Source organism: Suncus etruscus, chromosome 9 (assembly GCF_024139225.1).
Source record: "Suncus etruscus isolate mSunEtr1 chromosome 9, mSunEtr1.pri.cur, whole genome shotgun sequence".
Taxonomy (NCBI): domain Eukaryota; kingdom Metazoa; phylum Chordata; class Mammalia; order Eulipotyphla; family Soricidae; genus Suncus; species Suncus etruscus.
The window spans coordinates 60,137,087-60,425,444 of NC_064856.1; the positions used below are offsets into that span (position 1 = coordinate 60,137,087).

General features: G+C 39.4%; 3 protein-coding genes, 1 non-coding gene and 2 pseudogenes across 4 annotated transcripts; 2 read left to right on the plus strand and 4 right to left on the minus strand.

Moving 5' to 3' along the window:
• Positions 1-6,185: 6,185 nt before the first annotated feature.
• LOC126019302 (small nucleolar RNA SNORA51) lies at positions 6,186-6,318 on the plus strand. The gene has a single exon (XR_007499030.1). It is a non-coding gene; the product is annotated as a small nucleolar RNA SNORA51 (small nucleolar RNA).
• Positions 6,319-9,609: 3,291 nt separating this feature from the next.
• On the minus strand, positions 9,610-41,321 carry RNF141 (ring finger protein 141). The gene is made up of 6 exons (XM_049781083.1): positions 41,247-41,321; positions 25,060-25,251; positions 20,460-20,568; positions 18,285-18,466; positions 13,141-13,248; positions 9,610-9,935 (listed from the first exon to the last, which is right to left on the minus strand). Exons 2-6 carry the CDS (start codon positions 25,242-25,244, stop codon positions 9,785-9,787), a joined length of 735 nt encoding a protein of 244 aa, XP_049637040.1. The 5' UTR covers positions 25,245-25,251; positions 41,247-41,321; the 3' UTR covers positions 9,610-9,784.
• A 28,060-nt stretch (positions 41,322-69,381) lies between these two features.
• On the minus strand, positions 69,382-89,946 carry LYVE1 (lymphatic vessel endothelial hyaluronan receptor 1). Its single transcript, XM_049781124.1, has 6 exons — positions 89,775-89,946; positions 77,923-78,088; positions 77,679-77,818; positions 72,235-72,567; positions 71,031-71,109; positions 69,382-69,965 (listed from the first exon to the last, which is right to left on the minus strand). Exons 1-6 carry the CDS (start codon positions 89,857-89,859, stop codon positions 69,779-69,781), a joined length of 990 nt encoding a protein of 329 aa, XP_049637081.1. The 5' UTR covers positions 89,860-89,946; the 3' UTR covers positions 69,382-69,778.
• A 6,056-nt stretch (positions 89,947-96,002) lies between these two features.
• IRAG1 (inositol 1,4,5-triphosphate receptor associated 1) lies at positions 96,003-191,504 on the minus strand. Its single transcript, XM_049781001.1, has 20 exons — positions 191,310-191,504; positions 178,580-178,680; positions 177,234-177,304; positions 174,868-175,041; positions 173,347-173,424; positions 172,644-172,696; positions 172,396-172,440; positions 169,694-170,305; positions 166,619-166,697; positions 136,799-136,922; positions 133,101-133,131; positions 129,629-129,769; positions 129,060-129,191; positions 125,970-126,111; positions 119,094-119,143; positions 118,547-118,654; positions 114,559-114,623; positions 104,277-104,396; positions 102,934-103,071; positions 96,003-96,246 (listed from the first exon to the last, which is right to left on the minus strand). Exons 1-20 carry the CDS (start codon positions 191,502-191,504, stop codon positions 96,003-96,005), a joined length of 2,703 nt encoding a protein of 900 aa, XP_049636958.1.
• A 46,307-nt stretch (positions 191,505-237,811) lies between these two features.
• On the plus strand, positions 237,812-238,964 carry LOC126018935 (heterogeneous nuclear ribonucleoprotein A3-like; annotated as a pseudogene).
• Positions 238,965-247,829: 8,865 nt separating this feature from the next.
• Positions 247,830-249,118, minus strand: LOC126018546 (spermine synthase-like; annotated as a pseudogene).
• Between the last annotated feature and the right edge of the window lie 39,240 nt (positions 249,119-288,358).

Sequence of the window (288,358 nt, forward strand, 5' to 3'; positions counted from 1 at the left end):
CAGCTAAAAGAGACCCAAAGAAAAACACCCCAAGACACATCCTCGTTACAATGACAAATCCCACAGATAGAGATAAAATACTGAAAGCAGGAAGATCAAAAAGGGAAATTACATTCAAAGGAGCATCCCTAAGACTTATAGCAGACATGTCACAAGAAACTCTCAAGGCCAGAAGACAGTGGTGGGATATTGTGACAAGACTAAATGAAATGAATGCCTCACCGAGAATACTGCACCCAGCCCGACTCACGTTCAGGTTTGAAGAAAGGATACATAGCTTCATGGATAAACAACAGCTCAGAAACTTCACAGGTGATAAACCAACCTTAAAGGAAAAACTGACAGGTCTACTCTAAGACAAGAGATACCAACAAACACAGCAAACTTATCTACAAAGATGACATTAAATCCTATGACAATCATCTCCCTCAATGTCAATGGACTAAATTTACCAATTAAAAGACACAGAGTGGCAAAATGGGTCAAAAAGATAAATCCAACCTTCTGCTGCCTACAAGAAACACATCTGAATAGTCAGAACAAACATAGACTCAAAATCAAAGACTGGAGGAAAATCATCCAAGCAAACAACACCCTCAAAAAAGCTGGTGTGGCCATATTAATATCTGATGACACTAACTTTATACTCAGAAAAGTGGTAAGGGACAAAGATGGACACTATGTACTAATCAAGGGATATGTGCAACAGGAAGAAATCAAACTATTAAACATATATAACCCAATGAGAGACCAGAAAATTATCTAATACAATTACTGACAAATCTGAAAGAAGAAATCAATAATAACACAATAATTGTGGGAGACCTCAACACGGCCTATCAACACTTGATAGGTCAATCAGACTGAAACCCAAAAAAACATATTAGCCCTGAAAAGAGTAATGGAAGAAAGAGGACTAGTAGATATATATAGGACACTCCATCCCAAAAAATCTGGGTACACATTCTTCTCCAATGTACATGGGTCATTCGCCAGGATAGACTTCATGCTGACACATAAAACATACCTCCATAAAATCAAGAGGATAGAAGTCTTGCAGGCTACCTTTGCTGACCACAAGGCTCTGAAATTAGATGTGAACTACAAAGGCACACAGAATAAAAACTTTAACAATTGGAAATTAAACACCCTGCTACTGAACAACCAGTGGGTCCAAGATGAAATCAAAAAGGAAATCAAAACTTTCCTGGAAACAAATGATAATGAAGACACAAGCTGCCAGAATCTATGGGACACAGCAAAAGCGGTCCTGAGAGGAAAATTTATAGCTTTGCAAGCACACATCAAGAAGGAAGAAGGGGCATGCCTGAATAACTTAATGATGCAGCTCAAAAAATTAGAAAATGACCAACAAAAGGAACCAAAAATAGGGAGACAGAAGGAAATAACAAAGCTGAAAGCAGAACTCAATGAAGTGGAAAACCAAAAAACAATCCAAAAGATCAACGAAAGCAGAAGTTGGTTCTTTGAAAAAATAAACAAGATTGATAGACCATTGGCAAAACTCGCAAAAAAAGAGAGAGAAATCTGATAACCCATATTGAAAATGAAAAGGGGGAGATCACGACAGATATTGCAGAGATCCAAAGGGTAATCAGAGACTACTTTGAGAAACTTTATGCTACTAAGCATGAGAACCTAGAAGAAATGGAAAAATTCTTGGACACTTATAACCTTCCACATTTAAGTAAGGAGGATGCAGCATATCCAAACACCCCCATCACTACAGAGGAAATTGAAACTGTAATCAAACATCTGCCCAAAAAGAAAAGCCCAGGCCCAGATGGATTTACTTTTTTTTTTTTTTTTTTTTTTTTTGGTTTTTGGGCCACACCCGGTAACGCTCAGGGGTTACTCCTGGCTATGCACTCAGAAGTTGCTCCTGGCTTGGGGGACCATATGGGATGCCGGGGGATCGAACCACGGTCCATCCAAGGCTAGTGCAGGCAAGGCAGGCACCTTACCTCTAGCGCCACCACCCGCCCCCCCCAGATGGATTTACTAATGAATTTTTTCAAATCTTTCAAGAGGAGCTACTACCAATCCTAGCCAGGTTCTTCCATGAAAAGGGGAACACTCCCAAACAGCTTTTATGAAGCCAACATCACCTTGATACCAAAACCAGACAGAGACGCTGCCAAAAAAGAAAATTACAGACTAATATCCCTGATGAATGCTGATGCAAAGATCTTCAACAAAAACTTGGCAAATAGGATCCAATGCATCATCAAGAAGATCATACACTACGGCCAAGTAGATTTCATCCCAGGAATGCAAGGATTGTTTAACATCCGTAAATCTATCAACATCATACACAACATCAACAAGAAGAAAAATAAAAATCACATGATCATATCAATAGATGCAGAGAAAGCATTTGATAAGGTCCAACACCCATTCTTGATCAAAACTCTCAGCAAGATGGGAATGGAAGGAACCTTTCTCAATCTAGTTGAAGCCTTCTACCACAAGTCAATGGCAAATATTATCCTCAATGGAGAAAAACTGAAAGCCTTTCCTCTAAATTCTGGTACAAGACAAGGCTGTCCACTCTCACCACTCTCTTCAACATAGTACTGGAAGTTCTTGCTATAGTGATCAGGCAAGAAAAAGATATCAAGGGAATCCAGATAGGAAAGGAAGAAGTCAAGCTCTCATTGTTTGCAGACAACATGATACTCTACTTAGAAAACTCTAAAGACTCTACCAAAAAGCTTTTAGAAACAATAGACTCATATAACAAAGTGGCAGGCTACAAAATTAACACACAGAAATCAATGGCCTTTTTATACACCAATAATGATAGGGAAGAGAAGGAAGTCAAGAAGGCAATCCCATTCACATTAGTTGCACACAAACTCAAATATCTTGGAGTCAACTTGACCAAAGACATGAAGGACCTATACAAAGAAAACTATAAAGCCCTGCTCCAAGAAATAAGAGAGGACACACGGACATGAAAAACACATACCATGCTCATGAATTGGCAGGAGTAACATCATTAAAATGGCAATACTCCCCAAAGCATTATACAGATTTAATGTGATTCCCTTAAAAATACCCATGACATTCTTCAAAGAAGTGGATCAAACACTTATGAAGTTCATCTGGAACAAGAAACACCCTTGAATAGCTAAAGCACTCCTAGGGAAAAGGAAAATTGGAGGCATTACTTTCCCCAACCTTAAACTGTACTACAAAGCAATAGTTATCAAAACAGCATGGTTTTGGAATAAAGACAGACCCTCAGATCAGTGGAATAGGCTTGAGTTCTCAGAGAACGTTCCCCAGACATACAATTATCTAATTTTTGACAAAGGAACAAGAAATCCTAAGTGGAGCAGGGAAAACCTCTTCAACAAGTGGTGCTGGCAGAACTGGTTAGCCACTTGCAAAAAAGCGAACATAGACCTGCAGTTAACATCATGTACGAAGGTAAAATCCAAATCGATTAAAGACCTTGATATCAGACCTGATACCATAAGGTATATAGAACAACACATTGGTAAAACACTCCATGACATTGAGACTAAAGGCATCTTCAAGGAGGAAACTGCATTTTCCAAACAAGTGGACACAGAGATCAACAGATGGGAATACATTAAGCTGAGAAGCTCCTGCACCTCAAAAGAAGTAAAGACAAGGATACAAGAGTCACCCACGAAGTGGGAGTAACTATTCACCCAACACCCAACAGATAAGGGGCTAATATCCAAAATATATAGGACACTGACAGAACTTTACAAGAAAAAAAAAATCTAATCCCATCAAAAATGGGGAGAAGAAATGAACACTTTTTTTTTTTTTAGTATTCTTTAAATAATATTTTTTTTATTATTTTGGTGAATAAAATATCTTGTTTTTATAGGGTGATGTACTTAATGAATTGCATGGATTTGTTTTTTTTAACATTAATGAATAATTTTTTTCCATTATTGAATAACAATAATTTTTTTTCTTAACACCACCCATCACCAGTGCAACATTCCCATCACCAATGTCCCAAGTCTCCCTCCTCCCCACCCGACCCCCGCCTGTACTCTAAACAGGTTCTCAATTTCCCTCATACATTCTCATTATTAGGACAGTTCAAAATGTAGTTATTTATCCAACTAAACTCATCACTCTTTGTGATGAGCTTCCTGAGGTGAGCTGGAACTTCCAGCTCTTTTCTCTTTTGTGTCTGAAAGTTATTATTGCAAGAATGTCTTTCATTTTTCTTAAAACCCATAAATGTGTGAGACCATTCTGCGTTTTTCTCTCTCTCTGACTTATTTCACTCAGCATAATAGATTCCGTGTACATCCATGTATAGGAAAATTTCATGACTTCATCTCTCCTGACAGCTGCATAATATTCCATTGTATATATATACCACAGTTTCTTTAGCCATTCGTCTGTTGAAGGGCATCTTGGTTGTTTCCAGAGTCTTGCTATGGTAAATAGAGCTGCAATGAATATAGGTGTAAGGAATACTAATAAGGAAGAAATGGACATTAAGAAAACAACTCCATTCACTATAGTGTCACACAAACTCAAATATCTTGGAATCAACTTGACTAAAAATGTGAAGGACCTATACAAGGAAAACTATAAAACTCTGCTCCAAGAAATAAGAGAGGACACGCGGAAATGGAAGCACATACCCTGCTCATGGATTGGCAGGATTAACATCAAGAAATGAACACTCTGATAAAAAAAGAAATACAAATGGCCAAAAGGCACATGAAAAAATGCTCCTCGTTACTAATCAGGGAGATGCAAATCAAAACAACGATGAGATACCACCTCACACCACAGAGATTGGCGCACATCACAAAGAATGAGAACAATCAGTGCTGGCGGGGATGTGGAGAGAAAGGAACTCTTAACCACTGCTGGTGGGAATGACATCTAGTCCAACCTCTATGGAAAGTGATATGGAGATTCCTCCAAAATCTGGAAATTGAGCTCCCATTCGACCCAGCTATTCCACTCCTAGGGATATACCCTAAGAACACAAGAATACAACACAAAAACCCCTTCCTCACACCTATATTTATTGCAGCACTATTCACAATAACAGGCTCTGGAAACAACCAAGATGCCCTTCAACAGACGAATGGCTAAAGAAACTATGGTACATATACACAATGGAATATTATGCAGTCATCAGGAGAGATGAAATCATGAAATTTTCCTATACAAGGATGTACATGGAATCTATCATGCTGAGTGAAATAAGTCAGAGGGAGGAAGAGAGACGCAGAATAGTCTCACTCATCTATGGTTTTTAAGAAAAATAAAAGTCATTTTTGCAACAATCCTCAGAGACAATGAGAGGAGGGCTGGAACACCAGTTCACTTCATGAAGCTCACCACAAAGAGTGGTGAGTGCAGTTATAGAAATAACTACACAGAGAACTACCATAATCATGTGAATGAATGAGGGAACTGGAAAGCCTGTCTGGAGTACAGGTGAGGGTGGGGTGGAATGGAGGGAGATTTGGGACATTGGTGGAGGGAATGTTGCCTTGTGAAGGGGGTGTTCTTTACATGACTGAAACCTAATCACAATCATATATGTAATCAAGATGTTTAAATAAAAAAAAGAAAAAAGATCATAAGCATCCTTCATACTATCAATAAATTTAATTATAAACTGTGAATCATTATTATATATAAGGATTTATAGTATTTACAAATAAGGATTTTCTTCCTTTCAGTCCTAAGATCTGAGATTGTTCTTTAATTACATTGCCTTAGAAATTGTTTTTCAAGAGAAATATAACAATTACCTGTCATGAATTTAAGTAAAAAGACAAAGGAACAGATTAAAATCTATTGTGAATTGTTTTTGTTTTTTATTGTATTTATTTCATTATATTTTCATCATAAGTATGGGCGATTAGCTGATTTCCCTATACTTCAAATGTTTTCTTTTTCTTAAGTAGACAAAATTAGGCTTAAAAATAAGCCTTTTAAATGAGTATATTTTGGACTGACTTAATGAATCCAACTTTTCAATGCTAAAAGTCTGTTATTTTTAAGCAAATGTAATATTTTAGACATATATTTAGTATAAGGAAATCAAGTACAACTTGAATTTATTTTAAAACATAGCACACAAACATCACAATCTCAAGAACACAATATCAAAAAGTTCTCTAAAGAATATAACATTAGGCCTCCTAATGCTTACCACAGACTATGTTCTTTACACTGACTGTATAAAAAGAGGAGGTACAGTAAGTGCTCCCCATATACACCTCAGCCCAGCCCCTTTGCCTGGTCTGTATTGTGAATGGGGGGACATGGGGAAAAAAAGAATATAACTTTAGTTTTAAGAACATGATACACATGATAAGGAAAATATATCTTCAAGTGGCTAAATTTACTTGCTAAAGATTATTTATTGCACATTAATCAGTTTGTCTTATGAATAAAACAGTTGCTATTATTCTCAACTTTTAAGTACAGTACATAGTCAAATCCATTTTCTCAGACTCAAGTTCTACAATATAAGTAAACCTTTTATTATTGAGTTAGAATACAGAAAACTTTAATCTTATGAAGCAAATTTCTTAGAGTTCATGAAATTATTTCACAAATCCTAAAAGGGCACACATTAAATTTTTTTGAATCATAGTAAGTACACTTAAGTACTTCATATTTGAAAAAGTCAAAGCTGTACAGAATACAAAAAGTATACATTAAACAAATTTACAACTGGTACAGTTAGTGCATAGAACCTAACATTCATATCTCAAGAATTATCACCTGGTTTAATGGAATAAACAAAAACTTGTGCTCCTTTGATACTACTAATAAAAACATTATATATTTCACAGTAGATCAGTTAGTGTTTTAGAGTTCATATTGAAAGTAAAAAGATTTGGGAAATATTTAGAACCTGGGCTCACTGTTAAATAATTCCTTGAAAGGTGATAGATTTTGGAGGGGTGGGGTGTGGCAAGGGAAAGAAAAATCAGTGGCTTGCTTCACCTGGAAAGATCCAAAATCTGTAAAGCAACTTTGTTCATTTTCAGAAAATATGAAAACAGAAATCTGAACTAATCTCAGCAGTCCTAATCTAAAAGAACAATTTAAAGTATTAGATCTAGAAAAGAAATCTCAAAAGGGTAATTAAGTTTTCAAAATCCATCACATGGAAAATAACCCAGGGAAAAAAGTCATGGTTCCAAAAATTTGACTTGAATTTAGTAAAAAAAAAAAAAAAAAATCAGGAAGAGGAAGCTAGAAAGTACTTTAGAAACAACACCCATCATATAACCATGTTACTCGCTAAAATCTAATACTGGATATAACTGATGCATTAAAATTATTTTAATTGGTTGACTATAATACATATAAATCAAAATAATTTTTATTTAGGGATATAGAAAGGGAGGGAGAAAGAGGGGAGGAGAGGAAGGTAGAGAGAGTATAGGAATTCAAAGATTTTAGACAGGAAAAAATTCTAAAACTGAAATAAAATGTTAAAACGAAGTCTAATGAAATCTACAATCAGAGGAAGAAATTTTTCTCAAGGCCACACAATCATCAGTTAAATTGCTAGATCAGTATGGCAGAGTCCCAGTGTACTCTACTTGTATAAGTATTCAGAATGTTTAGCCATTTGGTACTGGGCATCATAAATGCCAACCAATTATTTGTACTTTTGGGGGGCCAAATCAGGTTACTTTAGATTGGATTTTATAAATATATGATCTTACTTGTATGTCTATTAGAATCCTAGTACCAAAATTTTCTCACTAATAATCAGCAATATGTATTTTGGTACAAAATATTAAAAAAAATCTCCAAATTAGCAATTAGTCAGAAATACTAGGTAGAATGTTAACATATCTTTTATTTTTATTTCTTTATTTATAGATTTTTTGGGCCATACCTGGTGACGCTCAGCAGTTACTCCTGACTCCATATGGGACATCAGGGATCGAACCCAGGTCTGTCCTGGATCAGCCGCGTACAAGGCAAATGCCCTACTGCTGTGCTATAGCTCTGGCCCCAATATATATTTTAAAAAGCATTTCAACTCTACTTTTACAAGTTTTTTTTAATGGGGAAGGCACATCTAGATGTGCAGAAGACTTAATCCTGGCTCTGCACTCAGAAATCATTCCCTGTAGGCTCAGGGGGCCATACAAGATGGTGTGAATCAAAATTAAGTTGGCTGCATGCAAAGCAAACACTCCATCTGCTATGGGCCCTGCTTTTACAATATATTGAAGTGTCAGTTTTTGTTTTTTTAAATAAATTATAAACTGATGGTGCTGGTGTCATGCAGTGCTCGGGATGGAAATCAGAACTAAGCATCTACCGATGAGTTGTGTCTTTTATTTCCAGGCCCAAATTGTTAACATTTAACATAAAACAATAAGTTTAAAAGCAGCATTTACAAAGTATAGTGAAACAACAAGAATGTAAAACTATCTCCTAGTTTTTAGATGTTTTGCATACACATGGTTAAAAACCTATTTTTTCTGTTTTCTATTTTTTTTAAAGGTGGAAGGAAGTTTGAGCCACACCCACTGATGCTCATAAGCTACTTCTGATATAATGCTCAGGGACTGCTCTTAGCTGTGTTCAGGAAACTCTGCAAGCCTGGGGATCAAACTCAGGCCTCTGGCTAATGTGCAAAGCATGCCCATTAGCCCTCTGAGCTATTTTGGAACCTTTCTTTTATCTTGGTCTACAAACACTTGAAGACTTGTGCCCTCCTCCAGATTCTTTCCAGTTAAGAAAACAAAAGTACCAATAAACCAATACTGAATGATTATCAAAATTTGGAAATAAAAATTTAGGATCTGTGATAAAGAAACTTTTCATCATAAACACCAAGTAACTAAAAAGCTATTGTAGAGGGCTCAGAAGAAATGTTAAAGGCTGAAGCATATGTATAGCAGAGACTTAGTTTAATTTCCTGCTCACCATTAGGGTGAACATGTCTGGCCTCCCTGCTGGGTCTGAGAATTACTGGGTATGAGTATTGTTGTAAGTGGTTCTGGGTCTCTCTGAACACCATATGGGAGACCAAAGAAAAGGATAAAAGCAGCTATTTAGGATAGTTTCCTAGCTGTGAGAAAGTTCTTCCAGAATAGCCAAAGCAATTTGGCAGTAGAAATCTACTTATATACTAAAATCATGCTCAATTTTATAGTGCGCCCAAATTAAACAGCATTTAGGTGGGGGCAGAGTAAAAAATACAGTTTCAAAATACACTGCGAAAATTATAAAACTGTAGATCATTTCAAGTAAAAATGATTAAAGGAGCAATAATTAACCACAAGGGGGCATAGATACTCCTTAGATTCCAGAAGAAAAGACTAGTAGTACATGCACTTTAATGTATTCTACTTTTTCTGTCATTAAAATTTTTCATGGCTAGCTAGAATTTTCACATTCAAGGCTTATTCTGAACCTATCTAAAAGATACAAAATGCTCATAGCCTGAAAAATTTCAGAAGCCTCTGGAAATACAGCTTTTACTTCAGCAAAGAATTTAAGAGCAATTAGTTCTATTAGAAGAGGTGACTAACAGGAAAAAAGTTGACTGAAATTGACAGTAGTAAATCCCCCCTCCCCGACAGTAGTAATTTTTAATTTGCCATAAATGGAAAACATGTAAAGTTTATCAAAAGAAATGGAACAAATTGCCAAAATTGCAAAAATAAAAGGTGGGGATAAATTGACTTCTCTGTGTCTGTGTTTCTACAAAAGCCCGTATTCTTCTATGAAAAAAAGTTTCTTGTCTTGAAGGTCATGGCCTATGGGGCTGGCCTGCCTCATCAGCCATGTTAAGAATATAGTTAGCCATATCGTCTTCTGTGGGTGCATCTGACACCACCCAGGATTCATTTGTTCCACTCATTTGTAGACGACAAATAGGGCAATTCCTGTGCTGATCACTCCTATTAGAGAAGTCAAATAAAGAACAGTAAAAATAAAATTTTTCTTAAAAAGTTATAAATGAACATGTCTTTAAAAAAGTAAATAGCACAGAAGTACATAGTGAAAAACAAAACTCTTTCTCATCCCAGTCTTTAATTCTCTTCCCCAAAGGAACCATATTACCAACTTCTTTGATAGTCTCGAGCAGAGGCTCTACATTTATTTGATTTACTCCCCCTGTTTTCAAGGAAAAAAAATTCACCCCTCCAAATGTAACTGAGATTACTATGGCCCTCTTGGATTTTCCAGCATTTCCCAAGATGGGGTGAAAATCATCTACTTTGGAAAAGATAATTTTAGAGATATAGGCCAAGAATGATCAAGTTTATGAGTACATACAAATATGTCACTGCTCTTTTAACTTGACATATCTATATTTATATCATCGGCCATCATGCACATTTTAGAGCTATTTAGTCCTTTAAAGTATAGATTACAATAAGCTATAACTCATTTGATTAGCCTCCCTTAGGAAAACATTTAGTTTTTTCTGGTATTTTGCTTTAATGGAATGGAAGATTTCAAATAAAAAATGAATTTCATATGCACAATGACTTTTCTGGGAGGGAAGGATATAATGTCTGATCACTTATCATTATGTGTTCCAAAAAGTAATTTTTCTCATCAAATATAATTTTGGAAATTTCAAAAACAGTACATCTGAACCAGAAACATGCCATGCTGAGAAAATGTTTTTCTCTTCATCTCTCAAGGAAGTTTGAGGCCAAAGTAATTTAATTGTATCAATTGCTCTTTGGCTTTTGTGCAAAAATTTAGAAATACGCTTCAAAAGCTAAATGTGAAAGTTAGAGCTGGCATATATTATTCAGGTTGATTTCTGTTCCCTGGAGACACTTTACAAGATAATTAAGAGAGTGCTCTTCTGTGCACAAGTTACAAAATTTCAAAACAGTCAACTTTTGCTTCCAGGCAACAAGAACAAGATTTATTTTCCCACTTAAAATAACTAAAACAAAGGACAACATACAAGAAGCAATGGCCTTCAGCAGCAGACATCAGAGAGCAAACAATACTCCTGAGTGATATAAAGCAGGGAAGGTAAATTCTATTGCTTCCCCAGCTTACTGCCTTGTTTCTAGGCCACAGAACAGACAGAACCTGAATCTGGATCGGCAGTACCTCCAATGAAGAGAGACCTGAGCATGTTGAGAACAAAGGGAGCCAGAGTATAGGAGAGGAGAAAGCTGCACTGAGGGGGAATTTTGGAAAGCAAGGGGATTAATGATCAGTGTGGATGTGAGGAAACAATAAGAGATTGATGAATCAACCGAATCATGCAGGAGTCCTCAAAAACTTTTTAAACAGGGGGCCAGTTCACTGTCCTTCAGACTGTTGGAGGGCCAGATTATAGTAAAAACAAAAATTATGAACAAATTTCTATGCACATTGCATATATCTTGTTTAGAAGTGAAGAAACAAAATCGGAATAAATACAATATGTGGCTCGTGGTCTGTAGTTTGAAGATCCTTGTAAGCTCACACAGGGTCTGGGAGATTGCTTGCTCTCATCAGCCTCAATATTACATGACCACTTTGAAAGATCTCTTTAGTGGGACGTAATTGCTTTAAATTAAATACTACTCCAATCCCATAAGACATAACAAACAATGCAAATGAAAACCAATGCGAAACTACTACATACATATTAGAATGACTAAAATATCATACCAAGTACTGCCAAAATGATAAAGCAATGGAAATTTTCATATATTGCTGGTAGGAGTGTAAAGTGATACTTTGGAAAACAGTTGTTTCCATAGAATATACATCATATAAACCATACACCTAATCTACAGAGTAAGCAATACACCAATACATATGACTTATCATTCTGCTACTAAGCTTTTATCCCTTGAAAACAAAATATGTTTACTAAAAGACTATTTCATGAAAGTCAGAGTGTTAGTATAGTGGGTAGGGTACTTTCCTTGGATGCAGCAGACCTGGGTTCAATCCCCAGCACCACACAGGGTGTCCTGAGCCTAACAAGAGTGATCTTTTAGTGCAGAGTCAGGAGAAAGCTCTGACTGGGCATAGCTGACTATGGCAAAATAAATCAATAAAATAGAAAAGACTAATGTAAATAAAGTTATGTTAATAGCATTATTTTTAACAGCCAAAAATCTAGAGACAAAATTAATATTCATTAATGTTATATAAGGTACATGAATTAAAAACTTATATATCCATAAATACTAATCAGTAATAAAAAGGAAAGAATTACTACTATATACTACATGATGCAGATGGTCTATGATGCAGGATACATGTTATGTGATGCACATTATATAACATGGTCATTTCTCAAAATATTATATAGCATGAAAAAAGGCAGGCAAAAAGAGTATACATTATGTGATTACATTCACAAAAATTCTAGAATTTATATTATTTTTTTGTTGTTGTTGTTTTGGGGTCAGCAGTGCTTAGGTTTACTTCTGGCTCTACATCCTGGCCTGCTGAAGAAACATATGGGAAGCAGGGGATCAAACCTGGGTTAGCTGCATGCAAAGCAAGCATCCTATCTGCTGTACTATCTCTCCAGCTCCTAGAATTCAAATTATTTTATAGTGACCAAAAAAAGCATATTAGTGACTGTGAATTGGAGGAAAAGATGGGAAGAAACTTTTATCATGGCTTTCAAGGTAATTTTTGTGGGTAATGGATATGTACATTACCTGAATTATTTGATTTTAATGGGTGTTTATATATCAAAACATATTAAATTATACTTTAAATATAGTTCATTGCATGTTGATTATGAATACTTCTAAATGATTCTTATTTTATATAGAATTAATTTGACAATTTGATCTCTTAAGTTCCTTCTGCAATCTAACATTCAATAATTCATGTCATTCCTTTAGTCATATATAGAGGGTGGATGCAGAAATGAGGAAATGTAATTCTAGACTCAAGTCAGGCATAAATTTCCTTTTACCATGTCATAACTAAAACACAGCCCTAAATTTTTTTAACTTTAGATATAAATTTACTTTTATCCAACTGAAAGCATGTAATGAAATTCAATGTACTAAAGATCAAAATTTTTATACTTAATTATAACTTTAATTTTGAAGTACATTAATGTATAAATTCTGATCGACATTTTTGCCTATCACATGAAGGCTATAAAAATCTTACCATTTATCAATACACTTCTGACAAAAGCTGTGAGCACAAGGCAGGATGAGGTCAGCTCGGCCATCCATACAAATACAGCACTCCTCTTCGTCAGTCAGCTGCTTTACCCTGCAATGTGAAAACTGAGCTGGAGAAATATTTTCTGCTGTCATTGTGCTTTATATTTTATACCATTACCATGCAAGGTCTAATATTCTCTAGAACCAGACCATGTCTCCTGTCCTGTATCATACTGAAAGTAGATATAAATGGAAAAAAAGAGAAAAGATTAATGTTAAATACAAAATGCTTTTAATTTGGGAAAGAACACATATATTAAATCTTCAACCTCAGACATGATTCAAAGTGTATCCTTAAATTGTGGTTACCTAAAATCCTGATTGTGGTATTTTCCTTTCCTAGAATACCCTTGTAAGTTTAATAAAATCAGACCTTAGCAACTCTGAGAAATATCTCTGCTCACAAAACCAATGTATGCATCGCTTAATTATAGGAATTAAGTACTGCATTTTAACTTTTCATGGTTACCTTATTCATAAACTATAAGATTTTTATAGAGGAAGTTTATTTTAGGATTTTCAATAAAATTTTTTGTAGATTGATTTTAATTTGCTTTTCTTTGTATTTCTTAAAGGTTTTCTTTTCTTTTCTTTTTTTTTTTGGTTTTTCGGGCCACACCCATTTGATGCTCAGGGGTTACTTCTGGCTAAGCGCTCAGAAATTGCCCCTGGCTTGGGGGGACCATATGGGATGCCGGGGGATCAAACCGCGGTCCTTCCTTGGCTAGCGCTTGCAAAGCAGACACCTTACCTCTAGCGCCACCTCACCGCCCCCTCTTAAGGGTTTTCTTATCAAAAGTATATTATTTTCCTAATAACAAAAATAAAGTTTAGCCACTGGACTGCCCTAATAGTACTGCATATGACATTGGTATAGCACTTACAATTTTGTAGATTTGAACATAAAACAGAACCTTAGTAAATGTCAAATGTGTATTACATAGTGCTAATCAAAGAGGAGGACATTAGTATATTTTACATTTGTTGGAATAAGCAGGTAGAAAAATAGAGGAATTCTAACAATATAAATTCTAAGTGAATACAAAAAATTGTGAAAAAATTGTGAAAAATTTCTACAAATATTGTAGAAAAAACTACATAATAAGATTCTGAGGAAAAAGCTGAGGAAAGGAGCTGGTTAAATATAGAAGTGAAAAATCTCATCCTTGAATTTCAAAAGAGCAACTTTGAAATTTCTGATAAGGAAACTAGAATCAGAGTTTAATTGAGGGGAAAGCAAATTACCTCTGAATAACTCCTTCAGGAAGATTAATTGGAAATAAAGAAAGGAAACAGTTTAGAGGTGTGATTTTTCAACCACTGGTCCACAAAAGACTGGTTTATAATTCTTATTTCAACAATTCATCTGGGAGACAATAAGAGCATATGGGGTATAACAAGAATAAATGATCAGAATGTGGCAACATAAAATGTTATGTTTGGGCAGAAGAGTAGAGCCACTGAACTAAAGTTGAAATGAAATAAAAACCTACATGGATGTGAATCAGAAGAATTTATATTACACAAACACACATCCAGTTCCAGTATGCCTTTTAGGCCCTAGGTATTATGTAGGCCCACAAGAATCAAAACCCCCTACATCTGAGGAGCTTACAATTTACATCTAAGAATATGAACTAAGTAGTCAGTACTAGAAAATTATAGATGGATCTAAAACATGTAAAATAATTCTGAGGGTTAGAGTTTAAAAGTGAGGGACAGAAGGAGAGAGATTTATGAAGAGCATCTGGAAAGAAAAACAAATATAAAAGCAAGAGATACAGAAGAGGTCAATAAAACTTGGGCAATGGTCACTTGAGCAGTGACCAATGAACAGAAGGCAGAAAAGTCTCCCTCTATTTATCTTTGTCAGATGACTTATAGGGTATTATTCAATTCTATCTATACACTATTCTCCAAAAGGTAACAACAGATAAAGGATTATGCAGGAATATCATCATGGAAAAGAGATCTACATAAACAAAGGCCAAATAAATTATGAATTATGCTTGAGGAGAGGCTCAAATAAAATTTAATTACTGTTTTCGAATATTAGAGAACAGATTTGTTTGATGAAATTTAAGCCAGTGAAAGGGCTAAGTAGAAAGCATAAAAAAGAAATATATATATATATATATTTGAAAAATACAAGTAATAATAGTAAAAAAAGAAAACATAAGTTAAGAAATAAAAGTAATAATAATGTAGTAAGAAGAGTTAACTCTTGATATGCTGATAGGTGCTGATCTAAGCACTTTATAAATATTAACTCACAATAAACCTAAGAAGTAGATGAATTGTTTTCTCTTAAGATAAGGGAACTGAGGAAATAAAGTTTCATTACTTGTCCAGAGACATAGTTGGGAGTAGAACCAGGATGTGAACATAGGTAATTTAATTCTAAACTGTTACATTGCTTTAAGAAAGCCAGAGTTTAATATTCTGACGACTTTAGCAAAGGAAAATTTTCATAGTAATTAAAGCCCTCTGCATATTTAAAGGTTTGCTTTCCTGGGGCAGTGAGTCTTGTATAAACTTCAAGTCTTCAAGTACAATTTGGATTACCACTTGGCTGCAAATGATAAATGAATCTTATTTTTCAAGGAGATATCTATGGGTAAGTAGCACTGGCATCATGGGGGCTTGATAGAAACATAGGTCCTCCAAGCCTCAAAGTATAGTAATGTGAGTATCAGTTTAGAAAGTACTGTTATACAGGATCTTTATGAATCAGAGTAATAATTATAGATCAGAGTAATAACTGTAAAGGTTAGAAGGACAGCAGTACTAAATATCTCAAGCTAGGACAATTGCTAGGTAAAGCACTTGCCTACCTAAATCTTAGCTTTTTCATCTAAAATGTGTCAATAATTGTACTTGTCTGAGGTTATTTTGGGCTAATGAGTTATAGATGTGAAGCAGTCATCAAAATACCCAATATCCTGTAACTACTCAATTAATGTAAATCCTTAAAATATTCTTCAGATCTAAGGTAAGTGTCATGAAAACCCAAAAGACATACAAAGGCAAGAAGAACTGATCAAGTAATGAGTAGTCCAGTTTTAAAGGAATGATAAAAAGTGGTAACAGTCATACTTCCTTCCTTATGATGACTGCTACAAGATAGAGGAATGAGTTTCTTTTCTTTTGCTATAACAGAACTTAAGTATACTGGTAAATCCTATTTACAACTTTCAAAATACTATACAAAAATGAGGGAGAGGAAAAAGATAGAAAATCAGAAAAAAAAAAGTAGAAAATGTGTGAAAAAATTTACAAAATACAAATTTATAAAATCTTTAGAAAATACAGAAAAATTACATTTAAACACTGTATATTATACACTAAGACTTAGTGGTATTTTACTAAGCCCTGAATAGCTCAAGTTGAAAAAACCATTAAATAAGGAATAATCCTATTAATCCTACTTAAAAAGTAATAAGCAGAAATTGTAATTTTATAACAACATAGTAATTAAATGAAGCAATAAAAGATATTCTGGTTAAGCATATATATATATATATATATATATATATATATATATATGTATCTATTTGTTTTATTGGTTTTAGTTTGGGGGCCATACTGGGTGGTGTACTGGGCTTACTCCTGGCTCTGTGCTGAAAAATGGGGTCCTCTACATGCAAGGTGAGCACCTTAACCACAGTAATATATTATCTCTCCAACTACAAATATATTATTAACTTTAAGGCAAAAGATACTGTCAGTGCAGAACCCCTGATATCTACCAAGTATTACAATAAGACATGATATCTGTATGTCTGGATCCACACTGAAAAAACAAAAAACTTTTCATCAAGGCAATTAAAAATTTAAATTACCGGTATGATTGTCAACTGGCAACAGGTAGGAATGTTCATATGACAAAAGCATTTTAGAGAAGGAACAGAACATTTCCAGAGAATAGTTCTCTATTAGGATTAAATAAACAAGCGCCATCAGAGAATACTCTGACTGACTTAATTTCCTTGTGGTAACTCAGCCAATATGTGCAACATGTGTACCAACTACCTGCTCATTCCTCAATGAACTACCAAGTCTTCGATCTAATATTTAAAAGTTTAATGCTCCACTAAGTCAAAAAATTTCAAAAAAAAACAAAAAACAAAAAAAAAACGGAATGGTTTTGTCATATTCTTTTTGTTTGTTTGTTTTTGGGCCACACCCGGGGACGCTCAGGGGTTACTCCTGGCTATGCGCTCAGAAGTCAATCGCTCTTGGCTTGGGGGACCATATGGGATGCAGAGGGATCTAACCGCGGTCCATCCTAGGCTAGCACTGGCAAGGCAGACACCTTACCTCTAGCGCCACCAAGCCGGCTCCAGGGTTTTGTCATATTCTTAGTCCTTATTTACTGAAGAATCTGTCTAAGACCCTAAATGTCAATTATAAGATGGACATTAAGCACTACCTTTGTTATTAAATGCAAACATGTAGACAGTAGATTCCTAGGAAGTAGATGAACAGAAATGGAAACACTGTGAGACCCTTAAGCTTTCTTTAGTTGGGTACTTCTTTTTTTGTTTTTGGGCCACATCCAGCAGCACTTGGTGACTTCTGGCTATGCACTCAAAAATCGCTCCTGGCTTGGGACACCATATGGGACGCTGGGGATCAAACCAAGGTCCGTCCTGGGTGAGCAGCTTGCAAGGCAAAGGCCATACCACTGTGCTTCAGCCCCTAGTTGGGTATTCTTAACAATGTTGTAAAGAAAATGTAATCTGGGGCTGGAGAGATGGCATGGAGGTAAGGTGTTTGCCTTTCATGCAGAAGGTCATCGGTTCGAATCCCGGCGTTTCATATTGTCCCCGAGCCTGGCAGGAGCGATTTCTGAGCATGGAGCCAGCAATAACCCCTGAACACTGCCGGGTGTGACCCAAAAACCACAAAAAAAAAAAGAAAAGAAAAGAAGAAAGTGTAATCTGAAATCAGAACTGGGATACAGTATCAACTGAGACAAAAAGAGGGGATCTAAAATGCCAATATAACACTGTTGAAACTATTAATGAAATTCCAGAAGCGTATATATTGGAAAATAAGGGAAACAAAGTAACTACAGTTTACCTTCCCATCCAAAGACTAGCCTGACAAGACTTCACAGAGGATGAATTTTCATCAAGGTTTTCGGAAGCAGATGTCTGTGCCAAGACTCCTGCAGCCTGACTTGTTATATCTCTATAAAGTTGAATAAATTGGTACAAATTCATGATCCTTGATGCTTCCACAATGCCACTACTTTTATTAATCTGAAAATACAAAATAGGGAAGGAAAAACAAAGATGTTTATACCAAAAGGGAAACTAAATAGTCAAACATTTGAGGAACAGACACTTTTAAGGCTTATAAATTATTTTACTAAAACAATGAATTGTGACATGATCTTTTTTCATTTGAGCAGTTCAAAGCACTTACATAAATTCAACTCTATTTTTTTAAATTAAGCTTTTTGGGGGGGTTTATTTTTGGGTCACACTTGGTATTGCACAGTGCTTACTCTTGGTTCTGTGATCAGAGATCTCTTCTGGCCAGGCTTGTGAGACCACATGTGGTACTGAAGATCAAACCTGTGTGGATTACATGAAAGGCAACCACTCTACTCACTATACTATCACTCCAACCCCAAAATTCAACTCATTTAATCCTTAAAATAACCCTGTGTGTCAATTAGGCATTATTTTATTTAGAGCGGATACTAGGCAACTTCCACATACTTAAGAAGTAAATTTTAAGATGGCTTAGTGAAAAAGCACCTACTTCGTGAGTCTATAAAAATTGGTATTTGGTTCCACTAGAAATGGAATGGAATGGAATATAATGGAATGGAATCACCAGATGCTGAGAACAGTCCCTGTAGACCTGATATCTGGGATCCATGAATTTATAAATTTATAACAAAGAGTGTGATCTCTAGTGCAAAGCAAGGTGATCTAAGTACCATAGCTAAAGTGTGTGACTCCCAGAGAGCTCCATCAATCATTACAAAGTATAGTTCTTCTAAAACAAAAGAGATCACCTATTTTAATGCACCCCTTGATGGAGGAGGTTTCCTAGTATTGATAGCCATCATTATATATTTAGTATAGATCATAAATTCAGTGATTAAAAATTTGAAGATAAGGGGCCAGGGAGATAGCACAGTGGTGTTTGCCTTGCAAGCAACCAATCCAGGACCTAAGGTGGTTGGTTCGAATCCCGGCATCCCATATGGTTCCCCGAGCCTGCCAGGAGGTATTTCTGAGCAGATAGCCAGGAGTAACCCCTGAGCACCGCCGGGTGTGCCCCCCCCTTAAAAAAAAACAAAAAAAAAATTGAAGATAAATTACTATATTATAAAAATTTACTTAAAACACAAATCAATCTTTAAAATATTTTTAAATTATTAAATGAACAACAACCTAATGTTATTAAAATAAGTAATATCCTAATATAACTTCAATTTTTAAGACATCTTAAGAATTAAATAACTTAGGATCAGCTAAAAACTAAAATCAAAGAAAGAACAACCATTTTCTTTGATATAAAAATATTTATCGGGTCCGGTGAGGTGGCGCTAGAGGTAAGGTGTCTGCTTTGCAAGCACTAGCCAAGGAAGGACCGAGGTTTGATCCCCTGGCGTCCCATATGGTCCCCCCAAGCCAGGGGCAATTTCTGAGTGCTTAGCCAGGAGTAACCCCTGAGCATCAAATGGGTGTGGCCCCAAAAACCAAAAAAAAAAAAAAATCATCATATGACCAGAAAAATTTAGTTATCTTGGAAAGTAAGTAAGTAAGTAAGTAAGTAGTTCCAAAACTATGCTAAAATATATTTGATTATTAATTGTAGGTCTTTCTTTGGGGGTTGGAACCAGAACACTGAGGATCCTGTACCAGGACTACTCTTGGTACAAAGTTTAGGGGATCTTTTTTTTTTTTTTTTTTTTTTTTTTTTTGGTTTTTGGGCCACACCCAGTGACGCTCAGGGGTTACTCCTGGCTATGCGCTCAGAAGTCGCTCCTGGCTTGGGGGACCATATGGGACACCGGGGGATCGAACCACGGTCCGTCCTAAGCTAGCGCAGGCAAGGCAGGCACCTTATCTCTAGTGCCACTGCCCGGCCCCAGTTTAGGGGATCTTGAGGTACAGAAAATTAAACCAGGGGCTCTTACAATAAAGCACACACAACATCAATTTAATCCATCTTCTGATCCATAACTGTAGTTTTAACCCCAAATTTAGGCTCAGAGCTGAAAATCACTCTCACCTTGGTACAAACCACCCGTACAGCCACTTTCCAAAAGGCAGAGGTATCAGAACCAGGTTGTACCTCAAAGAGAAGATGTTTTTCTTGGCCAGAAGCTACTTTAGCAATTCTAAAAAGAAAAACACATTTGTAAGTTTTATGGAGTCATGTAAAATAATGGAGCAATGAAATTAGATATAAGAAATACTTCAAAACAGAAGCAAAATTTAAGAGTCACAAGGATTCTAACATAAAAATGAATATTTTAAGAGGATAACTAAATAACAATTAGCTAAATCAATTGAAGTATCAAAAATTAAGCAATTAGCTTTAAGTAACCAAATATTGGAAGTGAAAACTAATCTGCTATGCTAATTATTTGGTTTTCTTTTTTTTTTTTTTTTTTTTTGTGGTTTTTGGGTCACACCCGGCAGTGCTCAGGGGTTATTCCTGGCTCCAGGCTCAGAAATTGCTCCTGGCAGGCACGGGGGACCATATGGGGCGCCGGGATTCGAACCGATGACCTCCTGCATGAAAGGCAAATGCCTTACCTCCATGCTATCTCTCCGGCCCCTGGTTTTCTTTTTTTTTAATGTTTGGTTTTCTACCTATCAAGTACTTCTGTTTTGGATTCATTTTATAGTTTTCAGAAAGCATTGCACTTGCATAACACCCTCTAGCTCAATTCCCTCTAGGGAACTGGTATTAAGAATTCAATCCAGTCTGAAGCCTCCAGTGGTGAATAAAATGAAGACACTATATATATATATATATATATATATATATATATATATATATATATATATATATATATATATATATTTGTGCCTGAATGTTGTGCTTTATTACTTCTATTTGTTATATCTTTATTTAAGCACCATAATTACAAACATATTTGTAGTTGGGTTTCAGTTATAAAAAAGAGCACCCCCCTTCACCAGTACAATAATCCAATGCACCCCATCTCCCTCTTCCCCCACCCCCTGCCTGTATTCGAGAGAGGATTTTCTCTCACTACCATTATCATGATTATTGCTAGTTGTAGTTGTCAGTGCAGTTATTTCTCTAACTGAACTCACCACTCTTTGTGGTAAGTGAAGACACTCTTAAAGATAACCTCTGTAAACTGAACCTGTAGATACTTTCATGGGATAAATTTTATCTGGTAGCTTTAGGCAAAATTTCATAGACTAGATTTGATTTATGTATATAAATTCCCTGAATTTAACAATAAACATGAAAGCATTTAAGTTTTGTGCTTTATCAATTAATTTATCAATCCAATTTTACTCCTTATAAGTCCTAGGGACCAGAGTGACAGTACAGTGGGCAGGGTTTGCCTTGCATGTGGCTGACCTGGGTTTGATTCCCAGAATCCTAGAAGATCCCCCAAACACCATTAGGAGTAATTCTTGAGTAGAGTCAGGAGTAATCCTGGAGCATCATCAGGTGTGCCCCCACACTAACCAAATATGATTAATAATATAATTATTAATATATAATACATATATGTATATATAATACACACATACATATACTATATATACACACAAACACAGTCCTGAAGTAATGCTTAAATACCACCATTTGGTATGATCTAGGGAAAAAAAAGTAAAATGCTAGATTTAAACCCCATGGCTACATTTTAAATATAAAACATCAAGACAATACACACATATATACATGTAAAATGTAAAAACTTCCAGCAGCGTCCCTTTCCCATTTACTCTCCAGAGTCTTAGCTATTTGTATAAAATAATTTTGTATTATTACTTAATAAAATATTTATGATTACAAAAAATTATATTTTAAATAAATTTTATCTATACAGACTCCAAATATATGCATGTGTATCTATAGCTCTCCAGGACTTTTTTTTTTAAAAAGGAAATAGTGGGCCAGAGAGATAGTACAACTGTAGGGCATTTGTCTTGCATGTGGCCAACCCGGGACAGATCGGATTCGATCCTCAGCATCCCATTTGGTACCCCGAGCCTGTCAGGAGCAATTTCTGACTGTAAAGCCAGGAGTGACCTCTGAGAACCACCAAGTGTGGCCCTAAAACAAAACAAAACAAGAAACCAAAAAGGAAATAGTGTTCTTAAAAGATATGAGCTAGGGGTCAGAGAGATAGCATGAAAGTAAGGCGTTTGCCTTTCATGCAGAAGGACGGTGCAGAAGGACGGTGGTTCGAATCCCTTGTGCCTGCCAGGGGGATTTCTGAGCATAGAGCCAGGAGTAACCCCTACTGGGTGTGACCCAAAAACCAAAAAAAAAAAAGAAAAAAAAGATTTAAAATAATCAGATTTGAAGAACAATCTTTATTTTTATAGAACAGCCAATAACTGTAGATACTACTCCCTGTTCAGAAAAGACAGCATTTTGATTCTCTAAGTTCCAGATGGCCAAGTCTGTATTTATCATCTGATATAGTTAAAGCTTAGGGAGCAGGTTCATGTATCCTACCCTAAACTGTTTTCAGCAACTATAAATTAGTGTATTACATGGTTTCTGATTGTCCAGTGATTTTGTTTGATTGGTTAGGAGTTAAAAGAGAAGTTAAATAGAATAGTGGAAAGAGCTTCAGACCTAGGATTGAATATGCATTAATATTTGAATGGGGTCGGTGAGGTGGTGCTAGAGGTAAGATGTCTGCCTTGTAAGCGCTAGCCAAGGAAGGACCTCGGTTCAATCCCCCGGCGTCCTATATGGTCCCCCCAAGCCTGGGGCAATTTCTGAGTGCTTAGCCAGGAGTAACCCCTGAGCATCAAATGGGTGTGGCCCAAAAAACCAAACAAAAAAAAATTGGGTAATCATTTTAACACTCTAAAGTGTCCAACCCTGAGCAAGGGCCTTGCAAATAGTATGTACTTAGTTGTACTAGCTGAAATAAATAAACTAAAAAAGAACCTTTAAGATCTGATTTAAACATCAATGATAGGGGGCCAGAGAGATAGCACAGATGCAGGGCATTTGTTTTGCGCATGACGGACCCAGGTTTGATCCCTAGCATACCGTATGGTCATTGGAGCCTGCCAGTTGTAATATCTCAGTTAAGAGCCAGAAATAATCCTTGAGTACTGCCAGGCATGAACCCAAAAAAGAATCTCAAGAAACAAACAAAAAAAAGACAATGATATGACTGGGATATGGTTCGAGTGGTGATGTATATACCCAGCATATGTGAGACTCTGAATTTGTTGATAACACCCAATCACTAGTAGGCTCAAGGATCAGAACCCAGGCCTTAGCTATGAGGCCTCACCTAAATGAAAAATGAGGCCTGCACCACATGATACAGCCCTCTGAGTACCACTGGGATGATCCCTATGAAATTTTGTTTAAAAAATAAATTCAGGGGGCTGGAGAGATAGCATGGAGGTAAGGCATTTTGCCTTTCATGCAGGAGGTCATCGGTTCGAATCCCAGCGCCCCATATGGTCCCCTGTGCCTGCCAGGAGCAATTTCTGAGCCTGGAGCCAGAAATAACCCCTGAGCACTGCCGGGTGTGACCCAAAAAACCACAAAAAAAAAAAAAAAAAAAAAAAAAAAAATAAATAAATAAATAAATAAATAAATAAATTCACAATGAAAAGGCTAAGTTCTGGGCTGGGGATGCCATTCTAAGACAGTTACCTTAAATGAATGAGTTCTGGGTTTGATTCCTGCACTTGGGTTAAAAATAATTTTTTTAAAGGCAATTTATTCTAAAAGGTATGCTCTTTAAGAAGACAAATGCATAATTTATACACATTCTTTTGAAATCTACTTAAGTATTTTGACTTATTAAAAATATTAGTGAGGGGGGCCTGAGCATAGTGTTTGACTTGCATGTGGTTGATCCCCCAAGCCCTGCCAAGAGTAATTACTCCCAAATGCAGAGCCAGGAGTAACCCATGAGCACCACCAGGTATGGGCCCCTAACAAATACATACATATCAACATATTTATGTATATACATATCAATGAAACCACATTTCTCAGTGATAACATATTTTCCATATTTCTTTGGCAAAATAGCAAAATGGCAACATTTTTCTGGCAAAATATATTCAGTGAAGAGTATATGTACTTATTAACTAGCTAAACTGGGTGATGTACACAAACTGAGTAACCCTTGACACTTAGAAGTCTATCTCTGGATAGTTAAGTGGCACTTCCATAATATACCTCTTAATTCTTTCCAAGAGTCAATCTGTGTGTTCATAATACAAATTAATTTTAATTTCTTACTGTTTCTTCTGTTGTTAAAATAAATAGATAATATATAACTATATATTGGGGGGGCCTCCAAGCAGTGCTCAGAGCTCAGTAATTCTCAATCACCAGGGCCAGAGTAAGTCCAAGAATGCAGTGCTGTTCAGGGGGCCACAGGTGGTGGTGGTTAGCATGCTAGGTGGCATTGAGGATCTTGCCAGCATTGTACATGCATATTCTATTTTCCTAGACCCTCATTAATGGTCATTTAAATCACCAATTAGAATATTATAACAGGTAATCAATATTTGTTAAATGCTTTTGAAAAGACTTAGCAATTAACATTTTAGGCTTCTTCATATACAGTCATGAAAATATATAGGGCATACATTAGTGAAAAGAAAGCAAATATAATAAACCTTACACATCATTAAGTTCAGCAACTCTCCCAAGAAATTCTTCATAAGTCAAGGTGCCACTCTCTCGAACCAATATAACATGTTTTGCTACTTTTTCAGGTAATTTGTTAAGAACCAACGGTGTCTGATCCGAAATTTGCTGTCCCATGATGAAACGGTGGCTTTTGAATTCCAGAAAGTTTTGTTTCATATAGTTTCTGTAAAACATATGTAAAAAGTTATTTTTATATATAATGTAAAAACAACAGATGCTAATCTCACCACAAAAAAAAAATAAAGGTATGAGCTCCTTTAAGTGAAAGTTCAGGAGACTTACATAAATCTAAAGTAGAATTTAAAAGGTCAAATTTTCAAATAAGTATGCCTATCTGTAGAGATCGCATAACTGAGAAAAAAAGAATTCATGTATTGTTACTCAGTGATAAATCATGAATTTCTATTATCACACCAAGATAAATATAAAACTGACTTATCTAAAATTAAACATTCAGTAAGCAATTGAAATTTGGATTAATATTTTACTGATTCAAGTGCTCACATTCTTTTTTTTTTATTGTGACTGAAGTTCATTTACATAGAATTATTTACGATACATAGTGACAATAAATGAAGGGCATTCCCACCACCAATGTTATCCTCCCTCCACTCGTTCCCAGCATGTCTCCCACATCTCACTCCTTTATCCCCCAGAATCCTACTGCAAATGCTCGCTGCCTTACATCTTGTTATAGGTTGGGTATCTATTCTGTTTGGTGTTCCACTCTGGTCATTTTTTTAATTTATACTACATGTTCATATGACTGGTCCTGGTATCATTTTTCTCCCCTCAATTTATGAGGCTGAATGATTCAAATTATGCTATTCTGTTGGAGGTTAAAAGGTTAAGGAAAAGAGGAGAAAGAATTTGGAATCAACTACTAAAAAAAAAATCACCTAATAATATCCACAAAAGTGGAAAAGAAAGAAAAAAGTAGAAGAAAAAGGAGAAGAAAGATAATATCAAAAAAACAAACAAAAAAATAAGATAAAACAACACCAGAAAAGGTGCTGCAGTGGCAGGGTTTGTGTTGCCCCGCCTTTTTTTTTTTTTTTTTGTATAGGCACAGCTAGTGTTGGGGAAGAAAGGAAATTCCCATGGCCTAAGAGATTCAGGGTTTCTCCATTCTTGAAACATATTGTCATGGGAACAACCACTGTCTCCATACCTTCTCATTGCCATATCCCAGGTTTTTTTGTTTGTTTGTTTTGTTGTTGTTTTTTGTTTTTGTGGTATCAGGAACCTTTCTTCTCTGTTGTAGAGAAAATAAGGCCACTATAGCAAGCAATCTTGGTATTTGCGCAGGTCCTAGGACAGGGCCTAGGATAGAGTCTTTAAGGTTCTAGAGGTATTGTTCCACCATTGTTGGTGTGTTCAGTTTTCTGTATCATGTGCTCCATGTTTTTGCTAGTTTCCTAAGCTGAAGTCTAGAAAATTATGGTTCCAATGGTTCTGCTCAGTCTTTGTTGTCAGAATTGGGCCTCTGTACTAAGAAGTCTTGATTTTTGTGAAAGACCTGGGCTATAGCCTAGGGTAGGGTTTTCCTTAATGGTCTCCAGGTAGGTTCTTTTCAGTCACAGCTGTCAAAGTCAGTTTTCTGTAGTTAGTGCTCATATTTTCCATAGTTCAAAGGACAATACTTCTTCTAATTTCCACTTAGTGTTAGGTGATGTGATAGGACCTCCTGGTCTTAGGTCAAGTTTTCATTTCCTCGCTGTCCTCGTTGTCATATTAACACTGGCACAAGTATATCGCCCAATGCAGCTTAGTTCCTGGTGTTGTTGCATGGGTTTGTTTCAGTTCTACGTCTGGGACTTGGGATTTGAGAATGAACTAACACTGTCCAATCTCGTGGAGACTGAGTTGTATCCACATGACATATGTATAAAAAGTGTGAGTTCTTATCCTAGAAGATAAAATCTTGTGTCTGAGTCCATGATTTCCCCTTATTTACTGTGCCTATACAAAATGTGTGGTGTCCTTTTGTATTGCTGGTGCTATTCCAGGTAAGGATGACAGACCACACGTACAGTATCTGTGGTGTGGTCTGAGCTTTTATCCCAGGCAAGATGTTTCCTTTGTTTTTGACCCAGCAGCACCAAAACTGGTGAGGGTAGAGATAAAATGTATATATAAAAAATAGATTATAAAAATTGATATATATTAAAAAAAAGGAAATTGAGAAAGAAAAAGGGAGAAAAGGTATTTGAAAGAAGAAAGTGATTGGGGAGGCTATCTGTATGTTTAGGAATACATATCTTAAGATACATTTTTACAAAGGTATTAAGTTAACGTAGGCAATATAGGCCTTCCAATTAGGTCTTCTGACATATTCTTGTGGGGAGCGAAAGCCAAGGTACTTTTTCATATCACAGATTTTGGTCTAGAATTTAATATATGATTTGCGGCATTTCAGAGTCCTATAGTGTCCTTGAGCTAGGGGTTTTGCTGCAGCTAAATCCGGTATCATGCAACGATCCACGATTAAGAGGGTGAGAGGGGTAACAAGCTTGAGACAGGAGGCTTATTGGTTGAGATTTCTTGCTGAGACAACAGATGAGGTAGCAAAAGGGTGTCTTTCATTGAGGAGCTGGATGGTGGTCTGTTGGGAAAGAGGTCAGTCTTGGTGCCTAACGAGTTAAAAACTGAGGGTAAACAGGGTTAAATAAGGGGGAGAAAATAAATCCAGGTTGGGATATAGGGGGGGTGTAGAGAGGTCTCTGGGTGTGGAAAGGCAATAGAGAAGGGCTCTATACATTGTATAGATAAAATGTTTAAGGCTAAGGCTCTGTAGTCAGATAGGACAACTGTATAGAAAGTAATGTTTACTTAGATACTGACTTCAGAAATCTATTTGAGTGCTATTCTCCATACATAGTATATTCCATTTCCTTACCTACAAATAGTCAAGAATAAGAATATTTTTGGACTATGTTAAAAAGGGTGTATGTCGCACGGGCGCAAATGCGCCCGCGCTTTTAAAAAAGGTTGAGATAAATCTGCTTTGGCTAGCTGTCTGGGGGTTCTTTGGCTAGCTCTCCAGCCCAATGCTCACCACATGCCAGTGCAAGGGACCAACTCTTGGCATGCAGCTTCTCCAGGCCCAGCTCTGCCTCTGTTGCTTGCGAATGAATGGATGGGGCAGAGTTTTGCTCCACCCATCCCATCCCCCAAGGCCCAGGTTACCAGATCAGGCCATAAAGCCCCTCTGGCGTGGGGGAGTCTGGGCCCCCAGACTGACTAGCAGTCCAGGGGTTCTTTGGCTAGCTCTCCAGCCCAGTGCTCACCACATGCCAGTACAAGGAACCAAACTCCTGGCGTGCAGTTTCTCCAGGCCCAGCTCTGCCTCTGTTGCTTGCGAATGAATCAAGTGCTCATATTCTAACCCCTACTACATATGTTGGATTAATATATGATTATATAAATTAAAAAAGAATGTTTTTACTGAGTATCTTTATACACACAGGCTACATTTAATTTAAATTTTAAATATACTTAAATTTAACACATTTCTAAATTTAAAAAAGACAACTAAAAATGTTAAGGTAATTTAATCACCTCACACTTTCTGCTTAAAAACTTTTGTTTTTTAATTAACTCCTATGGTTGCTTTTTGGCAAACTTTTGCTTTGTAACTAACTCCTGTTTTCAATTTATAATTCATGTAACTGGTTTCTGTATGTGAAGCTAATATTTTAGTTAAAATTCTAGACCACTACTTTAAGAAGTTATTTTAAAAGGAGATCAGTAGGTTAATTGATCAGTTAAGAGATCAGTAGTTAATCGACTAAAATTTTTAATTACAAGCACTTATTTAATAACTACTTATTCTAAGGTAGGGGAAGGGAACCTCACTCCTGTAAAGGGCCATTTGAATATTTTTAATATTGTTTTCCAGTCAGACAATACAAGTATTTGGGCCACAGACCTCCAGCGAGATACATACATGTCTGTTTAATCATGTTACAGGGCCAGATCACATGATGTGATGGGGCTTTGTAAATCCCCATTCTAAATTTTTGAAAGATAATTCTGTGTATGGTGGTGAGAAAACATCCAAATTTAAATTTGAATAATATTTTTTAAAATAATGACCTGCCAGAATATCAAATAAAACACAAAGATAAACTTTGAGTACTTACTTTGTGGTAATGTATGCCATAATTGAATGATAAAATCTTATTATTCACTACTACTGTTACTGCTACTGCCACTATTAATACAACTATTAGTATTCGTTGGTTAGTTCCACTGTGTCACAGCCTTCTAAGTATTTACTAAAATATTCATGAATATTCACCCATTTAAATATCATGTAAACATTTTATAAAGAAACAATAGCTGAGACAGAGGAGGTTGGAGTAACAGTCACAGATCTAATACCGAGTTTTTAAAAAATGAACTTGAAAAAGAAAAATGCATTACAATTATAATGTATCTGTAATCCATTTTAGGGGCTGGAGAGATAGTAAAGTGGGTAAATAAAGTGGGTACGGTGCTTGCCTTGCACGCAGCAGATCCCATGTAGTTCCTAAGCACCGCCAGGAGTAATTCCTGAGTACAGAACCATTAACATGCCCTGAGAATTGTCAGGCGTGTGGCCCCAAAACAACAAAAATTCCATTTTATTTACCCTTCAAAGACTGTATTATCTTAGCCAAACATATACTCAATCATATAAAGCAGGTGAAATGCCTATAATTTTATAGGAAAATTTTAAGCTATAACTTGTGGGTTGGAAAGGATAATGGGAAGTGTGCCTGCCTTGCATGCAGTTGACTCAGGTGAAATCCCTGGCACCCCATAGGGTCCCCTGCACCAGGAGTAAGCCTGAGCACATCTGGGTGTAGCCCAAAATAAAAAACAAATTAAAAAATTAAGCGATGGCTTCTTGATCCCTGTGAAAGACTGCTGAGGAAGACCCCAGTGAACTTAATCCCATCAAGGTTCTCTAGCCAGATAGGAGGTCCCAGCCCACAAGGTGAGTACCATCTCCTGCCTGGTGCCTTTAAAAGCCTCTGCATCCTTCCATTTTTGGCTTCCTGATCCCTGTTGGAAGACTGCTGAGAAAGACCCCATTGAACTTAATCCCATTAAGGTTCACCAGCCAGGAAACAGAGGAGCATGGCCATTCCTCTGCAGCCACGCACATCTCCTAGCCCATGAATTCCACCATGATGCACAGTAAAAGCTCAATTGGGAAACAAGACAGGACAAGAGCATGCATAGAGAATGAAGATGGCAGCTCTGATGACCCAGAAAGTACCAACTACGTAGTCAACCTCTCAGACAAGGAGTTTAGAGTAGTAATATGGAGGATATGGAGGATGCTCATAGAACTCAAAGAAAAATAGATCAAGCTGAAGAGAGCACAATCAGAAAACTCCAAACTTAAATAACGAGACTGAAAAACTCAGTAGATAAAAAACTCTCAAAAAGAGTAACAGCAGCTGAGAACAGAATCAACGAGTTGGAAGATGAGATGTAGAACAACTCCACACAGCAGAAGAGACTGGAAAGAATCTTAAAGGAAAACGTGAGACAATGGAAAAAATACTAAAAGAATGTGAACAGATGAAGATAGACGTCCTTGACAAATTCAACAGAAACAACGTAAAAATAATTGGAGTTCCAGAGACCCAGGAAGAAAATCCCCAGGAAGAATCAGTAATCAAGGACATCATTACAGAGAAACTCCCAGAATTTAAGATAGCATACAACCAAATCCTGCATGCCCAAAGAGTACCAGCTAAAAGAGACCTGAAGAAAAGCACTCCAAAACACATCCTAGTCACAGTTACAAATCCCACAGATAGAGATGGAATACTGAAAACAGCAAGATCAAAAGGGGAAATTCATAGGAGAATCATTAAAATTTACAGCAGACCTGCCACAAGAAACCCTCAAGGCTCGAAGACAGTGGTAAGATACAGTGACAAAACTCAACAAAAAGAATGCTTTGCCTAGATACTGCACCGAGCCAGACTCATTTTCAGGTTTGAAGGAAGTAAACATAGCTTCAAGGATAAACAGCAGTTCAGAAACTTTACAGATTCAAAACCAGCCTTAAAAGAAAAACTGAAAGATCTACTTTAAGACAAGACAGACCAAGAGATATCACAAACTTCTATACAAAGATGGCACTAAATCTCATGACAATTATCTCTCTCAACATCAATGGACTAAATGCACCAGTTAAGAGACACAGAGCAGCAAAAATGAATCAAAAGCTGAAGCCAACATTCAGTTGCCTACAAGAAAATAGACAGAACAAACATAGACTCAAAATAAAAGGCTAGAGGAAAATCATCCAAGCAAACAACTTCCTTATAAAATCTAGCGTGGCCATATTAATATCAGATGACACAAACTTTAGACTCAGAAAAGTTATAAGGGACAAAAATGGTCATTTTGTACTAATCAAAGCATATGTACAACAGGAAGAAATCAATCTACTAAACATAAATACACCTAATGAGGGACCAGCAAAATATTTAATACAATTGATGATAGATCTGAAAGAAGACATCAATAGCAACACAATAATATTGGGAGACCTCAACACTGCCCTGTCACCCCTTGATAGGTCAACCAGGCTGAAACCCAACAAGAATATACTAGCTCTGAAAAGAGAAATGGAAGAAAGGGACACGTGTGTGTGTGTGTGTGTGTGTGTGTGTGTGTGTGTGTGTGTGTGTGTGTGTAGGCACTCGATCCCCAGAAAACTGGATAGACATTCTTCTCCAATGCACATGGGTCATTTTCCAGGATAGACCACATGCTGGCCCATAAAACATATTTCCATAAAATCAAAAGGATAGAAATTGTACAAACTACCTTCTCAGATCACAAGACACTAAAATTAGAAGTGAACTACAAAGGGTCACAGAAGAAAAACTTTAACACCTGAAAATTAAACAGCATACTGTCAAACAACCAGTGGTTCAGAGATGAAATCAAAAAGGAAATCGAAACATTTCTAGAAACAAATTACAGTGAAGACACAAACTATCAGAATTTATGGGACACAACAAAAGCTGTGCTAAGAGGAAAATGTATAGTTTTGCAAGCACATATCAGAAAGGAAGAAGGGGCCTACATAAATAGTTTAATAACACAGCTTTTAAAATTAGAAAATTATCAACAAAAGTAACCCAAAATAGGTAGGCAGAAGGAAATAACAAAGCTTAGAGCAGAAATCAATAAAATGGAAATGATAAAAACAATTCAAAAGATCAACGAAAGCAAAAGTTGATTCTTTGAAAAAATAAATAAAACTGGTGGGAATGTCCCTCACTCATTGTCACTATGTGCCTTAAATATTACTGTGCAAGATTTATAATTCACTTTGATCACAATGAAAATTTATTAAAAAATAAGATTGATAAACCACTAGCACACTTACAAATAAACAGAGAGAGAAAATTAATAAAGTGGATTTGAAATTAAAAGGGTGAGATCACTACAGATACAGCAGAAATTCAAAAGGTAATCAGAGACTACTTTGAGAAGCTCTATGCCACAAAACCTGAAAGCCTGGAAGAAATGGATACATTCTTGGACTCCTACAATCTTCCATGGTTAAAGCAGGATGATCTAGCATATCCAAATAGGCCCATCACTACTGAGGAAATTAAAAAAATAATCAAAAATCTTCCCAAAAACAAAAGCCCAGACCCAGATGGATTCACTAATGAATTCTTTCAGACCTTTCTAGAATCCTTTTCCCAATCCTTTCCCAATCCTTTTCAGGCTCTTTCGTGAAACTGAAAAATCAGGAACACTCCCAAATAGTTTTTATGAAGCTAGCATCAACCTGATACCAAAACCAGACAGAGATGTTGCAAGAAAAGAAAACTACAGACCAATATCCCTGATGAACACAGATGCAAAGATCCTCCACAAGAATATGGGAAATATGATCCAATGCCTCATCAAGGAGGTCATACACCACGACCAAGTAGGATTCATTCCAGGAATGCAAGGATGGTTTAACATACATAATAACATACATAATCAATCAACATAATACATCAAGTCAACAAAAAGAAAAATAAAGACCATATGGTCATATCAATAGATGCAAAGAAAGCATTTGATAGATTTCAATATCCATTGTTGATGAAAAAAACTCTCATCAAGAAGGAAATGAAAGGAACTTTTCTCAATATAGTCAAAGTCATCAACCACAAACCAATGGCAAATGTTATTCTCATTGGTGAAAAATTAAAAGCCTTTCTTCTAAAATCTGGTACACGACAAGGATGCCCTCTCTCACCACTCCTAATCAATATAGTGCTGGAAGTTCTTGCCATAGCAATTAGGCAAGAAAAAGATATCAAGGGCATCCAGATAGAAAAGGAAGAAGTCGACCTCTCACTGTTTGCAAATTACATTCTATATTTAGAAAATCCTAAAGACTCTACCAAAAAATCTTCTAGAAACAATAGATTCATATAGCAAAGTGGCAGGCTACAAAATTAACACGCAAAAATCAATGGACTTATTATACACCAACAATGATAAAGAAATGGACATTAAAAAAACAACCTCATTTACATTAGCATCAGAGCAACTCAAATATTTTCGTGTCAACTTAAAAATGTGAAGGACCTATACAAAGAAAACTACAAAACCCTGCTTCAAGAAATAAAAGAGGACACACGGAAATGGAGACACATACCCTGATCATGGATTGGCAGGATTAACATCATTAAAATGGCAATACTTCCGAAAGCATTGTACAGATTTAATGCAATCCCTCTAAGAATACCCATGACATTCTTCAAAGAAGTAGATCGAACACTCCTGAAATTCATTTGGAACAATAAACACCCACGAATAGCTAGAGAAACCCTTGGGAAAAGGAGTATGGGAGACATCACTTCCCCAACTTTAAATTGTATTACAAAGCTATAGTCATTAAAACAGCCTGGTACTGGAATAAAGTTAGACCCTTAGATCAGTGGATAGACTTGAGTATTCAGAGAATGAGCCCCAGATATACAATCAATTAATCTTCAATAAAGGGGCAAGAAATGCAAAATGGAGCAAGAAAAGCTTCTTCAATAAGTGATGTTGGAGCAACTGGTCAACCGCTTGCAAAAAAGTGAACTCAGACTTCCAACTAACACCATGCATAAAGGTCAAAACCAAATGAATTGAAGACCTGGATATCAGACCTGAAACAATAAGGTATACTGAACAACACATAGGTAAAACAATCCATGATATTGAGACTAAAGGCATCTTCAAGGAGTTAACAGCACTCTCCATACAAGTGAAAACAGAGATAAACAGATGGGAATATATTAAGCTGAGAAGCTTCTGCACCTCCAAGGAAATAGTATCTAGGATACAAAAGCCACCCACAGAATGGGAGAAACTATTCACCCAATACCCATCAGAGAAGGGTCTAATATCTAAGATATACAAGTTACTGACAGAACTTAACCAGATAAAAACATCTAAACCCCATCAAAAAATGGGGAGAAGAAATGAACAATTTCTCAAAGAAGAAATACAAATGGCCAAAAGGCATATGAAAAAATGTTCCACATCACTAATTATCAGGGAAATGCAAATCAAAACAACAATGAGATACCATCTCACGTCACAGAGATTGGCACATATCACAAAGAACAAGAACAATAAGTAATGGCGGGGATGTGGGGAGAAAGGAACTTTCATTCACTGCTGGTGGGAATGCCGTCTAGTCCAACCTTTATGGAAATCAATATGGAGATTCCTCAAAAAACTGGAAATTGAGCTCCCATATGATCCAGCTATACCAATCCTAGGGATATACCATAGGAACACAAAAATGCAATACAAAAATTCCTTCCTCACACCTATATTCATTGCAGCATTATTTACAACAGTTTTAGACTCCGGAGACAACCATGGTACCCTTCAACAGATGAATGGCTAAAGAAACTGTGGTACATATATACATTGGAATATTATACAGCCATCAAGAAAGATGAAGTCATGAAATTTTCCTATACATGGACATGGGATCTATTATGCTGAGTGAAATAAGTCAGAGGGAGAGAGACATAGAATAGTCTCACTTATCTATGGGTTTTAAGAAAAATAAAAGATATTATTGTAATAATGCGCAGAAATGTGAGCCTGAAGTACCAGATCATGGTATGAAGCTCACTTCAAGGAGGGGTGAGTGTAGCTAGAACACTAACAACTACCAAGACAATGTTAATGAATAAAAGAAGTAGAATGCCTCTCTTGAATACAGGCAGGGGTTGTGGGTGGTGGGAAATGGGGTGCATTGGTGGTGGGAACGCTGCACTGGTGAAGGGTGATATTCTTTTTGTGACTGAAATCGAACTATAGTCATGTTTGTAATCACAGTGTTTAAATAAAAATATTTAAAAAATAAAAAATTAAGCAATAACTCTAAAACATAAAACAAATTTAAGGTATAAAATCAATTATAACATGATTTTTCAGTAATCATAAATGTATAAACTTTGGGGGGTATTAAAATATAATGTATTATATTTGAGTTTACTCTTCAATTCTGGCTAGTTAGGGAGATTCTGATGACCAGGCTTCCTGTTTGTCAGAATAAATCATAGAAATAAGAGAGACATTTTACCATTTCATTACTGGTAAATGAAGTAAAGATAGCAGAAAGTGGAAGTATATAAGGACATAAAAAAGGGAAGGACATAAGAGTTTATACATTCTTTGCTCACATCGCTTTCCCCAAATCCTTACATGCTCATGAAGCTCAATGAACCTCACCCAATGTTTTTTTTTTCCAGAACAATGGATCAAAGACCAAATCTTATTATAATAGTATCACCAATAGTGAAATACATGGTTCTTACTTGACATGCTGGGCATCTGATTTAGCAGTAGAAATGTAACTATGATGCATATATATATAATTACTAAATGAAGGGTGCCAAGTACAGGATGCTATGGAAGCTTCTTAAAAAGAAAATTAACCTAGTCTTAGCTTACTAGGGAGTACCAAGATATATAAACCAACTCTGACAGGGTTGAAAGTAAATATTGACAGTAAAATAGTAGTGGTAGATTTTAACAACTATTGACAGTGGGTAGAACAGAGAATCAATGAGTAAACAGAAGCATTAAAGGAAGAAATGGAAATACTGGGCTTAATAGATATTTATGGGGCTCTCCATTCTCAAAAAGCTGAGTATATGTTAATCTCCAGTGAAAGAGGGCCATTGTTTTAGACCTCATGTTCTGGGTCACAGGACTAGTCTACACAAAATCAAGAAAATAGAAATTATATCAAGTCTCTTCTTGGAACACAATACTACCAAGGGGAAAATAAATTACAAATAAAAAAAAAAAAACAAGAAAAACTCAGATACTTGGAAGTTCAACAACACAGGAGGGAAATAAAAGGAGAAATTAAGATTCCTAGATACAATGAGGATGAAGACAAGAGGCACCAAAACCCTATGAACACTAAAAGCTGTATTTAAAAGATGGAAGTTTGTAGCAATACAAGCATTCATTAGAATAAAAACACAGGTGGAAATAAACAACCTAACAGATCTCAGAAACTAGAAAAAGTAAACCACCACCCTCCCCTCCCTTCAGCACCATCAGGTGTAGTCCTGGAGGCCCTGAAAATCATCAAGCTGGGCAACCTACTGCCAGACCTGGCTTCTATGCCAGAACATCACTAAGAGTGTTCCCTACATGCTCCCTGTCCCCAAGTACTGCTGGGTGTGTCCCTATTAAAAAAATTTTTTTTAAACTACGTTGACTCTCAGTTTTGTTTTGTATTTTCTTTTTTGGTGCTGAGAACTAAACCCAGGGCTTCATACATTCAAGGCAAGTGCTCCATCACTAAGCTACCTCCCTAGACTTAATTTTAACTTTCACATTTTTCCCACCATCCATAATTATTCAGAAGTGGAAAAGGTTCTCTTGTAAGAAAACTTATTTTCATTAGGAGCATGGAAGTATCTAAATAAAGATTAGAAGCGCATCTAATAAGTGCTTTAGGGAAGATTTTTTGCTTGGGTTGGAAGTGGAATAAATAGGTGATCTCAAACACCATTCTACTCCCACGGGGAAATATAAATGAGTTATAAGACCAAAAAAAAAAAAAAAATCACTCTGAGAAAGTTACCATTAAGCTCCCCAGGTTTCCTTATCCAGTCTAATCAAATTGCAACAGAAATTTTAATAATTTAACTAAAACCTTCAAAGTACATTTATATTATTTAACAAAGAAAAACTTTCAAAAATATTAATATTGGCAATAAAAATGATAAATAAAAAATGTCAGTCTGTGTCCAACAAGTAGTATTTAAAACAAGCTCTTATTCACTTATTTGTTGAGTTAAAAAAAAGAGCTCCTTCATTTCTGCAGATTTGATATGCTATCCTTTCTTTGAGTGATAAGGTTTAAAACAGCATATCAACTGATTACCCTATAAATGCGCTTGGCATCTGGGAAACCTGACCACTAACATCTCTGATTAAAAGGTGATGCTAACTAGATTAAACTAGAAAAAGGGTCTGGATCAGTACTTCTCAAGATTATTGAAACTTAATCACTTCAATTAATGATTAATTTTAACATTAGTTCAAATTAATGCTATTTCTATATCTTACAATACATACTATTATATGTATATAATAAAGGACTCTGATTTTTAAAAATTAATATCTTTATTTAAACACCTTGATTACAAACATGATTCTCTGATTTTTAATGCAATATAACGATCACAAGAATTGGTGTATGTTCACAGAAAAGATCTGCTGAAACCACACCTTGATTACAAACATGATTCTCTGATTTTTAATGCAATATAACGATCACAAGAATTGGTGTATGTTCACAGAAAAGATCTGCTGAAACCACACCTTGATTACAAACATGATTCTCTGATTTTTAATGCAATATAACGATCACAAGAATTGGTGTATGTTCACAGAAAAGATCTGCTGAAACCACCCTCTGTCCAAAGTTTCCTCTGTGTCCCTTCTTGGTGGCTGCATCAATTTAAAGTTCAGTCTTCAAAGTTCTGTCATCATCATCATCATCATCATCATCATCATCATCATCATCATCTTTTATCTATTGTCATCACTTTCTATCATCAGTTAAGTGAACAACCCGAGAAAAGTAACTGAGTTCTCTTTTGGCAGATAAATAGGCACACAGTATATATTTTAGGACTAGTACAGAAAATATTATTATTAATATTTGGTTTCTGGGCCTTACTAGGCAGTGCTCAAGGCTTACTTCTGGCTCTGCACCAAGGAGTCACTCTTAGGGGAGCTGAGGGGCCATGTTGGGTTCAGGGAATCCAACCCAGGAAAATTGAGTCAAGGCAAGCATCCTACTCATTGTATCTCTCCAGCCCACACAGCAAATATTATTGTTTATTATTCACTTGGTGTTCTGTTAACTTACTAGTTTAGCCATCTACCTAGTAAAAAAAAGATAGGAAAATCCAGATAAATAACTCAAAGAGTCAGAGGGCTGGCGTGCACACAGGAGCCCCAGGTTTGATCTCCTGGCACCACATGATCCCCTGAAGATCTGGAAGAGGTCCCTAAGTACTGCCAGACATGCCCTTTAAAATAAATGAAAACATAGGAAAATTAAAAAATCACATTCATGATCTTTTTTCTATAGAATCATTAGCTCAAATATTAGGATCTATCATTAAGTTGGTATTTACCATAAAATATATATTATTACTATATAATTGGTAAATACTATTTGATAGTAGCAAAACACATTCCTCTATCTAAATAATAAAATAACAGTGATATTGCCTAGGAACAGAATCCACAAAACACTGGTGTAGATTTTGGGGCCGGTGAGATGGTGCTAGAAGTAAGGTATCTGCCTTGCAAGCGCTAGCCAAGGACGGACCTCGGTTTGATCCCCCAGCGTCCCATATGGTCCCAAGCCAGGGGCGATTTCTGAGCGCTTAGCCAGGAGTAACTCCTGAGTATCAAATGGGTGTGGCCCCCTCAAAAAAACAAAAAAACAAAAATCACTGGTGTAGATTTCAACAAAAGAAAAATTCCTGATCAAGATTTCTGAAGAAACCAGCATTTCTCATATTATAATTTAGTCCCTTCTGGCAGGATAATAATGCGTTTTCAAAAATACTCGAAATATTTTCTAAATAAAGAACAACTGTTGTTTTCACTCTTAAGAATATCAAGGATTCCAAAAATGCCACATTCTCTAGTGAGTGGTAACATAGTCATGATTTCTTTTTCTGTCAGAATTACTCTAGCTCAAATATTATTTATAAAAAATCATATTATGAGTAGTTCAATATATGAAAAAACACAAAAATTTCTTACAGAAAACCAGCCCACAAATAAAACTCCTATGAAAATTTAAACCATAGTCCATTCATAAATGGATTAATGCAAAGTTAAAGAGCTTCAAAGTAGAACTAGATAACTAGTTCACAAGTGCTGTGGTATTCTGAAACCTGCTCTCAATCTAATTTTGTATCAATTTACTTACCAAAAAATGTATTTATAATGGAAACAGCCATCAACTATTTTCATTATCAAACAGCTGGTGGCCCTGCCCCAATAAAATAAGAGATTTCAGGCTTGCTATGCCTCTGCCCCCATCCACAGCAGCAAACAGAAAAAAGATTTAAGAACCAGAGCAGTAGAAAGTACAGCAAGTAGGCTAACTTTGCCTTGCACACAGATAGCACAGCCAGTTTGATTTCCACCTATGGTCCCCGAGTCCTGTCAGAGTGATCTCTGAACCTAGAGCCAAGACTAAGTCCTGAGAACAGCCAAGTGTGGCCCCCAACCCAACCCAACCCAACCCAAATAAAACAGACTTAATTGTCGATAGGGGTGGGTATATTGAGTCTGATAGCGCCTTTACGAAAAACATTTCATATAAGAAAAAAAGTACAAAGTAGACTTGTAAGTTTTCTTTCCAGATGGACCTCTCCTACCTTATTGGGGAAGGGAGTTTAAAGTCCCCTTGGACCAAATGCATTTCGGCCACACACAATCATGTTCGAGAGGAAAACATTTCGAAAGAACAACTAGGCAGGATCAGAGGAGTTAGATGGTACTATTTTCCAATTCTCCATTCAGATAGCTCTGTCTTTTCCCAAGAGGGAGACAATATCAGCATAAAGATGAGTCATTGAAATCTTTGATCCGTGGCTTCCCAAGCCCCAGGCAGAAATTCTGAATGGAAGCTCCTTTTACAGCAAAAAAGACAGGTTGGAGGGGGTGAAGAAAAGCTCCCCGCAAAAAGAAAAGAGCTACAAACGACGCACTATCAAGTGTGGTGACAGCTTCCTAAATGCACAAAAGACCAGAGGCTAAGAACCGGGTCAGAAACAGGCGTTCCGAACAACTTCATAAAGGGGGCGGGGTCCACATGTCAAGATCCCATAAGGTCCCCGAGCCTGCCAGGAGCAATTTCTGAGCATAGAGCCAGGAGTGACCCCTGAGCGCTACCGGGTGTGACCCCCCCCCCAAAAAAAAAAAAAAAAAGAAAAAAGAAAAGAAAACATTCTAAGTAAATGCACACACAACTAATAAAAATCCTTCAGGCCTTTTGCTTTTTTCCAGGAAGTCACAATCGTTAGCAGCAAAGGAAACCGTGGAGAGCCGGACCAGTCGAGGCCTGCAGCTCAACTAGGTTGAGCTTTTGAATGCATAACAGGGAGGGACTCAAATTCTGGGGTTCCATGTTGGGAACGTGCTGGGGTTCCCCAGCAACTCCAGGGTTCATCCCCATCCTCCTCCGACCACTTACAAGTAAGTGTTCCTCCAGTGCCCCAACCCCTCTATACCAGCAGCTGCGTTTGCCCTCAATGAGAGGCTGAATTGGTCAAAAACCGGCCTGGGACCCCAAGGACATTAACGGTCTAGTCTCGCAGCACCCTGAAGCCAACCCCCAAACCGGCCCTGCCACCTCCACCCCAGGCTCCTGGCATCCAGCTGGTGCGAAACGTGGGGGCCTCCGGCACCAAGGGCTTCCCCTCAAGAGGGCCGCAGGTGGGGCCTGCCCCCTCAGCCCCCTCAAACAAGCCCAGCTGGCCGCAGGAGGCGGGGCTGAGCTGCTTCCTATTCCCGGCCCCGGGATTCCCATAACGGGCGCAAGGACCGCAGCGCAGAGCTCACCCGGGTTCAAGGCATGGCGCTTCCGGAAGCGAAAGCCCCGCCCCAGCCCTGTGGCTTAGACCCGCAAGCGGCAGCTCTGGGAACCGGAACGGTCGCACCTCAGTGACGTAACGACCACGCCCCCAGCGCGTTGCCCGGAGACGGAGCCCGCCCTCCCTTTGGCGCCAGGCGCGCCCCTGGGCAGCACGGCGAGCGCCTGTTTAGCTAAGGCGCCAACTTTGCATTCAAGTCCCCACGTGTCCCAGCTACATCCAGGCCATCTGGTTTCTTTTTCTTTTTCTTTTTTAAATGATTTTTATTTTGACCAAAGTGGATTACAAATTTTTCACAGTAATATTTTAGACACAGAGTGACATTGTATTAGGGGCATTTCCACCACCAATGTTGTCCTCCCTCCACCCCTGTTCCCAGTATGCATCCCATATACCTTTCTTTTGTCCACCGGGGCTGCTAGTAAAAGTGGTCCCCTCTGTGTCTAGCTTGTTGTAGATTGGGTTCTTTACCGGCCCATTATTTAGAGCATAAAAGAAAATAGATGGGAAATACCTAGTGCAGGGTCTGCAATGCTAAGTTTTAGACCAGGTTCTTCTGTCACTGGTTCACAAGCCACTGGGCCATGCATGGTCTGCAGGCGTGGATAGGTTGAATCACTCACTACTGTCTGGGTTTAAACTACCTGTTAGAAGACTGGTATGCCAGAATGGGTGCTGTCCTGCAAGTATAAAAAAGGTTGAAGAACACTGCCCTAGTCAATGACAGCTAATTTTAGAACGTGGGGAGATTATTGCTTTAGTCAATAATTGCTACGTATTAAGAAATTGTTATACGCCAAGTCAGTACTCCAGGCTCTTTGCAGACATTGCTCTTGGTTAGTTTGCTCAGCTCAGTGTTGAAAAGCACAAGAAGTTCAGGTAGGAAAAAATAAGATTGAAATGTTTTTTATTCTTTTTTTTTTTTTTTTTTTTGGTTTTTGGGTCACATCCAGTTCTCATCCGGTTCTCCTGGCTCTGCGCTTAGAAGTCGCTTCTGGCAGGTTCAGGGGACCATTTGGGATGCCGGGATTCGAACTGGGGTCTGTCCTGTGTTGGCCGCATTCAAGGCAAATATCTTAACACTGTGTTACCGCTCTAGCCCCTAGACTGAATTCTTATTTGTTAAATTAAACTCGTATTTAATATTTGATACCTGTCCTTCACTGGTCTTTTATAGAGTTGCATTTTAAAAGAAGTAATCTTGTTTTTCTACTTATCTCTGCAAAGACTCCTAGCCACCCAAAACTCCAGATACGCCATTTTTGTGGCTGATATTTCCAGGGACAGTTTGAGCCAGGGCAGCTACCTACCCGCTTTTCTCTATACTTCTAGAAGTCCTAACAGCCACACCTATGATCTACAACCTACCTACCACCATGACTGTACAAGCCACAATGCCAAAGACTCATCTAGCTCTTGGAAGAGAGGCACACCTAGCAGCAAAAACTCATGGGCATACTTGCCCTCACAACTGATCAATGTACTGGGTCCTTCAGGAGGGGAACATGGCAATGCCCTGGCAGTTGCACAGACAGGCCCACCCTACAACTTTCACTAAGCCAATGGCTCAGCTTCACTGCATTCCCACTAATCTCTGCAGACTCCTGAATGCCAAAACCTCCAGGTATTCAGGTTTTGTGGTCTGACCTCTCCAGGGATGATTTGGTGCCAAGATAGCCCCCCAACCCCATCTCTGGCCCCCTCTACCTACCACACCTTACCACACCTCTTTTCTTCCAGAAATCCTGGCATCCACAAACCATGTTGTCCCAATATGAACTCATCAGCCCTGCTCCACTGATCATCAAAGTTGTAGACTGTGCGGCCACATAAGTTGTCGTGTGACACTCCCATGATTTTAATATTGTCTTTTCAATAGGAATATATCAAATTAGTTCTGAAATTGTCTAGAAGCCTCATAACCTCAACAAAACCAAGAATAGAATGCTCAACTAGCAATACACAGCTTAGAAGATGATGAATAAGGAAAATTATGATGATTTTCAATTTTTTCTTTTAATGAAATTTTTAATTTCATTAAACTAAACTCCATTTAGTAAATTACCATTATTTTAAGTAGATTATTTATATATGTCAAGAGGTAGGCTTTGAGGAGATTGAGAAGCTCAGTCTCAAAAGGGGTGAAGGGAATGTTGCACAGGTGGTGGTATTGGCATTGAAATATTGAATGCTATAAGTAACTATATTGTGAACTATTCTGTGTCTAAAATAAAGACATGTAATTAAAGAAAAATAAGTAATTCTGATCATAATTAGAATGTAAAAGGGTAAAAATAAGGATCATCTTTAAATAATAATAGAAGAAATTAAAGATTCTAGTATAGGAGTTATTAAGTGATGTTGCAATAAGTGAAGGAAACTTGCTTTTCTTCACATAAAAATTGTGTAAAAGAATGTTTTTGTGAAACCACACTTTAAGTAGTAAAAGTTATGGAAAAATAAATTTCCAAGTGGGGCTAGAGCAATAGCACAGAGAAGAGGATGGTCACTTTGCATATGACTGACCTAGCTTCGATACCTGGCATCCTATATTGACCTAAGCCTGCTAGGAGTGATTATTGAGTGAAGAGCCAGTAATAAGTCCTGAGCATCACTGGGTGTGACACTCCCCCCAAAGAAACCTTCAAGTTAATTTTTTAAAAATAAGAACTCCATAGTAATGAAATTGGTAATTAGTAATGTATATTGACATTTATAATGTTTATACAGATGTCAGTTAGAACATGCTTCAATAAAAATGTAGTAAGTATAGTTTTATGGCAATTATTAGGAAAATATGAGACTTTAGAATAGTGTTTTTCTAGGAAAGTAGATACAATGGCTCCTACTTTCTATAAGGTCACTAACCATCTGTCATAGGACTGTGGGAATATTAGAGAAAGACTTTCAGAGGCTATGGATTGTAAATAGTTCTAGCTTCCTGTATGTAATTCATATCATAAATTTGAAAGAATGGTTCAACAAATTATCTGGCCAACATTGTTTTTCTATTGATGAAGAAACTAATCCACAGGTGGGAAATGATTCACATAAGAACTACACAACAAATTATTCAACTGGGTGAGAATCCAGATTTCCTGGTCACTGTTTAATGCTTTTCCTCACATCACATCACATTACTGCTTTGAAGATACAATATGGAGGAAAACCAACTATCAAAATGAAGGCTTTGTCATCTTCCAGGATGTAGCACTTTAAACCTTTTATATCTTAAAGATCTCTTCTTTCTGGCTGTTTCTTTTTCAGCCTTGCCTACCATCTTCTGTTATTATTTGTGATTATTCAAATAATTTCCATATTACCACTGTCGGTTGCTATCACTCATTAATGTTATAACCCTACAATTCCACATTCACATAAAATATCTTCTTTAGGAAATGGTCCCTGTATTCAACAATTCCCATGTCAATCTGACTTCTGATCTATGCTGATTCATACTAAAAGTCTTTATTTGTCCTAAAGTAGTCTGTCCTGTATTTTTTTAAAATGTCCTATCTTAGTAAGGTGTGTAAGGCATTGGCTTTGCACAATGCCAACCACAGTTGGATCTTTGGCACTCTGGATAATCCCCTGAGCATCATCAGATGTGATCCCTCAGCACAGAGTAAAACTTGTGCACAGAATAAAACCTGTTCACATAGTTTAAATGGTAGAGCAGTCATTCAAATTCACATTTAATTTCAGAACCACATAGTTTGATTGTTCTGTTATATTTACACTATAGGGTTTGCCCATTCCTAGATATTCCATAGTGTTACTTTAATCTATGCCCTCCATTCTTTTACAGACAGGTTAGTAAATAGCATCTAACTAACTTATTCAAAGTTGTGTTTCCTTCCCCAATCCATCTTGTTACACTAAGCAACTGAAAACAGTAGTCTAGCTCATAAAGATGCTGGTGTCAATATTAGGTCTGAGCAGAGCAATAAAATGGACCTCAGTATTTGGGAACTCATTGTTCATGAATAATTTTACTATCTCATTGTCCCCAGAAGACCTATCTGTCTCTTAGAGAGAGTTAGTTTTGTGTATTTCCTACCCCATTATTATCATACCTTTACTAGCCACCTCACAATCTCCTCCCTCAAAATCCTTTATTGCTATATCCTGTTTTATTGTTGTGATCACTGATCTTAGAGAATCTCAAACGCAACTTTTCTTTAGTATATCTCATCTTCACTCTTCTCAGGCTAGCTTCCAATTTGCCTCAGCCACCTCAGTGTGACCTCAAAAAAACCCCATTTTCCTGCCAGCAACTCCTATGGCTTTATCTTTGAACACTTTATACTTAACTGAAACTGGAGGAACCTATTTCCTGACAACCTTTTTGGCTTTGGAGACCAACATTTCATCCCTATCTGTTACATTCTTTCACATCAACCATGCCAGCGATCTTGTGCTTTAATTTTTTTTTCTTCTGAAGTATGATTATTTTTTCTTTCCTGATTCCACCTAGAAAGACTTAGGATTTACTCCTGGTTCTGTACATGGGATCAAATCTATGGACTCAGGTGAGCATATGTGTTTCTGGGAATCAAACTGGGTTAGCCACATGCAAGGCAAATTCCTTACCCATTGTACTATTGCTCCAGTCCTAAATTATGAGTTGTTTTTTTTTTTATTGAGCCAGCTAAACAAAAAAATACTGATCAAAACAGTGAACTTTCGGGGGCTGGAACAATAGCACAGCGCGTAAGGCATTTGCCTTGTACTTGGCTGACCCAGGTTCAATTCCTGACATCCCATATAGTCCCTTGAGCCTGCCAAGTAATAAGTTCTGAGTGCAGAGTCAGGAGTAACCCGAGAGTTGCCAGGTGTGACTCAAAAAACAAATAAAAAAAGTGAAGTTTCACCCACTGTTTTCTTGTTCTCAGGGGAGGTTAACTTCCCATTTTAAATCACCAGGGCCTTTTCGGAACCAAAAGGGATTTCTCTTTCCTTACATACTCTTGTGTACACTTTGAACTATGCAGCCACTTATGCAGCCTTAAGATAATTTTCCTCATCACACCTCATACTGCACACACAGAGAACTCCTATAGGGGCAAACCATAAAGATTCACCCCTCAGGACATAGGCACCTGGGGAAGCTGGATAGAAGCCACCAAACTCAATGAGTGTAGATAATAGCATGGAAGGCAATACTAGTACCAACAAGTTATATACATTTTCAGATAATGACTATAGAGATAAAAGTACTAGTCCCTTCAAGTTATTTTCTCAGTTTAAATAAATTTTAGGGATTTTTTAAATATAATTTTCCTTTTGAAATGCTACATTTTTTTAGACTTCTAAACTCAGAACTATAAATTTAAGTATATTTTAAGAAGCATCATGTTCATTCTGTTACCTTCTTTCACTTCTACTTAGGTATTTTGGACTTTCAAGTATTTTTGCAAATATAAGCAAGCATACACAATATATATTTTAATAGAAATATGTTTGCAACCCTATTTCTATGTTGAATGTAGTGTTTTATAACTTCCTAATTTATAAAAAGAATATATTAAAAATATCCTGAAAGTTGGTCCACATCACAGTAGAAAATAGAAATTTACCTCATTCTTTTGACAACTTCGTAAAATTCCAACATAGGAATTTAAGATAATTTATTCAGAACAGTGGGTTATTGTTGCTCACAGAATTCATTAATTGTTCATCTTCTGTATAAGTAATTCTACATTTCCCTCATAATTTATAAAATTATAAAATGTTACTATGGTAGACGTTATTATCAATAATATAAGTTCTCATTATTTTCCTGGATCAGAACACTATGTTGCCATATTTTTGGATTTGTTTTAATCTGATATAGTCTATCAAAGATTAGTTTTAATTCTAAGCAAAAACGTCAGAGGAGAAGGACATAGATGACTTAACTCATATAAGAGATATAAAGACACAACGCTAAGGGAAGAAACAATATCAGTGAAAACAAACTCATAAACTCTGACCACAGAATGAGTGGGCTGTGGACTGAAAGAGTGGAGTTCAATAGAGGGTGGTGGAGGGATATAGATGCTTTGGGTATGGTGTGGTAATTTTATGTCTCTAAAATACAAGCTTTTAAGCTGGAAAGATACAACAGGTTGGGCACTTGCTTTGCATGTGAACTACCCAAGTTTGAATTCTTAGGGGGCCAGAGCAATAGCACAACAGGTAGGGTGTTTGCCTTGCACACAGCTGACCTGGGTTTGATCCTCGGTATCCTATATGTTACCTTGAGCCTGCCAGAATTGATTTCTAAGCTTAGAGCCAGGAGTAACCTCTGAGAGCCTCCAGCTGTGGCCCAAAGACCAAAATTAAAATAAATAAATAAATCACAAATCTAGGCAAAAGCTCTGAGTTCCACCAGATGTGCCCCAAACTCACTTCACCCAAACACAAACATTTACACACTTTTGTAGTCCTATGTAAACTGAATAAAAACAAAAATAGGTTAAAATTTAATATTAATTTAATATTTGTATCAAATATTATTTCACACTAATATACAGTCCACACACTAAAAATTGCTGGGTTTATTTTTTTGGTTTTGTGGTTACTGAGGGCACTCAAATTTCTTTAACTTGACCACAATCCAAACACACTGCAGTTTCCTTGTTAAAATAAATATTATTATGAATTACTTACAGAACTATGCCAATAGCTAACTCATTGAGTAAAGTTCAAGTACAACAATCTATGCACTCTTATTTGTTCATATCTGAGTGTTATGTCAAAAGAAAATTATCACTCAGAGCAGTATTGGCATGGACAAGGAACCATTAGACCTTTATTGAATGATATTACACATATACAGAGAGCTTGGCAAAGGTATGACATACAGTTTATGAAATCTCAAAGAATATATGCATTAATTTATTAAATATTTGCATGTGCTACCTTTTCATGGGCTTCACAAGAGAAAAGTGCTAGTTCAGGGATTGAAGTGCTTGTGTTGCACACACTGACCCTGACTTAATCCTTAACACTGCATCTTATTCATCAGCACTTCCAAGAATAAGCCCTGAGCACTTTTGTATATGGCCCCCAAGCCAAATATAGAAAAGAAAAATATATATATATATACAATCATGAGATAATAGAAAAATATAGATTCGTCTCTGCCCTTGGGTGTTGGCAGAAAACTTCTAAAATCTTGCTATTTTCTTAAGTGATAAGAGCTCTGGGACCACCTTTGCCCTTAACATTTGTTTTTTTATCCCAAGTTCCTGACACAAAGTGAATTTCCTTTGTTCCTATGAGGTGACTGCAGTGGGTGCTGCTCAACAGAAAGACCAAATCAGGATTAGAATCTCAGAAATTTCAGTCCTCGTTGCCACCCTACTCACCAGGTATGAAAGAGGATCTAAAAATGGAGAGGATGGTTGCTCATGCCTATAGAATGAAGCTTTCATAAAAATTCACAATGTTTGGGGTTCATAAAGCTTCCATATTTGTGACCATGAAGATTTGTGATAAGTGTAGTGTGTCTGGAGGGAGTGTAGAAAGTTCTGTCTCCCCTTCTCACATACCTTGACCTATGAAAACAAATTTTATCTGAATGTTAATCTATATCCCCTTGTCATATTTGTTAATAATAATCTGATAAGTAGGAGGTGCACCATTGTTTTGAGACCGAGAAGTATTTCTAGAAAGTGAATTGACCCTGAGAAAAGAGTTCTGGGAATCTCTGATGCTTAGCAAGTGGGTCAGAAGCATAAGAAACAACCTAGAATTATTACAAAGTTGTCTAACATGAGGTAGGGAGCAAATTTATTGTACTAAATTCTTAACCTGAGGAAGCTAATGTTATTTCTAGGCAAATAATGCCAGAATTGAGTTAAGCTATAGAACAATCAACTGATATTCTAGAAAATTGTTTATTGGTTGACTCCCTCCTCCCCAAATCTGATGTCAGAGTGTTGTGTGACAGTGGTGTGAGAGAAAGAAGAACGCACAGACATAAGAATGAGTTTCTAACACAATAATAACATGATGTAGCATCCTCTAACATAGAATTAGAAACAAATTTCAAAGATAAGAAAGGAATAGAAATCATTAATGTGATGGGAATCAGTCTTTTGAAATAGCTAGCTGCATTCTGGTATTCATGCTTCATATAACGTTCTTGCCTTAAGGGTAAGATAGATACATTGGCTTGCTTACACTGAATAAAAAAATGACAAAAGTAAAGTGATTTTTTTTCTCCATGAATAGGTAGGTCTGACTTCTATCTTACCAACACTTTCTCTTTGGTTCTTCAACATTACTTTCTCTGATGGAGCAAAACATGATTTTCCCCTCCTTAGGATTCCTGGGGTTGAATATATGCCAGGACTTCATATATGCCAGGCATATCTGCTTCTTCTGAGTGGCATCACCAGTCAGTAAGTTGTCATTTTCTGAACTGCTCCTGGGGAGAGTTCCATTTGAAACTTTCCATTCGTGAAAGCACCCAGGGCAGTCTTTAGATAATAAAGGAACTAAATACTGCCAACCACCACGTGGGTGAACTTGGACATGATATCTCCTCTAACTGAAGCCTGAGAGGAAGACAGCTCTGGCCCAGTTTGACAGCAACTTTGTGAAAGCACTGAAGCAACTAGTCAGCCAGGCTTGGATTCCACACCCACAACAGCACATTTTAATAATGTATTCTAACTCCTTTAAGTTTGAGAGCAACTGGTTACACAACATAGATAACTAATAAAAATAAGAAGAAAAACAAAATAATAAAAAAATGGGAACAATTTACAAAAGATGAGAAGGTATAGTACATATTAAATCCTTCAAAGTTAAATAGCTGTTTTTGGTTATTGCTTTAAGTATCCTTATAGGAAAGACTAGATTTGAGTTGAGAGGGGCTGGAGAGATAGCACAGTGGTGTTTGCCTTGCAAACAGCCGATCCAGGACCTAAGGTGGTTGCTTCGAATCCCAGAATCCCATATGGTCCCCCGTGCCTGCCAGGAGCTATTTCTGAGCAGATAGCCAGGAGTAACCCCTGAGCACTGCCGGGTGTGGCCCAAAAACCAAACACCAAAGGAAAAAAAAGAAGATTTGAGTTGAGGATTCAAGGATAAATTGCCATCTTCCTTAGAGGAAACAGAAACTACTGCTACTTTTTAAGCAGGAAAAATGTATAAGGAAATTAGTAGGAAAAAATTAACTTTGGAAATTAGATACAATATATTTGAAAATCTTAGAGTCTAAGTCTAATTGCTTCTATTTTTTCCAGCACTTACATTTGTAACTACTATTATAGAAAAACCTCATTATCTCCATGACCATACTTGTTGACAACATTATACCCATACTATATTTTTAACTATAGTCATTCTTTATTTTTTAATATATTTGGATCCTTATGGTTCAGACTTAAGTAGCGCTAAAGTGAAAGAAACAAAGCACAGCAAACAAGATTAGCTTCAATATCATTATTTTATTGAATTTTTCAAAACTATATATTTAAAGGGATTTATGTACACATGCTATAGAAAAGTGGCATATTACTGTCCTGTCCACTCCCATCACAGTCCACAATGACTCTGGTGCATCTCCTTCTACATATCTCTCTCAGCACCTAGTTCCATATGAGTTTTTATATTTTCTCCATTCATCTCCCTGCCCCTCTCTCACTTTATTATATTGACTGATGTACATTTTTTGTAGTAAAGTAAACCTTTTCATTTTTTAGCAAAGGAGATAAGGGGGGATTAGAGAAGTAACAATCATGACTTAATATTTGTCCTGTTGCAATTTTTAGTCAACTATTAGGTATTTTAATCCACCAATATGTTTTTCTTTTTTTTTTAACCAATATATTTTTCTTTTCTTTTCTTTTCTTTTTTTTTTTTTACTTCCAAGCTAATCTTTCTCTATCTGCTCTAAAATCCTCCACTATCACATGCATACTGACTTAAAAATTTTTATCTTTGGGGGCCAGAGCTGTGGTGCAAGCAGTAAAACATCTACCTTGCCCACGCTAGCCTAGGATGGACCGTAGTTCCATCCCCCAGAGTCCTTTATGGTTCCCTAAGCCAGGAGCAATTTCTGAGCACATAGCTAGGAGTAACCCCTAGTATCACCAGGTGTGGCCCCACCCAAAATCTTTATCTTTAGTCCTGCCTTTCCTTTTCATCTGAAACTTTATCAATTTTCTAAATATTTTCCCTGAGTAATATATTTTGTACTATAAATAACACATAATGCACACTTATATTCATGATGTACTTTTATTTATTCCCTAATTTGGCTACAAAAGTACCATTCTTATAGTTGTTCAAGTTGAGAACTTCACTATCATCCTTGAGTTATTTTAACAGCTATCAATTTTCCAGTATTTACTATAGTAGTCTTAGAAATGTATTTGACATTCACTTGTTCTGTCATTAACTTGGTTCAAGTTCTTATTACCTCATACTTACACTCTTAGTTTCTGGAAACTCTCCCTCTAGGTTACAGATTTCTTTTCATTGATCCTGGGATAAGGTGGATCAGATTATCTGAAAAAATAAGTTTGCTTTTGCTTGTTTGCTTCAGTACAGTTTTCTGGGTAATAAATGTAAAATACATTCTGCTTCTTTTGGACTAATGTGAGGGCTGATAGTTTTGAACTTTTACAAATCTATCTATCTATCTCTCTTTTTCCCTCCACTCCCACACTAACCTCTGTCCATCTGTGTTCAGGGCTTACTTCTGACTGCATTCAAGGAGCACTCTTGTGGTACTCAGAGACCATATGCAGTGCTAGGAATCAAACCTGGGTCAGCTGTTTGCAAAGCTAGCAAGGCTTGCAAGTTCTTATATGTTATACCCTGTCTCTCTGGCTCTAATTTTTTTTTATATTGGCTGATCATCAGAGAGAAATGGGTTAATAGTCTTTAGTTCATATTCTACAGTACTGCCACCACCAGCATCATCTTTCAGACTCCTCCATATCTTATAATGCCCCTGTAGTGGTCATAATTCAGCAATAATTTTCTGTGCTAGAGAAAGTAACCTAAAGCAGGGCAGGTCACAGATCTGTCAGATATAAGTATTCCTCATTTAACATTTCTCATTTCTTTTTTATAGTCATGACGCCTTAGGCTGCAGCCACTCTACACCATGGCTATCTAAGGAGAGTCATGCCCTCTTTCACATCTATACATATGTAAGATCAAAACTCTGAGAGTGTTTGTTCTTTTGCATTGTTTTCTGTCAACATTATTATATATCTTAAAGATCTAGTTCAAATACCATATTATTTATAAAACTTTTCTAAATAAAACCAAACAGTCATTTCTCCGTTGAGTTCCTATTGTCTCTGCCTCAATGACAACACTTAGCACAGTGGGCTTACTATGAATTGTGTACAATATTTCTCTGCTAGTTTTCTTTCTGTTAATGTTAGAATCCGGGAGAGCTGGTGTGGAGGGAAATATAGAGACAATTGGGAAATTAGTATTTGGACTCCAATCATAAGACTTATTTACTTTAAGCATGTCTACATGTCTATATTATCCTTGTAGGTTATCTTCACTGCAGAAATAAAAATGATTTCTTCTAATTGCTTGTCAAAACCAATTTTTGCACTGGTACCTACAAAGATTAAACTATATATTAATCAGCAATCAACACAAACAAGCATATAAAGGAGTAACAATAACAATTGGAACAGAACCTGAGACCTACTCTACAGAATCCAGGTCTGGGGACAGAGGCTGGTCAGGATGCCCTCTTGAGACAATATTGGAGGGAAAGGGACATTCTAGTAGAGGGTGTGGTGTTGGAATCTTATATGCATGAAACCTTCTTTTTAATCCTGTAAATTATGATGCCTAAAAGTAAAAAAATCATTTACCTCCAGCATGTTCACAATAGTTGGAGCAGGGTTTGGTAACTGGCACTGAGAGAAATACTCTTGATGCATCCTGGCCCTGGGACTAAGCCAGTAGCAGCTGTCACTCAGTGAGACAAAGAGACTGTTCTTTGCTTTTTAATTCAACAGTGTGCCTTTCTCCTGCTAAGTAACTTTAGGACTTTCTCTTCTGAAAAAAAAAAAATCATTGATAATGAAATTGGAAAATACCAAGATTGCTAGTATCTGTGTTTCTGGGAGAGGGCCTAGAAGTAACCTTTCAAGTAGCAATGAACCAGGGAGGCCTCCTTTGATAAATAACTGATTCTTGAGTAGTAGGAAATATATGAGTCGGTATCATCTTGTGATAGTCAGAACCCAATAAATACCAGGGTATAAATACCCTGATGAAGGTAGGTTAAAGGGACACAGGAACAAACCGAGTTTCCAATTCTCATAACAAAAAAATAAAATCAAGTTGTATTTATAACTTAAGGAAAATTAAAATATTCATGAGATTATACTGACATTAAAAATAATTGAATAGATGTTAGGGTCGCTGGTCGGACAGCGGGCCACAGATCTCCTGGGCTGAACACTTGGTCCAGGAGACTGGGACCCCCCATGCCAGGCGGGTCTTCATGGCTGGCCCTGGCAACTCGGGCCCTGGGGGGTGGGTGGAGGAGGGAAACTCCTCCTTTTCAATTTTCAAACTGGAGAGGGAGCTCGCAATTGGACCCAGCAGAGCGCACATGCCAGGGAAGCCATCCCTCTGTTTTTCTGGTATGCTAGGGTAGCTGGTCCGACAGCAGGCCACAGATCTCCTGGGCTGAACACTTGGTCCAGGAGACTGGGGCCCCCCCACGCCAGGCGGATCTTCATGGCTGGTCCTGGCAACTCGGGCCCTGGGGGGCCGGCGGAGGAGGGAAACCCCTCCCCTATGTATATTGGACCCCCTGTTTTGCATGCGCCCGCGCGACAAATATACTTTTTAGTCATTACCCAAAAACGTTCCTGATCCTAGACTGCTCCTAGGAATAGAATCAGGATGCTCAAGATTCTGACAAAACACTCAAATTGACCTTTATTGTCTAGTCTTTGATGTATTTCCTCTCTCCTCACCCCTTTGTCTCTCCTACCTCCTCATATCCAAACCCTGAACCATTATCTTCCCCTTATTCAACCCTCCTTATCCTCAGTTCCTAATTTGGTAGACACCAAGACTGACCTTCTGCCCAACACCACCATCCAGCTCCTCATTGAATAACACCCTCTCGGTCCCCAGCTCATGCCTACACAAACAACTACGACCAACACGCCTGTTGACCCATGCTTGGTGGCCCTTTTTGTCCCCATCCAACTATGGACTGTTGCATGATACCGGAATCAGCTTCAGCATAACCCCTAGTTCAAGGACAATATAGGGTTCTGTAATGCCGCAAAACATGTCGCAAACTCAACTATCACCTGTTGTCTTCAAATACCCTTGTTTTCTTTTTTTTTTCTTTTTAAAACATAAAAGGGTCACATGTATCTCTTTTGTATATCTCAGATGTATTCCCTTAACATCTATAACTCTTTTCCAATATCCTCATTTGTGACAATTTTGCCCACTAGATTCGTTATTTGATTGCTTGATTTTCCCCCTATGAGATCTGTTTTAAAAGCAATACTGGTAGAAGAGTAACTCTGTGTAGATTTCATGTTTATACCAAGTTACGGGAAATGTTGGAATTTATTCGTTGGCACCCAGATGCACCAACAATATCTTGTGGTATTGCTTCTCCTTTGCATAGGCATATTAAAATGGGAAAATAATACATATACAAACAAGTTCTTATCTAATAGAGATGGGAACACAAATTTGGTAATGTAATTTGGCCTTTTATCCTGAACATTGGCATAATGATTTGGCTCAGGCCTCAGAAGAATGGGCATCGCCCACACACACCTGAACTATGGAAACAACCACAATTGTCTTTAACATTCCCAGGATTCAAGCCTCTACCAGAGAAGACCTACCACTGCTTTGGCATTGACTGACTCCAAAGAGTACTCCCAACACCCAGGTGACTCAGCAACGGTCTGCATGCAGAGCAGATCGCTCTGCATTTAATGATATGCTGAAACTAGAGGATGCTCCACATTAGCCTGACAGAATCCAGAGTCTTTAAATATAAAAGTCTGATACCAACTATAGCTAAAGTGTGAAAAAGTTTCACCGGGACCTTGAGAATGACTGGAGTTGGATAGACTGGTATGCCTGGAACCCAGAGTCTGTCTTATGCCAATAAACTTCTGGGATGAGGCCTTTTTGTAATCAGGTCAAGGATTTTTTTCCCCATTTTCTCCATTTTTCTGGACCTATGTAAACATTGGCGATTGCCACTATCACACCTTTACTATATTTTTTTTACTCTAAGGAAAATAATACAACTTACTGAACTTAAAAACAAATTACTGTAGTAGAATGCCTGTCTTGAAAACAGGCAGGGGATGGGAAGGGGGGAGGGGGTAATGTTACACTGGTGAAGGGGGGTGTACTGGTTATGACTGTAACCCAAATATGATCATGTTACTTAAATAAAAAATATATTAAATAAAAATAATTGAATAAATTAATAAGGAAGAATCAACTACTAGACTAGGGAAATTCTTTCTTAAAATTTTATTTGGGATGGGTCTTCCAAGCAACACTCAGTAGGTTTAGGGGACTCTACTGGTAATTCTTAGCCAATGGGCTGGAGGTTTAATGCAAGGACCAGAGGATGGGCTATCTAGGGCTTGATGGGCCAGGGATACCCAGGCCAGCTTGGTGATGCTGGGACCCTCTAGGGCTGCATCTGGTAATGTTCAGGGGACATGTAGCATAGTAAATGGGTATTTAATCTGGGTCAGAGGAAATTTTAAATAATGCACGTAGATATTCTACCCTCAATGAGAACTTAATGGTCTCTTAAGTATTAGCTGTGAATAACTTATTCCCATAGAGCTCTGCATGGAAAGAATAAAAACAGAAAATTTAACCTGGAGGAACTGACAGACATGACTTAAACCTGGGATCAAGGTAAATAGTGAGAACAATAGTCTAGTTGATGGTGAATTTCCTTGAATTGGTGATAAAGAAGGCACTTTATGGCCACCATAACAATAGCATAACTTCACTGCTTTTCCACTAATCTCTGCAGAGACTCCTAGCTACCAAGAAATTTCAGGTATACTGGTTTTGTGACTGACATCTCCTGACAGTTTGGTGCCAGGCTGGGCCATCCCCCATGCTTTTGTACTTTCAGAAATTTTGACATCCATGCCCACTATAGAAAGCTTTCCATCATGTCTGCCCAAGTAGCCAATGCCATTAACTCATCTAACTCTCAAGAGAAAGGCACATCTACCAGGATAAACTCATAGATATACCTACCTCTCAGTTGATTAAATTGATGCCTTTCAGAGGGTCCCACAAACCACTGCTGTTGCGATATAAGCTCATCAAACCAGCTCCACAGATCTCCAAAGTCATAGATTGTGTAGCTACATAAATGACCATGCAGCATCCCCATAATTTTAATACTGACTCCCAGTAGGAATATACCAAGTTAGATATGAAATTTTCATAGAAACCCCATAAACTAACAAGTAAGACAAACATTTGAACATCAGCTAACAACATACTAGCTTAGCAGACCTTGAATTACATAAGATCCCTTTGCAAGATATGATGTTTCTCACAAATTTTCTTTTAACAAAGCTTTCTCTCCCACCCCCAGTAATGCCATCTCACCAGTAATCTGCCAAGAGGCAGCTTTGGAGAGTTTGGAAAACTGTTGACAAGGGTGGAGAGAATGTCACATAGGTGGTGGGATTGGTGTTAGAATATTGAATGCTACGGACACACACACACACATACACACACACACACACACACACACACACACACACACACAAAGCACCTTTATTAACATAGTGCAAACCATAGTGCCAAAAAGAAAAGAGACAGAGAGAAAGACAGAGAGAGAGAAAAAAAGAGAGAAAGAGAGAGAGAGAAAGAGAGAAAGTGCAAAATGCCTGTCTCAGAGGCAAGCAGGGGCGGGGGGTTGTAGAGAAACCAGGGAACATTGGTGGTGGGAAAAGTGCACTAGTGGTGTATATATTATGACATAAACTCAATCATGAAGAATTTTGTAACCTTGGAGCTTAAATGAAGTAAAAAAAATAAAGAAATGCATAAGAGAATATTGACTGCTAGAAATCACTGTATTATGAATACTCTGTAAAGCACAGTGTCTAAAATAAAGAAGTTTGGGGGCCGGAGCGATAGTATAGTGGTAGGGCATTTGTCTTGCATGCGACTGACTCTGGATGAACCCGGGTTTGATTCCCAGAATCTCATATGGTCCCTTGAGCCTGCCAGGAGCAATTTCTGAGAGCAGAGTCAGCAATAACTCCCTGTGTGCCTCTATCTGTGCCCCCCGCCCAAAAAAAAGAAGTTTAATTAAAAAAAGAAAGGCACTTTACTTCTGTGGTCCTTGCTCATCTCTGTTAGGAAATCATGAAAGGACATTGAGGATTATGTCTATTCAACACTCAAAATGGACAAAATTTTCAAAGGCAAAAATGGTCTGAGAAATTCACAGCTGAGAGGTGCTTAAGGAAACAAGTTAATTAAATGTAGTGCAATATCTTGCATAAAAATCTGGAACAACAAAAAAGATACTAGAAGAAAACAAAATGTATCTTTTAATTAATAAAAACAATGCATGAATATCTATGAATTGTGACTAATGATAACATGTAAAGGATTATAGTTACATTTGAGTGTATGGTATATAGGAACTCTTCACGATCTTCATAGTTGTTAATATACATTTTTCTTAAATATTTATTAAAATATTTTTCTCTAGATATTTAAGGATACGTTTTGAATTTTTCAACTCCACTTGAAAATTTGCCAACTGTCTTTTGGTTTTCTCGGCCACACCCATTTGACACTCAGGGGTTACTCCTGGCTAAGTGCTCAGAAATTGCCCCTGGCTTGGGGAGACCATGGGACACCAGGGGATCGAACCATGGTCCTTCCTTGGCTAGCGCTTGCAAGGCAGACACCTTACCTCTAGTGCCACCTCACCGGCCCCTTGCCAGCTGTCTTTTAAAAAATGGTCTGAGATTAGATGAAATAAGATATTATATAAGACATGAAATCAATTATCATTTGTCAAGATAAAATGGCAAAATATGGCAACAGCTGTAGTGAATGCCACAGCAGCAGTAGAGGAGCCCAGAGGTACAAAGAGCAGCTCATCCCCTCCAGCCCCTGAGAGTGATGGTGATGGGATACCCAACTCCTGGGGAGGAAACTCCAGCTATCACTAAATTGAAAATCAAGTTTTTAGGGAGATTGCTGAAGAAAGAGGTGGTGATGAGTAAGTGGAGTCCTAATGTTGACTCAACTTTGTCCTGGCAGGATGGAGTTCTGAGAGCAGGCTGATAGCCTGGCCAAGCTCATGGGAGGAAGACACTAAAAAGTCCAACTGAGGAGCTGAGTCATAGCACAACTGGGAAGGCACTGTCCTTGCTCGTGGCTGACCTCAGTTGGATTCCCGGTATCCCATCAGGCTAATTTCTTGAGCCACCAAGATGCAATTCTGAGTTCAGAGCCAGGAGTAACCCCTGAGAGTCAGGTGTGGCATACAATAAATAAATAAATAATAAATAAATAAATAAATAAAATGAAGCATTCGTTGAAAAAAGAAAGTGCAGCTGAGAAAAAGAGAAATTACATCTGGAACTTTGGAGAGTACGAATCCAATCCCATGGCATAGTTTATAGGGCACAGAGAGTGCAGCTGAGCCATTGAGGGAGTGAAACTTAGGTAGGCAGGGCAATGTGATCAGGAGAGACAGTATGTCTATGAAACAGACATCCAGCTGGCCAGCCTCAGCAGTGAGGTCTGAGAACCTCTCCTCTTGTGCATATTCTTTCATCCAGTCCAGCCCCACTGCCCTGCCAATTGAGGTAGGGACTTGACCTAGCTTGCATTTTATTTTTACCAAAAACATTAAATTATTTTTGAGAATTTCCAAAGTGGTTCAAACTTTATTTATTTATTTATTCGTTTACTTTGTTTTGTTCACATCTAGTGGTGTCCAGGAACTAGTTAGCTTGCATTTTTAACATTGAACCTAGACAGGTAAGAGCAGACTCTAGCAACAGAAGCTGGAAAAGCACCTTAAAAAATGAACACAAGGGGGCCGGAGGGGTGGCACAAGCAGTAAGGCATCTGCCTTGCGTGCACTAGCCTAGGATGGACCTCATTTCAATCCCCTGGCATCCCATATGGTCCCCTAAACCAAAAGCGATTTCTGAGCGCATAGCCAGTGTAACTCCGGAGAGTCATGGGGTGTGTTACCAGGAGCAATTTCTGAGCATGGAGCCAGGAGTAACCCCTGAGCACTGCTGGGTGTGACCCAAAAATCACCAAAAAAAAAACAACAAAACAAAACAAAAAAAAAAACAAACCTATGAAGAAGTAACAATTAAGGAAATCTTGCTGAGAAAATCCCAGAGCTGAAGAATGCATGCACCCTGCTAAAATAGTCCCAAATAAAAGCACTCCAAAATACATTCTAGTCACAATAATAAAAACTATAGATGGAGATAGAATACTGAAAACAGCAAGATCAAAAAAGGGGAATTACATACAAAGAAGCACTCTTAAGATTTTCAGGCCCCAAAACAGCGATGGGATATTGTAAAAAAAAAAAAAAAAAAAAAAAAAATCAATGAAATGAATGCCTTGCCACAAATATTTCACCCATCCAGAATTTTACTCAGTTTTAAGAAATAATACACAGCTCAAACAGTTATTTAAATAATAGATCAGGAATTTTATAGTCTCAAAGCCAACCTTAGAAGGAAGTAAAGGGTCTACTTTAAATGAAGACAGACTATAACAAAAACACCAAACTTCTTCATAAATGACACAAAAATCCCAGGATAATCATCTCTCTCAATGCCAGTAATCTTAATGCATTAAGAGGCACAGAATGACAAAGTGAATCATAAAAAAGAATTTATCATTTTTCTACCTGCAAGAAACACATTTGAATAGTCAAAGTAAATGCAGACTGAAATTTAAAGGTTGGAGGGCACTTTTTCAAGCAAACAACTCCCGTACAAAGGCTGAGCTAGCCATTTCAGATGACTTGAACTTCAGGTTTAAAACAGTTACAAGAGCCAGAGAGGAAAGCTTGCCACAGCTAGTGGAGCAGTGTTGTTAGGGTAGAGAAGGGATCACTATGACAATGATAGTTGAAAGTTATCACTCTGGACAAAAACAGTGTGCTAGAGATAAAGTGATACACATAATACATACTCCTTTATTAACAATAGTGCAAACCAGAGTGTCAAAAAAGAAAAAAATCAGAGAAGAGGGAAGAGAGAGTGAGAGAGTTTGTGAAGGAGAGAGGGAGAGAAGTAAAATGTCTGCTAAGACGCAGGCATGGGGGAGGGTGAGAAAGAAACTGGGGATATTGGTGGCAGAAAGTGTGCACTGGTGAAGGTTGGTGGACATTGAATGACTGAAATGCAATCATAAACAATTTTGTAAAAAAAAAAAAGACAGAAAATCAAGATAGTGTTTTTCTCAGGATGATTCACTTTGGTTTGGTATAATAAATTTTGTGTTGCATGATTCTGAATAAATTAGAATCCCCAACACTATGTAAGATCACTCAGACAGAGGTCATACCTGAGCACAGAAGTAGTTCCAGAGTACCAGTTGGATGGAAAATAAATAAATAAATAAAACCCTAAACAAATAAAATATCCCTATATGGACTAAAGAGTAACAAAGATATTACTAATATGGTTTAGAGTTTAAATTCAGAGAGCTATCAATTTAATTTTTATTATTTTCCCTTACATGCTGTGGGATGACAAAGTGATACAATTTAAAATTGGGTGAAGTAATGCCTCCCATCTTCCTTTTCCCAAGGATTGCTTTAGCTATTTGTGGGTGTTTATTGTTACAAATGAATTTTAGGAGTGTTTGATCCACTTCTTTGCAGAATGTCATGGGTATCTTTCAAGTGATTGCATTAAATCTATACAATGCTTTAGGAAATATTGTCATTTTAATAATATTAATTCTGCCAATTCATGAACAGGGTATGTGTCTCTATTTCCTTGTGTCCTTTCTTATCTCTTGATGTAGGCTTTTGTAGTTTTCTTTGTATAGGTCCTTCACATCTTTAAGTTAATTCCAAATTATTTAAGTTTGTGTGGCACTAATGTGAAAAGAATTGATTTTTTGATGTCCATTTCTTCTCTATCATTATTAGTGTATAAAAAGGCTTTGAATATTAATTTTGTAACCTGCACTTTGCTATATGAATCTATTGTTTCTAGAAGCTTTTTGGTAGAGTCTTTTGGGTTTTCTAAGTTGAGTATCATGTCATCTGCAAACAGTGAGAGCTTGACTTCTTCTTTTCCTATCTGGATGCCCTTGATATCTTTTTCTTGCCTAATCGCTAGGGCAAGTACTTTCAGTACTATGTTGAATAGGATTGGTGAGAGAGGGCAGCCTTGTCTTATACCAGATTTTAGAGGAAAGGCTTTTAGTTTATCTCCATTGAGAATAATATTTGCCATTGGCTTGTGGTAGATGGCATTGACTATATTGAGAAAAGTTTCTTTCATTCCCAACTTGATGAGGGTTTTTATTGGGATTTAGTACCATCTTTGTGTAGAAGTTTGGTGTGTCTGTCAGTCTTGTCTTAAAGTAGAACTTTCAGTTTTTCTTTTAAGGCTGGTTTTAAGTCTGCAAAGTTTCTGAGCTGTTGTTATTTATCAATGAAGCTATGTATACTTTCTTCAAACCTGAAAGTGAGTCTGGTTGGGTGCAGTGTTTTAGGCAAAACATTCATTTCATTGAGTTTTGTCACTATATCCCACTACTGCCTTCTGTCCTTGAGGGTTTCTTGTGACAAGTCTGCTGTAAATCTTAAGGATGCTCCTTTGAATGTAATTTCCCTTTTTGATCTTGCTGCTTTCAGTACTCTATCCTTATCTGTGGGATTTATCATTGTGACTAGGATGTGTCTTGAGTGCTTTTCTTCGAGTCTTTTTTAGCTGGTACTCTTCTGGCATGCAGAATTTGGTTGCATGCAGAGGTAAAGATACCTCTGGGATTTTCTCTGCAATGATATCCTTGACTGCTGATTCTTCCTGGGGATTTTCTTCCTGGGTCTCTAGAACTCCAATTATTCTTATGTTGTTTCTGTTGATCTTATCAAAGACTTCTATTTTCATCTGTTCACATTTTTTGAGTAATTTTTCCATTGTCTGATCATTTGCTTTAAGGCTTTTTTCTAGTCTCTTTTGCTGTATGGAGTTGTAATGCATCTCATCTTCCAGCTCACTGATTCTATTCTCAGCTGCTGGTTCCCTGTTGGAGAAACTTTCCACTGAGGAAACATCTACTGACTTTTTCAGACCTGTTATTTCAGTTTGGAGTTTTCTGGTTTCTATCTTTATATTCTCTTGATTCTTATTTGTGTTTTGTTCAACTTGATCTATCCTTTCTTTGAGTTCTATAAACATCCTCCCTATTTCTTCTCTAAACTTCATATCTGAGAGACTAACTAGGTGGTTGGCAGTTTTCAGGTAATGGGAGTTGCCATCTTCATTCTCAATGTCTGGTGTTGGCCTGCATTGTTTCCCCATTGTCATTCTTGTATTGTGGATTTTTCTATGTGTTTCGGTGGTGTTCATTGGTAAAAGATGTGTGCACACTCCTCCAGCTCCACCCTTTGTGGGAGGGACGCTCACCTCTGAAGAAGAGGAGCCCTCAGGAAATAATGGTAGAGAGGAACTTTATCCCAGGCTGCAGAACAGCAGAGAGGAGGCCCAAGATGTCTGCCATGTTTCAGGTCACACAGCAGAAAGCAGCCTCATTGTTTGTGGGTGGGACACTCACCTCTGAAGAAGGGAATGACAAAGTGATCCCAAGTAAAAGTTCATATTTTACTTTCAAAAAATGGTCTAAGATTAAATCTGTCCTCACATATAGATAATTATGACACAAATAACAAAAGTTTGAGCTAACAAGTAATTTCTTTTTGTTTGAAGGTAAATGTTTTATCTTTTGGGTATAAGTAACCTTCCCTTTCCTTAGTAAGAGTTTGTTCACATATTATTGTTGCTATCACTCTCCTTGAAAATCTATGTTTTCCAAGTTTGCTTTGGGCCTTAATTAAAGGATCTAGAGAAAAACAGGAAAGCAAGCTTGTTTATTATGGGATTCAATGTGATGAAATCTGGTTCAAGGCAATAAAAATATTAAAAATTTCCATTATTCAAAAATATAGGCAAAGCCTCAAGTTATCTACTTCACCTTTCTTTTTTTTGTTTGTTTGTTTTGTTTGGGGGCCACACTTCAGTACTCAGGAATTAATGCTAGCTCTGCTCTCAGGATTTACTCTTGGGGTTTTGGGAAACCATATGGGATGCTGAGGAGAGAATCTGGGTTGGCTACATGCAAGGCAAACTCCTGACCTACTTTACTATCTCTCCAGCCCCTTCCCTTGATCTTTTTTCTTTAATTTTTTTTTATTTACTTTATTTTAGGGCCACACCTGATAGTGCTCAGAGGTTCCTCCTATCCATATCAGTGATATCTGCACTCAGATATCACTCCTGGCAGGCTTATAAGACATCAGGAATAGGATCTGGATCAACTGTTTGCAAGGCAAATGCCCTACCCATGGCACTACCACTTTAGATGCATTTCTAAACATTGCAATATGGACACATATTTATTATTTATTTTTAGCTTCTGAGTCACAGCTAAATGCTACTGGCTTCTTCCAAGGAGTTACTTTTGACAATGCTTGGGGAACAATATGAGATGCTGGAAAGTGAAAAATGTCAGTTGCATGCACAGTGCCTTAACCCCTGTACTATCTCTCTGGCCCTGGAGATAGACTTTGTAGGCTAGATTACAGTCCTGAATTGGGGTTACCCCTCCATTTATTTATTTATTTATTTTTTGGTTTTAGATTCACACCCAAATGTGCTCAAGGTCTATTCCTGGTTCAGTACTCACTGAGTCAGTGCTCACAGGGTAACTCTTAACAGTGCTTGGTCAGTGCTAGGTGGTGCCAGGGCTCATACTAGGGACATGAATGTAAAGTATGTGCTCTGATCCTTTGAAACATCTCTCTGGCTCCTGGTATTCTTTATTTTCTTCCAATGTTTACTATGTTGAATGGAATATAAAAATAATTTGAATAGGAAGAAGTTGACTTTTATATCAAACTTTACTTCTATAAATTTTTAATATCAGGATTTAGCTTCTTTCTTTACTTTGTGAAAAAGGAAATTTACAGGAACTTATCTTGGGTCCTTTTGCACCTATGTTTAGATCTCAGGAGCTGGACCAGGCAGGACTATGTTGATGTCTGTTCAAAGACATCATGTTATTTATATATATATAACATCATGTTATTAAAGACGTTCTTGTTCTCTTTTATTTTTATTGGTTCCTTGTTATTAAAGATGAATTTAAGAAAGAGTTCCTGAAGTTGGGGTAGACGGCTTGAGTCTTTTTTTTTTTGTCTTATTTACCTCTGTTATTTGTGTGTGTGTGTGTTGTGTTTGTTTGTTTGTTTGTTTGTTTTGGGGCCACACCCGGCGGCTCTCAGGGGTTACTCCTGGCTCTACGCTCAGAAATAGCTCCTGGCAGGCACGGGGTACCATATGAGATGCTGGGATTTGAACCATCATTGGTCCTGGGTCAGTCGCTTACAAGGCAAACGTCCTAGGGCTGTACTATTGCTCAGGTCCCCACTGTTGTTTTTGTTAACTTTTAAGCTTGTTTATTAGAAAAGTATTATTTACCAGAGAAATACAATGGTTAAAGGAAGGGATATGGGGTCAGAGCGGTGGCACAAGCGGTAAGTCGTCTGTCTTGCCAGCGCTAGCCTAGGCTGGACCGTATAACCAGGGTTAACCTCTCAGCCTCACCGGGTGTGGCCCAAAACAAAACAAAAAGGAAGGGATATGTATTCTGCATCCATTCTGACCTGTAATTGAAACTTATTTTTGTTTGCTTGTTTTTGAAAGATTCCAAGAGTGCTCAAGGGACCCCCCCTAGTGCTCAGGCCTTGCCATGACAGTGCTGGCGATCAGATGAAACTTCCAGCAGTAATCAGGTCTCTAGCGCCACAGCTTGCAGTGTTTGGGATGAGATAGAATCTTTTAGGACTTAGTCCAGACCTGGACCCCAGAAAAGTGATATAACTACTAATTACCCTTTTTTTTTGGGGAAGGGGTGACAAACAGTGACGCTCAGGTCTATGCGCTCAGAAATCGCTCCTGGCTTGGGGGACCATATGGGATGATGGGGAGCGAACCCAGGTCTGTCCCAAGCCAGTTGTATGTAAGGCAAGCATCCTCCTGCTGTGCTATCGCTCCGGTCCCTACATATCAAATTTTTAAATAAATAACAAAATTTTTTTTTCTCTGAGACAGATTATGAAAGTAACTGTCACATGGGGCCAGAGCGGTAACACAGTGGGTAGAACATTTGCCTTGCACTTGACCAAACCAAGTTTGATCCCCACAGCATCCCATATAGTCCCTCAAAACCGCCAGAAGTGATTCCTGAGTTCAGAGCTAAATTCCTGAGCACCACTGGGTGTGACCAAAAAACAAAAACAACAACAAAAAAGAAAACCTGAAAGTGACTATCATCCAATAAAATGCTCAATAAATGTTTAGTGTTCCTTCCTTCCTGTCATGAATATGTTGTTAGCTGCACATAAGAATAGATTAATATGTTTGCAACTGACATTTGGATTATTGAGTGGTTAAATGTGTTTTTCCCCCTTTCTTTACCTCCTCTTGAGTAGGGCATATAATTATCAAAATTGGCAGAAGATGATAGAATCTCAATATAGAATGGGAGATAAAGCCTTTATTTTATGAAGGGGGTGTTCCTGGCTCTGCTTAGGGATACTTTGGTTCTGTGAGTAGGGATCACTCCTTCAGGGTTGGAGGAGGACTATTTGTGGGCTGAGGATCAAGTCTGGATTGATCATTTGCTTGAAATCTTACTGTTTTTCAATTAATACACACAGAAGAAATGCACTATTTAGGTCTCTCCACCTTTCTCCCTTTTACTTTTACTTTCTAAGAATTTTATGAAGCTGATAAAACTAAACTAGACAAACTAGAAAATTGTAAATGAGCTGGGTGTTAATAAAGTGAACAAAGTCAGAAATTTTAACATCACAGGAAATGGTACCTTAGAGATGATAGTGAATAGAATGGTGAGGTTTGTGGTGAGGTAGAGAAAACATAACTCAGTGAGAGTAAAAGTCATCAGGTATTATCCAATAATTACTGTTGTAAGAAGTATGAGTTGTCATTCTTCAGATCTTTTCACTTTCAAGGGAATCCAGAAATGAGTAAGTGGAATTTCTTGACTTTTTTTTATTCTTGGAAAAAAAGCAAAATATTCACTTAATATTTGACAGATTGACAAAAATAATTAAACTATGCCAACAAGTGATGGCCTCAAAATTCATGTGACTATTATGTTAAGGATGAGAGGAAAGTCAGAGAGAGAAGACAATAAGGACAAGTAAACTATGCTGACTCTTCAGTTTCCTATGACCTTGATGTAGGATCTATTCCCAAGAAAAGGAGCATATTAAAATAAGATCATCCCACCCCTGACCCTGCAGTATAGGGAGGAGAAGGACAGAGAATGAAAGAAATCAAGGCAGGTTATGAAGAAGATCAGAAAAAGGAGAAAAGGGGTAACAGGTATTAGGGCTTTCAATTATACCAGTGATGCTCGAGAGTGAAAGAGCTATACATCTAAAGTACAGACTTAACAACCACAAACATGAGATCTAAGTTGCAATTACTGAACTTTGTAATGTGCCAAAGGGTCAGGTGGTAGGGAAGATAGAGCATGGAAACACAAGTGCAGGAAAGTTAACACTGGTGGTGGGATTGGTGTTGAAATGTTATATACATAAAACTCAACTATCAATAATAAGTTTGTAAATTATGGTTATTTAATTAATTATTTTAATTTATTATATTAAATTAAAAAATAAGATTACCATCTAAAGAAAGAACACAATTGGTTGGGTATACATTTCTTTCTTTCTTTTTTTTTTTTTTTTTTTTGGTTTTTGGGCCACACCCGGTGACGCTCAGGGGCTACTCCTGGCTATGCGCTCAGAAGTCACTCCTGGCTTGGGGGACCATATGGGACGCCGGGGAATCAAACCGCATCCGTCCAAGGCTAGCACAGGCAAGGCAGGCCCCTTACCTCTAGCGCCACCGCCTGGCCCTGGTTGGGTATACATTTCAACAACCAGTTTTTCTTTTCACTCATGCAAACACAAAACTACATTTGATTCTTGAACAATGTGGGACCTAAGGCAGCAACCCTAATGTAGCTGAGAAAAACAGATAAATCTCACTCCCTCAAACTGAACTATACTCTTCCTGTGGTGTACATAACAACTCCTTTCAAAACTTCCCCTTATCTCACCAACTCCAAAATGGGGGATGCTCAAGTCCCTTATAGTAGTAGGCTTTCAACCAAAATAACCTACATTGGCTGGATCAGTGAATGCTGAACACAAGAATAGAAAAAAAAATCATATATCACTGAACCCAAACAGTTCAAACCTGTTTATTCGAGTCAATGTAAATAGGAGTAAAGAGATCTATGTAAATAAGAGTAAAGAGATGTTCTATGGCATGTAAACCAAGCCATGAAAGATTATGGCTACATACTCCACACAGCAGAAATCTGGCCATCTTGGGAAGAGAAGGTGGGCCATGTCCCTGCCATACTAAAACCATACCTCCTCCCCTTCAGGGACACTGATCTGACCACACTTCAGGTAACCAGTTTAGGGGCTGATATCACCAGAGCTTTTTCGAGCAAGTGCTTTGAATTTTTTTTTTTTTTGGTTTTTGGGCCACACCCTGTGATGCTCAGGGGTTACTCCTGGCTATGCGCTCAGAAGTTGCTCCTGGCTTCTTGGGGGACCATATGGGACGCCGGGGGATCGAACCGCGGTCCGTCCTAGGCTAGCGCAGGCAAGGCAGGCACCTTACCTCCAGTGCCACCGCCCGGCCCCATGCTTTGAATTTTTGTACAATTTCATTTGATTGACGCTGTCATCTTTAAAGGAACATCCCAATTTAACAGAGTGAACAGCTAACAAGAACTTACTAAATTTTTGCCATTGTCTTAATGACTTCATTAGATACAATAAATTTCACAAATATACTTGTTACTATACTAGTTCTTTTACTTTCTTTTTTATCTTCCATTTTATTTATTTTTTATTTCTTTTTTTATAACAATTTTGCTTTTACTTATATGGAAACAAATGTATTATGAACAACCATGTCAACTTTGTGATCCATTTTCTTTAAATAAGTAACTAACTAAAAAGAATGTTCTATATACTTTTATTTTCTCAGCCCAAATATTCTGTACTTTTTAAGATCTTCTTGCTAGAAAAAAGAAGAGCTAATGAAACATTTGGTAATGAACATATAAAAAATTTACTTTGGTATAGAGAGGTAATAGTGTATATTTTAGGTGTGTTAATAATAAATTAAGGTTATAAGGGTGTTGGTCATATTAGAGAAATAATGAAAGGGTTAGTCACTGCAACAAAATTATTAATTTTCAAATTAGATATGTGAAGAATATAAAATTGAAAATATTATCTTTGTACAAAGTAATATGTGCATTTTAAATAAGATTCAATTATAGGATATAATTCTTAGCATAAAAACTGACATAGTAGATATTTGGCAAATATTTGTTAAACTTAATGGATTTTAAATAATAATTTTCCTCATTAATAATTCTGTAACAGAAAAAATAGCCATCTATAAGTCATTTTGGGGTCTCCTTTAAAAGCATATTTTTTAGAGAAAAAGAAGCAGGGGGGACAAAAAGGTATTAAGTTCTAAACACTAACTCCAACTAAAATTATTAATTAATAGTCTGAACTGCCTGTCTCTCCTAACATGCTAAATTCCTTTGATTTATTTTTTTCTTATTTATTTTGACTTTGCATAAAATAGGTCTCAAGTCACAGAATTTTAAAGCCTTTATTTGCAACCCCACCTCCCTTTTTCTGCTTGTCTTGCTTAGAAAAACATGCCAAGTAGTCTAAGAGTCTCCTTTTTAGAGTGAAGGAAGTCATTGAAGGCCTTGACTGGTGGTTTCTTGGCTTTTAACTCTTCCATTTCTCAGTGAGAAAGTCTCTTAAGATATGAATTTTAATAAGCTTCTTTAGATCTTTGCTCTTTGCAAGGGAGAGCCATGCTCTTTCTCCCTTGGGTATATCAGTTCATAGGGAGGCTAGAAGGACTAAAGGAAACTTGGAGGGAGGAGAGAAGACTTGATCAAGAATGAGTTGAAGAAAGGACTTCTTTTTAATAAACTCCCTGGTCTGAAGGTTACCATGAGTTGATTCAAGTTAGGAACCAAGACTAGACATTCTTGTTTGGCTCTTTGGCTTGTCTCATTTCCCCATCTAGGGCCAATAAGTGTTTCAGAAAAGCAGTCAGTCTCAGATGGGTCCTCTCACTTCTTTCTCACCTAAACTTCAGCTTCCAGGCACCGTACTGTTGTTTTGGGTAGACTCTTGGGATCATCGGGATTTTTATCAAATGTCTTTGATTCCTCATTGGAGTTGCAATCATCTATCTTCTCCTCCTTCACTACTTTGGTTTCAATCATTTCCTTCTGCTGATTTTTGTTTGTGAAAGGGAAGGCCTTTGCATACCTATAAGCAAGAACATAAAATGGTAGTGAGAGACTTCTTTGTATCCCCTAAAAGGGTCAGGTAATATGGTGGCCCATCATAACACAGTGTGCCATATGTATTCAGAGATGCTAAAACATTCATATTCAAATGCATGAGCACATCCTCACCTTAATTTAATGGATTAACTTAATGATTTTATGGAATAGAAAGTACATAGACCAAACCTTAGATGGACTAATACCTACACCAAAAATAAACAGAAAATCAGATAAGACACATAGATATTTTCCTGTAGAATGTATATGTTCTTTTTATTTCTGGATCTTTTAAGATATATCCATAGGGATCAGAATGACTGTACGTGAGAGGATGCTTGTCTTGCACAAGACTGATCAGGTTTAACCTCTAGCACTACAAATGGTTGGTCCCCTAAGCTCAAAGCCAGGAATAACTCCTGAGCATCACTGGGTGTGGCTAAGCAAAACACAACAAAAAATAAAGAAACATCCACTAATCTATATATCTAAAGGATAAATGACATTTATATGCTTAAATAGAAGGAAACATTGGGTATTAAGAAGAAAAGGTACAATAAGGGTGAAAGTTTACTGAATGAGAAGACTGTCTTCTCTCTATTGACCAAAAATGGGCCAATAACATGGGAGCTAGAGTGACAGTACAGTGAGTAGAGTGCTTGCCTTGTATGTGGCTGATTCAGTTTTGATCCCCAGCATTCCCATATGGTCCGTTTAGCCAGCCAGGATTGATTCATAAATACCCTATGAGCATTGCCACATATGACCTAAAACCAAAAAAGTGCTAATAATATCTTGGAAACAAACAATGTAGGGATGGAAAAATATTATAGAACTGATGATATGCATCTTATCTTTTTTGTTGTTGTTGTTTTTGGGCCACACTCAGTGAAGCTCAGGGGTTACTCCTAGCTATGCACTCAGAAGTCGCTCCTGGCTTGGGGGACCATATGGGACGCCAGGGGGTCAAACCGCAGACTGTCCTAGGCTAGCGCTGGCAAGGCAGGCACCTTACCTCTAGCGCCACCGCGCTGGCCCCTCATCTTACCTTTTAACATAGCAAACTGCAAGAACAGTTGCAGCAGCAAAGAAGAGGAGTGCAAGCACCAGCAGTGCAGTGGGGACACCTGCCGGGGAGAGAAAAAGGGCTGTGAGTCCTTGAGTCATTTCTTGACATGCTCTTCTAGATCCACCTGACCCATATATCTAAAGGCTAAATGACATGCATGATTACACCAAGTACACCAAGGTGGTATGCTCACAGCCACCACAGAGAGTGCAGGAGAAAAGTTCCTGTGAACTCTCAGGGGCCACTTAGGATGCTGAGTCTACTTCTGGGGTTTTGAATCTACTTTATAAAACCTTATCCAGTGGCCTTGACAAGATAAGCTGTAATAATTATGTGCAAAAGTCATATTTTTAAATAAGAAGTCAAGTTTTTTTTTTATTTAAGCCTTATATTTAAGAATTGATCTCTACATATAGCATAAACCCTCACCGTGTTATTTATGGGTCTTAGGAACTGTGATTAAGATATACTGTTTATGAAGAAATCAATTTTCTCATAAGCTAATTGATATACATAAATATTTTCTATGATGTATTTCTGGTCACATAAACACCACCAAGCTTCTAAATAAAGTTTGGAGACACATCTAACAGAAAACAATCATTGGTATTCATCCAGTGTTTCTTATACCAACCCACTTGTCCTAGTTTATGGTTGAAAGTGGTTGTTGGAAGGTCTCCTGTCAGCTCAAGAGTTAAGTTGGGTCCCAGACCCACACTGGACCCTCTCCACAGGGTGCCCTCACACACATAGTTACCTGCTGACTGGGACAGTTCAAATTTCTAAATTAGACAAATGTGCTTTTGGGAAGAAGAAGTATTAGAGCAGTAGAAGAAAAACTCCCCAGATGTGGGAGAATGTGAAATTTTCATGGACAGTGGCCTTGAGCAGGAATTCATTGTTGAAAATCTCATCATTGTGATAACATAAGGTTTTTGAACAAAAACACACTTCAGGATTGTTGCATTATAAAAAAAACTTTGAGTTTTAAAAGAAAAATTTCTTTATGTTCATGATTTCAAATATTTCAACTTCTTTAGGTTCCTCAAGTTCTATGTATTTTGGAAGTAGGGGTTTGCATTAATATTTCTTATTTAGCAGATTTGGAATGTCCTAATGAGATTAATTTCTATGTATTATCTGTTAAACACATACAACCAGTGCAGGCATAGAAAACTTTTACCTCCAAACCTATTCGTCTCATTCTTGAATGCAGTTTGATTTTCAATGAGTGATTCTGTTTTTGTGGATATCATGGAGGTGCTAGTTTCCATAAGAAATTCTGTTATGCAAATTACTCTTCTTTTCTTCGAGGTGGAGGTAGAAGTAATAATAGAAGTAGGAGGAATGGTAGGTATAAGAGTAAGTGGATTCGACTCTGGTTTATCAGTAGATAATGCTGAGTATATGTTGTTCCCGACAGTCATTTCAGTTGTGTAGGTTTCAGCTTGACTATCACTGACTGATGGTTCTTTGGTAGGGACAATTTTTGGAGCACATGAGTTAATCTGTGTATCTGTTGAAGAAGGGAAAATGGAAACAAGAAACAAATATTGAAACAGTCAACTTTCTAGTCTTACTCCCCTCTCCTTTTATTACAGCCCAAATGGTCTTACAAAATGTAAATCTAATCCAGTAACATTCTTCTTTAGATTCTTTAGGTGACTACTTGGATTTATAAATCACCTGACCCTTAGTGTTGACAAGGTCCAATCTCATCTAATCAGTCTTGGTTTAAATACTCCAGCTATTCCAAAATTATTTCTGTAATTTCAGATACATTTTCTTATGTCCATACCTTTGACCATGATGCTTTTTTTAACCTGAAGGACTCTTTATTCAATGAATTCTTACTTATCTTTCAGGCCTCAGATTGAGCATATCTCATAGGAATATTAAATGACTACATTTGGCTCCTAAGCAGATGTTCCTGTACTAGTTTGTATTTCCCGGACGACAGTTCTGATGAAACAGTTCCTCCCTAGACTATACCTGTCCTGGATGCAAGAACCCTGTCTGTTTTGGTCACCATGGTCTATGTGCACTGTATCTGGCATATAACGTGCTCAGTCAGTATCTGATGAATAAAGGAAACCTGAAAGGAAACAAGAGTAGATAGGGACAGTGAATTTGCAAGCATGACTCTACTTCAGGAAAAAACGTTAGATTTCCCTTTATTCATCAAAATTTTTCTAAAAGAGGGCTGCCCAGGAGGGGTGGAAGTTTGCTTTCTAACCAACATTTAGATAACTAAATGTAGTAGCAATAAAATGAATATTTGTTAAGCATCTTGCTCTGAGTCAACCACAGTACTTCATTTGATAATTTAATCAAATCCCTACTCATGCAGGAGAAAATTGAATTTAGGGAAATCAAATGACTTGGCTAAAGTCTTTGAAAATAAAATCAATTGCAGTTAAGGTGATGGATACTACTGATAAATCATTTTGACCACATGTGTTGTCAGAATATTACACTATTCATTCTACTTTGAAAAGATTTATAAAAAGAACAGTATTTGTAATCTTCTGAACATATAGCTTTACACACACACATAACACACACACACTTCTTTTTTGGTTTTGTTGTCACACCCATTGATGCACAGAGTTTACTCCTAGCCCATTTAGGGAACCATGTGGGGTGCGTGGGATTGAATCTGGGTTGCCACATGCAAGGCAAATATCCTATTCACTATATTCTCTCTCCAACCACATTTAAACTAATTTCCCTTTCTTGTGCACATGCAAAATTCTTTTTCACAATGCACTTTTTTAATATTAAGAAAAAGCATACTGAATACAATATGCTGTATATGGGGAACTAGAAGTAGAGAGACAAATAAGTTCTAGTTTCTGGTTACAGAAGAACTTGGATAAGCAAAAGTTGGGGGGGAGGAGATTACTGAGAATTCAGAGGAGATATAATTTATATAGAATACAAAAGATTAATGTAAAGATATTTACTGGGCTTTAACTGATAGATGTTAGGAAGACAGTGCAAGCAAGACAAAGATTCAGTTGTAGGAAGAAAGGATAGATATTTAAAACAGTATTCAAAATTTCAAAAGATAACAAATATTAAGAAGAAAATGAAATAGGTTAAAAGTTAAATTGAGAGGGGCCGGAGAGATAGCATGGAGGTTAGGCATTTGTCTTGCATGCAGAAGGGCGGTGGTTCAAATCTCTGCATCCCATATGGTCCTGAGCCTGCCAGGGGCAATTTCTGAGTATAGAGGTAGGAGTAACCCCTGAGAGCCTCCGGGTGTGACTCAAAAACCAAAAAAAAAAAAAAAAAAAAAAAAAAAAAGAAAAAAGTTAAATTGAGAGGGTAGAAAGTATGAGGCACAGTTATATGAAAAAGTCTTAAGTGACCCATAAACTGAGATCTGAATAATGAAATATGGACAATCACTAAAGATTTAAGAAACCAGTAAGCTCAATAGCTTCAGATGAATGAAGTCAGTATGCTTGATGCATGGAACAACTAATATGGTCAGAACAGAACAATAGCTCTTCTAGTATAGAGAAATAATGGAATACTCTCACAAAAAGAATAGCATGATCTAAGATCCAGAAGATTACAAGTGTGCATACCAAAAATTTAAAAAAAATGAGTGCAATGTGACTGACTTCCTATTTCTTATTCTTATATAGCCAATCACTCAAGTGTGTGATTTATCACTGGAGGTGTGGGAAGGATAAAATTCAGAGAAGAGTAGAAATCAGAATATAATTATTGTTATTGTTATTTTACAAAAAAGGTAAGTATAGAACTATCTGGAATCTCAAAACCTACATCTTTGAGATCTTCTAGAGGAAGGTGATTCTCAAACATGGTTGTTTGTTAGAGTCATCCCGGGATCTTTCTTTTTCTTTTTTTCTTTTTTTTTTTTTTTGGTTTTGGTTTTTGGGCCACATCCATTTGATGCTCAGGGGTTACTCCTGGCTATGCACTCAGAAATCGCCTGACTTGGGGGGACCATATGGGACGCCGGGGATCGAACCGCTGTCTGTCCTATGCTAACACTTGCAAGGCAGACATCCTACCTCTAGCGCCACCTTCCCAGCCCCTCAAAATCTCAGGATCTTTCAAACAATATTGATGCTTGGGCTCTACTCTATGCTTGTATTTAATGAATGCACGGTCATCACCACACATAGTAAATAAAACATTGAGTGACTTGCTTCATTTCTTCTTTTTGTTTGTTTGTTTTGGGGCCATGCCTAGTGATGTCAGGGATTACTCCAGTCTCTTCTCTGGAGTCACTCCTGGTGGTGCTGGGGAACCATATGGGTTGCTGGGGACCAGAATCACATGCTTACCTGTTGTACTATCACTTCATCCCTGCTTCATTTCTTCTTGACTCTAAGCACAACAAGGTACTCTAAGAATAAGTTATCTCACTTGAAAAGTATAAATAATATTATTCTATCATTTTACATAGATTGATGATATGGTAAACTTATAGGGAAAGCACAGAGGATGGGCACAGTAGCTAAGAGGTGGGAATAACATTGATTCTTCTTTCAGTCTGATCAATAGGGACAGTGTGGAGAAGTAATAGTAACTCATTTTCTACTGTGTACAGGCACAGTGGAGATCTACTCGAAGCATTAAGATATTGCTTTCTCTTCCAAATCTATAATTTCTCTAGAATATGCCTAGTGTTCTGATATACATTAAATATAGAGTGATTGGAGTCTAAGAGGATAGACAAGTTAAGAATATGAGAAAGCTTCTTGGAGAAGATGTCATTTGAGATATAAATACAGAGCAGGAGTTAGCCAGACAATGAGAAGGATGGGTCTTGTGACAGAGAGAATCAAAGGAAAAAATATTTAGAAACAGTTATTTTGTAGTATCGCCTACTTAGTATGTGGCCACATATCAAGTGTTTAAACTCACAAGTAAAACAATGTTGGAGTTTGTACTATTTGTATAGAGTCAGTAAATCATACTACAGGATATCTACTTATGAAGAAAATATTCTTTATGATTTTGGTAGAGAAGTCTAATGGTTGCCATATTACTAAAATTATCAAGATTTGTTTATTAACTAGTGGGGAATACTGACACTGAGTGCCTTTTGTTGTGATGTGATCCAAAGTAAATCTACAGATTATTTTTTATCAAAAAAAAAAAAGGAATACATTTCATCCAAGAAACAGGATGGAAATACAAGTGAAATGAAACTGTGAGGAAGCACACAAATCCACTTCTTCATCTCTGTTTTCTTTAGCCCAGAGGTCTGGATACCAGGTCATCTCTTGATAGGACAGCTACTCAGATAAAAGAACAGTCAGTTCTTTAACCAAAGAAGACATGCTAAAAAGGCAGGGCAGAGGAGGAGGATGAAAAAATGTTGGAGGAAGTTTTATGTTTCATACTTTACTCTGCCACTGACTACAAGATTTTGAATGAGTCAGACTTCCATGCTGAGCTATAAACATTCATACACAAAGTGTGGAAATTAGACACAGGACCTTAAGGGACCATCCCAATATCAAAGTCCCTGGTTCAGAGAACTGTATAGATTATATCACCATTAGGATACACATTTTTTTTCTTGAAACTTAGGTAATATCTTTAAAATTTATTTATTTTTATATGATCAATCATCAATCCCTTTGGCTTGTGCAAGTTTAGGTTTATGAGTATATATAAAGATTACTAAATTAGGGGCCGGAGAGATAGCATGGAGGTAAGGCATTTGCCTTTCATGCAGGAGGTCATTGGTTGAATCCCGGTGTCCCATATGATCCCCCGTGCCTGCCAGGAGCAATTTCTGAGCATGGAGCCAGGAGTAACCCCTGAGCACTGCCGGGTGTGACCCAAAAACAAAACAAAACAAGATTACTAAATTAGACAGTATTATGACAAAGAGAGAATAAATATGTAGTGAAATAAAAACTACTGAAAATTACTTAGATCAAGGGATTTGGACTTAGGGTTTCCAAGCAAGTTTAAATGGACAAGAACATAACCACGAACTAATTAATTCTCCTTTCAAGTTTCAACAACCTCCTTCATAAGGTGTAATTTTTTCTTAAATATGTCAAACATATCTACTAAATTTTCTTTCCTGTAAAGGAATAGGGGATAAGAAAGTGAAGATGGGAGGCCAGAGAGTAGGGCTATCACATAACATGTAGATTATTTGCTTTGCTTGTGGCCAACCAGACTCAATCTCTATCCCATTTGGTCCCCTGAATGTGGGACCACTGTATGTGGCCCTAAAACAAACTAAAAACAAACAAACAAAAAGTGCAAATGATAGAACTGACCTCATAGAGAGAATGCCACAGTGAGAGAGGACTCAGAACACTGCTTTGTTTACAACAATATGTGCCTGCCCTTCTTGTTTAGCTTTTAGGATGCAGGAGCAGGGGAAATGAATTCTCTTAGGATGAAACCCTCTATATTGTTCTATGTTCCCTCTTTTTTTTTTTTTTTTACCTCAGGGAACACTATTATTTCTAATCTGGACAGAAACCATCTTGGGAAGATTAAAGACCAACACCATGACTGCGTCTACTTCTGCTCAAGCTTATTCTCAAAGAGGTAACAGAACTAAAGAAACCCGGAGAAAACAAAACACGCCACATGCAGAGGCTTCAATCTCACCAGATGAATTGTAACAGTAGGCACCCGACTTCCGACTGGGTGCATTGCTCCAAGTTATGACGCCGACCCCATTCTTGCCACACTTGGGATTTGCATTAATTCGAGGGATGATCAAGACCACATTGTCAACCCATCCATAACTGTAATAGAATATACATTAGCTTAATCTTTTTTTATCTTTATTGCTAATTTCAAAAACAGAGTACCCAAAGATCCAACTCCAGTGGATCCAGCTGTTGCTCACCTACAAGTCTCAAAGCCATAATTCCTTGCTGCAGTAACATGGTCTTTGCTGGCCAGAGTTAGTCCCAGTAGGCTACAGGCTTCCTTAGCTTCTGTGAGATTCAGTTGATTTTTAGTTGTCACAAGGGTCACTCCCATGATTCTGCATGGTGTTGCAAAGGAAATATCTGCAAAGTAATTACGTAGTTATTCACTTTACTCTTGTCCATGTTTCCAGCTCATGGAACCTCCTTACTATCAAAACACAGTTGTTTTAAAGCTATACTAAGATCTCAGTGACTGGAATGAAAGTTTAGAAATGCACAGACCAAGGATTTACTGAATTAAGAGAGCACAGTTTGTCATTCAAGCAGAAACTCTTATTTTCTTATTTGCTTTGATAATATTTACCATGTTAAAGCTCATGTTTATCATATAGAGACTTTTGATACCATTTTTGGGATAGAGTCAAGGGTACAGTTACTATAAGCTTTATGGAGCCTATAAATGGAGAACCTGGATCCAGAAAGATAGCACAGGATAAGGCACTTGTCTTGTATACTATAGATCCCAGTTTAATTTTGAGCACCACATATGATCCTTCTGCCAGGAGTGATCCCTGAAGACAGAACCAAGATTAACCCTGAGTACATTTAGGTGTGCTGTCCCATTTCCCCATGATCAAAATGAAGAGTCAAAGGTTGTTTTTTTTTAACTAGAATTCAGGGCTTGAGTTAATAGAATAGTAATGAGCAATATTGAAATAGAATATTAAATTAAGTGCACCACTATCCAGAGGCACACCTGAAGATGCTCAGGGGTCACTCCTAGCTCTGTCCTCAGGAAACATCCCTGAAAGTTTTAGGGAGACCATATGAACTGCCCAATATGGCCAAAAGGTCACACTAAGGTTTGGTTTCTGCCTGATTTATTTTGTTCATAAGAATGTGATCCTAGGGCGGGAGAGATAGCATGGAGCTAGGGCATTTGCCTTGCATGAAGAAGGATGGTGGTGCGAATCCAGGCATCCCATATGGTCCCTCGAGCCTGCCAGGAGCGATTTCTGAGCTAAGAGCCAGGAGTAACCCCTGAGAGCTGCCGGGTGTGACCCCCAAAAGAATGTGATCTTAGGGGGGTGGAGCAAAAGCATAGTGGTAGGGTATTTTCTTGCATGCAGCCAACCTGGACAGACCCAGTTCAATTCCTGGTATCCCATATGGTTCCCTGAGCCTGCCAGGAGCAATTTCTGAGTACAGAGCCAGGAGTAACCCCTGAGTGCCACCAAGTATAGCCCCAACCCCCCCAAAAGAATGAAATTCTAGGGACCAGCCAAGGGACTCAATGATATAGGGCATACCTGTCATGCTTGAGACCTGGATTTATTTCTTTTCTTTTTCTTTTTTTTCTTTTTGGATTTATTCCTTAGATTTTAAAAACAAACCAAAAATTTGATCTCCTATAGCCAATGTAATTAATATGATTTTATTTATTCCAATGGACTTGGGTTTTTTCCCAGGTCATTCATTCATGCCCAACTTTTATTTCTGATGTGATACCTCAACTGCTCAATTTGCCTAGTTGGTGCAGGTTTAAATCTTATTACACATCCCATGCATTTTACTGGTAAAAATAAAACTAAATTTGGATCAGAGAGATAGTACTTAAGTTAAGGTGCTTATTTTTCCTGATCCTAATTAAACCCTACATAAGTTCCCCCAATGATACCAGGAGTGATCCCTGAGTACAGAACCAGAAGTAAGTTCCAAGCACCACCAGGTGTAATCAACACAAATTAAAAAAACACTGATGAAAAATTTTTTTCTTTTATAGTGACATTGAATCAGGGGCATTCCCACCACCAATGTTGTCCTCCTTCCTCCCCTGTTCCTGGTATGCATCCCATACTTCCTTTCTTTGCCCCCTGGGCTGCTAGAATAAGTAAGTGATCTAACTTGTTGTAGATTGGTGTGTCTAGCTTATTGTAGATTGGGTATCAAACCTGTTGTCATTGGCTTTGGATTTGGTGTTTAAGTCTGCTTATTTGTTATTTCTACTCGATGTCCATATGACTGTTTGGTCTTGGTACCCTCCATTATTTCTCCTCCAATTTGTGAGGTAGAACAAGATGGTTCAAGTTATGTGATTCTGTTAGAAGAAAAGAAAAAAAAAGGGGGGGGGGAAGCAAAAATCAATCAAGCAAAAAATGGGAGGAGTACTTCTAGAGGCTATAAACATCAATTTAAGAGAAAAAAGGGAAAAAGGAAGAAAAACATAACAAGAATACAAAAAGAATCAAACAAACAAAAACCCCAAAAAACACCACAGCAAAAAAGACAACAACCAAGCAATAACCATGGTCCCAAGATAAAAACAAAGCATAAAAAGAAAACAACAACAACAAAAAAAAGCAACAATAACAAAAAATTATTTTGTGCTTTTTATGTTTTTTTTCATAGGCACAGTAAAATTGGGAAGATTAGAAAGGGAATTCCCTTGGCCTAAAATCCACCAGCAATATAATATAGTACCATTTATTTTTGCACAGGCACACTAAAAAGAGGAAAATTGTATAAAGTATAGAAACAAGTTCTTATCTACTAGGGATAAGAACTCATACATTTCACAATACAGGGGCACCTCCCACCTTGAACATATATCATGAGGTCCCAACTTAGAGTCCATGTGATTAGACAGGACTGTTCAACTCTGAACCCTAGATCTCAGACATAGAACTGACACAGTTCTCCACAACAGCTCCAGAAACCAAACTCCCTCTAGGACATTCTTAACACTGCTCTGACACCAACAAGTGCCAGTTTTGATAAGATATCCTGACAATGAGAAAATGGCAACAACTTGGTCTAAGAGCAGATTGTTCTACCTCACCACCTAATGATAAGATGAGATCAGAAGACACGTCATCCTTTGATGTGTGCAAAAGCCAAGATCGCTAACTTCAGAAGACTGACTGTGACAACCATGACAGGGCAGAACCTATCCCCAGACCAATAAAAAAGGCCTTAGTCTAGGCTTTGGCCTATGACCTGTACAACAACCAGGATCTCTAATTCCAGAGGCCTGACTGAAAGAACTGCAATGAGCAGAACTTCTGGAAACATAATAAAAGACTATCCTAGGCTTCTCTTTAGGATGGGTACAAAAACCAAGACCACCAATTACAGAAGACTGATTAAAACAACAGTGATGGAACAAAACTTCTAGAACCATAAAGAAAGACTCCACCCTAGGGTCCATCCTATGACCTGTGCAAATACCAAGATCTCTAGTTATAGAGGCCTGATTTTATGATCAACAACTGAGCAGAAAGTTTCCAGACATCACAAAGGACCTAGAGGAGAGAATAAGAACATGTATGGAGCCTGTAGTTATTCCCATGACAATATATTTCAAGGGCAGAGAAACCCTGTATCTCTTGACTTAGGCCAAGTGAATTCCCCTTCTAATCTCCCCAATATTTTATTGTGCCTATGCAAAAAAAATAAAAAGCACAAATTAATTTTTTTGAAGGCATAGTATTTTTATTATATTTTCATGCACATTAGTTTAAGTTAACATCAAAAGTTTAAGGTGTTTTTTTTAAGGGTTAGAGTCAAAAGAACACAGTAAAAACAGTGTTAGAGTGGCAAATATTGTTTGCATAGGCCCACCAAAATATGGGGGACATGGAAAGGAAAAGCCTTGGTCTAAATACAAGGAGACCCTACCCCTGAAGTTTCCTGGCATAAGACCAATTTTAGGCTCTAGGCAAACTAGTTTATTCAATCCAAGTCATTGTCTGAAGTGCCAATACAATTTTATTTTTCACGCAGTCTCTATTGTTGGCATCAGGTTTCTGTATTAAAGATCCTGGAATCTAAAAAAAAAAAAAAGATCCTGGAATCTGCACATCCTACATTGAAGTCAGGCTGGTGTGGAGTATCCTCTAGTTTCACCTCACAATTAAGGGGCAATACAGAAAGCCCTGTCCCATAAGCAGGTCATTGTTGTTAAGTCTTCTCAGTGTTAAGGGAAATCTCTTTTGAGTAGGTTGATGTCAGAGCAGCGGTAGGGTCTTCTCTGGTAGAGGATTGCCTCCAAGTGATGTTATAGACAATCTTGGATGCTTCGTAGATGTCTTCCCTAGATCAGGGGTGGATGGAGAATGCACATTCTTCGGAGGCCTGTGCCAGGTCTTTATGTCAATGTTCAGGGTGTAAGGTTCCATTGCACTACAAGATCTGTGTGTTCTCCTCTCTATTAGATAAGAACTTATTTGTATGTATAGTATTTTCCCATTTTAATGTGCCTATGCAAACAAGAAATAAAGCCACGTGGCATATCAGAGTATATGGGGGCGTATGAACACGTCCAACAATACCCATGACTTGGTTCAAACATAAGCATTAAATTGAGGGACTCTTTCACCAAATTCCCTATTGAACAGTTCACAAAGAGAAGAAAAGATAAAAAAAAAAAGGGGGGGGAGGAAACCATCACTGTATAAGAAAATATTCAGCAAGAGTTATAGCCGTAAAAACACACACACACACACACACACATAAAATGCTGAAAAGACATATGTGTCCTTTTTATACCTTTTGGAATAGTTGGTGGGGGTGTTAAATCCAGGGCACCACTTGGTCTGTGACTTAGAACTCTACAGTACTTAAGTTAAAAAGGGTAAATGTGGAGTAATGATGATAGGGGTGAGAGAGTTAAAGAGAAAAATGATTTTTGTAGGTGTGTGTGAAAGGGCAGAGTACAAATGGACATTTTGCATACATAAAAACATAATTCAATGATAATGAGTACTATTAATGGATACTGTGCGCCCCCGCGTGGTTTTGAAAATGTAGACTGGTAAGAGATTATCAGTGACTGCTTCAAGAAACTGTGAGGCCAGAAATTCAGGGCCCCTACCCAGTCCCTCCCTAAGGAGCCGAGTGGGTAATGGGGGAAAGCCTAGGGTACCTTCAAGCTCCGCCAAAGGACCCACCTCGCTGGCTTACCCAGGCTTGTGGCCCGGGAGAGCCCTGGAGATCTGGAGCAAGGCGGTAGAGGAGTTCTGGGGTCACCCAAGTCCCGCACCACCCCCTTGGCCTGGTTAAGAAGGCCTCCGGCATGGCGGAGGCCTGCCGAACCCCATGCTGCTAGAGACTGCTGGCTCCCAGGAAGGAAAGAGATCCTTCAAGAAGCTGGGAGGCCGGAAGTTCAGGGCCCCCACCCAGCCCCTCCCTACAAATTAATTTTTTAATGAAATATTTTTGACTGGAAGATAGTACAGGGGTTAAGATGTTTATCTTTTTTTTTTTTTTTTGGTTTTGGGCCACACATGGTGACGCTCAGGAGTTACTACTGGCTATGTGCTCAGAAATCACTTCTGGCTTGGGGGACCATATGAGATGCCAGGGGATCGAACCAAGGTCCATCCTAGGCTTACTCCCTGTGCCACCACTCCAGCCCCAAGATGTTTATTTTGTATTAAATTTGAACTACCAACACTTGTTCAAATTGCTAAGCACCACTAGGGGTCACTCCGGAGCGCAGAGCTAGGAATAGCTGCTGAGTATGACCAGTGTAACCCCAAACCCCAAATAAATAATACTATTTAAAAAGCAAAAATCCCCAAGTTTTACTAGAAGGGTTAGTTCAACCAAGCTTCAAACCTTTTCCCAAAATCTGAACCACACAAAAGGAGGTTCATAAATCTCCCCAGTTTATCTTTCACTGGCCCTAATCTGGCTTTGTTAATTTATATAAATGGTTTGTTTTATTTTTGGTGTCTGTCTCATATCTGTCTGTATTTGGGGGGCTTTCCCATTTTAGGATTGGGGGTCAGATTATTCCTTATGGTACTAGTAACTGAACCCAGGGATTCACACACAAAATAAATGTTGTACCGCTGAAGCCATAATCTTGATTCTCACTAGTTTATTTATTTAGTTAGTTTTGGGAGCCACACTCAGCAGTGCTTAGGGTTTCTCTGACTCTGTGGTCAGGGATTCCTCCTGGTAGAGATAGGGAGAGGGTACCAGGGATTAAAACCAGATCAATCACATGCTAGGTGAGTACTTTATCCCTTGCACTATCTCTCTAGCACTCCAGCACTACACCCCTTACTAGTTTATTTTAATATAATATACCACAAAGAAAAAAAGTTCCCATATAGGAAAACCCCACTAACAGTTCCTCAAGAACTGTATCTTTGTGGCACTGGCTACCAACACGTGTTAACTAATGCCACGTTTTTTTGGGTTCAGCACCCAAACTTTAGTACTACCCCTACTCATTATAACTTTAGATACCAAGACATGCGCACATGGAAAAATGGACAGTAACTTATATAGTCAACACCATGCCTGGAGAGGGAGCTCTGAAGGGTAGCAGTCAGGGCAGCAGTTCTCTGAGAGGAACAGTGGAAAAACAGACTGGTAACATGGTCCACTGGGGTAAGGGATTACGAGAGTAGTCCACTTCTGGGCTTTTCCCTTGGGCTTTGATGGTTCAGTCCTGAACTCCCAGAGCCCACTTCTACCTTCTCTTCCTCTCCCTACCTTCATGTACATGAATATTATTAGTAGGAAGGATGACTCAATACTTAGATATATGTCCTATCCTTTACTAGGTTCCCTGTCAGGCATTTCTTGTGAAGTGTCAGTATGAGAAGTCTTGCAAGGGGCATTTCTGAGTCCTCCATCCAACCATGCTATGCTCAGTAGTAGGATCCTGGGATGTATGTTTACAGATAGTTTTGTTGCTTCCAGATTCTGCTTTCACCAAGAGACTAGGGAACCTACACACAATACAAATGTTTCTGATGGATCAGTTCCTTCAGAGTGTATGTACCAATAGTAAATACTTATACCACTATAGGTACTAATGTCAATACCAAGATTTATGCCACATTCATCACCTGGTTCTATTACTCTGCCAAATACTTCTCTTTGTAACATATTTTATCATGCTTTCATCAAGAAATAAATCTTATTTATAAGATAGAGATTTGATGGCAAAGCACTAGCTCTATCATGGTTTGATCCTTGGGAATACAAGGCTCTCAGCCCCTTGCTCCCCACCAGAATAATTGGGTGTGACCTTATTGTACCACCAGGTATGACTCAGTGGTTCTTGACACCATGGAGTTTGAGCTAAACAATGTCCTCAGGCTCTCCCATGAAACCAACTGTTCAAGTTGATTAGGAATAAAGGGCCTAGGGCCAGAGAGATAGCATGGAGATAGGGCATTCGCCTTGCATGCAGAAGGATGGTGGTTCAAATCCTGGCATCCCATATAGTCCCCTGAGCCTACTAGGAGCAATTTCTCAGCATAGAGCCAGGAGTGCTGCTGGGTGTGATCCCAAAACCAAAATAAAATAAAATAAAATAAAATAAAATAAAATAAAATAAAATAAAATAAAATAAAATAAAATAAAATAAAATAAAATAAAATAAAATAAAATAAAATAAAGGGCCAGAGAGATAGAAGAGTAGGTAAGGCACTTGCTCTGTACTCAGCCAACCCAAGTTCAAACTCCAGCACCACATAATTGTCCTCCAAGCCCCACCATCAATAATCCCTGAGGACAGAGCTAGGAATAAGCCCTGAGCACTGTTGAGTGTGTTCCAAAAACTATACAGAAAAAAAGAAATTGAGGTACAAGTACCTAGAATACTGATTGGAAGCTCCCCACTCCAAAAAAAAAAAAAAAAAGAAAAGAAAAGAGAAGAAAAAAAAGAAAAAGATCTCTACTTAGAAATGTTAAAGAATTTGCAACTATGTGGTAAATATATTAACTCATATTGTTTCATTTATATACAAATATAAAGCCAGCTCTTTTTGGGTTAATTCTTTTTGTTGTTGTTTATTTTAGGGCCAGGCTAAGGTACTCAGGACTTATTCCTGGTTCTGTGCTCAGGGATTACTCCTAGAAGGGCTCAAGGGTTAAACAGTGCTGAGGATTAGTTCTGAGTTTTTTGCATGGAAGATAAGCACTCTTCTTTCTTTTCTTTTTCCAACAGAACCACAGACCTTGAATCATCTTGTTTTCCTCATAACTTGAGGGAAAAAAAATGGGTAGTACCAGGAACAACAGGTCATATGAACATTGAGTGGAAATAAAAATTGATCAGACTTAAGCACCACACCCAAAGTCAACGACACCAGAATAGATACCCAATCTACAACAAGCTATACACAAAGGAGACCTCTTACACTAGCAGTCCAAGGAGCAAAGTGGGGAGGTATGGGATGCATGCTGGGAACAGGGGTAAAGAAGGACAACACTGGTGGTGGGTATGGCTTTAATTTTTTGTCACTATGTACTTTAAATATTACTGTGAAAGACTTATAATTCTCTTTGATCACAATAAAATTATTTAAAAACCGGGAACAAATGAATATTAAAATGAAGAACAAGTAAAGTTATTATCAACAAACTTACCAGTATTTCACTGGAACCTACGGGCCTGCTTTTTGCAGGCTGTAGTTTGAGGACCTCTGCCCGAGACTAAGAGGAGAGGTTGAGAGACAGACAGGAGGAGAGTCGAAGAATACGACACACATCCCACACATGCTCACTGTGGGCTCAGTACAAGTAGGCTGATAGGACAGGCAGCAGCGGCAAAAACACATGGATGGGCCAGATAAATATTCTCAGTGGGCCACAGGTGGCCCACAGGCCATAGTTTGGGGACCCCTGTATAAGATAAGCACCTATATACTATAGCTCCAGTATTAACTCTCTCTCTACATGACTTATTTTGGTATGTCTTTGTCCCAACACACATAGAAAATTGGTTAAGAAATATGGGAATGATTTTCTAAGTTGAGTCGCAAGGTTACATGTGTGACATCATAGTTTAAAAGTCTAGGTCTCTAAAAGTATTCCTATGAATGATGCCTAATTCACGTCATAGACACAAGTTTGTTTCCATTTCAAATATAAAGTTGAAATTTCAAATGATTATTTTTAAATTTTATTTATTTATTTATTTATTTATTTATTTATTTATTTATTTGGTTGGTTGGTTTTGGGGCCACATCCGGTCACTCTCAGGGGTTACTCCTGGCTATGCACTCAGAAATCGCTCCTGGCTTGGGAGACCAGACACCTTACCACTTGCCCCACTGCACTTGCTCCACAAATGATTATTTGTAAATTAATTCAATCAATTAATTGGGGAGAGCCTCCCAGGCAAGGATCAGAGGGTTTGGGTTCATTTCTGGAAATTTTGGCCAAAAGGACTGGCTATTCAATTCTCAGGCCCAGAAATGCAGTGCTTCTGGGTACTAGTGGTGCTAGAGAACCCAGCATCACACCACTTAAATGGAAGCTCACATAGTAAGTACTAAGAGGCAGCACATAACTGGGAAATTCTGTTACCCTGCTTCTAGTCTCCTGGAGATGAAAACTCTTGGCCCAGGCCTGAGAATAGTGCAAGTAGATACTAAATTAACCTAAAACTCCATTTTTCATTTTGTTTTATTTTGTGATCATACCTGGCAATATTCAAGGCTTATTCCTGGCTCTGGTTTTTTTTTTCTTTTCTTTTTTTTTTTTTTTTTTTTGGTTTTTGGGCCACACCCAGCGGTGCTCAGGGGTTACTCCTGGCTGTCTGCACAGAAATAGCTCCTGGCAGGCACAGGGGACCATATGGGACACCGGGATTCGAACCAACCACCTTTGGTCTTGGATCGCTGCTTGCAAGGTAAACACCACTGTGCTATCTCTCCGGGCCCCCTGGCTCTATTTTTAATAGTCACTCCTGATGAGGTACAGGAGACCATATATTGTGCTGGGGACTGAATCTGTGGGCAAGTGCTTTACCTCTTACATTAAATCTCTGGCCCAAACTACAATCTTTAGTACACTGTCTCCCACACACATACACTATGCTTTGGGAAAGAGATAAAAACACACCCAAAATTTTCTTGAAATTTGACTTTTAGCCCAAGAGATTGCTATTGCTCAAAGGTCTTTTTTGAGAATTCGCTGCCATCTTGAAATTACCTTCAGAGAAAGTTTGTTAAATACACTATAAAGTGTTACTCTCACTCTCATTGTTTTTCTTTTTATACCCTAAATATATCTAGAGTAATAAAATTTCTAATCTGGGTGAATAGATCTCACTTAAATATTTCTTTTATTTATTGAATTATTAATATTTATTCTAAATATTGTAATTGACTCTGGGATAGTAGCATTATCATCTACAATGAGGATGGCTATAGCTTTATTATAGAACTTTTTTAAAAAATTGTTCACAACTGAGTTTCAATCATACAATTTTATAACACACTTCGCTATTGCACATTTCCTGCCACCTACATCCTCAGTTTCTCTCCCCCACTTTCTCCTGCCCTCTTCCCTGCCTGTTTCTGTGGAACATATTTTTCTTTTTTTTCTCTTTCTCTTCCTTTTTTTTCCTTTTAGACATGGTGGTTTGCAATACTGTTACTGAAGGGGTATCACGTCTATCACTTTATCTCCTTTCAGCACCCAGTTCTTGTCCAGAGTGATCATTTCTAACTATCACTGTCATAATAGTTCCTTTTCTGCCCCAACAACCCTGCTATTTGTAGCAAGGATTAAATTAAATTAACTTACCTATTAGAAGTTGAACACATAGCAGGCAGTCAACAAATATTCATCAATATTTTTCAGTTAGAGATAAATAATCCAAAGGAGAACTTCAGCAATCTATTCCTTAAGATTTTTTGGAAAATAAGGGGCTTGGTATAATATGCTCAGGAGTTAAATGGAGATGATTTGAATCTAAACTTTGTGAGCAATAATCATCTGACTTCATAGAATTGATTTATCCATCAAATGTCTTCTCAAAAATTAATGAAATATTATATGTATATAAAATCTCTCTCAAAAGTCATTCCTCAAAAAGAATTGCCATTCATATATACTCATCTGCTTTGACCATCTTGTATCCCCATCACAATTCTAAATACTTTGGCTATTTCCCAAGGGTGAGGATGATTAAAGAGTTTGATAGAACCAATGTTAAATAACAATTTCCTAAATAATTTGAGTAATAGTGGCATTAGAAGGGAAATAAAGTCTCTACTGGATGAGTCTAAAGAGGACTCAATTTATTTGAAAGGAAAAGTAGTTTGGAGAAAAAATGATAGAACTCTGTTCACCTTGTGTAAGTACATTAAGTATATCAATTAACTCTATTATTAGCTTCCATCACATTTTATCTCTCCCATATCTTCAACATAGAACATAATAAATTTTCTTTTAAAAGTTTCCAATTTTTGTTTTCAAAGAGTTGTAATGAATATTGGTGGTTACAATTTTCTGCCTGCAGTACAGACTGAACTTACCATGTAGGCATCTTAAAAGGCAAGAAATCATTGCAAGTCATTTCTTTGGTATAAAGATGATGGCTAAGTTTCAAAGCTTTTTTACCATTTAGTTTGCCTTTTACTATACATTAAAAACATGCATTTCATAGTAGTGTAATGAAATGAAAATAATCATGCTGTACTTCTAAATATATTAGGTGAGCCAATATTTAGTTGAAGTTAGCTGCCTTCCTCAGGCTTAGCATTTGATAAAATATATTTTAGGATCATGGTTTATTTCTGTAGTTAGATTAAAAAATTCTCTTTATGGTTTTGTTTAATTGTTCTCATAAAATATCATAATCAAAATCAAAAGTCAGGGTAATGTTAAAGTAAAATTGACATTATGGTGAAATTACCAATATGGTGAAGACAGTTCTGGCAGAGCAGCTATATGAATAGATCTTTTGGTGCCTCTGAGGGCCATACCCTATAAGCAGTTCACAAAGTCAGTAGGTTTAGGATGGTTTGCAAGATCTGGTTTCAGCTCAAAAACCTGGTAAGAAACCTACCTTCTTTTCGGAGAAGACCTTGCACCAGGAATGCTGTGGTCCAGGCAGAGGCAAGAAGACACATTAGACTGAAGTACTGGTCCATTGTACCAAACCCTTTAAAGCCAAGAAGCTCTTCAGATGATCACTGGCAGTAAGAGAGGCAGATGATTGCCAGGGTGGATAGAGATTTCTGGAAATATGTAGGCCTCCCCTGCACTTTGTAACTGAGACATCCGGATTTCCCTGCTTTCAAGCTTCTGACTTGTCAAGGTCACTAGCAGGAAATAAATGACGTCCCTTAAATGCCTAGGCTGTGCTTTGTGGATGGCTTTCTGGAAAATTTAGTTAATGCTGACTCTGAAAACACACAGATGAGGAAAGCAGATAGTACTGGGTGAACTGCTGAGGGTGCCCAATTTCTGCATTCTCTGTGATGCCCCACCCTTCTCACCAGCACAGTTCTCACTCACATCTTGCTTTGCTATAACCATGCAGATCCCATTCATTTATATACTCTGTCTCAAAAGGAAATTGAGCTCAGATTATTCTTTTCCTCCCACTATCAGTGGTCCCTCCTCTCCCTGCTATATATATACTTATGATTTAGGAAGATTGTGCTCAAGAAGGCAAATGCCTGTTTAATAATTGAGGAAAGTCTTCCATGCCTGTCTTCAAACTTCCTTTACACATTAGAAATATCCACAAACCTTCAAAGAAACAAGATAAATTTTTAAATGAAAGAAAGTTTGCAAAACTCAATTAGAGAAGCAATTTACAAAATTAGTCACTTTTCATTTTTAGAAAGATTTTAATTTTAAAACTATAATCACATAAAACTTCATCTATAAATTTTACTAATTTCTCCTTCTGGTATACAAAACTTTAATTTTAACTTGACTTTGAAGAATGAGAGACATTTGTACTGTGTCCAAATCAACTGCATATTTTATTTTCCCAGCTGAATTTTCAGTAGCTTGTTCTTCATAGTAATTACAAAATATTGGTTTGAGAGCAATGGTTCATGTTTTTTTTTGTTTTTGTTTTTGTTTTTGTGTCACACCCGGCAGTGCTCAGGGGTTATGTCTGGCTCTATGCTCAGAAATCGCTCCTGGCAGGCTCAGGGGACCATATGGGATGCCGGGATTCGAACCACAGACCTTCTGTGTAAAAGAAAAATGCCTTACCTCCATGCTATCTCTTCAGTCCCAAGAGCAATGTTTTGAGCAAAAAGATTCTCAAGCTTTCTGCACAAAAAATATCATTTGTAGAATTGGTAGATATAAAATTTACTGGCTTTTATATGTCAATAATATTTACATAAAATTAGATATCTATACTGAATATTAGAAATAATGAAATGAAAATCTGATCTGCACAAATTTTGTTCACTGAAAAGTGACAGCTCTTAAATATCTCCATTTGTGACCTCATCATATGACTGAGCTTTCTACTCTAGGAATCTGAGAAGCACTCGAGACTTCATCATCATTGGACCAGGTAACTTGAAGGCAGAAATTATGACTTCTGCATCTATATCCTTCAAGCCTAGCCTTGCAAGTGAAAGAGTGCTATTTTTCAATCTTTCAAGCATTTGTCCGTGTTACATATATGAAAAAAGAATAAAGAGAGAAAGGGGGAAAATAATTATGGAAGACAAAGCTTTGGGTGGGAAAAACTGACTTGTGAGAAATAAGACAGATCTAAATTTTCAAAATAAATTCCTTGAAGGGAAATGATTAGATAAGGGAAGTCTGTATGACTGTGCTGGTGGGTAAGGATGAGTTTCTGGGAAAGGAAGCAATCTTTTTTTAATATATATATTCTTATTGAAAGAAATTAAGTTACTATTGGGATGTGATTGAAATTTCTTGTGGAACTGTTAAATATGAATATGTGTTGTCTAAGCTTTAGGCTTCTTATCCAAGTAAAGTTTTTGAAGAGTTTGTCAAGAGCTAAGAGATAAAGTGAAAATATGGGTAGATAATTCCTCCTCATTTTAATAAAGTGTTCAGAATATGGAAAAAAGTAGTGATACTATACACTTCTAAAGTAACATTGTGATAAGTAATTAAGGAAACCCAGCATTAAAGAAAATATAGAATTAGAAAGAAATTTGAAAAGTTAAATGTGAACTAAGAAACATACTTCAAAGGAGAGAGAAAATATGTAACATCCAGACTGAATATTTTTGTTTCCTGGGCATAGAACACAAACATGAGTGTCATACTTGATCTGATGCATACAAATGAATACTTAAATAGAATAGAAACTTTGTCTTCTATCCTCTATACTTTTTATTTTCGATGCTGTAAAATGAACCTAAGGCATCATACATAGAGTCATGTGTTCAACAGGGAGCAAATATCACCAATAACAAAGTGAAAAATAAGGCATGAAAGAAAAGAATATATGGTATAATCTATAATACTTAACTGAAGATAATATTTACATTTTAGTTTAAGTTCTAACATTATCTGTGTGAACTTGAACAAGTCACTTAAATTCTCTGGGCCTCAAGTTTATTATATGATAAATCAAGATCAATTATGGGGGAAATGAGAAAGAAGTAGTCAAGAATCAAGACTTTTAGAGAATTGATCCCTCATTTATGGACACATCCAATCGGCTGTGTTTTATAAAACTTTATCTTCATAAGAGCATATATAATATGACTGGCATCCCAAAATCATCCAAAAACATCTATTTGCATACTTTATATGATTGGTTACTTGATTATTAAGCCAGTGTCTTGAATTTATTTTTAAAACACCCCATTTCAAACATACAGTTCAAAAGTATTCAATAGCCAGGCTAGTTAGCCAATATTCCAAGTATCCCTAAATTTAAATGGTTTAATAACAGTTGGTTTTATTTCTTGCCTACATCATCCCTGAATTCTGTGAGTACATTTAAAGATCCAGTTTTCACCTAGTGAATCTGTCATTTTCTCAGGCCTCACATGCCTCACAATGGGCCCTCTGAATTTGATAAGAGAGAAAGAGAGAGAGAATGTAATAGATCAAAAAATTTGAAAAGGCATAATTTAATCTATAAAAATTAGGCTGGTGAAATGCCTGCCATCTCTGTCACAGCAAACTTTATGATTAAAACAACCACAGGCCATGATGGTATAGGAAACAAGAATCAGGAACAAGGAAAGGGAGTAGAAGAACTGATCTAGGCTCAGGGAGGAGCTACTGGGACAAGCAACCAAGGGCTGGGCCTACTGAGATACTTATATCTGAAGAAATCAAATCCAGAATTGTGACAAGGTTATGACACAGACCATACAATGAGGAGGAAATTTGACTGCAGGCAAAGGTTTGGAAATGTGCTTTTATTTTCAAATGCAAGTACGTGACACTATAGTTCATTGCTAGCACACCCAAATCTAATCTTCCCTCTCCATCCCTTACACACATGGCCTTTGTGACAGCTGCAAAGTGAAAGGCCTTTTAGGAAGTGACATTAACAATGACACAAATAACACATTACACTATAACTTAGGGTAGGCACCCTAAGTCCTAGGACTAAGTAGACTTACTAGTCATTTGGAAGAAACTTGTTTCAGAACATGCCACTGTTGGCCATAGAGGGCCATTTCCCAGCTATTTTCCAAGAACACCAACTGCTTCAGGTCATTATTTGCTTTTTAGGGAAGAAGTGCTGGCTTTTTAAAGACTATCCTCATAAATTCTATTTTTCTGTATCTTTTTTCCTTTACCTTTCTTACAATTTAGTTCGGAGAGAGTTTGTCTGGAAATACTCTTGCACACCTTTCTAGAGAGCAGTTGGAGGTTTAGGAGACACTGCACCCTATATCCTGGCCTTTGTATTAACTAGGAGCAAAGTTTGAGACTCCTCTGGTCAAGGGAACATAGCCTGATCCTTTAAGAAAATCTGCACGTTTGCCAGCAAGAGTTCTATCCCATAGTCATTTGTAGGGAGTTCCGTTTGCATCTTAGGAGTCTTTAATTCTGAGGACCTAAAACTCCTTCAGTGTCATGTATCTGCAACCCACATCAATGAGGTAGGGTAGACCATAAATCTATGCCCACCCCAATGTCCATTTGCTTTGATCTATACCTCTTTACCTTAGTGACACATCCTTTGTTAGTCCTGTATTGGGCTTCTTTCATAGAAGTTTTTAACCACTGTAAAGGACTTCCACCACCCTCTCTTTACATCAACATTCCTTTTAATATAAGACTTGATTCAGGGGCATCTTTCTGAAGGAGTGTTTGTGTCTAGCATAGTCCCTGAGCTATTCTCATACTATTTTCTGCCACTTTGACACTCATTTTCTCTTTTAACCAAGATTTAATGATATCCTTCCAAGCATCAGCCACCATGAAGCAGGCACTCACTTAGAGAATGTGCGGGACATGGTTTTAGTCTTTGAGGAAAAGTGCAAGGGAAGACAAACACTTAAACAAGTTATTGTGATGTACTGTCTTAAAGGTCAGAAGTAAAAATATTGCAAAATGCCAGAAAAGTGCCACACAGAGGAGGATGTGGCCTACTACATGGGAAATAATGGGGAATTGGTGGGAGGGTATCAATGTCTATAAGAAGAGAATGATTAATTCTTGGTTCTGGAGAGTGACCAGAAAAATAATCCCAGAAGGAAAACCAGTGAGTGGAGATATCAAATTGCAAGAATAAAGCAAACTAACAATAAATAAACAATCAAACAAAAAACCAATTAGATTGGAAACTAGGAATGGCTAGAGTGCCGGTAGGACCACTTTGGGAAATGGGACTGGAATGGAAGGTATCTAGCTCAGATCTTTGGAGGAAGCGGTTTAATACAGGGATTAGAGCACAGACCCTAGTTGGACTGGAGATCCAGCTCTTTGTTTTATAAACTGGGTATCCTCACTGAGCTTCTGTGTGTGTGTGTGTGTGTGTGTGTGTGTGTGTGTTAGTCAATTACCTTATCTGAAAATGGGTAAAATGGAAACCACATAAAACTAAAAATAACTAGAAAACAACTAGTTTGGCTCATGTATATTCTATATGAATATCAGTGACCAAAACCAAATAATATCAATAATAAAACAAAAATGAAAGCAAAAACAATAATAATAATTCCTACGCAGTAGCCCACACTTCCTACAAGCTGATGAGGGATGAATGAATAAAGGTGGTGGCAGTGATGGTGGAGTGAGAAGTCAAATTAGAGATGAGATGTGCTTTCTTGGTTTTATACTAAATAATTGTGAACACTCTCAAGTGTGTATTTGGAAAGAAATTCCATTTGAACTGAAGTACTAAGAGGCAACTACTCACTTACATATGAATTCAGGGAAGCTAAAAACATACAGTGTCTGTCTCTTCACCTTAGAGGCAGGTTAACTGCTTTAAAGTGAAGAGAACAAATAGAAATCAGACTGTGCTATACAATGACTTAGAATCCACATTTGAAATAGAGACCAGAAAGCTTGTTATGGAAGCCATAAGATTTTGGTGTTTATCAAACATTTTAAACGCATGTGAAGAGCTCAATGAACTGGTACTTGATGACAGCCCACAACTTGTGAAAATCTGTGGGTTGGTTTTTATATAAGTTTTTTTTTTCGAGAACACACAAAGTCTATGCTTGAAGGTTTGCCTGCTTCATGCAAAGGCATGCCTGTTTGGTGGTGATATGTCTGTACAAATGTATATTTATATATATTTACATATATCTCCCCATTTCAAAAACTGAGTTAAATCTGTCTAACTATTCAAGAAATCTGTCCTACTTCTGTAAAGAGAAACTCTGATTCCCAAGGAATGAAGGAAATGTTGAAAACTAGTCAATGAAAATGAGATAGGAAATGGAAAGATAATCATGCTGCAACTCCAAATTCCAGGTTTGATCCTCTGGGTTAGAGTTGTTCTTTTATCACACTTCTTTCTGATTTTTTGATTGCAGAAAGGGGAGAAGGAGGGCATGTACCTCCTAATGTTCCTTGCTGAGCAGGTGATGTACAGCAGAGGCAGGTGACCTTTCCTTTGGTTAGAGTTCCTTGGTGACAATGACTTCGTTGTTCACCACATTCTTTCGCAGGGCATATTTTATGATCTTCCATGAACACCAACAACTCTGTGTAAAATGGTTTTCACAAAAATACTCCAAAAGAACCCCTCTTTCTTCCTTGATGAGTTGGAAACAGTGTGCCCATATCCAGGCCTGAAACACCACACTGAGGGAAAGGCAAGAGGCTGTGTGCTGGAGGCCACCGGCTGGCATCAGCAGTACTATTGCTCTGTAGGCTGCTCATGCTGGAGTCCTGAACCCCACCAGGAGTCCCGTTGGGCTGTAGAGCAAGAGGACATCCCAGGGGACATGTCAGCTGGTTCCACACAAGAGTTATAGGAATTGTAGAGCCCCAGAATGACCATCAAGACCAACATTGCTGCAGCCATCATCCAGATGACTTGCCAGTGCTGACACAGTTTGGGATACACGACTTGTAACAAATGGACCAATTCTTTAAGTTTGCTGTGAAGTAAAAAAAAAAAAATGAGGCTTTAGTATATTAGGCACACATGGAATATCCAGACTCATACTTTTGTATTTGGAATACTTCATGTGCAACCTGGAGAGAAGTTTGAAAATTCAGCTATCTACGTAACCTCTTACAGCAACTATTTCAGCCACTCCAAGCCCAATGACTATTGCCTTTCTGTGGTTTTGAAATCTACAGCTTACATACACCTACTGATTTTAAGCTACTACTTCATAAGCTTGATGTTTATACTTGAACACTTACACATGCCCTGATTCACTCTGGAGAACTCTCATAAGTTCCAGGATACAAGATTTACCAATCAATAATTCATGCATTCAAGCAGAAGCAATACTTTCCCCCCTTGCAGTCAGTTCTAAGTTTTAGCCAATCCCCTGCCTCAGTGCACAAATGTATAATTTACTGCCCTCAGTTCATCTTCTGTCTAGAGTGGCAGGATTGTGCTAACGTCTTAGATGACCCTAAGACCCACTGAAAATTGGCAAAAAAAAATTCACACCAACCTAAAAGAGTTTCACATGATCTACATAATCTCAGTGGCACTAAAACGAGTAACAGTCTCTAGAAATCAACCTCAGGGTGACTTAATAAAGAGGCTTTTTGTTTTCTTCCTTTTATTTTTGATGACATTTTTAATTTAATCGCCATGAGATACACAGTTACAAAGTTGTTCATGATTGATTTTCAGTCAGACGCAGTCCAACACCCATCCCTTCACCTATATTTCTCACCACCAGTGTCCCCACTTTCCCTCCTGCTCTCCCTCACACACACAATATAGTCTGCCTCTATAGTTGACTTTCTTCTTCTCTTCTCCTCTTCCTTCTGCTCTTCCTGTTTTTCCTCTTCTATCTCCCTTCTCTTCCCTCCTCTTCCTTCTCCTTCTCCCTTTCCTTTTTTTCTTTCTCTCACTCATACACACACAAACACACAAAGCTTTTCAACCTCATTAATCTTCATTCTCTAATTTCCCCCTCTTCTGCTTCTCTATCTCATGCCCTCTTTTTTTCTCTCTCTGTTTCTTATTTGTTTTATTCTCCTTTATCTTCTTTCTTTTTAAAAAACTTTTCTACCCTTTTCTGAATCCTAGTGAAAAAAATAGTCACATTGTCCACCTTAAAGAGTCCATTTTTAGAGTTCTCTGAAGAAACACTGGACATATTTATTAAACTGAAATAGCTTTCTGTTTTTAGTCCAAGATCTATTTTTAAAAATGTTAAAAATTAAAAATGTTGAGGATCAACTGATGGAGGCGGTGAGAAAAGTGACAGCAGGATTTTCTAAATATATCTCAGAGTTCATATAGACACTGAAATATGTAGTCTGAGAAGTAGCAGTCTCCAATTCACAGTAAGGAAAGATGCCTAATGATGTAAATAAAGGTTCACTAAAACCTTCTTTAAGAAGATATCGGATGCTCAGAGGGTCTGCTTCAGATGCTAACCATTGGCTTTTTTCCATGTGGGAACTCTTTAAAGATTATTTTAGGATTACTTATGCCAAACAATGAAAACAGTAACTGTGGTGAAATACCTGTTGTTTTTATAGCTGTTGAGAATCCCAATTTAGATTTATTTAGTTATAACTGTAGATTAAAATACTATCTTCCTTTTGGGATTCATTTCACTATTACAAAGGAAGTTTCTTGAGTGGGGTTAATCCTATTCTACCTCTACTCTTTTTTTTTTCTTTTTTGGGCCACACCCGGTGATGCTCAGGGGTTCCTCCTGGCTATGTGCTCAGAAATTGCTCCTGGCTTGGGGGATCATATGGGATACTGGGGGATCAAACCACAGTTCATCCTAAGTTAGTGTATGCAAGGAAAATGCCTTACCGCTTGTGCCACCACTCTGGCCCCTTTACCTCTACTCTTAAGTGGGATGTAAAGTTGGAAATCAAGATCTGATTTATGACATTCAATTCCAGCTCATAAGAGATCTTTGCAGTTGAATTAAATCAAAATATAATTCCTTTAAAAATCAAGTTTTAGGGCCGGGCAGTGGCGCTAAAGGTAAGGTGCCTGCCTTGCCTGCGCTGGCCTTGGACGGACCGCGGTTCGATCCCCCGGTGTCCCATATGTCCCCCAAGCCAGGAGCAACTTCTGAGCACATAGCCAGGAGTAACCCCTGAGCATTACCGGGTGTGGCCCAAAAACCAAAAAAAAAAAAAAATCAAGTTTTGATTTTTTTTTAACTTTTTTTTGGTTTTTGGGTCACACCCGGCAGCACTTAGGGGTCACTCCTGGCTCTACACTCAGAAATTGCTCCTGGCAGGCTTGGGGGCCCATATGGGATGCCGGGATTGGAACCACTGTCCTACATGCAAGGCAAATGCCCTACCTCCATGCTATCTCTCTGGCCCCCAAATTTTGATTTTTTAAATTTTCCATAGAGGGAGGTAAGTTTGTCTCCCCATCACCTGGGCCTAGGGATAGAGGTTTCAGAGATGCTAGTTGAGAGCTTGGTCTATCACTACCTTTGATAAAGGTAATTCCTATTCTTGTAGAAGGGGCAGGTTAAAGATATACACCTCCCCTTAGTTGGATATAGTCAGGGTGAGGAGAGTTAGTTTTAAATATCATAGATTATTTAAGAAATATTATTTAGAAACTGAACAATGAAGTTTTTCAGTGACCAAACACTGAGCTATCAGCTATGCAAAAATGCACTGGGAACACGTGAGGAAACTGTCGTTTAAAGATAAACAGAGTGATATGAATGCTAGATGTTGGAGGGCTGCTCTTCTCTGCAGGTCCAATGAGGTACCACACAGCATAAACCACTGCCAAACCATGACACCTATTTACTATAATATTAGTCGAGTTATACCTTCCTATCCAGCTAATCTCGATTGCTCTGTTCACCTTCCATCTGGAGTCAGACAAAGCCAAGTTATAAGTGAGGTAAAGGGAAAAGGTGGTGGTGGGGGTGAAGTATATATGGGATGTAGAAAGAAATGAAGTCGATCACACTTAAGGGTGAGGGGAGAGGTCCAAATTTTCTAACTTGTGGATTTTGATTCTTGCAGGAAAGTAGTCATTTTAATGACCAAAATGAGATTATTCTTGGGACTTAAACTTGACCAGATAACTTCTGTTTTCTGGAAGTTCTTATAAAACTCAAATGAATCCTAGGTTCCATCCTAGGATCAGTGCAAAGAACAAGACCACCAACCACAGAAGATGGATTAAAATGACACTGAGGGAACAGAACTTCTAGAACCACAAAGAAAGACTTCATCATAAGTCCCACTCCTGAATCTGTGCAGATACTGAGATCTCTAGATACAGAGGTCTGATCTTATCACCCAGGAGAGAGCAGAAGTCTTCCAAACACCACGAAAGCACCACCAGGAGAGTAAATGAACCTGAGCGGAGTCTATAGTTAATCCCATGACAATATACTCCAAGGGTGGAGAAACCCCATATCTCTTAGGCCAAGTGAATTCCTTTAAAAATGACCCCAATATTTACTATGCCAAGTGCAGGAGGGGAAAAAAAAAGGCAAAAAGCACAAAACATTTTTTATTTTTTATTTTTATTTTTATTTTTTTATTTTTGGTTTTTTTGGGCCACACCCATTTGACGCTCAGGGGTTACTCCTGGCTATGCGCTCAGAAGTCGCTCCTGGCTTGGGGGACCATATGGGACGCCGGGGGATCGAACCGCGGTCCGTCCTAGGCTAGCGCAGGCAAGACAGGCACCTTACCTTTAGCGCCACCGCCCGGCCTCTTATTTTTTATATATTATTTTTTATCTTCATTTAGTATTATTATTTTTTATTTTTATTTACATATCTACTTTTTGTCGATTTCTTTGTTTTGGTGTGGTTATTGAAGTTGTTCCCATTTATATTTATTTTTCTTCTTTTCTTTTATTTCTTTATGTGCTCTGCCATGTATTTTATCTCAAGACCATGTTTTTTTTTTTTTTGTGGTGCTTATCGTTATTGTTGGAGTGCTCACTGGATATTTGACACTTCTTTTTGTATTGTTGTGGTATTTCACCTTCTTTTCCTCCTTCATCTCTCAAACTAATGATGAGAGCCTCTAGAAGGATTCCGCCCATTTTCGGCATATTAGACTTTTACCCCAGTTTATTACTTTTCTCTTCTTCAAACAAAACCACATAACTTGAACTATCTAGTCCTGCCTCCCAGTTAGAGGGGGAAATAAGGGAGGCACCAAGACCAATACTACTAAGTAGTAAGCTAGGTACAGAGGGGACCACATATTCTAGCAGCTCCGGGGGTGAGGGAGGAGGAGATGGGAAGTAGGACAAAAACGGAGGTGTAGGGAGGATAAATCAGTGATGGGAATCCCCCTGATTTTATGTAAATATGTACCTAAAATATTATTATCAACAATATGTAAGCCATTATGATCAAAATAAAAATTATATTTAAAAAAAACTCAAATGAATGTGACTCCTATCAACTTAATCACATAGAGTAGATTGGGGTCTATGTTCTCTGTTTTAACAGTCAAGATGTGTTGATTCACCTGCAGCTCACCTAAGCTGATCCTACAGAAAGCAATGTCTAAAACAGGTAACATTATTCAACAGAGCAAAAATTCAGAAAAAAAAGCTTTAGGGTTTGTTATTAAATTTTTTAAAGATCCACTGCTGAAGTTAGGCTAATGTTTTAAAAATGCATTCAGCAGGACATGTATTTCTTCATAGCTTCAACTTTGCTTGTTAGTGAGATGCCAACATTTTTAGGGGGAAATCATGTGTGAGTGCAGGTGCTTGTGGAGAACTGTACATCTAATGGACCCAAAAGTGAATAAAGATGAAAATAATAGATCTTGAGGACAGTCTGACTTGAGTGATAGGGGATGTAACTTTGAGTAGGCAAACCAAAACCAAAAGGTACATGGAGGGGGTGGGATTAAGGACCAAACTGGAGGAACAAGGTCACAATTAGCAGCAGCGCTCTGGGGACTGTGCAGTGCCAGGGATTGAATTTAGAACTTTGCAATTGCAAAAGTTCTACCAACCCCATCAACATCAGCTAGAGATAGAGAATATAGTGCCGCAATGTATTCTGAAATATATAACACTGTAAAAAGCGAAGTTGAAAAATATGCAGGAATGTAAGAACAAATCTTTACCCTTTTGAGACCAGGACTTGACACCACCTGTGCTGATAGCAGTGCCCTGTTTGAGGGACAAACATTTCTCAAATCCAGAAAGTGGATCTGGAGTGAGAAAAGCTGGGAGAATGGTCAGAAGGACCCAGTGATTATTCTCAGATGAATATTAAGGGGCAAGAGGGCATAGAAGGGGCCCAGGTCAAACTTTTCCTCCTCGAGAGTTTCTTGAAATGAGAAGGAGCTGCAAATCATCTTAGATCTTATGAGCTAGATAAGGACTTCAGCCTATGCTTTGTAAACCAGACTGTTTATATTCCATGTGCCCTGTTTAATTCTCCTTCGTTATTGCTTGGTATTTGGAAATGCTAGAAGTTCCCGTCTGTTTAGCTATGTTGACTGCATGAAGGGGGAGGGAGAGAATGTATAGGCCTATACAGACAGAGGGAAGGATTCCTGATTCTTGGTCCCCACACAGAGAGATAAATCTTTTATTAGGAGAAGTGGTATATCTTTGTGTTTTCAAGACTGAGATTCCAGCCAGCTCTTCTAGACTTTCCTCAAAAAATTGGTGTTCTCTCAAACTGGGATTTCTCCCTGATTTTCTCTTTGGGTTCTATTAGCTAATCATCTGGGCTTTGAAGCACCCCATTTCTAAACTTCTCTTGCTTTGCTACTTTATTTGTTACATGGAACAACCAGGTGTAGATTCTTGCATTGTCTTGAGTTTAGTAGCTAATTGGATTACTTATCAGTTTGGCTAGAAGGACTCTGCACTCTAGGATAGGCTGAAGATCTAGAAGCAAATATTTTGGTAACATGTTTCAAGTCTTACCAGACAATGTGTTTTAAAAATTCAGGACTTCTTACCTAAATATGTAAATAGAGGCAACAAAACAGAAGAGTTTTATAAAACCCAGGCCATTTATGTGATCACTTTAGCTATTAGGTACAGGTAGGACAAGATGTAGGATCTATAATACTTATCTACATTTATATATACTTGTGTGTATATGTATACTTATATACATGTATATATAGATATATATTCCTGATTTAAAGAAAGTATACTTGAAAACTAAGTATATTAACAGAGAAAATCTTAAGTATTTTCAGTTCAAGTGAAAACACTGTTTAGATTATAACACTTGTTTAAGCAGTATCAAAGCTGTGGGAGATGAATATATACGCCCAAAACAAGTATGCCACCATTTATTATGTTCTATCTGTCCCTGTTCCTCTCCAAGTGCCTGGCCAGGTTTCAGGCCAGCTCTCCTGGACTGTAGCTCTCTCTTGGGATGACTGAGAGACTCCACCAGAGTTCTTTGTTGTTTCTCAGTTTCCAAAATCCTCTGCTTAAAGGTGGCCCTGCCCTTTACCATCTCTAATTCCTTGGCTCTTGCTAACATCTGTTCATTAATGACATGAGCTTTTGGGGATTGCCCCTGTTGCCTCCCCACAACATGAGTGCCTCTGGTTTCTATTATTCATGTGGGGTCCAGACACTGCTATCCTGGATGTGCCCTAAATGAGTGGTAACTCATTACAGTAACATCAAAGGCTCCAACCTGCTTCTCTGTTCCTTTTCTTCCTCCTCAGTTTCTTCTACCTCCTCTTCAGGTTCCTCAGGATTCTCACTCTTTATTTCTTCTTCCTCCTCTTTCAGGTCTTGAAGCTCACTGGTCTTCTTTAGACCTTCCTGGTAACTTGGAGGGCAAAAAGGAACAATTAAGTCTGAAGATGAGGCACAGCATATTCTTTCCTGCATTTCTAGAGGAGGGGACCCATGTATCTCCAGTAATGACACACTTCCTGTGGCTCCACACAACAGGAAAAAGCTGGGAAGCTCCGCGGAGTCCCAAGGTGGCTAATGTCAGTACCATTTCCTCTTACCCCTCAGTTATCCTTCCTGTTTATGTGAAAGTGTGACACAGAAAACCCCTGACTGGACATGGAGCCTGTATACCTTCTGTAGGGATTCCATTGCCTTGGCTCTCCATAACTTCAGAATTTATCCCCTTCAGACATCAGGCTTAACTTAGGGATGGGGATATCATCATGAAGGTTTGCTGAGGAGATTTACAAAAGTGACAGATATATACATTCTGGAGAGGTTCCCTGTATATATTGACAAAGCTAATGGAGGGCCCCCACTTTCTGTGAGGGAAAAGACTTTTTCAAAAAGAAACCCTTTTAATTTTCTTCTTCCAGAATCACTCTTTCCTGGAAGGCACTGTTTCTTCTTGTCCTATAGTCCAGGGGTAAGGCCAATACACACACAGAGAACTTTTCATGGAAACCTGTGGCTCTAAGCCAGTCTCCCTCAAGAACTGTAGGGAAAGGATGTGAGGAGTGTCACAAGTAATTCTCTTCCTGGTTCAGAATTGGTCCTTACTTAGATTCAATTAAAAAAATAAAACTGACCCTTTGTCATTGACAATAGGTCAAAGGTGCTATTCAACATTCATCAGAATAGGATGGGAAATTGAGGTAACTCCAATTTCCAGAAAGAAGGGGTGGTCAGGGAAGTTCCAAGAAGTGTGATTACAGCTGCTCCTGGGCACTGCTGGCAGCAGCACAACTACTCTGAGTATCTGTCAGAAAACCTCATGCACCATTAAGAGGAACCCAAACAGTATTCCTGACTTTCAGACCATTCTGAGCCATGGTGTTTTGGTAACTGTCTGCCTACATAGAGTTTGGTTACTGTCTAACCACACCCTCTTGCCCTGCTTCCTCCCTTCCTTCCTGTGGAACAGCACTGTTCTTTCCTATGTAGTTCCTTACTGAGACAGGGTGGTCCCCAAGCCACTGGCTGTTTCCCTAAATCCACTAAGATGTTGGAAAGGTCGTGGGAAGATGTCTTCAGAGACCTGCTAGGTGATCTCAGGGCAGTTGACATACGACTCACCTCTTGTTATAGGCTTCTTCCTCCACCCTTGCCTTGGTCTCCTGGCTAATCTCCTCCGGGAAGCTTGAAGTGGGCACAGGAACAGGGGGTTCACAATCTGGGTCTCCATTTGTTTTACCACTAGTGAAAAGAGGGAAGTATAGGCAACATTTCAGAGAAAGATTAGGCATCAAGTCTTTTGTCTGACTCATTTTTTAAAGTTACTTTATTTAAACATAGTGGTTATAAGATTCCTCATAATATAGTATTTTCCCTTTTGTACAGTTACAAAGAAGTTTGTAACAATGATTGAGTTATAATCATATAATGTACAACACAATTCACCAGTGCTCATTTCTGCTACCAGTGTCCCCAATTTCCCTTGAATTCTCTCTCCCAGAATATTTTCTCTCTCCCCTTTCTCCTCTCTCTCCTCTCTCTCTTCTCTCTCCTCTCTTTCCTCTCTCTCTCTTTCTCTCTCTCTTCCTCTCCCTCCCTTGCATTCTCTCTCTTGCATTCTCTTCTCCCCTGCCTGCCTTTGAGGCAAACATTTCTCTTCCCCTTTCCTTTCTCTTTTTTTCCCTTTTTCTTTTCTTTTCTTCTTTTCTCCCTGTCTTTTTGTTTCTCCTTTTAGACATGGTTACAATATTGCCTGATTGTCTTTTTCCTTTTTCTTTTCTTTTGGATTTTGGACCACACCCACTGACGCTCAGGGATTACTCCTGGCTATGTGCTCAAAAATTGCTCCTGGCTTGGGGGACTATATAAGATGCTGTGGATAAAACCTAGGTCTGTCCAGGGTTAGCTACGTGCAAGTCAAATGCCCTACCACTGTGCTATTGCTCTGGCCCCCATTCACCTGATTCTTGATTAGAAGTAATGAAGCTCATTCTACATGGAATTCTTTCTATCCTATCTTAAGGAAAAATTAAAAAGAAAACCCTCATCCATAAATCTTCTTTAGGCCCTTATACACCAAATACTACACTAACTTCCCTGGTCTCACGAACAAATCCAACTTCATTCTTCTATCAGCTATGGTGAGTGGACAAATAAAGTCTCCACTAAGCTGAGGAAAGTGGAGATGGGCCAGAACCCTTGGGTAATCTCACTTCTACCTTCTGTAGCACAACCTTCACTCAATCTCTCCAACAACTAGTGTATACTAATTAAGAGACTGAAAACTTCTAGTATGCTATGGCTACATTAGAAAAGAACAGAAATTGCCTTGCCAGCATGGATATTAGCAGAAGAGAAAGTCCCTGCAAAGGAAAAGAAAATGTGCTAAATCACAAATTTATTTAAGAAGCAAAATATGTGCTTCTGTGAAAAACAAAAACAAAAAAACAAGGGAAGCACCAACGAAGATTGTGTGGTGATCTCAAGCTACATAGACTGGCACACATCACAAAGAAGAACAATCAGTGCTGGTGGGGATGTGAAGAGAAAGGAATTCTCATTCACTGCTGCTAGAAATACTGTCTAGTCTAGCCTTTAGTGGAAAACAATATGGAGATTCCTCAAAAAACTGAAAAATTGAGCTTCCATATGATACACCACTCCTAGGGATATAATCTAGGAACACAAAAACACAATACAAAAATGCCTTCCTCACACCTCTATTCATTGCAATGCTATTTACAAAAGCCAGAATCTGGAAACAACCAAGATGCCCTTCAACAGATGAATGGCTAAAGAAACTGTGGTACATATACACAATGGAATTTCATGCAGCTGTCAGGAGAGTCGAAGTCATGATATTTTTCTATACATGGATGGACATGGAATCTTTTATGCTGAGTGAAGTAAGTCAGAGAGAGATAGACACAGAATAGTCTCACTCATCTATGGGTTTTAAGAAAAATAAAAGACATTATTGTGATAATGCTCAGAGATAATAGAAATGAGGGCTAGAAGAACAGGCTCACGATATGAAGCTTACCACAAAGAGTGGTGAGTGCAATTAGAGAAATAACACATAAACAACTATCATGACAATGTTAATGAGTAAGAGAAGTAGAATGCCTGTCTCTACTACAGGCAAGGGTTGGGAAGGAGGGAGGGGGGCATTGTTGGTGGCAATGTTGCACCAGTGAAGGGGGTTGTTATTATTATGACTGAGACCCAACTACAATAATGTTTATAATTATGGTACTTAATAAAAATATCATTTAAAATAAAATAAAACCAGAAACTGAAACTGAAAAAAAAGGAGAAAAAATACAAAAAACCCACTAAGATTGTGTGGTGAGGAAATGTCTATGAGGTGGTTCATTGAGGCACAAACCTGAAGGCCAAGAAGTTAGTCAAATCTGCAGCATGGAAAAAATGCTCTTAGTGGGGAATTCAGGTTATATGAAGACTGAGATAGAAACCATGTGGAAAAGTTTGAGGACCTGAAAATGGGTAATGACAGAAATGAATTTTGAGCAAGATTTAAGTTCTGGAACTGTGAGGTATCCAAGTGGAGGTGTCAACTCCATAGCTGGGTCTAGCTAAATGGGTGAGAAAAGAATTTAGGCTATATAAATTCATTTAACAAGATAAAAATACAGATACTTAAAGCCAGAGAACATGGATAAGATTTCCTAGGGGGTATTATTACCTTGGAGGGGATAATAATAGAAAGGATGAAAAGAGGACTAAGATTAGAAAAGCAGATCTACCCTAAAACTGAATAGAGAAAATGGAGTCTATCAGAGACTGATAATTAACAGCCAGAGAGGGAAAAGGAAACACAGGAGAGTTTGGACTCCTAGGAACCAAGCAAGAACCAAGGTGATAATGTCCTCACATAATTGGAGTCTGAGTCAGATAAGAAAGTACCTGCTAGATATGATAATATGAATATCAAGGTGAGTATTGATGAAATGGTGAGAACAAAGTCATTTGGGATGAGAGGTGAAAATTGGAAATGCTAAGATACACTTATTTGACTAGAAAGAAGAATAACAGTGTGTTGGGGCAAGCATGGCAGAATTGGGTCAATGGGTGAAAATGCATTCTGTTTTGTATTCTGTTTTGTAAGCCCAGCAGTGCTCTGTGCTTACTCCTGGCTTTTTACTCAGGGACCATTCTTGGTGGTGATTAGGAGATTAGGATGAAACATATGCAGTGCAAGAGGGTTGAACTAAAGTTGGGCAGATGCAAGACAAGAGCCTGAATACCTGACCTATCTCTAAGATATGAGTAGAAAGGAATCTGAGAGAGGGATGAGTGATAGATTAACCAAAGGAACAAGTTTTTTTTTAAAGGGACGGGGGGGGGGGGGGTATGGAGCAATACTACAGTGGGAAGAGAGCTTGCCTTGCACACAGCTTTGCCATTTTGATCCCCGGGGGCATGTGGGGACATGTCTCCCAAAAGAGTTCAGAAGGAAATACTTCTTGATAATAACAAAGGGAATGAGATGGAGATAAAGGGTAGGGAATCTGGTGAAAGATGAGGAGGGGTGTTCCATCTAATAGCTGTTTTCTCTTCAAAGTGGAAGATGAAGTTACCTACTGAGAGATAGAATTAGAAAGGTTTAAGGGTAGAGACATGTGATATTGTGGAAACAATAAGAATAAAAATTAATGTAGGCATCTGTGAGGGTAAAAAGGACCATAGAAATAATAACAAGCCAAAACTAAAATGGTAATAGAGAGAAAGAAAAAAAGAAAGAAAGGAAAAAAGGAAGGGAGGAAGAGAAGAAGGTAGGGAAGGAAGGAAGGAAGGAAGGAGGGAGGGAGGGAGGAGGGAGGGAGTAAGGAGGGAGGGAGGGAGTGAAGAAGGAAGGAAGGAGGGAGTGAGGAGGGAGGGAGGGAGTAAGGAGGGAGGGAGGGAGTGAAGAAGGAAGGAAGGAGGGAGTGAGGAGGGAGGGAGGGAGTGAAGAAGGAAGGAAGGAGGGAGGAGGGAGGGAGGGAGAGGAAGGGAAGAAGGAAGGGAGGAAGGAAGGAAGGAAGGAAGGAAGGAAGGAAGGAAGGAAGGAAGGAAGGAAGGAAGGAAGGAAGGAAGGAAGGAAGGAGGAGGAAGGAAGGAAGGAATTAAGATACTTGAGTAGTCATTAAAAATAAAACCAAAAACCTAAAGTAGTATTGTTGGGCAGTGCCAGGAACCCATTAGATGTCTAGGTCCATGGGATAAAAGAAAGTATTCTGCTTTTCAGTCAGAGCTTTGTAATAAATCCTACCATACAACTACATGTATCTGGAGTTCAACTGAAGCGGCCTCTCAGAGGTGAGGTAAAATGATGAACACAAAAATTTTGGTCAAAACTTTGAAAGTTCACACTTGCCCCGCAATTGACTTTCTGAGCAAAAGAGTCTTCTATCTTTTCCTCATTCTTGGTATTGGCTTCTATATCTGGACTTTGTTAAATTTACATTTCATTAGGCTGAAAACCAAAACAGAAAAAAATTGCATAACATTGTCTTAATAAGTTTCTCAAGCGAGTATCTATAACTCTAACATATTCATGCTCCTGAAGGTTTTGCTGAACAGAAGCTGATGGCAAACAAAATTTTCATTCTCTATAAGTCATTGCTCTTTACTTTTATTTATTTTTTTGAAAGAGCTTTGAGCCAGGTGTTCCAATCTCACTCCCTCTGTGCTTAGGGTTCATTACTGATTTTGCTGCCAATTAGTCTTATAAAATAAATAGTTTAAATAAATGGTTTGGTAGACACCTATTTTCTGAAAACTAAATTTTAGGGCTGAGTGAATCTATTATCTTCTCAGAGCTGTAAACTTGGTACTGAGATCAACTTGTGCCCAATTTAGGGATGTCTGGTCCAGTCATGGCTCTTGGCATCTATTTTCCATTCAGAATCTTGTGAGAATTCTTTTGGGGATGATTCATTAAAATGAAGCACACATTGTTCTCTGATATCCAGTGGTTCAAAATGTTTTCTTAAGTTCAGCTCTCAGTGATTTAAAAGGATACTAAGTAAAAGTATGCTATTTGACAGGAAGGTCTGTTTTAGAATCCATTTTTTCCAAGTAGTAAACAGTATTTTTAAGTGAATATTTTTTTAAATTTATTTAAACACCTTAATTACATACATGATTGTGTTTGGGTTTCAGTCATGTAAAGAATACCACCCATCACCAGTGCAACATTCCCATCACCAATGTCCCAAGTCTCCCTTCGCCCCACCCGACCCCCGCCTGTACTCTAGACAGGCTCTCCATTTTCCTCATACATTCTCATTATTAGGACAGTTCAAAATGTAGTTATTTCCCTAACTAAACTCATCACTCTTTGTGGTGAGCTTCCTGAGGTGAGCTGGAACTTCCAGCTCTTTTCTCTTTTGTGTCTGAAAATTATTATTACAAGGGTGTCTTTCATTTTTCTTAAAACCCATAGATGAGTGAGACCATTCTGCGTTTTTCTCTCTCTCTCTGACTTATTTCACTCAGCATAATAGATTCCATGTACATCCATGTATAGGAAAATTTCATGACTTCATCTCTCCTGACAGCTGCATAATATTCCATTGTGTATATGTACCACAGTTTCTTTAGCCATTCGTCTGTTGAGACACATGAAAAAATGTTCCACATCACTAATCATCAGGGAGATGCAAATCAAAACAACGATGAGATACCACCTCACACCCCAGAGAATGGCACACATCACAAAGAATGAGAATAAACAGTGTTGGCGGGGATGTGGAGAGAAAGGAACTCTTATCCACTGCTGGTGGGAATGCTGTCTAGTTCAACCTTTATGGAAAGCGATATGGAGATTCCTCCAAAAACTGGAAATCGAGCTCCCATACGATCCAGCTATACCACTCCTAGGAATATACCCTAGGAACACAAAAATACAATACAAAAACCCCTTCCTTACACCTATATTCATTAAGTGAATATTTTTAAGTGGAAGGCCTTCTTTATTCCTTGCAACTCAGGCCCAGTTTTTTCGTTTGTTTTGCTTTTTGGGCCATGCCCTGTGATGCTCAGGGATTACTCTTGGCTATGCACTTAGAAATTGTTCTTGGCTCAGGAGGCCATATGGGACACCGGGGATCAAACCAAGGTCGATCCTGAATCAACCACATGCAAGGCAAAAGCCATACCACTGTGCTATCGCTCCAACCCCAAGGCCCAGATTTTTTGACTCGATTAAAAATGAATTTATTTCAGAATGTTGTCAATAAAGGGAAGTTGCTTTCTGTACATATTTGACATTAATATTTTAGCAATTTACCTTATCTTTTACAAAAGTACAGAAAATAATTTTAGATATAATAGTTAATATTATAATTATAATAATATATAATATAATTATTATGGAAATGATAGTTAATATTCTCTAAATTTTATCACATAAAACCTTCTATGAAACTAACACTAAGCATTATCTACACCCATGACTTTGTTGATCCACCAGTGATTGCTTCATGTATCATCTGCCCCATCCCATCTGCTTTCCACTCCAGCCTAGCAAATCACAACTTCTTTTAGGATAACTTACTATAAAGATCATTCAAAACTAGGATCCCAGGGGGCCGGAGAGATAGCATGAAGGTAAGGCATTTGCCTTGCATGCAGAAGGACTGTGGTTCGAATCCCAGCATCCCATATGGTCCCCCGAGCCTGCCAGGAGTGATTTCTGAGCGTAGAGCCAGGAGTAACCCTTGAGTGCCGCCGGGTGTGACCCAAAACCAAAAACAAAAAAAAATCCCCTCTTCTCATCAGTTATACTAAATTCTCTATTATTTCATTTGGAGTATTTGTTAAAAGGTTAAGATCAAGGTTTTGCTATGTAGTAACTGAAATTGCAAGCAAGTGATTGATTTCTTTGAGCTTCAGTGTCTTCCTTAATAAGATAGGGATATAATATAGACCTATCTCATTGAGTTAAAGAATGAAATGAAATAATTAATGTAAAGTAACTAATCAGAAAAGCTTAGCATATAATAAGTAAGAAATAAATAACAATAGTATTATCATAATTATTATGCCTTGAATAATCCATACTTTCTGATCTCAAAGTTCTGAATGTTTCCATCTTTGAATGTTACTCTCTTTCTACAGCTATCTCCCTCAATGCCTTATTTTTATTAAGGTATAATGATTTTTTAACTCAACTAATGATAGAGTTCCAGGCATACATCTTCCACCAAAGTTCCAGCCTTCCTCCACCAATATTTTAAGATCCCCTCCTTCTCACTTCCTAAGTAATATCCCTCTGCTCCAGCTCAGTTTTGTACCAGTTGTATCTGTTCCTCTCTTTTTGGCTGAATTTACTCTACATGATAATTTCTAGATCCATCTGAGTTTCTGCAGATATCTTTGAATATTTCCAATAGGGATCACACATTAGTTGCATAATGTGTTATTGAGACCTTTCTGGAAGCCCATAAAAGTGAGCTGTTGATACCTTCCTAGAGCTTCTGTCTTGTCTTGCCTCAGTTTTCACTCTCACCTTAAAGTCTCTATCTATTCTATTGAAGCTTCTTAATTCCTTGGGATTTTGTTATCTCCATTTATCTTCTTTCATTGCTGCCATCAATACAGGGTTACTGTTTACTCTTCCACACTTTGTGCCTCACTTTCTCCTACAAAGTATAAATCAGGTTCTTGATAACTCCCATTGCTTCAGAGAGACACTTTCAAGTGGACTGAGCACAAATGTTACAAAGTTCAGGTTCTGCTCAATTGGGAGTGTTTTGGTAGAAAGGAGACCTAGATCTCCTGCAATGACTTGTCATATTAAATAACAGTGCGGGATGAGTCTTATAAATGGCCCCAAAGGTGAAGAGAGTGTGTTCTCAAAGGCAGAGTCCAAAGGGATAAGTTTAATGCACTTTTCTTTTCTTTTTCTTTATGCACTTTTCACTCAGAGTATCAAGCATGATATCTGGAAGCAAGAATATCTGGAATGGTACAGGTACTATTGGCTAGACACTGTGACCTGAGAGATTTGAGATTCTATAATCAAAACTACTTCCACAGAATTGTTAGTTTGTCAGTCCTTGACAATTTTCTTACAGTTATCAGGAAAATAAAGAAACAAAGGCATAAAAATAGGTCTACAAACAGGAAGGATTTGGAAGCCTCGGTGATGTGAGTTTTCACAGCAAGATTGTTGGGTAAATGTCAAGACAAATGGCATAGAACAGTGAAAAAAATAGGCTGAGTAAGATAGCTTTGGAAGTTATCTATTTTAAATCCGTAATACAGACATTTTCTGGCCAGGTCAAGGAAAATGATTCTAATAGCAATGAAAAATGGAAGAATAAGGCTATATCAAGGCAAGAAAGAATGAAGAATGAGGTGTATGCTTTACCGAGTGAGGAAAGACACAAGAGAAGTTTTGAGAGGTGGCAGCTGTGATCCAGATGCCTTAGAGCAAACAAATGAAAGAATTTTAAAACTAAGGTATAAACTCCTTCAAGTGTGTAGAAACAGCTTGACTTGCTCTGAATTAGGATGAAAAGAATTTCAAATTGTCTACATGCTTAAGAAATCTAGGTTATGAGTGGGGCCAGGAAGATTGCCCAAGAGCATGGAGCACATGCTGTGCATGTGGCAGGCTTGTATTTGATCCCTGGTACCACATTACTTCCTGAGCACTGACTTAGGAGGAGCCCTCAAGCATTGCCAAAATATGGCACTCAAAGCAAAAGCAAAAAGCAAAACTAAGAAACAACATTATTATTTGTTCAGAATTAATTATTTTGTTTCAAGGGAAACTGACCTCTCTACCCATCCCATGTTTAAGCCCATGAGGACAATCCTATTTACAAGTCTGTAAGAAATTTGCCAGTAAAATATGAAGTAAGTAGGAGAAAACTTTTCTGAGTTTACTCCTATGAAAGAAGTACATGAGAAATAGTCATTTTCTTGAGACCTGACTAAGGCAATTGCAACTGAATGGGTCTTCTGGAAACATAACGAAAGACGATATCTCAGGCTCCATCCGAATTTCAGCACAAGGGCCAAGACCACTAACCACAGAAGACAGATTAAAATGACATCGAGGAAACAGAACTTCTAAAATCACAAAGAAAGTCTTCATTATAAGTTCCACTCCTTGACCTGTGCACAGACTGAGACATCTAGATTTATAGGTCTGGTTTTATCATCTAGATCGGAGCAGAAGTCCTTCATATGCCACAAAAACACCAAGGGGAGAATAAATGAACGTAAAAGGAGTCTATAGATAATCCCATGATAATATATTCCAAGGGTAGAGAAACCCTGTATCTCTTAGACCAAGGGGATTCCCGTACACTAAATAATTCTTTTTCTTTTTTTATCTAGCTTTTGCTGATTTCTTTGTTTTGGGGTGGATATTGAAGTAGTTGTCCATTTTTTATTTATATATTTACTTTTTCTTTCTTCTTTTCTTCCTTTATGTGCCTTGTCATATTTCCTATCTCACGACCATGGCAACTATGTGGTGCATATTTTTATTGCTGCAGTGCTCACTGGATATCTTATTTGATTCCTCTTTTTGAACTGTTGTGGTGTTTCACTTTTTTTTTTCCCCTTCGTCCCTCAAACCAAGGATGAGAGCCTCTAGAATGACTCTGCTCATAGTCGGCATAGTGGATTTTTAGCCCATTATATTACTTTTCTCTTCCTCAAACAAAACCCCATAACTTGAACTTTCTAGTCCCACCTCCCAATTAGAGAGGGCAGTAATGGAGGCACCAAGACCAAACAGCTATAAGACCACTAAGTAATAAACTAGACATAGAAGGGACCATGCATTCTAGCAGCCCCTGGGGGGAAGAGTGGAGGATATGGGAGGCAGGATGGGAGCGGATGTGGGAGGACAATTCGGTGGTGGGAATTCCCCTGACTCAATGTAAATATGTACCTGGAATATTACTGTGAACGATATGTAAGCCACTATAATTAAAATAAAAATTATATTAAAAAAAGAAATAGTCATTTTCTTGACCTGACTATTATTATGTCTGGATGGAATACCTGGAACTCAACAAAATGTTTTCTTATAAGTCTTTTGGGGAAGTCAGCACAAAAATTGGACAGAAATAAGAGTGAGAATGGAAATAGGGGGTCTTATTATACCATATCTGGAGAAGCCTTACCTCTAACTATTGGAGTGCTTTTGAGTTGGGGAGTTCTTGTCCAAAGTATCAACTGAGAAGGGACTCTTAGATGGAGACACACTCAGACACAGCATCTTTCTGATTATAAATTTTGCAAGCTAGATCCAAAATTTCTGTAAGTCTCAGAGTAATAGTTGATATTCTTATCATCAAATATATAGTATGAGTATGGGAGGAATGTTGGTGGGGAAAGTCCACAGAGATACCCAAAGAAAAAAATTGAAACTTACTTTTCCAAAAGTGCGGGCAGTGCTGAGGTAACAGGTAGGTTGCTTTTCCCATTTGGTGATTCTGACTAAATGGAAAATAGAAAAGAGAGAATTGAGGATCCACTATGAAAGGAAGAAGCCAGAATTGCTAGAGCTCTGATGGTGTTGGGGAGAAACTGCCTGTGCTCCTCTTCTTTCCCTCTCTTGCCCATGTATTCTCAGCCAATTTCTCCAGCCTTTCCCATTCTTCTTTCTTTTTGGGTCACACCCAACTTGTACCTTTTCCTTCTCTTCTTCCAAGTTTCTTTGAACAAAAAGACTTTGTATTGTGAGATTCCATCCTAGAAGGTTGCCAACACCTTTTCTCTGTTCCCTTTTTATTTCAACCAACAATAGTCCTGCCATAAATCCTTGAAATGAATTAATGCAAACCTACCATTTTACTAGATATATAAATCCAAACATAGATGGCTGTTATTACTAGAAATTAAAGCCAGCAATATTTTCTTTATAATAAATTCACAAGGTTTATCTTGTGGTTTTGCTGTGAAGTATTTGGATTAAGCAATGGTTCTCAACTCTGGCTGAGTGTTAAAATTAAACAAGAGAGATTTCTTTTGTAGAAGCGAGGAATAATACTAGAGATTGAACCCAGGGACTCACCTCTACAAGGCAAATGTTCTACCACTGAGCTATATCCCCAACCACTGGGGGAGATTTCTTTTCAAAGCACTGATACAAGGTTTGGGGGAAGTAATTCAGTGGTCAAGTAAATTCATTTAATGTTTAAAACCCTGGGGCCATCTGTGGCATACAAATAAACAAAGGAATAAATAATAGATATACTCTATAATCTTGGTGGTAAAGTCTGGTTGTAGAATGTTTTACAAGTGCTCTGTGTGATTTTAATATATATATATATATATATATATATATATAAATTAATATATACCCAGTTTCCAAGCTCTACTCAAAAGAAGTATGTTTTTGTATCCATATGTATGTATTTAATATTATATTGGATGGTTAAAACACACTAGCTTTACTAAATCCTTTAAAAGTCTTTTTTTCAGGCTATTTTGTTTAACTGAGTAATTTGAGAGTTTACATAGATTTTGTTAAATTGAAATGTTCAGTTAAAGTAGAATAAAAGTAGATCTTAAGTGTACAAGTGGGGAACAGTCCCACTAGCATTGGGGGGGGGGGTAAAGAGGGGAGATGAGGGATGCATGCTGGGAACAGAGGGGGAGGGAGGACAATACTGGTGGTGGAAATGCCCATCATTCATTGTCACTATCTGCCTTAAATATTACTATGAAAGATTTGTAATTCATTTTTACCACAATGAAAATTTAAAAAGGGGGGGAATGGCAGAGCCATGGCACTAGAGGTAAGGTGTCTGCCTTGCAAACACTAGCCTAGGACGATCCCCTGGCGTCCCATATAGTCCCTCCAAGCCAGGGGCGATTTCTGAGCGCCTAGCCAGGAGTAACCCCTGAGTGTCAATGGGTGTGGCCCAAAAACAAACAAACAAAAGTAGAGATTAAGGGTCAGAGCAATCATACAATAGGTAGGGCACTTGCTTTTTATGTGGCCAGTTGAGTTTGACACTTGGTATCCCATATGGTCCTCCTACCTTGCCAGGAGTGATTCCTGAATGCAGAGTCAGGAATAATTTTTGTGTACATTCAGGTGTGGCTCAAACACTGGTGGTATGTGTGTGAGTGGGGGAGATGCAGGCAAGCAAGAGTAGAGCTTAAAGTTACTTTTCCTTTTGCTTACACAATTAGATTGCTTTCTTACTGAGCAATGCTACTTAGGGATTAAGAATAAAAAGAAACAATTTAGTAGAAGAGTTTTAGATAGGATTAATGAGATTCACTAAGGCCTTGCATATGAAATGTATTTTCTAATAACGGAACTATATTTGCTAAAGATGTTTTGAAAAGCATCTTCTGAATTAGTAACACAGGGTTAGCATACAACATACGCTATTCATAATATATTTTTGGTGAGGGGTTTGGGCCACACCTCATTGGTGCTCAGGGGTTACTGCTGGGTATGTTCTGTGGACTATATGGGGTGCCAGGAAATGAACCAAGATCAGCCATATGCAAGAAAATCACACTACTCATTGTATCATCACTCCAGCCCTTAGAAATATATTCCTATCATAGTATTATAGTCGGAAATCAAGAAGAAATTTAAACTATCTGTGTGGCTTTACCATACCCAGAGATATTTGTCATTAATAGTTTTACATGCATTCTTTTAGAATTTTTCTACATATAGAAAAATATAAATGTTGTACACAGAATTATATAGACTATATAATTAATATACTGTTTTAAATTTATTTTATTATAACAAATTATAGTCTTTATGTTAATTAATATAGATTCATGTTCTAATTTTGTTTTTTTTGTTTGGGAACATACCAACTGGTATTCAGGGTCACACCAGTCAGAGCTCAGGAGACATGCAATTTTAGGTTTCAAACCAGGGTTAGTGCCACAGCTACCTGCTAGGAAAGCACCTTAACCTTCACACTATCTCCCTGGTTTCTCTAATTATTTTTATTAACTACATATAAACCTCATAAAGCAAATCCCTTATTTATTAAATCTATCTCTTAAGTTGAAGTTCTAAAATTTTCTAATTTTCCATTGTTATTGTTATTGTTATAATATAGTGAATTGAGGTAGAAGAACATTGGATTTAAGAATTTAATCTTGGCTTTCTGCATTGCCCTTTAATTGTGAGTTGAAATTAGATGCTGCCCCGCATCATCCTGACTTCAATGTAGGATATACAGATTCCAGGATCTTCAGTATAGAAACATGATACCAACAACAGAGACTGTGAAAAATATAACTATATGGGCACTACAGACAATGACCGGGATTGGACAAACTAGTTTGCCTGGAGCCTAGAAATGGTCTTATGTCAGGAAACTTCATGGGTAGGGTCTCTGTGTACTTAGGCCAAAGTTTTTCCTTTCCATGACCCCCATACTTTGGTGGGCCCATGCAAATAATAATTGCCACTCTAACATTGTTTTTACAGTGCTCCTTTGACTCTAAGCCTTTAAGAAACCACTAGTAAAAATATCTGGAACTGCATATATGCTTTTAGTTACACTAGCATTCTGGGGGATAAAGGAGGGAGATAAGGGATAAATGCTTGGGAACAGGGATGAAGGGAGGACAACACTGGTGGTGGAAAGGCCCTCATTTATTGTCACTGTGTACCTTAAATATCACTGTGTAAGATTTGTGAGAAAAAAATAAATTAAAAATGCCTCTAATAATGTAAACCATTACGATCAAAAAATTGTGTTTTAATCAGAAATGTTCTTTGACTTACATATATTATTATATTATATTAATTATATTATATGTTATGTTGTTACTATATTATGTTATGTTAGTTCACCTCAATATGTCAATCGATTTTGTCTCTTGAATAAATTCTTACAATAAAAAATTAAAAAAAAAAGAATTTAATCTCTATGGATCAGTAGATAACTTCAAGAACAGGAGTGTGTGCTTTACAGTTTGGAGCCCTGGGTTAGATCCTTAATACCATATGGTCCCCCAAGGGCTACTATGTATACCCCCCAAACAGTTTAAACTCTAAAATCAGACTTCCTAGGGTTCAAAAAATCAACATTTTCACTTTTAATATGCTACCATCAGCTATTTAAATTGCAGAGTTGAAAAAAACATATCTATCTTCTAGTATAGTGGTTTAAGAAAAAAATATATTTATTTGCAAGGAAGAGTGAATCCTCAGAATCTTGTTCAAGATACTCACTTTCCTTATAGCAATGGAACTTTCTATATTGAGAACTTTTGAGTGCATGGTCCAGAAGCTAAGACAGAAATTTATTTAAAAAAATTGTTTTTCTTTTTGTTGTTAACCTTTTTCCCATCTTGTCTGCCCATATAGTAGAGAGCCTGAGTGAGAGGGTATGAATAGTGCTGAGATGGAAACTTAATCTACTTACCAGGGATGGTAAGGAAGGGATGGGGGATGCACTAGGAGATTGGCCTGGAAGGTTCAGAGCATTGAACTTGGGAACCACAGCAACACTGACTCTTCGGCGAGGCATATTCTGTAAGAAAAGAAGTAGACCCATCATTACAAGGAATCAGTATTTGCAGTTTAGAAAGACATGGAAAAGGCCTGCTAGTTCCTAATGTTATACCGTCCCTTGGATGTTAGGTTTTGGAGTGGTGATGATTTGACCTCCTTAGATCTTGAAGATATGGTACAGAAATGTCTCCAGGCTCTAGGCAACACCCGAAAAGTATATGAAAGTTAGGGCAATACTAAGGATTTTGCATCATTTCAAATTCATTTAAAGATGATATAGTCAGGGAAACCATGAGCAAGTAGAGTTACAGGATGAACTAACAAGGTTCTACTGCACTAGAGATTGTCCACTGGTTCTTTGATAGCTACAGATTAAAGAATAAATTATTTCCTGGGTGACCAAGGAGACTTCTGACACACTCCTCTGAAAAAATCAGATATTACTTGACCATACATACCTTTCCCAGAGTGAGGGACATGGATCGTGCTGTGCGTGGGACCCCATCTTCTGCAGTAGAGAAAACAGAAAAGAGAACTCTGGTAAAATTTCAGATTAGACTCCAGCAGGAAACAGACAATGCAAAGGTATCTATAGTATTCAGTGGTCCTCAAACTTTTTAAACAGTTCACTGTCCCTTAGACCGTTAGACTATAGTAAAAACAAAAACTATGAACACATTCCTATGCGCACTCCATATATCTTATCTTAAAATGAGGGAACAAATACAATATGTGGCCCGTGGGCCATAGTTTGAAGACTATTTGCCCTCAAGAGGTATAAACCCAGATGTTCCAAGTGACTCCTTTGACACTTCACCCTCTGGTACAATCATTTGCAGAGATGGACCTTTATCTTTTCCCCAACTTCCTTGCAAACTCTGATCTCTACCAGAGACTGCTCACATTTCTGGGTAACACATCCTAGATAGAATATAAAAATTACTCATAGCAATACTAAGGCTTATTGCACCATTTCTTGCTGAATTGAGGGATGTAGAGTCCAAAAAATGATGAGCCAGAAAGGTGCAATGCCAGCAAAAATGAAAACTTGCTGACAATAATTTAGTATGTCACCTACAAACTTGGAACAAAGAAAATAAGAATTTTCTTCTCTTTAGTACACAGCTTAAATGATATAATTCTTATAAAAATACTTGGTACCATATCTGGATAATACTGCCACCAGGGAGAATTGCTAACTTCATATTTGGAAACTCAATTTAGTTTGATTCAGTTTGGTAATATCCTCTAGCCTGCCTGTCTGCCTCTCATATGCATTTATATATCTAATTGCATATGTCACTAATATCTCATTTGATGACAATGATATAACAAAGTTATCTATTAAGAAGTTTAAGTTTTTTATATTTCATATTTATTGTTACCATCTTATTTTGCACTTTGAATTTTATCTGGTTTTATTAATTTTCTCTAAACAGTTTAGAAATTACAATTTTAGTTGTAATCTTTCATGTACATTTTAACATACCTTTACATTTAAAATCAATGATTTATTTCCATTCTTTTTTGAATAGGCCTTAAATAAAAAGTCCCTCAAAACTTATACATAAGTATGTATGTGTGTATATATATATATATATATATATATATATATATATATAATTATTTTGGTTTTTGGGCCACACCCGGCGGTGTTCAGGGGTTACTCTTGGCTCTCTGCTCAAAAATCACTCCTGGCAGGCACGGGGGACCATATGGGACACCGGGATTCGAACCAACCACCTTTGGTCCTGGATCAGCTGCTTGCAAGGCAAATGACATACTGCTGTGCTATCTCTCTAGCCCCAAAACTTATATTTTTAGTATTTTTATCTTATTTTATTTTTGTAATTCCAAAGTAGTCATAATTATTGTGTTATAGTAAATACTTATTTAGACTTATTTGCATTTATATATAATTCTCATTTAATTTAAGATCCATGATTTACAAAGTTATTGATAGTTGAGTCTTTTAGTTGTTGTTGTTGTTGTTGTTCTTGGATCACACCTGGCATCGCTCAGGGGTTACTCCTGGCTCTACACTCAGAAATCGCTCCTGGCAGATTCGGGGGACTATATGCGATGCTGGGATCTGAACCACCGACCTTCTGCATGCAAGGCAAATGCCTTACCTCCATACTATCTCTCCAGCCCAGATAGTTGAGTCTTAAGCATACACTATTCCAACTCCAGTCTCACCAGTGTCAACTTCCCTCCAACCTATTCTCATGCTCCCTTCAGCCCCTCCCCTATCTCCCACCTATACCTGCCACTTTGACAAGCACATTTCAAAGTTTGATTGGTTGTAGTTTAGATTTCACATTTACAGTGTTATTGAATCTGTGCTTTGGATATATAATTATACCATTCTCCCACACCACAAGTATAACCTTGCCCCTGCTCCTCCATTACTTCCCCTTCTCATGTTCTTCCTTTCCCACTCAATTTTTAAATTCTTTGTCATTTATTTGTCCTTTATTTCATTGTCCTTTATTCTTTGTCCTCTTTATTTTGGGGAGTCAAGGGTGATCTAGGCATCCCCGCTTCACTATATTACATTTCTTTGTCCATTTATTCTATGTTACAGGTTAGTGAGATTATCTTGTGTTTGTGTTTGTCCTTCTGATATATGTCTTATATTTATTTTTAATCATCACTTCTTACATTCTAGTCTTTTCTTTAATTTCAGTTTTCCCCCTAAGTACATATTTTAGGTGTTATTTTGGTGAAGGTCTGTGTCTGTTATCTTAAAATGTCTATATTCTCCTCACTTATATGATAGTTTAATTGTTAATATCTCTAGGACAATGGTTATTATTTTCTCAGCACTATGTAAAGGTTGTTCCACTGTCTTCTGGTTCTATTATTGTTACTGAGAACTGAAATTTCTTTAACTTACAATACATGATTTTCTCTGGTTATTTTTAAGATTTTTCACTTTGTAGCCTGCAGTTTTTCTTTGATGTGTTTTTATTTTTCCTGCTTGAAATTTATTGTACTTTATGAACTCAATGATTCATGTCTTAAGTTCTAAGAAATTTTCAGATTCTGAAAAAGTCCTTTGAATATTTCTACCATTCTTCAATATAAATCTCTAATTCATTTTTGGAGCTTTTGCATATTTACTTCAGATCCCTTACATAATAGCATTTTTTAATGCTATTATCAATCAATTTTTATTCACACTGAATTTCTGGATAATTTCTTCAAATCTTTCTTCTGGATGACTAAATATTTCCTCAGTTGTCTCTAGTATGATTTAAAAGTTGTGAATATCAGAATAAGCTGTGTTTTTCACTAATAATAAATATTCTTAAACTTTTAGTGAATTAAGCCAAAAAATTTATTTCTTCTTATTCTACAAATTTATTTGCTTCTGCATTGGTGGCGAACTACATTTTGCATTTCCTCACACAGGATGTTGGCTAATGGGGCTTTTCCTATTCTGGAGCAACATCAGGATAAAGAAATATTGGGTACATTTTACACACATTTTGTAAGGGCTCCAGCTCAGAGAACACCTGTTGTTCTCATGGTTTATTTTCCAAGTTGCATGTCCTCATATAACTTCAAGAAGATGGAAGTTAGCACAAGTACATGGACAGATGCCCATAGAGGTATAGTGAAGAAGAATTCAGGGACCTCAAACTCAATTAACTTGGGGGCCGCAGGAGGCAAAGTCAGGGTGATCCTTGAGTGCAAAGTCAGTAGTAAGCCTTGAACATTGGGGTGTGTGGCCCAAACAACTAAAACAAAACAAAACAAAGATTCCTCTAGGGCAGGGCCACAAAATGTTGTATGGAGAGCTGCAAACAGCCCACGGGCCACGAGTTTGAGACCCCTGCTAGTAACTGCTATACATAAGTGACTGAGCTTTCAATTTCTTATTTTAGTTCTATTTTATTCCTTTGTGATAATTGCATCATTCTATTATTACTCTTTCATGCCTCAAGACAATTCTAAGCATATTTTCTAAAAGAAGTATTAGCCTTATTATCTGTAATTCTTAAAAATAATTCTAGTGTCTGGTCATGATATAATACTTGCCCAAAGGGAATTTTTTTCTTTTACAGGCTTTATAATTCTATATTATGAGCTTTTTGTCAGGGAGGCCTTGTTGAAAAGAATCTTGTCCCTCCTGGGTAGATGGTGTGTCTGTCTAAAATGCTTTTTTTTTTTTTCTGGTAATGTCCCTACATGTACCATCATCATGGGGTGTTGTGTGTGTGTGTGTGTGTGTGTGTGTGTGTGTGTGTGTGTGTGTATGTTTTAGAGTCTTGGTGTATTACATCATTGTTTTTGCCAGGGCATGTGCTTTTGGGGCATGTACTTTTCCTATGAGGAAGGGGAAAGTAGCTTTTCCTACTAAAGTCTAAGGCAAAATAGACAAGTTTCCTTGATGTGCTCCATTCTGGGTTGGTGATTGCTTTTGTTGGGTCTAGATCAGTTTAAAGATGGGGTCTTAGTAAAGTCAGTTTTCTATTGGAATCTCAGAGTTAACTCCCAGCCAAGGCCTCAGTACAGATTGCAAGTGAATATAAATGTCATGTTCAGAAAATTAAGGCTGATTCTTGTCCCTAAGGAAGCTGCAGGGTCAGCTTAGTTTCAGTTCTCTTTTCTTTTCTTATATCTTAGTATTTCAATTCCTTTTCTTGTGGATTCAGCTATTCTTTGCGACAAATATTTGCTGTGTGTTATCCAGCAGAAATTTCTAAGTATTTGTGGTCAAAGGATTTTCAAGTTTTGCAGTCAGCTAAAATATTGGAACCAAAAATTATTCCATATGTAATTACATATGAGAATTTAATATAAGTCAACAAAATATTTTTCTTAAATGCCAATGAATAAAATACCAGTATTACAAGCAGGCAAAAATAAAGCATAGACAATTTGCAAAGCTCAAAGTACAAATGTCTCTCAAAGCATGTGAAAAAGTCAAAGAATGTAAATTAGGTCTGAAGATAAATTAGGTAAGCAAATTAGTTCTGAGGTTTGGCTCATCAAACTCATACAGACTTTCAAAGACAGGACAAGAATTGTCTCAATAACACAATGAATTATTATTGATTATTAAATGGAAATATTAAATACTTATTGAAAATAAATTGCTTTAATAAATTATACCTTCCTTTCTGTTGAGCTAGATTTAAGCACCTAGAAATCTATATTTTTTGTTTAGTAATTAGTCTTTAAAAATAATCCAAAGTGCAATAAAAGTATTTTATAATAAAAAATAATCTTTTTTTTCTCTCTTTATTTCCTTTCTTTTCTATTTTTTTCTTCTTCTAGTGGTTGAACCCACTAGGCGCTCACTCTATTGTCCCATTGACTTTTTTGTAAATGTGTTCCACATATCTTGGAATAATAACTACCTTTTACTGTAGTCCTCAGGGTCAGGACTTCAGAAAAAGATTGTCAGAAGTCATGTGCAGGATTGAGTGCTCATAATGGCTGCCCGCACCACCAACTTGTGGAGGGAGAGCTTAGATATAAATTCCAGCTCTCGCTTCTTTTCTGTCTGCATTTTCTTTGACCCTACTGACTGTGGACTCCCCGTAGAGAGTCTGCTCACTTTTGCCACAGCACTGATGAAACTGCCACCCCTCACATCAGATGAAGTTTAGGACTGTATGCCCTTTAGCACTGTCATCATCTTCTATTCTGTGGGTACTCAAAAATGTCAGCAGAATGAATATATTAAAGGTCACTCATTCCCTAAATCCTGAGTCAAGTGTTCACAGGCAGTCTGCCCTCAGCACCAAGGGGCAATAATGCAAAAACCCCTGCATTAGGTTTTCTTTGGTGGTAACTTGAGCTTTCAGTACTGACAGACAGCCATTAGGGGCCCAGACTCACTTGGCTCAGAGCTTGTTGCGGAGATCCAAAGCAGATAGTTGTAGTGTGCATGCTGCTAGACTCTGGGAAGCATCATTGATATTCCCCAGGAAAGTTTTAAAACTTCCTGTTTATAAAGGCTTTCCATCTATTATACTTTCTGTACTTTCCCTCCTCTGCTCTCAGTAACACGGATGTTTGCATTTCATGGGGACTCCTGTTGCTAAAAGGTCTGTTTCTCTTGCACTACCCTCATGAGCCAAATCCTAGAAACTTCAAAAGAGATCCCTGCACCAAGGCTGCTCTCTTTACCTGGTCTCGAGGGAGCTTCTGAGCTCTTCCCTGTACCTGCACATTCCCTCTTTATAAAAAACTACTCTGAAGTCCAGCACCATTCTAAAATTAAAATCTGTCTGTGTGGAGTAGGATGACTGCTTCTTCATAGCCTGAAGGACAGTCTAGCCTAAGTGGCAGTCTGGCTTAGTATGAGGTCCTGGCCTTGCCAGTCTCCCCTCCATCACACTCCAACGCTGTGACCACAATAAACTGCTGGATTCTTTTACTTGCTCTAATCACTATAGCTCTGTCCATATAGTTTCCTCCACCAGGGAGGCCTTTCTGGGGAGAGCCCCTGCTTTACTTTTCAGCACTGTATAGAAGCTATTTCTTTGTAAAGTTTCCTTCCATTCCTCAAGAGAAACAAGTAGTTCTCTGCATCTGGAGGATTTTTTGGTAAAGTTTTATTTTTTAAAAGTATTCATCAGAAACCTTTTTCTCAGACTGGACAGATTGTACATGGGGTAAGGTTACTTGTTGCTGACCCTGATTAATACCTGGTACTTCATAGCATCCTCTGAGACCTGTCAGGGGTGATCCCTGAGCACAGAGCTGGGAGAAAACCCTGAGCATTGTTGGGTAGGATTTCCCAAACTCAAAACAAAAAGAAACAAGCAATACAAACTTATTTATTTTCCCTATGAGTCTGCTGTATGAGTAATACCTCCCTCAGCTGGGCTTTCCCTACATCCAACTGCCCAGATTGTCTCTCAAAATGGACTACTATTTTCTCTCTCTGACTTTGTGCCAATAATGTAATTTCTCCATCACTGTCACAGGGGGACCCATTTAACTTCATATCACATATGATATTTAATATATCATTCTATGTTGCTTCCCCTGTGCTTTCCATAAGACCCAGTTCTTTACTATGGACTTCCTAAAAGAGATCTCCAAAGCATAGACTGGAGTCTAGGTTCTGTTACTCTGGTTAATTGTTTCAGGAATCACTTTGGGGAAATTCAACATGTTTCCTGGTTCCAGGTGTCCAGGTTCATTGGAGCAGCTGATGTGAAGCCACTATGGGCAGCATTTGGCAGGACAGCAAGCTTGGCCCAATGTAAAACAGGTTGTGGGATGGTCCTGAAAATGATAATCTTAATCTCAAGTCACTAAGGGCCCAAGAGTGGGACCAAAAGTGAGACAAGTGTCTGACTTCTTACCAGAGGGGCCACAGCTGCGACTTGAGTTCTGATTTGCAAGCTTCTTAAACTCCATGAGCTCTGCATGATCCTTCTCATACGTCCTCTTCAAATTCTCTACATACTGCATCATCACTTCTGTGGCCTTTGACATGCGCTTTTCCTGTAGGAAAGGAGGGGAAGGGCCCAAGGAACTTGGAGAAAAGACTAATTGCTCTGAGCAAGGCCCCAGATGGGTGAATGGGAAGGGCACAGAGAATAGGCCACGTGGGGTCTACGCTGGTCTCTGAAGAGCTGAAAGGGATTGGGGGGGTTCTATACACAAAGAGAATATGACCATGCCCTCAAGAGTGAAAGTTCCTTTTGCTAGTGGAGAAACCTGTGGGGAGGCTTGATAGGGACAGAGGGGTGGGTATAGGGTACAAGCAGCACCTGGGCAGATAAATCTAGACAAAAGAAACAATGAACACTCAGCCAGGGGACTTCAAGGACAAAGAGCCAGAGGTAGGAAATTACCAAACTTGTACTAAGCTAGAGATCATTTCCACACCACACTCTGACAGAAATCTTTTGTAGAACAAAAGCATGAATCTATTAATTATTAGGCTTGGGGGTGGATCAAGAGGGTATTAAGGATGGTTCAGTGGCAAAAAAATACTGTCTCACAAGGATAAGGACAGGGGTTAGTATCTGGGTACTGCCTACATGTGCTAAGTGTGGTCTCTTTAGTGTCACTGACTGGGACCTTGTGCTCACAACAATGTGAGATCTCAGAGCAGGGCAGTCAGGTTTAAGAGAGTTTCACAGACAAGTATGGGATCCCCACAATCAGATGTGCAGCCCGAGCAATCACTGCACCCCTTGGACAACTTCAACTAGAAAAAAGCAAAAAAGGAAACATTCTTTTGGGGTCTGGGGTATGGAATGCTTTGCATGTGTGAAGTCCTAGGCTTAATACATGACCTGGCAAGAATAATATTGGGAACATGGGCACATACCAGGCCTAACTGGAGAACCAGGACAGTCAGGTTCAGCCTACAGAAGTCCATCCTACTTATCAGACATTGCTTGCAAGCAGAAAAGGAGAACTGGTGCTGGGCAGTGAAAGATTTGAATGATAAATGAAGAAATTGATCTCATTCTTAAAGGGAACACAATACAGAAAGTGGGGAAGAGGGACAAATTCCCCTTTCTGAGTAAATTATAGCAGACAGTGACCACACCCGACATTCTTGAACAGAAATGGTTCAGCTCTACAATTTAACCATCTCAAACTTTCAAATTACAAGATGTGTTTCAAATCCATAAATCCTGGACCATAACATCTCAAAATTTTATAGTCCATTAGTATCTCAGGAAGTTTGATGGGAAAGTTACATAGCAATCTATCAAGCTCAGTGAGCCAGAAACACGCACAAAGCTCAACTAACACCAATCACAGCCTATTAAATTTTAAGACATTGACTGTAGTAACACTATGGAGAGACTTAAGTTATTTCAAATTGACCCTTATTGATCTAAGTTTTGATAACTTCATTTGCCTTTATGTTTTTGTTTTCGGTTTTGTTTGGTTTGGGAACCACACCCGGTGGCACTCAGGGGTTACTCCTGGCTCTGCACTCAGAAATCGCTCATGGCAGGCTTGGGAGACCATATGAGATACCAGGAATTGAACCTGGGCCTGTCCTGGGTCAGTGGCATGCAAGACAAACCCCATACCACTGTGCTATCACTCTGACCCCCCTCATTTGCCTTTATGTTGATACAAACAATAAGAAGTAAATTTGTTTATGCCCACATGAAAACAGGCTATGGTGGTGGTGTGGTGAATTGGGGATTCTGTTGAACATTTAATGCCTAGAATGATGGTGCTATGAATAGCTTGATAAATCATGATGTTATAATAAAAATTAGGAGAAAAAATAAAGGAACCAAAATAACCAGGACACTGGTAGAGGCTGACCCAGTAGAAATGAGGCTAGTGGCAGGATCATCATCAGGAAAAGAAGGGTAAGTGTCTGACTAGAGGCACAAAAGAGGAAGGCAATGTTAAGGGCAGAGCCGCAAAACCTAGAAGTGGGGAAACCATTTGAAAGAGACTGAATTGGGCAATGCATAGGTCAAGGATCGGGTCTGGGAGGGCTGGATGAAATGAAGACAACTTTCTTCTGATTTTACCTCTTGAATCTTTCACAGAGTCAACCTCAGAGAGAGCCAGGCCACAGGAATATACTCAGGGCCTATTTTCTGAATAAGGTCCTAGAGTCTGGACCTAAGAGCAGCCACTTCCTTTGAGCTCTCCCTCTTGCTACTCCCTGCTGGAGTGGTTTCCCAGGTATTATTGCTGATTCAGAAAAGCCCCAGTGTGGGACAGGTCAGGGGTTTGTCCTTTCTTCATTCTGTGAGAAAAGTTTAGTGCTGGGCCCAATACCATACTCCTTCAACTATATAAGTGTCCATGGTAACAACCATAGGGTTAACTACATCCAAGTTTCTAAAGGTTGCAGCTTCTGCTAAGGTTACTGGGATGCTCTGCATCTTCTGGTTGGAAAAGCCCATGCTTTCCCTAAGGTTCTCAACCCTGTGACGGGGCTTTGGGACTCAGGCTACATGAGTGTGGTCCCTTTGGTGTGGTCCCTCCACACCAAACAGACTATTGGTGTTGGATACCCTTCACTCAGGAATTCATAGTGCTACAAAGGAGATTACACAGACTCTGATCAAAAGTCCTATAACCTTCTAAGACTATCCTCATGGGAGAGGGGTGGTATAATATTTACAGAGTTGCTGGGAGAATCAAACAAAACAAAGCAGCTTTACTAGTTCCATGACAATGGACTATTTTGAATGAAAAAGGAACATGAGGGGTGGAGCTGGGGACATTCAAGTCTCAGCTGGAAAGTTTTCAAGACCTCAGTGATGCAGATGTGCACATCTGCATCAGAACCCTCCAAGAAAGGAAACAATATTACACATCTATAGACACTGGGCTCCAAGGAACATCTGAAAGGGGGGGGTGTTAAATTTTCCACCAATCACAATAATAATAATATGAAAGGACACCTGGTGAGCAGAAAACTGTGGCATGTTCCTAGGAGCTGAGGGGCTCACCTGGCGGACAGCGCCCACCATCTCGGCCCTGCTGGAGAGGCGGGCAGCCAGGCGGTGCAGCACAGCGATGTCCTCCAGAAGCTTCTGGTAGGTCTCTCGATGCTCATAGTTGTTCCATAGGGAAGCTGAAGACTGGGGTGAGGGGACGCAAAGGAGTGTCACTGGATGTCTCTTATGCTATACCTCAGCTTCGGCTCTCACATGACAAACCTAGTTCCCATCTTGTCCATCAGGAGAGGTCGTCTAGGGTCTGGAAAGGTCCAGGCAGATACTCCCTACCTGGCTGCCCTCCCAGTCCCCGAGGAACCTCCTTTGCCATCTCAGATCACCCAGCTTCTTCAGAGGCTACAAATACACCGAGGCATTGCCTATAGTGTTGAGACAGTGGGCCTTCAGCATCTCTACCTCACTCCCCATACCTCTGAGGAAGACTGTCTGGCTCAAGTCTTGGATCTCACTTTTCATTTAAGGAGACTCTGCTTGATGGTAGAGAAAAGGTGGACACTAGGCAGAGCCTCTGGAGACAGAAACCCCTTTAAGGATTGCCCCTGGGGTGGCACCACAATTACCGTAAGGGAAGCTTTGAAGTTTTCCAGTTCCTTCTCTGTGTTCTCCTCTGTCAAATTCCGTTCCCTTTCAGCCTGGTTAATTCTAGATTCCAGGGTGTAGCTGTCATTTCTAAAGGCCAAGGACAGTTGTACAAACACGTTCTGTTGGGGACAAGAGTATGAAAGAAGAGCTAGGAGGAGTTATTGGCAGGAACAAAAATGGTTTCTTCTGTGAGAGTTTGATAACAGCTCCGAGAGCAAGTCCCCCAAACAGCCCTGCCCCAGAGCCACCCACCCCTGGTCAGGAAGCTTTGGGATGAAAGAGGGTGAATAAGGAACTGAACTCGGGCGGGCTCCTTCCCAGAAGTCAAAAAACAAGTGCATTTTTTTCTGAAAAATAAGAGACTAACACTTTGCTTTTTCCTGAACTATATGAAAATAACATCCTGTATTTGTGTTTAGATAAATGCAGACCAGTGCAATTGATAGTGTAAGCAGTTTGGACTTACCGTTTGATTTATTATTGCATGGGTGTTTTTGAAGATTTCACTTGAAACCATGTTTTTAACGAAATCCCATTTAAGCCTTGTTGACTTAAAGTAAACTTCAATCAGCAATTTATCTACATATATTCCTGAGTATTCTTACTCTGAGAGAAGCATTTAAAGATTGATAGATATACATAGTTCTATTAGGAGAAGCAGTTTGACATAAGAATTGAATGCTAAAAATGGAGGCTGCATTAATAAACTGAATTCCTGGAATGGCTGGAAATTGCTAAGGAGAAAAAGGCAGACAAACTTGACACCGGAAAAAACAATGAGCCACATTTTCACATTTTCATCTGCTCTACCTAAGACAAATGGTGATAGATTTATATGCACTGGGATAAGCTCAGCCTGCCAGAGTTTCTGGAGTTCATGGGACACAGCCAGTGGTAGGCAGATACCTGTAAATCAAACCAAAGGTGCTGAACTCACACGCAATGATGGCAGTATAAAAAGTGACCTTTTGTTGAGCATTGACTGTAATCCAGCACTGCTGTGAGTTTATGCACTTTGTTCACTGACTCCCACACAATTCCCTGGGATAGAATTTTTCTTTCCATTTTTTGTTGTGATTGAAGAGATTGAGAACTGATTGGCCATTCACATTAGCAGAGCCAGGATTCATGAAGAATGGTCTGACTCCAGACTTCAACAACTTTCCCATGCTGAGTACTGGTTGTGCCTGAGGATAGGGGCTAGCCTTACAAACCACCCATGTCCCAGTTCCAGTCCTATCAGGGAGTGAGTGGTTCCCTGATATACTTTCACTGCACCAAAAGCTTAGATGTCTTGAGTCCTACTCAGTGTTTCCTCTCTTCCTGCTTTGGCCCCTACAGGGCAATGTGATGAGACATGTCCTGATTCAGTTAAACTACCAGGATCTAAATCTTTAAGTAATTATCCCATTTCCAACTTTATTAAAATTTCTGCTTTATCTGCATATTAGATGGAATGGAAAGATTATCTCAAAAGATATGTGTGTATGTTGTGACTACAAATGTAATTCTGGGCCAGGAACGTTACAATTCATCTTCCTGTATTTAGATAATTAGTCATCTTGCTATCTACAGTAAATATTCTCTAAAGATGAAAACTTTCTATCCTAGGCTAGTGAAATTGTGCAGGGAATAAGGCACTTGCCTGGCACATGACCAGTCCTGGTTTGATCCCTATCACTGCATAGGGTCTCCTGAGTACTGCCAGATATTTCTTCCCTGATCTCCCAAACAAACATTTTTAAGATTAAGATTAAGATTACAATCTATGTTTGTCTATGTTTTTGTTCCTTTCCTGCAAGCAAGACCCTCTTTTCAGCATCCTTGTGTAGAAACATTCTGTTTGACCTTTGGCCATCACTATTGGAACAGTATCTCTCCAAGGACAAGAAAGCCACAAGGGGAGTGATAGGGACTCAGAGAAGCTTGGGGAGCTGAGAGATTGCCCCCACCACAGTTTATGTTACTTTCTTATGTCTGAAGTTCTACATGGTAGTCCCTACCTTCTCAAAACCAACATTGGAAACTTGAAGTGTGACCATATTTTACCATTTTGAAATAAATATCAATTTCAGCCACCCAGATGACTACATTCTTTTTAATTTAAGGGGGACAACACCAAGCTGTGCTAGGGATTGGGGGCATACAGTGTTGGAGAATGAGCCAAAAAAAAAAAAAAAAAACCCAAACTATCAAGTTCTATTTCTTGGCTCCTATCCCTGCCATTTTTATTTTAACTTTTAAAAATATAATATTTTTATTTAAGCACCATGATTACATACATGTCTGTAGTTGGATTTCAGTCACAAAAAGAACATCTCCCTTCACCAGTGCAACTTTCCCACCACCAATGCCCACACTCCTTCCTTCCCCACCCCCTGCCTGTATTTGAGATAGGCATTCCACTTCTATTTAATTTTATTCTATTCTATTCGTTCTATTCTATTTTAACTTTTTTTTAAAAAGCATAATTCTTGAAGAAATGTGGAATTTCCAACTACCATCTTATCTCTGACCAAATTTGTCTAAATCTTCCATAATTGGATAATGGTGGTGATTTTGGCAATCAATGAGTCTAGACAAGGATGTTTATGATACCTAACAGATACTTGTTACCATTTTTTTTGTTTGGGGGCCATACTCAGCAGTACTCAGAGATTACTTCCAGCTCTGCTTTCAGAAATCACCCCTGCTAGTCTTAGGAGACAAAAAGGTGCCAGGAATTAAACTTATGTAGGCCACATGCAAGTCAAGCTTCCTATCCACTGTATCTCTCTTGGTCCCTAATTTTTATTTAAGAAAAAAGTGGATAGTACCAAGGGGCCAAGAAATCTCAGGAGCATTGATTGGAAATAAAAAATACTCAGCTCTAAATACCCAACCCAAAGTCAACAAAAATAGAATCAAGAGACACAAACTACAACAAGCTGTACACAAATAAGACCTGTTACACTAGCAGTCCAGGGGACTAAGGGTGGAGGTACGGGATGCATGCTGGCAACTCTGGTGGAGGGAGGTCAACACTGGTAGTGGGAATGGCCCTAATTTACTGTCACTATGTCATGTACCTTAAATACAACTGTGAAAGACTTATAATTCACATTGGTCTCAATAAAATTATATATGCATACATACATATATGTATATATGTGTGTATATATTATATATGTATATATATACATATATATAATGTCAGGACAGAGGTTGGAGAGGGAAACTTTTTGGTAGGGGGGATTTTGGGCCACATTCAGTAGCTCTCAAGGGTTACTTCTGGTTCTGTGTTCAGAAATTACTCTTCACAGGATCAAGAAATGTTAGGGATCAAACCTGGGTTAGCCATGTGCAAGGGAAATGCACTTCTGTGTCATTGCTTTGGCCCCAGAGGGAAATATTTTGAAAAATCTAGTCAAGATCAAACATTAAATTTTATAAAGTACTGGAGTCACTTACCTCAACTTCCTTTTCTGTGAGTGGAGGGGCACTGTGAAAAAGAAAAAAAAAAAAAAAGAATGACAATCATACTGTTAAATAAGCCAAAAGGTTAGTCTGAATGGCTAGGATTCCTCATGTTTTCAAAAATGGAATAAGCAAAGTTAGTGTGATAGAAAGATGCAGAACACCCTTTGTGTGAGCTCCATGATCCCTGTGATACTTGTCTAGATACTCATTCTAATCAAGGAAGAATAAGACGAAGATTAGATCCTGAGGTCAGTATTCCACTGATGCCTCCCTTTTCTATCTGTGACACTGGACAGGCCTCAGATTACTAATCTAAAAACTGGGAAGTAAAATCCACTTTTTAAGAGTCTAATGAGTAATGGAGATATGTTTATACATGTTAATATAGTCATACATATGTGACATCCACATGCATTTCTGTAAATAGAGATACTGTGAAATTACCAAAGATTATATACACAAGATAGTAACACTTAAAAGATAATGCACTTGGAAGATAATGGTTACTAATATAATTGACTCATTGTTGTAAGAACTTAATAAGAAAGTGCATGTTTTACATTTTTATCTATTACATATAAAAGTAATCACTATATATTTTTTAGAATGACCCAGATCCTTCTATCTCCAAAATTACGGGCTAAAAAAGAGTAGCCAGAGCACCTCTTGAGCTCTAAGTGAGCACCTCCACTGTGACTGGAATTGGAAAGCAAGTCCCACTAAGCACACTTCTTTGCTGTGATGGGTCTTTTCCTTCCTTGTTCACTCTGTGACTCTCTCTGGTAATGAATCCCACACATTCTGAAAACCCAAAAATGTCAATAATGCAGGGGCCCTTTCCTGCACTGGGGTGAGGAGACTGGGAGGGGTCCTACCAGCGTCACAGGACTTGGCAATGGAATGCATTATCCATAAGTTCCTCAGGAAACACAACTTCCTCCATTTGATGGGTGGGAAGAGACCCCAGAGCAAAGGTAGAGGGTCAGCCCTCTACACAAGGTGCTAGTTCTCACTTCTGACAGAGGACTATGAGAGTTTTCCTGTCAGGATAAGGCAACAAGACCCCATGGCCGTCAAGTCAGCGGAGTGCAGAGAATGAGAAAAACAACCGCAAAGAAGTTCGATGCTTGCCATGGTTATAGCCACACCCCGCCCACAGGCTCTCCTCTGTGCACTTGCCAACATGGTCTTCACTGTCATCTAGAGTATGTACACAGCATTTCAATGATCTATTAATCTCGCATAGCCATCCTCTGAGTCCTGGTTTGGATGTTTGTGTAAGTTACATATTTCTATTCATTTTCAGCCTAATTTAATTACCTATTTTTGTGACTCACTCACTGCCTGCTATTTTGCTATTTAACATTCATGTATATTTGTAATGGAGAGAAGAGAAAGAGAAAGAGAGAGAGAGGATATATATATATATATATGTGTGTGTGTGTGTGTATATATATATATATATATATAGTGAGAGAGAGAGAGAGAGAGAGAGAGAGAGAGAGAGAGAGAGAGAGAGAGAGAGAGAGAGAGAATGTGCAATGCTCCTCTTATTCACATTTACTGTTTTATCCTCTCTCCATCACCTCACTCTCTGGTTTCTTTTGGGGGGGTGGGGTTTTTTGTTTTTGTTTTATTTTTTTGGTTTTGGGGTCACACCTGGTGGCGGCACTCAGGGGTTACTCTTGGCTCTGTGCTCAGAAATCGTTCCTGGCAGGCTCAGGGGACCATATGGGATGGGATGCTGGGAATTAAACCTGGGTCTGTCCCTTGTCAACCGCTTGCAAGGCAAAGGACCTACCACTGTGTTATCTCTCCAGCCCCACTCTACTCTCTGAATGGAAATAGCATTCACATATTAAAAATTTTGCTCTTTGACAATCATGCAGTTCTTAGTATATTAAGCATTATACAATCATCACCAAGTATAGAACTTTTTGATCGGTCTCATAAGAAATACTGTACTCATTAGCTGTTACTCTTTATCTCTTTCAAACCCAGATCAGTGACCACACCCCTCTGGACCCCCAGCTGATGCAAGCACTAGCTTATTTTCATCTCTGGGTATTTATTTATACTGACTACTTCATATAAACTTAATAAAAGATATGGTCTGGCTGGTTAGGTGACTGGCTTTATTTAACATATCCTATTTTTAAGATGTGGTAGCATTTTATTCATATTATGGCTGAATAAAACTCCACTGTATATGGGGTTGGAGTGGTGGCGCAATGGTAGCATAGGACTAACTGAGGTTCGACCTCCCAGTGTCCCATATGGTCCCCAAGCCAGGAGCAATTTCTGAGTGCATAGCCAGGAGTAACCCCTGAGTGTCACAGGGTGTGGCCCAAAAACAAAAACAAAAAAACTCCACTGTATAAATATACCATGTGTCATTTATGCACTCAGCACTACTCATGAAAGTGGCTATTAATAATACTTTTTGCTTTATGAATATGCTGTAATTGAAAGTTCATGTTCAAATGTTTGTGTGGGAAAATATTTTATTCTCTTTGTGCTATGTCTGAAGGTGAAATAACTGGGCTATATGATGATAGTTTAATTTTTTTTAAGAACTGCCAAACTATCAATCAAAAGTAGCTGTAACATTTTTCTAATGATTCAATATCTCTCCATCTTTACTAACATTCATTATTAATCATCTTCCATTCTAGGGGGTGTAAAATAATACCTTGTGATGTCTTAATTAGGGTTTCCCTAATGACTAATGATGTGAATGTCTCACTGGCTGCTAATATACATTACACATATATAATATATATTGAAGAATATTTACTTAATCCTTTAGTCATTATAATTTAGTAGTCTCCACAATGGGTCAGAATAGAATATCCAGTAACAAATCCCAAGTATATGGGAAATTAATTTTTGACAAAGGAGACAAGAACATGAAATGGAAGGAAGACAGCCTCCTCAACAAATGGTGTTGGGACAATTGGGTAACCAGTGTAAGAAATTAAGGCTGGTAATCCATATCTCATATCTAACAAAAGTCCATTCGAATTGGATCAAAGACCTTGTGATAGACCTGAATCCATAAAGTTCACTGAAAAAAACATAGGCAGAACACTCCAAGACCTAGACCTCAAAAGGGTCTTCAATAACATGATGCCAATGGCAAGGGCTATATAGAATCAAATCTGAATAAATGGAATCAAACTTTATAGAGTCTAATCTCAATTCACATATTCCACATAGAATATGTAACTAATTCTCTTAACACTAAAACACAAATACAACATTTCATTATTTCTAAGGGAGGACAAAATATTGAAGCTCTGGCTTTATTCTGCAGGATGACATCTAATGCGACAGTTTTTCTATCTCAAGACCCAGTCAGAGCTAGAGAGCTCTCAACCAAATTAAAAGTCAAAGTTAGAAGCAACTCAAGGTCAGGAGGATAATTTGGAGGTGAGAGGAAGGAAGTTGGAGACTAGCAATGTGGCTATTAACGCAAAGCTTGTGAGTCACTAGCCAGAGCTCCTCCTGCTCTTTGAGTTAAAATCATTCAGAAGAGCCCTTCTCTATATTTTTGTATTTTACCTGGATAAGTTCTATATGGATCACCAAAATGTGCCCTTCTGGGGGCAGTATTTGTGTCTGTCCCTTAGAACCTAACATGGGGGCTCATAACACAGTGTCCTCCACAGCCCACATCCTGGTTTTACCTTCCAGGGAGAGATTTGTGGACCCGCAATTTTCGCAGCAGCACGTCTGAAATATTGGGCATGACATTCAAGCCACTCTTTGATTCTTCTTCCTCAAGAGGTGGGCTGAGCTCAGAAGGGATCCCTGGGGAAAAAAAATCACCTGGTAAATATCTAAATGAAATCACAATTGAAATGTTGACAAACTGCTTCAAGGGTAACGAAGATTGTGACTTTTTATACAAACTTCAATTATATGCCAGGGGCCTTTTTAACTGCTGTTTTATCCTCCTGAAGAGCTAGAACTTCTTCATCCTGTTTTCTTGGTGCATAAACTGAAACTCAGCAAGGTCAATAATTTATTTAAGGGCATGAAGAGCTAGTATAATGGGTAGAGTGCTATCAACCTGGGTTTGATCCCTAGGTTGACCCCTGGCATCCTGTATAGTTATCTGAAACTGCTAGGAGTGATCCCTAATTGCAGAGCCAGGTGTGAACCTTGAGCACAGCTGGGTGTGCCCCAATAACAAAAACAAAACAAAACAAAACAAAGATTTACTTAAGGTCACAGAACCAGTAAATGGCCTGGTCAGACTTCAAATCAATTTTATTAGCACCAAATCCTGTATCTTCCCACAGCTATATCCCACAACAGATCCTATATGTTCCCACAGCTTTAAAAAGGGCTTATCTAAATTCATTTGTTTTATTCTGTCAATTGTAAGCTAGTTGGCTGTTTGGAAAGGACCTCTCATTTTGGTAGACTTCTTAAGAAGTCTGTTGGCTCATTTTTTCTCTATGTTTCTAAATTATTTTTATTTAGATATGTTAGAGTGAAACTTTATTTTTAATAGTTACTTTATTTAAGAGGCAGGCAAGGTGGGTTGTTGGAAAGGAAAATGGAAATTCTTCTAAACTTAAGAAGTTCTTCATAAAGTCATACCCAATTGTTTTTAATTCAAATAAATAAAAGAAATTTATTTTGTTATTGGGGTGGGGGAAACTCATCCAATGGTGTCCAGACTTCATCACTGTCTGTGCTCATGACTCACTCCTGGTGGTGCTAGGGGGACCATATACAGATCATCTGCATGGCAAATCTGGGTAGGCTGCCTGTAAACAAATTCAAAAGCCTTATTCCCTGGTCAGACCTAGAAAGCACCATCTGGTTCCAAACTCTCATAGCTAGAAATAGAAATATAAACATATTTACGGAGATGAATTCATGAAATTATCACCTTTCATAGTTTATATGGATTCTCAAAGCCAGAGTGCTGGTAGGGCTTTTGTCTTACAAATGGCTGACAAGGGTTCAATCCTCAATAACCCCACATGGTCCCATGAGCCCCATTAGTAGTGATCCTTGAGCACAGAGCCATGAGTAAGCCCTGAACAAGTAATCCTAGAGTACCACCAGATTTGGCTATATAAATCCATACTCTTTATGGATTATATATATATATTTACATGTATATATACATAAATATACATCTTTATGGATCTATCTAAATAATTATACTCTTTCAAGTCAACTAAAGCAACAGTATTTTATTTTTCTGGATCTATGTTCATGTTCTGAAAGCAAAAAGAATAAATCAAGTATCTTTTCTGGGGCCTAAGAGATAGCATAGCAGTAGAGCATTCATCTTGTATGCAGCCAATCCAGGAAGAACGGTGGTTCAAATCTCAACATCCCATATGATCCCCTGTGCCTTCCAGGAGCTATTTTTGAGCACAGAGCCAGGAGTAACCCCTGAGCGCCACTGGGTATAGCCCCCCCCCAATAAAGTATTCTTTTCCTTCAATCTTTTTCTAATTAGAAGATACCTCCCCAGTTCACTTCTTAAGTTCTAGTCCTGATTATTTTATTAGCTCATTATAACCCATCAGGATTTTTGATACAAGATCTCATCCTCTACCTGCACATATTCTTGTTGCTATCACAGTGATGTGCTCTAACCAGTACTTTGCATGGACAGCAATTGGCAAATGATGTTGGCATTGTTTTTTATTCATGTAGAAAGACTTGCTATACCATAGGCTGAATGCACTTAGGGTTGATGTCTCATCTATTTGAGCAAAATCATATTTCCTTACCCCATACAATTAAAGCTTTTTATTTACATAGTAAGCTTTATAGTTATTTGTGCTTCATTAATTTCTTATAGGCTAAAATAGTTTTTACTTAAGTCAAATCAGGTATCCTCACCCTAACAATGATAGCTTTCCAATTGCATTCTAGACTTTATTGCTATTCATTCTTTACATTCCAAGCTGCTTAATAATTTCCCAGAAGTAAGACCAGGCCAAAGTCTAGAACTACAGATATAGTTGTGGGAGACATCTAAATGGAGCTAAAATTGTATCACCAAAAATAACCATACAGAAAGAAAAGGAGGTCTAGTTTGGTACAAGAAAAAATGTTTAAATACTCTGAGATTTCCATAACAGAATAGTGTACATGAGTTTTCTGGTATTCAAGGTATCCCTATAAAAGTTCAAATGCCATCACCTAGAGGTTGGACAGTCAGAGATCCTATTTTGTGTATGTCTATTTATTTATTCCTGTCACCTCTCGAGTCACTTTACTATTTGTTTTGACTTTTCTAAGTAGCAGATAGTGAGCTCATGGTTCTTTTGATTTTCCTCTGCCTTTATGTTATCCCATAGCACGAAGCAGAGAGATAGTGGGACTTCTGAGAAATCTCTATAACTGATTGAACCATAGAGGTATAATTTTTTTTAGCCTTGCTAAAATGGTTGCCTCATAAGTGATCTAAGAACTGGTGGATTCCAGAACCAAACACACTCTCTCTTAATGTCAACCAAATTAACATAATAATAATAACAACACAAGTTTAAAACCAAATATAAAAATGCCCACTGAGGGAGGGACTTCAGAGCATAAAAACCGGCTATCCTTTGCAAAAGCTGGCTCCCTGTGTGTGACACCAGGCGGGGAAAATCCGCGAAAGTACACCGGCCCAGTGGGGCTCAGCTGTGAAAGACTGTGAGTGTGACCTGTCTATGTCTGTCTACTGTCCTCTTGCGTGAAACTCTTGCGAGTGGGGCAAAAAGAGCCTCCAGAAACCTCGCTCGCCCAGACGCCATTTTCAGGGAGGGACTTCAGAGCATAAAAACCGGCTATCCTTTGCAAAAGCTGGCTCCCTGTGTGTGACACCAGGCGGGGAAAATCCGCGAAAGTACACCGGCCCAGTGGGGCTCAGCTGTGAAAGACTGTGAGTGTGACCTGTCTATGTCTGTCTACTGTCCTCTTGCGTGAAACTCTTGCGAGTGGGGCAAAAAGAGGCTCAGAGGAGCACGGCCGCTCCGCTTCGCTACGCGGCCGTGCACTCTTTCTAAGGAAAGAACTCCATTGCAACAAGAAGGAAAAATCACACTAAGAACGGCGCTATATCACAGAAGCAAACATTTCTCTCTGGACTGTCTTCTCTGTTACATGCTCGGGCCTAAGATTTGACCCAGTGTGAGGCTTCATCCACGGAGGACTCCCCTCCCTTAGAGGCAAGTCAGCCCATCCAGAAAGGGAGGAGCCAGAGGAGTGTGCTGCCTACATCATATAGACAATGAATACCACTACAACACGTAGAAAAACCCACAATACAAATGTGACAATGGGGAAACAGCGCAGGCCAGCATCAGACATAGAGAATGAAGATGACAATTCTGAGGACCAGATAATGACTGAACAACTAATCAACCTCTCAGATAAGGACTTTAGACTAGCAATATGGAAGGTGCTCAACAGACTCCAAGAAACCATGGATCGAGTTGAACAGAACACTAATAAGAACCAAGAAAATATGAAGGCAGAAATGACAAAACTCCAAACTGAAATAACATGTCAACTAACAGGCCTGAAAAACTCAGTAAACGAAGTGAATGACAAAATGGATAAGCTCTGGGACAGGGTATCAGAAGCTGAGAATAGACTTGGTGCTGTGGAAGATGAGATACATAACAATTCCATACAGCAGGAGAGATTGGACAAAAAACTTAAAGCAAATGAGCAGACAATGGAAAAATTAGTCAAAGAATGGGAACAGACGAAAATAGAAGTCTATGATAAGATCAACAGAAACAACTTAAGAATCATTGGAGTCCCAGAGACCCAGGAAGAAAATTTCCAGGAAGAATCAATGGTCAAGAACATCATTAAAGAGAAACTTCCAGAGCTAAAGAATATATGTGATCAAATCCTGCATGCCCGAAGAGTACCAACCAAAAGAGACCCCAGAAAAACCACCCCAAGACACATCCTAGTCACAATGACAAATCCCACAGATAGAGACAGAATTCTGAAAACAGCAAGATCAAAAGGGGAAATCATGTTCAAGCAAGCTTCCCTGAGATTTACAGCAGACCTGTCACCAGAAACGCTCAATGCCAGAAAGCAGTGGTGGGATATTGTGACAAGACTGAATGAAATGAATGCTTCACCCAGAATACTATACCCAGCAAAACTCACTTTCCGGTTTGATGGAAGAATACATGGTTTCACAGACAAAAAACAGCTCAGAAACTTCACAGACACAAAACCAGTCTTAAGAGAAAAACTGAAAGACCTAATCTAAGACAAGACTACCCAAAAGACACACCAAATTTTGAAATAAAGATGGCGTTAAATCCCAGGACAATTCTTTCTCTCAACGTCAATGGACTAAATGCACCAGTTAAGAGACACAGAGTGGCTAAATGGATCAAAAAACTCAATCCAACCTTCTGCTGCCTACAAGAAACGCACCTGAATAGTCAGAACAAACATAGACTCAAAATAAAAGGCTGGAGAAAAGTTATCCAAGCAAACAACACTCATAAAAAAGCTGGAGTGGCCATACTAATATCAGATAATGCAAACTTTATACTCAGGAAGGTTGTAAGGGACAAAGACGGACATTTTATATTAATCAAGGGGTACGTAGAGCAGGAAGAATTCACTCTCCTAAACATATATGCACCGAATGAGGGGCCAGCAAAATATTTAATACAACTGCTGACAAATCTGAAAAATAATATCAACAACAACACAATAATTGTGGGGGACCTAAACACGGCTTTGTCAACACTGGACAGGTCAACCAGACTGAAACCCAACAAGAATATACTAGACCTGAGGAGAGAAATGGAAGAAAGAGGCCTAGTGGATATATATAGGACATATATATATGTCTGGATATATATCCAGAAACCTGGATACACATTCTTCTCCAATGTACATGGGACATTCTCCAGGATAGACTACATGCTGGCACATAAAACATACCTCCATAAGATCAAGAGGATAGAAATTTTGCAGACTACCTTCGCTGACCACAAGGCTCTGAAATTATTTGTGAACTCCAAAGGGACTCAGAAGAAACACTTTAACACCTGGAAGTTAAACAGCCTCATGCTCAATAACCAGTGGGTCCGAGATGAAATCAAGGAGGAAATAAAAAGGTTCCTGGAAACAAATGACAATAAAGACACAAACTCTCAGAACTTATGGGACACAGCAAAAGCAGTACTGAGAGGAAAATTTATAGCTTTGCAAGCACACATCAGGAAGGAAGAAGGAGCTTACCTGAGTAGCTTAATGACACAGCTAATAGAACTAGAAAATGCTCAACAAAAGGACCCAAGAACAGGAAGACAGAAGGAAATAACAAAGCTGAGAGCAGAAATCAACGAAGTGGAAACTCAAAAAACAATCCGAAAGATCAACGAAAGCAGAAGTTGGTTCTTTGAAAAAATAAACAAGATTGATAGACCACTGGCAAACCTAACAAAGAAAGAGAGAGAGAGAAACTTGATAACTCGTATCAGGAATGAAAAAGGAGAGATCACTACTGATATGACAGAGATTCAAAGGGTAATCAGAAACTACTTTGAAAAACTCTACGCCACTAAAAATGAGAACCTGGAAGAAATGGATAAATTCTTGGACTCTTATAATCTTCCACGGTTGAAGGAAGAGGATGTAGCATATCTAAACACCCCCATCACCATTGATGAAATTAAAACAGTAATCAAATGTCTGCCGAAAAACAAAAGCCCAGGTCCAGATGGATTCACTAATGAATTCTATCAAACTTTCCAAGAGGAACTACTGCCAATCTTGGCAAGACTCTTTCATGAAATTGAACAAACAGAAACACTTCCAAATAGCTTTTATGAAGCCAACATCACCTTGATACCTAAACCAGACAGAGACGCTACCAAAAAAGAAAATTACAGACCAATATCACTGATGAATGCAGATGCAAAGATCCTCAACAAAATCCTGGCAAATAGGATTCAATGCCTCATTAAGAAGATCATCCACTACGATCAAGTAGGTTTCATCCCAGGAATGCAAGGCTGGTTTAACATCCGTAAATCTATCAACATAATACACAACATCAATAACAAGAAAAATAAAAACCACATGATCATATCAATAGATGCAGAGAAAGCATTTGATAAGGTCCAACACCCATTCTTGATCAAAACTCTCAGCAAGATGGGAATGGAGGGAACCTTTCTCAATATAGTGAAGGCCATCTACCACAAGCCAGTGGCAAATATTATCCTCAATGGAGAAAAACTGAAAGCCTTCCCTCTAAATTCTGGCACAAGACAAGGCTGTCCTCTCTCACCACTCCTATTCAACATAGCACTGGAAGTACTTGCTATAGCGATTAGGCAAGAAAAGGATATCAAGGGAATCCAGATAGGAAAGGAAGAAGTCAAGCTCTCACTGTTTGCAGATGACATGATACTCTACTTAGAAAACCCTAAAGACTCTATCAAAAAGCTTCTAGAAACAATAGACTCATATAGCAAGGTGGCAGGCTACAAAATTAACACACAAAAATCAATGGCCTTTCTATACACCAACAGTAATAAAGAAGAAATGGACATTAAGAAAACAACCCCATTCACAATAGTACCACACAAACTCAAATATCTTGGAATCAACTTGACTAAATATGTGAAGGACCTATACAAAGAAAACTATAAAACTCTGCTCCAAGAAATAAGAGAGGACACAAGGAAATGGAAACACATACCCTGCTCATGGATTGGCAGGATTAACATCATCAAAATGTCAATACTCCCCAAGGCATTATACAGATTTAATGCCATCCCTCTAAAGATACCCATGACATTCTTCAAAGAAGTGGATCAGACACTTTTGAAATTCATTTGGAACAATAAACACCCTCGAATAGCTAAAGCAATCATTGGGAAAAAGAATATGGGAGGAATTACTTTTCCCAACTTTAAACTGTACTACAAAGCAACAGTTATCAAAACAGCATGGTATTGGAATAAGGATAGGTCCTCAGATCAGTGGAATAGGCTTGAATACTCAGAAAATGTTCCCCAGACGTACAACCATCTAATTTTTGATAAAGGAGCAGGAAATCCTAAATGGAGCAGGGAAAGCCTCTTCAACAAGTGGTGTTGGCACAATTGGATAGCCACTTGCAAAAAATTAAACTTAGACCCCCAGCTAACATCATGTACAAAGGTAAAATCCAAATGGATTAAAGACCTCGATATCAGCCCCAAAACCATAAGATATATAGAACAGCACATAGGCAAAACACTACAGGACATTACAGGCATCTTCAAGGAGAAAACTGCACTCTCCAAGCAAGTGAAAGCAGAGATTAACAGATGGGAATATATTAAGCTGAGAAGCTTCTGCACCTCAAAGGAAATAGTGCCCAGGATACAAGAGCCACCCACTGAGTGGGAGAAACTATTCACCCAATACCCATCAGATAAGGGGCTAATCTCCAAAATATACAAGGCACTGACAGAACTTTACAAGAAAAAAACATCTAACCCCATCAAAAAATGGGGAGAAGAAATGAACAGACACTTTGACAAAGAAGAAATACGCATGGCCAAAAGACACATGAAAAAATGTTCCACATCACTAATCATCAGGGAGATGCAAATCAAAACAACGATGAGATACCACCTCACACCCCAGAGAATGGCACACATCACAAAGAATGAGAATAAACAGTGTTGGCGGGGATGTGGAGAGAAAGGAACTCTTATCCACTGCTGGTGGGAATGCTGTCTAGTTCAACCTTTATGGAAAGCGATATGGAGATTCCTCCAAAAACTGGAAATCGAGCTCCCATACGATCCAGCTATACCACTCCTAGGAATATACCCTAGGAACACAAAAATACAATACAAAAACCCCTTCCTTACACCTATATTCATTGCAGCTCTATTTACCATAGCAAGACTCTGGAAACAACCAAGATGCCCTTCAACAGATGAATGGCTAAAGAAACTGTGGTACATATACACAATGGAATATTATGCAGCTGTCAGGAGAGATGAAGTCATGAAATTTTCCTATACATGGATGTACATGGAATCTATTATGCTGAGTGAAATAAGTCAGAGAGAGAGAGAAAAACGCAGAATGGTCTCAGTCATCTATGGGTTTTAAGAAAAATGAAAGACACCCTTGTAATAATAATTTTCAGACACAAAAGAGAAAAGAGCTGGAAGTTCCAGCTCACCTCAGGAAGCTCACCACAAAGAGTGATGAGTTTAGTTAGAGAAATAACTACATTTTGAACTGTCCTAATATTGAGAATGTATGAGGGAAATGTAGAGCCTGTTTAGGGTACAGGCTGGGGTTGGGTGCGGAGGAGGGTGATTTGGGACTTGGGTGATGGGAATGTTGCACTGGTGATGGGTGGTGTTCCTTTTATGACTGAAACCCAAACACAATCATGTATGTAATCAAGGTGTTTAAATAAAAAAAAATTAAAAAAAAAAAAGAACATTATACATTAAAAAAAATGCCCACTAATTCTCAGACACATTAAATATTAAATGGAGAGATAGCACAGTGGTAGGGCTTTTGCCTGGCATGCAGCCAACCCAAATGGACAGTGGTTCGAATCCCAGCATCCCATATGGTGCCCTGAGCCTGCCAGGAGTGTTTCTGAGCACTGCCATATGTGATCCAAAAACAAACAAACAAAAAAAATTAAATGTAATGACTAGGGCCAGAGAGATAGTAGTATGTATAGGATATAAGGCATTTGCCTTACGTGTGGCCAACTGGATTTGATTCCAGGCATCACATATGGCACCCACATACCAGCAGGAATTATCTCTGAGTGCAAAGACAGGAGTAAGTAACTAGTTGTGGCCCCACAACACACACACACACACACACACACACAAGAAAAAAAAGTTTCCAAAAATAAATATAGAGCTTCTACCCTTGATAATCCTTTCTTCTCTCAGAGTCAGCATGAGAAGATGATGAAAATGGAAAAATTCTGAAAATGGCACAATACCACAGAATAGGAAGGGAAGTAAACTGGGAGGAGTACAGGAAGACTGCAGTAGAGTTCAGAAAGTTTCTCTTGAGTAGAAAAATCTCTTCTACCACAAGAACATAACAAAAGAAAAAACTGCATGTGCTGCTATTTGCCTTTCTTAATGAAGAGAACAAGAGAGGAAATGAAGAATGTTGTGTAATATTCTACCAGAAGAGATTAAAGAGCAACATGAAAAAAGTTAGCAGAAAGACAAATGAGAAAATTAATACCAAAAGCTTCTCATATAGAATTAGTGGAAGCTGACACATGAAAAGGTCTCCATTGAAACTGTCCTCACCCCTACAATCACACTTTTGAATAGTAGCCTAGTGACCAAACTCCAAGAACTTTATTTCCTTCCTATACCATATAGGGGATCAGAATGGCTGGGAAGAGATGAGTCAAATGTGGAAAGAACACCTGTTGGCTGATTGTCTCTACAATTTCATTCTTTTTTAAATATATTTTTTATTTAAGTAACATGATCATATTTGGGTTACAGTCATAACCAGAACACCCCCCTTCACCAGTGTAACATTACCCCCTCCCCCCTTCTCATCCCCTGGCTGTACTCGAGACAGGCATTCTACTACAGTAATTTGTTTTTAAGTTCAGTAAGTTGTATTTTTTTCCTTAAAGGATAAGAGTAAACAAATATAGTAAAGGTGTGATAGTGGCAATCGCCATTGTTTGCATAGGTCCAAAACAATTTCATTCTTAAGTAGTGGTATAATCTATAATTCACTGCTGCCCAAAATAATGAATATGCCCATACTTTAGTGTATTAACTCAATTGTTGGACTTTGAATAAGAAAAAGAGCTAAAACCAATTCTACAAATATTCTATCTCTAATTTCATCTGAATTTTCCCTTATTCACTCAAAGAATAGCAGATACAAAATACCAGGCATCAACCTTGTATTTACAAAAACAGACATACTAGATAAAATTACAAAGAATAAATGAAAATGAACCTACAAAATATATTTAAGTAAAAAGAAAATTTGGGTAGAAATGAATACATCAAAAAGGTAATAAATGATAGTCTTTACAAACACTGTAGTATTAGTAGGAAAGAAAAGAAGGAAGGAAGGTATGAAAGAAAGAAGGGGAAGATTTAAGAGAGATATCAGAGTGGAAGAAAATATGTTAGAAACACATACAATTTTCTTTAAATATATAAATACAAGAGAAATTAAAACCTTTAAAAATGTCAAAAACAGGAGCTGGAGCCATGGCATGGAGTGGTAAGGCATCTATCTTGCCAGTGCTAGCCTAGGATGGACCACAGTTCAATCCCCCTGGCATCCCATATGGTCCCCTAAGTCAAAAGTGATTTCTGAGTGCATAGCCAGAAGTAACCCCTGAGCATCATGGGATGTGCCCCCCAAAAAACAAAAACAACAACAACAAAAAAAAAAACAAAACAGGGAGATGAGATGAGATGGACAGATACTTCCTTAAAAAAGACATTGATTAAAAAAATAAGCATATACTTTGTCCTATGACCTATGCAAATACCAAAATCTGTAGCTACAGAGGTCATCCTGGTACCATAAAAAGAATTTGAGATGTGAAAATGAACATGTATGAAGCCTGTAGTAGTTCTCATGACAGTATGCTTCAAGGGCAGAGAAACCCTGTATCTCTTAGACCAGGGGTCTTCAACATGTGGCCCGCAGAGGAGTCTGATCCGGCCCGCCAGCAGTGAGCACTGTTTGGTTGCCAAGATACCTGCCAGCATATACACTCAGTGTCACGGTTTCTCAGGGATGACATCAAACGCCTCCACCCACAGCATGTTGTGTGCTGGGAGGGTGGGTGTGAGGGCGGTGTCGAATGCATTGCTGATGACATCACTGGAGGGTGCTGGACGCCGTGTGGCGAGGAGTACCACATGTGGGTGACTATATGATGTAAAAAGGCGCCTGCTCCATCCCCAGGCAACGTGGTGTCTGTGTGCTGTGCCTGCCTGTCAGTGAGGTTTTCCTCCACTCCCTCCACTGCCAAAGGTCAGTCAAAAGTGCCATAGAAATAAATTTTTGCCAGATGGGGGGTTCTGCCTGATTGGGCTGTGGGTGACTCATATGAAAATTCCCCTTTGGGGGTGGTGAGGTGTTCAGTGCTGAAATCAAAGTTGGGGGGTGGGCGGTGGTTGGGAGGTTAGGGGTTTGGTGCTGAATTGCCCATGTGGAAAATTAGGGGTTCGATGCTGAAGCATTTTAAAGGGGTTACATTAAAAATTTTAGGGGGCTGGAGAGATAGCATGGAGGTAAGGTGTTTGCCTTTCATGCAGAAGCACAGTGGTTCGAATCCCGCATCCCATATGGTCCCCTGAGCCTGCCAGGAGCGATTTCTGAGCGTAGATCCAGGAGTAACCCCTGAGCGCTGCTGGGTGTGACCCCCACAAAAATTTTTGGAGGAGTTGGGAGCATTAGTGGTGGGAACATTGCATTGGTGAAGGGGGGTGTTCTTTTATTGACTGAAACCCACGGTGTTGAAATAAAGATATTATTAAAAAATAAAAAAAATTTTATATGCATTTTGCAATTCCTTTTTAGGAATTCACATGCTGATTCCGAACATATCAATTTGGGCATTATATAGGGAGATATAACTGAACTATCAGGGACTGAGCTGGTCTGCTTAGAAAAGCCTGCAAGGGGTAAGTGTTCACATCAGGGACTAATGGGGGTTCATACACTATGTGTATATATACACGCATATTTGTATTTCACTAATATCAGTTTGGAATCTCTAGGAAACAATGATGTCAAGAAAAAGAAAAATTGACGGCGAGTGTAGGATATTCAAAGAATAGTGGACTTTCGATTACTTTTTTATGCGGTATGAAGAAAAAGCTGTGTGTCTGATATGCCAGAATATAGTTGCTGTGTTCAAAGAATACAATTGTGATGCCACTATCAAACTCAACATAAAGATAAATGATTGTTTGGTTGGAGAAATGAGAAAAGATAAAATATTACAACTGAAACATATACTGATGACTCAGCAAAATACTTTTGTGAAGCAGAAGCAGTTAAATACTTCCTCACTGCGGGCAAGTTTTCAAGTTGCCAAGCTAATAGCGCGCAATGGCAAACCATTTGTGGAGGGAGAATTTGTTAAAGAATGCCTTATTTCTGTTGCCAAAGAGATGTGTCCAGAGCAGGCTGATTTATTTAGTACAGTGAGCCTTTCAGGAGTTACAATGACATGAAGGATTGAAGAAATGGGAGAAAATTTGCTGCACCATTTGCAAAACTCTGCAAAGAAACTTTGCTATTTTTCCTTGGCACTCAACGAAAGCAATGATGTTTGTGATTCTGCCCAACTTCTCATTTATATGCGTGGGACAAATGAGTATTTTGAAGTCACAGAAGAGCTTGCTGCACTGCAAAGTATCAAAGGTATAACTACAGAAGTGGATATATTTGAAAAGGTTTACCAAACTGTGAATGGTTTGGAGCTGGACTGGGTTAAACTAGTCAGTGTAACAACTGATGGTGCTCCTAGCATGGTGGGGGTCTAACAGAGGAGTAATTGCTCACATTACACAAGAGATGGACAAACATAACCATCCTCATCCAATTGCCATACACTGCCTCATCCACCAACAAGTGCTGTGTTGTAAATCACTGAAGTGGGACTCTGTTATGAAAATTGTGGTATCTTGTGTTAATTACAATAGACCTCATGCACTAAACCACAGACAATTTCAGGAATTTCTATCTGAGGTTAATGTTGCCCATGAAGATGTTCTGTACCACACAGAAGTCCATTGGCTGAGTAGAGGGAGAGTTTTGAAACGTTTCTATGACTTACTTCTGCAGGTTACAGCTTTTCTACTTTCAAAAAACCAAGAAGTACCAGAGCTCAATGATGCAGAATGGAAATGGCACCTTGCCTTTCTGACAGATATAACAGAGCTACTCAACAGTTTCAATCTGCAACTTCAAGGCAAGGGGAAGCTCATCTGTGATATGGCATCGCATGTGAAAGCATTTGAAGTAAAATTAGGCCTTCTCATCAAACAAGTACAGGAGGAAAACTTTAGTCATCTCCCAACAACTCAAAACCTGTCAGTGGACAAACCACTGGTTGCATTTCCAAAGGAAACATGTCTGGCTTCACTAGAATTGTTGCAAAAGGAGTTTCAATTTAGATTCAAAGAGCTTCATCTCCATAAACAGGACATATAGCTTTTTTGTAACCCATTTCCTGTTGAGATTGAAAATGTCCTTACAATTTACCAAATGGAACTGGCTGAACTGCAGAATTGTGAATCTCTGAAAGACGCATTTAAGTCAAGTAACCTTTTGAATTTCTATGCATCTCTCCCCTCTGAGACATATTCAAATATCAGGAACCATGCACTCAAAATGGTAACCATCTTTGTTAGCACTTATGCCTGTGAACAGACTTTTTCAAGAATGAAACATTTGAAATCTCCAACCAGATCAAGATTAACTGATGCCCACTTGCATCACTTGTTACGGCTGGCAGTGACAAATATGGAACTGGACATTGACCATCTCATTAGCCAAAAGCAGGCTCACAGTTCCCATTGAAATTCTGGTGCATAATCTGTTTATTTATAAATGGTTTTCATTTTATTTATATAAGATATGTGCAGTGTGAGTAGGAATTAGTAGCTCATATAGTCCAGCCCTCCAGCTCTCTAAGGGACCGTAATCTGGCCCCCACTTTAAAAAGTTTGAAGACCCCTGTCTTAGACCAAGGGAATTTCTTCTCCATTTTCCCCAATACTTACTGTGCCTATGCAAAAATAAAAATAAAAAGAGAGAGAGAAGATGAAGAAGAAGAAAAGAGAAGAAAGAAGAAGAAGGAGGAGGAGAAGGAGGAAGAAGGAGGAGGAAGAAGAAGAAAGAAGAAGAAGAAGAAGGAGGAGGAGGAGGAGGATGAGGAAGAGGAGGAGGAGGAGAAGGAGGAGGAGGAGGAAGAGGAGGAGGAGGAGAAGGAGTTGTGTATGTATGGGTGTTTGTATTTTTTCTTGTTCTTTTGTCTTTTTGGTTTTTTGCTTGTTTTGGTTTAGTTTGTTTTTTCTTTGCAATTTTTTTGTATTTTTGTTGTTACAGCTTTGTTGGTTTTATTTTTTTCTCTTTTTTTCTTTTGATACCTTCCCCCCTTTTGCCCTTTTCTTCTTCTAAATTAATATTTATAACACCTAGACGATTCCTTCTAAGTTTTTTCTTCTTTCCTTTTCACTTCTTATACTTCCAACAGAACCACATTACTAAAATCAGCATGCTCAGCCTCATAATTTGAAGGGGGAAAATGAATGGTACCAGGACTAGACAGTCAATGAACATTTAGTGGAAATAAAAAATGATCAGACTTGGACACCAAACCCAAAGTCAATGACAACAGAATTGATACCCAATCTACAACAAGCTGTACATGTGGGGACCAGTTACCCTAGCATCCTGGGGGTTAAGGAGGGAGAAGTGGGACGCATGCTGGGAATAAGGATGGAGGGAGGACAACACTGGTGGTGGGAATTTTCCTTATTCATTATCACTATGTAGCTTAAATATTACTCTGAAAGATTTGTAACTCACTTTGGCCACAATAAAAATTAAAAAATAATTTAACAAAGGCTGAAAAAATTAGGTATAAGAAAGGTGTTCATTATTGCCTATCATCAGGAAATGCAAATCATTACATTGACACTAGTGAGATGTCTCACACTGGAGAGAGAGCAAAGTGATAGGGCATTTGCCTTTTACACAGCCAACCTGGGTTTGATTACTGGCATCCCCTAAACCTGCCAGGACTGACTTCTATGCAGGAGTACCTTAAGCACCACAGGTTGTAACCCAAAGATAAAAAAAAAATCCCACAAAAATACACAGGACCAGAGCAGCAGGCAAGTCTTTGCCCCGTATGTGGTCAACTGAGGTTCAATACCTGGCATCCTAAATGGTCAAGCCCACCAGGAATAAATCCTAAGCACAGAGTCAGAAGACTTGAGCATCAAGTGACCCAAAAATCAAAACAAAACAAAAAACAAAACAAAAAAATAAAAACAGGAGGCTGAAGAGATAGCATGGAGGTAGGGCGTTTGCCTTGCATGCAGAAGGATGGTGCTGCTGGTGTGTGTGTGTGTGTGTGTGTGTGTGTGTGTGTGTGTGTGAGAGAGAGAGAGAGAGAGAGAGAGAGAGAGAGAGAAGGATCTTGGGGTTCCACAATGAGCATGTCTGGAGCCTGTAGTCCCAAGGAAAAATGCTTCAAGGGTGGAGAAACCCAGTATCTCTTAGGCCAAGGGAATTCTCTTTCTAATTTCCCTAATACTTACTGTGCTTATACAAACAACAACCACCAAACCAAACCAAAAAAAAACACAAAACCTTGCCACACCAACCCTCCTTCCTCCACTCCCCCACCCAACTTTTTTCCTTTTTTCCCCCCTTTTTTTCTTTATTTAAACATCTAGATTACATAAATGATTGTGATTAGGTTTCTGTCATGTAAAGAACCACCCCCCCCCCTTCACCAGTGCAACATTCCCACCACCAATGTCCCAAATCTCCCTCCATCCCACCCCACCCTCACCTGTACTCCAGACAGGCTTTCCAGTTCCCTCATTCATTCACATGATTATGGTAGTTCTCTGTGTAGTTATTTCTATAGCAGTACTCACCACTCTTTGTGGTGAGCTTCATGAAGTGAGCTGGTATTCCAGCCCTCATCTCATTGTCTCTGAGGATTGTTACAAAAATGACTTTTATTTTTCTTAAAACCCATAGATGAGTGAGACTATTCTGCGTCTCTCTCTCTCTCCCTCTGACTTATTTCACTCAGCATGATAGATTCCATGTACATCCATGTATAGGAAAATTTCATGACTTCATTTCTTCTGACAGCTGTATAATATTCCATTGTGTATAGTTTTTTTAGCCATTCGTCTGTTGAAAGGCATCTTGGTTGTTTCCAGAGCCTGGCTATTGTGAATAGTGCTGCAATAAATATAGGTGTGAGATGTCTTGTTTCTTGTCATTGCCTGGTTGTTTTCTTTTCTTTTTTTTTTCTTTTACCCCTTTCCACAACAGAACCACAGGGTTTGAATCATCTTGTTTTGCTTCATAAATTGAGGGGGGAGAAAAATAAATGGATGGTACCAAGAACAAACCGTCGCATGAACATTGAATGGAAATAAAAAATGATCAGACCCAGACACCAAACCCAAAGTCATCAACAACAGAATCAAGATACCCAATCTACAACAAGTTATATACAAAAGGGACTGACTACACTAGCAATACAGGGTGCAAAGAGGGGAGGTATGGGATGCATGCTGAGAACACAGGTGGAGGGGAGGACAACACTGGTGGTGGGAATGGCCCTAATTCACTGTCTCTGTGTACCTTAAATATAACTGTGAAAGACTTGTAATTCACATTGATCACAATAAAAAATAAAATAAAATGATAAAATTAAATTAAATTATATTTAAAAAAGGGACATGGTGAAAAGAAGCTGGATGAGAAGAAAAGATTCAGGGAACCTTGGGTCATGAAGAGATGAAGATATGTTGATGAAGAGATGTTGATACCACAAATAATGATAATTATTAAATTAATCATCTATAAGAAACATGAAAAAATTAAGCAAATATGGTACATTCTCAGATTGGATGTATCTCAGAGGCAGCCAGAGAACACTAATGAATATAGGATTATAAAGAAGAAGAAAAGCTCGATATTTAGAGATGGAATCATTGATTTGTATTGAGACACTCATGACCATAATTGAATTATGAAGCTTCTGAAATAGCAAATAAAACCAAAGGATCATGAATATATTCAGATATAACAAAAGAAAATAATTTGCTATTGAAAGGAAAAGTCAAACTATTTAGATTAAATTAGCACACCACATTAAGTAAAGTGGGTAAAACAGTGTTTTTCCAGCTACACAGTTAGAGTAAATTTTCTATGGTGAGAGATGTAGGTTGAGGGTGCCAGACATTATAGAATGGCAGATATACTATCATTGTAAACACAGCATACCATTTAAAGTTCTGAAGAAAAGATTGACTCCAATTTAATAACTATCTAAACTGTTCTTCAAGAATAAAGGAAAAAAATTCAAACATGTCCAAACTTGGGGAACACAACACTTCTGAGTCTTCTTATGAAACTAATGAAATCCAACCTATCAAGAGCTAAATAAAATATAAACTTAGAGCTAGTAGTGAACATGAACTCTTTTAAGATATGAATTTAGAGCTAGACAATTTTTACTTTTTTTTACTTTTATCCTTTAAGGAAAAAAATACAACTTACTGAACTTAAAAACAAATAACTGTAGTAGAATGCCTGTCTCGAATACAGGCAGGGGATGGGAAAGGGGAAGGGGGTAATGTTACACTGGTGAAGGGGGGTGTTCTGGTTATAACTGTAACCCAAATATGATCATGTTACTTAAATAAAAAATATATTTAAAAAAGCTAGACAATCGGGTAAATTATGGTTGCAAAATAAAATATAAACCTCATAACCCTGACAATAGAACAATTTATTGCTTGTGTATGTGGAAATAGAAAGATAGAAAAAAGGAACACAGGAAGAAATATTACTTTTCCTGGACAAAGTCAGTAGGCATCATCGAGTCTCAAACATGTTATGTTCAAAGCAAACAAACAAACAAAAAACAAGTATCCCTGTGACTCCAAACCCTTAGTGCATTTCATAATATATATTTTAAACTTTTAGAAGCTAAACTCTTTGTTCAGAGGAAGCAAGTTCTATAGTTTCACTTCCTCTTAATTCAATTTCAATACCATGTTAATCCTTTTCAATATTTTTATCATTTTGGACCATAATGTGATAATGAATTTAAAAGGAACAGCTATGAAAGTGAAGAGTTAGCATCAGAAATGTCAGACAGGGAGTAGGGGTGGGGAAGGGAACAAAAAGATCCTAAAGGAAAATTAGTCTAAAATATTTGAGGAAGGCCAATGTGATTGGTGAGCTATATGCAAAAGGGGATTGGAGCAGATGTGATAAAGGATACATATGGTAATTATATTATATAGTCCCCATATAATATAATGAGGAATTTGTTTTCAATCAAGTGTTTCTTCTATAAAGAAAAAAGTTAATATTGCATTAGTATTCTTGTATAGTGACTATACATTATAAATAAAGTGCTTTATGCCTAATTACAATAACCTTGGAGCTAGGGGTACAATGTTGAGCAAAAGTGGGACCAAAGTGATATAGTACTGCAAACAGGATGTTTACCTTGCATGAACTCTACCCAGATTTGATGCCTCTAATAGTGCCCTGAGTTCCACTAGTAATGATCACTGAACACAGATCGAAGAGTAATCGTGGAGCACTTTGGATATAGCCCCAAGACAAAAACAAAAAACAAACAAAGGCAATAATACTGAGCAAAGCAGATGTGCAACTGTTCGTTCTCTGGAAGCATGCCATCTTGGGGACAGAGATGAATCAGAGAAATTGAATCAGAGAAAAATGGATAAATTCAACTCCATCTTGTGCTAGATTTTACAAAGGAGAGGGATACAGAGGTGCTGGGAAAGTATTCCCTATAAAGGGAATGTTCTTTGTGTAGATACCTAAAGACTGGATTGGAGTTCAATTGGTAAAGAAGAAGAAAGGTAATGATATCACCAGGGCTTTTGGAAGCAAGTGAGGGCACCCTCCTACCACATCTTCCTTCTCCAGGAAGTAATATCAGTATTAATAGCTTTGAATATGTGGATAATTTATTTTTCTAATATTGGTATCTCTAAAGGGATACCCCAATTTAACATAATAAACAGCTAAAAACAAGAGTTTACTAAGCCTTCTGACATTGTATTATTAACTTCATTGGAGAGACAATAAATTTTACAAATGTGCTGATTACTTTGCTTTATCTTTCTTTTTTCTTTTTTCCATATCTTTCTTTTTATTCTCTTCCATTTTATTTTTAATTCTATTTTTTCAATTACTTTGCTTTAACTTACCTGAAAAGAAATGTATTATGATCAACTATGTCAAATATTTAATGCCTTTCTTTAACTAGATAAGAAAATGAATAAATGAATGAATAAGTGAAGAATAAATAAAGAGAAAGGAGTAACATTCCTGTTAGTAGAGGGAACAGATTATGCCAAGCCTAAAATAGGGAGAACTGAATCACTGATGGAAGTCACAGAGGTTCAGTGTAAGAGCAAGAATGACCACAGCAGGGGGCTGGAGAGATGGCACAGCTATAGGGCTTTTGCCTTGCATGCAGAAGGACAGAGGTTTGAATCCCGGCATCCCATGTGGTCCCCCGAGCCTGCCAGGGGCAATTTTTTTTTCAGGAGCAATTTCTGAGTTTAGAACCAGGAGTAGCCCCTGAGCGCTGCCAGGTGTGACCCAAAAACAAAACAAAACAAAACAAAAAGAATGACCACAGCAGATGTTGGAGAAGTGACCAAGATTAACCATCTGGACCTTATAGGTACCACAAAAGATTCCAAATTTTATACTAAAAAGAAAAAGAAGCCTCTGAAGGTTCGGACCCATATTTACATTCCAGGATTCTCTGACTATGTGTAGAAAGCCTATTGAGTAAGGTGAGATGCTCAGGAGCATAGGCAGAAGCCAGAGCAATAGCATAGTGGGTAGGATATTTGCTGTGCATATTGTCAACCTGTGATTGAACCCTGTCATTCTATAAGATCCCTAAACACTGCCAGGAATAATTCTTAAGTGAAGATCCAGGAGTAAACTTGCACTTGGCTGGGTATGGCATAAAGGAAAATAAAGTAGTATAGGCAGAGGGATGGATAAGGGACTATTGAAATAGCCAGGGGCACTGATAATTTCAATCTTTGCAAAAGAATTTTCCTTGATGACAAGCTGAGCATCTTTCACTTGAAATGACCTTGATAATTAAGACCCAAATATTCTACAAATGGTAACTGTGAAGAGAACTGGTTGACTGTTGGAGAGAACAGATGCAACCAGAAAAAGTGCCTTTTCATGCTCAGAAATTGGAGAAAAGCCAAAGTTCTTAAGATCCCAGAATTTTCTAATAATAATTTTTCCCTTCTCTCAAAGGAGCTGCCAAGAATCTAAGAGCCACAAGCTTTCCCTCACAAGCTCATTCACAGCTATGCATTTCTATAGCTCCTGATATGACTCCAGATATGAGACTTTTCAATGGGGAGTTGGCCAGTGACCCAGCTGGTGGTAGTATTCCCCAACATAGTTGTGTCACCACCAATGCTAGGGGAGTTAAACCGACTTACTTGTTAAAGTAAAAAAAAAAAATCTGTTCTAGATGTTCACTCTTCTTTTTCCCTTCAAACTGGAATACATATTTGCCTATCATCTGGCTACAATAAAGGCAAGTATAAAGCCTTAGTTGTGCTTAGGATTAGGGGCAAAATGACAACAAAAGAACCCCAAATCTCCAAATGATCATGTGGAGCAGAAGTAGCTGCTAACCTGACAGTTCACCATAGAATGGCTACTGGAGTATGAAAACAAAAATATTGGCTTGCCCTTCAAGTCCATGTTCTCATTTAAATACATACCTAGGGAGATTTAAGGGAGATTTAAAATAATACTTGCTTATCTCTATGTTTCTTTGCTTGCTTTGAAAAATTCTAAAGATTCTACATAAAGGCTTCTACAAATAATAGATTTATAAAGTGGCAGGTTACAAAATTAACAAGCAAAAATCTATGGCTTTTATATATCCAAGTAGTGAAAGAGAAGAGAGAAATGTTTAAAAATAAAGCTATTCACAATTGTGCCTCAGAAAACCATATACTTTGGAGTCATCTTAACTAAAAGTACAAAAGATCCATACAGAGAAAATACAAAATACTGCTTGAAGAAACAAAAGAGGACTCAAGGAAACAGAAACACATACTACTCTACTCATTGAAAGGATTAACATCATTAAAATGGCAATACTTCCCATAACATTGTACAGATTTAATGCAATCCCTACAAGGATACCCATGACATTTTTTTTGAAGTAATAGATCAAACACTCCTAAAATTTATATAGAATGATAAGCCTTCATTAATAGTTAAAACAATCCTTGGGAAAAAAAAAAGAAGATGGGAGGCACCACTTTGCCCAATTAAACTGTAGTATAATGTAGTAGTCATTAAACTAGTATGGTATTGGAATAAAAATCAGACCCTCAGACAATGGAATAGACTTGAATATAGACTTGAGACAGACCCTTGGGTATATGATCAATTAATCTTTTATAAAGGAGCAAGAAATACAAAGTGGAGTAAGGAAAACATCTTCAACAAAAGGTGTTGGTAAACCTGATCAGCTACATGCAAAAACATGGACTCAGACATCTTTTTAATGCTGTGCACAAAATTCAAATCAAAAAGAATGAAATGGCAGCATTAATGTGACCCCAAAACAAAACCAAAAAATTAACAAAATTCCCTTCTCCAGGCCATTATAATCTGGGGCTCTCTGTTACAGAAACTTAAATTTTACTTTAATTAGTGCAGGAGATTTACTCAGTACTTTAAAAGAGGTTTTGGGTGGGCCAGAGCAATTGTACGCTGAAGACATGAGAAGAACATGGGTTTGAAGGAATATACCAAGAACCTGAAATATTTTAGAGAAAATAAAAGGAATGCCTTAATAAAGTAACAATCATATGCTTGGAAAAGAAATCAATGCTTACAATCTAAATAATGTAAAAGTAACACAAAGTTAGGGCAGTTCTTCTGGATCTGACAGTAATCACAATAAAAATATTATATAAAATGGTACAAATATTGTTTAGAATAATTTGTTGAGTCTTAGGCTAGAATTTAGAAACTCCCAATTTCTTTTTTTTCATGAGAGAATGAAAATCCACAGAATGAGAGTTTGTTAATAGTTGTGTGTTCTATGTTCTACGGACATGAACTCAAGTCTCCTGACTTCTAGTTTCTCTTTCCAGTATTTCACACTTAATTTTCCTATCTATACTGTAATAAAATTCTAAAAAAAAATTCTAAAAAAAAATAATCAGGGAGGAAAAAAAAAACCTGAACAATAGGCAAAAGTCATGAACTTACTACAGTTATGATCAGAATAAAACAAAATCATGAACACAAAAGTAGTCTTTTTTTTTTTTAGATTATACCTGACTGTGCCAAGGCTTATTCCTAGCTCTGTCCTCAGAGTCACTCTGGAGGTGCAAAAGGGACTATATATATGTTCCCAGAGTGCTTGCTTCGGCAGCACACATACTATATATATGTTGCCAGTGACTGAATCAGGATCAGCCACAATCAAGGCAAATGCTTTAAATCCATACTATTTCTCTGAACCTATAACATTAATCTTTGATAGATAAAAAAGTAAGGTGGTATATGAGTTTAAGGCACAAAATAACAAGAAATATGAATCCTACAAGTATTACTAAAAGCATTCAATAGCTATGTCTTAAAAAGAACAATTCAGAATGAACTCTCATACATGGACTATAAAGAAACAAGGTAGGAGAATAGCAGACACACAAAGGAAACAGAAGCTGAAGATTAGTTTCCAGTAGAAATTTTATCACAGATGATAATTGGGGACCCTGGGGTGTGGGGGAGTGGTGGGTTGATACTCTGGTGTAATGCTGCAAGTTTTCTGTATGAAACCATATCAATAACCACAGTGTTTAAAAAATTAAAAAGAACATTTCAGAGGTAATAGCAAATACTATAAGTAGCACAAAATTACTAACAAACTAGGAGAAAACAGATTTGGGCTGCTGGAGAGATAATATGGCAGGTAAGACTCTTGCATTGCATAGAACTGACCTGGGTCTGATCCTAATACCCCATCTGATCCCTTAAACACTGCCAGGAGTAAGCAGTGATCACAACTTAGGGAAAAAAGTAGATTGAAATCCCAATTAAGAATTCCATTTGGGAATATATTAAGCTGAGAAGCTTCTGCACCTCAAAGGAAATAGTGCCCAGGATACAAGAGCCACCCACTGAGTGGGAGAAACTATTCACCCAATACCCATCAGATAAGGGGCTAATCTCCAAAATATACAAGGCACTGACAGAACTTTACAAGAAAAAAACATCTAACCCCATCAAAAAATGGGGAGAAGAAATGAACAGACACTTTGACAAAGAAGAAATACGCATGGCCAAAAGACACATGAAAAAATGTTCCACATCACTAATCATCAGGGAGATGCAAATCAAAAAAACGATGAGATACCACCTCACACCCCAGAGAATGGCACACATCACAAAGAATGAGAATAAACAGTGTTGGCGGGGATGTGGAGAGAAAGGAACTCTTATCCACTGCTGGTGGGAATGCTGTCTAGTTCAACCTTTATGGAAAGCGATATGGAGATTCCTCCAAAAACTGGAAATCGAGCTCCCATACGATCCAGCTATACCACTCCTAGGAATATACCCTAGGAACACAAAAATACAATACAAAAACCCCTTCCTTACACCTATATTCATTGCAGCTCTATTTACCATAGCAAGACTCTGGAAACAACCAAGATGCCCTTCAACAGACGAATGGCTAAAGAAACTGTGGTACATATACACAATGGAATATTATGCAGCTGTCAGGAGAGATGAAGTCATGAAATTTTCCTATACATGGATGTACATGGAATCTATTATGCTGAGTGAAATAAGTCAGAGAGAGAGAGAAAAACGCAGAATGGTCTCACTCATCTATGGGTTTTAAGAAAAATGAAAGACACCCTTGTAATAATAATTTTCAGACACAAAAGAGAAAAGAGCTGGAAGTTCCAGCTCACCTCAGGAAGCTCACCACAAAGAGTGATGAGTTTAGTTAGAGAAATAACTACATTTTGAACTGTCCTAATAATGAGAATGTATGAGGGAAATGTAGAGCCTGTTTAGGGTACAGGCGGGGGTTGGGGGGGGAGGAGGGAGATTTGGGACTTGGGTGATGGGAATGTTGCACTGGTGATGGGTGGTGTTCCTTTTATGACTGAAACCCAAACACAATCATGTATGTAATCAAGGTGTTTAAATAAAAAAAAAATTAAAAAAAATAATTTAAATAAAAATGATTTAAATAAAAAAAAAAAAGAAAAAAAAAAAGAATTCCATTTGGGGCCGGAGAGATAGCACAGCGGCGTTTGCCTTACAAGCAGCCTACCTAGGACCTAAGGTGGTTGGTTTGAATCTCGGCATCCCATATGGTCCCCTGTGCCTGCCAGGAGCTATTTCTGAGCAGATAAGCCAGGAGTAACCTCTGAGCACCGCCAGGTGTGGCCCAAAAACAAACAAAAAAAAATCCATTTTATAATATCTAAATTTCAACTATAATTATTTAACAATGATTTCAAAGGAAAGATGAATAAGAATGATTATGTTAAAACTGGTTTCTCTAAAATAAAAAATGATATAATAAAAAAGAATTTATGAACCTATAAAAAGGTTAAGATCTAAAGAGTTATATAAACTACCTACAAAACCTGATCTCTTTTCCATATACTCATTTACTATGAATTGAAATTCAGTACAGATTAAAAAAGTTTCAAAACTGTTTCTATGATTTCTAAAAACATGAGATTTGAGGTAAGGAGAACTTTAGGCCTCTGATCCTCACCCAAATATAATAAAGAGCAAGAATCTTTGCCTCAGAAATGAAGAGATAGTAAAGTACTTGTCTTGTAAGTAACAGACTAGAGTTTAATTCCCAGTATCTCATATAGTTCCATGAGCACAGACCAAGAGTAAGCCCTGAGCAACACTGCATATGACCCCAAAACAAAACAAAAAATCCTTGGGGGGCCAGAGCGGTGGCGCAAGCAGTAATGCATCTGCCTCGTCTGTGCTAGCCTAGGACAGACCACGGTTTAATACCCCGCCAAGTGTGTGTGTGTGTGTGTGTGTGTGTGTGTGTGTGTGTGTACACACAAGCCAGGAGCAATTTCTGAGCATAGCCAGGAGTAACCCCTGAGCATCACTAGGTGTGGTCCAAAAACCAAAACCCCCCCAAAAAAAATCCTTGACTCCTGTGTATTGAAAATTAGAAGAAATTGGATGTACAAAATGATTTCTAGTGTGGACATGCTGAAGGAAGGTAACACAGTGTGTGACACTTAGTATGAAATCATGCTAAGTGAATTAAGTCAGATTCAAAATATTGTGTGATCCACCTTCTTTTCTAAGTGCAGATGACTGATTTGGGGTTGTCAAATGTGCAAGGCATATGCTTCCCCTCTGAGCCACTTTCCCAGCCTGATTCCTCTGCTATGAAGGAGATAGAAAAGTTTATGGGCCTGGAATGATAATACAGAGAGTAGGGTAGATTATACCTTGGGCTCAGCTGGCCCAGCTATAATCTTTAACACCTCTGTGGTCCCCCAATTCCTGCCAGGAGTGATTCTCTGAGCACAGAGCCAGAAGTAAGCGCTCAGCAGTGCCAGATGTTGCCCAAAAATATTTTAAAAGGAAGAAGAAAAGCCAAGTTTATAGAGACCAAAAATGTAGAATAATGGTTGTTGGGGGAGTTGATGGCAGGGATGTTGTTCATATACACAGAGCTTCAGTTTAGAGTAAGGAGCAACTTCTAGAGATAAACATTATACTATATTATGAGTGTGCTCACTGTCTGTAAACTGTGGTTGTTTTTATGTTTTGTTTTGTTTTGTATTTGGGCCACACCTGATAGCCCTCAGGGGTTACTCCTGGCTTTTGTGCTCACACATTAATCTTCGCAGGCTCAAGGGATCATATAAGATGCTCGGGATTGAACTCGGGTCAGTCAAGTGCAAGGCAAACACCCTATTCACTGTGCTGCTGCTTGACCTGTGAACCCTATGCTAAGATAGTTAACACATGCAGCCTGAGGAGATGACTCAAAGGGTCAGAGTTCACACTAAGTGCAGGAGTTTGATCCCTGGCACTACATTGTTTCCAAAGCACTACTTGGAGTGACTCCTGAGCAGTGTTTGTTGTGGCATTAAATAAATAAGTAAAAAAAAACAAGAACAGTTATTAACATGGTAATACTAAATTATATATGACAATCGCAATCAAACATACTCCACTCAAAGAGCAGGAAATAATGAAATAGAAAGAATGTAAGAAAAGGAGAAAGACTCAGGAAAAGACTTATCCAGCGCCTAAAGGGAGAGCATGGTCCAGAGAGAGGAGGGGTGTGAGCAGGCAGGGGAAGATAGCATGTAAACCAGTGTAAGACAAGAGAATGAGTGGCTTCACTCAGGAGGGTCTGGAAGTGGGTGGGGCAAGCCTGGCTTATTGTATATACTCAACCCTATGAACTCATGCTCTTTCCTCTTTGCTCACCTCTGAAATTCATGGCTAGTTTTTTATATATCTCTTACAGTGGGGGACCTCACAGCAAACTGTTCAGGGACACCAGAAACCATTGCTGGTAATACTTGGCTAAATGTTCCAGCAGTTTAGTGAGAGAGCCTGAGGATTCAGAGCTTTATAGTGTTGGGGACCACCAGAACAACTCCAATAGTACTCATTGATCTCTAAGGTCATGCCCAGCAGTGGTGCAGGGGTTCAAACTCAGGTCCTTGGGATTCAAGGCAAGTGCTTCTGATAACTGAACTAGCTTCTTGGTCATTATAAAGGCCTCCACAACATGCTTGAGAAGGTGCTGGGGAAATTTAATCCCTTCTTCTTTTTCCTCTATTCATTTAGTTTATATATATATAGTATATATAGTACTAAAGATGGAGCCCAAGTTAGGCAAGCACTTACTGTACTATCTCTCCAGTCCACTCTAACTATATTTTTAAGTTCCTGTCTCAGCGTCCCTGCCACATCTTAGGTGATTTCATTCATTTACTCAACAAATACTTTTGAGGCCAAGTAGAGCCAGGCCCTGTGGTAGTCACTTACAGAGATGCTGACTTCTCCCCTCCCATACTCACATATAAAACCCCCTGTTATTGGTGGGGAGCTTCTCTAGGCATAATAAAAGTAAACCCTGAACAATACATACTGTGCACAGCACTGTTCCAGGTGCTTTCAAGCACTTATTTATTGAATCTTTTTAATCTCCATGACACCCTCTGAGGGAAGTATTATTATGAGCCATATTTTACATAGAAGGCTAAGGACAGTCAGGAACAGTCCAAGATAGCGAGACTCAATTTTTGTTTATTTTTCATTTTGATGGTACCAGTGATTGAATCCAGGGCCTTACAAAATGGAAGATATCCCAAGATCGCGAGCTACAGATGACTGGCTGATAGAATCATGATCTGGCAGTAAGTATCCTGGGACCCATAAAAAAGCCCTAGTCTAACAGAGGGGACCACACATTTTAGCAGCCCCTCAGGGGAAGAGTAGAGGATATGGGAGGCAGGATGGGAGCGGTTGTGGGAAGACAATTCGGTGGTGGGAATTCCCCTGAATCAATGTAAATATGTGCCTGGAATATTACTGTGAATGATATGTAAGCCACTACAATTAAAATAAAAATTATGTTAAAAAAAAAAAAAGAAATACTGGAATCGGCCATTTTTCTAGTTTGTCCCAGTGCGCTTTTTGGAACAAAAATAAACATTTGTGTAAAAAAAAAAAAAAAAAAAAAAAAAAAGCCCTAGTCTAGGGTTTGATCTACGACCTGCACAACAACCATGATCTCTAATTCCAGAGGTCTGGCTGAGACAGTAGCAATTGAATGGGCCTCCTGGTAATATAACGAAAGACGCTATCCCAGGCTCCATCCTAGGATCAGCGCAAGGACCAAGAACACCAACCACAGAAGACGGATTAAAATGACACTAGGGGAACAGAACTTCTAGAACCACAAAGAAAGACTTCACCATAAGTTTCATCCTTGACCTGTGCAGAGACTGGGATCTCTAGATACAGAGACCTGACTTTACCACCCAGGATGGAGCAGAAGTCTCCCATACACCACAAAAGCACCAACGGAAGAGAAAATGAACTAGAAAGGACTCTATAGTTAATACCATGACAATATACTCCAAGGATGGAGAAACCCTGTATCTCTTAGGCCAAGGGAATTCTTTTTCGAATGACCCCAATGTTTACTGTGCCTATGCAGGAGGGGAAAACAATAAAAAAAGAGACAAGTACAAAATAATCTTTTTTTTTTAATTTTATCTAGTTTTTGTCGATTTCTTTGATTTGGTGTGGATATTGAACTGGTTGTACCTATTTTTCTTTCTTTTTTTCTTTCTTTTCTCTTCTTCCATTTTGTGCTCTGTCATGTTTTTTATCTCAAGACCATGGCAAGTATGTGGTGCCTACATTTATTGCTGTAGGGCCCATTGGATATTTTATTCGATACTTCTTTTTATACTGTTGTGGTGTTTCACCTTCTTTTTCCCCTTCATCTCTCGAACCGAGGATGAGAGCCTCTAGAAGGACTCCGCCCATTTTCAGCATATTTGATTTTTACCCCATCTTATTACTTTTCTCTTCTTTAAACAAAATCACATAACTTGAACTATCTAGTCCCACCTCCCAATTAGAGGGGGATACAATGGAGGTACCATGACCAAAAAGTTGTAAGATCACTAACTAGTTAGCTAGGCACAGAGAGGACCACTCATTCTAGCAGCCCCCCTGGGGGGGGGGGGTAGAGGCTATGGGAGGCAGGATGGGAAGGATGGGAACGGGGGTGGAGAGAGGACAATTCGGTGGTGGGAATTCCCCTGACTCAATGTTAATATGTACCTAAAATATTACTGAGAACGATATGTAAGCCACTATGATTAAAATTAAAAAAAGAAAAAATGCAAGATATAAACTACATTATTAAATCATATCCTCAGCCCCTGAATCAGGCCTTACCAACTTCAGTTCATGTTGGGGGCTCCATACATTATGAAGTGTGGATCCCACTAAGGGATTTAGGGAATGCTGACACATGGCTGTATTCCTGTCCCCAGAGTGAGAACCTACTTATGTAGCAGCTCAAGAGAGAAGTGCCAGGGGAGGAAGATGGGAAAAGTAGAGTCTTATTTTCAGAGAACATGTGTGGCCGGGTGTGTGTATAGGACAGGCAGTCACTGGGAGGAAAAGGACTTTGTCACACTTTGTGGCAACAGCAAATTGGAAAGCAAAAGATGACTGTGAGGGCTTGAAAAGGGGAACTGTCCTATTTAGGTGGCTTCCTGGGTGTAAAGGGGAAATGGAAGTGTCAGAAGTTCAGGCCTGGGTCACCCTTCCAGACCCACTAGGTCTGGGCAGCCTCAGCGAGGGCAGGCAGAACTCAGAAAAGGAGACTGACTGGAAGGACACCATTGAAAGATTCTCTGTGTGGGCAAGAAAGAAATGATTTCTATATTCACCTACAGGCACTTACTGAGGATCTGGTCTGTCCAGTCACCTTGGGCAACCAGAGTCAGGAAGCCCATTGTTGATATATTTGCTTCTTTGTCTTGGCCCAGATGAACCTCACACCTGAGAATTCTTCAGCACCCACCACCACCACCACCACCACCACCACCACCACCACCACCTACCTTTTTCCTGCTCAGCTGCTTCACTAAGTTCTGGAAGCTTAAGTCCCACTAAGTTCTGATTTCTCATCAGGATGTGTTCCTTGTTTGGAAAAGAAAAACATATTTCAGATTAGGAGAGCCAGTAGGTCAGGTCTCAGTTCTCCATGAGAGAACCAAGCCTAGATGGGAGACACTAGGGTTTATCTCAAAGGCTTATTGAAATCTGAAGGATCCCAAGGAGAAGTTAAATGGGCTTAAAGCCTCACCATGTGAGACACACTCCAGGAGTTAAGAATGTTTCTTGGCAGGTGAAAAGTAGTATGGGTGGCTTCATTCACATTTCACATGTAGAATAGATATAATGAAAGCAAATCATCTACCAAGACTAAGTCCTAGACTTTGAAGTGGAAGTGGCAACCCCTTATGGCATTTCTTTTCTATCCTACAAGAAAATCCTTATAGTCCCTGTGTCCCAGAGTGAATGAAGAAAAATGTGTTATGAATAGGCCTTGGCCTTGACTAATCTTGAGGTATCTATATAAATAGAGTTCCTCTCTACATGCCTTGTATCCCATCATTACCAGGAAGGAAGAGGCCAGATATTAAATACTTTGAGAACTCCACCTTTTCTGATTTTTCTCCACCATTCCTGAGAGTGGGAGAGGAGATGAGGGTGGGAACTACATCCAAAGACCCATTCATTAACCAAATACTCTGCTGTAGATCCAGCACTATAAAGACAATAACTGGAGGTGTAACAGGGCATGACCAAGACTTTATGTCCAATTGATGAGACATAGTCCCCTTGAAGCCTTGGTGATCCACATGATTTTCTAGAATAAAAATGACTATGTACCAGGTACCAAAGATCTTTTTTATTCTGCCTCATTTACTGAGGTAAATTGATACACTAAAATTATATATACATATATATATTTGTGGGGTTAAAAATAAAAAAGGAGGATGGGGCCGGGTAGGTGGCGCTGGAGGTAAGGTGTCTGCCTTGCAAGCGCTAGCCAAGGAAGGACCGCAGTTCGATCCCCCGGCGTCCCATATGGTCCCCCCAAGCCAGGGGCGATTTCTGAGCACATAGCCAGGAGTAACCCCTGAGCGTCAAACGGGTGTGGCCCAAAAACCAAAAAATAAAAAAAAAATAAAAAAAAATAAAAAAGGAGGAGCCAGAGCAATGGCGCAGCCAGAGCGATGGTAGGGAGCTTGCCTTGCACACGGCTGACCCAAGACAGATGGCAATTTAATCCCCAGCATCCCATTTGGTCCTCCAAGCCAGGAGCAATTTCTGAGTGCATAGTGACCCCTGAGTATCATTCAGTGTGGCCCAAAATAAATTAATAGATAAAAATTTAAAAGGTCCTCAGTGAGTGCTTTTAAATAAGACTGTGAGCCTTAGGATGATGCTGCCAGTAACTCTGTGTCTGGCCCTATGTGGGTTGTAGGGTTAACTCAGCCCTGAGTTCTGGGAACTGAAAGTTGCAATGGTGGATGAGATTACAGACTGCCTTTGATGGTCATGATACCATGCTGGTAGCTGGCTAGAGCTTCCTGTCAGACTGTTCTGATCTGTCTGTGCTCAGTTCAACCCACTGTGCCTTCCTGCTCCCTCAGCTAGCCTCTTGGCCCATCTTATAATTAACCTCTGCAGATAAAGGAGGCCTGAGAACTACTGTCCCCAGCAAGAAGCAGCCACCTCGCTACTATCCTACTAGCCCAGCCAAGTCCAGGAACATGGAGTGTCAGCTGCAGGCATATAGCACAGTCCCTCCACCTGCTCTGAGGTCATCAGCTCCAGAGCAGTACTCCATCTAGAAGTGCCTACCCTCATTGTTGGTGACTTGAGCTGTGCCAAAAGTAAAAGAAAAGAGCCAGCAGAGGGTGCTCTGACCCAAATGTATGTAAAGGTCAGAGGCCCTCTACCTGATTCCTTAGCAGGCCTGCAGCCCACAGCCAATCTGCTCTAAATAACCCGAGGAAGTGAGGGGCTCAGCTGTGAATGAAGTCTCCAGCCTCTCTATGACTGTCTTCTCTGCAGAGAGAAATCTTCAGGAGTGTAGACTTGGGGATAGCCAATGACCCATGAAACTAAATGCTTAGCTGTGAGTCCACCTTTCCAAGAGACTGGTACTGAGATCTGCAGGGACAATACAGCCAGGCCTGTGTGATTCACTGGACCAAGGGGGCCTCCCTGCTGGGAATGGTACCTGTGTTCAATGGAACATCATCAGTCAAGCCCTGACTTCTCTGGAGCCTCTTGAATGGCCTTGGAGAGTATGTCTGTAGGCACAGAACCCAACTCACCAGGTGTCATTCTTCCTTTCCTGTTCCAAGTTCCCAGCTGTGAGGGTGCCAATCTCCACCTGGTAGTCCTTACCTCCCACAGCCTGTGCCCCGTGTATACCATTGGGAAGGAGGGAACTAGGTAGATACTCCTTTGTCCTGTGAACATCTTCTCTCCCTCTCCATAAGACCCCTTTTGCCTTACCTCTGGAAAGCCCTAAAAATCCCCTGAAAATGGTAGGGACTCTTGTACAAGATTTGATAAACAATGACAGTTAGGAGAGGGTGGGCTCACAAAGAATTCTATCATAAAGGTGCACAGCCCCTACTATCACCTTTGTTTTCCAGGATGGATCTGAAGCCCTTGTTAACAGACATCAGGAAAGTTGGAAGGTGTAAGAAAGGGAAAGCGATTCCATCTTCACTGACCCTGCCCTAGTCTTGACAGCCACTCACTGTATCGAGGGTTTCAAGTTTATGAATCACTAACTGGGAGGAGAGGGAAAATACATCCTAGGATTGAGGGCCTCCATGTCCCTCCATTGCCCCTACGTGCCCTTGAAATATGTCTTTGAGTGACAGCTAATACTTCATATTGATCTCTCAAAATGAGTACAAAATGACTGACACTGGCTGGGGCTTATGAAGATACAGCCTGATGAACCTGGTTTCTCAAGGTAGGAAGCTTTGGGCTTAATTCACATCAGACCTTCCCTGCTCAGCCCAGAAAGCTGCAGCCAGGGTGGTAGTAAAGAGGAGGGACCTCAGGGCACACACCTTACCTGGCCAACCCCAGATACCCACCTCGCGGAGCTTGGTTAGCTTCTGCATCCTCACGGGCTGCACTTGTATCTGTAAGTCTTTGAGTCCAGGTGTCTTAGCCAATTTGCTGCTGACTTTACTTGCAAAATGCTTCTCTTCCTCTCCCAGAGGCAGCTTGGCAAGCACCTTCTGTATCCGAGGGCCAGACTCTTCGGGGCTGCTGTCCCAAGATACTCCCCGCTGCAAGGGGGGCCTGGATCCAGGGGACCGAAGCTCAGATTTGGAGCTAACCTTGGATCCTGCTGGCTCTCCAGCTGTCCCTTTTCCCTGAGGGGGGTGGGGAACAGCCCCTCCAGAGCCTTGGTTAGGGCCCCTGGGCAGAGGGTTGCCATCCCTGGCTGTCTTCAGGAGCAGTTTGCCTGACTCACTCTCCACAGGGCCTGATGGGGGGCTGTTCAGGGCCATTTTCCCAAAACTGGTGCCTGAAGGGCTTTTGGCAGTGGCTTCAGGGTGCTGGAGGGGGTCAAAATTTTCCTTTTGTTCTATTGCAATGTCTTTGGACTTCTCAACTGTGGGAGAGCGAGGAGACAGCCTGCCCGGAGACACTTTCCTCTGGTCATTCTGTTGACGGTCAGCTAGCCCTTTGGGAACATGCTGAAAGAGACCAAGTTGAGCTGAGAGTTCAGAGGCAGGCTTCAAAGGAGATGGGGTAACAGTTCTACTGTGGATTCTCTGCCCCCACCAACCCGGACCAAGGAAAACGTTCATGCATCTGACACATATGTGCACCTACTGTAAAGGAATGAAGTGAATGTGGAAGCCTTCTCCCAAGATGGGCCCATAGACAAGCCTCAGCTTTCTAAAACAGATGAGACAATGGATCCTGCCACTCAAAACTTGCTAAGAACTTTCCAAGATCTCAGATCTATGGAGGATAATTGAATAGAAGGCAACTTGAGATTAGTCACAAATTTTGGTTCCCATTCAACTGCATCAGACTCTATCCCTGGTTCTAGGGATTTAGATTTTGTTTGGGGGCCACATCTATTGGTATTCAGGGTTATCCCTGGCTTTATGCTCAGGAATCACTCCTAGCAGGCTCAGAGGAACCTATGGGAATCGAACCCAGGTCAGCTGCATGCACACAAGGCAAATGCCCTACCCACTGTGCTATCGCTCTGGCCCTTAGGGATTCAGATTTATCAATATGTATAAACCCTCTTAAATATTATTTAAATCAGAGCTTGTGTGTGAATGTGTGTAGGTATGTATGGAGGTGTATGTGTGTGAGAGAATTTTTCTGAAAAGCAAATCAACAGCTTTCAACTATATCTGAGAGAATTCCATGATGTAAGAAATTTAAAATCAAGGGGGTGGTGTAATAGGACAGTAGGTATGGCACTTGCCTTGTATTTATGACCACCATACCCCATATGGTCCTCTGAGCATCATCAGGAGTGATCCCTGAGGGCAGAGCTAGGAGTAAACTCTGAGTACTACCAGGTATAACTCAAAACCAAAAATAAACAAAAACTTAAGAATCTATGGATAAGGGGTCTGGGGACAGTTTAATGCAGAGAACCTTACTTAAGGCAAAAGACTATGAGTTTTATCCCCAACACCATGCATATGCTGAATGCAATTCTGGCACAACTATCATTTGATTCCTGGTGTGAAAATAAAGTATATGATCCTTGTACTGCAGCCAAAGTGCATAAATCCCACAAACATGAGTATGGTATCTGGTACATGTATGTTACCAGCCCATGCATATGCTGTCCACACATGTGTTACCTCTATTTCTCCTCTTAAGATGTGTACTTCCATATTTTCTTATTTTAATACTGTATTCTCTCCACCTTTGAAGAAGTCCACACTCTCTCTTGAGTGTTTTACTCTTTCTTTCTCTTCCTCTCCCTCCCCTCCTCAGAATTTCTAAATAAAACCTACTTTAAAAAAAATAAATAAAAGAATCTGGGACCTCTGATAACCAAACAATAGTAAGAGAAAGAAGATAAGGGAAATCATCTCTGACCCAATAAAGCTACTCTTTTATGTACATTTCTAAGAGTTTTATATATAATATATATAATATATATTTAAAAATCAATAGAAGTGATTCGTGTGACAAGGAGAATTTACAGAGAGATCTTTCATCTACAAAGTTCTTCAAGTCTAAAATGTTTATTTCAGTCCCTAAGGAATGCTTTGGGGGGAGCAGGTGAGTTTGTTTTGGGTAGTTGTTTAGTTGCCTGTATATACCAACACTCTTCTCAGGACTCTAATCCAGCCCAGTTCTAATGGAAATTGTGCTCTATACCACCATGAACATCTACATGACCTTTGATTGCTCATCAGCAGAGACAAGGTTTTCCTGGCTGACCTCATAAAGAATCCCAGTACTGTGCTTTAGTCATAAGCAGCTCTAAAAAGAGAGTTCTTTGTTGATCTGTGGTCAGTAGCCAAATTAGTAAGGGAAGGCCAGGGGCAAAACCACCCCTGAATCCTTCTCCTTTCTCCCTCTACCTCAGATGTGTAGTCACAAGAGGGCCAAAGAACCCCTGACTTCTCCAGACTCACCCCTCAAGCCATACACACACACACACACACACACACACACACACACACACACACACACACACACACAAGCGACCTGTGCAGGGCTTAGCCTTAGCTAAGCCTTGGCTTCTAGGAGACTATCTCAGATATTCCAGTCCTCTGAATAGAGAAGAATTCAAACTCACAGACTCGCCCGGGTGAGGCAACAAGACTTCTGCTTCATTCCCCTTCTGTTGAGGAAAAGAAACCCAGGTCAGTCAGCAATGGGAAGTGACTATCTCTACTCTTTAGTATCCTCAAGAAGATACCGATTCACAATGGGTTCTTCCCCACCAAACATCCCCCATTCCCATCAGATTATCAGGGTATCTTGGATTCTAGGAAGTAAGAGGGGAGACCTTTGACATAGAAGTCCCAAACAGGATTGTGTTACCTGTGGCTGTGCTCCAGGAAGTGGGGACTGTGAGCTGATACATGTGTCGAGACCTGAAATGGTCCAGACACTTGAGTGAGACCCAGCACCAAAGCCCCTTGACTATCCTTTAGTCAAAATCCACCCACTTCCCAGAACATCCTCTTTTAGCTCCTTTAGGCTCAGGTGCCAGCCATGCCACTCTCTATAAAATATATTTCATGCCAGGGTCTACTGGGAGCTATTATTTATCCTCATAGAAACCAGAGGAGAAAACAGAAGCAGAGGGAAATTAAGAGCACATGACCAGAAAAGGGAAGTCAGTACTGACACCATTGTGGAGGCTTTCTGACCTGAGCTCAATCTTTTCGCCAATTCTAACCAGGCTGATCTACCAGAAACCTTACCCCTATCACCTTGAGAGTATGGCCATGCACACAGCAAAATAAAGGATCACTCACACCCCCAAAAAAAGCAAAGAGTGGTTGAAGCAAAGGTCTTTTCAAAAACAGTGCTGAAGTGACTTCTATCCAAACATGCAGGCCCTAACTTTGCTTCTATCTTCACCCAGACTTCCTCTCAAGCCCAAGAGCTCATAATCCAAATACACAGTCTTAAAACTGGAAAACATGAATGCCTGGGGGGAAATATCTGGGTGAGCTTATCCTCAGACCACCCAAATAAAGAAACCAGGACAGGAAGTTTTTATGGGTATGGGCCTCACCAGGCAGTGTAGGGATGGTAAGTGAGTTGCTTCTAGAAGACTCAGGAGAAGCTCCAGGACTGAGGTTTGGGGAAACAGCTGTAAAGACAGACATAGACTAACCAGCTTACAAAAAGTCCTTTTTCAGGTATTCCTGATCCTGAAGATAAGATCAGGGACTGAGTGTGAGTAGTCATATGAAGCATCTCCCACAGCCCAATGCCTGTCTAGAACCAGACCAGAGGAGCAGTGGAGAGTCTTAGATCTCAGGAGGGTGAGAATAAAGAACATATTCTTTAGCTTGCCTGGTGTTATTTTTGTTTGTTTGTTCTTTGGGCCACACTTGGTGATGCTCAGGTGTTACACTTGGCTATGTGCTCAGAAATCGCTCCTGGTTTGGGGGACCATATGGGACGCTGGGGGATTGCATCGTGGTTCTGTCCTAGATTAGCACATGTAAAGCAAACTCCCTATTGCCTGTGCCACTGCTCCAGCCCCTAGCCTGCCAGTTTTGACTTCAAAGCACCTTTTAGAAAGAACACCTGGCATAGCTGGGTAGGTAACTTGCCAACACAGTTTTGACTCATCTTCTCTATTTCTCTCTTCTCTCTCTCTCTCTCTCTCTCTCTCTCTCTCTCTCTGTCTCTCTGTCTCTCTCTCCTCTCTCTCTCTCATATACATATAAACACACATCATCTCCTAAATACATCCATATGTATCTAATATTAACTCAAACTCTTTGCTCAGGAAAAAGAATGAATAAATTATAGGAGTCTACCCAGAGGCTTTTGAGGAGTAGAAAAAAAAACTTCTTTCAAAGACTCTTTTAAGGGCTGGAGAAAGAGTACAGACAAATAAAGTGTACTTGCCTTGCATATGGCCAGCCCACTTTAATCCCCAGCATGACATGTGATTTTTCTGAGCACTTCCAGGAATAATCTCATGTTGGATTGTATGGGATGATTTTACAATCCCAGGTATGCCCCCACCCAATTTTTTAGATTAAAAAATTGCATGAAGATGCCAAAGACCACATTCCCTTCTTCCCAGTACTTCAGACCCTTTCCATATCATAGTGAGAGCTCAGGGTGGGGCATTCAATGTTTGCCATTTGACTTTATGAAGAAAAGGTACAGAGAAGGTACAACTGATGCACCTTCTTTTCAAGCAGGATAACTGTGGAATCTCACAGACTTCTTTTCATTTAGAACTCGGGAGAAAGAAGATCAAGTTTAATTCATGACTGTCATATAAGCTGACATTCCTTGGACAAATGATCCTCACTGTTTCCACATGGAGAGTTTTCTGGGATGGCATTGGTTCTATAATGTAGAATCCTATCTGAAAGACTCAATCTTTCGAGATCTAGATCCTTAGGGGTAGGTGACTCAAAGGTCCTCCCTCATATACAGGGCTGCCACTTCCACAGAAGCCTCTTCCTCCCACCAACACTGAACCCCAGAGGGGCTCAATGTGTGCATGTACACACATACACACAAGCACACAATCACACACACAAACACAGACACATACAGACACTACCTGAAGGGGAGTCTCCAGGACTGCTTCGAGACTTCCTCCCACGCCGGGTCAAGAAGCGCTCACTGACTGACTTGGCTTCTTCCAGCAGTGCCAGGTTTTTCTTCTTGTCTTCCTCTGAGATGCTAATATCTGGCAGCTGGTCATTCACTAGGTCAATGATGTGGCCTGCAGGGTCTGCATAGGGAGATGAGCCCAGGGTGAGAGGGCCTGCTACTTCACCCCTCAGGCCTCAGATGCTGCCCAGAGCTGATTTGGCCAAAAGTGAACCCCAGACATGGAGACAGATATGGCTCCTTCAGTGAGCCTGGCTTGTCTGGATGATGGCCTATGTGTGGCATGCCAGCTGTCATAAAGGGTAACAAAACCACCTTGAAGTCCCACAAAGTAGGAAACTCTCTGTTTAGAGAAAGCCACCCAGAACCTCGCCAGTACAGTCTTTCTTCAGCCATTTGCTTCTCTTTCAGGCTAGCAAACTTAAAGGGTATGGTAGAAAGAGCAATTCAAATGTCATGGGCAAGAAATGTAATCCTCTGAATCCCTCCCTCTTCTTTTCTCCATTCACATAGTTTATACCCCTCCTTCTCCTTCTCCAAAATTATTCCTTCTCTGGAAGATTTTTTTTTTCTGCATGAAAGACACTATCTCCCACCCAGAGGTTCACAAACATGGGTCTTATTCCACTCTACTCCTAACTCAGTTGCTCCACATTCAACTAATTAACCAAAATTCTACCATTTTCTTCATAGATGTCTTTGAACCTGTGTCTCATTTCCCTTCTTGTACATTAGTGCTTACCAGCCCAATTACACTGGCTACTTTAAGAACCTCACTTAACATCTTCCCCCCTATACCATCCTTTATTGCTTACCAGAATGACCTTTCTTTTTTTTTTTTTTTTTAACTTTTGGGTCATACCAGGCCATCCTCAAGGGTTATTTTTGGCTTTGCAGTCAGGGATCATTCCTGGTGGTGCTCGGGGACCACATGAGATGTCAAAGATTGAATTCAGGTTTGCCTCATGCAAGGTAAATGCCCTACCTGCTGTACTATTACCCAGGCCCCCCAAATGACTTTCTAAGAACCCTATTCTTAGAGAGAGGATTCTCAAAGTTTTAAGTGTATGTCAGTCAACGCCAGAGCTTTTTCTGTTTGTTGTTTTGTTTTTGTTTTTTGGGTTTTTAGGGCCACATCCAGTGACACTCAGGGGTTACTCCTGGGTAAGCACTCAGAAATCGCTCCAGGCTTGGGGGACCATAAGGGATGCCGGGGGATCGAACCTCGGTCCGTCCTAGGCTAGCGCCGGCAAGGCAGAAGCTTTAGCACTTGCACTGCCATTCTGGCCCCAATGCCAGAGCTTTTATTTCTGCTGGCCTCACCTTTTCTCCTGAGACCTCTCTATCCAGTCATTTAGTGGTAAAAGACTCCTATATCCATAACTTCCATTCCCTCTTCTAGTTGTTGCCTTCCAGATTGCATCAGGGTAAACCCTCTAAGTCTAAGTTACATTAGTTAGGAAGGAGTTATCCTAACCTGAAGTGCCAGGTGTATGATAAATATGCTAATCAATAAGTTTAATTCTTCCTGGCCATAGTTTTTGTGTCTGGTGGCCATGGAAGACAAATGAGAGACAATAATGAAATCTCTCCACTAATAGGACATAAACCTAATTTCAGGAAACTGTTGCTCCCTCAGGCACAGATCAAATAGTCTCTCCTGGAATACCTCTTCAATTTCTCCCTTTCCTAAGAAGTGATACTCTTCTCCCCTCAATTTCTCTTACAATTCTGTGAAGGCCCATGTTGTGTCCTCATTAGATCTGCCACTCCCCAGTCCCTTCAAAGACTATGAGCTACTACATGAAGGCAGTATATGTGTTATACCTGTTCTGTTTAAAACTGGTCCTGAGAGACCATTTGGGGGATTCTGGGTTAATGGGTACAGTAGGCCATGTAGTATGCCTGAATGTGGACCTTTCTAAAGGGAGCAGATGAGTTCAGTATCCAAATCTTAGAACTGAGTCTCTCTTCCTCTCTTTCTCTCTCTCCCATTCTCTCTACCCCCTCTGTCTCTTTCTCTCTTTCTCTTTGCCTCTGTCTCTCTCTGTCTTTGTATCTCTCTCTCTGACTTCCTCTTCTTCTTGTTCATAGCTTGGTCTTATCTTTTTATCAAAAGAAAAAGATATTAGATATTCTCCTTCTGGGCTCAGACAGAGAGAGGCCGACTGATTTGATTCGTTGGGCTTATGGGTTGCTTAAGGAGCAAGAGCAGAGATGAAGCTGAGTCTACCCAGACCTCAGACTTCTTTCTCAAACACTCCTCAACTGAACCCCATTTCTAGTCACAGAAATAAGACAGATTGACCTTACCCACAGAAGTGAGGGAAGCAGTGGAAACTTTCAAGTGTCGGTGAGAAAGCCTCCTGTGGGGACTGGGTGTTCTGAAAGAACAGATCCTCTTGTTAAGAAGTTTCAACCAACATAAAACATTGGAGAGTAGTAATAATGGCCAAAGACAATAGATCTGAAGAACAATAGAGTTGAGTTTACCAATTCTGTGGTAAGGGTAGAGTGAGGTAGATATAGGATTGAGGTAGGGGGACATTCTGGTAGATGGGTAATTAATGTTGGAATGTGTATTCCACTATAATATGAAACTCTATTATTAACAGTATTATAAATCAAAGTGTCTGAAATAAAAAAATTTTAATTGAAAACCATTTTGTTTACAGCTTAGAATTAGGCAAACATGTATCTCTACATTCTTTCAAAGGCATCTGAGAGAACTGTCTTTACAAGCTATCTGAACTTGAAAACTTGCTAGGAATACACATTCTTTGGTTACATCCCAGACAACTGGGTCAGAAACTAGGGGTGTATCCCAGCCATTTGTATTCCCCAGATTTTTCTGGTGAACAATAATGAGATGTAACTGAACCACTATTTATAACACATCAAGTCAACCTCTAATTTGTAGAAAACTAAAAATGCAAACAATTATTGTCTGATGAAGAAAGATGCAGATGATTTGTATCCTGGGAGTAAAGAAAATAATATGTAAAATATTACTATATTTTCATATCTAATTTAGAAACTTAATCATAGCATTTTTTTCTCAACCAATTCAATATGTATGTATTTTTTTATTGCTCCTTTGAACCAGTTTTGTGACCCAGATGTGCCCCTCTTCAATAAGTTAATGGTATCCTAGATGTATGCTTATATTTGTAATTCTCTTTTTAGCATTTTGGAAGTTGTAGACAATTTGAGAATTATAAATAATGAGAATCTAGTCAATTTTATTCCAATTAGATCATTGCAAAGTCTAGAACTCATTGTAAAACTCAGTGTGGCAGCATTTGACCCTATGTCTCCCAAGAAATCATCCTCTACTCAGGACCCTTTGTGACTAGGTGAAGAATCCAATCATTAAAGACCCAAATATTTATATATTTGACAATATATAAATTGATACTATAGGAAGCTTTCCTGCTATGCTGTGTACATTTATCAAAGAGTGCAAAGAGCCCAATTCAGGAAAGAAAAAGAAATTTGGGATGGGATTCTAAGTTCTTTCTCCTATTATGGGAAATTACATGATAGAATTTCTTCTATTTGGGATCAATAAAAATAAATAAGATTTATTTAAAATACAGTTGTCCACGTCCCTTGTTCTAGAAAAGGTTACAGGACAAAGATTATCATGTGGGATGTACCTATTAACCAGGTTTCTGTCAGTTTCTCCTTCTCGTGAACTGGCATCCCCAGAGAGGATGATGGTGGGTGGGCTGCAAGATATTCCTAGAGGGGGAGAATCCTGGTGGTTGAGAACAAAAAGACAAAATGAGTTAGGTTTGGAGTAGTAAAAGTCTCCTAAAGCTAGAGTTGAAACAACTGACCTAGAATCACCACACCTAGAGCCAATGTGAAGGGAACACAAGAAATTTGTTCCAGCAATTTCTTTTTCATTCTCTTAGGTTAGCCCAGTCCTCTTTTCATACACTAAGATTAGTTCTTAATTAGCAATCAATGTAGGTGAGATTTCATTAACAATCTAAGAAAATAAGACTGTGAAGTCCCCAAACTGTGATAGGGTTAGGGGTTGTGAAGAATGGAGATTGCGAGAAAAGGCAGAAACACTCATAAATTCATGCTCAAGGACAATCTAACACTGGCATTTCAGTAAAATAGAACTCAAGTTAATTTTTGTTACTTTTTCAAGTAGTACATCTAAATTCATACACATTTATGGCATTAGAACTAGAACAAATTTCCTTAGAAACCCAGCCCTGACAGTTTTGAGTATTTGGATCACACGAATCAAACGAATTAAAACAAATCAACTACTACAGTCAAAGTAAAAGAGCTACTATATCTAGATTGGGAAGTTGAAATTGCTAATACTCATACACAGCTGATTTCTTCAGAAATTCTCTCCTGTGTAGCATCATGTAGCATCTATGAGATTCTGGATTTTTTACCCTTCCTAAAAAACCAAGAGCTGGAGCAGTCTTGGTATCCATCTCGCGAGATTGGCTCTTGGCTGGAATCTCTTATGGGGCCCTGCTCCATCACATGCTCTACATCTACCAGCTGCCAGTTATCATGACTCTGTCCTAGATTTCTGGAGCATAGAAGGCTGGTGCTAAAAACTTCTTCACCCTTGTCTCCTTTTTATAAACTACATTATTATAGGATAGTTGACATATTAAAACTATATATATGTAAAGCATACAACTTGATACATCAGTGAAACACCAAAAACCATCACTTTTTATGCTGTAATTTCATTATTTTTAAAATTGTTATTTTATTTTACCACCTTATTCTACTTTATCTTCTTATCAAATTTTGTTATCTTCTTGTCATCATTGTTATTACTGTGATAAGAGCAATGAAAAGATCTAGCTTCTAAGCAAATTGTTAAGTAAATAATAGATTAGTCCTTAGCTGTAGGCTCTATGTTACACAATAGGAATTATTCTTCTTGTTGAACTCCCACACCATTTACTGGATGCCTGTTAGTAAGGGAATGCCAACCAAAACACAGGTTGTATCTACAAAAGTGGAAGAAGCCTTCCCTGCTACTTGTATTGACACATGGAAAGTATGAACTCTGAGCTCTAAAAGTTACCATACTTCCATCATGTTCAGAAAATTTTAAGGATTTTTTGTTTGTTTGAGGGCCATTCACAGAAGTGCTCAGGGTTTCCTCCTGACTGTCACATTTGGTATGCATAGGGGACAATTTGGAGTGCCAGGCATTAAACCTGGATAAGCAGATTTAGGGCAAATACACTGCCCGTTATACTATTGCTCCAGGCCATGTTTAGAGATTTTTTTCCTTGCATAGATCTTCTGGTAAAGAGGGAGAAATGCACTTTGATTAAAATATTATGTGTCATGTGGTTCTGGCCATCCCTTGGGGTGCGGGTTTTACAAAGGCACAGCTAGCATCAGTACAGATGAGGAAGGGAAAAAATTAATTTCTGCATCTCATGTTATGGGAAAACATGGTACATGGTAATAATGGGGAACTAGACATTCTTTTTCTAGAGGTTATATGTCCAGTCTTCCAAGTAAAATAGTGTTCACTCAATTTATTAACACATTCTTCATTTTCCAAAGAAATTTGAAACAGCCAATAATAAATCAAAAAATTAAAATATGAGACTATAAATGTGGTCAAACAATTTGACAAACATAAATATATCTAGCAGATGAAGAACACTGCATCCTGCTTCCAGTCATCCATTATGGATGATTCTGAGGTTATCTGACCCCAAAACCTAATGAAGCTGTTGTCCATGTGCTCAGGGAAACAAGAAGAATTACTTTAAATAATGCATTGTTCAGGAGCCAAAAGTATGGTTCAACAGTAGAGCACATGCCTTGCATGTGTGGGGTTATGGGTTTGGTCCCCAGCATGACATACACAAAAAAGCAGAAGTGAACCTCCAATGATGAACAGAATTTGACCCAGGCTGATTTTTCAATGATACCCCAAAATTATATAAAGCTACTGAGATGTCATTTCATAAAAATTTTCATTATACAGTAATAAATCAAGTAGACCTCCAAAATATAAAGATTTTTATCCTTTTACTCTTACCTCTCAAGGAATGAAAGAGAAACAAACCTTAAAGCTCTATGCTGATCTTTCTCACCAACCTAACTGCTTCTCTTCCCTCTTCAAATCACTCTTCCAATTATTTACTATGCAATGTTCTTGCCTTCCATGCAGCTGACCTGGGTTTGATCCATAGTATCTCAGATGGTCAACTGTACACTTCCAGGAGTGATCCCTGAGCTCAGAACCAGGTCCTGAACACCATCAAGTATGACCCCACAACCAAAATTAAACAAAACAAACAAACAAATAACAAAAGCAGTTATTTACTATGCAGATTATCTTAGCCCTTCTTTTTATGACTTTACCACCAGAATTTTTCAAGTTTTCCATTTCTTGGAGTTTGAGAGGGTCAGTCTACAAACATTTAAGACATCAATCTTGCTTTGTTCTGTTCATTCATCCAGCAAACATTTATTTGACCATCAAGAGAAAGGATCTGAGAAAACAAATATGGACCAGGCAGGACTCTCATTTCCCTGCTAGCACAGTGGGCTGAGAAACAGGGCAGAAGAACCTCCCTCCACAGCTCAGGCAGTGCTCAGAAACTACTTGGTGCCCTCAGAGTTAACACTATGAGGTAAATGGCCAGGTAAATGACAACCAGTTATTCAACGTTTTTTCCTTATTCTTCCAAGATGCACCTTTCTTCACAAGACCTTTCCTTTAGGGAGCTCTCAAGACAGCAGAGGCCAAACATCCAGAGGAAAGATAACAAAAGCACCCCCTCTCCCTTCCAAGGGCCAGCCTCCCCAGAAAGGGCAGCCAAACACTGAGGGGGCTGGGCCATCTCCCAGTGAACCCACCCTATAATAAGCCTGCAGGTCACATTTTGTTCTCCTTAAATAAACCTTATAGAAACATTTAAATGTTTATTTCACTCATAAATTCCCAGGAATGCACCAGTTTCCTAACTGACCAAGTGCAGGGATAAATATAGGCCAGTGTCATGGACGGGAATATGATCTTCCTTTCCCCAACATCATATGACCAGGCTTGGACTAGTAAGCTCCCAATCAGGATAGGAGTGGGACATCAGCTGCTGTTCTTCGATGCTGGCACGCAGTCTGGGAAAGAAGGACCTGAAGTGGCCTGAACCTGAATGTCACCTGGGGAACCTGGGAAAGTTATTAAACTTATCTGAGTTCCATGTTCTCAAACATACAACAAACCCCCTTTCCAGGCTTGTTTTCAAGATTAGACTAGGTAAAGCAACAAAAAAGATTAGGATGGATAGGGGGTGAGCACATGCCGGCTGTCTTTGTGGAGCAAGGGCCCTGGCCACTAAGAGAATAAAATGCTATTCTAATAGAATAAAGGAGATCTAAGGATTTTCAAGGCATGGTTAATCAAGCCATAAGTCCTAAGAGAACTGGAAAAAGTAGGAGCACCTCTGAGGTCAACTGGACATGGGGTTCTCTCTGCCAAGCACTGGCAACCACTTTCTCACTCCCAGAGGGCTCTGTCGTGTCCACCTTGTGGCTTCCCAGAGCCTATCATCCTGTGGTAGATCTTTTGTCCTGCCTGAACCACTCTATTATTAGAGGTTAGGGGTTAAATAAGCACAGAAGTCTCCTGCTGTGTTTATTACAGATTTTACTATCAAATTCACAAATGTTGAGTATGGAGGTGTACACATGTCTATTCTTATTTTTGCATAGTGTGCCATCCACTGATCCATCACTCTACTCCCCTATTTATCCATCCATCATTTATTTAGCTATATATTGGTTGACTTATTCAATTTCTTATATATTTATCCATTCATCTAACCATTCATCCAGCCAGTCACCCACCTATCTATCTAGCATCTCCCCTATCCATTTATCCAACCACCCTATATTCCCACCATAAATGAGGGTTGAAGATACACACATGAAAGAAATAGTATTGACTTTAGAGGCCAGAGTGATAGCATAGTGGGTAAGATGTTTGCCTTGCATGTGGTCAACCCTGTTTCAATCCCCAGCATCCTATATTGTCCCCTGTGCCTATCAAGAGTAATTTCTGAGTGCTGCCAGGCAAAGAAGGAAGGAAGGAAGGAAGGAAGGAAGGAAGGAAGGAAGGAAGGAAGGAAGGAAGGAAGGAAGGAAGGAAGGAAGGAAGGAAGGAAGGAAGACAAAAGAAAAAAGAAAGAAGAAAAAATGAAGTAAATTAGTAGTCCTGACTTTAAATGCCATTTGAAAGGGAGTTTATAGATGCAAAAACTAAAATTTCAGTGTTTGCGATAAGAACTCTGAATAGATTATGCAGGTATTCCTGATTATCTATAATCATCTCTGCTTTGTCTTGGGTTCTGCTATAGCTACAATTTCATGGCTTGTCTTTCACAATTGAAGACACTATCTGAGATAGTGCTTGACCTTTTCCAAATTTCTTTTACACAAAGAAAAAGGCATTAAGCACCTAACCTCCATATCTAGGGACTTTCTAGGATTGACTTTACTGCTAGTGGGGTCAAGAAAAGAGGCAAATCTATGAGAAATATGGAGGTGGGGCCAGAAAGATAGTACGACAGGTAAAGCATTTGCCTTGCACCCAGTCAACCTGGGTTCAAGTTCTAGCCGCCTATATGGTCCCCTGAAAAGAGAATGATTCCTTAGTGTATAGCCAGAAGTTACCCATGAGCACCACTGTGTGTGGCCAAAACAAAACAAAGCAAAATAACAAATAAATAAACACAACATGAGTAACAACTAATATAGAAACTTGATTCAATCATGAAATAACAGCATGACCTTTACAATTGCACAACCTCACAGAGACTAAGTTTTATCTTCTATAAAACAAAGATAATGAAAACAACCCAAATTTTCAATGACAGACAATAGAAAAAGAATTAACAATGGCATACTATGCAGCATAGTAAATCTTACTGTCAAACTCAGTATTCCCAGGGTTAGCACATAACAAAGATTTCCAATTCTAGATCAGAGATAGGGAAAAACACCAAGAACAGAATAAAGGAAATTGTTATTTGATTTTAGATCCACCAAATAGAGACTTCTCTGAAAGTGGGGCCTTTGTAAATAAGTTCCAGTAAACATCTTTTAGTGAATTCAATAAACATTAAATGAATAAATATAAATGAATCTCACATGTATTATATGTCTACTACATTTAAGTGGATAGTTATACCTTTCTTGTGTAGTCAAACACTGTAGTAAAATGAAGTATAAAGAAAATTATTTTCTTAACCATTTTCATAACTTTTGGACATCAAGCATGAGAATCCAGAACTTTCTCCTTTCTTGATACATGACTTTGGACAATTATTTTAATATCTCTAAGTCTTAGTTTTCTAAACTAAAATGGTTATGGTCATTGCTAACTTGAACATCATGAGGATTAGCTGAGATATTAAGTTTAAAGAGAGTTTAGCCTAGAATTCATTAGAAGACTGTATTAGTTTAATTTGTTATGATATTTTTATATCTTAACTGAAAAATATTCAGTTCAGTTAGGTTATTTTTATATCCTAACTGAAAATTTTTATAACTAAAAACATTCAGTTCTAATTCTTGTTTTGAGGTCACACCCAGCAGTGCTCAAGGCTTTCTCCTGATTCTGTTCTCAGGGATCATGTCCGTGTTCAAGGGACAATATGGGGTGCCAGGGATCAAACCCAGATTGGCCACATGCAAAGCAAATGCCTTACCTGCTGTGCACTAGTCCCAATACCTAACAGCTCTGAACATCTATTTTTCTAGGGATCATGAACTCCATGGTCACCTAATGCCGGAGGTGCAATTGCAGTGATTATTGGAAAAGCTTTGTGTAAACTATTTTGTGATGTAATATTAGGTTTTGAGCACTGTGAATTAATTAATACTTTGCTTAGCACTTTATATTTTTTCTGGTCGTACAGGCATCCTTGGTTCAAAATCTAGGATCTACCACTTTGATGTGTCATCTAGTACACCTGATTTATCTTTTCTATACTACTATCTTTATTTGTAAATGGAATAACTACAGTATCTACTCTTCAGGGCTATCATTAAAATGAACTGCAATAATACATAATAACAATGCTAGCACAGTACTGGGAGGATACCTTAAAGGTTAGCAACTGTTAAAAGTTATGACTTTAATGAGGAAATCAAAGGGAAAGAGTAACTAATGTAGCCTGAACCAACTTAGCCTGGGAATTTCAGATCTTTCTACACAGTCGCATGGCTCACACCTTGTATTCCTCTAAAATGAAAGCATTTCTGATATCCAATGGACACCTCACTTGCTTAAGGATCCCTTCTTTGTGATTGCTCTTTTCTTCAATTAAAACTGTGAAGCTAGCTTACCTCTAGGCCCTTATCAGTCAGTGGTAAGACAAAATTAGAATTGACCAGTCAGTGGTAAGCCAAGACAAGTCTCATGTTTCACTAGCACCAACACAAAGAAAATTCCAGATTTATTAGAGCAGAGTTACCTTGCCTCTGCTTTTTGGCCCAAAGAGAAGGAAACTAAGTGGCTTCAAGCAAAGAGGCCCTGTGTGCTCTATGCAGATTCCACTCTCTAACCTTACCCTCAGTTCAGTGACAGTGTGAGTGCAAGCAGGATCCCTTTGGTTGTTTGAGTGCTACCCTGGTCCAGTGCTTCTCAAATAGTGTGGTGTGCCCCCCAGGGGGGGTGCGAGGCTCTGTAAAGGGGGGGGGGCACATTTGACCTCAGCAAACACTGTCATAACAAGCTAAGCCCCATGTTTATGTCTCTGTATGTCTCTGGATCTGAGAGTTGCTGTGTCCTGTTTCAAACCCCACTTTGAAAAGCTATGCATTGCAAAATGTGCTCATTGTAGCCATTAATCCAGACATCACCTCTGATTTAAAAAATCAGCTCAAATTATTTTATATATATGTTTGTTTTACAGGTTAAAGTTTTTTTTAATAAAAATACTATTTACAGTCGCGTGGGGGGGCATGAAAAATGTTTTCTTCCTGGGGGGCATAACAAAAAATAATTGAGAAGCACTGCCCTGGTCTTAGATCAATAAGCTGCTGCATATTCACATGAGGCAAGGATTTCTAAGAGGATCCATGAGTGCAAGACAGTAGAAATTTTTAGGAAATGCAGAGTCAGGCTATGTGGAGCTTGAACCAGGAACAGCAGAGTAGTCTGTGTTTCTAGGTAAGGTTTTAACATGTAATGTGCATTATGTTGGGTGGGGAAAAAATAAAACAAGAAGAGGAGGCCCAGAAGGTGACCAGGGCAGCATATTTAGCATGTTGTGAAATTTGATGCTTTAATACTTGCCCCTCTGCTTTCTGCATAAGAGAGGACAGAAGGCAGAATGTGGTTGGGCCCACAAGTTATGGTGCTGGAGCGTTTTCATGGATGTGAATCTGCAGGTCCCCCCTCTCAGAAAGGTTGCTTTGGGGGCATAAAGCTGCTTCCCTTGACTGATCACCGCTGCTCTGACTCATAGAAGGCCCCATGCAAATCTTCACTGCTTAACATTGGAGAGAAACTAAGACCAGATTGCTTAGGTTCCAACTGTGGGATTGCTACTTATGATCTGTGGAGAAAGAAACTAAACATTTCTATATCTCATTTTCCTCAGCTCTGAAATAGAATGATGCCATTTACTAGATTATTAGAGTGGAATGATTAAAAGTCAATGCAGAAATAATTAAAAGATAACACAGTAGACCAGTACCTAGTAGTGGTTCTCTGGATTTGTGGCTTTGAAAAGTAGAAATGGGTCTGGGGGTGTGAGGGAAGAGGAGGATGCTAGAGTAGAAGCTGGGAAGTATATGAGGTTTATTGGCTCACATGGACTTGTCCTTGGAGACTTACAAAAGATTTGAGCGATGTTAGAGTTGTCTGTGTAGAAAATAGAGTCAATAAACTTAGGTCTATTTCACTAAAATAAAAATATGCTTGACACCCTTAGAGTAGCCAAAGGTACTTCTGAGGAGGCTGTGTCCTGGTGATCAACTTCCCAATATGGAGGCAGGTCACCAGGAAACTCTTGCTCTACTGGTGACAGTATCTCTGTGGTTAGTGCAGTGCCCCATGGAAGAGACAGACTATCCAGAGATGGAATTGTAGATGATGGATCTCTGACAACATTCACTAAAGCCAAGATTGGAGAGAAAGAGATTCTGGAATGAACTAACTGTATTGTGAGGATCAGATGTGAGGGAACAAGTGAGAGAGAATCAGGGAGGAGTCATCTTCCAGACTGATAAAAAGACAGATGAGACTAATCATGGCATGGGATTTTCTGTAAAGTGGGGGAGGGGGGGCCTGAGTAGAGCCATTTCTACAGAGGCCAAGACCTACCACTCTGACTCAGTGGTTTCACTTTGGTAGAGGAGTCTGAATTTCAACAAGTTCCCATGGGACTGAAGGCTCATGCTCTGCAGAAATTTGCCTGCATGGTAAGAGGGTTTTCAATGTGATCTGGGATCCTTTTTATACTCTGATAGTCTGCCATCCTGTTTAGAATCCAAAGGTTCCAGACTTATGTCTTGACAACTTTCATTTCTTCAGAACCCTTTTTTCTACAAGCTTATATTCTGAGTCCCTTTCTGTTTAAGGATCAACTCAGAAAATAAACTTAGAGGCCAGAGAAATATCACAGGGGGTAAATCACTTTCTTGCATTAAAGCAACCTTTGTTTACTCTCTGGGATCACATATGATCCCCTGAGCACTAGCACTGTCAGCAATAGCTTCTCTGTACCCCCAAGAACCAACCCTCCCTCCAAATAAAACACGCTTCATTCACAGCCTTCCAAAGTGTATTGTCTGAAAGGTTCATTTCTTTGTGTGTTCTGATTATAACTTCTGATCTTAGTGTGTGCAGTGAACATAAGGCTGTGTATGAATGTGCATAAAAGAAACCCAGACTGGGAGCCTTAAATTCTTGTGTTCCTGTGCAAACTGGTCTCCACTGGTACTTGTGTTTAAGATGGGAAATGGGACCCAAAGAACTGGACCCAGGGGAGCTGTAAACTCAGAAGGATATTGTGTTCTCTGCCTAATTCACAGAGCAGGGATTCACACGGTACTCAGAATCCTTGCTAAATCCTCCTGGACCAGGTCTCTCCCTTGGTTTTCTGGCTTCCGTTGCTTGCAGAGACCAAGGCTTGACTCTGGAGGCCCCAATCCAGCTCAAAATGTTTTACTGTCCCCTGAGAGAAAGACTGCTTGGGAAGCCCAACATGGGCTGTCTAGTGGGTGTGACAGAAAGAAAGGCTCTTTATTATGATGCCCCTAGGGGATTCCAGAGAACTCTGGAGGCCCAAAGCCTAGCAGGAAGGGCAAAGAAGAACAGAATACTGAGTATTATAGTATTTTACTGAACAAAAGAATACCAAATTTAGGGCCAGAGAGGAGTATAGGGTTAAGGTGTTTGTGTTGCATTAAGCTGACACTGATTCTATCCCAAAATCCCTGCCAGGAGTGGTTTCTGAGCATAGATCTGGGAATAGGTCCTGAACACAACTGGGTGTGGCTCAAAATTCAAACATATGCCCCCCCTACACACACACACACACACACACACAACCTGAATTTGATTTGGCTTTCAGTGCTCCACTCCACGACCCCTTAGGCCATAAATAATGAGCCAAGTCTAGGAGGCAGCCATAGAATTACCCCCCAAAAAACAGAGACACAAAAAAGATAACAGCTTCACACAAGACCTCTTGACCAGGGAGTCAAGATGTAATTTGAAGTCAGTTAAGTCTGACTTCTGAGAGCTTATTCTTAAATCTTACACAAGAGAGCGCTTAAGTGGCAAAGCACATGCCTAGAATACCAAACACCTGAGTTCAATACCGATATCTGTGTCTCTAGGACTCCAACTCAGCTACATTTATTTTTAATGGGCCTTTATATCTGCACTTTTATAATTTCAGCAGTCATTTGTGCCCTAACAGTCTCTTTACTGCCTTGACTTTCCACCAGCACAGATGAAGAAAGAATCATGACATTAGAGAAAATCAGAGATTTTAAGGCCCAGATAGATGGCTCAAAGGACTTCAGAGTATGCCTGTCACATACGGAGCTTCAGATCTGATCTCCAATCCCCCTCAGCCTCCTGAACACCATGGAGTAGGGTGGGGAGGTTAGTCCTGGTGGCCCCAGAACTGCTAGAAAAGGACTACTCAAAAAAATAATTGACTTGAAGGCACTCTAGCTGAATGTGAAGTGTAAAAGGACAAGGATACTATGCAAGGTGCCCTGGCTTGGCTGTGGGATGCTAAAGGTACAGAACTCAGGACTATGACCTGGTGGAGACTGAGCAGCCACATCTGAATCCAATGGTATAATCATCTCCTCCTTTATCCCATCATTCAGTAGAGTTGTTGGCTAAATGTTTTAGTCCACTATTGGTTGTACTTTGAAAGTTGTGTCCCAAACTAGATGAGGAGAAGCAGCCAAAGAGCACTGTTTGGAAGGGGTCACTTTCCCTCACAGATGTCATTCACAGAGTTGCATAGAAGCAAGAGGAGCCTCTGCAACTAACTTAAAGCAGCTCTGGACATGACTCTGGATGTTCCTGAGAGAGGTGCTCCATGGCCTTGAGCTGACTGCCTGCGTGTGGCCAGACACAGGGGACCTTAGCCTCCTATCATTGTGAAATCCCCAAGGCTGTCCCCAAGTCCCTAAGGCTGCCAAGTTCTGCGATATCTTAATCCCGTGAACTTGGAATATTGAGCTCCAAGAGGGCATTCTTTCCTAAGTATTATCTAAGTTCCCAGAGATATGATGTGTAAGAAAACAAATGTAATCCTAACATGAAAACATTCACTAGGAATCTACCCACTTACCAAGGGAGTGCTCACTTGAACATTCTTTCCTCACTTAACAAGTGTCTGTCCATTCAGACTAAGGTCAGTTTGGGTGACTGTCAGCTACAACAAGATGTGGCAAGTTCACAGCAAGTTCACTGACAGTTCACAAAGCCAAGGAACACAGTATTGAAAATTTTCATGCATGAAGTCTTGGACCATTGAAAAGCAAAGAACTGATGAACACACAAATGAAGAAAAAAATGAGGGTGAAGTAATAACTTGAATGCAGACAGTTGAAAGAGGTCTTAAGAAAAATAAATTAAACCCTTAAATACTAAACACAAAGCATCTCTTTTGTTGTTGTCAGGGTTGGGGGCTCAAGTGTCATCAGGACAATTCCCCAAGTGTGCTGGAAGTGAATCAAACTCAGGATCTCACAATGCACAGCATGTTGTTGTTCTACCACTGAAGTCAAATATCTGGCTCCAAATAGAATCTTTAGTAAATAGAAATATAACTAGATTTTATGTAGTAGAAATATTTTGATAGAGGTGCTATGCATAGAAAAGTGTGAGGAGCATGAGAACAGATCATTGAATTTAGTTCCTCAACTATGTATGTATATTCCAAGGGAGCCACAAATAGCAATCACATGATTGTGGGGTTACTACATGAGCCTTGGGAGTTAACTGACTGGATGTGATTGGGAAGAAGGGAGGCACAGATGAAAATTGCATAATTGTGGGGCTACTACATGAATTTGGGGGTATCAATTGGTTTGGATGGAAATTGGAAAGGAAGGAAAGAAAGTTGGAAGGAAGCCTAGTCAGGAAAAGGTTGAGAAATACAGCTTTTGTTGGTACAAAAGACAGATATAACCACCCAAATAAACATGCTTGATATTTTTCTCCAAATTTAGCATTAAAATCTATATTTCATAATATTTGTTATCAAAATAACTTTTTATAATTTCATTTGTACCATAAAATCCAAGTGAGACCCTTTCAGATAATTATCATTTCCATCTTCAGAATATGATCCCACTGAAAACCTTCCCCCCTCATCACTATGAGATCTTTTTTTTTTTTTTTTTTTGGTTTTTGGGCCACACCCGTTTGATGCTCAGGGGTTACTCCTGGCTATGTGCTCAGAAATCGCCCCTGGCTTGGGGGGACCATATGGGACGCCGGGGGTCGAACCGCGGTCCTTCCTTGGCTAGCGCTTGCAAGGCAGACACCTTACCTCCAGCGCCACCTACCCGGCCCCTCACTATGAGATCTTGATCTTCATTTTAAGTGGGTTCTCTTTAAGTGACCTTTGGTGCTCATGACCCTGTCAGTATGCAACTTCTGGAGACTTCCTTGAGGAAGGTTCTGGCAATGAGTGGAGTTGAACCTTTCAGGACCACTCTGTCAAGCAGCTCTAGAGAGTCCACTCTTAGTGTATGTGGAACTTTAGGCACTTCAAACATCCCTTAGGTACTATGCTTCTGTGTGGAAACCATACACTGCCCCAATCTCAGCTGGGCTCTTGTCTTGGTTCTGCCAGTCTAGACACAGGCAGGGAGGTGGGCACTTACTTGGCTCTGGGCTGTCTGGGACTCTCCGGGGGGCTCTTCTTCCTCAGGAATGTGGGGCATGGCAGCCTCCTGGCTGGAGTGGCCACGTGTGCCCGGAACCTCCTCTGTGTCAGCCTCAAAGATGTTCCAAGAGGCCTGGGCTCCGCAGGCTGAGGAAATGCCAAAAGGACAAGTCAAACCCACTCCCATCCCTGACCCAAACTGGGTTCCATTGCCAGGAATTCCATTGCCTGGAATGGTTCCATTCCAGGAGCCACAAAAAGAGGCTGCTTGAGTTTGCATCAACTCCAGAGGTTGGAAAAGGTTAGGAGAGGGCATTTGGGATTGCATTTCCTCCTGCTCTCTGGCTATGTTTACAAAGTCAGAGGCGGCCTTAGACATTTTGCATCTAATTTGGTCCTTACAGTAAACACAACTCTCCCAGAAAGGGGAAAAAGACTTTAAATGCCTTCAAGTACTGACTAACAGAGAACATGCCATTGGGAACCATGTGCATTTGTTGATCATTTATTGAGTTCTTACTAGGAGCACCACCACCATCACTTAATTTCTCAGATGACTGCAGCAGCTGTAGGGCATTAATAGTTACACTTTATAGGTAAAATAGCTGTTTTTAAGAATGACAGCCATTTGCCCTAATCACACAAAAGTAGCAGTCAAAATCCAGATTGCCCTGATTTTAAGAGCAGGCCCCTTTCAACTCTAGCATACAGCCCTCATTGGCCATGTAGGATGGGGGAAGAATGGTTCTTCACCGCTGGCTCTCTTCACAGCTGGCATTTATTCCTAGCTATTCTTACATTCTTCTTACCTAAGTAGGAGCCCTTCTACTTGATAATAGTCTCCTCATGCCTGCCAACACAATAATCATGTGACATCTCATGTGTCTTGTGCAATGCCCACTCTAGCAACTTAGGCTGCTGCCCCAGAAGCCACCCTTCATCATGGTGTAACCACCTTAGGATCTGGGTGGGATTGACCCCCATCCACTTAACCTATCCATTTTGTCACACTGATCAATTCAAGGATCATCAATCCACCTGATCTATGCAATGGTCATCTTTTAGGATGCAGTACTTTTTCTCACTTCACTCTAAGTGGTAGTAGATGCAGGTGCAATACCTAGCACTTCAGACACCATTTTTCTTTCACAAGTAAGGCCAGACTAAGACACAGAGTCAGATATAAAATTGACACACACCCTGAGGATGAAGATTCAAGAGAAAGGCGAAAACATGGAGCTTTGAACCAAGTTCATCTTCAGCATGAACTGTTTCTAAAGTAACCTGTGACATTAACACTGATGTCTTTCAGAGTTTATGTCATCTCAGGTATGGTTTTATGTTCCATAAAAGTTTAAGCCAGTTCAGATACGGTTTTATGTTTTCTTGCCAGCCACAAGTCCTTGTGATATAGGACTATGAGCTCTCCCAATAGATCTGAGCAAATGGATCTAGCTTTTCCACTTACCTCTTAGAAAAGGAGACTCACAATGTCTCCTGTCATGATGCTAGATTGTTTACCCACTAACTGGTCCCACAACAAATACACACACAGTTCAAAGCATTCTTACTTGGGAACAAGGTCAGATCTGACATCCGCTACAGTTTCAACAGACATCCCTCTCCAACATACACCTCTGACTGACTCTCTGGGGCAAGCAAAGGATCTCATAGATAGTGGATACCTAGAAGTTCTCTTTTAAAAAATTAATTTAAAGAGCTAGAGAACCTTAGGGTCAGGGATGGAGTTGGAGGTTGAGGTAGAGAGAGAGAAATGGAAATAAAAGAGAAAAATAAAATAGAAGGAAGGAAGGAAGGGGAGGGAAGGGATGGAAAAAGGTGGGGAGAGAGAGAAGGAGGGAGAAAGAATTAGAGAACTTTATCCCCAGAATTGGCTATTATAGCCACCATCTCGACTTTTTCATTTTCTTCAGTGGAAAATTAACCCCGTTCAACACTGAAATAGCTGAGGTTTATACCTGCTGGTAAATTCAAGAAATCTCATCTTAAGTAAGTTATTAATAAATTATGTTGTTCAATCATTCAATGCACTAACTTTCTACCTGCTCCCACATGACCTGTGCTCAGTGCCATTCACATGAGGATGAAGATGAGGGCTTCAACAGCAATGAGTCCAGAATGAGAAGCTTTTAGAAGATGATAATACCAGGGGCAAATACTTTGAAAGTAAGAAATTACAGAATCTCAAAAATGGTCTAAAAAACATGGAAATTAGAACATGTGAATCAACTTTGAGTGAAACTTGACATTAAAAGTGGTGTTTAAACTGATCCATGTACATTGATAACCTATTCATTCTCTCAAATGAATTGCAAGAGATTAGGGAGATAAGATGAAAAGGAAGGGGACAAGATCAACAGCACAGGATATTTTCTTTGCACATGGTTGACCCGGGTTTGATCCTCAGCATCTCATATGGTCCCCTGAGCCTGCCAGGAGTAATTTCTGAATTACTGAGTTCAGAACCAGGAGTAACCTCTGAGCACCACTGAGTGCAGCCCAAGAAAGAAAAATGATGGATTTTATTTAAATAAAAGGGATGAAAAGGAAGAAGCCCTACTGGACAAACAGATGAAACAAGAGCTATGAGGCCATGGATTGTTATGCCAGTGCTTTTTATTTTTTATTTTGATTATAGTGGCTTACATATCTTTCACATTAGTATTTTAGGTACATATTAACATTGAATCAGGGGAATACCCACCACCAAATTTGTCCTCCCTCCTTCCCCGTTCCCTTTCTGCAACCCATATCCCCCACCATCACCCCCCAGGCTGCTAGAGTAGGTGGTCCCCTCTTTGTCTAGCTTACTATCAGTGATCATACATCTGTTTGGTCCTGGTGCCCTCCCTTGTTTCTCCCTCTATTTGAGAGGCTAACCTAGATAAATAGAGTTATGTGGTTTTGTTTGAGGGAAAGAAAGGCAATAAAATGGGGTAAATATTAAGCAAAAAAATTTTTTTAAATGAATAAATAAATAATTTAAAAAAAATATGCTGAAAATGGGCGGAGTCCTTCTAATGGCTATCAGCCTCAGTTTGAGAGAGGACATGAAAAAGGTAATTGAAACACCATAACAATACAAAAATAAGTATCCAGTGATCCCTACAGCAATAAAGAGAAGCACCACACAATAGTCTCAGTTCTGAATTCAAATCATGCCGGAGTGCAAAAAGAAGAAAAAGATAAGATAAAATAATATAAAATAAAAAAGGAGACATCCACTTCAATATCTATACCAAAATAAAGATGTCAAAAAACAATCAATAAATAAATATATATGTGGAATAATGATTATTTTGTGCTTTCCCCGCCCCCCTTTTTTTTCTTTTCCCCCCTGCATAGGCACAATAATTATTGGGGATATTATAGAGAGAATTGCCTTGGCCTAAGAGATACAGGGTTTCTCCATCCCTGAAGTATACTGTCATGGGATTAACTATAGACTCCTTGCATGATCATTCACTCCCCCTCAGTGCTTTTGTGGTGTATGGAAGACTTCTGCTTCGTCATGGATGGGAGATCTTGGTGACTGTGCAGCTCAAGGAATGGAGCTTATGATGAAGTATGCCAGTGCTTCTTATGTGAATAAATTGAGTTTAGGTGTGCTCAAAAGAAAGCTCTGTGATTAATTTCTATCACCCTCATTTGAACTTCAGCCACAGGAATATCAATGGTGTTGGGCAAAATTTATTTTTAACATGGGTTAAGCAAAGTCAGCACACACAAACCCAAAATATATCAAAACATTGATAGTATCAAGAAATATGTGATGGGGCCAGAGAGATAGCATGGAGGTAAGGTGTTTGCCTTGCATGCAGAAGGTTGGTGGTTCAAATCCCAGCATTTCATATGGTCCTAAAGCCTGCCAGGAGTGATTTCTGAGCACAGAGCCAGGGGTAACCCCTAAGCACTGCCGGGTGTGACCCAAAAACCAAAACCAAAAAAAGAAAAGAGAGAGAGAGAGAGAGAGAGAAAGAAAGAGAAAGAGAGAGAGAGAAGAAATATGTGGTATTTGTGCAGGTCTAGGCCATCTTATTGTATAATTTCTAAAACATGGGAAATGAGAGTAACACTTGTCCTTTATGTCTAGTCTTACATGAATATATTGTGCTCTGAACTCTAAGAAAGAAACTATCAGAAATACCAGTGTTAAAATGCTTGGCTTGCCCACAATAGACAAAAGTTTTGATCCCTGGTACTACATATGGTTCCCTGAGTCCAACCAGGAATGGTCACTGAGCACAAAGCCAAAATCCAGCAGGATGTGGTCTAAAAACCAAAACAATCTTAAAAGAACGGAAAGATTCAAACCAAGGAAAGCTTTTTCAGAAAAAAAAAAGAGAATTGAAGATTTTTAATTTAGAGAAGACAAAGTAAAGGGGAGCAAAAAATTTCTTATCATATATTTGAAATGTATTCATGTGATGCAGCTATACCCAATGGGGATATGATCAGTGCTTGAAAGATTAGATCAGGACAAGGAAAAGCTCTCTAGTAGTTGGACATAGAAGAAGAAGCAAGCTTCTCTTTAAAGTCTATCCATTCCTGGGAGAATTCCAGTATGAATAGGGAGAGGGCTCACTGGGTCTCTAGCCCCCTTCAAGGATCTTTCCTAACCTTAAATATCCTTGAAGTCCTAGACTCCTGTTCACATAAAATCACAGACCTAGTGATTCCATCTCCTAGGATGAGGTAATCATGTTACTCTGAAATGGTATCCAAAACATCTCATTTTCTGTTCTCTCATTTCCTTTCCTCTACCACTTTCTTCGCTAAAAGGATCTTAAGTCTGAAAGCAAAGTCATATAGAAACAAATAAAAATCAGCCTTGCACTCAGAGACCACTGCTATTGGAAGTAGCGGAATGGAGGCTGGCAGAGGTGCCACCCTGGATGAGCTGGAACCCCGAGCTTGCAGAGAGAGCCCCAACAACCTAGCCTGCCCAGACTGTTTCCATCCTTCCCACGCTGCTCCTGCCCAGTTGCTTTTCTCCCAACCATTATTATAAACTTTCAGCTTAAAATAGCAAGGTAGAAACAGAGGCCCTCCCCAGGGGTGACATCTGGGTTCCGCTGGAGCTAATGGGCATGCAGACTTGCATCCATCACAGCAAAGTTTAGAATACAATCTCCAGGAAGTGAAGATCTAGAGCACCGATCCAAAAAAGGAAAAACTATTTAGTAATGTTTGGTCTCAAAGCCGCTCCTTCTTTAACCCATTTTCAGCGCCCTTCCTGCTGCTTCTCTGGCCTGATTATGAAAAGTCAACTGTCTTGTTGGCAAGAACCATCAGCCCTTTGAACTACACATTCTGAGCCCTCTCTCTGTGCTTCAGTATTGTCTGACCATTTTATAAACAGGAAAACTGAGGTGCATAGAAGAAGGTGCTTAGAATTTGACTGTGTGCAATAACGTGTGCTGGCACAAATGAATTAAGACTGTTGGGATGATCTGTGTTACTGAAAAAGGTCACTGGTCTCTAAACTATGGTCGTGCTCATGATGGACTGCAAACTAATATACTTTTCTTTATTCTTTTTTTTTTTTTTTGGTTTTTAGGTCACACCTGGCAGCGCTCAGGGGTTCCTCCTGGCTCTATGCACAGAAATTGCTCCTGGCAGGCTTGGGGGACCATATGGGATGTCGAGATTCAAACCACCATCCTTCTGCGTGCAAGGCAAATGCCCTGCCTCCATGCTATCTCTCTGGCCCATGGGACACCCCAGTGATGCTTGAGTATTATGGTGACCACAGGACTCACATTTAGTGATTTTCATCCCTGTAGTACAGGCCTAACAGGGCCAGTGCTTGGGTCACACACAGTAGATTTTGGGACCTAGTGGCATTGTAAGTGACCAGAGCTATGCTAGGCGGTACTCCAGTGATAGGAATTGAACTCAGGGCCTTACACATACTAGGGATGTGCTCTGATATTTTCAGCCATATTATCAGTCCCATTTTCTTTATTCATCAAATATTTCTAAGTTTTCCTACTGATTACTGAACACTATAATGTGGTAATCGCAAATACAATTTACTTAACCTCTGTAAATACACTTATTATTTACATTTTGTTATTAAGAAACTAAGAATTGGCTACCCCATAAAAAAAAAAAAGGGTAGTAGGGCCGGAGAGAGAGCACAGCAGTAAGGTGTTTGCCTTGCATGTGGCAGACCCTAGACAGACCCAGGTCCTATTCATCAGAGAGATGCAAATTAAAATAAGAATGAGATATCATCTCACACCAGAGACTCACACATCAAAAAGAGCAAGAACAACCAAGGATGCAGAGAGAAAGAGGACTCTTATTCACTGCTAGTAGAAATGTACACTGGTTCAGTCTTTTTGGAAAACAAAGTAGACAATCCTCAAAAACTAGAAATTGAGCTTTCATTCAACCCAGTAATATTGCTCCTGGGGATATATACCCTAACACAGAAAAGTAATCTGCATACCTATGATCGCTGTAGCACTATTTACTTTATTCAAAATCTGGAAACAGCCCAAATGTCTGAGAATATATGAATGGATAAAGAAACTATGATACATCTACATAATGGAATACTATGAAGCTGTTAGGAAAAATAAAGTCGTGAAACTTGCTTATGCATGGATGTATGGTGAGAATTATGCTGAGTAAAATAGTCAGAGATATGATTGCACTCATATGTGGGCTATAAAAAAATAAAATGATAATAACACCCAAAAACAATAAAAACAAGAGCCAGGAAGATTGGTCCATAGTAGAAAACTTGCCACAAAGAGTGAATTTAGGGCAGAGAAGTGACTGTTATAATAACAATAGTTGGAAATGATCACACTGGAAAAGAGTGGGTGCAAAAAGGAGGTAAAGTGTTATGCAATGATATCCTTTCAATAACAATATTGTAAACCATAGTGCCTAAAAAAGGGGATATAACAGAGAGATAAAAGAAAAGTATCTACCATAGAGGCAGGCTGGAGCTAGTGAAACTGGGTACATTGGTGATGGGAAGTGTACACTGGTGAAAAGATGGGTATTGGAACATTTTATGTCTGAAACTCATCCAACCCAAGTAACAACTTTGTAAATACAACTCATAGTGATTCAATAAAAAATTAATAAAAAAAAAGAAACTAGGGATTGGGACTATAAAGATTTGAAAGCTGAGTGATACTAGGGTTTGATCTCTAGCACAAGGTTCTCCCAACACAGAACTGGAGTGTACAGAACCTAAACACAGAATTAGGAATATTTCCTGACTTTGAGCATCACAATGGAGAGATTAAAATAGAGGAGTGAAGAGGAGAGGAGAGGGGAGATGAGGAGAGCAGAGCAGAACAAAGCAGAAAAGAGGAGAGGAGAGGGAAGGGAAGGGGATGAGAGGAGATGAGGAAAGGAGATGAGAGGTGATGAGAGGAGAGGGGAGGGAAAGTGAGAGAATAGAGAAGAAGAAAGGAGGGAAGAGGGGAGGAGAGGAGGAGAGAGATAAGGGGAGGAGAGGGGAAGGAGAGAAAAGGAGAGAAAAGGAAAGGAAGGAAGAGGGCAGGGGAGGAGAGAAGAGGGGAAGAGAGAAGAGAGGAGAGAACTAAGGATTGAGAGGTTCAGCTACTCATTTGAGAGCCCATAACCAGTAGTGGCAGGCCAAAGATTTTAACATGGGCTCTTCTGACCCAGAAGGCCATTTTCCCCTCTTCTAGACCACTTGTACTCTCAGGACTGCAGTTAGAACATTGGGGATCATCCAACAGAGAGGAATGGAGCATACATTCCCAGTGGAGTGTAAATGTTGGCAGGACATGAAGCAGCAGCAGCAGACTGTCATGCTGGAATAATTTGAGAGAGAAGGAGTGGACCTACAATTTAAGGTCTCCTGATCCCACAGAAACAAAGCCATCATTTGTCTGTCCACGTTATCCTTTGAACCATCCAGTCATAGATTTGTCTTCTGGCTCTGTCATTCAATTTTATTCATTCAACCTTTCACCATGGATGCATCATCCTATTAGGTCAACAGCACAAACTCTGCATCTTGTGAAGAATGGGAGAGGTGAGAGGGCAGAGCAGAGCTGATACTATTGGGACCTGAATTCTGAACAAGGAGGGATACCACTTTGTAAAGGCCACATGGCAGGCTTCTTCTCAGGTTCTGAGCATAAAGAGACACCATTTTGTAAGAACCACATGTTGTAAACCACATGCTAACTTTGCAAGCCAATTTCCATAGACCCTGCTCCAAGCTACCTGACCATACCAGGTAGCTCATCAGGGAAGGACAAGGGAGCAGTAGGAAGATACCCCTAGACAATAACCAATCATTTTAAGGATTATCAAAAAGCTGGAACCTCCCTCTATCCTTTCCCTATATAATCTTCCTCATGACCTTGGAGGGGCAGGGCTCATCTCCTTCGGGGATGGCCCTGGCTGGCCAGTGTGGGGTCTTGTTGGCAGATGGCTTAAAGTATTAAACTTTATTCCAGTTTTTTTTTGGTCTTGTCCTTCTACTATGGGCCTAAACAATACAAGGCATCCCATCCATGATAGGTACAACTCTTCAATCTGTATCCCTCTGCTAGTGGAAGAGAGGTGGCTTCCAGAAAGCCTGGGAACTTTCATCAAAAGGTCTGAGTTAACAATGACCTTTACAAAGGCTATCCTCTTTATTGCTCTCAACAGCCGTATAAGGACAGTAAAGCTAGTGTTAATATCAACATTGATTAGTCCCATTGTGTGCAGTGTGTGTGTGTGTGTGTGTGTGTGTGTGTGTGTGTGTGTGTGTGTGTGTGTAAAATAGAGGCCTCAAGACTTATCCAAGGTCCAAACTCCATGAATGGCAGTACCCAATGTCTACCACAGAATTGACTCCCTGGCTTCTGGCAAGGTCAAACTTCTGGGACTTAATTTTAGCTAGCAATGGCTTCTCCCAAAGACCCCAAAGATTTCTCTCCCAAGAAAGAATATGCTCAGAGGGAGCAAAGTCTTCTCTAAAATCTCTGTTCCCAGAGCACAGACTATAAGCAGAGTGACTCTCATTCTCTCTGTTCATCTGTGGGCATCCAAGAAAGAGTCCAAAGTCTCTCTGGGAAACTGGGGGTTAATCCAGATTCTACTGACCTTTCTGGAATGACTCAGAATTCTCAGAAGGGAGGGTTTTTTGTTCTTCCAGCTTTGAATTTTTGCTTTCATTTTAGCAGCACAAAGAATTTAAAAGAGATTATGTTGCTATTAATACCACAGCTCTATCTCTAGATGAAGAATTCGATGCAAGGAATTGTTATGGGGTGACTGCACACACATCTCTCTGTCCCTCTGAAGTTGGGAGTTTAATGGGGAGGTTACTGGCTGGTTAGTCCTGCCCCATCTCTCATCTGACAGGCCAAAATGGGAAGAGAATTTAACAAAACCATACCTGGGCCTAGGCACAGTCAGAAATGTTCACTGTATGCCCCTAGGTCCTGCAACCCATAAATATCCTCATATTTGGAAAGACTTGCTCTTAGTAAAGGAGTAAATGTGTCCTTTGGGAAAATGAGTGTCCTCTATCAATGTTCCCATCTTTTTCTCATGCCCATTTTCATGGAAGAGAGAACATGTTCCCTGCTCTTCACTTCAGTCAGTCCTGGTGCTTGGAAAATTTCTTCCAACTTCATATAACTTTATTGTTCTGAGACATGACTCTAGGAGTCCCTGGACCTAGACCAAGTAGGAGTCTATCTCATTTGATCCTATCCTTCTTTCTAGCTTTGAAAGACAGCAAAAGATCTGGGAACCTGGAAGACTACATTGTGATTCTTCTTCAGTCTCTTTCTAGCCATTTCTGCTGCCCAGACCTCAGTTTCCTCATATGTAAGATGGAAACAACAGTCCCTTACTTTTAGGAGGAAATTCACACAAGGTGCCAACTCAGTGGTTACATGTTCTTCACCCTACCCTAAGAAGGATAGCAAGGTTCTTGGAGCTGCAGCACAGTCAGAGCCCATCTAAGTCCAGAAAGTAGGGGAAGAGAAGGTCAGGGGGCCTCCTAAGAGTAGAGCTCTGGGCTTTGTGTCTTGTATTTAAAGAATAGACAGAACCCGCGGGGCTGACAGAATAATAAAGGTGCTTTACTTGCCCTCGGGAGGCAGGTAAAGAAGGGTGTCTCGTCAGCTGGCTTTCCTGGTTTGTTGCAAAGGGCTAGTCCTTAGATATATGTACTGGGTTACGGAACACACACACACACACACACACACACACACAAGCAAAACATCATTGAAGGATGGAAAGCTGGAGAACATGGACTGAGGTATATGAGAGTTTGAGTCTGAAGAAAGACTATACCCAGCTTCCCTGGGAAGGTGAGAAAAGATCCCCAACTTTGAGAACAGAATTGAGTCTACTTCCAAGACTAGGGAAAGACCCCAAAAGGAGAAAAATACTATTTAGTATGACCTGACCTGGTAAAGCCTTATAAAGCATTCATTCTTGGGATGAGTGAAGGGCAGTTAAAATGATATCTGTACCAGACCAATGAGTCAAGCTTGCCCTCTCTTAGAAGGATAGTTCAGAGGTTACCTAGCAACTAAAACCAGACAGATGGCCTGCTAGGTGATTGTCAAGTGACAGAGAACATAGAGCTTCAGGTATCCACCTCTCCTCAGGCCCCAGGGCCCAGGGGAAAAATCCGTGGACCTTAAATGTCATTCTAGGGGGAAAGAAGTCCCCAAATACCTGAAATCCAGGGTCTACTTCTCCTGACAAACAGTCCACCCCACCCCTATGCAACCCACCCAAGCCACAGTGACAGGGAAAAGCCAAAACATCTTCCCATGTTTCCTTTCTAGACCCTCCATTCCTTTTAGAAAATAAATCCACTTGAGGGCTGGAGAGATAGTATAGTAGTTACAGAGTTTGCCTTACATGCAGTCAACCTGAGTTCAATCCCCAGCACCCCATATGGTCCCTGAGCACCACTAGGAGTAACTCCTGAGTTTAAATCCCAGAGTAAGCTCTGAGCATTGCTAGATGTAGCTCACAAATAAAAGGAAAAAAATGTCCACTTGAAAAAAAATTTTTTCCTCTTGGAAATATGTACAATTGCTCAATCACAGGCAGTTCAAAGGTGCCGGGAACAGCGGAAAAGTATCCAAGCCTCCCTTGTAGCTCCTAACAGAAATAAATTTTACCCATTTCTCTTTGGTCTAGGCTATGCAGCTGACTTTTCCAGAGTCACTCCCTCCAAGCTAACATGAGCCACATAGTGTCAAAGACAACCTGAAGTTCCTAGGCTTGTCACACTAACTAGGTTACCTAGGGATCAGATCATCAGGAAGAATGGTTCCTGGGTTCCCCTAGGGAACCATGTAGGGCCTGAGGATAGCTCTGACTTCTCCCTGGGGAGTCACTGAGCTCATATAAGGACATAAAGTTCCAGGCCCTTAGAGTTTGACCTTTGTCAGAGGCACTCGTGAATGGGAGGCTGCTGTTCAGGCTAGTGAAGCTTGGTGTGAAGTTATCAGGAATGTTGTGAACTGCTTGCTAGACAGACATAATTAAATAGGCATCATTAGAAACAAAAGAAAATGCCCCCAAATAAACCTCTTCCTAATTATTTTGCTGCATGTTACGACTATGGGTACTCTTGAGATCATCTCTTCTCATGATATGTCATGGAAAACATTATATAATTATGTACATCTCCTCCCAGGTTCCCATTTAAGGAGACAGTATCTTGAAATGGTCATGAGGGAAGTTTTCTTCCACAGGCAGCAGCAAATATATGTACTTTCTCCCAATGTCTTCCCAAGAGTTTGTTAGACCTCTCAATTCCAGCCCCCTGCCCTTCATCCCAGCATGAGCCCATTCAGTCAGATTATTTGGAAGACAACAGTGGTACAATCGAGAGACTGGATGACCGATTGCCTTTCGACAACTCACACCTCACCATGTCCTTACAGCCAAGAGAGTCCCCTGCCCAGTCCTCCCCAGACACACTACTCTTGGAAATGACACTCAGATCAACAATAGCCTGATAGTTGGCCTGACTTCTCTTTTTCCATCACCACATTCAGGTACTACATCTTGCTGTCACAGTACAAATATATCGTTGAGGGGCTAGAAATATAGTACAGTGGGCAGGGAGCTTGCCTTGCACAGAACCAACTCAGGTCCAATCACCTACATCCTATATGGTCCTTATTTTCCATTAAATCTTCGAACATGTCATTCATAAATCTCTACTTTTATCTCCTATAGGTCTTTTTGGATGTTTATTTGATTATGTGTCGAGCTGGTGAAAAAACTAGCAGAGCCCAGAGCTTTCTTTTTTCTCTTTTTTCTTTTCTTTTCTTTTTTCCTGCTCAGAAATAAATCCTGGCTTGGAGACCTTATGGGATGCTGGAGGATCAAACCCAGATCCATCCTGGGTCAGCTGTGTGCTAGGCTAACTCCCTACTGCTGTGCTATCGCTCTGGACCCAGAATCATTTTTATACCCTAATGCCCCCCATCCCAGTTGTTTAAATCTGAGATCCTCCAATTTGCAAATGTTAAACCAAATTTCAAAAGTTAAAGTAAGACACCACACTCTGGTGTATACGTGGAGAAACAATTCCTCTGGAATTTTTCTGTAGATGAAAATTTTTCCTATGGATGAAAATTGTTCTGTAGTTCACATCAAGTCTATGATGCAATAAGATTCTAAGCACAGCTAAGAAGAGACTGACTATCCATAAAGACAACCATTTCCCATCCATCTGTTTTCTAGTTGGTTTGTAGTTCTACAGTATTTCTTGGCTACCTGAGGAGACAGCGCTTTGCCTGAAGGTGATTTTATTCTTTCCTTGGAAGGAAGGAAAGTGAGCCCCTACTAGTAACAGAAGCATCTCCCTAGGCATAGATTGATGTCTATATCAAAGCATCAACTCAAACATAGCCCAAGAACTGGCTAAAAGTATGAGAACTGGTGGAGAGAGAGCAGCAGAGTCTTGTGGGTGAAAAAGATAGTCTCACCCTGCTCAGTGAACCTAGATCAAATTGTAAACCTCTCTGATCTGGCTGCCACTTGTAAGAAAGGACTGAGAAACATTTCTCACAGTTATTTTAAATAAAATAAGGCATGGAATTCAGGTCATACATTGTAGACCGGGTGGTTTTGTTTTGTTTTGTTTTATTTCTTAGCTCTAAGAAAGAATGGCGAGAGAGAATGCAAGGGCCTGGCCTCATACAGCTGCAAACTTCCCTTAAACCAGATGTGTTCTATTCCATGTATTCCAAGAGCTTGGTGCTCTGCATTCCAGCCCACAGCAGATTAAAAGCAGCAATAAAAGACAAGTGACCACGCAGAAGGAAGCAGCCATATCCTATAAAGCAGATGTAAGCACCCAACTTGGTACAGACTCAGGTTCTTCCACCAGGGGAGCATCTTTAGTTCACTAAGCTCAGCCCTACATGATGCTGGATGGCATACAAAAAAAGCTCAGACAATGGCTCCTCAGAAAAGAGTGAATTCCTCAGGGGATATGGAGACTATCCTAGCCAGAGGGAGAGGGTTAGACATAGAATAGTCTGACTCATCTGTGGGATATAAGAAAAATAAAAGAAAGTATGACCATAATATCCAGACACAATAGAGCTGAAGGGAGGATCAGCTTATGAAAAGAAGCTTGGCACAAAGAACTGTGACTGCACTGGATCACTAACCACAATGACAACTACCATGACAATGATGGTGAGGGAGAAACAGAACACCTGTCTGAGAAACAAGCAGGGGACTGGGGTAGGGGAGGGAAATGGGGGGACATTGGTAGTGGGAAGATCACACTGGCGAAGGGTGGTATACATTCTATGACAGAAACCCCAGTATGAAAATGTTTGTAAAAATAGTGAATAAAAAATAAAAATAAAAAAAGAAAAGAATGAATTTTACTTAGACTAGTTCCATCTCACACCAGTAAATAACTCTATCCTAGTTGCTTTATAATTACATGGGCATTGCTATTCACCATATATTGATTGAGGTTAAAAAATGATTCTACTTTCCCTTAAAAATCATAAATATTTTAAATATTTTTGTTAAATATACAGATTTATATATATTTTATTTCTTAATAGAGCAGAGGGTATTCAGAAGGTTGGAAGATGTTACCTTTCTTTTTTTTTTGTTTTGCAGGTTAAAGGTTTTTTTTTTTTTTTATTTAAACAACTTTATTATATACATGATTGTGTTTGGGTTTCAGTCATGTAAAGAACACCCCCCATCACCAGTGCAACATTCCCATCACCAATGTCCCAAGTCTCCCTCCTACCCACCCAACCCCCGCCTGTACTTTAGACAGGCTTTCTATTTCCCTCGTACATTCTCATTATTAGGATAGTTCAAAACGTAGTTATTTCTCTAATTAAACTCATCCCTGTTTGTGGTGAGCTTCATGAGGTGAGCTGTAACTTCCAGCTCTTTTCTCCTTTGTGTCTGAAAGTTATTATTGCAAGAATGTCTCTTATCTAAATGGAATTTGGGTAGACTCAAATATCTTAAATGTTTTATATATATCTATATCTATATCTATATATATGTATGTATGTATTGTTTTATTTTCTTCAATAAGCATGATTTATTTGCATAATAAATAGTGGGAAAATGAATAATCTCTTTGGTGTCTTAATAAATTGCTTAAAGAGAACAGTTTAAGAACTGGAGAGATTGTATAGAGTATAGGTTGCTTGCCTTATAAGCAGCCAACCTGGGTTTGATCTCAGGCATCACATATGATCCTCCAACACCTCCAGGAATAATTCCTGAGTGTAGGACCAGAAAGTAACCCTTGAGCTTTGCTTCAAAAACTTTTTGAACCCCTTCAAAAAAAAGAGAGAACAGTTTATACCTGGTAAGCATGGCTGAGTTAGGCACGAATGATATTTACTTCAGTCTTTGCTCATTGGGGCCTGCCTGAGTCTTCCTGTGGAATTTCTTATCTAGAATTTCCTGCTGACTCATGCTCATCCTTTTACACTAGTTCAAATGCTGCTTCCTCTGGGAAGCCTCCCCTGGGTCTCAGTTTCTGGCCTACAACAATCCTGAGGCCTCCCTTCCTCAGGCCTCTGCTGCTTTGTCTGGCAATCATATGTTTACTGAATAGTTCTTAACCATTTTTGTTATCTAGTTCCCTGTTGGGTATCTGACAAGTTTCTATCTACTAACAGGAAAAATCTCTAGGAAAGTTGAAGTATGGATGGTCCTTTAGTAAATTCTTCAAAGATTCCCCTTAAAATGCTTCTCTTCCCTTTATACTCTATTCCCTTCTCAGACACACTGAGAGGGCGTGGCTGGCAGAGGTGCATCCTCTCCTGTGTCTACTGCTTTGGTGCTTTGAGGATCACTTTCTTCCAAACAGAGCAGAGCCCAGAGAACTTGCAAGCCAACACAGACAAACATCCACTAGGAGTGCAGAGCCAGGAGTAACCCCTGACTACTGCTGGGTGTGGCCCAAAAAGCAAAAACAAACAACAACAACAACAACAACAAGCAAGATTGATTCATTAAATTGAGCACAGAAGAGAAGAATTAGCAGAAGTTTTTGAGCAGTCCCTAAAAGAAAGAAGAAAAATCTCTTTTCAGCTGTCAGGGGAGGGAGGAAGCCAGTCCCTTTGAGGTCCCAATCCAGCTACAGCCCAGTCCTCTGTTGCAAATCCTGCAGAAAGATTAAGCTGAGCATAGCAGCTACAAAGACAAACCTAAATGCCCATCTAACCTCAAATCAGATATTAGTATGTGTTTTCAAACTCTTAGTTTGCATTCCTCACACCTACAATTTTTCCTACCTCAGAGATAATATATCAGGGGCCAGAGCGATAGCATGGAAGTAAGGTGTTTGCCTTGCATGTAGAAGGATGGTGGTTCGAATCCTGGCATCCCATATGGTCCCCCAAGCCTGCCAGGAGTGATTTCTGAGCCTAGAGCCAGGAGTAACTCCTGAGCACTGCCGGGTGTGACCCAAAAACCAAAAACTAAAAAAAAAAAAAAAAAAGAGAGAGAGAGATAATAATATCAAATTTAAATCATGTATTTTCTGGGGCCAGAGCAATACAGAGCAGGTAGGATATTTGCCTTGCATGCAGCCAACCTGGGTTCGATCTCTGGCATCCCCAGGGATCCCAGAGCCTGCCAGAAGTAACTTCTGAGCAGAGTCAGGAGTAACCTCTGAGTGCTGCTGGGTGTGATCCAATCCCCCCCCAAATATGCAGGTACTTATTCTGCATTAGGAGTTGCCACATGCTCAGCAAAGATAAATGATCTGTTACTTTATTGATTATTTTAAAATAATTTTTTTCTATTGATAATAGTTCTGACTGCGTTCTAAATTAGAGCCTGCTGTGGGGACATGCAGACATGCATTGAAGTGAAAAATAGTTGTCAAACCTTTATGTGTTGACTTCTTCCTCAGCTTAAACTCTGAACATTTTTTTCCTTTCTTCCATACAGCAGTGATATTTTGTCTTCTATAATATTATTTTATTAAAAAAGATTGCCAATCCTTTGACATCATGGCAATTTTCCTTTCAGGTTGATCTTCCCCATTTAACTGACAGTCTTCATGAAAGACTACTATTCATCTTTATAAACCCAGTCTCATCTTTGAATCCCCAGCACGTTGATAGGGTTTGAAAAAAGCTTAATGAAATGGAATGATTAACACAGTTTAAATGTATACACTTTTAAAAGCTGGGCCAAAGAGATAGTATAGTGGTAGGGCATTTGCCTTGCATGCGGCCAAACTAGGATAGACCTGGGTTCAATCACCGGCATCCCATATGGTCCCCCGAGCCAGGAGTGATTTCTGAGTGCAGAACGAGGAGTAACCCCTGAGCATCACTGGGTGTGGTCCAAAACCCAAAAATAAATAAATAAATAAATAAATAAATAAATAAATAAATAAATAAATAAATAAATAAATAAATAAATGAAAGTCGCTAAGATGGTGGGAGCAAGTTGTCCTAGAGAGGAGAGGGAGGGAAGAAAGGAAGGAAGGGAAAGAAAAGAGAAAGAAGAAAGAAAGAAAGAAAGAAAGAAAGAAAGAAAGAAAGAAGGAAGGAAGGAAGGAACGAAGGAAGGAAGGAAGGAAGGAAGGAAGGAAGGAAGGAAGGAAGGAAGGAAGGAAGGAAGGAAGGAAGGAGGAAGGAGGAAGGAAGGAAGGAAGGAAGGAAGGAAGGAAGGAAGGAAGGAAAGAAGGAAAGAAGGAAAGAAAAAGAACCATCTATGAACTTGGACCTGTCACCTCCTTCTGTACACCTGACTTCTAGCTTCTGTACAGTCTTTCCGACATCTTACTCCCTGGGAGTTCTGGCCAGGGCCTTCTTCAACTCCTGGTGACAGCAGGACAGCTTGCAGGAGAGTTTCTGTCAAACCTCTGTGCTCCAGGCACCTCTACCACCAGCCAGCTGGCCTAGCAAGTACAGCAATATTTTTCTCTGTCCTTGTTTGAGGCCTGAGGAGACAACTTAGATCCTCTGAAGATAAGAAAATACACTGATGTGGTTGGAAAAATCTGAACTGGATGAAATGAAAACACTGAGCTTTCCCCCCAGGCCAGATGAAGAGTGCATGGATGGAGGCCAAAGTGCATCCCTTCCCTGAGAACCGATACCCACCACCTCCCACACAACACAGTGTTCCCCACTCCCTCCTCTCCTTGCAGATACACCTCGGGCTACTGGCTAAAACTGCAGAATCCTGGTTATCCTGGTTATCTGGGGTCAAATCTGTCTTACTGTGGTTTCAACTAGTTTTTATGGATTTCCTTATGGGTGATTTATTACTGCCTGCTTCCTAAAAGGATTTGTGGCCAAATGTTAATAAAAACAGTGAGAGGGCAAGAGAGTTAAAAATAAAATACTGGCTGAAAAAGCAAACAGGCTGAAAGGCAAGAGGTGAGAACTCAACCAGCCAAATGGGACAGGGCCTCCATGCAGGTGACTAGGAGAGAAGTCTTAAGTTTTGATGCTTACTGACATAACTGATTGAGATAGACTACATCTTGCATCTGGTTATTCTCAGGATTTTAGAGCAAAAAAAAAAAGCTACATCTTTATATTATAAGACTGATCCTATGGCTCCAAAACACAAAAATTCACAAAAAGAGTGAATTTTTGCAAGTTAGGGTGAACCTTCAACTTCATTGTGGGTTGGAGAGGGGCATATCACCTTTGTCTGACACATAACCAACACCAATTTGGTGTTGAGGCCCCCAATCCCCAAGAGTAATCCCTGAGCACTGCTGAGTGTAGCCAACATCTAATACGCACACCCTACGAAAAAAATTTTAATATTCATTTCACAGATTCTTCATCCAAGTTCCAAGCCCTCATGCCCTCATGTTTACATAGCAGGATCTGGAATGGGTCTGCTTTGTTTCCTCCAATGGGTAGTATAAAGAGAGGCTGTAGGTATGATGGTCATTAACCCTCCTGGATGTGGTCATAAAGCAGATTTTGACCCAAATGAGTTCCAGGAACATTCAGAACTTAGATCCTCCTTTAATCACATACCAGGAAGTGCCTTCCAGTCTAGCTGCCGACACTATCATTCAGAGGCCAACCTCCAGCCTAATAAGAGATGAGACTTCTCAAAGGAAAACCATCAAAGTTGTAGTTATATGCTGAGTACTGCCCTCTCATAATTTATATACTGAAGTCTTAGCCTTCAGCATCTCAGAATGTGATTACATCTGAGCTCAGGACCTCCAAGAGGCAACTGCATTAAGATGAGGCTATTAAAAAGAACGCTAGCCCAACCTGACTGGTGGCTCAAGAAGAATAAATGTGAATGTACAGAAAAACCACTGCAAGACAGAACCAGAGGAAGAGCACATGTAGATACAAGCAGATGACCTATATGCCAAGGATAGAGATTTCAGGGTATCAAAGCTGCTGACAACTTGATCTCACTAGTGACTGACTTCAAGAGTCATTAAATCTATGTGCTATATTATTGTAGCAAATAAACTGTCACACATTGATATAGCCATTGATAGAATTTCTTAGATAGGAACTTAAAGGGTTTTTTTAAACCTATGTCAGGTTTAAGTCTGTTGGAAATACCTATTGTGGCTCTGTAGGAGAGCTCATGCTTCAGATCTTGGGTACTATTCCTGGCATCAGAACCACCTTGTCTTTTGGGACCGACATGATGTATCAGAGTAAATAACTACTTTGATATCTTTTTCTCTGCCAATTACAAAACACATTCAGGGCCCTTATAATTAAATTAATAGACTCTGGAGTAGGCTCCAAGTATTCAAGTTTTAAGAAGCACACAAATCAGTCCCAAAGTAAAAAAAAAAAATTGTAAAAATGTATTTCTGAGGTACATGCCTTTGTCATTAAAAGCCTTTAGAATTTTTCTATGAAAAGAATTAAAAAACAAATGGTAGAATATGAAGAGTACCAGCTAAAAGAAATCTGAAAAAAGCACCCAAGACACAGCTTGGTCACAATGATGAATCCCACAGATAGGGATAGAATACTGAAAACAGTAAGATCAAAATGGGAAATTACATTCAAAGGAGCATCCTTAAGATTTACAGCAGACCTGATACAAGAAACCCTCAACACAGAAGGCAGTGATGGGATATAGTGACAAAACCCAATTAAATGAATGCTTTGCCTAGAATACTGCACCCAGCCAGACTCACTTTCAGTTTGAAGGAAGTATACATGGCTTCACAGATAAACAACAGCTCAGAAACTTTACAGACTCAAAACCAGCCTTAAAAGAAAAACTGAAATGTCTACTTGAAGACAAGACAGACCAAAAGACACACCAAACTCTTACAAAAAGATGACACTAAATCCCATGACAATTATTTCTCTTTACGTCAATGGACTAAATGCACCAGTTAAAAGACACATAGTGGCAAAATGGATCAAAAAGCTGAATCCAACATTCTGCTGCCTACAAGAAACACATCTGAATAGTCAGAACAAATATAGACTCAAAATCAACGGTTGGAGGACAATAATCCAAGTAAACAACTCCCTTAAAAAAACAAATGATAGAATGGTTTAATATAAAAGACAATAGAGATGATTGTCAGGAGGACCAGTTCTTGATAGGAAGCTTGCCACAAATAGTTGGGATGTAGTTAGGGCAGAGATGGGACTACTATGAGAACGATCATTGGAAATAATCACTCTGGACAAGAACTAGATTCTGAAAGGAGGTAAAGTGATATGAATAATACTCCTTCAGTAACAATAAAGCAAGCAACAGTATCTAAGGAGGAGGGAGTGAGAGCAAGAGAGAAGAAAAATGTCTGTCACTGAGTCAGGCTGAGGGGAGAATGAAGTGGGGGAGGAAAACCGGGGACATTGGTGTTAGGAAATGTACACTGCTAACGGGTGTTGTATATTGTATGACTGAAACTTAGTCATGAACAACTTTTTAACTGTGTGTGTCTCACAGTAATTTACTTAAAGAATTTATTTATAAAAATTAAATATCAAATAACAAAATAACAACAACAAAAAAAAACACTTTCTTGTTTCTTTAATCATTAGAAACAACTTTTCTTCCATTCAATTTGATCAGAAGATTATAGCGATTCAGTAGCATCTTCAGATTTTCATTTTTTTTTAATTGTTTTTGTTTTGGGAGAAAAAAAGGAAGGATAAAGTGAGAGAGAATTGTTTGCCATAGAGGCAGGTGGGGGGACGGGGACGGAAGGGAAACTGGACACATTGGTGTTGGGAACTATACACTGGTAAAGGGAAGCTATTGGGACATTGTATGATGGAAATTCAATAAAAACTCAAAAGGGATAAATGGGTTTTTACAAGTCTGGACCCCAGTGGTAACTCCAAAGTATTCATGAAAGGAGGTTCTGCCCAGGGTTCATTTCACAGTCTATATTTCCCCACTTCCACAAACAGGTGCAGTGAAGAATACAGCTAACTTCTTCAGTCAGTTCCTCTGCATTTTCAGATATAAAACTGCAAGAATATATTCCCTCCTTCTCTCCTTTTCTCCATCAGACCTGACCCCTGAAGAGCATCTGGGTTACCCATACTCCATGCACAGCACCTTCTTGATACTACAGGCACAGGAGAGTGACTCTCAGCATAAAAGTGATTCTGGTCCCTACCTGGTTCTGACAAAGCAAAATTAGGGATGTTTCTGCTCTCATCTTAACCTTCCTGACATTAGCCAGAGTCTATATTGCATAAATAATCACATCTAAGATCCCTTCCCTGAAGAATATAAGTTTTCCCTTGGATAAGGGGTACTTGGCTCTTGGGGCACAAGTCCTAGCACACAGCTAGGAATTGAATTGCAACACAGTCCAGAGAAAGGAGAGAAGTGACAGACCTGAAGATGCACACCTATATAGTGGAATCAGAGCTATTCTAGGAAGCAGTCATTGGGCTCCCCACCCCACCCCAGAGCCCAGGTCTCCCCTGTGCCTCACCATTTGGAGCATAATGAACTAATGTGATCCAAGCTCCAAAAATAGTAGTGCAAATATCTAAAATTGCTTTTTACCCTGGGATGGATGGCCACTCTCCTGGGAATGTGAGCAATTTTAAAACATCCCGTTCACCCAGAATGCCTTCTGACAGCACGAGTTGGCATCTTGGCAAAACTGCATTCTCTGGGTTCCACTCACTCTTGCCCAGTTGTTTTCTTGGGTTTATTTTTATTTTAACTCTAATTGCATGGCTTCCCTAATAGGAAATGCCCAAAATTTATGTGTGCCATGACCAAGTCAAAGATCTTGAACCTGACACATGGTAAAGATGGGCAAAAAGAGCCCCTGGGTGGCTGTCATTAGCTATGAATTAATGCCTATACATGGAGCACAAACTGCTCTGTACCTGGGAAGTCCTGAACTTCTGATTGCCACTGATACCAGAGAAAGTCACAGCAATGAGTCTTTCTCTGGAAAAGTTATTCTGGGCTTCCTAGAAATTTTATCCTCCCTTCCACCCCCTCAACTACACCATAAGAGAGGGAATTTCAATTTTGGGGTCATATTTCCTATTTACCAGAGACCTTTTTAAAAATACTAGTAAGCAATCCTCAGAGACAACGAGAGGAGGGCTGGAACTTCCAGCTCACTTCATGAAGCTCACCACAAAGAGTGGTGAGTGCAGTTATAGAAATAACTACACAGAGAACTACCATAATCATGTGAATGAATGAGGGAACTGGAGAGCCTGTCTGGAGTACAGGTGGGGGTGGGGTGGGATGGAGGGAGATTTGGGACATTGGTGGTGGAAAAGTTGCACTGGTGAAGGGGGTGTTCTTTACATGACCAAAACCTAATCACAATCATATATGTAATCAAGATGTTTAAATAAAAAAAATATTTTAAAAAAATTAAAAAAACTATGAGTAAAGTTATTCAAAACAAAACTATGAATAACTTTATTCATAGTTTAGTTTTGGACATGTTTGATTATTAAAGTGTGGATCCCTTGATTTCAGTGTTATAAAAATACTAGTAAGATAACATAATATTTAATTAATGAGGTTGTACAGCATGGTAACTAGAGCCTACTAGAGCTCAAGACCCTGGCAGCCACCAATCTCCTCTCTGTCTCTATGAATTTGCCTGGAAATTTCATTCAAATAAAGTAATATGTAGATTTTTGTATCTGTTTTCTATCACTTAACATCATGCTTTCCAGATTCATTCATTTTGCAGCAAACAGCAGCACTTCCTTCCTTCTTATGACTGAATAACATTTATTTGCCTGAATATATTTCCATCTTTTGCTCAGTCCTTCATCTGTTGCTGGACATTTGACTTGCTTCCACATTTTTACTATTGTGAAAAGTGTTGCTGTAACCATAATGGTAGAGGTTTTTGTTTGGTTTTTTTTTTTTTTGAATATCTGTTTTTAATTCTCAATGGAACATACAATGAAAAGTGAAATCTTGGGATTATCTGGTAATTCCATGTTTTACAAGAAGCCTCTTACATGCCCCATCCCTGATCTTCACCAGCATCCTGGGTCTGCTGGCCTGACCTCACCTGGTGAGTCCATTCATCCTTTTTTGTTTGTTTTAGGCCACACCCAGTGATGTTCAAGCATTATTCCTGGGTTTTCACTAAGGAATCCTAGAGGTGCTCAGGGGACCATATGGTATTCAGCCAAGTGTAATGCAAACATACTACCTGTGCCCCCACCCATATTTTCAGAGCTATTTTACTCACTCCCATGGTTCTCCTTGATGGCCATTCTTTTTTTTTTTTTTTTTTTTTTGGTTTTTGGTTTTTGGGTCACACCCAGCAATGTTCAGGGGTTATTCCTGGCTCTATACTCAGAAATCGCCCCCGGGATTTGAACCAGCGACCTTCCACATACAAGGCAAACGCCTTACCACTATGCTATCTCTCTGGCCCCTTGATGGCCATTCTTGGTTTTCTTGGTTTTCATGTTTAGACCATACCAATATTCAGGCTCTTTGCTCAGGGATCACTACTGGCAGAACTCAGGAGACCATAAGTTACTAGGTATAAAAAACAGGTTGGCCAGCATGCACGACAAGTGTCTTACCCATTGTGCTATCTCTCCAACCCCGAATGGTCCTTATTGAGGGGTGTACTGCACATTTTATAACCTCTTACTGTTCGGTAAAGTCTATTGTCTAGACAATTTCAATCCCATTATTTAATTTTCTCCTTTTAGAAGTCCTACAGTGTGGTCACTGTGATGAATGTTTTTCAGAAGAGGAGACAGATTCAATGGGGGTCCCCTTGCCATTAGAGGCTTACTCTCAGCCTAAGATCCACCTCCCACTACCACAATGACACTCTCTCAATTAGTTTATCTTCTCAGAGTTTTCTCAAAAGTAATCTTCTTCCAAAATATATCCTCAGATTCCAAATGTTTAGGGAGGCCCCTTACTAAATGTCTGGTCAAGGCTGGTACAGAACTCTCCCGAGGCTCTGCCAACATACACTTCATTTATTATCAAAACACTTTCAAGAGATGACACTGTTCTATACCAGGGAGATAAATTTTGCCTTTTCTAGACCTCCCAGCATTTCTGGAATCTTGGTTAATATGCATTTTGATATGAATATGAAGTTGAATCTGTCTCAGAGATTAACCTCAGCTCCGGAAATTTCTTTATTCTGATTCTTAATCTAAGCTTATGCACAGAATATCTTGTTCAGCTTCTCAAAAGGAAACTATCTCCTGAACCAGGGTAACCCTTCAACTCTTGGGAGCTAAAAAAGGGACAAGGACCTTTGGTTGACTTAAGACTGCTCTGTGCATGTGCCACTCCCCCATGTGGGACTGCATTGAAATCTGGAAAAAATAAAGCAAGACACTCATCTTTTATCAAGGTTAAATTTACACCTGACATTTTATGTCTACCAGATAGACTCATCTATTCACTCAGACCCTCAACTGTGCTGCAATTTGATAATGCTATTTGTCAGATAAGGAAAATGAAACATGGTGCTGTGGCTTCTCTAAAGCAAGAGGTGGCCAGATAGGATTAAAAACAAGCAGAGTCTATAATTTTGCCAGGGGCCAAAGTGATAGCACAGTAGGTAGGGCAATTGCTTTGCATGAGGCTGACCCAGGACAGATATGGGTTCGATTCCTACCATCCCATATGGTCCCCTGAGCCTGCGAGGAGCCATTTCTGAGCATAGAGCCAGGAGTAATCCCCAAGTGCTGCCAGGTGTGGCCCAAAAAACAAAAACAAACAAAACAAAACGTAGTTTTCACACACTAGCCTCTCTGTTTCCCTAGGAGAAACTTTGGGGGGTCCAACCAAAAACCTGAGAACCCACATTGGCAGGTGTGTCTGAAGCAAGATTTTTCTAGATAACATATGATCTAGCTCACATGTGCTCACACAACTACATACCGAGTCAGCTTTTCCCCAAATATCACTACAATCCTTGTTCAGGTTATGCTGCCATAAGCATTGAGAAATGCTAGTTTTCAATAATATTTGAGGATTTTAGCATGGAAGGTTTCCATCCTGTGACGTCTCTCAACCTTTGTAAGCAAAGTTGGGGGTCAAAGTGATAGCACTGTGAGTAAAGTGCAAGGTATTTGACTTGGAAGTGATCTTCCCATGTCTGATCCAGCACCCCATCTGTTTCCCTGAGGGTAGTGCCAAAAATAAGTAAGAGTATAGAGTCAGAAGTAAGTAATCAATGAGCAGTTCTTGCTCCCAGAAAAAAATAATTCTCCTAATTTTTCTAGAACTTTTCTGCTAGCATTGAATCTCTGGATGTTCACATTCCCATCCCTTCATTTCTCCCTGTCTTGAGGCCTTTCACTCTGCAGGAGCAATTACTTGCCTCACTAAGTCTTCTCCTGAGACAGAGATGATGAGGCTCGCCTAATGTTGCTGTGCTCTTCCACAGTTCCCAGTCACCTTCAGCATGGGTGTAGGATTTGTCTTTATTTCTGTTTCACCTCTGGATGGGGCCCTGTGAGCCAACAATAAGCCTATTCCTTGGCTGATGTGATTTAAAAGGCTTAGTGATTTAGGAAAATGTCAAAAACATGTTGATCCACTTTCTCTAATTCTCACTTCTCCCATGGTTAGGGCTGGCTTAGAGAAGCATCATCTGAGCAAGAGAAGACAATGTCTTTGGCATGTATCTGCCCAGGAATTTTTGGCTTTTGAGTGATCATCTAATGGAAATTCTATCTTCCATATAGAACTTTCTGTTATGAAACTTCTTGGGTTATTTGGGGTCACTCTGTGGTCTGGGATCCAGACATTCACATCAGTAGTGGGACAGAGTATAAGAAGTATGTCTCAGACTTGATCATGAGTCACCGGAAGGTTCTGCTAACCTGTCGATTGATATTCTAGATCAGAGGCAGCATTAAAAAGCTGTGATTTGCATACGATCTCAGAAAATACTAAGGCCGACTATTCCTAGACAAGTTATAAATACTTGAGCATAACAGAGGTAAAGTTTATTTAACTATAAAGTATTGTTGGTACAGTCATACTGCCCAAGAATGGGTTTTAATTTCCCTTTTGTTAAAATTTTGCAATGCCAGGAATTAAACCAAAGCCTCACACAAGTAAGACAAGGGATTTAATGTTGATCTATATTTGTAGCTACTTAATTTCACTTAGAATCAGAAGAAGGTAGAATGTATAGGGTCTATGAATGTGGCTCAAGGAATAGAATACATTTCTATCATGTGGGAAATTGTAGGTTTAATCCCTAGCATCACTGGATATCTACCCCACAGCAATTAAAAAGAGTAATTTTTTTCTTAAAATCTTGTCAAAACTGTGAAGAAGAAATGTAACAGGCACTTCTCTAAAGAAGACCAACAGATAGCCAATAGGTACATGAAAAATGCTCATCATCACTTATTATTTGGGAAATACAAATTAAGATGAGATATAATCTTATGCTAGTGGGAATGGCACATAAAAACAGTACAGGGAACAATCTGTGTTAGTGATGTGGTGAAAAAGGAACTCTCATCCACTGCTGATGGGAATGCTGTATGGTTCAACCCCTATGGAAAACAGTATGGAGGGTTTTCAGTAATTGAGAATTGAGAAATTGTAATTTCTCAGTAATTGAGAAACTCAGAATTGAACTTCCATACTACCTAACAATTCTACTATTGGGTATCTATCCCTAGGACAGAAAAATGTTCATCCAAAAAGATGTATGCACACTGCTATTTATTACAGAACACAGTACAATAGCTAAGATTTGGAATCAATCAATATATATCCAATGACAGATAAGTGGGTCCTAAAGATGTGGTATACACAATGGAATACTGTGAAGCTGTAAGTAATGATGAAATCATGCAATTTACTGCAACATGGATGGATAGAAAATATGTCAAATGAAGTAAGTTAAAAGGATAAGCACAGGATTATATCACTTTCATATGATATTTAGAATAACTGAATAAAAGAATGCAATGGTTTAAATGGGGAGTACCTTTATTACCCTTAGTTCCAGAGTATAAAGAGAAGAAATAAAGTGGAGGGGTGGGAGGTTTAAAGGAACAGATGAGAAGCAACTGGGGCAGAGTTCAAGGGGGAGTCAGATACATCAGTGGTGTTAAGAAATAGAGCTAAATATCCAAACCATAGAGTCAACAACACTGGAATCATGAGACCTAAGCTTTAGCAACCAACTTTTAAAAGTCTGTTTAAAATTTAAACCAGGGGGCTGAGTGGTGACTCAAGCAATAGGGCCTTGCATGCCTTGCTCGCCCTAACCTAGGACAGACCGCGGTTCAATCACCAGGTATCCCATATGGCCCCCCAAGCCAGGAACAATTTCTGAATGCATACCCAGAAGTAACTCCTGAGTGTCACTAGTTGTGGCCCAAAAACCAGAAGAAAAAAATTTAGACCAAAATTTAAAATGTAAACCAAGTTTAAACTTTAATAACCAATTTTTTTAATCTTGTCAAAATGGCAGGCTGGGCTGGAAGGGTATGGGAGGAACATTGGTGATGAGATCAGTGCTGAAACATTATATTTCTAAAACTCAATTATGGGGGTTGAAGCAATAAGTGTACCAGGAGGAATCCTTGAGCATAGAGCTGGGATTAAGCCCTGAGTATTGCCAGGTACCCCCCCAAAATAAATTAACAAATAAATAAAATAAAGCTCAGCCATGAATAACTGTAAATCACATGCTCTCTAGTTATCTATCTTTGCCTCTCTGTCCCTGTATCTGACTATCTCTCTGTTTTAAACTTTCTCGGTATCTGTCTGTCTCTGTCTCTGTCTGTCTCTTTGTCTCTTTTCACACACAGTTTTCTTTAAAACAGTCTTTCCTTTCCTTTCCTTTTGTCCAATGGGCCAGCTGGTAGTAGAAGAAAGGGGTTGAATGTTGCCTTCTCTGTCCCCTCCTGTCTTCAGCACTAGACCACTGCAGCTCTTATCTCTGATCTCTTCCTGGACCCAAAAGTCATCTCTATGGCCCCTGGGATAATGTCCTTAGTATATTATATTTCTTGTTTCTGAAAATCTGGGCACTATTCCTTGGAGCTCCCTCATCTCTGTAAAAAAAAAAAATTCCTGGGGCCAGTAGTAGGACATTTGCCCTGGGGCCAGAAAGATAACACAGCGGTAGGGCATTTGCCTTGCATGCAGCTTACCCAGGACTGATAATGGTTCAAATACCAACCCATATGGTCCCCGGAGCCTGCCAGGAGTAATTTCTGAGCACCACCCGGTGTGACCCAAAGCCTCCCCCCCAAAAAATAATTTCCTAAATATTTTTGACACATCTGACACTAATTCAGTTTTCTGTTGGGAAAAAGAATGCAACAGTATCTCATATATATTCTTATAATCCTTATAATAATTTTATATTATAATTATATTTATAATTTATAATTATATTGTTAATATATAATTTATAATTATAATTATTATAATAATCCTTATAATCAGGGATTGATCAAAGTGCTGAAATTTTCAAAAATATAGTGGCATGATTAAGTAACATAATTCTCTCACTAAAAAATACCTTATTAGGGGCCCGAAGAGATAGCACAGCGGCGTTTGCCTTGCAAGCAGCCAATCCAGGACCAAAGGTGGTTGGTTCGAATCCCAGTGTCCCATATGGTCCCCGTGCCTGCCAGGAGCTATTTCTGAGCAGACAGCCAGGAGTAACTCCTGAGCACCGCCGGGTGTGGCCCAAAAACCGAAAAAAAAAAAAAAAAAAACCTATTAGAACACATCTTCAATAAGTGCTGTTGAGAAATTGACCACATGCAAAAAAAATACCAAATAAACTCAGACCTCTTTCTAATGCCATGCACAAAATTTGAATTATAAAATGAACAAAATACATTTAATTCAGACCCAAATCCATAAAGTACATAGAGGAAAACATAAGCAGAACTCTTCATTGAAGTTAGAGGCATATTTAAGGATGAAATGCCACTGACCAAGCAAATGGAAGCAAAGATTAACAAATGGAATTAAACAAAGTAGCTTTTGTACTCCAAAGGAAATGATGACCAGAATACAAAGACAGCCAACAGACTGATAGAAATTTTTTGCCCATCACTCATTTGATAAAAAGATTAATATCAAAAACATAAAAAGCACTGATTGAATTCTATAAGAAAAAAAAAACAATCCTATCAAAAAGTGGGAGGAAAAGAACAGAAAGAAACTTTCTCCAAGAAGAAATGCAAATGGCCAGAAGTCATATGAAAAATGCTAAATGTCAGTTACTAGGAAAATGCAAATCAAAACAATGAGATAACACCTCACACCAGACAGACTCATCAAAAAAGAATAACAACCAGTGTTGGTGAAGATGTGAGTAAAAAAGATACTCATTCACTACTGGTGGGAATGTCAACTGGTACAGTCTCTGTGAAAGATACTATGGTCATTTCTCAAAAACTAGCAATTGAACTTCCATATACCCAACAATTTCACTCCTTGTAATATACCCCCCAGGACCCAAAAATACAGTGCAGAAAAGATATCTGTATTCCTATTTCATTGCATCATTATTCTTGATAACCAAAACAAGTGCCCCAAACAGATGACTGGGTAAAGAAGCTATGGTCATATACACAATGGAAGAGTACTTAGCAGTAAGAAAAGATGAAGGCATAAAATTTACATTTCCAGATACATAATATATCAGATATATTATATAAAGATGGGTCTGGAGAGTATCTTGCTGATAAAATGAGTCAGAAGGAGAGGGACTGACACAGAATGATTTCACTCTAAAAGGAAACACAGTAGGGGAATAACTAAACAAAAGCAATAGAAAAGAAGAGCAGAATATCTGGTTCTTGATAAAAAAAAAAAAAAAAAAGCTTGCCACTGTGGGAAGAGGAGGAGGAGGTCAGGAAAGGGACCACTTTCACATTCATAGGAGAAAGAAGTTACTCTTGATGCGGAATGGGTGCTAAAAGGAGATAAAGTAGCGGCCAGCGAGGTGGCGCTAGAGGTAAGGTGTCTGCCTTGCAAGCGCTAGCCAAGGAAGGACCCCGGTTCGATCCCCCGGCATCTCATATGGTCCCCCCAAGCCAGGGGCAATTTCTGAGCATCAAATGGGTGTGGCCTGGAAAAAAAGGGAGGTAAAATAATACACAATATATCTTTCAGTAACATTATTGTAAACCACGGTGCTTAAACTAGGGGGAAAAGGGATGGATGCTCTAACTTTGTACCTCTAAAATGCAACCCTAAATAGCTTTATAATGTTGTAATTCATGGTGAATTAATAAATTAATTAAAAGAATTAATTAAAGAATTTAGTAAGTTGTGAAATGGAATTTTATTTCATGTCATTTGATTTGAGAATTTGGGTCCCAATCATTCCTGAAGATTTTCTCTTTGTGTCAAAGGGACTGGACACTGCTATGTAAATAGATGTTTAGAGCACAAACCTCAGCAAGTTCTAGAAAGCAACACAAGAGACGGAACATGAGGCATGGACTCTCTTATTGAAGATCAAGATTCTAACTTTTCTTTTCCTTCATAATAGAGAAAAGGAAATATTCACAGACATGTTGTAAGACTTCATAAAGGCACTTACATACTTAAGTGATGCAAAGTAAAGCAGGGTCCTAGTTAAACCACAAGCCAAAAATCCTGCCCCAAAGCTAAGGGTTTTTCCTCTGAAAAGCAGCAACCCTGGGACCTTCTAGATTCAAATTACAGGCATAAATCACAAATATAGAATAGCTGTAGTAAAAAAATCATAATTTTGAGTAAATGGGGAATAAGGATTGAACTGCTGCACAGCTAAAATTAGTCTCTTTTACAGCCATGGAAAAATCACATTGCAAAGTATTTTTAGTGACTTAGAAAATTGATAATGTTAGTATGTTTAATTTTTAAAGAGCAGACTAAGGTAGTGGAAAGTACAGAGGTTAGAGCACTTGTCTTACATGCGGCCACGCTTAATTCAGTTCCCAGAACTGCACATGATTGGTCTCTTGAACACTATCAGGAGTGATTGCTGAGCACAGAACCAAGAGTAAATCCCAAGTACCACCTAGTTTTCCCCAAACAAAAATTAATAAAACCAGTAAAATAAATAAAAAATATATTAAAATGTTATTCAGTGAATTAATAATTTATGCTCAATACAGGCAATGAAATGTTTGTTTGTTTTGGATTATTTTGGTTTGGGGCATATACTCAGTGGTACTCAGGTCTTACTCCTAGATTTACATTCAGTTCTCCTTGCAGGTTCAGGAGAACACATGGGATGCCAGGAATAGAAACAGAGTCAGCCACATGCAAGGCAAGCATACTATCTCTCCAGCCAGATATTATGTGTAATATTTTAATATTAGTACTTATGAAAAAAGGACAAACTTAAATGTATATCACTAAGTTAAAAATGTATTCTGAAAAGACTGTGCCATAAGATTCCAGTTCTAACAATCACAAAAGAATATAGAGAGTGAAAAGATCAAAGATGGCTAGAGGGAAAAGGTGAAAGGGATGAATAAACAGTATAGATAATTTTGAATATAGTGAAAATCTATTTTATTGAGGGCTACATGGCATTTTGATTTTGTCCATACCCAGAGACTAGACACCACCAAATGTGAGCCTCAGGGTAAATCTGTACTTCAGATGAGTTTATATCAATGTATGTTTATTGGTTATAACAAGTGATTTGTTCATATGAATGGTGTTGCTATGGAAGGGGACATATATGCAGGGGTTGAGGATAAATTTTGGGGGGGAATAAATTTTAAAACTAGCACATTTCCTTTCAATTATGCTTGGACCCTAAAACTGAATTTAAAAAATTAGTTTTTGTTTTTTGTTTTTTTTGGGTTACTTCTAGCTCTGTGCTCAGAAATTGCTCCTGGCTAAGGAACCATATGGGACTCCAGGAATCAAACCTGTGTCCATCCTGGGTCAGCTGCATGTATGCCAAATGCCCTACTGTTGTGCTACAACTCCAGCCCTAAAAAATTAATTTTTTACACTTAAAATTTTTTTTGGTTTTTAGATCACATTTTTTTGTTTTTGGGGGCACACCCATTTGATGCTCAGGGGTCACTCCTGGCTATGTGCTCAGAAATCGCCCCTGGCTTGGGGGGACCATATGGGACGCTGGGGAATTGAACCACGGTCCGTTTTTGGCTAGCACTTGCAAGGCAGACACCTTACCTCTAGTGCCACCTCACCGGCCCCTTTAGATTACTTCTGGCAGTGCTCAGGGGATATCCTGGCTCTATGCTCAGAAATCACTCCTGGCAGGCTCAGAGGACCATATGAGACACCGGGATTCAAATTACCATCCTTCTGCATGCAGGGTCAATGCCCTACCACCATGCTATCTCTCTGGCCCCAATTTTTTACACTTTTAAAGCAGACTGCAAAAATCACATACACAACAAGACCCTACTTTATAAAGCAATAAATAAACATTTTTGAGACAGAACAATATACAGTGAATAGGGCATTTGCCTTGCACAAAAAAGACAGGGGTTCAATTCTTAGCATAGCATATGACCCTCTAACCACTGCCAGAAGTAATGCCTGAGTAAAGTCAGGAGTAATTCCTGAGCTTTGGAAGATATGATCCTTAGAGAGACAGAGACAGAGACAGAGAGACAGAGAGAGATAGAGAGAGATAAAGAGAGACAGAGAGAGAAAAATATATAATCATATTTTATTACATCATTATTTTTTCAAAAAAAAAGTGGGACATACCCAACCAATTCTATAAACTCATTCTTTTCTTGAAGGAGATGTAAACCAAACTGAAAAATTATGGGGCTGGAGAGATAGCATGGAGGTAAGGCGTTTGCCTTTCATGCAAGAGGTCATCGGTTCGAATCCCAGCGTCCCATATGGTCCCCCGTGCCTGCCAGGAGCAATTTCTGAGCATGGAGCCAGGAGTAACCCTGAGCACTGCCGGGTGTGACCCAAAAACCACAAAAAAAAAAAAAAAAAAAAAAAAAAAAAGAAAAATTATAGATACAGGGCCGGAACAATAGTACAGTGAGGAGGGTGTTTGCCTTGCACACACCTGGGTTCAATCCTTGTCATTCCATATGGTCCCTTGAGCCCACCAGGAGTGATTCCTGAGCACAGAGCCAGGAGCAACCCCAGAGTACTGCTAGGTGTGGCTCCAAAACAAAACAAAACAAAACAAAAGATTACAGGTACATGGACCCATCCACCAGAAAACTGACCATCTTGTTGGGAGAGGGTAGTCCAAGCCCCTGCCCTGCCAAAGCCATGCCTGCTACCTCCATCACTCAGAATCACCATTTTCCTAATGGCTTTGCCTCATCACCACTCTACAATTCCCTTTGGGTACACCAAGGTGACCAAACTTCAAATATACTGATCTTTGTTTTGATATCATCAGGGCTTCTTGGAGCAAGTGGCAGGCACCCTATTCCTCCCATCTTTCTTCTTCAGGAGGCCTGTCAGCTCTGTACATACCCCTAAAAGTTGCACTATCAGTAATAGTGCTTTGAATTTCTGAGAAACTTCATTTGTCTGATGCTGTCATCCCTATAGCATCACAATAATTTAACAGAATGGACAACTAGCATCAAAAGAACATTACTAAATATTACAGAACATTACTAATGTTTTGTAATTACTAATACTAATTACTAACATTGCTAATTACTCCTGCCATTATATTAATGACTTCACTAAGATGCAATAATTTTCACAAATGTGCTTGCTACTATACTTTTTCTTTCTTTTTTCTTTTAACTTTCTTCTCTTCCTTTTTCTCTTTTCTTTTTTTTTCAATAACTGCTTTCACTTATCTGGAAACAAAGGTATTATGGTCATATATATGTATATATAGCATATATACATAATAAACTTTGTGATACATTTTCTTTAAATAAAGTAAATTTAAAAAAAAAGTGGGATATGGGGGACAGAGAGATAGCATGGAGGTAAGGCATTTGCCTTTCATGTAGAAGGTCATCAGTTCGAATCCCGGTGTCCCAGATGGTCCCCTGAGCCTGCCAGGAGCGATTTCTGAGCATAGAGCCAGGAGTAACCCCTGACCGCTGCCAGGTGTGACCCAAAGCCAAAAAAAAAAAAGTGGGATATGACCATTATGAGAAGCCTTTTTAAAATTTATACCATTATCGGGGCCAGAGTGGTGGCGCAAACTGTAGGGCATTTGCCTTGCATGCAGCTAATCTAGGATGGACCACGGTTCGATCCCCCAGTATCCCATATGGTCCCTCAAGCCAGGAGCAATTTCTGAGTGCATAGCCAGGAATAACCCTTGAGCATCACCAGGTGTGCCCGCCCCCAAAAAATTATGTCATTATTACTTTAAAATAATATGTAGGACCTGGAGAGATAGAACAGCGGCGTTTGCCTTGCAAGCAGCCAATCCAGGACCAAAGGTGATTGGTTCGAATCCCGGTGTCCCACATGGTCCCCATGCCTGCCAGGAGCTATTTCTGAGCAGACAGCCAGGAATAACCCCTGAGTTCAGCAGGTAGGGTATTTGCCTTGCATACAACCAAACCAGAATTGATTTTCAGTACCCAATATGGTCCATGAAACCCTGACAGGAGTAATTCCTGAGCACAGAGCCAGGAGTAATTCCTGAGCACTACAGGATGTAGCCTAAAAATAAAAGGGAAAAAAGTCATACAGTTGTCATGCCAATATCTTGCAAGGATTATACACTAAAAATACACTAAATAAATACAATAAATTCTAAATTAATTAATACACTTAAATACACTAAAATACTAAAATTACAGTATTGTCAATACTTAACTGAGTGATAGGAAGAAATTTTTTTTTGTTTTTGAGTTTGTTTGTTTTGACCACACTCAGCCATGCTCAGGGCTTATTTCTGGCTCTGTGCTCAGGGATCAAGGGATCGATCACTCCTGGCAGGCTCAGGAACCATATCAAAGGCCAGGGATTATACCCAGGTCAGCTGAGTAAAAGCAAATGCCCTATCTGCTGTACTATTTTTTTTGGAGGGATTTTTTTCAGTCTTTATGTTTCCTTATAAATGTTTTATTTATGTTCCTTAATATCTTTTACACAAAAATTCATGAACATCAATTACTTTTCTTACTAAAAATAATTAAATAAAAATTATTTAAAAGCAAGAGAGAAAAAAATAATCAAAGTTTATTAAGCCCATTAATACTGTTTCCTCTAGCTACGCATCACTTTGGAGATATTTTCTCTCTGGCTGAATGGCAATCACCTGGGTTTTTTTCCCTCTACTTCCTAACTTCATGATCCCATATGTAGTCCATAATGAGTGTGAGAGTCACAAAAAGATTAAAATACACACAAAGAAAACAGTAAAAGGTTTTTGAACACACAACACCCAAAAATTAATTCAAAATCACCACATAAGAAATCAAGGCATTTCTGATAAGACTCATTCCTGCTACATTTCTCAACCAAAAAAAGTTGGAAAAAGTTTACAAAGCCAAGTTCTAGAGAAGCCTCCGCAGAGAAGTCAAGGCTTGACCAACATGTCAGGCCTCTGCAGCCTGCCTGGGCCATTGTCTTAACTAGGGGGAGCTGATCTTCACAATCCATTATGCCATCTCTCTATCCCTGTCCTGGGTTCACTTGATTCTCTCATCATTGGTACACTGACTCTGCATCTATTCTCCTGAGACCCCAGGTTACAAGGCAGAGACAAGATGACATCTAATAGAGAAAGCACCTGTTTCAGATCAAGGCTGCTTCTTGCTCACCACCCTCTTTCTGTAGGTCCTGGCACATCACTTGGGATGTGGGATTCTCATGTGAATCTGAATCTGAGGGTTAAATTAAGGTTAAGTTAATGAACAGTTCTTGCACACAGCGGATCTAAGGAGGAGCTTATTGCTGATTTTTCTTCATCCTTCCCTATCCACCACCTGAGAACTCTCTCCCGCATCTCCACGTCCCAGGTACTGTGAGCTCTCCAGGATACAAGATAGAAACTGAGGGCACGAAAGATTTTACCCTTGCCCTCTTTACCACATCTGTTCCTCCTCAGCAAACAGAATCATCCTGATGTCACTAAAAAGAGAACAGCAACCTATTGTCACTGGGGAAGTGGGACCCATCATGGGGAGAAGACAGATAGCATTAGACCTCCCCTCACCTTGCATCCCTTCAGGACAGACTAAAAGAATCTGATCATTGGGCACACACATGACATAGTCCAGGGTCCTGTTTAACCAGAACATACTTTATGACCATTATGTCCCATTTTTCAGCAAAGAAATAATAAACTGAATCCTGAATACTTTGTGTGCTCCTGATGTCACTGAGAATCAGAGCACATAGTGGATACAAGAAGGGATCTTTGCCCTCTCAGGACTCTGTAACTATTCCTGCTAAGGTGCTTTTGGGGATACAAGTGCACTCCCCTATTTTAAGACTTAGATGGAAACTCTGAGAAGCTAAAACCCTGATGTGTAGTTAAGCCCATCAGTTTATGTGTCCAGCTTTTTTTCACAGTCTTATAGTATCTCTCACCCCAAAATTAAGAGCCTCCAGCTCCCTCTGGGGAAAGTTACAGGTAGATGACATTACAGAGCCCTCACTACTTCCCTCCCTGGTACTTAGTCTGCTATTCTGTTCCTTAATGCTGGTGAACCTGGACAAGTCACTAAACGTTCCCTAGTGCTCACACCCTCCCCAGTAAAATGAAAGAGATCTCTCCACTTGCAAAGCAGTGCTATAAGGAGAGTATGAAATGCATGTGGATCATCTCAGTGTTTCCCTCTAAGTTCCTCAGCATGGAATCCACTGAGATAAGACAGGCATGGCACCCAAGAGCAGCAGCCTCCAGCAACAGGGAACTAAGGTTAGGAGCATGCAAATTCTCAGCAAAAACAACCCAGGGAATAAGACAAGCATGGGGCTAATCATTCCCTAATGGATAAGGTGATGGAAGCTGTGAGCTACCACAGAGGAAATGCCTAGAATATGGGTCCATGCAAAGTAAAAACAACGTGCTGAATTTTTTTTTTCTTCCACAAAGCATAACCATGGGGTTCGTGATCATTCTAGAGCCATAAAAACATGGTTTTACCTCTAGGAGGAAATACAGAAATGTTCCATTTACTACAAAGCATAACGGAAAGTCCATCAGCCCAGCACACAGCAGCCATGCCAATACACACACACACACACACACACACACACACACACACACAATCATTGACCCAACAAATAGAATGCAAATAATGGTATTAATCATTGTGTCAGAAATCACAAAGCACTGTTCAGGCCTGGAGATTTCCCTCATAATTTGTGTGGAAATTCAAGAATAGTAACCTTAGACAAGTCACTTAGCCTGAATTTTCTCCACATGAAAGTCCTAAGGTTGACTCCCCTGCCTTCTGGATACACCATCGCCCTCTGGTGGAACAACATACCCTTAGCTGTTGAATGTTCCAAACCTGAAAGTCTGGGTACTTTTTCCCTGCAGGACACCCAGCTCAGACAACCCATAAGCTATTTCTCCACTACCATCCCTTCATTCCCAAGGAGTTATTTGGAAAGTGTTAAGAGAAAACTACTACAAGAGCTTGGAGGGCTTGAATGCCAGCTTAAGGCCCCAGCTTTCATGCCATTTGCTCTATTTATTACAAATGCAGAACATCTAGCCTCTCCCAACTGTTTCCTAGGCAAGAGGAAGTGGGACATATGGGCTTCTCACTTACCCTGGCCTTTCCTTTGGTAAAAGTCAGCTTGAGAGCCACTCAGTCTAGAAACAGTGCAGACAGGAGCTCCTAGAGGAGAGCAGGGCTGGGGCATGGGCAAGACACCTGATCCCATTTTAGGATGAGAGGGAGTGGGAGATGGAAGGAGAGAAGTGAAATCAGGGTTGCAGCTGAGCACAGGGCAGGACCAGCAGGGATAGAAGCAGAACAGGATCAAGATTGGAGAAAGAGTCCATAGATGGCCCAGGTGGGGTGCATGGGGTGCAGGTGTTGGGGGGAGAGTGAGGAAGCACAAAGCAGGCTGGGAAAAGAGTAGCTGGCAATAGGGGTGAGTCCTGCTTGCAGGTTTATGTAATCTAGAGACCCTCTATTAACCCCAAAGGGACCCACAAGAAATCTGGGGTGGGGCTTTCCATCTGTATCCAAACTTACCTATGCCTCCCAACAGCAAGCAAAGGAGGATGATGGGATTAGGGCCACACTAGCGAGACATACTTATTACAAAGTGGTACCAGTCCCAATTGAAAATAAACACCCTTTCTAAAATGCTACCCAGCAAAGCCAGCACCCCTGAAAGGTTCAATTCAAGTGCTCCCCGATTCCCATGCCCTGTACCTTTAAGGAGGAGAAGGGTTCCCTCTGCTTTCCCAGATGAAAATGCAGCTTATTCTTGGATAAAGAGATGACTTACCTAAAACTGAGTTATTCCTCTTTCCTCCGGCTGGCCAGCCTCTCTTCTCTCTGGGAAGCTTTTACCATGTAAGGTCAATGTTACTTCTGGCTCCGGGAGCTCGGAGCTGAGAAGCCTCTGGCTGCCTCACTGCCCGCCTCCTTGGAGAGGGGCTGGAACTTGGAGCCCAAAGCTTCTCAGGAAGCCCCTCTCTGGCCCAGCTCAGGGGACTGACAGCAGAAGACAGGAACCTGGCCAGCCCCAGGGCTCAACACAGGTGGGCCTGGTTGGCAGCATCGCACCTAGGCACCCACACAACAGATGGCAGTGGTTATGGGTAGCTGATGCCACTGGACACTGAGCTGATCGCATAGAAACCAAGGGGACTACTGTCCCACTGCCCAGTCTGACTTTCCAGCAAACATGTAAGATAGGATAAGACCCTGGCCTAGTGCCAGGAGAAACAAAGAACATTTCCTTTCCCGGGATTGGGGCCGGGGGCACTGTTCCCACATTAAGCCCCTGGGATCACCAGAAAAAGTCTAACATCTCTGGGAGAATCTAGCTAGAGCCAGACTGGGCACCAGCTTTTGGGGCTTCCAATGGAAGTCTTAACACAGAGACACCTCATTTGTTTCATGTGACACCCAACTTGGAAGATAAGTGGAGGATTGAATGAGACACCAAAAAGTTTGCAGCACTGTGCCAGCATCTTACAGTGTTGATGGGTAGGCACAGGCTTCTGGCCCTGCCCAGATATAGATGCAGAAGGACAGCTGGAAGGACAAAAGGATAAATGCATCCCTATCCATACTTACTGTTCTCCTACCTTGCTGTAGCACTTACTCAAGTCCAAGGCCAGAGTCCCAGCATCTCAGCACTGATGCACATGGGGCTCAGGTCAGAGGTAACTCAAAGAACCCAAGAAGAGTGATCAGGACACAGTATTAAATTTGAATTGTAATAAATAGCAAAACATTGTTAGTATAAGTATGTTCCACTGTGGGATATACTTATACTAGTGTGTGTATGTGTGTATGTACAGCACACATGTATCCATAAATATAGCTGTGTGTATGTATTTTTGTGGAGTAGCTCTTGGGCCATATTCAGTGTTACATAGGGGCTATACATAGGGGCTATGTCTGGTTCTTTGCTCAGGAGTACTCCTGGCAGTACTTGAAGGACTTTATTCAGCACTGGAGAGCCTAACCAGGAAAAGCTGGACACAGGCGAGTGCCTTAACTCTTGGTTTTTCTGCAAACCTGTAAAAACTACATATGTAAGTTTTCCATCTTAAATTCACTCTGCATGTGATGGGAATGTTGCACTGGTGATGGGGGGTGTTCTTTACATGACTGAAACCCAAACACAATCATGTATGTAATCAAGGTGTTTAAATAAAAAAATTAAAATTAAAAAAAAATAAATAAATTGAAAAAAATTTACTCTGCATATATCTTATTTTGAAGTGACAAAACAAAATGGGAACAAATACTATATGTGGCCCGCAGACCATAGTTTGAGAACCACTGTTAGAGCTTAGAACCTATTTTTTAAACCCTCCTGGTGCTGACTGCTCAAATGAACACAGTGCTTGTCCCCAGATCCTAGCTATGGGACGGTGACTGAGCCATGACAGAGTTTTCCTGCTAGATCCAACACCTAGGACCAGTGTCAAGTTGTTGTTTGGGGGAGGGGGAGGTTGGGTTTGTTGGGTTTTTTGTTTTTTTGGTTTTTTGGTTTTTTTTGGTTTCTGGGTCACACCCAGCAGGGCTCAGAGGTTACTCCTGGCTCTATGCTCAGAAATTGCTCCTGGCAGGCTCAGGGGACCATATGGGATGCCGGGATTCGAACCACTGACCTTTGCATGCAAAGCAAACGCCTTACTTCCATGCTATCTCTCCGGCCCCCAGTGTCTAGTTTTAGACTGTGTCTCTCCCAGGACAGTTATGAAAAATTCTTGACAACAATACAGTGATGTGGTCTGTTACTCCCAGAAATACTTTTATTTTTATAAATAAGAATGAGGGAAGATCTCCTGGTTTACTCTCATTTTTGTAGACTCTGTAGAGCCCCAGAGCATAATTACTAAAACTGCAGACAGAGGGAATAGAAGGAATTGAGCAAACTCCTTAACACTTTATCCAAACTGAAGGTATATTAAAAGCTCCAACAGGGACAGGCCCTTAGCAAGAAACTCTAATTTCATAGATCCAAAGTGAGTGTCAGGAATTTGCTTTTTCATGAAGATTCTAAGGGATTTTTAGTCAATTAGTCCAAAAACTCCAGCTTGGAGGATGTGGTTGTGTATGTTTATCCTAAAGACTTAGTAGCAGATACTACCAAACTCTTTGGAAGCTTAGATTAAAGTGGAACCTCAAGCTTTGTGTATATGTGATAAAGGATGTGTGAGAGTATGGAGTAAATGTGTGTATGCCATGTATGAAATGGGAACTCAGAGAGGTGAACCTGGAGATTTTTTCAGCTGGTGAGAAAAACTAAAGGGTGGTTTCAAGGGAATTATCTACAAGACTCTTAGTACTAAACTGTCTAATCTTTATTCAGGGTTGCTAAACAGGAGCTCATTGATAGCTTCTGGGTGAGGGGATCTTTGAACTAACTGAAATTGTATGCAAGATATGTGTCTTGTGCTTTTCTTAGATACAGGATATCACCTCCACCAAACTGACAAGAGAGCCACCAAACATCTTCTTTTTGCAAATAAAATTTTAATCATTGAATTAACACAAGCATGGAGCAGCTAGAAAGCTATGAATAAAACCTAGTCTCTTGGGGCCGGAGCAAATAGCACAGCAGTAAAGCATTTGCCTTACACACAACCAACACAGGACAGATCTGATTTGAATCCAGGCATCCCATATGGTCCCCTGAGCCTGCCAGGAATGACTTCTGAGTGCAAAGCCAGGAAGAGCCCTTGAACACTGCCAAGTGTGACCCCAAAAACCAAACCAAAACAAAACAAAACACCTAGTCTTATCAAGATGATAAGACTTGTATCTTTTGAGCCAATCTAATATTTAGGCATTGTACTGCAACCTGGGAAATGATAAATGAGTAAGTTATTTCTTGCAGCTTTATTTATAAAAGTAAAAGAATTGGAAACATCATAAATGTCAACCAACTGGGAACCTCAGTGTATGGTATATACCCAAAATAATAATAGTGTACATAAACTATGAGACACACAGTTATATATTTCAGATTTACTTGTACATATAAGTGCCTGTGTGTGAGTATATTCACAAAAATTAGCACAGAAGACAAGTAACATTAGCCAGATAATGTTAGATGAGAGAACTAATGTTAGAGGAGGAATGTTAAGTGACTGGAACAAAAGTTAGTTACTTTATACTCTATACAATTAAAGTTTAGGGGTATTTTTTGTAATGTCACTTTTTTTTATTAAACCACCACGAAATAGAGTTAAAAATTGTTGATGTCTTCAGTTGTACAATCGATATTCCAACACCAGTGTTCATGTCCTGCCACCAATTTCCCCAGTTACCTCCTCTTGTCCCACCCCACCTCACTCCAATCCTACCCCCAGCCTGCCTCTTGGGCAAGACACTTTTCTTCTTCCATCTTTTTCCTTCTCCTCTTCCTCCCCTCCTCCTCCTCTTCCTCTTTCTGTTCTTCCCCTTCTCCTCCTCTCCCTCCTCCTCCTTCTCCCTCCCTCCTCCTCCTCCTCCTTCTTCTTCTTTCTTCTTCTACTACTACTTTTCTTCTCCTCCTGCTCCTCCTCCTCTACCTCTTCCTTTTCCTCCTCCTCCTCTCCTCCTCCTCCTCCTCCCATGGTTTGCAATATAAAGGAGTATTATGCATATGACTTCTTCCTTTTTCAATTTTCCATTCTTGTCTCATGTGATCATTTCCAACTATCATTGTCACAGTAGTCCCTTCCCTGTACACTTACAATTTAAATTATATAATTAAATCATTCATTAACATTCAAAATGAAATGAACTAAAAGCATTGAGATGAACAATTTGTGTTACAGCTCTGCTTCCCCAAAATGGCACCGTGGATTGACATGAAGCTGAAAATATGGTTCTCACATGGCTGCCTATGTGAAGCCCCTACTTTGACCTAGGGCACAGCATGTCCTATAAACACTGCTAGGCCACCAGAAATAACAATAACAAAACCAAAGAGTACTGGAGTAAGCCTGACTAAAACCTACTTTTATTTTTCTACTTTTTCTATTTGCAATAATAGCCAACACACAGGAATCTGCAAAAATAGTACAAAGAGTGCCATGTACTTTTTACCCAGCTTCCCCCAATGCTGACATTGCTGGTTGTTATATAATACAAGCAGGCATTTTGCTGTTATTAGAAATCAGGCTTCAGATCTTACTCTAAACGTTATTTTTAAATATAACATTGTCATTACTCATTTAAAAATGTTTGGGGACATGAGAGATAATACAGTTTGTGCAGCTCTTGCTTTGCATGAAGTTGACTCAAGTTCTTTCCCAGGCACCACAAAAGGTCTCCTGAGAATAACTGAAATGAACCAAAACCCAAAAAGGGTGGGAATCGGTGATACACTTGGGGTCTTCAGAGAGATAATGTAGTGGGGTAAGGAACTTACCTTATGCATGGCTGAACCAAGTTTTATCTCTGGCATTTCATATTGCCCATAAGTTCCAAAATTAAGCCAAACACTAACACATACGACTCTAAAGCAAAAGCAAATAAGCAAAAAAGCACTGATTAAGTTCCTGTAGTGTCAGGAATAGTGTTAAATGTAGGAATGTGGCCCATCCATGCGGGGTTGTTTTTCTTTCAGGAGTAAGAAGGCCACTCTGAGGAGTGTTCAGAAACCACTCCTGGGATGAAACCCAAGAATCCTGCATGCATGGTATGTGTTCTCATCCTTTATACCACTTCTCCAAGCCTTCCTGATGAAGGGACAGAGTAGAGATTCTTCTCAACTGGTGGAAGTTACCCTCTTACTCAAGTGGTAACAGCATCATAGAGGCTCAACACAACACAGAAATAGTGGCCACAGCCCTAAAAAGGAATTGTGTCCCTTGCTGTCCTGGTCATAGAGTTTCAGAGCTTGCCTGAACTCAAGCTTTCAGTCCTTAAAAGAGCATGGGGTCCTCAAACTTTTTAAATAGGGGGCCAGTTCACTGTCCTTCAGACTGTTGGAGGGCCAGATTATAGTAAAAACAAAAATTATGAACAAATTTTTATGCACACTGCAAATATCTTATTTAGAAGTGAAGAAGCAAAATGGGAATAAATACAATATGTGGCCCGCGGGCCATAGTTTGAGGACCATTGGGCCATAAGCAATCACCTGAGCTATCTTTTTCCTGGAGCCATACAGGGATTTGGCCTTGCTCTCTTCAAGTCTTCAGCTCATCACTCATTCCCATCAGAAATGATCATGAGTCCTCAACCCTGAAGCAGTGGGCCAGAAGAGATGGTTAGCACATGGCTCACAGGGCTCCCCAGGGTCCATTTGACTCATGATCAGGAGAGAAATTGAAAAGTCCCAGGCCAGGCTTAAGCACATCTTAGGACCAGAGAGTCAAGAGAGAAGCAGCCTCTTTCCAAGACCACTGCCAGTTCAGGGACTAATGAATATGAAGTCCGCCCACCCCCTTTCTCGTATGTGCCACCCAGTACTTTGGAGGTCCTGGATGCATAAGTGAGTTCAACACTGGTTGGATAAGAAGCAAAATCACCCAAGTGATAGCTGACCAGTCATGAAAGATGCCAAGAAGGCTCTTGTGTCACTTTCCACATCAGTTCTAGTCTTCACTAAACCCATGTACTGGAAGGTTCCTCACTCAGGTCCTAGATGAGGCTTAGATGCTGGATGCTTGCTGATGCATGTGTGTAAACCAGACCTTTCTCATTCCCAAGTCCTATGTCTTATGTCCTATATCCAGCACAGAAACTGGGAGCATGTGGTCTCTCTTCTCCTTCCCAGGTTCCCACTAAACAGATCGCAGAGAACACATTAATAAAGAATCAATCCTATGCACATGCTTTTCATGCAAGAGACCAGGATTGATTCAGATACTGAAAGGTCTACTGAGCACTACCAGGAGTGATCTCTGAATACAGATCCAGGGATGGCCTTAGAGCACCATCAGGTGTGAACCCAAACCCCAAATAAATAACCAGTAGAAAGTAATCATGCTTAAACAGAGAAAGAAAGGAAGCCAAAAGGAAACAGGTAAGAAAATGGTAAGAGAATCTCTAATAAGAAAATGGGGGGGGGGGGTCAGCGCTGTGGTGCTAGAGGTAAGGTGTCTGCCTTGCCAGCACTAGCCTAGGACGAACCGCGGTTCGATCCCCAGTGTCTCATATGGTCCCCCAAGCCAGGATGACTTCTGAGCGCATAGCCAGGAGTAACCCCTGAGCATTACCAGGTGTGGCCCAAAAAACAAAAAGAAAGAAGGAAGGAAGGAAGGAAGGAAGGAAGGAAGGAAGGAAGGAAGGAAGGAAGGGAGGGAGGGAGGGAGGGAGGGAGGGAGGGAGGGAGGGAGGGAGGGAGGGAGGGAGGGAGGGAGGAAGGAAGGAAGGAAGGAAGGAAGGAAGGAAGGAAGGAAGGAAGGAAGGAAGGAAGGAAGGAAGGAAGGAGAAAGAAGAAGAAAGAAGAAAGAAAGAAAGAAAGAAAGAAAGAAAGAAAGAAAGAAAGAAAGAAAGAAAGAAAGAAAGAAAGAAAGAAGAAGAAAGAAAGAAAGAAAGAAAGAAAGAAAGAAAGAAAGAAAGAAAGAAAGAAAGAAAAAAGAAAGAAAGAAAGAAAGAAAGAAAGAAAGAGAAAGAAAGAAGGAGAAAGAAAGAAAGAAAGAAAGAAAGAAAGAAATAAAGAAAGAAAGAAAGAAAGAAAGAAAGAAAGAAAGAAAGAAAGAAAGAAAGAAAGAAAGAGAGAGAGAGAGAGAGAAAGAAAGAAAGAAAGAGAGAAAGAAAGAAGAAAAGAAAATGGAGGAGTGATGCCTGATGAAGCAGAAGCAGGTATCCTCAGCCAAGTCCTGAGTTACCCACCAAGATGAACTGTTGATGGGGCAGAGCGGTGGCACAGCTCTAGGGCATTTGCCTTGCAAGTGGTTGACCTAGGACAGACCATGGTCCCATCCACTGATGTCCCATATGGTCCTCCAAGCCAGGAGCAATTTCTGAGTGAATAGTCAGGAATAACCCCTGAGTGTCACTGGGTGTGGCCCAAAAACCAAAACAAAAAAAAACAAAAACAAAAAAAAGGACTGTAGAGAAAAGGGGGCTGTACTACCCTGGAATGACCCCAGGAAACTTTGTTGCACTACATTAGACTAAATGCCAAAAGGCTAAAGGGGAAAAAAAAATCTGTAAACAGATCTGAGAGACTTCTTTTTTAAATGACTCATGACTTAGCAATTCTGGTAATACTTTGTGCATTCTAGGATTGAAAAATTTGGAAAATAATCATGAAAATAACATCTATTCTCAAAGGGAATATACAAATATAGAAAGAAGAGGTATATAGAATGAACCAGAGTGCTCTGTTGGTACTGTAGGTTTTAATAGGTTAGTGTGGGCTGGAAAGATAGAACAAGAGGTATGGCACTTGCCTTACATGCAACTGGCCTGGTTTCTGTCCTTGTTTCTGCCCCTCGTTTCTGCCCCTAAATTTCACCAGGAGTAAGCCCTGAGCACCACTATTTGTGGTTTAAAAACAAACAAACAAAAAAAGAAAGAAAACAAACAACTTAATAAGTAGATGAATTCGTATATAGGCAATTAATAGATTGCCTATCCCAATTACTAGATGAGATTTATGAGGGCATAAGATTAAACATATCTTTATTTCTATGTACATATTTATAAGCAGGTGTGTTTGCATAAATATCCCTTGCTCTGTCCACTGCAAATGCCAGGAAATAATAATGTTTAGTGCACAGTTTGATACATAATTTCCGCTTTTTAAAAAATGGAGTCAGAGGTTCTTAGAGAAACTAGTAATTCTAGAACTGGCACATAAAAATACAAGATGAACCTAGAGCATCTTATTAAGCCAAAAATTAAGCATCACTTCAGAAATGACACTGACTGGAGAAAGACACACTTGAATAGGACCTTGGTGGCCAAATCTAAGACACAGATACATAAAGTAACTAGTCTTAAGAAAGGGTTATAGGAGTCTGTTCTCAAAATGGAGGTAAAACTGCCACCTGGTTGCCTCCAGCCCGACTCACGCCATCGCCGCCTCCAGGGGGAGGAGGGCCATGATCCAAAGGAACCAGAACAGTTGAAAAAACTGTTTATTGAAGATTTGAGTTTTGAAATACAGATGATAGTTCAAGAGAACATTTTGAGAAATGGGGTACCTTTACAGATTGTGTGGTGATGAGTGACCCCAGACAAAATGTTCTAGAGGCTTTGGTTTTGTGACTTACTCATGTTGTTGAAGAGGTGGATGAGCAATGTATGCTCGACCACATAAGGTTGATGAGCGAGTAGTGGAACCAAAGAGAGCTGTTTCTAGAGAGGATTCTGAAAAGCCTGGTGCTCATCTAACAGTGAAGAAAATTTTTGTTGGTGGTATTAAAGAAGATACAGATATATTAAAGAAGATAAAGGAATATAATTTGAGAGACTACTTTGAAAAGTTCGGCAAAATTGAAACCACAGACGTGATGGAAGACGGGCAGCGTAGAAAAAAGAGGATTTGCTTTTGTAACTTTTGATGTTCATAATACAGTTGATAAAGTTATTGTTTAGAAATACCACACTATTAAAGGGCATAATTGTGAAGTAAAAAAGGCCCTTTCTAAACAAGAAATGCAGTTTGCTGGATTGCAAAGAGGTCATGGAGGTGGATCTGGCAACTTTCTGGGTCGTGGAGGCAATTTTAGATTGGGCAATTGGAGTGGTGGAGGAAACTTTGGATGAAGAGGAGGCTATGGTGGTGGAGGTGGTGGTAGCAGAGGTAGTTATGGAGAAGGTGATGGTGGATATAATGAACTTGGTGGTGATGGTGGTAACTATGGTGGACGTCCTGGTTATAGTAGTAGAGGAGGCTATGGTGGTAGAGGACCAGGATATGGAAACCAAGATGGTGAATATGGTGGAGGTGCTGAAGGATATGATGGTTAAAAGGAGGAGTAAATTTTGGTGGTGGTTACAATGGTAGTGGTGGCATCTATAATGATTTTGGAAATTATAGTGGACTAGAGCAATTAAATTATGGACCCATGAAAGGGAGCAGTTTTGGTGGCAGAAACTCAGGCAGTTCATATGATTGTTGTTATGAATCTGGTGGTGGAAGTGGTGGCTATGGTAGCAGAAGGTTCTAAAAACTCAACAGCAAAGGGCAGTTCTTAGCAAGAAAGAGAGCGAAAAGTTATCAGAAAAGCTGCAGGTTACTTTGAGACAGTCATCCCAAATCAATTAGAGGAACTGTAAAAATCTGCCTCAGAAGGAGCGATGATCCATAGTCAGAAAAGTTACTGCAGCTTAAACAGGAAACCCTTCTTGTTCAGGACTGTCATAGCCACAGTTTGCAAAACTGCTCTATTGATTAATGCAATGTAGTGTCGACTAGATGTACATTCCTGAGGTCTTTTTTATCTATTATAGCATTGTTTTATTCTTTTTCTTTTCATTACATCAGGTATATTGCCATGTAAATTACGATAGTAGTGCCAGGAATAAAAAAATAATGACTTTTTAACTATAAAAAAAATAAAAGAAAGGGTTATAACCATAAATAAAAGAAGATGTTGAGATAAATATGGTTCTGAGAATATGCTGATATAAATAAGCTCCTGGAGAACAGAAAACTCTCCATTGCAGTTGAATACATTAATAAATTGAGATGAATGACAGGATTAGAAAATCCTCTCTGGTAATCAGCAGATTAGTCATTAATTCAGGGAAAAATCATTGATAGTAAAATCTCAAAGCATTACTTCACAACACACATGTTGGTTATGAAGATGGTAGTACACAATAGAGAAATGTGGCAGAAAACATCATAGAAAAGTGGTCAAAGTTTTCCCCAAAAAATATATGGAGGAAACATCAGACTTCCCTTTCCTATCCCACTCTCCCCTACCCCTTTGTATGCAGAAAGCTAGTTGAATAATAAGCATCGATAGAATACCAGATAAAACCAATAGCAACAGAGGTTTTTGCTCTAGAGACACTAAATAATCTGGAATATATTAGATCAGCTACTAAAAGGAGGAAGCTACTGTTACTCTCTAAATCATCTACATGCCAACTTGGGATGGAGATAGAAAAAACAAAAGTTATTTTGTTTGTTTTTGAGGGTTTTTTTCTGAGACCATATCTAGCAGTGCTCAGAACTTACTATTGTCTCGAGCCACTATTGGGTACTCAGGGGAACATATGTGGTGCAGGGACTGAACCAAGTTAGTAGTTTATATAGCTACTATATCTCTAGCCTCTTGGGTACTTGCATGAGATTTATGGACTTCCTCAAACTCATCCTCTGACTCCCACCAGGAGTGTTTTCTCTGAGGCATACCTGATTAATAATCAGCCTCTACTTACTTGAAGGCCTTAAAGAGCAGAGAGCTCCTTACTTTATCATCAGTCCATTCCAACAATAGCGACTATGCCTCTCCCTCTTCTTTAGTTTTTCTTGTGTCCTATGAAAAAATACAGAACCAGTCTTTCTCAAATATCAAGAGCCTTATAAATAGCCCTATAAATGATATAAATAAATACATATATATATAAATACAGATAGTGAGGTTTCCCAAGAGTCTGAGGTGCAAAACTTGTAATTTGTTCAACTCTTGTTCCATGTTGCTTACTCACACTCTGACCTAAACTAAGACTAAGCCCCTCTCATGATGCTGTGATCTGGCCAGCACAGTGGCATAAGGACTGCTGATACCCTCTCACCAGCAGTCCCTTGATTGAGTGAATTCTGTTTTCCTGTGGTCAAAACACTAGACTTCTTTTTTTAGGAGGGTAGTTTGTTTCAGTCCTGGCTCCAAACTCAGGGATTTACTCTCAGTGGGCTCTGAGTGCCAGAGATCAAAGCCTGATAGGCCACAGGCAAAGTAAATGCCTTATCCACACTATTTTACTTCTCCAACCCCACACTAGACCTTTTTTTAATTCAGCCTATAACTGTGTTGACTTTTATAATAACCATGTCATTACGTGGCTCACAAAAAAACCCTGGGCCACTGAAATTCCCAGATCTTAATCACAAAAAAATGAAATATCTCTACTTTACCCTCTCTAAAATGATCCTGAATATCAGAATATCCTGTGTTCGCATACAGGATTTTGTGTGGATGCCATGACACAACATATTGTTTATCTCATACAAAAAGGAATCAAGCTTATCTCAGATTCTCCCTTCTGGCTTCACATAACTTTTCTTTGGGATAAAAAGGGGAAAAGATGTAAAGCAGAGAAGGATTCCTGAGGTTTTTACGTCAACATTCCACCATTAAATTAATGCTAACAAAAGCTTGATTTCACTAATCCTGAGAGGAACTTGATCTCCAGATGGACTGAACTTGCTGGTTCGATGCCTGCACCACAAGGCCTCTTTCTCAGTCCAGAGTTGTTTGCTTTTCCTTTTTAAAAAAGACTTTGAAGTTTAAAAGAGCATTTATCGCTTTTTAAGAACAAGCCCCAAAGAACTTTTGTAAGCAACCTCATTCCAGTGAAGGTTAACTGAATTAAGTGGAACAGTCATCTTTCATAACAATCAAAGAAGTGGGGGGGGGGTGTATTTGTTCCACATGGTCTCCCTGGTGTGTAACCCTGGGCAACTTCAGGGCTTAATGCTGAGACCTAGATTCCTCTCCATCTGCCTCACTTCTAAGAGAGTCTACTATGAGCTCTTGCTTTAAAATATTGCCTGTGGGGGCCTGAAGCCATAATACAGTGGGCAGGGCATTTGCCTTGCATGTGACAGACCCAAATTCAATACTCATCATCTCTTATGGTCCACTGAGATGCCAGGTGTGGTTCCTGAGTTTAGAGGCAGCAGTAACTCCTGAGCATTGTCAGGTGTTACTCAAAATTAGTAAATAAATATATATTTATAAAATATCAAACTGTATTCTAAAGATTCTTAGAATCTTGAATCCAGTTACCTACTTACACTGCTCCTTGGCTAACTCACAAATACCTCCATCCAATCCCAATAATGCCTGCCCTTCCATCTGTGTCCTCTGACTCAGTAAAGAGAAAGTCCATTCTTAAGCTGCTCAAGTGCACTGCAAGGTTTCCCCAGTCTCCTCACACATGCCTATATTACACAAGTGTCTTTCTATGTACCCCTCAGGAATCTATCAGGAAATTCTTAGCTTTGTCCTTCAAGGAAAAGTTCAATCTATATTAAACCTATTTTTAGTGAAAAAAAAATAGAACATAGCCATTTCTTATTTTATTTCTACTACTACTTGGATTAGTTGACTATGGTTCTTCTGTGTGTCACCAATGCAACTGGCTCCCAAAAATATCCTTCAGTATAAAACATCAGCATCTTTTCCATGATCCAAGAGGCCACTTTATGATCTGTTTCTGGTCTCTAAAAATGAGCCCCAGACCCACTGACCTCCTCACTGTTTCTCCAAGTTAATTTGCATCCTTGGGTCTTTGTACTTACTGTACCTACATAAAAGAAACAGTTTTCCACTGGGAGACTATTTCTCTCACTTATTGCCTGCTGGGCTCACTTCTTCAGACTGTCCAAATATCACCTTATTCAGGGACACCTATTCTAATCATTACCTCTATCCTGTCACTCTTTACTCTGCTTATTTTGTTTTTCTTGTAAACTCCCAAGCAATACACAGGAAGCTTTGGGGACTACTGCCTGTAGTTCCATGCTAGGGCCCATTGACACAGTGCCACTCAAGCCCTGCACTTCAGGGCACCTCTGGGCTACCCCAGTGCTTGAGCACCTCCAAAACCACACATCCAGTGTCCAGGAAGCCATTTGGGGCCAAGATTTAAATCTAAATCAGACACATGAAAAGCATGTAATTTACCTCCTATACAGTGTTCCTGGCCCTTCTTTTCTGTCTTGATAGCACTTGCCTTTATCTAATACATAATGTAATTGCCTCCAGTCCCAATAATGTAAAAGTAGTTGCTGAGAGATAGTACAGTAGATAAGACACTTGCCTTGCACGTGGCCAACCCAGGTTTGATCTCTAGCACCACATATGGTTCAATAAACCAGCAAGGAATAATCCCTGAACATAGAGTCAGGGGTAAGGACTGAACACCACTAAGTGTGATGATAATAATAATAATAAAGTATAAACTTTTTGGTTTCTTTTAGCTTTTTGACTACTGTATCTCAGGTGCCTGTAAAAATGCCTCATAAATATGTGAGCACAGGTAACTGGTTTTTTGGGGGGTCACACCCGGCAGCGCTCAGGGGTTACTCCTGGTTCTATGCTCAGAAATCGCTCCTGGCAGGCTTGGGGGACCTTATGGGATGCTGGGACTCGAACCAATGACCTTCTGCATGAAAGGCAAACGCCTTACCTCCATGCTATCTCTCTGGCCCTGGTAACTGTTTTTTAATAAATTTATTTATTAACTGATGGATTCCTTAAGATGTACAAAGTACCATACTGATACATTTTTTTTTTACAAATGAATCAATTAAGATTCAGGAATTTTCCAGATGTGATAATCAATATTTAAAACCAGAGGTAGATAGATAACAGTGTTAGATCTGGGTATATATCCATTACATCAAAATCTGAGTCAAGGGCCAGAGTGAGAGCACAGTGGGTCAGGCATTTGCCTTGCACATGGCTGACCTGGATTTGATCCCTAGCATCCCATATGGTCCTCGAGCCTTTCAGGCATAATTTCTGAGCACAGAGCCAGGAGTAACCCCTGAGTACCATTGGGTGTGGCCCCAAAATAGTTTGTAGGAATCATAATTTCTTCAGGGGTTACACAAAGCTTTTTTTTTGGGGGGGTCCACACCTGGCAGCGCTCAGGGGTTACTCCTGGCTCTAGGCTCAGAAATCGTTCCTGGTAGACTGGGGGACCATATGGGTTGCCGGAATTCGAACCACTGTCCTGCATGCAAGGCAAATGCCCTATCTCCATGCTATTTCTCAGGCTCTACACAGCGCACTTTTTTTAAAAATTTAATTTTTAAAGGCCTAGTCTTTAGGTCAGAATCTTTTTTACTTCTTTCCTAGGATTGTTGACACAGATCAAATCCTGCTTCATTCCAAACATTGGAATCCCTGTATTAGCATAGTCAATATAGGGATGCCTCTGTCCCTCAGGACAGAGAGAAATTAGTCAGCACTATTTGATATAAATGCAAAACCTGAGTGTTTCTTTCTTTTTTTTTTTTTTTTTGGTTTTTGGGCCACACCCAGCAGTGCTCAGGGGTTACTCCTGGCTATCTGCTCAGAAATAGCTCCTGGCAGGCACGGGAGACCATATGGTACACCGGGATTCGAACCAACCACCTTTGGTTTGCAAGGAAAACGCCGCTGTGCTATCTCTCCGGGCCCCTGAGTGTTTCTTAATCTGTTTAATTTCTCTAAAATTTCAGCATGAAACCTGGATAATTGGGCTATAATAATAGTATAATAAGTAGTGCTTACCTTGCACATTGCCAACCAAGTTTCAATCCCTGAAATCCCATCTGGTCCCCTGAGTCTGCCAGGATTGATTCCTGAGCACTGAGCTAGAAGAAAGCCCTGAGCAAGTTGGGTGTGGCTCAAAAACAAAGTTTCTGGCAAATATCTTAAAAAATTGAATTGTTAATAGGCATATAAAAATTATAGTTACTTGTGATTAAGGAAACATGAATCAAAACAGCGATGAGATATCATCTTATACCAGTGAAAATGTCATATATTAACATGTCCAGAAATAGCCTGCATTGGTGTGGAAATGATAAGAAAAGGACCATCATTTACGGTTACTGTCATCTAGTTCAACCTCTATGGAAAGCATTACAGAGATTTCTCAAAAAATTTTTCACAAAAGAACAAAACTCTGATAAGACCCAGTGATATCATTTCTTGGCATCTACCCTCTAAACACATACCATTAATTTGAAAATGTAGGGGCCGGAGTGATGGCGCAGCAGTAGTGCATTTGCCTTGTACACAGCTGACCCAGGATGGACTGTAGTTGGATCTCCCAGCATTTCATATGGTCCCCAAAGCCAGGAGAGATTTCTGAACGCATAGCCAGGAGTAATCCCTGAGTGTCACCAGTGTGATCCAAAAAATACCCCCCCTGAAAAATGTATATGCACACCTATGTTTATTGAAGCATTAAGTACTATTGCTAAGATATGGAAACAACCCAAAATGTCCATCTACAAGTGAATTGATTATGAAGTTGTGATGCATATGCACATCAGAATACTATGCAGTTTTAAAAAGAAGTCATGCAATTTGTTGTTATGTAGATGTAACTAGAGGATATCATGATGTATAAAGTCAGAAGTAAAGGGATAAATATAATGATCTCCATATGTGGGATTAAAGATGAACAACAGTAAAAGAACAAGTGACCAAAAGCAACAGAACTAAAGTTGGCCTACATGATAATGTTAAAGGGGTGGAGGGAAAAAAAGGAACTTTTCCTTTGAATGAATGAAATGAAAGGGGTCTTTGGAACCTTTCTAGAGGGAAGTAGGCATGCTGGTAGAAGTGGGGCATTAAAATGGTGTGTGTATAAAACCATCATTAACATTATTATAAATGACAGTATCTTAATAAATATTTTAAAAAATAATAATTGTTAATCTTTAAAAAATTTTTTTCTCATTATGACCTGTAGTTGGAACCATTTAATCCACAAATTAAATATAATTTTGAATATTAAAGAAATTAATTCATTTTAACAAATTAAAATTATTTTGACTATTAAAGATAAAATTCTTTAAAAATTTTTAAAATCAAGTAGGTAAGTATTGGAATGAAAGCAAAGATAATACTTCTGTTTTAATCAATCTTCTTGCCTGCCCATTGCTGTGAATAAAGTGTTACAAACTGTTATTAATAAAGTGTTATAGTTCATAAACTGATAGTTTAATATGTAAAGATTATATTTTAGTATGTTTTAAAGAGGTGTCTTTAAACTATTCTGCAATGCACATAATCATTTTTTAACCACATTGGGCAATACTTAGGGGTTATTCTTGCCAAGGATTATTCCTGGCAGTGCTCAAGGAATCCAGAATTGAACTGGAGTCAGCCTCATATAAGGCAAATGTCTGAATGTATATATACTATCTCTCTTGCAACTAGAAGGAGATTTACATTCAGGTGTCATGGGCCACATGAAAGTAATAGCAATAGTGTCATAATTTTTAATTCTTCCTCTCCTTGAGATTCTGGGCCCTGTACAACCATTTTTTATTTTCACAACATTTTGGGTGCAATGTTTCACAACCTCAGCACCCCTACTATTTCCACAATGACAAAAATTTCACAAACAAATATATGAGCACATCCTACAAACATGGAGACATGTCTATGTTTTAGAATTCACAAATGTCCCTTCCAATCCACTTGTTTTTGTAACCTTGAACTTTCACATTTAAAATAAACCATGTGCTAAACCAAAGAATTCACTTTGGATCTGAGCCTTCCGTTGTGATCTTACTTCTTTCTTCTGGAAGCAAAAGACATCTCCATCTCAATAAAGCAGGAGGCCTGTTTTGAAATCTCCAAAAGCTGATGTTATGGGGCATTAGGGACCTCCCTCCTGCTCATCTTCCCTAAGTAGGAACATTCATATTTTATATGAATGTTGGAAAACATTTTAGGGGGAAGAAAACAACAAGGCAAGACTATATAGGTAGGACACCTTGGTTTCCAAAAGTAATAAAGAAGAAGCTGAATGGGAAGGGTAACTGGAAAATACACAGCCTGGTAGCCACCTTGACTCTACATTTAGAGAGCTATGGTTCTTCTGTGACCCACCATTGCTTATGGGAATCTTCTTGTGTTTTGAGTGTGGATAGGAAGGACAGTAGATAGGGATTCTGGTGAGCTGCAAATGTGATATAAACAGAAAAGCTCTAAGAACTTGGAATAGCTTGGTACTTGGAAGGCATAGCTTCAAAGCCAATCATCTACTTTTGAAGAAGTAGATTTTACCAAAGTATAAAAACCAGACTTAATAGTAGCTATGATCAGAGCTAGAGAGAGAGTTCAGCCTACTAAGTCTATGCTTTGCATGTGATGATCTAGATTTGATGTGGTGTGGTCCCCCAAAAGCATACAAATAACAAAACATGCTAGCTTGTGACTAAGCTCCAAAAAACACCAGAAAAGGCAGAGAAAAACGGGATAAAATATAAGGATCTATAGCCCAAAAGTCTTGCTATGTAAAGAAAATGTGAAGTGGTGCAAGGTCTGTAGAGGACAGTGAGAAAGGAATGATTTAACTCTTTTGAAGCCCCAGCATAGTCCTTAGGGGAAATGGCACAGGTTGCAGAGAGCCAACTTTGGCTTGAGCAAAGCTCCAAACTCACTGCCTGTATATATACACAGCTTAATATGCACTTAATTGTCTTCATGTAATTGAAATGTATCTTTTCTATTTTTTCTGAATTAGTTCCTTCATCTTGTACTCCTGCTCCTGTCCAATTTGATACCCTGAGAATCAGAGAAACCTCTAAAACACTTTTTGGTTTTTGTTTTGTTTTGTTTTGTTTTGTTATTAGGTGCTAGTTTATGGCTGATCTAACCAAATTTTGGCAGCTGGAGAAAGATGCCAACCCCTCCCATCAGAGGTTCTTCCTGTGTCTGAAGCATGCTTCCTGCTCACAAAATCCACCGAAGATCTTGAACCTCACACATACCAACTCTCACTTTGCTGATATAGAACCTACTGCAAAATCCTGAGGGTGGTTCCTGTCAGTTTGTATTGTAATCAAACTTTTAACTCTTGAATTTTGATCTTGGTTTGGGATTTTTTTTTAATTTATTTAAATACCATGGTTACAAGGTTGTTCATAATACATTTTTTCCACCATAGATAAAGGAACTTTGCATCTGTGTTCATCAGGGATGTTTGGTCTGTAGTTCTTTTTTTCTGCTTTTGGTATCATGTTGATATTAGCTTCATAAAAACTATTTGGGAATGTTTCTTTTTCTTCTATTTCCTGGAAGGGCCTGAAAAGGATTGGCAGTAGGTCCTCTTGAAAGGTTTGAAAGAAGTCACTAGTGAATCCGTCTGGATTCTTCTGGCGCCATGGAGATGGGAACAGCCATCAAGTCGTTAATGACATAGTCAAACTCCCTCCCTTTTTTGGTGTACCTCTGCAGTACTGGAATACAGTCTTCTTCTGTATTCCTGAGAGCAGTCTCCTTTAAAATTTTCTAAGTTGGGGCCGGAGAGATAGCATGGAGGTAGGGCATTTGTCTTGCATGCAGAAGGACGGTGGTTCGAATCCCAGCATCCCATATGGTCCCCTGCCAGGAGCGATTTCTGAGCGTAGAACCAGGTGCAGCCCCTGAGCACTGCCAAGTGTGACCCCCAAACAAACAAACAAACAAACAAAAAATATTGTCTAAGTCATCACCACACGTTTTTCGCATGAATTTCTTAACATCCATCAATCACCATTTGGTCAATCTCCACCATTGTGACTATCTTTGATATCAGTATGACTATTTCACATATTATGCCTCCATCGCCACCTCCCAGAATCAGGACATCTTTGCCAGTGTAATCTTCTTTGCCACTGCCCACGATGGCGCGGGTGTCCGCCAGATTACTCTCTGCCAAATTGACATCCCTGCTAAGGATGAGAATATTCCCAAACTCCTTCGAGTGTAGGATTTTAATGTTCTGATAAAGTGAATCTTCATCATATACCACTTCATCTATGTCAACTCAACCAGGCGGCCATCGACGATGGACCAGTATCAGTCTATGGCAGTGGTCAGCAACCTTTTTTTCAACTGAGTCAAATCTCGCGAAAACCACGACTGAAATTAATTTTGAGAGCCACACAGGGCGCGCACTGACAGAGGCTAGGAGCAGAGTCCTGACTCCTGGAGTCAGCACACAGAAGAGCCAAATTAAAAGTGTAAAGAGCCACATGTGGCTCGAGAGCCGCAGGTTGCCGACCACTGGTCTATGGCACTTCTCCAAGTATGGGTGGTAATCTCTTCACACACTCTACAATCCTGACTCAGTTCTTTCATTCTTTCTTCTACTTTGTTCAAAAGACTGTCGATCTCTTCTTTCACGTGTCCTTCGTGTGTCCATCGCCGTTCTAACTCTGGAGGTCCAGTAACACCAAGCCATGTGGGTAAATTCTCATGTAAGCAAACCTGCCATTTTTGCTGATGTACATCACCAAATAGCCACGATCTTGCCAAGTGTGCACCGACTCAGTCATGCCCTGCTCCTGGAAAATGGACTGCAGGCCTTTTAGAATGGTCTCACCGTCAGCTCTGGCACCAAGCATGAAGTCGATCGTACTGAGCCAAGCTGCTGCCATAGTGAGGGGAAGCCCTGGGCCATGCCTGGGGGTGGAGTACAGCCTTGGGAGACTTGGGGGCCACGAGGTTTGTCAGGCTGCAGGCACCTGGGAGTGCATCAAGCTGAGGAGGCCGCCTGCTTTTAGTATTCTATTCCTACCTGTTTTTCATCATTGTGATTATTATGTGCCTTGCTGTGCTTTTCTTTGTATCTCTTTTAGTTGGTACTCTTTGGATACCCAGAATACAGTTGCATGCATTCTTTAGTTCTGGAAATTTCTTCAGTAATAATGTCCTTGGCTATTGATTCTTCATCAGGATTTTCTTCCTGTTGTTACTATTGAGCATATCCCAGAGTTCTATTGTCATCTATTCACTTCCTTTTAGGATTTTTTTTCTATCCTTTTCTGTTGTATGGAGGTGTTTTGCAGCTCCTCTTCTATATCACTCTTCTATGTCACTGATGCTATCCTCAGCATTTCCTCTCTAAAGTTCTGATCAGAAATGTTATATAAATGGCAGGTGTTGATTGGGTCTCCAGAGCTAGCTTCTTCAGTCACAAAGTGCGGCCCCCCAGGAACCCCAATCCCGACCCGCGGGAGAGGCTGGAGACCACAACAGTTATTCACGAGTCACAAAGAGGATTCCAGCCTGAAAGAAAAGAGGGGCTGGGAAATAAAGAGACTCAAGGCGAAAAGTTCCGATCAAGAGCCCGTTTATTATGGGAGGGGTAGGCCTTTTATAGTCAGGCCAAACAAAGAGAAAGGGGCAAGGAATTCTTGAAATAACTATAACTTTTCATAGGCACATCTTGTTTTTTCAAAATTAGCAAGGTTGTACATCATGAGGCTGGCATTCATCAATCATGAGGCCCACATTGTGTTAGAGCAACAAAGTATAAGATCTAATCTCTGCCTAGGCCCACCAGCCTCTATCTTTACATCTTGGTGCCTGTGGTCAACTCCCCTAGTTCTGAGGTATGCAGTAACTCCCCTTTTCTTTAGGTCCAAGGGCAAAGGCCACATCTGCTAGCTGCTCAGGCTGGCAGCTCCTGCTAATTGTCACGTAGGCACTTTTACTCAGACTTTCAGAGACTCCATTTTGATTTTAGTAAAAATCGCTTTTAGGGGCCGGGAAGGTGGCGCTAGAGGTAAGGTGTCTGCCTTGCAAGCGCTAGCGTAGGATGGACCGAGGTTCGATCCCCCGGTGTCCCATATGGTCCCCCCAAGCCAGGGGCGATTTCTGAGCGCAGAGCCAGGAGTAACCCCTGAGCGTCAAATGGGTGTGGCCCAAAAACCAAAAAAAAAAAAAAATCGCTTTTAGTTATGCCAAACAGTCTCCAACAACAAAGTGTGGTGGAGTTCTGCGTAGTTTCCCATTATGAAGTTTGATGTACTCTATTAAGTGTTGTGGTACAGTTCCTTGACTGAGGAAATGTGCAGCCATGGAGCGAGTGGCTTTGCTCTTGCTGATTTCACTCTGCTAAGCTCATGCTGCGGATTTTCCCATTTTAAGTCTCACAGCTTAAACTCACAACTGGGCACCACCAAACAGACTCCCCCTTTTGCTTCTGTCCTGGAAGGTGGGGATCACAGCTGAGCACTCTCAAACAGAGGCTTCTCTTCAGCAAGGCTTCATCAAGACACAGTTTTTAGGTTTTAGACAAGGCTTTAGACAAGGCTTTAGACAAGGTTTTAGACAAGAGAGTGGGGTGGAGTGAAAGATGGTGCAAACCTCCTTTGATCCTATATAATGTGACCCGCCACTTCACATTTGGCCTACTGCATATTCTCTCTGAGGTATTTCTGAAACATCTTCATGTAACAGAGAACTGATTAAGTCGACATTAGAACAAGAACAAAAACAAAAGCAGCTCTGTTATGACTGGAAGTTTTTTTGTTTTGTTTTGTTTTGTTTTTTGGGCCACAACCCGGTGACACTCAGGGGTTACTCCTGGCTATGCGCTCAAAAATTGCTTCTGGCTTGAAGGACCATATGGGATGCCTGGTATTGAACCCAGGTCTGTTCTGGGTTAGCAGCGTGCAAGGCAAATGCCCTACTGCTGTGCTATCGCTCCGACCCCATGACTGGAAGTTTTAAGTCACATAGAGAGGGCTCCATCTCTAGATGCTAACTAACCCACACGGTGAAAAACTCAAAAAAATTTTTTTGGTTTTTGGGCCATACCCAGTGGTGCTCAGGGGTTACTCCTGGCTCTGAATTCAGAAATATTTCCTGTCAGGCTCAGTGGATGCCAGGGGTCAAACCTAGGTCGAACCTGGGTTAGTACCTTACCGCTGTGTTCTCCCTCCAGCCCACAAGAACTCAAAATTTTGAAAATGCTTAAAATATTCCAAATGCCAGAGTCTTTCCATTCAAGATTTGAGTGGGCACACACTGTCATGTAAGTAATCAGAAATAGCACTTCAGGGGCCAAAGAGATAGCACAGAGGTAGGGTGTATGCCTTGCATGCAGTTGATTTGAACAGATGGTGGTTCAAATCCCAGCATCCCATATGGTCCCCTGTGCCTGCCAGAAGTGACTTCTGAGTGCAGAACCAGGAGACCAGGAGTAAACCCTGACCGCCACTGGATGTGACCCAAAAACCAAAAAAAAAAAAAAAAAAGAGGAAGAAATTAGCACTTCATCTCCACAAATAGCATCCAGTCTAACATTTGTCCTTGGAAGGGGAATCAAATGTTCTGAGCCCAAAACTAAGAAGTTTGGCCAAAGATTTTTCTGGTTTGTAAATGTGCTAAACTGGTATACTTAAAGTACCCTAGAGAGATAAAATTCAGATTACATTTGTATTTTTAGTCAACAAAATTACTTATATAAAAAAACCTTGAATCTGGAATTATTAAATTACACACCCACCCATCAGTCCCCTATTATACATTATAATATTATACAGTTCCCTATTATATATCATATGTAATCCCCTACTATTTATGCTTTAAATATAGTTTCCTAGATTCTACTCTAGAGGGGCATGCTGCCATATTAACAAGCTTTCTAAGAAATTCCTACAGAAAATAAAAATTCTTAAAAAGTGAAAGACCCCATCAATGTTTTGGTGTTCCCCAAATATCTATAAACTTTCTCCAAAAAGTTTTAGTAACTCAATTACTTGCAAAATATTGCTGTATTTTCTAGTAGGGGAAGGAGCATGGCTTCCAAAAGGATACTCAGAGGGGCCTAGGGCAATTTCCCAGTAATTCTCAGCCAACTGGGCTAGTGTTTAACTACTAAGGCAAGAAGAAAGGGTACTGCTCAGGCCTGCACAACCAAGAACCAGTAAGATCATCCAAAAAAAACTTCAACTCATTTTAGTGCACACTTGGCAGTGCTCAAGGACTGTACCTGGTGATGCTTGGGGACCATGTGATCCCAGGAATCTGCATTAATCACAAGACATGTGTTTGATCTTCAGCCCTGTACTATCTCCCATTCCTACTAGTATGTTCTAAATAAACAAAAATGAGATCATTAATTCCTTAGAACAGGGGTCTCAAACTCGCGGCCCGCAGGCCATTTGCAGCCCTCTGTACAACATTTTGTGGCCAGCGGCCGGCCTTCAAATATCACAGTATTCACGATTATTCATACCGAATAATTGCAATAAAAATCGCATTAGTAAGAAAAAAATCGCATTAGTAAGAAAAAAATTGCATTGAACATTCACATACCCCGAGCAGTTCTGTTCGAGGTATGCAAATGTTTAATGCGATTTTTTGCGATTTTTTTTTTTTTACTAATGCGATTTTTTTTTTTTTTTTGGTTTTTGGGTCATACCCGGCGATGCTCAGGGGTTACTCCTGGCTGTCTGCTCAGAAATAGCTCCTGGCAGGCACGGGGGACCATATGGGACACCGGGATTCGAACCAACAACCTTTGGTCCTGGATCGGCTGCTTACAAGGCAAACGCCGCTGTGCTATCTCTCCGGGCCACTAATGCGATTTTTTATTGCGAATATTCAGTAAGCGAAATCCCTTATGCGGCCCTGCCTCACCCCGACTTTGCCTCCTGCGGCCCCCAGGTAAATTGAGTTTGAGACCCCTGCTTTAGAACATAAGAATCATCTACTTCAGGAAGGATATGGTGTGTCCTTGGTACAAAAGTGGAGAGAACTATAAGACAAAGATGCTCATTTTCTCCAGCTGCTTTTTCTAGTTGGCAGCCTTCAGGACAGCTTGAGACTAAAGGCAACACAGCAAGAAGCTTATGTACACCTCAGTTTTGTTTAGATGTCCATCATTCTGCTCTTGTATTCCTATTATTATAAATATTCCTATCATTAGAGAATGTTCCTTACTTAATGAAAGACAGGCATGTAGGGTACTTCAAGAAGTAGCCCCCCAAACAAACAAAAAAAGTAAACAAAAATAAACAACTGTTTGTTATATATGTGAAGTCAGACAGAATTTATTTTTTTTATTTTTATTTTTTTGGTTTTTGGGTCACACCCGGCGGTGTTCAGGGGTTACTCCTGGCTGTCTGCTCAGAAATAGCTCCTGGCAGGCACGGGGGACCATATGGGACACCGGGATTCAAACCAACCACCTTTAGTGCTGGATCGGCTGCTTGCAAGGCAAATGCCGCTGTGCTATCTCTCCGGGCCCAGAAATTTATATTATTTTTAAATAATATTTTTATTTAAGCGTTATGATTACAAACATGTTTGTAGTTGGGTTTCAACATAAAAAGAATACACCCCTTTACCAGTGCAACATTCCCATCACCAATACCCCTCATCTCCTTCCTCTCCCACCCCCTGTCAGTATTTGAGACAGGCTCTACTTCTCTCACTTATTGACATTATCATGATAGCTGCTATTGTAATTATTAGAAGAGAGATTCAATAAGTAGCTTATTTTCATAGCACTTTCCAATTACACTTTTTAAAGCATGGAGTTCTTTTTTTTCTCTTTTCTTTTCTTTTTTTTTTTTTAATTTTTATTGGGTGGCCACACTGTGCTCAGAGATAATTCCTGGCAGTGCTCAAGAGACTAAATATGTTACTGGAAATCAAACTTATGTCATAGCATGATGCAAAGGTAAGCACCCTAAGCACTGTACTAACTCTCCAGCCCAGATATATTCATTCACACTCCAATATTTCCCCCATAAGAATGAAATTAGAAAGCAGTAGTCATTCTGGACTAGCAGTTCTACAAACCAAGCACATATGCAATTTGGTTATACCTGCTGATTTCCATTTAACTAGAAATGAATGGACTGCACTGGCCCAGTTTTTTTCTGGTATGAGAATTTTCTAAATTCTTCTCTTCCATATTCCACCTAGATAATCTTACTGCACCTGTAGACTGACATTGCCCAAGCGTCTTAAACTTTCTGGCAAGTTTACTCCTGAGTCACTAACTACTCTCTCAGACAGGAAATTACATTATTATTTGTATTATGATAAAAGTTACATTAGAATTCCTTCTTTCAATGCTCTATTGAGGGAAACACAGTGAACTAATGCAATAGAAACAATATCAAAGAAAAAGAGTCATAAGGGGGCTAGGGAGATGGCTCTAAGGGCCGTAGCATATGCTTAACAAACACAGGGCCCCAGGTTTGATTTCTGGCACAGCATGGCCCCCCACAGTGTGACCCTGGAAAGCCCCAGAAAATAAATTTAAAAAAGGAAACGGTGTCATAGAGGGAATTGATTTGCACAATAAAGGAAGATTTCTGAATGTTCTAGAAGAAGATATAAAAATAGCTGAGAGGGCCTTAAAGAAAAGAAGAGGACGAAGGCTTTGATAGATGTACCTTCCCCCTCTCCCTCTGCTCAGTTCATAAATTTTGGAAGCAAAATATCTCCAGTGAGGGGTCGGAGAGATAGCAGAGTGGAAGGGTGTTTGCCTTGCATGCAGTCGACCCAGGACAGACTTGGGTTCAATTCCTGGCATCCCATATGGTCCCCTGAGCTTGCCAGGAGCGAGTTTTGAGCCCAGAGCCAGAAGTAACCACTGAGTGCTGCTGGGTGTGGCCCCAAAACAAAACAAACAAAAAATCCCCAGTGAATTACTATGTAGGCTGAATTGCACACTTAAGTACCAGCACTGGAATTAGACTCACACAGTAGAAAAAAATCCTAGCAGCAGAAGCCCCAGAAAAATTCACAGTAGACTTGGCAGTACTCTGGATTTCTGGGACTGGGCATGATCTTTTCCAGAGCTCAAATGCAAAGGAGTTACCAGAGGACAACTGGGTTCTAATTGTCAGGTACCTGTTTGCCAATCCAATTTAAAGATAAAACTGATAGGGCTGTGTCAAGGCTTCTCTATATTAAAAGTTCATCAGTAAAAGTGCAAAATCTTTATGTACACAAAGAAAACAAAACCCATATGAAGTCCGGCATATTAATAAAGAGTGGAACATCCCTGAGAAGGGCATTAGATGAAGAGGCTATAGAGATTGGGGATATTCCTGCAGAACCAGCAATGGATAATCCAGTGCATAGGGAAGTGGTCCTTGCTTCTCTGGTAGGATTAGTTGATCATTGTCCTCGGGTCTCACCTCCCAGAGTGTGCCATCTGTTTTAGACCTGGAATCTGAGGGTGGGGTGCAGCAAAAAGGCTGCTGAGCTTGTCCACACATGCCTACTTCTCTCCATCCCTGCCATTTCATGGGAAGGACAATGAAATTACTAGCAGAATATTATAGAAAACGTCTCTAGGAATGATGTAAAGAACCACCCCCACCTAAGAACAAGTTGATACTTTGATATCTTTTCTATCTGAATTGTAAAATATGGGAGGTTTGGCGGGGGGGGGGGGTTCATTAATCTTGGACTCTAACATGCTGACTAAGAACAACAAACCTGGAGGCAGAGTGATAGTACAGTGGAAGGGGCATTTGTTTTTGCAAGCAGCCGTTCCAGGACCGACTTTGGTTCGATCCCTGGCATCCCCATTTGGTTCCCAGAACCAGGAGCAATTTCTGAGCGTATAGCCAGGAGTAATCCCCTGAGCATCACTGGGTGTGGCCCAAAGGAAAAAAAAAAAAGAACAAACCCTGGAATGCAAGCTAGACACTTGCTGATTTAACTAAGAAGCCTAAGGTTAAAACAGAACAAAAAAACGGTACAATCAAAATGTACAACTAGAAACGATCTATAGAAAAGTAATTACTGAACTTAAATTTCATCCATTGTTGTGGTGAACATCCCTAGCCTCATGCCCAACACTTGAAAGACACTAACAACTTTAAACATCATGAAGCATAAAATAAAACTATTGCTTCCTATTTCTTGGTTGTGACAGATATGTGTCAAAATTCTCTGTGTGCACCAGTCATTGAATTACTTCCTCCATATCTCCCAGCTTAGGAAGGTAGCACTCCTTGTCCCTAGCTTTCCTGCTCTTCATGCTAAGTTCTCATTCACCCATTCTGACTACCAGCCTGTGAAACCATTCACTCTTTATGTCTGTCCTGGGTAATTTTAGCAGTCTTGACTCACTCTTCCCGGCTCTGGTATCTACATCTTTTTGTTTTGTTTTGTTATGGGGCTACACCTGGCAGTACTCAGGAGTTACTCTTGGCTCTGCACTCAGAAATCACCTTGAGCATGGGGCTGGAGCAATAGTACAGTGGTAGGGCATTTGCCTTGCATGTGGCTGACCGAGGAAGGACCTCGGTTCAATCCCTGATATCCCATATGGTCCCCCAAGCCAGGAGCAATTTCTGAGCACATAGCCAGGCTGAGCGTCACAGGGGTGGCCCAAGAACCCTCCCCAAAAAAGTCACCTCTAGACTCAGGGGACCATATGGAATGCTGGAGATCCAACCTGGGTCAGCTGTATGCAAATCAAATGTCCTAACTGCTCCACTCACTTCTAAAGGAACCTTTTGAATCAATTTATACATTATCTGAACTAATCTCATGAGGTAATCATTATTTTCAGAACAAAATCTAAATCCCTTCTTTCAGTGAGACATCCAAAATCCTATACAGGCAGGTATAATTTTTCATTCTGATTACATTTTTCACTTTATTTCCATATATTTCCACTATTTTTATTTTATTTTCACTTTATTCCCATTTTATCCTCAAGTACACTAGTATACTTGAGTTCAATTCTTCAAGGCCCTTCATGTTACAATCTTCCTATCTTTTCTAGACAGAAAATTCTCTCAATTTTAATTTCTTTTCCATTTCTGTACTTATTAAAAAATAATCTATTCTTCACAATTCAAAACAGATATTTTACCTCCAAGAGGTTTGCTAAATGCCCCTTCAATAGAAGCAACTTATTATTACTATTTTCCTCTTAGTGCTTATCATTAGCTAAGGAGCTATCTTTGTCATTCTCTGCTTACATTTCAGCAAATTTCCCCCCATGTCCTTTAAGCATGATGTTAACTCTTGATTCTAAATTTCTTTTTTTAACTTTATTGATTGATTGATTGATTGACTAGTTGTTGGGCCACACCCAGTGGTGCTCAGGGACTCAGAAATCACCCATGGCAGACTGGGGGACCACATAGGTGTCAGGAATCTAACCAGGTCCCTCTTGGGTTAGTCGCATGCAAGGCAAATACCCAACCACTGTGCTATCTCTCTGACCCAATTCTAAATTTGTTAAAGGCAATACCATGTATTAAATTTCTAGCATAGAGTAAATATTCAGTAACTATTATCTGAATCTGATCTGAATAAAAAAATATGAACTTAAAAAGCTCTGGAGTGAGGCCTTCCCTGGTTGCTGGCACAGGTGGACTCTATCGTGGTCTTCAGGCTTTCCCCCTTTCTCTCCCGACACTAAGTGGGGGACACATGGGGTGGATGGCAGGCCGATGCAGCACTGGTGTATGTCGGGACATTACGTTGTGACAACCACTGGTATTTTTTTTCTCTCATTGGTCTCCATTTAAAAAACTGCGCGGGGGCACGGCACCATATTTATTTGAAATAAAAATGGGAGGATGGACTCTCTGTTTGGAAAGAGACCAGTTTAGGTGGGGGTACCATATATTTTCAAAAAAAAAATGGAGAGGATGGACTCTCAGACTGGGAAGAGGCCAGTACTCTTTACCTACTTGTTTACTCCCAGTGGCCTCTTGCCTCTTCCTTTTCTCATTTTGTAACTATGGTTGATACCATACTAGGTTTTTGATTAATTCCCATAAACGGTGACAATTGAGTCCACTGTCTTATGTTAGATTGTTTATTTTCCCCACTTTTTATCTTTTCTCCTCTTTGTGAACTGTTCAATAAGGTATTTTGGTGAAAGAGTCCCTCTCTATCTTTCCTTCCCTTTGTTATTTGTTAAATAAGGAAGTTTGTAGAAGTGTCCCTCCATTTAACATTTATATAAGAACCAAGTCAATTGGATTATTGGACTTGTTCTAGCATCCCCATAGGCTCCAATCTTGCCATGTGATACTGTTCTTCCTTTGCATAGGCACATTAAAATGGGAAATTATATGCAAACACATTCTTATAGAGATGGGAACACACAAATTTTCTTAAACAGTGACAATTGTGTCCACTGTCTTAAGTTAGATAGTTTATTTTCCCCACTTTTTATCTTTTTTTCTCTTTGTGAACTGTTCAATAAGGAATTTTGGTGAAAGAGTCCCTCAGTTTAATGCTTATGTTTGAACTAGGTCACGGGGATTGTTGGACTTGTTCTGGCAGCCCCCTTATGCGCTGATAATGCTAGTTGGCATTATTCCTTGTTTGCATGGGCACATTAAAATGAAAAATACTATATACAAATAAGTTCTTATCTAATAGAGATAGGAACACACAAATCTTGTGGTGCAATGGAACCTTACACCCTGAACATTGACATGATGACCTGGCACAGGCCTCAGAGGTTTGGGCATTTTCCAGTCACCCCTGAACCAGGGAAGCCATCTATGAAACAACCAAAGTTGTCTATGACATCACCTGTGCAAGATATCTTCGCCGTTATCTTGGCTGGGTATTTGTGAATCCAAGAACAGTCCCCAGAATGAGAAATTACTTCCCATCCCCTTGTCCCCTGTCGGGGGAAGACCTTGGTAATATTTATCCGCAGCAAATAATAATCCACACAGACAAGAACGATAGGGTTTAAAAGATCGGGCAAGGAGAGCCAGAGAATCCTCCTGCAGCCAGCAGCTTTTTCACAGAAGGCCCCTCACTCCTGTCCCTCAAGCTATTTATTGCCAACTCCACAGCGCCCCACCTGGAAGGGTTAGGTGGGGGCAAAAGTCACAGAACAATCCTAAGGAAACACTTTTAAATACAATTCCAAGAATCATCTTATGGAAACTTTTTCATATGCTACAATTCCCCCTTTTTTGTAAAGAAACAATAAACAATAATAATGTACAGAAATAAATAATATATATATATTTTTTTAATTGTAAAAAGAATAACTAAGCAATTGTAAAAGAGTGGCTTTTTGCATAAGTGCATCACGGGAAAAAGTATAGAAAAAAATTTTTTAGCCTAACACAGGGTGTTCAAAACCAGAAACAGATGTAAAGGAATCAACTACAAGCTCCAGAGTAGAATAAAATCTACAGCATCCAAGATGATCAATTCCGAGTAAGTATTCCCTTGAAAAGCAGAAGTCGAGTAAGAAATTCCAATATTCAGGACCTAATAGGCCATGGGGAGCTCCCGGGGCAATCACAAAGCCCGAAAGTAATTCGGAGACAGAGATCCTTAGATGAGATGCTCACAAGGCTGCGTAGCAGGTTAGAAGACACACATTTTCCATTCCAGTCCAGTTTGAGCAGAAGAAAGCCCATCTTTGGAGGCAGTGAATTAGGCCCCTATTTCGAAGGAAGAGGCACACACACACACCCGCACAATGGGCGCCAAAGTAAATAAGATCCATATGTACTTGAATTCAATCCAAGATGAGTTCTAGTCCAGTCAGCAGTTCATAAGAGGTCCGAAAATGAAGAACCATGTACGGCCGATTATTAGGTGGGAGCTTAAGGTCAAAACCAAAACAAAATGCTTAAGGCAGAGAACTTCCCCGTGTAAATGAAAAAATTGAGGGTCTATCCAAAATGGATAAAACCTCCTTTTGCACCTGCTATTTTTTCCAATGATGCACCCATGCAAAAGGCCAAAATACCAGCCAGGATTACACTCTAGCAACTTATTTATGACAGTATCTAACCCCTAATCCAAAGCAACAAAAGTAAAACCTTAATGAAATACCATATCAATTTTGAGAATTCACAACTAAGATGTAAAATCATTAATTACAGTAATCAACAAAAGTGTAGACTCAAATATAACTTTACAGGATTACAATTATAAAACTACAAGAGCTGAAATTTCTCCCAAGTTCAAAAACTACTATGAAAAGATAGGGAGTCCAGAACTCCCAAAAGTCCCACCAAAGAAACTTGATGAGTCAGGGAAAGCAGTTGTAATAAGAAGCAGGATACAGCACTGCAACAGTTTACGATGTCTTTCTCAGTCAGAGATCAGGAGGCTTGTCATAGTGGGTGATGATTTGCACACGATGATTTGCAAATGTGGAGGGATTCCTGAAAATAGACTGTTAGGGACTCGGAAAAAAGAGGGAAGGATAAGTGAGAATAAATTGGGGAAGATAAAGTCAGGAAAAAAGAACTATATACAAAACATGTAAGACATACAAACACACAAGACATACATAAACATATTTCACACAAACATGGCCATCACTCACTCATACTTACCAAAAAATGTTAGCTGGGAGGATCCCAAATAGAGCGAAAACAAAAAAAAAACAAAAACAAAAACAAAAAAATTCAGCTGAATCAACAAAAAGCGCTTTAAAATACAATAGCCGGCAAACAGTTTAGATGAAAATCTTCAAGTTCACAGCAACAACAAAAGATGTATTTTTAAGGCATAGTCGAGTAAATCTGCAAGAGAATTTCATGCACAATACGACCAAGGAAACCAATAATACAAGTAGAGACAAGTAATTCTATCGTAACCATAGATGATGAGCACTGTAAAGAGAGTCCACCTAAAAGGTACTGTTATGTCAAAATTATGAATTCACCTCCATCTAGAAGCCTAAATTGAGGCAAATAAAACAATGACGTTAGAGTGAAAGAGTGAAAGTTGTTAGATGAGTATATCTCAATATATTGCTATATAATACCTTAGTACGATGAGGAAGCTTTCTCTCGAGGGAGCCTGGATCAATAGTGGTGTTAAGACATAAATACATCATACAAGCAACTACAATGGGGATTCATCATAATAAATCCTATTCAGCGGGAGTACCTGTGAAATGAATCATAAAGCATTAATGACAACTAACAAATAAAATAAATAATTATTAAGCATTTATAGTAGATCTCTGAGAAGTATAAAACAGGATGTATGCTGCTGTGGATTTTACCGATGCAGTAGGAATTTTCTTGATTTTCTTGTCATCAAAATTGATCCAGTGTTGTCTTGAGTCAATATTACAGTATGATGTACAGTGTCCAAAATGAAGTTTACCAAAATGGTTAGACACTGATGATAAGATGTATTTTTCAGTTTTGTAAGTTTTTTCCTGAGTGAATTCTGCTAAGTTGAGGTCTTCTAAAGGAAAATCCACGTAAGTGAGTAGTTTTTTAATTTGTTTGCCATCAAAAGCAAAACGTTTCGAATGAATAATTAATACTGGAGGTAATTTCCACAAGTATGTCCTCTTCAAAAAGTCCCTTTTAGTGTTGCAGCTGTTACAATGAATTCTATTGTTACCTTTCAAATCTTCTTCTTTAAAGAATTCAACGAGGCATTCTTGTAACGTACATTTATCTGTAGGCTTGATTGCCAGGGACAACTGAACAAATGTCTCATATACTTCAGACTTTTGGTGACATGTGAGACACTGTAGTATAGATTTGAACTGTCCTTGAAAGAGGTCATATATAAGAGATTTGTGAGCCTTTTGGTGTTTAGGCCTAGATTGTTCATGTTTTTCATTGTCTATCAGGTGTATAGTTTTATCTGCTATTGAATTTTCAGTAAGCAAATCCTGATGTAGTCCCTCTATAAGGAACATCAATAATTCGTGAGGATCCTGTTGGTTGTGTCCGGCAAATTGGTCATTAAGTAAACCAATTGTTGCTTTGAAGTATTCAGGATTGACATTCCTATGACATCCATCTCCCATGATTTTTATGAGATGACCGAATTGTTCTGCTAATTTACCTTTATGTCCACTTGGATTTTCTTTGTTAATGTCTTTTTTATAATGATCTTGATAAAAATACTGAGTTAAGTCTGAAATATTATACAGGCATTGTAATATTGAGTTCATATAGCATGAGTTCCCTAAATTTCGTAATCCTGTAAATGCAGGTCTCTGTTTCTCTATTTGCATTCTGGAATGTAAGGGTTTCTTACTCTTGTCTGCCTTATTCAAGGTATTGGGTGTAAATGTCAATCCCTTGTTTACTTTCTCAGAGGCCACAGCAGTGTTACAATTGTCAGTGTTTTGGGCATTTTGTATTTGACTTGGGGGCAGGCTTGTAGTCCCAGCAACCTGATCCTGGTGGTTAGTACTAATTCGATTTCTGATGAGGCGTAAAGGGACCCAAAATTTCTTAGAGGGGTTGTCATTTGTACCAACATATGCATATCCCCTTCCTCTCAGAAGAAGATATCCAGCGATCCATTTTTCATCCTCTTTGATCCAAACCGGTACATGTGATGTTTCTTGTCTCTGAATATCTTCTTTAAAATGTCTTTCCCCAGCAGTGTAACTTTCCCCTTGGGGTAAATTTAGGTAATTTAGTGTAAGAAGAGTCAAAGATAACAGCTCAGTAGGTGCTAAACCTCTTTTTTCTATTCTTTTGTAATTGAGTTTTTAGCGTCCTGTGTGCTCTTTCCACAATGGCCTGTCCTTGGCAATTATAGGGGATTCCTTTCAGATGTTTTATCTGCCATTCTTTACAAAAGAATTCAAAAGTTTTGCTGATATAGGCGGGTCCATTATCAGTTTTAATGGAATACGGAACACCCATAACTGAAAAGCATTGTAAAAGAAAACTGCAAACTGCCTTAGACTTTTGGGAAGACATAGGGATTGCCCAAATAAATCGAGAATAAGTGTCCACCACCACATGAAGATAAGGTTTCTTTGGAAATAAATCTGTTTGAGTTACATCCATTTGCCACAGTTCATTCGACTGTAAGCCTCTTGGGTTTGCTCCTGCTATGTGAGTCTTTTTTTGCTAATGGGGCACATATGTCGCACCTTTCTATAATTTCTCTAGCTTGCCTCCAGGGAATCTGGTAATTTACATGTAAGCGGCGAGCATTTGTGTGTAAAGCTGTATGTTCTTCTGTAGGTGACTTGAATATAGGCATTGCCAACAAATCTGCAGTTTTATTTCCTTGAGCCATTGGCCCTGGAAGACCTGAGTGGGCTCTAATATGCGTGATGAAGATGGGTTCAGTTCGTTTTTGAATAAGCTGTTGTAATGTTTGTAGTAAATTCTGTATAATTGGGCTATGAGCATTGAGAGAGGCCGTGGCTATCACAGGACATAAATTTACCACATACAAAGAATCAGAGACAACATTCATGGCGTCAGATACATTTTCTAATAGGTAAATTAACGTTGCTAATTCAACTTTCTGTGCTGACTTATACTTGGTATCTATAGTTATATTCATGTTTTCTCCAGTTATCCCACCCCTACCCCCGCTGGACCCATCTATGTAAAAAACCTTCGCATTGGGGATAGGAGAGTCTCGAACGATTGAAGAAATGACAAACTGAGTCTTTTTCAAAAAGTCCCATGTCTTTCCTGGTGGATAATGAGAGGAAATTTCTCCTGTGAAATCTGAAAGGGCCCTTTGTAAAGATTCATTAAGAGGCAATATTGACTCAATTTCCTTTTTTGGTATTGGCAATACTAATATATCAGGGTCAAATCCTAGTAAAGATATAGATCTGAGTCTTGCTTTGATAATGAGTTCTGAAATTAAATCCAAATAAGATATCACAGACCGAGGCTGTTTGTTATGTAAATATACCCATTCCAGGGGACCTGCCTGTTGCATCAATGCCCCCGTAGGGGTTTCTTTTGTAGGGAAAATTAATAAAGAAACCTTCTCTCCCGGGATGAATCTTGAGAGAAATGATTGTTGTAACCTGTTCAAGAAGAAGTCCAATTCATTTTTGGCCTCTATAGTTAAATTTCTCGGGCTGTCTAGGGCAGAATCACCCTCCAACGTTTTAAACAAATTAGACAGTTCTGCATTTGGGATTCCTAGCGCAGGCCGGAGCCAATTCACGTCACCTAAAAGTCTCTGAAAATCATTAAGTGTTTTGAGGTTTTCTTTTTTGATGGAGATTTTTTGTGGACGTATAGACGTTCGGTCCAAAATAAAACCCAAGTATTGATATGGTGGCATAGTCTGTATCTTTTCTAAAGCTATTTTCAGTCCTGCTGTTTGCAAACAGTCAATAACAAAAGAATATACGTCCTGTAGATCTGTTTCATTGTTCATTGTGATAAGAATATCATCAGTATAATGAAAGATCATGGCTTGAGGAAATCTTTCTCGAGCAGGGCTCAAAATCCTATCTACAAAAAATTGACACATTGTTGGGGAATTCAGCATGCCCTGGGGAAGGACAGTCCATTGGAACCTCCGGCAGGGATGGGTGTTGTTTATAGAAGGAACTGAGAATGCAAACCGGTGTTTATCATCCGGGTGAATAGGAATATGGTAAAAACAGTCTTTCAAGTCAATTATGACTAGTGGCCATTCCTTTGGGATAACTACAGGTGATGGTAAACCTGTTTGCAATTTTCCCATGGGTACCATAGATATGTTTACTGCTCTCAGATCCATCAACAGTCTCCATTTTCCGGACTTCTTTTGTATGGTAAATATAGGCGAATTCCATTGAGAAAATGAAGGCTCAATATGTCCTAATTTTAGCTGTTCTTCCACTAATTCTGTTAGCACCTTTAATCTATCAATTTTAAGGGGCCACTGACCTATCCAAATTGGTTCATCAGATTTCCATTTTATTTTTATCGGTGCTGGGTTCTTTCTGTCAGTGGCCCCTACCAAAAATTCTGAGTTTTCATTTCAGGAGAAGTTCCAGACTCTTCTGGAGCTAATGGGATGTGGAATTCAGCTTTCCACTGCTTATGTAGGTCGCGACCCCACAGAGAAGGTGAGAATGGGCCCACATGAGGTCTAATTATGGCCTTTTGATTTTCTGGGCCGTGAACTACCATAGTCCTTTTACTTAATAGACAGGAACTTAAACCTCCCACTCCTTCTAGCGAGTATGGAATTTCTTGTAGAGGCCAATTTTCTGGCCATTCCTTATCAGAAATTACTGTGATTTGCGCCCCGGTGTCTATCATTCCATTAAAGGGTCGCCCCTGAAAGTGAAGTTTAATCATCGGATTTTCCTCTTTAAATTTAGTAACCAAAGCGATAATTGGGTTATGGGCGGCCCCTGGATCTGTGCTTCCAAAACCTCCAATTCGTGTCTTATCTGAAGTCCCAAATTTGACATACGGCACTATTACTATCTGGGCAATTGCCTCCCCCTTTTTGAATGTCCAAGTATCCGGTACCGTAATTACTACAACAATTTCTCCCTTAGAATCTGAGTCAATGACACCTGTGGTTACTGATATACCCTTTATATTGAGGGAACTTCTGCCCAGAATCAACCCCATTGTATCTGGAGGTGGCGGGCCTACAATGCCAGTCTTTAGCATGAAGGGGCATGCTCCTGGGTAAATTGCAATGTCCTCTGGGCAAGTTATGTCGAGCCCAGCGCTCCCCGCAGTCGCATGAATTAATTCGCTAATTGTGAGCAATCTTGGGCTGGGCTCGGAAGAAGTATGGTTTGTGGACTTTGCCCCTGATTTGCACGGGCCTGGGGATTGGCCCGGTATACGTTTCCCTGCATTGGAAATGTGTGTCCCTGAGGAGCTTGATTTAACAAAAGACGACAATTTCTTCTGATATGGCCTGTTTTCCACAATGGTAACAGAAGAATTGCCTCCTGGGTGTGGTGTTAAAACCATTCCCTGTGTTATTATTAGGGAGATTTCCAGATCTGCAATCTTTTGCCCAGTGGCGACCTCTCTTGCATTTTGGGCAGAGACCAGGCTTTGGGGCGGCGCTTTTTCCCCCTGGGGTAGAAAGACTTTGTTCCCTTACTAAGCGCAAAAGTTTGCACAGGATCCAGGTTTGTTGAAGAATCATAAACATTTCTGCAGGCATATAAAAACTCATTTAAGTCAGCCTTGTCCTGCAAAGGGGCCAATATCAATTTGCAGGCTGAATTCGCATTATGATAAGCCAAACTTTTTTCTAAATATTTTCTAACCTGCTTATCTTTGACTTGTATTTTCAAGGCATCTTTGAGTTTAGCTACAAAGTCGATATATGGTTCATGGGGACCTTGGGTAATTCTTAAAAAGGTTCCTGCACCTGTGCTGTTCATATCAAGTTTTTCCCATGCGGATACTGCAATATCTTTAATTATGTTTAAGATTTCCTTAGGTAAAGCAGCTTGTGCCTGAATATCTGCATATTGATTTTCTGCCATTAATAATTCATACGATAGAGTGACCCCTGCCACTTGTTTTTTTGTTCCATCTGGGCTATATAATTTGGATTTCACACCCTCCGCATAGAACATCTCCCATTCCGTTCGCTGTTTAGATGGCAAGCATATTTCAGCTAGTTTTTGAAATTCATGCAGTGTCCAAAGTGATTTTCGACACCAAAGTCTTAGCGTTTCCACACAGTATGGAGAGGTTGGCCCAAATTCCTTACATGTTTTCTTAAACCGTTCCATGTCTTCTATTTCAAGGGGTTCGTAAATGGTTCTATATACTGTTTGTAACGGAACTGAGGCCGGATTAGCAGAAGTACTTTGCACCGGGCTCTGAGCCCTGACATATGGAGCACTAGCCTGTGATTCGTCATCTGAGCCGGCACTATTTTGTGATTCCATTCTGTGTACAGAATCCGGACTCACTTGTGGACTTAGCACCGGGGGTTGGTCATCAGTGTTAATATTTTGATTTGGGTCCTGAGTTTCTAAATTATGTTTCCGAGTAGATTTTTTGTTGGGAAAAATGCCTATATTTTTGATGTTGGTGCTAGATTCATCAGCCTGCACTTTGGCCTGGAGTTTCATTGGATAGATCTCCTTATTTTCCAGGCTGGTCTTAGCCTCACTTTTCCCACACTTTTTCCTTCCGAAATACCAGCCAATACCTATGCACGCCATAACAATATTAGCAACCACAGAGATTCCACAAACTATGGTTAATGGAGCCAACACAGGCGAGGCAAATATTTGAGTATCAATTGTCATTTGAACTATAGACCACAACCATCCAAAAGCAATGATTTTACCTATCATCCAGCCTATTTGTTTGAAATAGTATGGAAATATCCACTTGACAAACGCCAAACCAAAGAATTTGTAACAAGGTGGCACAATCAACACGGCTGACCATAGAAGCCATCCAAGGATCTCCAGAGGCAATTTCCAATAAAGCGTTTCACTTACAGTTATTGAGGGTCCAGGTCCACCTGTTCCCGGCGCCATCTGTAAGATATCTTCGCCGTTATCTTGGCTGGGTATTTGTGAATCCAAGAACAGTCCCCAGATTGAGAAATTACTTCCCATCCCCTTGTCCCCTTTCGGGGGAAGGCCTTGGTAATACTTATCCGCAGCAAGTAATAATCCACACAGACAAGAATGATAGGGTTTAAAAGATCGGGCAAGGAGAGCCAGAGAATCCTCCTGCAGCCAGCAGCTTTTCACAGAAGGCCCCTCACTCCTGTCCTTCAAGCTATTTATTGCCAACTCCACAGCGCCCCACCTGGAAGGGTTAGGTGGGGGCAAAAGTCACAGAACAATCCTAAGGAAACACTTTTATATACAATTCCAAGAATCATCTTATGGAAACTTTTTCATATGCTACACACCTGGAAGCAAACCTCTACCAGGGAAGAGGATTGCTACTGCCGCTCTGACATCGATTTACTCAAAAGAGTCTTCCCTTAACACTGAGAAGATTTAAACAACAACAACAATGACCTGCATAGTGGACAGGGCTTTCTGCATTGCCCTTCAATTGTGAGTTGAAATTAGACGCCGCTCCACACCATCCTGACTTCAATGTAGGATATAAGATTCCAGGATCTTTAGCACAGAAACATGATACCAACAACAGAGACTGTGAAAAATATAACTGTATGGGCACTACAGACAATGACCGGGATTGGACAAACTAGTTTGCCTGGAGCCTAGAAATGGTCTTATGTCAGAAAACTTCAGGGGTAGGGTCTCCGTGTACTTAGGCCAAAGTTTTTCCTTTCCATGACCCTCATGACTTTGGTGGGCCCATGCAAATGATAATTGCCACTCTAACATTGTTTTTACAGTGCTCCTTTGATTCTAAACCTTTAAGAAATCACTAGTAAAAATATCTGGAACTGCATATATGCTTTTAGTTACACTAGCATTCTGGGGGATATAGGAGGGAGATAAGGGATATATGCTTGGGAACAGGGATGAAGGGAGGATAACACTGGTGGTGGAAAGGCCCTCATCTATTGTTACTGTGTACCTTAAATATCACTGTGTAAGATTTGTGGAAATAAAAATAAATTAAAAATGCCTCTAATGTAAGCCATTACGATAAAAAAATGTGTTTTAATCAGAAATGTTCTTTGACTTACATGTATTATTATATTATATTAATTATATTATATGTTATGTTATGTTACTATATTATGTTATGTTTGTTCACCTCAATATGTTAATCAATTTTGTCTCTTGAATAAATTCTTACAATAAAAAAAAAGCTCTGGAGTGATTCAGAAAAGAAGAGAATCAGGCCCTGTGTCCTCAGCCAATTTAGCAAACCCTCAAGAGTGATGTGGAAAGGGAGCTTCTGAGTCCCCAAATTTTGGCCATATACCAAGGGTTCATCACCAATACCCAATTGTCACTAGACATGCAAAGTTCTTCCACTATGTTCAGAAACTATCTTGACCAGAAGAGAAGCAGAAACAAATGTTCAAAGTACAGGTCAGCTAGGTGTGGAGATGCTGGGGCATTAATATCGGAAGGTACGTATAAAGCCTCTTACATCAAACTTTCTACATCACCATTAACTCTCAGGAAAAGGCTAGAGCACAGTTGTCCTGGAAATTAAGCAGAGAGAAGCAATCATGACAATAGGCTCCAATGGATAATAATACTAAAAGGGGTCTAGAAATGCAGTTCTAAATGCTAAGAAGGGTTTTCCATTCCAGTTCTAGCCGATAATCTGTTCCCTTGAGTTTCAACTTCCCTTTGGCATAGCATAAAGAAAATAATGTTATCAGCCACAGAGCACTGCTTGAACGTCTACCTCCACAGAACTCTAGTTTTCCTACAAGTAGAGGAGATGGAGGCATCCTGAGAACTACTGTTCCTATTGATGTTGGAATACTGTGGAACAAGAAATTTCTTCATATTTTCTCAGATTTAAGGGAGGATGAGAAAAGAGTAAGATTTGATCCTGGCCTGAAGACCTAGGGATGCAACATGGATATGAGGTTCAGAAAGAGCCTGACGCCTAAGGACTAACAAACTCCACCCTCACCATCATCGCTACCTCTCTCTAACTCTCTCTAAAGAAAAAAATAGGAAAATATTATGATTATCTCTTTTTTTTTACGAACTTGGAATGGAGGCATCGAGGGCCACCCACAGACCTGACAGTGAGCCAGTGGATCTAATATACAAATATACCAAATGTTCCAAGGCTGAATCATTGTCATTTAGTTCCACTAAAACCTCATTAAGAACCAGGTCCTTATGAGAGTTTTCAACTAGTTATGTTAGGTTATTATATGGTGTGTCCACCAAATGTCACTGCAAAATTTGGACACTGAGAAATTCCTATGTTAAAGCCTTAATCCCCAGTTCCTTAAATCTGACCATATTTAGAAATAGGGTGATCACTAATAAATGAGACTGACAGGTAGCCCCTAACCCACAGACTGGGATCTAATTAACAAAAGGGAAATTTGGGCAAGAAAAACAGTTGGGGAGCATTCCTAGTAAAGTGGGCACAGGGAAAGATGGTCATCTCTAGTTCCAGAATCCCATCTTTTCCAACAATCCTCAGAAAGAACCATTCCATTCTTTGAACTTCTAGCCTCTAGAACTAGAACTCAGACATTTCTGTTCATTTGTGGTATATAGGAAAGTCACTATACACTTAGCAAGTTTTAGGTCCTGCTGCAAGTTATGCAGTTTACCTATATAAATTTACTGTAAGGATTATTCAGCTAATCCTTACAACACACAAACAAGTCAGTACTTTTATTTATCAATATTTTTCACATAAAGACTCTAAGATTCAAACATGTGTCCATGGTATTATGTTGCCAAGTAAAGATTTGAACTGTTGCCTAACTTTGAAATTTATTTTCTTGTTCATACACCCATCCCTCACCAGGAGGGGGGAAAGAGGAAGGGAGATGCAATATGGAAAATGCTGGCATATAGCCTAAGCTCACGTGAACTATGCCTGGTAGGTGTGTTTTGCAAATGGTGAATTCACTGTTGTCAGCACAAATGGACTTCCTGCTGTGTCGCTGGGGATATGCAGAACTTGGCAGTCCAGATGGCCATACAGTAAAAAGGGAATGTATCAGGCCAACAAGGACTAAAAGTTAAGGCCCAGAGAACAGGAGAAAGCTATAAGATGAGTATCCATAGGCCTGATGAGAAATCACAGGCCTGAAAAGTGAGTCTTGAGAGATAGTATAACAAGTAGGGTGCTTGCCTTACACACAGCCAATCCAGAGTCTATTTATATGGTCCCTCACTCTACCAGCAGTGATCCCTGAGCACAGAGTCAGGTATAAGCCCTGTATACAGTCATCCTGGCTGTAAAAACAAACTGGCAGTGCCGGAGATTGGCACTGGGCAGGAAGAGAAGACTGTAGGAGTGAGTACAGGGCAGCAGAAAAGAGAGACGCAGTTACATGAATTTCATAAGAAAAAAGTAGAGAGGGGTCCTGAGGCAGGAGAGAGGTAGATCTGTAGGATCAGGGATGAGGGAAGATGAAGAGATTTAAATTCAAGAGCCAGAGATCCCAAGGCTGGCCAGATGGTGCAGTGAGAAGAGGACATAGGAATCCCTCAGAGAATAAACTGCCTCCGGATCAGAGATAACTGACCCCATGGGTCTTATTTTGGTAGGAGCAAGGCAGAAAAGAGGTTTGTCTAGCTGCCAGAGAAATAACAGTCCTCATACAATCGAATCAAATGGGGACATCCTGTCCAACACAATTAGCACAACCGCAGACTCAAAGTACACCAAGCCATCAATTGGGGTTCTATTCTCACTATCTCTGGGTCCAGTCCAAGGGTCAAGGCTAGATAACTTTGGACATCACAGGCTTTCCTCATTTCTGCTGATGCTAGGTCCTGACTTCCTAACTGAAAGCCACCAACAGGCCACTTCCTGTGGCTTCCCGGGATGGTCAGCCTGTTGGCTGGCCAACCCTGCTTCCCCAAGTGTCTGTATTCACCAGATAGAACTCAGGCCTTAGCCAGGAAGTTGATGAGGAGATTGGTTTCCCCTCTCGGCTCTGCTCCATCATCTTTCCACCATCCCAGGGTTTCCTCAAGCATGCGTCCCTTCTTCTTGGAGCGGACATAAGTGCTGCCTTATGTGCATGTCTTGATAAGTACATTTTATGAAAAAAGCAAAATGCTATCATTAATTTTAGGTTGATAGACAGGAGGTCAAATGTGTTCAGCCAATTTCATTTTGATTAATTTGTGGAAGCCTAAAGCTCTGGATAGGAAAGGATTCTAAAGAAGCATTTAAGTTCAACAAGATTGGCCTGATTAATGAATCAGTAGACAGAAGTGCAGACACAGGAAATAAGAAGTGTGGGTCAAATACTTGCTGCACCTGCCCTATAGCATCTGAAGCATTTGGATTATTCACCTTACACATACTGGGACTTCAAGGTTTGTCTGTCAGCTCTCTGAGGCTGAGGGATGAGGTGAATGCCTGAACCAACTTAGCCTTCATGCTATCATAACATTCCACAGACTGGCACGGGCAACCATATTGATGTTTTTTTCCTATTAGATGCTGTGAAGATGGTCTCAACTTTTAAGTTTAGGACATACAAGTACAAAACTGGTGATCTTTTCCATCTCCTCACAAAGGAAAAAAAACATTAGAAATAGCAGCAGAGTCCTTTGGGATAACAATTTAGCAGGCAATGTCACATGAGCCATAGAGAAATCTCTGCCCTTTAACCCAGTGAGAATATTCTTGCAATGTTAGAGTCTCAGAAAACACTCAAAAAGGGGAAATATTTGTTCATGAATTTAGTAAACTTGTTAAAATTGCAGAAGCTATAATATAATGGCCCTTCCTAGTCCATCTTTCTAGTGAAGTCCTTCCCTTCTCTTTCTCCCCCGTTAACTTCTCCACACAGGAAGCCTCAGGAGTATCTCTACTTTCATATTCAAGAGCAATCTAGCACTCCATAATTTTTTTCCCAGATTCACACCCCACCCAGCTTCATTAATTCCTTCCCTCCACTCTACAGGAAGCAGTTATAAATGGTTCTTCTTACTGCTGATTCCTTCCTCTTGCACATACCATAGACTATTATACAGATACTCCTCACTTAACCACCTACCTGTTTAGCAATCGCTCGCACTTACGACCGACCATCTCTTCACTGTTAGGACTGCTCACACATATGACCATCTCACCAACGGTGAACAATGTTTTGTGAACAATGTTGTAGTTTTTTAGAAAGATGAACGTGTTGATGCCATAAATAAAACAACTATGGAACTTGCTAAAGTGCTCAATTTAGAAGTGGAAGTGGAAGATATTGAGGAATTAGTGCAATACAGGGAGGGAGAGCTAACTACAGAAGATTTAATAGAGTTGGAAGCACAGCAGAACCTGGCGGAAGAAGAACAAAATTAAAACATGGAAGAAGTACCAAAGAAATTTACTGTGAAGGGATTAGCTGGTGTGTTCTCAAAAGTGAATGCAGCTATGTTGGAACTAGAGAGTATGGATCCGAATGTTGAACGATTCACAAAGGTGGAAAGACAAATAAGTAAAGTTGTACAGTGCTATCGTGAAATATATGAAGAAAAAAAGAAGACGACAAAGCAGACCACTCTAAGTGGATACTTGGGAAAGTTACACCAAGCACTACCGATGCTTCAATTTCTACTCCACCGTGTCCCTTACCTGGACCTTCAGCAGCTCTTGATAATAGCTCTGATAATGACACCAGATGAAGATTTTGAAGAATTTGTTAACTAAAATGATAGCCTAAATTTATTATTTTTTAATTTATTTTAAATATCATTTTTCCATCTCGTACACTCTACAGTACAGTACTGTGGTTTCTGGTGCTTTAATGTACCTACTTTACTAACTTTATGTTCTGTAATACATTGCAGTACTGTGTGCAAATGACACAACCTATGCAAATTAAAACAAGTGGAAGTTTTCAGTTTGATCTTTCTCGTTATTTGACTTATTCAGAATACTGTATTGTCAAGTACTATGCATATACTGTACTACTGTATACAGTACATGCAGTTCCTCACTTAACGTCCAATTCACTTAATGACCAAGTCATTGAAACAGAACTTGGTCATTGCGAGGAGTATCTATACAGCTATTAATAAGGAGCTGGAGAGATGGTATACAAGGTAAGGCAGTGCAGTGACCCTGGTTTGATGCTACATATGGTCCCCCTACATATGGTCTACACAGACCCAGTAGTAACACCTGAGCACTGCCAGGTATGGCTCAAACTACACTGTCCCAAATTAAAGAATAAAAATAAAATGAGTGGGTTAGATGGTATATTCTGGCACTGATAAGTAAATACTTAGTGTGATACCTACACACTTATGAGGACTGGAGAGCTGCATACCAAATTTTCAGCAGTAGCTGCCTGTCAAAATGACCCCGAATTTGACCTAGAATTTGAAAAGAAAGCATTTGTTTTTTAATTTGAGGGCTTTTGGGTCACACCAAGAAATGCTCAGGATCTCTTAGCTCAATGTTCAGGGGACTATGTAGTGCCAGGAATTGTGTAGTACCCTGCCTCCTTCAAGCAAAGCATATGTTCCAGCCCACTGAGATATCTCTATTCCTCAAACATTTGCTTTTATCATATATATAATATATAGGTATATATATAATTTGAGCTGTGTTTATCTTACAGTAAAAATGTGTCAATTGTATAAGTATGAACATAGAAGACATAGAATGGAGAAAACAGATAAGGATCACCAAAGTCTTGCCTTCTGGGAGCAAGCAAATTTCTATTTGATAAATTAGAAAATGTATTTCTAGCTCACTTTTTTTTTTTAATTCGTTTTTGGGCCACACCTGGTGGCGCTCAGGGGTTATTCCTGGCTATGTAGTCAGAAATCACTCCTGGCAGGCTTGGGAGACCATATGGGATGCCGGGGATCTAATCTAGGTGTGTCCTGGGTCAGCTGCATGCAAGGCAAATGCCATACCACTGTGCTATTACTCCACCCCTCTAGTTCCGTTTTTAATAGAAAAACAAAGTTTACTCTCAGCTTGAGATCAGCTTCTTCTTTATGTCCAATGACCATCAGAACCTTTTCTCTCTACTGTGTGTACAGGCTTGTCCAGATTGCTCTTCTGCACACAGCACCCCACCACAGTCTGGGGCCTGGAAGACCCCTTCTTGACAAGCTGGGCCTAGTAAAGCAAGGTCAGAAACCCTCATATTTAGACCATTAGTCTTCTTCAAAAACAAGTGAGTGGAGAGAGAAACTGGGAGATGGCTCCAAAAACTGGAATACAAGTTTTACTTATGGGGGCCCCACATTTGATTCCTCATAGTCCCCCAGACATCAACAGAAGTGATCCATGGGAGTAACCTCCCTGTATTGCCCAACACACACACACACACACACACACACACACACACACACACACACACACACACACACACACACACACACAGAGTGAAGGCACCCTGATCTGCTGATATCCTTTACCTCTCCTGGACAATTATTTAGGCTTGGCCCAAAACAACAAGCTTCCCTAATTGAGAACAGCTGTATTTTTCCTCACACTTAATTTCCTCACATATGGTCTCCAATCATAAGAAAAGGAAGAAAGTGTCAATAGCCTGAAGTGTTTAACCACTTTAACGGATCAGAGAAGAGACTTTAATGTCACTCAAGTCAGATGAAAGTTTTCCCCCTTAGAAAAAGAAAACCCCTGTGCATCAATTCTGCTTATTATCAGGGAGGATTCTGTTACTGCTGCTTGTCCTCCTGACCTGGCAGCCAGCTCCACCAGAGCCTGCCATCCAAGAGTGAGAAGGCTTGTCTTCTATGACCTTGGCTCAGAAATCATGCATCACTTCTGCCACAATCCACTGATGCTAATCTAGCCTAGATCTAAAACTAGGAGAAGTAAGACCCATCTTTTGAAGACAGGAGTATCAAAGAATTGGTGAGCATATTTTAAAACCACCACACTAGTATCTTGTCAGACCTTGTATAGGTACTAGAGACAAAAAATGAATCATGCAAAATTCCTAACTTCAGGCCAGAGCAATACCATGGTGAGTAGGGCATTTGCTTTGCACACAGCCAACCTGAATTTGATCTCATCTGTCCCTCAAGCCTGCCAGAAGTGATTTCTGAGCACAAAGTCAGAGTAATCTCTGAGCACCACTGGTTGTGACTCCATAAAACAAACAACAACAACAACAAAAAAATAAAACCAACCCTAACTTCAAAAACTTTCAATTACATCAAGGAGATATATTCACTGCAGAAACATAGAAGAGTATGTTTTATACAAGAGAAAGGAGAGCATTGGGAGAAAAAATAACAAAGAGCTTGAGACATTTTAAATGGGCCTTGACATTAATGTGTTAGAAAAGTGAGATGTGTTAGAGAGCACATGGGAATGTATTAGAGAAGATAAACTGATGTTCAACTCCCATTCTATCTCCTCCCACTATGCTTTCATGCACTGCAGAAGTTAGTAAAATAAACTATATTTCCCAGACTCTCTTTCAGGCAATTCTCCAGGCAGAATTTAGGCTCTGCAGGTAAGATGCAGAAGAACAAGATTTGGAAGGAAGAAGACAGAGAAGAGTGTCTGCCTTCCAAGTTCCCATCTGTTCTGTTAGTTGTGCTAATAAATCTGCCACAGAAATATTTGCTTTCCCTGTAGTGACACTAGCAATATCACTGGCTCCCTGGCATCCAGAGGATGGAGGGGAAACTTTTCTACTGGAAAAAATAAATGGCTGGTATGCCAGGAGCCAAGAGAAGCAGGAATATTTGCTGAGAGTAGAGAACACTTAGGTTTTTCTTTTTTTTTTTTTTTTTTTTTGGTCACACCCAGCACTCAGGGGTTATTCCTGGCTCTATACTCAGAAATTGCTCCTGGCAGGCTCAGGGGACCATATGGGATGCTGGGATTCGAACCACCATCCTTCTGCATGCAAGGCAAACACCTTACCTCCATGCTATCTCTCCGGCCCCACTTAGGTTTTTCTTGATTTCTTCTGGAGTTAGGGTGGCCAGACCCAGAGCCCACAGACAGTTTTTCTCAAGCCCACCCTCCAATGACTACCCTTCCTATACCTCACATCCAACTTCTGTATATCCTTTCTTCTGGGGGTGAGGGCCACACCTTTGCAAACACTCAAACTTTGCAAAGAGCAAGGATCTTTGAGTTTCAGCTGCAACTTGAAAGTGCAATTGTTAGTCATTTTTACTAACAAGGACTCCAAATTATAAACGGCAAGTGCAGGGCCAGAGTGATAGCCCAGATGTAGGGTGTTTGCCTTGCATGCAGATGACCCATGATGAACCCGGGTTCAATCCTTGCAATCCTATGTGGTCTCCTAAGCCTGCCAAAAGCAATTTCTGAGCACAGAGCCAGGGATAACCCCTGAATGCCACCAGGTATGGCCCAAAAACCAAACAAACAAAATGGTAAGTGCCATTTAAAAATATAAGAATCACAGGGCCGAAGCGGTGGCGCAGTGGTAGGGCATTTGCCTTGCAGGTGGCTGACCCAGGATGGACTGCAGTTTGATCCCCCCCCACCCCCGGCATCCCATATGGTTCCCCAAGTCAGGAGCGATTTCTGAGTGCAGAGCCAGGGGTAATCCCTTAGCTTCACAGGGTGTGGCCCAAAAAGAAAAAGAAAAAAGAAACAGCAAACTGGAAAGAAAAGGACACCACAGAAGTGGATTCCACCTACAATGGGGTTTGCTTGGGGTCAGCTCATACTTCTTTCTGAATATAGGGTAAGACCTCTGGAGTATAAACACCCACTGGTTAGTGGAGTCCAGTGGGAAGCCTCTTCATTGACTAATGGTGTCTATTTTCTGCACTTTGTTACTACTGTTGTGCTGAACCGGGTGCACATACACACAATGCACACACATGCTTGGGTTGTAGCACACACTCACTAGGTTAGGGTATTCACCTAAAGTCACACATCTAATAGTAGGTGGTGCTACCCAGATGTGGAGGGTAAAAGGGTCACTATCCAGGCTATGGTGCTCACACATTCTTTTCAGCTCTCACTATGTGCCAAGAGGGTACACTCTGTTATATCACACAGGGACCTCTGAAAGCAGTCACTAAGACTGTCCTCAGCAAGTAGGTGGGAATGAATTTCTTCCTGACTTCACCCTTTTGCCACCAACTCATCCTCTGGAACCTATTGACAGAATCTTGAGACCTGAAACAGACCTTAGGTTTCTTGCAAGGCTGTGAGCTTCCATCAGTAGAGTACACAATCTCAAGCAATACATGCAGGATAATCACACAGATTTGCCTTTTGGAAATAAGACTTCAGTGTTTGGAGATATAATATAGAAAGTAAGGCTGGAACATTCATTCCGTTGATCCCAGTTCCAGTCCAGCCAAGATTGACACCTGAGCACAGGGCTAAGAATAAGCCCTGAGCACTTCTGGGTATAGTTTAAACCAACCCCCTCCCCAAATAAAAGACTTTATTTTTTGGTGCCAAAGAGCAATCTCAGGGTCTTGTACATGAGAAAAACCCTAGTTTGAATAATAGGGAAGAAAATGTCTCCCAAAGGACCTCTCCTGGGGCTGGAGCAATATAATAGTGGGTAGGATAAATGCTTTACATGAAACTGACATGAGTTTAATCCACAGAACTTTATGTACATATATATGTATATATACATATATAGAGATATATAGATATAGATAGATATAGATATAGATATACGTTCCCTAAGTTCCCACCAGGAGAAATCCCTCAGTGCAAAGCTAGGAGTAAGTCCTGAACAAATACTGGGTAAGTCCCCAAAATAAACAACAATAAAATTTTCTCCTGAGGCTTCTAAATATTTCCTAGGTTTTGGAGCCTATTCCAAACAATTTAACCTCCATATTCTCCCTCAAAAGATGTACACAGACACAAAAATACACCACTGTGCCTGGAGCACTTCAAAGATTGGAAAGGACTCTTGTCTGAGCCTCCCAGAAACTGCTGACCTTGTAGAGAAGGCAAACAAGCATAAATAGAAATAGAATATATTCTATATTGTGAGCTCTAGGAGAGAACAAGGAAAAGAGCCACACAGAATGACCGAACCACTCATGGTGATGCTTCCAATGTTCCAGCTTTCCACTAAGGTCTCTCTGCTCCTTAACGATCAAGGGAAATCTCTAAGATTTTTGAATTCCAAGGACTAAAAGTCCAACAACCTTTCTAGTGTTTCTGCGAATTCCTGTGGAGACCTGTGGTCTCATGGTTCTCAAACTTCTGGTTTCTTCAGAGCCAGACTAACTTCTGTTCCTATACTTCATCCTTGCCAAAATAAAACATAGCCACTTCTTTTCATGGGGAGGAGGGAGATTTGGAACATCGGTAATGGGAATGTTGCACTGATAAAGGAGGGGTGATCTTTACATGACTGAAACCCAACAACAATCATATTTGTAATCATATTTGTTTAAAGATATTAATAAAATTTTTAAAAAATTTTTAAATATTTTAACTGACCAAGATCACTCATTTATACATCTTTTGGGTTTTTGTTTTGTTTTGGTTTGGTTTTTTAACCTTTTGCTTTTTTAATACCCAAGAATGAATCGGTGGGAAATGATTCTACTATAAATTGACTTTCTGTTGGGAGGTCAGATTTCCTTTTCTGCATGAACTACAGAACCCAACACCGTATCCTACACCCTCTGAAAGAAACAAGCCAGCTCCACAACTCAAACGTTCAAGCCACCAAATTTGCTTTACAGCTGGACTTCATGTCAATGCGGCACCTCAGTTAACTATAATGGTGTCAGTCCAGTAATATCACAGGAAATCTGATAGGAAAGTTTACATAGTAATCTATCAAGCTCAGTGAGCTTACACAGTAGCACAAAGACTCAACTAGCACCAACAACTATAGACCAGTAAATCCTTAGACACTGACTTTATTCATACCATGGAGTTATAAATAATCCTTTATTAGCCTATAACCCTTTTTTTTTTTTTTTTGGTTTTTGGGCCACACCCTGTGACGCTCAGGGGTTACTCCTGGCTATGCGCTCAGAAGTTGCTCCTGGCTTCTTGGGGGACCATATGGGACGCCGGGGGATCGAACGGCGGTCCGTCCTAGGCTAGCGCAGGCAAGGCAGGCACCTTACCTCCAGCACCACCGCCCGGCCCCGCCTATAACCCTTATTAATCTATGTTTTGATAATTCCATTTGCCTTTGTATTGTAACAAACAATATGAAGTAAATTTATTTGTCTTTCAATGATGTAGATGACAGTGGTGGGTGGGAAATTGGGGACACTGGTTAAGGAAAGGTGGTATGGTTGGCATTTGAATATTTAATGTCTGAAATGACTGTGTTTTGAGTAACTTGGTAAATCATAATAAAAATTGGAAAATAAAAACCACCTCGGCTTTCTACTCTCCACTTTCACCCTTCTACTGCTCACCATACTTTTTTCTCTTTCCTTCTTTTTTTTTCAAGAACAAGTCAAAAAGTTTCATGATGAAAACTATGCACCTGGAAAGAACAATGAAATAAATCAACTTGATGTAACCTGTATGGAAATGGAAGAGATAATGTTGAGTGAAGTAAGTCAGAGAAGAAAGACAAACACAGTACACTTATTTATCTGTGACATAAAAATAACTGGATGAGGATATGTATTAAAAGGAGGATGCCTACATAATTCTTAACCCCAGAATTTAGGGAGAACAGAAAAGAAAAGAAACTAAGGTGGGAAAGAAGAATACGAGAAAAGGAAGTAAAACTCAAACAGTTGAGTCTTCAGTTGTATTTGTTTTGTGAAAGAGTGGTGTTTTCGCTATAAACTCAAAGCACAATCTCCATAACACTGAAAACATGAGATCTAACCTGCAACCATCAAACTGTGTAATGTGCTTGTCAAGGTGGCAGGCAGAAAGAAGGGTTGGGGGATGATGAACTAGGGGAACACTTATGATGGGAGTTGACCCTTGTGGATTGGTGTGGAAATATATGCCTAAAACTCAACTATAAATAACTTTGTAAATCACAGTTCTTTAACCAAATAAAAATATTTGAAGGAAAAAAAAGCATAAAAACTGCTTGAACCTTGGTATCAGTTGACATGTAGGTGAGATTCACCTTTGGTATCAAAGGTGAGAATGAGATCTTTGCGGTACACACACACACACACACACACACACACACACACACACACACACACACACACCTTTCTAGGAGATAATTGAGCAATACACATCTCTCCCTCCCATTTGCAGTGGTTAGTTGAAGAAAACAAAATTCACTCCTACTAGAGTAAATAAGAATTTTTGCCAAGGCATTAAGTGTCTTGCTGCTAGAAGAGATTTACAAAATATTTTAGGTTGAGCTTTCATAAAAGAGTTCCAAAAACTATTTGGGCCACCAAGGAAGACACTCCAGAATCAACATAGCCCAAGCCACAAGGTCTTCAGAAAAACCCTCAACAATGAACCTGAATGTTGGTTCAAGCCACTGGAGAAAGTATAGTCAGTCCCTCAATTGCAATGCCAGCAGCATCAAACAGAAGCCTCAGAAGTCTGGTCTCTCTGACTGTGCATGTCCAGATTGACCACAGTGCATCTGATTGCTTAAGCCTTAATTACCTCTGGACCTCTGATTGCATGAAAGTCATGGAAATGTTGTGAATAGCTTTTCATCTTCTCAGAATTGGGCAGTTAATTGGAAGATAGATGGCATCAAGGTTAGTTGCCAATTGACTGTGAACAGACCACACTATTTTGAATAAGAGGAGGTAAAAAAAGAATCAGGGGGTTGGAGATAAATCCTTTTATTGATATTATCTTTTGAAAAAATGACTCTTTTGTCAAGAGCTGCATATATGGCAGTGATTCTTGCATATAGTCTAGGCATGTGGCCAGCTCTACCATCTATGTTTCTATTAGTACACTTTATGATGTCTGCAGAAGATGAATGTCCTGAGCTTGCTATTCCCAAAATTGATCTCACCGCTATACCATTCATTTTTTGTTTTGGGCCACACCCAGTGACTCTCAGAAGTTACCCCTGGCTATGCATTCAGAAATCTCTTATGGCTTGGGAAACCATATGGGACGCCGGGACTCGAACCATCATCCATCCTGGATCAGCTGCGTGCAAGGCAAATGCCCTACCACTGTGCTATCACTCAGGCCCCACACTATACCATTTATTTCATAGAAATTATATTTTATTATTTAATTTTTATTATTTAATAAAATACAGCACACTATATTATAATTATAATTACTATAATTTAATAAATTACAGCACACTACAATATGTACTATCAGACTATTTAAGATAGGGAAATTAAGCTTACAGTGGACAAATATTCACCCAGATCATATCCGGGCCAATGTCTTTAAGGACAATAAAAAAGGCAACGCTGTTCCCAGAATTCATAAATGCTAAGAAAGTTGTATAATGTTTCCTCAAAAATATTAAAAAATAGAACTACTATGTGATCCAGAAATTAAACTTCTGGGTATATATCCAAAAGAATTAAAATCAGGGATCTTAAAAGTATGTTTGTAAACTCATGCTCATTAGCAGCATTACTCATAATAACCAAAAGGTGAAGTAACCCAAGTATTCACTGTTGAATGAATGGATAAACAAAATGTGGTTTATAGATAAAATGGAATTTTTTTCAGCCTTAAATGGAAAGACGTTTTTATACATGTCACAGAATGGATGAAACTTGAGGACATCAAGCTGAGTAAAGTAAGCCAATCATGAAGACCGACACTATTTGATTGTATGTGGTACCTAAAATTGTCTCTTTCATAGACTAAAGAAGGAGAATAGTGGCTGTCAGTGTTTGTGGGGAGGGAAAAGTAGAAAGTTTAAAGGAAACAGATCACGGTGTTTAAATAAAAAAATTAAAAATAAATAAAAGATTAAAAAATAAATAAAATAAAGGAAACAGAATGTCACTTTTGGAAGAAGAAAAAAACACTGGAAATTAGTTCGCACTAATGATGAAAACTTAACATATAAAGAGTAAAAATGTTGGGATCAGAGGGATTGTACAGTGATTAGGGTGCTTGCCTTGCATGTGGCTAATCTGGGTTCAATTCTCAGTGCCCCAGATGGTTCCCTGACCCCCACCAGGACTGATCCACAGCAAGGAATAATCCCTGAGCTCCATTGGATATGGCCTAAAAACAAACAAAAAAGAAAAACCGTGAAGAAAGGGGTTCGAGGTGAATCAGTAGTTGAGTGCCTTTCTTATTTGCATAAAGCCTGGATTTGGTCCCTGGCATTACACACACACACACACACACACACACACACACACACACACACACACACACACACACACACACACACACACTGAATTGGTAGATCTTAGTTTGTATGTGTTTATTACTACAGTTAAATTTATTTTATTTTATTTTTGGTTTTTGGGCCACACCCAGCAGCGCTCAGGGGTTACTCTTGGCTCTGCACTCAGAAATTGCTCCTGGCAGACTCAGGGAACCATATGGGATGCCAGAGATTGAATCCAATTCAGTCCTGGGTCAGCCGCATGCAAGACAAATGCCCTACCCACTGTGCTATTACTCCAACCCCTAATTTTTTAATTTATTTTTTTAACTTTATATATGACCATTCTCTCTTTGATTTCTTCATTTTATATATTTTTTGAGATTAGAAAGCATCTGTTGGGCCTGGAGAGATAGCACAGCAGTGTTTGCCTTGCAAGCAATGGATCCAGGACGAAAGGTGGTTGGTTCGAATCCTGGCGTCCCATATGGTCCCCTGTGCCTGCCAGGAGCTATTTCTGAGCAGACAGCCAGGAGTAACCCCTGAGCACCGCTGGGTGTGGCCCAAAAACCAAAAAAAAAAAAAAAAAGAAAGCATCTGTTTCTGGGATGCTTTTCTAACTGGAGAACACTGTATTTTAATATTGTTTTTTTTACAGCTTTATTTTGGGGATGTCTCTTTTTTGGTAAGGAAGTTTATAGAAGTAACAATATGCAAGGTGGTAATGTTTTAAATTACTCTAACTTGCACATCACCTAAGTACCAAAATCCCTTTCTCATAGTCTATTGAATTTCCTTTTTTTTTCTCTCAAAAACACCCACATTGGTAACCTCAGCACTAAGGTGAGAGTTTAAGGATTTGCTTACATTTGGCATTGTTCTCTTCCTTTGTTTTATTACATATTAAGTATGGGGTTTTTGTTTATTTTATGTCAGAGGTTGAATCCACAGCCTCACTTTAGCATGCACTCTGCCACTGAGATACATCCTGTGATTTTGATTTAATCCACATGAAGATCCTAAGAATTAGATGTGCCTTATTTTTAGTACTGAAGTTCAAATATTACTGGGTTAAGTGATTATATAGAGATCACAAAGCTAACACATAGCTGAGGGCAGTAGGCCTGGCTGGGCTCTGACATTGTGGTACATTCACTAGACCACACTGCCTCCCTAGCAGAAGCTGGCTTTCCAAGGTCAGTTTTATTTCTCCTTCCTATCACAATCCTGGTAGAAGAGGTTTCCTAGAAGTTCCTTTCCCAATATCTCCCATGCAAAATGCTAAATGAACATATATGCAAGGATAACACTGCTTGAATCTCTCCATACCCCACTTACCAAGAGTACATCCATGATGCACCCCAACTAGGGGGGCCATCACAGGTGTGGTCTATGTCTACTCTACAAGGGGAATGGTGACCAGAGAGCCCCTGGGTGAGAAATTCAGGTTCACTGCTATGTAGCTAAAATGCAGCAAGGAATACCTTCTCAGAATCTCATTTTTCATCTTAAATTGGAGTAAGTTGTGCTTATTCTGCATGGCAGTTAAAGGGATTAAATAAATTGGTAGAGATACAAATTCTCCTATGTCAGTCAAGAGTGCCTGCCCTGGAAAATTCAAAATCATTGGCCAGACTCTCACCTCAGCCTCTCTGCAGGAGACCAGATCTATTTACAAAGCTATGCCCCCTTCCAGATTGGAATTACAGTGCTTTCCTTAGAAGGCAAAAACTACAATTAGTCTTGGTTGGTCTTGTTTTTAAATACTATTTTGTTCTTCTCTGTTAAATGTGTTGAGTTACAAAAATAATGCCAGGCCCATTTTGTGGTCACTTTCAAGACAAGAGGCCAAAGAACAGTTAGGAAAGAACTGATTTCCTTATTACCATGGAGACTGGACCCCTTCCAGGCCTCCCGTGGACGAGTTTCTTCTCCCATGGGAAGAGTTAATCTATCTTACATCAGAAACCCAACCTTAAATAACCAAGACAATTGGTGGGTTTATAAAAATCTAAAATTCAGATGTAGAATGGGATGTGACACATGGTTTTGGAGGCTCCTAATCTTTGGGGACTCAGTGCGCCTCTCAGTTCTACACCCCCCCCCATAAGCTTTTTTTGTTTATTTTGGTTTTGAATCATACCCAGCAGGGCTCAAGGCTTACTCCTGTCTCTGCTTTCTGGAATCATTCCTGATTGAGCTTGGGAGACTATATGTGGTATTGAGAATCAAACCCGGGCTGGCCACATGCAAGGCAAGTGCCCTGCCCATTGGATTATATCTATCCCACCCCAAAACAGTTTTTTCCTTTTTTTTTTTCTTTAGGCCACACCCAGCAGCGCTCAGGGGTTACTCCTGGCTATCTGTTCAGAAATAGCTCCTGGCAGGCACGAGGGACCACATGGGACCCCGGGATTCAAACCAACCACCTTAGGTCCTGTGTCGGCTGCTTGCAAGACAAACGCTGCTGTGCTATCTCTCCGGCCCCAACAGTTTTTTTCTGCATCAGCCTTTTCCGGAGGTTTTAGGATTGTTAATGGCAATGTCCAGAGCTATTCATTTCCTCATTCCCATTTTCAGGATCACATAGTTGTATGCTCAATCCTAAAACAGTCACAGTGGAAAAGAGAGTGGCTAGAAAGGTGGGAGTATGTGAATGGATTAACTCTTGGAATTGAATCCTGAGACTAAGAACCAATTTGACTCTCGACTTAAGCTGCATTGCTGTTTACAACCATGAGATGGCTACTGTGGAGGTAACTGAAGCCTCCATTACAAACCCCTTTATAGATATAAGCATGTGTGTGCTGTACAGTACACAACAGCATGTTGTAATGTGTAATGTGTTGGGTCATGTGTTGTTTGTATATATGAGAGTGTATGTTGCTTATGTGTAAGAAATATATAAATGTAAATATGCTGTGTTTATTTGTGTGCATGTATAAAATGTGTGCATGCATATAAGTATGTGTGTATGTGAATTAGTTGAAAAGACCATATACTGAAAGACCATATACATTGAAGGGCCCAGACCCATATCTCCTGAACTTCTGCTTGGTTCACTCCCCTTCCAGATGAGATTAGTCTCCCAGGTAACATCTCTAAGCCCTTTTTGGAACCAAAAGCAGATGTCCCTCCATTCCAGCAGCAATGCCTGACCTCTGCCAGCTCCACAGTTTCTGAACTACACATGGTTACTGCCACACTCATCAAATTGCACACTTTTAGTTAAACATTCTGTCACTGGGTAAAGATAAGCAGACGAGTAAAAAGCAACTCCCAATCTAATTCATAAAGGTAGGCTATATACTGAACATCTAATAAGTTCCTCTTTGACCTCTACTATTTGCACCTAGATGGCCCCAAGAAGAAGCAATTACTCATCATGAGCTTTTGGCCCATGTGCAAATCCCTTTTCTGCTAAGGACAGATGACAGGTTGGGAATTTTACACAAAAGTTTACTGACAGGAAAAGCAAAGAGTAGAAGAAAAATGAAATCACTTCAGGGTATAAATAAATGCACAAGGTTGGGGCCAGAGCAGTGGTGCAAGCAGTAAGGCGTCTGCCTTGACCACTCTAGCCTAGGAAGGACCTCGGTTCAATTCCTTAGTGTCCCATGTGATTCCCCCAAACCAGGAGCTATTTCTGAGCACATAGCCAGGAATAACCCCTGAGTGACACCGGTGTGGCCCAAAAACCAAAACAAAAGCACACAGAGTTGTTTCGCATGATACACCTCAAAGTTTCAATAATTGCTTCCTATTTTCTTCAAGTGCTTTCTATGTCTAAGCCTTCCCAATTCTTGTCTAGCTCTAATCCATTGACCAAACCTTCTTAATTCCTTGCTTTCTTAAAGGTGTATCTCTGAAGACAAGGCCCCAAACCCTGTCTGTCCTCCCTGCCCCCACCCCCTCAGCTTCATTCCAAGAAATTTAAGAAGGGGATTCTAGTTAAAACAACCCTGCTCTACTCTGCCAGAAGAATCTAAACAGAGAGGAAGGTGTCTGCATGCTCTTTCCATCCAACTACTGTAGCCTTCTCGGACAAATGACTAATCAGAAGGCCATCCCACACACCCTCGTTGTAATTCAACTTTTCCACACTTGCCGATGGCCCCCGTTACAATAGTTAAAACTAAGGGGCAGGAACAATAGCACAGCAGTAGGATATATGCCTTGCACACTCCAACCCCGGACAGACCCAAGTTAGATCTCCAAAATGATATGATATTAGATCTCCATATGATACTCCAAGCCTGTCAGGAGCAGATTTCCGAGCACAGAACTAGGAATAATCCCTGATCTCCACCGTGTGTGGCCCCAAAACAAACAAAACAAAATAAAAATAACCAAGGCAGAAGACCAAAGGTTTTTTTAACATTTCTACATCTACTGATTGGTGGTTGAAGAACGCTGTTCTAGTGCCATTTAATTGCCTGGCACTTGCAGCCCTCTGCTGCCATCTGCTGGCCATTGTTGCACGGCTGTTGGGATCTGGAAAAACAGCATGGCGGCTCTTTCCCAGATCTTTCACAATTCCTTCTTGGCCTGGTGGCCCATATACAGCTCACCACCAAAATATTAAATCGCCCATCTTTACCCAGACACAAGAAGCATGCTGTTAATAAACACCTTTTAGCTATTTTTAGTTTTGTTTGTTTGTTTGTTTGGGACCTCACCGGCAACGTTCAGTGGTATTCCTAAATACACTCAGAAATTATTCCTGGCAGTGCTGGAGAGGGTGGGGATCGAGCTGATATGGGATGCTAGAGATTGAACCAGGTTGACCCAGTGCAAAGCAAGAGCAATATCCACTGTACTATCGCTCTGGCTCCTCCTATTAACTACTTACCCTACCAATCTTCTTGCTATTTATTTGACTGTATACGCACCCAGCTCTGAAGAAACTAGTTGGGTACAGACCAAACCTTAGAACATGTGCACAAGAGATAATTTTTAAGGGATAGTTGAATATTTAAAACTGTTACCTCATGGAGCCATACCCACTGAAACGGTATATTCGTTTGTTCATTCAGAGTCAAGGTTTATTGCAAGCATTCAGCATGTATTGAAGCAGCCCTGAAAGAGACACTAAACTAGGATTGGAGAGTTGGTGATCTTACTAGTCCTTTGTAAGAATCGAGAGTGCCCTAATTGGGAACTGGAAAGAGAGCTCAAAAGGCTGAGCAGAGGCTTTGTTTGCAGGAGATCCAGGTGTGAACCTCAGCACCACACAACCTCCAAGGAGCCAGCACCAAGCCCAGAATAACCCATAAGTACTTGGGTGTGGCCTCTAAACAAAAATTAAATAAAATGAAGTCCCTAATGGAGATTGAGAGTCAATCTTCTATTTGTATTTAAATTGTTCCAATTTCTTC

What these genes read in the sequence shown, in the direction of transcription:
- RNF141 (XM_049781083.1), bottom strand. Translation starts at nt 25,244, where the DNA reads ATGAAACAAAACTTTCTGGAATTCAAAAGCCACCGTTTCATCATGGGA. An exon ending in GTTGCTGAACTTAATGATGT is followed by an intron (nt 20,569 to 25,059) that starts GTAAGGTTTATT and finishes TTTTCTTTTTAG; the next exon opens with AATTGCTAAAGTAGCTTCTG. An exon ending in CAGAAGTGTATTGATAAATG is followed by an intron (nt 9,936 to 13,140) that starts GTAAGATTTTTA and finishes CTTCTCTAATAG; the next exon opens with GAGTGATCAGCACAGGAATT.
- IRAG1 (XM_049781001.1), bottom strand. Translation starts at nt 191,504, where the DNA reads ATGGGAGTGGGTTTGACTTGTCCTTTTGGCATTTCCTCAGCCTGCGGA. An exon ending in TTCCTGGAGCACAGCCACAG is followed by an intron (nt 172,441 to 172,643) that starts GTAACACAATCC and finishes TTTCCTCAACAG; the next exon opens with AAGGGGAATGAAGCAGAAGT. An exon ending in TGTCCCTCACTCTGGGAAAG is followed by an intron (nt 118,655 to 119,093) that starts GTATGTATGGTC and finishes CTTTTCTTACAG; the next exon opens with AATATGCCTCGCCGAAGAGT.
- LYVE1 (XM_049781124.1), bottom strand. Translation starts at nt 89,859, where the DNA reads ATGGACCAGTACTTCAGTCTAATGTGTCTTCTTGCCTCTGCCTGGACC. An exon ending in CTACTGTTACAATTCATCTG is followed by an intron (nt 72,568 to 77,678) that starts GTGAGATTGAAG and finishes CTTCTTCAACAG; the next exon opens with ATACACAGATTAACTCATGT. An exon ending in GCAGTTTGCTATGTTAAAAG is followed by an intron (nt 69,966 to 71,030) that starts GTAAGATGAGGG and finishes TCTTGCTTATAG; the next exon opens with GTATGCAAAGGCCTTCCCTT.